This window comes from Microtus pennsylvanicus, chromosome 17 (genome assembly GCF_037038515.1).
Source record: "Microtus pennsylvanicus isolate mMicPen1 chromosome 17, mMicPen1.hap1, whole genome shotgun sequence".
Taxonomy (NCBI): domain Eukaryota; kingdom Metazoa; phylum Chordata; class Mammalia; order Rodentia; family Cricetidae; genus Microtus; species Microtus pennsylvanicus.
In genome coordinates, this window is record NC_134595.1 from 11,762,145 (window position 1) to 12,050,502 (window position 288,358).

At 40.1% G+C, this 288,358-nt stretch overlaps 1 protein-coding gene across 1 annotated transcript; it reads right to left on the reverse strand.

Moving 5' to 3' along the window:
- Positions 1-52,671: 52,671 nt before the first annotated feature.
- On the reverse strand, positions 52,672-217,802 carry Abca12 (ATP binding cassette subfamily A member 12). The gene is made up of 53 exons (XM_075951808.1): positions 217,520-217,802; positions 202,949-203,042; positions 162,996-163,149; positions 154,285-154,376; positions 152,259-152,356; positions 150,218-150,403; positions 147,812-147,990; positions 142,394-142,506; positions 136,821-136,893; positions 131,880-131,998; positions 130,799-130,905; positions 123,857-124,113; positions 123,654-123,766; positions 122,140-122,261; positions 118,640-118,813; positions 116,898-117,062; positions 116,375-116,585; positions 115,010-115,149; positions 112,972-113,091; positions 110,274-110,364; positions 106,334-106,513; positions 105,484-105,799; positions 103,999-104,113; positions 98,434-98,763; positions 97,325-97,394; positions 97,110-97,244; positions 96,479-96,634; positions 95,406-95,592; positions 93,005-93,223; positions 91,724-91,920; positions 90,815-90,975; positions 88,634-88,870; positions 87,661-87,811; positions 85,253-85,505; positions 84,677-84,763; positions 83,621-83,714; positions 81,071-81,198; positions 79,389-79,476; positions 77,184-77,289; positions 72,521-72,575; positions 71,769-71,946; positions 70,184-70,299; positions 69,047-69,206; positions 67,751-68,004; positions 64,877-65,081; positions 63,941-64,050; positions 63,529-63,670; positions 62,304-62,438; positions 60,263-60,366; positions 58,709-58,801; positions 57,491-57,596; positions 55,195-55,332; positions 52,672-53,782 (listed from the first exon to the last, which is right to left on the reverse strand). Exons 1-53 carry the CDS (start codon positions 217,586-217,588, stop codon positions 53,675-53,677), a joined length of 7,791 nt encoding a protein of 2,596 aa, XP_075807923.1. The 5' UTR covers positions 217,589-217,802; the 3' UTR covers positions 52,672-53,674.
- Positions 217,803-288,358: the final 70,556 nt, after the last annotated feature.

A 288,358-nucleotide genomic window follows, 5' to 3' on the forward strand; every position in this document is an offset into this window, starting at 1 on the left:
AAAACAGAAAATAAACCAGATCCAACTATACCATTCTTAGGCATATACCCAAAGGATGCTTCATCCCACCGCAGAGACACTTGCTCAGCCATGTTTCATGTTGCTCTTTTCATTAATAGCAACCAAAATACTCAGCCACTAAAAATTGAAATCATGAAATTCACAGGTAAATGGATGGAACTAGAAAAAAATCATCCTGAGGGAGGAAGCCCACACCCAGAATGACAAATATGGGTTGTGGATATGGGATGTTGATATTATATGTGGATAAGTCATGATAGTCAAACTAAAACTCACAGAACTTCAGAGGTTAGGTCTAGAATAAGGGACTAGGAAGACAGATTTCCTTAGGAAAAGGAAATAGATTAGATTAGTGAGGGGTAGCCGGGGCTGGGATGGGAGGATAAAAGTGGAGAGGAAGTCAAAGGAAGAATGATGGGGAGAGACAGTTAAAATTAAGAGCCTTTTTAGGGGTAGTATGGAAACCTAATACAGTAGAAGTTTCCTAAAATATATATGTATATGAAGGTAATCTAAATTAAAATTGCCAAATTTTGGGGGAGATGGAACCCCAACTGAAGAAGGATGGATGCTTAAAAGAAATCTCACACTAACTCAGAATTAAGTATAATAGAGAGTTATTTATTTAGGGGTAGACACACAGATCACATTCCTCTGCTGAAACGGTGAACAGCAACTGAATCCCACAGCTGGAAAAGAGGCCAGGCATGTTCTTTACATTGGCATATATAGTATAAGAGGCTGTGCCCAAGTGGATGGGTAATTTAAAGGCTACTGTTGGTAGGAATTTCTACCAGCACCTCCCCATTTTGTTTAAATCCCCTCTGTATGTTGTTAATATCATTGATTAATAAATAACTGCTTTGGGCCTATAGCAGAGCTATAGGGGAACAGAGCTAGGTAGGAAAACTAAACAGAATACTGGGAGAGAGGAGGAGAAGTTAGAGAGCAGCCATGTAGCCCCAACAGACAGAACTTAGGTGGTAAGCTACAGCCACATGGAGATACACAGATTAATAAAAATGGGTTAAATTAAGATGTAAGAGTTAGCCAATAAGAAGCTAAAGGTAATGGGCCAAGCACTGATTTGAATAATATGGTTTCTGTGTGATTATTTCAGTTCTGGGCGACCAGAATGAACAAACGGCCTCCTTACTACACCCAAATGGACAGCCCATCACCAAATGAAACTTCTAGGACTGGATTACATTTAAATGAATTGTTGACCAAATGGATCCTGTGGGAACACCCAAACAACCCAAGTTGTTCCAAAGACTATAGGTTGCTGTCCACAAACAGACTGCAAGGGCCCATTACTGACAACAACACGTATACAACTCAATGGACATGTAGAAGTTGAGCTGGTGCCTACATAGAGCCTTTACCTGTATGTGCTAGAGCCCTTAGTACAGGAAGGTAGACTGCATGCTACCAAAGGAAAAATATAAACCACAAACCCAGCTAAAATCTCTTTTGATCTACAATGGTGTCCTGCCTGCAAGACATGCTTGTGCAGGGTGGCACAAAGCTTGTGGGAATAACCAAACAATGTCTGATTTGACTTAAGGTCCACTCCACAAGATGAAACATATTGGATACGACTTGTGTGACCAAGAACCTGAGGCTGGATAGTCTAAGGACCTAGGGTAAATTCAAATACTACTCTTCCAAAAACAAACAAGCAAGGAAACACACAACTAAACCAAAAATGCAGCTATAAAATGGCTCCTAATGACATTCTGCTATACTCATAGATTAGTGCCTTTCTCAACCATCAATCAACAGAGAAGTTTCCTCCTGCAGCAGGTGGGAAACAAATACAGAGAACCATAGCCAGACATGATGTAGAGAGTGAGACCTGGGAATACTTAGCCTCAAAAGAAATGTCTCCATCAAATCCCTCTCCTCAGAGCTAAGGGAACCCCACAATAGAGGAGGCAGAAAGAGTGAAGGATCAGGAGAGGAAAGAGAACACCAGGAAATCAAGGCCCTCTGAATCCACGTGAGCAAAGCTCATATGAACTCACAAAGGCTGAGGCAGCACGCATAGGGCCTGCCACAGTCCGCACTAAGTGGGTTTCTAGAGCTGAAAGAAGTAGACACATGTCCCCAACCCTAACCCAGAAGCATCTACCACTGACAACCATTCACAAATGAAAATCTGCTTTCCTCTAAGGGAGTCACACCAAGGAAACAAATGACCCTTAAGGTAGGCCCCATGTCCAACAGTAGATGGCCGACCAAAAGCAAACACTACATCATCTTTGGAAGTTCCTTGTTTCACAATGTCTTAGAAAGCCTATTTGTATTGTAAAAAAATTTTATCTTATGTTTTTAGTTTATTTTGTTTACATATGTCTTTTTTTAATTCTCTCTCTTTTACCCTACATGTCCTTTGAATAGTCATTATGGCTTCCAGTTAGTGTTTGTATGACATTCCTGAGTTTGCAAATGAGTAGGTCTCTGTTTCTTGTGCCATCTCTTGGTCTCTTTTCCTTCTGTTTGTTTTGTGCAATCCCAATGTATTAGTTTTCGTTTTATCTAATAATATTTTACTTTATTATAATTTTATTTTGCTTTTATCTCTTAGAAGCCTTTGGTTTTCTAATGAGAGACAGAAAGGGTGTAGATCTGAATGTAAGGTGAGGTCAAGAGGAACTGGGAAGAGTAGAGTAAGGGGAAACCACATTCAGAATCTATTATGTGCGAAAAACTTTTCAATAAAAGGGAAAAAATCTTTTTTGCAATTGCCTTCTGAAGTGGCTTGTGAGCTCCAAGAGAAAAGCAGGCTGATGACTGTCCCTTGCCTCATTTCTGAAACCCAAACAGTATAATCCAATTTAACCAACTGCTTTATTCATTCGTCTAGACTTTTGGCGAACTCCAAGAAAAAAAAAATCAAATCCCTTGTCAAAGGATGGAGATTTGTCACTATTGAATATAGTCAAAAAAATTAGCTTCGGGCTCTGAAAGCAATTTCAGGAGAACTTCTCAAACTACATTAAACAACAGCTCTGCTGTTGGAATAAATGCGTCTCCTGTCAGGGTAGCTACTTGGAAAAGATACGACAATTTGGATCTGTAATTTCTGCTTTGTTTCTTGAACAGTGGAAGCACATTATATATCAAGTGTGCAGGAAATGATGGCCGTCTATTCTGCAAACAACCATAACAATATAAACTTAAATAGTTTCAGTCAGTGTACTGATCTTTGCACACCAATCGACACCTAAGATTTCGAATGGAGTTCTACTGCTCCTGTTAATGGCTATTTCAGGCTATCTCACCCTTATCAACAGTTCCCTTGGTAACTATCAATTTCTTTAATAGTATACTTTAATATAATAGTAGATATAAATTAAACTCATAGTTACATGGACTATCATCTTTCCAGCCCAATCATTAGGTCATTCCGTATATTTCAGGTTTTTTTCCACGTTCATACACGTTCATTTATATTTGCATTGTAACCATTTGAGTTTTATAGAATTGATCCTGAATTTTAAATAAAACTTTAAGTCTGGGCATGGTAGCACACACCTTTAATCCCAGCACTCAGGAGGCAGAGGCAGGCAGATCTCTGTGACTTTGAGGCCAGCCTGGTCTACATAGCAAGTTCTAGGACAGTCCAGACTAAACATGGAGAAACCCTGTCTTAAAAGCCAACCAAACAAAAATGCTCCAGTTCCTTGTCCACTTTGCTCATTTTTTAAAATTTATTTATTTATTAAAGATTTCTGTCTCTTCCCTGCCACCGCCTCCCATTTCCCTTCCCCTCCCCCAATCAAGTCCCCCTCCCTCGTCAGCCCAAAGAGCAATCAGGGTACCCTGCCCTGTGGGAAGTCCAAGGACCACCCACCTCCATCCAGGTCTAGTAAGTTGAGCATCCAAACTGCCTAGGCTCCCACAAAGCCAGTACGTGCAGTAGGATCAAAAACCCACTGCCATTGTTCTTGAGTTCTCAGTAGTCCTCATTGTCTGCTATGTTCAACAAGTCTGGTTTTATCCCAGGCTTTTTCAGACCCAGGCCAGCTGGCCTTGGTGAGTTCCCGACAGAACATCCCCATTGTCTCAGTGTGTGGGTGCACCCCTCACGGTCCTGAGTTCCTTGCTCATGCTCTCTCTCCTTCTGCTCCTGATTTGGACCTTGAGATTTCTGTCTGGTGCTCCAATGTGGGTCTCTGTCTCTGTCTCCTTTCATCGCCTGATGAAGGTTAATATTCAGGAGGATGCCTACTTTGCTCATTTTTTGTGGTTACCTGGGGCACAAATTTTGAGGTAGATTCCATGACTTCATATGGACTAAGTGGGAAAGAATTCCATGCTGTTCTATGTTGTCATGATCAAAAAAATAGTATTTCATATTTTATTACTGCTTTGATATTTTTGTAATACAAATTCTTCTAGGCTGGTTAATGATCATCATTTTTATCTAGGGAAATAAAGGATTTCTACATTGTGTGGGGAGAGAGCACAACGGGCTAAGTTTATATTATGAATGGGACAGGTTATCAGAGGAGAAAAGAAAGCAGAATTATGGCAAACATGGGCAGGAGTACCACATGTCTGTTGTATCCCAACTCAGTCCTAATTGCTTTTAAATGTGTCTTTAGGTTGCTGTCATTATCTCTTCTCCTTGTAATGGACTTTATAAAAACGGAAACATCCATATTACCATTTTTATGTTCTTTGAATACTGGTTCCATTGTGATAAACCAAGTTTTTTCTGAAGTTATCATTTGCCTGGGGTAAAGGGGCACATTTATCATAGTCATAGCACATGACAGACACCCTTAGCAAAAGGATTTTATGATACTGCTGGATGTTGACTTAGGAAGTAATATTACACTATTGTATCTTGCTCATGTCTCTGGTCAGTATTCCATCTGTGGTTTCATTATTTCCCTTCCCCTGCCTAGATAGAGACACTAGAAACAGGACAAGACTTCTTTCTCTTAATCGTTGTGTTTGCTGTGAACACGAAAGTAAGCAGGGAAGAGCCAATGCAGATGTACTAAAACCTGGAGTCGGCTCAGTCTCCTAGGTTGACTCTAATGCCACTCCTTCCTCCGTTCACCCTTTCCCCCTCTTTCAAAAGGTTTCTCTCTCTCTGAACCTTCTCTTGCTGTTCCTTTCTTTGTCTTGTTTTTCTATATCACTTAGATGTAGTCATTCAGAACTAAATAGAGTGTCAACCTCTGAACTAATCTATAGTATATTGCTGTGACCTGAATCCTATTTTCTCAGTTACCAATAAATTGAAATTCATTCCTCACAGCTTCCCGACATAACCTCTGACTGGTTCATACTAAATCTTTGCTGTATCCCAGAAATATAACCTGATTTAGATGCTGGTTCACTTTCATGGTAATTCAATATGCCTCTCTAGGAGGAGCTATCCAAGGTGGTATTATCTAAAGTTTTCTTAAGGTTTAAGGCAATATTCCAAAAATAACTTGAAAAGCACCAAAGTATATAAATTTTCACAATTCAAGACTTTGCTTTGGTGTGTTTATGCTTTTATGAACCCTTTGTGTGAGAAGTAATTGGATGTGTACCTAAGAGAAATCACAGTTCAAATATGCCACTATGCGCATACCAACTGACATGGCTAAAATATAACTAGTGGATTAATGATAGAGCTTCAAAAATAAGTTTGGAAAAGTGAGGTGGGAAAAAAAATCTCAGCTGAACACATCACTGCTTATTCAGTGTGTCAACTTGTTTGTGTAACTGAATATTTATCAGTGATACAACACAATTGCACTTATATAACAGACGGGAGACTTTGTGCTGTGAAATATTACTTCACACCATGCTCACCACCGGCCACCACCAACGAGAGCAACTTTTCTCTTAAAAATAGAAAGCTTGCTCTTAATTTTATGTAACGATGCTAGTTACAGGGATTGATGAAGATCTCAGGTAGAAGACAGGTTATAAATTACCTGGGTTGGGAATGGAAGACAAAGACCAGTGGATAGCTCATTTCCACACAATTCTGGGCTAGCATAACAAATTGGTATTTTATATATACGTCTCCAACAAGTTAGCTCTGGTGGAATGTCTCCTTTGTTAGCCAGTTGTCTTTTCCCAGGGATTCTCAATTAGTGCGCATTTTTAAAATAGTTGCTTGACTAGGAAAAGCTTAAAGACCTTCCAAAGTGGACTTTCTGTCTGCCCATTGAATACTAGTATGCTTTAAGGTGGATAACGAAATAAATATTCTGGAGGGTAAAGACAGCGTCTAGAAAGCACACTGTACCTTTCTTTGAGCAAGACGGTCTAAGTGGTCACGTCGTGTCCATTTACACTGAGAATGAGAGCCATTGGAAGAAAAATCTAAAGAGGAAAGCAAGGCATAACAAGCACAGTCAAAGAGCAAAACCAACAGCACGGGGAAAACCTGCAGACATAGCAGAAATAGCACAGAAGACACAGACTATCCAAAAACTAATAAGTCAATAAAACAAGTGAGCAACACAAGTAAATGTGTTAATATAATAGGTGGCAATTTTAGAGAATCAGAGTAACAACCAAAAATCAAGCAAACACACAAGGATTTATACAAGAGATGACAAATGCCCAGAGAGAGTGATTCTGTATCAACACTATGATAGTGTAAAAAGCACATGTGTCCTAACAGGGATATGAATATAGATAAAAGCTCTTATAAAATTGGGTGGATGGTTTAAGAGAAGGGATGAAGTAGGGTTTGGTGGGAGAAGTTGAAACAAAGTAGGTGTAGAGAAACTCAAGGGCCTTCGCACAATGTCCAGTTAGATTCATGATAACTTGCGCACTTAACACACACCTTCTAGAGCTAGTGAATTTCAATTATTCCAGTTCTAGGAACCCCAGTTTTGAAGACACATGCAGAATATTTGACTCAAGGGGGTATGAGTCACATCTCTAGCTCTTCTTCCTAAAGTACCTTTGTTAGGCATCTCTTTGATCCCGCTCTTCAACTGTGTGCCTCAAAGACAAGGAAGGAATGTCCACCTTTCTTTTTACAAATAAACCATAAAGAAGTTCTAATTGGATTTCATTAAGCCCTGTATTTTGATGCTGTGTTTTAAATGCTGAACACTCTCCAAAGTTGTCATACAAACCCTTGGGCTCCAGAGTGCTGAGGCTGGGAAGTGTTGTACACTTTTAAGAGGTGGGGTCTAGTGGGAAGTTCTTGAGACCACTTAGAGAGACTCTTCCCTCCCTCCCATCTGCCCTCCCCCCTCCTCTCCCTCTTCCTTCTTACTCCTGTTTCAGATCTGATCACTTGGTCCTGAACACATTTTCTGTTTCTGTTCTTTGTTTCGTTTTTTTTTTCTATTTGGTGGCCAAATAATCTATGAATTTTACCAATTTTTAATCCCTCTTGTTTATTTGTGTGTGGATTTTCTTAGGTTATTTTCTCCTCTCATGCATACTTGTGCAGAACAGTGCAGAATAGACATAATCCTAAGCCTTGATATCTTTGTTTTTCTCTCACTGTATATCTAAGATATGGTCTAATAGCAACTGTAGCAAGTGTAATAAAATCCCAGAGACAGAAATTGGGGTTCAACTTGAAAATCAGAAAAGCAAAGCAACCACACCACTAGAGAAGTCTTACCTCCACCATGACCGGGCCACCACACACCAACCAGACTGATCAGACTAAGCAGCCTAAGCTTCTCCCTCCTCCCATTGCATATTCCCTCTTGTGCTGGGATTAAAGGAGTAGGACTCAGACTCCCTAGGACTGGGATAAAAGGTGTGAGCCATCACCACCTGGGTTTGTTTCTGCATTGATCTTTTGTAGCCCAGGGTGACCTTGAACTCACAGAGATCCACCTGCCTCTGCCTCCCAAATACTGGGATTAAAGGTGTGTGCCGCCACTAACTAACCTCTAGTGGCTTAGCTTTGCCCTTCTGATCTTTAGGCAAGCTTTATTTATTAAAACATAAATAGAATATTACTATAGTCAACAGATAAGTCTACCCCTCTCTCTGAATGGTAGTCAAATAAGGTTTGATTTTTTGTTTTTATTTTATTAATAGTTAAGCTAGCACACAAAATAGTGTATTTCATTATAACACCTTTTCATAGATACCAGTGTATCTTGCTCATATCTGCAACACCCCAATACCCTCTGACATTCCACTTTAAAAAAACTAAGTTTATGTATCGTAAAAGCATTGCCATTTGCACAGTCTGAGTCATGAAGAACTTGAAAACAAAAATTACTGTCTATGAAGTTTGGATCAATTTCTTTCATTTCTCATATCTCTAACTGAGATATTTTAAACCGAGTCTGGAATGGGATTGTAAACAGCCACTACAAGGCCATTTCTTTCTGTCTCTCGTAAGAGTTGCTATATAAGGATTTTATTAAGTTCTGAACTAATCAGCCAGCGCTGCTGGGAATCCAGCCACCAGTAGCTCTCCACATCATATTTCCTCATTTTACCTCCCCGTTTTTAAAAACAAACAGGGCAGAGGACGAGAGTTCAGCAATACCGTGCTTCCCTAGCTGGGGTGAGGCCCTTGATTCAATCTTGACATGACAACAGACACCAACAACAAACACTACATGAGTGAAACCTTCATGCTTTATGTTTAGAATACCTTGAACATGTTTGTCTGGGAATTTATTTTTCTCACAGAGGACTCTCAAGTTATGAAAGTTTCAGGACCATATGGTTTCTGTGAGTTAATCAGCTGGGATTTGAGGATCCAGTTGCCTACTCCTGGGGTGTGTTAGCTGGGGAATTAGGGCAATGGGGATGATTTAAAAGCCTGCTTTTAATTAGATGATTGAAAACTGCTTTGTTATCACCTGGGCATATACAAATGTTACAACTGATAAAGAATAAAGACTAATGACCTCCTTTCCCATACAGGTGTAATGAAACTGCTGAAATTACTGTCTAGACTAGGGGATGGGGCTTCAGAAACTGACAGATTTTGCTAACATAGAATCACATCCGTGGAAAGAATTACCACAAGGAGAGGCTGAGGCAAGGAGGAGGAAGATTTAATGCAGGATTTGGCAACATCACAGAATAAAATAACTGTGTATGTATTTAAATTCTCTTGACAAATCAAAAGTTGTTCACCATAAGATTTTTTTTTCCTCCAAGAAATGGCTTCTCTGTGTAGCCTTGCCTGTCCTGGAACTAGTTTTGTAGACCAGACTAACCTCACAGAGATCTAACTGCCTCTGTCTCCCAAGGGCTGGTATTAAAGGGGTGTGCCACCACCACCTAATCATAAGATACTTATTAAATTATTTTCAATATAAAAAGACAAATGAAGAACCCCAGGTTAATATAATATTGTTTGAGATAGGGTGAGATGGATCTATAGGTGTAATAGTTTTAATGTAATCGGCCCCCATAAGCTCATAGGGAGTGAGGAGTGGCATTATTAGGAGTTGTCACTTTGCTGCAGTAAACATGGCCCTGTTAGAGGAAGTATGTCACTATGGAGTTGGCCTTTGCAGTCTCTGAGTGTGGGACAGAACACTTCTTGCTGGCTGCAGATCATGATGTAGAACTCTCAGCAAGTTCTCCAGCACGATGTCTGCCTGCATGCTGCCCTGATCTACCGTGTTGATATTGGACTGAATCTCTGAAACTGTCAGCCATCCCAATTAAAAACATCTAATTCCTTATAAGAGTTACCACTGGTCATGGCATCTCTTTTTAGCAACAGAAGCCATAACTAAGACAGTGGGTGAAGTATTTGTCTCTCAAGCCTGATGATGACTTGAGTGTGATACCTGGATTCACATAAATTTCAAAAGATTAAAAAAAAGACTTAATACAATTGCTTTCTGACCTTCACAATACACTTAAGCATGCTCATGGCCCCATCTCTCTCTCTCTCTCTCTCTCTCTCTCTCTCTCTCTCTCTCTCTCTCTCTCTCTCTCTCATACACACACACACACACACAAATAATAATAATAATAATAATACAATTTTTCAAAAAATTAAAAAGAAGATAAAAGGGGGAAGATTTAGAATTGGTGTTGTAATGAAGGTCATACCTCAATATCTTTAAAACTTTGTAGAGAAAAAATTGGCAAACACTGCACTTTCCACATGCCGGGAGATGGCTAAAGTGTAGGAATTAATCATAACTGAGAGTCACTCTAAGGAACAAATGGGAGTCAATATTAAAGACTGATGTAATTATTATTCAGATGGAACCTTTGGAGTAGCAAGGAAGCTAAATGTTCCTCAGTGTGGTTATGGGACTGGGGAGATACCAGGGGTATTGTGGCAACTAAGAATGTCAGAATCAGTCCCCAACTTAAGGTTGTTTTTGGAGGGAGTACTTATCAATTTCACAATGGTGTTAAAGCAATACGTATTCGATAGAAACTATGTATGAATTTTAATTTAACTTAAAATTTGAATTTTTGTCTTTTCTCAAGGGAGTAGCATATCGTACCTGCTCCCTTGTGATGACCCTGGGCAGTGGCAACAAGCACAGCTCCCCAGCCATGCCACCGTGTGAGGAAATGACAGTGATCTGCAGTGCTTTGCGTTGCTAAGGTATTCTGTAGGCTAGGTGGCAGTGAACCTGAGTTTTCCTGGGGAGATGGAAAAAAACATCCATTCACTTACAGCTGAAAGAAATAATCCTGACCCAGTGTAGCCAGGTGAGCCACTGAGTTTACTGGGTTACCCAGAGGAGCACGGGTGATTCAAGCAGATGTATCACTAGGAGGTCCCCTGAGCCACAGGCAGCTGTGCCGTGGAAAATTCTCCCCATAGCATTCTCAGCCATCAGAGAAATGCAAATTAAAACTACTTTGAGAGTCCATCTTACACTCATCAGAATGGCTAAGATCAAAAAATACAAGTGACAGCTCATGAAGATGAGGATGCAGAGCAAGGGGAACACTCCTCCATTGCTGCTGGGAGAGCAAACTTGTAAAGCCAATATGGAAATCAGCATGGGGGCTCCTCTAAGACTGGGAATAGATCTACCTCAAGACCCAGCTATTCTTTTGGGTATATACCCAAAGAACATTCTATCTTACCAAACAGTTGATAAAATAATTCCTAATTATATTCTGCTATACTCATAGATTGGTGCCTAGCCCAGTCATCATCAAAGAAGCTTCATCCAGCAAATGATGGGAGCAGATGCAGAGATCCACAGCCAGACATTATGTAGAACATAGGAGCCCTTAGGAAGAGTGGGAGGAAGGATCGTAGGAAATAGAGGGTTTAAAACACAGTCCACAGAATCAACTAAGCAAGGCTCATAGAGACTGAAGCAACACCCACAGAGCCTACTTGGGTCTGCTAGGCCCTCTGCATTTATGTTAGAGTTGTACAGCTTGGTCCTTTTGTGGAACTCCTAACAGCGGAAGTGTGGGTATCTCTGACTCATTTGCCTGCTCTTGGGACCCTTTTTCTCCTATCGGGTTGTCTCATCCAGCCTTGATATGAGGGTTTGTGTGTAATCTTACTGTAACTTGTTATACTGGGTTCAGCTGATATCCCTGGGAAGCCTACTCTCTTCTGAAAGAAAATGGAAGAGGATTGGATCTGAGGAAGAGGGGAGGTGGGGGTAAACTGGGAGGAGTGGAAAAAGGGGAAACTGTAATCAGGATGTAATGTATGAGAGAAGAATAAAATAAGTAAATAAACAAATCCCGTTTTCATTTGCTGTGCCCAGTTCAATACATATGAATAATATTTGGCCTCTTCCAGGTTTTAAAATTGGTATAGTATACATGTCAATTCAGATTTCTGAAGAAAGAGAAAGGTGAGAAACCCACATTCCTGCAAAACAGCAGCAGTTGGAGATGTAAACCAACTGTGCCTTCTGCAAAAGTACACATATTCATTTCACTTTACTATGGTCTCCAGCGGCTCCCATCTCCCACCACCAGTGACACCTGTCTTAATTACTTTTCTATTGCTGTGACAAGACACCACAACCTAAGGCAACGCATATAAGAAAGCATTTACTGGGGCTGATGATTCTAGAAGGTGATCATCATGGTGGAGACAATGGCAGTAGGCAGGCAGACAGGCATGGCACAGGAATAGTGGCTGAGACCTGACATCGATCCACAAGTAGGAGACAGAGTTAGAAAGAGAGCTAACTGGAAATGATGTGGACTGTTTGAAACCTTGAAGCCTACCTTCAGTGCCACACCTCCTCCAATAAGGCTATGCCTTCTAATCTTTCCCAAATAGTACCAATAACTTAGGGACAAACATTCAAATATATGAGCCCATAGAGGCCCTTCTCATTCAAACCACCACACCATTCATTACTTCCCTGAAGTCTGAAAGCTTCAATACATGGTTCTCATTTCAGAGTGCCATATTTTTCCCAAGTTGAACAGTTTTTATTGGATATGTATGTCATTCAAGCATTCTTTAATTATATCGATCACCTCAACTGCAACACAAACCTGTAAAAATACGGACTCCTGACCCCTCTTCTGAAATGTTCCCAAGCCTTAGGTGCAGGAGTGTTTTATAGGTGTATCCACCGGTACTGAGCTCCACAACCCTGCCTTTTGTGGGTTACGGTCCCCATCTGTAGTAAAGGGAAGTTTCCCTGATGAGGGGTGAGGGATGCACTTATATGTGGGCATAAAGATGAATATTGAGAATGTAGTTATGGATTGTACTGGTTTAGCAAAGTGGTTGTAGGTTCTTCTTCAATCTCATGACTTCAAGCCTACACAAAGAGCTACAGGTAACCAAGGAATCCTCAGAGTAGGAGAAATGGTTTTCCTTAGGGATGTTCACAGCAACTGGTTATCCAGTGTCAAATGGCCGACCTTGAAAACACACACACACACTTGTAATATTATGCAGACTGAGTAGGTTATATTTAGAAATATATAAGCATATACATATATGCATGCAAAACAATTAATGTAAAAAGAGGTCATGTATTTGAAAGAGCAAGAAGAGGTATATGAAAGGGTTTAGAGGGAGGGAAGGGTAATGGTATAATTATATTATAATATCAGAAGTAAAAATAAATAATAACAACACACACACAATCCTGAATTCAAGGACATTGCTTACCACTAGCGATGGCTCAGAGCTGTCCTTCCTCACCTATTCCACGAGGTAAGTAGCTGATCATCCTGTCACAAATCCTGGGCCTGCTGTTCCATTTCAAGCTTCGGACACGGGAGTTTATTTTCAGGCAAGGAGAATGGATTTAGTGAGAGATGGGATGATCATTGAAGCCAAGTGGGAGAGTTCAGACAGGTGCTGGGGAGGCTGGAGCTGGGGGCATAATGCAGCAAGAAGGTACCCTTGAGGTGCCCTCCTTTGAAAGGCACAACACTTAGATATACCTTCTCTTTCAATACTTGTACATGGCCCACTGCCATTGATGTTGAACTTCCCTACTGAAATCACCCTAAGCTTCTTATTAAGAACATTTTTGTTTGTCTGAAAACCTGGTGTGCTAATCTCAAGGTTCTTTTTACTCTACACATCTCTAGCACCATTGAAGAGGAAGCTGTTCCGGCTGTCAGCTCGCTGTACGACAACCCGTTCCAAAGTAGAAGGCCACATAATAACAAGCATGTTTGTGCCTGCAGATCTGGCAATTGGACAAGACCTCTGCAGGGATGGCTGATGGTTGAGGGCCGAGAGCTGGGCAGTCAAGCATGTCTGTGTGTCTCTCTCACGGTCTCACAGGCTCTGTAAGTGTTCCTCTCACAGAGTCTGCCAGCAGAACGGCCTCTGGGATGTCAAGATTTTTACAGGGAAGCTATGACTGTGAGAGCTGAGTACTAAACTTAGTATATCCCCACCTTAGGAATTCTAAAATGTCATTTCTGCCACAGCCTCTTATTTAATCAGTCTCTAAGGCCAGTGTGCATTGAGCAGTAGAGGCATTAAATCATGTCTCTCAATGAGAGAGGTAACAAACCATTTGTGGAAATATGTGACCCTTCACTGTGACCTTCTGAGCTCACTGGGTGTACCAGGACATAGATTTCAGGACTTTGCTGGCATTTCAGAAGGGCGGCTGGAAACTCTGAGGGACGATGTGCAGCATGACATGGTAACTCTGAAGGGAGAGCATTCAACGGAGACAGCAGGAATAGACTTCAAACCTTCCTAAAAGGGAAAAACACGCTGCCACCAGACTGGGGACGGGAGGAAGGCTGAGTCAGTTCCATGAGACTGCTGAATGGAAAGCAGGGAATACATTGAAATAATGTCAACATCACACCGCACTGACAACTCTTAATTAGCTTGCCCCACCATATGGCACAACACTGAATACAGCTGATCTGACTTCAGCACAGCCAAAATAGCAGTAGAAGGTCTAAACATTCAACATTATCTGCTTATTCATAAGAGGGCCAGCCTGGCCTGGCTCAGAGCACATTCCCTTTTACCTGACACACCATTAGAAGAAATGCAGTTTGTGGTGTTTCAGCAGATAATACTTTTAATAATCAATTCTTAGAAATGGAGATGTAGCTAGAGGTGAGTCCGTGACAATGCTAAGAAGTAACTCAGCTGCTAAGCCAAACAGCTTGCAGACCCCATTAGCTCTCTCCCCTTTTCCACAGTCTATTATTTCCCACTGTGCAAATCCCCAAAGCCAGCTGGTATTTCTCTGCAAGTTCAGCTTCACTACCAATTCTTAGGCCAATAGAAACTTAAAAACCTTACGCAAACACCTTCTGAGGTTCAGCGTTTTGCCATCTTCACAGTGGATCTGACGCTGAAGTTTTTTCTTGAATTATATGGGACCTTCTCTTCCTTGAGGTCCTCCTCAAATTTTCTAATTCCTAATACTTGATTTCATGATCAAGTTCTGTTTTTAGAGACCTCATTTTGCTACCTTATCTCTAAAACCTTCCTAATCAAAGTCCAGGGTAGTAGTAAGTTGTTGGATATGCACATGAAATTGGCGGACTCTGTGCCCTATTTTGTGTGGGATCATTTATAATGCTAAACTCTTACATGGCCCTAATCCAACTTATCTGCATGCCAGGATGACCTGCTCCTTCATAGTTAAACTACATTGCCAATTGTCTGGGCCATATCTGCGGTACTCAGAGCCTGGCCACTTCTTAATTGCTTCTGTGCTTGACACTGTGTTGGCCTCTGGTAATAACCACCTCCTGGTGGTTTTGCTTAGCTATCTCCCTTAGTACTAGTCTCATACTGATGACAAAGGTCACTTTCCTCTCCCTGCCTACCCATCTTGCATCAAATGATTGGCTTATATCCATATCCTGTAAATGCCCAAGTTAAGACCTTCAGAACCTCCAAATTAAAAAGGAAGAAAATAAATATCTATGAAACAAACACAAAATTAAAGGAAAGGGATTTTGCTAATAGTGATGACAATAACACTTTTGGGTACATTTCTAAACATTTTACATATACGAACTCATTTCACCCAATGTCAATTTGGTAATCTGGCTCATTCTGTGGATAATTTTATCTAGTTTTATTCAAATTTTCATTGCTTTAGCAACATACCTGAGTTAATATGCTTGAAAAGAGGAAGAGTTGGTTTTGGCTCACTATTTCACAGGCTCTAGTCTGAGTTGACTTTGGGAGCTCAGTGAGGGAACACATTATAATAGGTGAGTCTTCTAGATCAACCCCCTCACCTCATGGTGCCACGGAAGCCCAGAGACACAGAGGAGGGTCTAAAGTCCCATATCTACTTCAAGGTTACACCCCCAGTGGCCTAGTTTTCTTTTATTTGGTCCCAACTTCTAAAGATTTTACCATTTCACCTTCGTACTGTGAGTGGAGACCAGACCTTCAGTCATTGGGGGCTATTTAAAATCCACACATAGCAGACAGAAAGAGGAGGGTGACTAGCCCAGGCTGTGCAGGTGGGTAAGCAGGAGATTAAATTATAAATATCACAGTTTTGTCCAAGTGTCCTCCATCAAATTGATTCTCAAAGTTTTCTTCAGATGTTAGTGTGTCAAAAAAACAAAACAAAACAAAACAAACCACCATAGCAATGGCTGCAGTTCTTTCTTGCAGACATAAGGCTATTGTTGTCTTCACTACATTTATTTAACATATGAATCATAGTTAACGTAATCACTTTTCAATTGCTGTGATCAAACACCACCACCCCTGCAGCTTATAGAAGAAAGAGTCTATTGGGGTTTACAGTTTCAGAGGGTGAGTGTGTCAACACCATGGCAGGCAGCAGGGCAGCAGACAGACAGGCATGGCAATAAACAGTGGCGGAGAGTTTGCATTTTATCTGTGAGTAGGAGGCAGAGAACAAGAGCCTGAGAATGACACTCGCTTTTGCAACCTCAAAGTCCACGCCTACGGACACACCTCCTCCACCATGGCCACACCTCCTAATCCTTTCCAAACAGTTCTACCAACTGGGAAGTGAGTAAGTTTCAAATCCATGAGGCCTATGGGGGCAATTTTCAGTCAAACCACCACAAGGGCTCAACTGTGATTTTAATGCAAATCTTAATGTTTCTCAAATATACCAGGAACACTTTAATTCACGGATTAATGCATTTCATACTGTGTATACCTTTTTAAAGTTACAGTCAAGAATCATTATAAACAGTGTATTAAGTCCATATTTAAGAGACAACAAGCCCCCAAATGAAAATAACTTATATATTTCCCCTTAAAATAGATATAGGATTTAGATGCAATTAGTGATTTCATTTTAATAAAAGTTTATCCAGGTGACTAAAAATAATTCTGTCTTCTATCTTACATTTCTTTTAAAAAAGTAAATTTCATTTACCTTACAATTAAAGCACAGTTAGCTTGTTACAGGTCATGATTTAATTGCATCAGTCTGCAGTTTATTGCCAAATTATCTTGTTAGCATTCTGAGCCTTTAGGCCTCTAGAAGTCTAACTAAACAAAACATGTTGTCATAAATCTTTACTTAGAAGGGACAAACAAGGGTATTAAAGCCACATAAAAATAAAGAAAGAATCAAGACATCCAACTGTTTCTTCTTAAGAAATACTCAGTCTTAGCCAGGCGTGGAGGTGTGCACCTGTAATCTTAACATTTAGAAGACCGGGGAAGTTAGATCTCTGGGAGTATGAGGCCAGCATGGGCCATATAGAGAACAATGCAGTAAGCTACCTAAAAACAACAAACAAAACAGAAAACAAAAACAAGCAAGGAAACAAACACCAGATGCTGGAGCAGTAGCTCACCAGTTTGGTGTAGTGGTTACTTCAGAGGACCTGGGTTTAATTCTCAGCACCCCTGTGGCAGTTCACAACCCTCTGTTAACTCCAGTTCTGGGGAACCTGATGCCCTCTTTGGGTTTCTGTGGGAACTGCAGGAACATGGCACCCATACACACAATGCAATTCATACATGTAAAATAAATAAAAAAATAAAACGGTTTAATTTTTTGAAAAGTACTTACTTTTCAGGTAAGAACTACATTGCCATTGCTATGGTGTTTTTTTGCCAATGCTGAAAAGGCCATGTAATATGTGGGAAGCATTTCTCTGCCACAGCATGAGCTGAGAATAGCCAGACTTTTTGACAAATACTATATTCAGACTCTACTTCAGTGGCTACATGATGCTTAGGGAGTTGGTCATGGACTTACAAACACTTAAAAACTCCAGAAAATTCAGTTGTGCAGAATATTGAAAAGGTAATCTAGGGTAGGCACTATCTCACAGGGCTGACGACTTGACCACTTTGTAAATGAAGTTTTCTTCCCCATTCATTAAGAAGAGATTTTTTCCCTCACGTGATATATGTCAATTATGGTTTCTCCTCCTCTACTCCACCCAGACCCTCTTCACCTCACTTCCTGTCCAGATCCACCCCTTTTCAGTGTCGCAATAGAAGGCAAAAAGGCTTCTAGGGGCTAATAATAATAAAAAAAACTTACACATCTGAACTGGACAAAACAAACAAACAGAAGGAAGAGAGACAAAAAGAAGGCACAAGAAACAGACCCACTTGTTTGAAGACTCAGGAATCTCATAACGACGCTAAACTGGAAGCCATAATGTGCACACAAAGGGCTACCAGGGTAAAAAGAGAGAAGAAAAATATATAGATAATTAAAAAGGAAAAGCCCCCCAGTAACCTCCATAGATCTCACTGAGTTCACTTTCTGTTGGCTAACTATGGCTAGGCATGCAGCCTACCCTTAAGGGTAACTTGTTTCCCCAGTGAGACTCCCTGGGAGGAAAGTAAATGTTCATTTGCAACTGGTTATCAACTGGAGACAGCTTCTGGGTAGACATGGCGGCATGTGTTCACGTCTCCTTTCAGCTCTAGGACCATATGGTGCAGACCCATAGGGGCCCCTACAGATGTTGCCTCAGTGTCTTGTGAGTTTGTATGTGTGCCAATCTTTGGATCCAGAGGGCCCCCTCCTTAGTGTCCTCTATCCACTAGTTCTTACACTCCTTGTGACGCTTCTTCCGTGGTGTTCCCTGAGCCCCGAGGAGAAGGATTTGATGGAGACATCACACTTAGGGATGAGAGCTCCAAGGTCTCTCACACTCTGTATTTGTTCCTGTCTGCTGCAGGAGGAGCCTTCTTTGATGATGGCTGAGAAAGACACTGATCTCTGTGTGAGCATAGCAGAATGCCATTAGGCGTCATCTTAGGACTACTTTTGTTTGGTTGGTTTTAGAACAGTTTTAGTTGGTTTGCATTGCCAGGCTATCTAGTCTCAGGTTCGTGGGCATCCAAGCAGTGCTGGGTGTCCCTGGAGTGAACCTTAAGTGAAGTCAGATAGTGGTTGTTAACTCCTACAAGCTTTGTGCCGCCCTTGCACTAGCATATCTGGCAGGCAGGACACCATTGTAGGTCAAAAGGTTTGTTGCTTGACTGGTGTTTATGTTTCTCCTTTGGTAGTGTGCAGAGCACCTTCCTGTGCCAAAGACATTAGCAAGTATGGTGAAGTCTCTATGTAGGCATTAGCTCAACTTCTCTCATACAATGAGCTGTCTGAAAGGACAGAACCTCAACTGCGGAAAAAAAAAAAACAATGCTTTCATAAGGCCCAGCTGTAGATTGTTGATTGATGGGGGAAGACCCAACCTATTGTGGGTGGTGCCATCCCTGGACTGGTGGCCCTAGATTCAATAAGAATCTAGGCTGAGCCATGGGGAGCAAGCCAGTAAGCAGCACTCCTCCATGGCCTTTGCATCAGCTCCTGCTTCCATGTTCCTGCTCTGTTTGAGTTCCTGTCCTGGCTTCTTTCAATGATAAACAGTGATATGGAAGTATAAGCCAAGTAATCCCTTTGCTTTCCAACTTGCCTTTTGGTCATGTGTTTTATCACAGCAATAGAAAGCCCAAGTAAGTCTGGGTGGCAGAGGTATACACCTCTAATCCCAGCACTTGGAAGACAGAGGTAGCCAGATCTCTGTGAGTCTGAGGCCAGCCTGGTTTATAAGAGCTAGTTCCAGGACAGGCCCCAAAGCTACAGAGAAACTCTGCCTCAAAAAAAAAAGGAAGAAAGAAAAGAAAAGGAAAAAGAAAAGAAAGCCCAACTAAGGCACTTACTCTATGCTTAACTTCTGTGGTTCTATGAATTGTAGCTTGGTTATTATCAACTTAGTAGCTAATATTTATATATAAGTGGATATATACCATATTTGTCTTTTTGGATCTGGGTTACCTCACTAAGAATAATTTTTTTTAGTTCCATCCATTTACTTGTGAATTTCATTTTTTAAAACACAATAATACTGCATTTTGTAAAAGTATCACATTTTCTTTATCCGTTCATCTCTTGAGGGATATCTAGGTTGTTTCCAATTTCTGTCTGTTCTGAAGAGAGCAGAAATGAATATTGCAGATCCAATGTCTGTGTGATAGGATGAAGCATCCTGCAGGTACATGCCCAGGAGTGGCATAGCTGAACCTTGAGGTGGATCGATTCCCATCTTTCGGAGGATCTGCCACACTGCTCTCCACGGTGCTATACAAGTTTGCAATGCCACCAGCAATGAAAGAATGTTCCCTTACTCCATATTCTCACCAGCATGAGCTGGCACTTGTTTTATTGTTCCTGTTCATTCTGATGAGTGTAATATGAGGTAGATAAAGATTTAGAGGAATACAGCCAAACTGTAATTATTTAAATTTACCCCCAAGAATGGGATAGTTGAGATGAAAAAGAACAGATATGAGAGCAAGGAAAGAGTTATTTTGATTGAGGGAGCCATTATGGAGTTAACAAGAAATGTGGCTCTAGAACAATGCCCACGAACTCACAGGGATGACCCCGGCTAAGACCTTGGGCAGTGGAGGAGAGTGTCGTGGCCCATGAGGGTCCAACATAAATTCCCTAATTCCTCAAACCGGCTGGAATGGAGTCGCGAGGAAAAGAATCGACACAGCTTACACTGTCATCATGGAAAATGGCCAGATCGCCGTTTTTTCTCCAAACATTTTATATACCCACACCAAATTGAGCGGGGAAGGGGGAAAACACATTACGCCATTCCTTAGGCAGCCAAGTGCCTGGGCTCAAATCATGTCCGCATCTAGCAGTCAGGTAGGCCCTGAATTAGCATCTCTATAAAACATCCTTCCAAATTACAAAGGAAAGAAGCACCAAATGTCTGAGCTCTTAAGTCATCAGCTTCAGTCAAACATCTCTTCTCAGGTAATCCACATCTTAACAAAAGAAGCTAGGAGCAGGCATCCTGGCCTTTGTTAGGGGCAGAGACAGTTTGTCTGCAGAGCTACGTGGTCAGCTCGGACCGGGCTAATGGCTTTTGTGCCATATCGAAATATGGGCCCACAGGAGAGGGTGTCTGAACTGACCTTACCTTGTAGTCAAACTGATGATTATCTTAAATAGCACCATAGAACCTTTATCCAACAACAGATGGGAACAGAGGCAATGACCCACATTGGAGCCCTGGACTGAACTCCCAAGAACCAGTTGAAGAGTGGAAGGAGTAAGAGTATGAGCAAGGAATTCAAGACCATGAAGGGGGTCAGCCACTGAGACAGTTTGCTTGAGATAATGGGAGCTCACCAACTCCAACTGGACTGGGAGTGAACGAACATGGGAACATCCAAACCCCCCTGAAGGAGGTTGACAGCTGGGGCAGACTGAGGGGCCACTGATAATGACACTGGGTATTTCTCTACTGCAGATACTGGTTTCATGGGATCCTATTCTCTTTGGATGTAAACCTTGCTCAACCTAGATGTAGTAGGGAGGGCCTTGGACTTTCCACAGGGTGGGGTGCATGGCACTCCCTTAGGGTTGGAGGAGTAGGGAAAGGGTCTGTGGAGGGAGAGGGAGGGGACTGGGAGGAGGAAAGGGGATGGGAATTTGGACTGGTAACTTTTTAAGTAATAATAATAATTAATAAATAATTTTACCCCCAAATACATAGCCTCTGTGGACACCAAACATATATTCATAGCTGCCAAAAGCTTAGACAATACTGATTATTAGACAAAGTGTTGAGTGTTCTTTAAGGATTTGGGTATCAGCGTACTGTAGAGAACAAAGATCTTTCAACAAGCCAGGTGAGTTTAGCACCGAAGACTCAGGCATACCGCTTTTTCTACCACCAACCTTTTGCATGACATCTACTGCCATCATTTGATTTGTGTTCTTGTGTCTTTCCTCCACATTCATCTATCTGTTTGTTCCCATAGCAACTTCCTCTCTCTACCCTTCAGGACTGAGAACACTTAGACCCCATTGCAAAGTCAGCATAGCCCACTCTTTTTTCAGAAGGCAGAGGGAATGGCGTTTAAGGCAATGGAATAAAAAGTGCTTTTCTCCTATAATCTCTTTCAACTTAGCTTGATACTTTTATTTGCCATTTAATGTTTTAAATGGATAACATTAAAAATCTTTAATTATTAGGCCAAATGTTGCCATCTATTTTTATAATGTAAAATACCAGCTTTAAATGTAAATTTTTAAATTGCAGAAAGGCCAAAATTATGCTCTCTGTATTTTATGACCCGTGCAAGCACAGAAGCTTCATAAAACCAAGTCAGCTGCTTGTATGTCACTTCTCGGTATGCATATATACTGCTAGCACTGTAGTGGTTGAGCTAATGTGTGCGCTCCCCCATCATTTCCTACACACTATGTAAAGGTGGCGTAATTGAGAAGGGACAAACCTGGCTCCCTGGACCTTCTTTTCTTTCTTTAATTTTATTGATTTTTATTGAGCTCTACATTTTTCTCTGCTCCCCTCCTTGTCTCTCCCCTTCCCCTTCAACCCTTTCCCCAAGGTCCCCAAGCTCCCAATTTACTCAAGAGATCTTGTCTTTTTCTACTTCCCATGTAGATTGGATCTATGTATGTCTCTCTTAGTGTCCTCATTGTTGTCTAAGTTCTCTGGGATTTGAAAACATCATATTGAGTGAGGTAACCCAGACACAGAAAGACAATTATCACATGCACTCACTCATAAGCAGTTTTTAAACATAAAGCAGAGAAAACCAGCCCACAAACCACAATACCAGAAGACCTTATTTTCTTTAGACACTAGGGTCTACTTTTCTTCTTTTGAAGCAGCTCTGCTCTTGAGAAACAAAACCCAAGCCTCTGAGGGCAATCACATGTGTAGAAATTGCATACTCTGTGAGTGCTTTGAGTCATGCCCCGTCCTGAATACTGTATGTACACAGTCCAGCAGACACAGAGTCTGTAGTGTTTCAGGATGCCTTTCTCTCAGTTACCATATGCTTCTGAGATTCACACGTTCTACACATACCAGAGGTTCAATTCTAGTACTCCCAAGTAGGATTCTAAATACAGATGTGCCCCATTCTGTTGAGTACATTCAAGGGCTGAAGAAGAGTTGGTTCCAGTCGTTTGCGATTTGGGGCTATTTGGGTTGTGTTTTATGCCATTAAGAAGCACATGAAGCTTCTTATTGGCATGTTTTCATTTTCTTAGGCAGTTAACTAGAAGTGAAATTGATGAGTCGTGTTTTGGGTTAATGTTTAACTTTCAAATAAACTTTCAAATGGTTTTCCAAACAGTTTTGTATTTCTATCTGTGTGTGAGAGAATTAATAACTGCTCTATGTCTTCATATTTTGCATTTTAATTATATTTGCCCCTCTAGCAGTCTGGCTATGATTCTTTAATTTATGTTTTCCTAATGACTAATGACAGTCTGTTTACTTTTGTCATAATACTTTCAAGTTCTTGTAGAACATGCATCTTCCTGGACATCCTCTAATAACAGAAACTGTCTTTCTCTCTCTCCCTCTTTCTTTTCTTCCACTATTTCTATCTTTTGAACTTCTGTATCACCATTATCTTTGTTATTTTCTTTAAAAAATATCTTAGTGCAATATTTCAAAAGCAACCAAAAATGAGTCACAAAATCTCAGGAACTAACTACCCATGTGTAACAATTTTTTTTTTTCGAGACAGGGTTTCTCTGTAGCTTTGGTGCCCATCCTGGAACTAGCTCTTGTAGACCAGGCTGGCCTCAAACTCTCAGAGATCCGCCTGCCTCTGCCTCCCGAGTGCTCGGATTAAAGGCGTGCGCCACCACCGCCCAGCACAAATTTTTTTTAAAAAGAAATCCTTCAGGTTTCTTCTAGTAACAGTTCCTAATCTACCCCACACTCACATGGGTTAATTTAATTTTATTTTATCTTATTTAGTTTTGTTTTACTTTTGGTTTTGTGAAACAGGTTCTCGGCCAGGCTGGTGTCAAACATGCAATCCTCCTGAGTGTTGGGGTTTACAGACCTGTGCCATCATATTAAAGCAAGTCTGGGACTGTATGTTTCTTACTCATATATATATAAATATATATATAAATATATATATATATATATATATATATATATATATATATATATATATATAATTTTAGTGATTGGAGACATGTCCAAAATGTGAGGGGTATGTGATATTTAGTGAATGACCAAATATTCCATTTATATGCAAATTATTTTATGTTCTTATGGCTTAGATAAACTATTGCTTTGAGTGACCTAATAAATGAATTCAAGTTTTGTGGTTAATTTAAATATGAATATCATAAGCAATTCCAAAAACTATCAATTTGGCTTTTATATCTGTTGTCAGTGGGAGAGTAGGAGCCCAGAAACATTAAAATAAAATTTTTCTAAAGCTGAATATCTTTTGATTAGTTTCTGGGATTCTTTGGTCATGAAGCAATATCTATGGATAAATCAGCCATGAGAATGACATTCAACTATGGTGGATTTCTAACCCTTAGAAGCTGTTTACTAAAATCTATCTTAGGCTGAATACTAAAAAGTCCATCACACCCATAATGGGCTAGAACAGAATTGCATGACTCTGGTTCAATGCTAACTTTAATACATGAGTCATAAAACTGGCTGTCAAGGTGGAATAAACAATCAGGGTAGCCCGTAGCATAAAAACATTCACAGCCTGATGATCGGGAGAAAGTAAAGCAGATATAAGTCAGTTTCTAGAGCCCACTTTTCTAAGGCACATTTCCAACTGTAGAGAGCCTCCAAGAAACTAGTTTGACGAAGTAAGAGACAAATAAGACTGCCCGAGAAGCCAGGCAGGTAAATATTCCTCCCACACTGACCCACCTTGCTCCTATAGCTAATTAATTCTGAAACTAAAATGAGTCTGAAACTTCTGGGAGTTTTGTTAGACTAAATGCCGGAGAGAAAGACATGTTTGCACAAGTACGGTTGTTATCCAATGGTTACAGCTTTGTTTTCTCCGAGAAGAGCACTCACATGAGTCAAAAAGCTCGATGAAGAGGTGACATGTGTTCATGACTTTCAGTTTGTTTCTGAGTTTCCCCATCAAGGTGATTCAGATAATGTAAGTTGTGTGTGCATTTGTTGACACAATTCTCTTACACAGCTGGCTTTTCCTGCCACTAGCTGAGGAATACATCACAAAACAGTATTACATTTTAAAAAAAACAGCAGTTTAACTATTTTGGTTAATCCTTATGTTGTGGTTAGATGCCAAAGCTCCATGAAGGCTACAGTTTAAAATAGCAATTATTTTAAAGTATATCTCTTTTGTGCACCACAAGTAAATTGGATTATGTTTTCTGAGCCTCCCAGGAGCATTAGCCAAGCTTTTTCAGTATTATAAATCATCTTTATAGGCTCACAGATATTTTATAATAAAGGTCGGGATTTCCCTAATCTTTTTAATGTGAAATTCATGTTTCTTTCTCTCCATTAATCCTTATCCCATTTCTATGACTCCACTCACACAATCAATTTATCTAGGCTATCACCCAAAGTGGAACACTTGTTTACTTCCTTCTGAAAGCCAGTCTCTTTATCCAGATTGCTCACGGTAGAGTAGCCCTCTATTCTGACCTTGGTGCACAAACAGCCAGGTAACCTGCTACTGTGGACTGGGAGTAGGTGATAGGCTCCTTGGGCATTATCTGTGTGGGCTGCTGGGTAAACCGAAGAATGTTTTTTCCAGAAGCACATGTTAAAGAGAAATAACATCAGAATTTTTTATGTATCTGAACTGAGCCAGAGGGTAACCTTAGGTGGCACTGGACAAACAATGTAATCACTGGCACTCTGCAGTTTGTACTATTGGATTTATGCCTCTCCTATTGCACACTATATTAATTAAGCTAGGGCTGGATGGCAGGAGATTTTAACGCTGAGCTCTATTTGACATCATAGATCGCCCTCTCTCCCTACCCACGTCCCTCCCCAGCAACAACAAAATCCAAGCAAATAACCCAATTCTCCTCTACAAGGAGCAAATGTTATTAGATTCTGAGTCTATTTAAATAAGATTCTTCACATAAATCTAGAAAGATAATCATCATTTCAGAAGTTCCTTACTGTTTAAGTAAAAAAATATTCCCCATTCAAATACATAACTTAGAATTTTAGGTCAATATTCTTTGCTATGGATATTGTTCTGTGATACCTATCAGTTAATGTGGAGAGTTTTCTACTGTATTCTTTTGGGAAGAAGTAATAGAAAACAGCTTAGTTGACTCAGCAAAACCGTCACCTTATCCTAAAGGAATCCTAAAGATATGTTTTTAGGATTTGTTCAACAGAGTAGTGACATCATAGTGGATTCAGGTCTGTCTGTATTGCCGCTCTCAACCCTTAGAGTTCTGATTCTTGGCTTCACTTAATCTCTTGGTTCTAAGAGTGCATTTGTAGCTTAGGTGTGACACGTAGAAATGACATTGTCTGCCATGAAAGATGGAAAGTTTCCTGCTACATCTTAGCAGAACAGAAAACTTTGCTCAGAAGCTGTCTAGCAGACTCTCATGTGGGTCTCTTTTACTAGAACTGGGTCACATGCCTATGGCTACCTGCAAGGAAAGTTAAGAATATGCTGTGTGACATTTTGTCAGTTTTTAGCAGAATGATATCTGGGCCAGGAAGGAAAATTTGGTAAAAATGGAAAATATAACAGTTGAGGACAATGACAGCTGCCAGTCAATAATTTATAATACATTTTAAAAATTTATTTTTAAATTTTGGATGTGTGTGTGTGTGTGTGTGTGTGTGTGTGTGTGAGTGTGAGTTTGTGTGCATGAGTACAATGTACACGGAAGCCAGGAGACAGCATTAGCTTTCCTGTAACTGAAGTTACTGCGGTTATGAGCTTCCCAAGATGAGTTCTGGGAACCAAATTCAGGTCTTTTTGCAAGAATAGTATCCATTCTTCACCTCTGATATATCTTGCCAACCTCTTATAACATATTTTTTTCACAGTTTTGGTGTGTGTTAGTCAGCTGTCATGAAAACAAATGCCCAAGATAATAAATTACAAAGAGGAAACAAAAATTATTTGGGCTCTTGGCTTTAGAGATTTGTAGCTTAAATTCTAATTGATCTTAAAAATAAAAACCAGAATTCAGGTATTAGGGGATGAGAGCTGAAATATCAGAGAAACAGAGCCAGCCACTAGAGTTCTTACCTCTATGAAATCTCGGACCGAATGGGGGAGATCCAGTCTCTATGAATCCTCAGACTGAATGGGCCTGATCCTGTCTCTATGAATTCCCTGATTGAAGAGGGGTGTGTGTCAAATCCTCAGACTGAATGGGCCTGAGATCCTGTCTCTACCCGCCTTATATTTCTGTTTCCACTTCCCTAGTGCTGGGATTAAAGGCATGAGCCCCTCAAGTATTGGGATCAAAAGTTTGAGATCAAAGTTGTCTGTTTCTCTTTAGATTGGTTCAATCTTGTGGCCCAGAGAGGCCTTGAACTCCTGAACTTCCTACTTCCTCCTCCCAAGTGCTGGGATTAAAGGTGTGCGCCACCACTGCCTGGCCTCTAACTAGTGGCTAACCCTCTGATCTTCAGGCAAGCTTTATTTGTTAGAGCACAAACCAAATATCACCATAGAGATTGCAGTATGTGATTGGGTGGTATGATTATTTAGGGGCAAGTGTCAGTGGGTCACATCTGAAGAGGAATACAGAATAGAGTAAAATAATTTACTACATGGCCAGAGAGAGAGAGACAGAGAGAGAGAGAGAGAAGTAGGTGATAGGTAGGTAGATAGGTAGATAGATAAATAGATAGATGATAGATAGATAGATAGATAGATAGATAGATAGATAGATGCATGAATGCATACATACATATTAAGATTAGGTGTCTATTATACCCTTAAAGGATTCTACTCTCCACCTGCTAAAGGTTCTACCACCTCCTGGCAGCAACATCAGGTGGGAACCAAGACATTAGCACGTGGTCTCCTGGAATATGTTGCATATACAAACCATAGAAGAGTAAGACAAAATTACTCAGGATTAAGTATAATTTTGTGTAAAATAAACTTTTGCTTGAGTTTTGGAAGGAATTTGAATCATTAAGTGACAGATAGGGTTTGCGGAAGATTCATGGTTTAATTCTAATTAAACCTTTTGAATTCCTCTAAAACGTTAGATCCCCTTTAAACATTCTTAGACAAAGAAACCATATTGTGATATTACAATTCCAAATAATAAAAACAATAAGATGTGATGAATTGAAAAACTAAATCACATTCTTTCAATGGGACGTGGCAAAGACCAAATGACTAGTAAAATGATTAGGATACAAGACCTCAACACAGACAAAGGCACAATGGGAACCAATCAGAGGGAAGAGACAATCAATGCTGTAATTATATTCCTCATCAGACACAGAACTGAAAACATCAGTGCACCTGTTTTGCACAAGCGAGAGCTAGATTTGATGGACACAGTTGCAGGGGCAGAGGGCAACAGAAAAGAATCTCTCTTCATTTGCCTTGATTCACTCGAGAGGCAAGTTAGATTTCCCAGAGTGGGACAATTCCATTCAGGGAAAAGTAACAACACAAGTGAATCAAATAATAACAAAACCAAAAATATTCCCTCTTCCGAATCTCCCCTTGCTGAAATTTTCCGAAAGCTTATTTCTTTGGTCATGGGCTTCTAGTTTTATTCTAAAAGAATACAGATATTCTATCCCAAACAAACACACTTAAATTAATGGCAGTCAACAGCATTGTATCAACAGGGATTCGAAGATTTCTTATTTTGTTGTTTACATCTTTTGACCAGAAAGGAAACAATTTTGAGAGTTGGGAAAGACTTAAGATAGCTTAGAAAGTGCCTAACTAAAGGGACAGAAACCTAAAACTGTCTATATTTTCTCCATAGACAGGGAATTGTCAAAGTTCCCCCAAAGCACCCAAATACCAGCATCCCAGCTGTATTTAATTGAGGATTAATAGAGAGCATAGAGCTTAGAGCCCACAGTTTAGGATCCATTCCACCTACTGAAAGAAAAGAGGCTTTGCCCATCAGAACAAGCACAGTGCTTCAAAATTTATTTTAAACAGAAAAACCATCCTAATGAATATAGGGAAATGCCATTTTATTAATCTATTAATTTTTCAAGAATAAAGGCTCTTAATATTCTTCATTATCCTAAAAGTCAAAATCTCCATTTCAATGGAGCATTTTTAAGGGAAGATGGAGGGAAGTTCTCATGAATATTTATGTCTAAATCCACCTAGATTTCCTTGGCGACAGGACACAGAGCCTTTTTATATGCTTTCAAACACCATGTGGAGCCAAACATGTTAAACCAAGATGGAAATAGTGTTCAAGTGACTGGAGCTGGATGCATCCCAACAGGACATTCCAGAGCTCTTAAGGCAATCACTATTTATCATGGGGACAAATGATCTCCTTCTAAGACACAATATAATAAAGCTGTACTTACTGTATTGTAGCATAATTGAGCTGAATGTATTTGCTTTAAGCCTTTGAAGCATTGGAATCAGTACCAGTCATTAAGAATACAGCCATTGGTTACTCCATATGTTAGTCAGTAAGTAAGCAAATGTTTATTGAACACCTACCGTATACTCGTGAAAATTGGAACACCAGTAGTGAACTGGTTGGAGTTTCTGCTCTCAACTTCCAGTCATTTTTCTCTCTTTTATCATTTTCTTTAGGGCCCAGTGGAGAATTCTGAAAACTGTTTTGTGAAAGATTCTCCAGTGATGCTAATAAACTGAGAAAAAGATGCATACCACATAGATATGTACAGTCGCTTTCAGTTTCATCCTAAGTATGACTTCATGTCGGGGTTAGTTTGGAGCATCCAACATCACTTACTTCAGTTAAATTCCATGGAGTCTCATTTTTAAAATATTAACTGCCTCTTTAAGGCCTTCATCCATTTTGAGTTGACTTTTTAAGATTCATTTTATGTGTATAGCTGCTTTGTTTGCCTGCAAATCTGATCACCATGTATGTGCCTGTTGCCCAAAGAGGTCAGGAGAGGGTTTTGAAACCCCTGGGACAGGAGTTACATAGTGTTGTAAGCAGTCAGGAAGGTGCTGGGAATCACACTCTGGTCATCTGGAGCAGCAGACAGTGTTGTTGACTGCCTAGCCTTCTCTCTGGTCTTCCTCCTCAGGTTTGTCATTTTTATAGGTATGATGCCATCAGGACAGTGTTGCCTAAGGTTGTAAGATAGAGAGAGAGAAAGAGAGAGGGAAAGAGAGAGAGAGACAGAGAGACAGAGACAGAGAGACAGAGAGAGAGAGAGAGAGAGAGGAGAGACAGAGAGAGAATACCATTTACCTTAAAAACAGCACCCTTCCATCTATGACAATCTGAATGAGAGCAGACATAATGCTTAGGGAAATCAGCAGGTGCGAAGACAAAATACAACATGATTTTGCTTATATGCAGACTCTGCAGCTGTGACACTTGCAGGCAGAGAAAGGAGCCCAGGAGTTACCAGAGGGTGTGAATGAGGGTGGGAGGAGTGGGGAGATGAAAGGTACAAAGACTTTGCTTAGTGCAATAAGTTTTTGAGGTCTCCCGAACAACATGGTGACGAGTTAGTAAAGTGTATCTCAAAAATCGTTAGTAGAGTACATTTCATACATTACCACCACAAAAATATAAATTTATGATGAGATGTCTAATTAAATTCATTGACTCATCAATTTTATGCATATATTAAAGCATCCCATTGTATACCATAACTATACAAAAAAACCCATAATTTATCAATTAAACACAAAAAATTTAAAACAATGTCTCCAATCATTTAACATCAGTAGAAAAGATAAGAAAAGAAGTAATCCAGTTGGAATTGACCTCCAATCCACATATGTGCCTATGAATCTCGGAATGACCTTATTTGTTATTCTTATTGCCATTCACTTAGATATCATTGTTTTCACATGCAGGCAGTGGAGTGACCTGAGAGGAATTCAATCTCTATTGGAATGGGTATAAAGGAATGGGAATATAGAAAATGGTTTCTCTATTCTATGAAAAATGACAATGGGTGGACGATGACGTATGTGTTTATCTAACAAATCAGATTAGAGCACTTGTCTAGGCAACGTTCTAAGTTCTGGGGACACTGTGATCCACAGAGAGGGGTTAAGGAGATGGCTCCTTCAGCAGTGTACCAGCTGCACAAGCGTGGAGACCTGAAATCAGATCTCTAGCACCTATGTAAAACCTCCACAGAAGGTACAGACACAATGGAGTACTACACAGCAGAAAAAATAACGACATCTTGAATTTGGCAGGAAAATTGATCATATTGAGCGAGGTAACCCAGACACAGAAAGACAATTATCACATATACTCACTCATAGGTGGTTTTTAAACCTAAAGCAAAGAAAACCAGACTACAAACCACAATCCAAGTGAATTTAGACAAAAATGAAGACACTCATAGATCTAATCTACATGGGAAGTAGAAAAAGACAAGATCTCCTGAGTAAATTGGGAAGGCTGAAGTGGAGAGGGGAGGGCCATGGAGGGGAGCAGAAAAAAATGTAGAGCTCAATAAAAATTAGTATAAAAAATAATTTAAAGAAGAGGCTACCCAGGGCTGGCCAGCCAGTTTATCTAATCTTTGAAGCTAACTAAATCTAATCTGTGAGCTCCCAGGTTCAGTGAGAAATCCTGTCTCAAAAACAAAAGTGTTGGGGTCAAACCCCAACATAAATTATCTCTCTGGCCCAGCGAGGAGATGCAGGAATAATTGTGAAGGGAGTCTCAGGGTACATTCAAATCCTGAAGATCACCCGCGTTTATTCCCAAAACAGCTTTTATATCCAAAAGTAAATTGAAAGGCAAGCTCATTAGTATTCTGGTTCTGGGGTAGCAGGACAAAAGTCAGGTCCTCAACTATGGCTGCTCTGTCACATAGCTTGGATTTACACCTCTTCCCAGGTCATCTCCATAATTACAAGGAAGGGAGCAGAACAACATTAGCATATTTTGATCCTGGAGACATCCTGTCGGTAAGCACTAGGTGACCACCTCAGGCTTGAGAACCTGGCCGCCATACAATGTAGAAATATGCGGCCTGTATAATATTGCCCAACAAAAAGGTAAATAAGTGATTGAGGAAACCACATGTATATACAAGCACACCTGCTGAGGTGGTTTGAATAAGAATGGCTCCCATAGGCTCATTTGTTTGAATGCTTCATCATCAGATAGAAGGGGACTAGGAGGTGTGACATCATTGAAGGAAGTGTGTCACTGGGGGTGAGATTTAGGTTTCAAAAGCTCAAGCCAAGCCCAATGGTTCTCTGTCTTTTTGTTGCCTATGGATCCAGATGTAGAACTCCCAGTTTCTTCTCCAACACCATGTCTGCCTGCTTGCCACCATGCTTACTAACATGATACCAATGAACAAAACCTCTGAAGCTGTATCCAAGTCCCAATTAAATGCTTTCAGTTATAGAGTTACTGTGGTCATGGTATCTCTTCAAAGCAATAGAACACTAAGATACCTACCCACACATGTAGGCTCTTCACCCTCCCCAAAGAACACACAAGAATTAACAGGCAAACTAGAAGCACGAAAAGTACCTTCAGAAAATGATAAACATCAAGGAAACAGGAAGGAGCAATATTGACTAAAAAGCTGCCAGCTTTTGGGAACTAGGGAGTTCCTCTGTCTGAATGATGAGAAACAGCCTCACAGAACCTGACGCTTGTCATCAGGGTTGGGCGAAACTCAAGCTTTGAAGCGAGCAGTGGCCCTGAACTTCTGCAGGCTCCTTCCATTTATCCTGGCATTGGGAAAAGTAGTGGTGGCCTATATGACTGTACAGGAGAAGTTGAAAATGAGGTCTTAATGAAAAATTTCCTTCTAAATGTTCACACATAAAATATAGGGCATTTGTCAGCCGATACTACACCACTAGGAACTATGTCAGAGTTCTGGATGAGGGTGCAGTAACACCAAGGCTCTGGAGTTTTCTTCTGCTCTAGATAATCTTAAAGATAGTCTGATAAAATATCACAGCACAAAATGTTTAAAGCTAACACTGGCATAATGTCTGTCTCTCCCAGATGTGATATTTACCATCTAACCAGTACTTTCAGGAATATGACCAGTATGTCACACTGGAAAGAATTATCCAACTCTCACCCCTCAGGTTGTGACTGTAGGACTCCTCCACTCCCCTCCTAGGAATACTCAATAACACAAATTAGTTAATATTATTCAGAGACATTATTATGGGTTACGTGATAGGTATATTTAGAAAAGTGATCATTTCTCAATTATAGCCCTTCTCTTTCTGAAATGAAAATAAATGGGAGGAAGGGATGTGCAAATTGTAGACACTGGTTCTCCAATTTAATAAAGGAATAATCCATTCTATAGCTATTGTTTAACTACTCTAAAAAATAAATTTAAGCATATGCTTTATGGCAAAAGAAGATAATAATTGAATGTAGGAAGGCTCCTTTGGAAATTCAAATCATTTCTCCATCACTTCTTTATCCAGCTTCACAGATCAACATAAATGTCAGACTTTGGCTATGATTCTAGGGGAAATCATGCACACTGTGCTAATGCTTCACTTCTCCTGAGAGTCTTTGTTTCCACCCCTGAAACCAGAGCATCCCAAGCGAGTCTCTATTTACTCTCACAGAGAAGAGCTACATGTTTGTACAATTAAGAACCTTCTCATTATGTTCTTTTGAAAACAATCAGATGATAATTTCCGAGACATTTGACTAAGCTGTTTTCCCTTTAAGTGTAAAACATTTGAGATCCACAAATACTGATGAAAAATGTGTCGCATCATAAAACATGTTAAGTGGTGGAATACTTTAGAATTTCTTAAAAATAATTAGGTAATAGCTATCCAAAAAAAAAAATTCTTGGACCAAGGAGATAACTCAGCATGTAAAGACGCTTGAATCCAAGTTTGACAATCTGAGTTCAATCCCTTGGGTCTACAATCCCAACCCCACAAGTTGTCCTCAGACTCCCACTTGCCAATGGTGACACTTGACTTGTGTGTTCATACACAGTCACAAGCACACACAAATAAATAATAAAAAATAAAAGAGGAAGGCTATTTACACATTTAGGATTTATACTGTATTTATTTGAAAACATAGCCAAAGGTCTTATTGCAGAAGGAATTATCTTCCACAGAACGAATCTCAGCAAGGAGTCATGGCTGCGAGAAAAGGCCATCAGGTCATTTTTGGTGCTAAAGTCAGCATGGTGACGCTGGTGACGGAGGCAAGAAATCAAGTCTCCCATGTGGTAACAGGAACTTGGGTATGAACCAGCTCCCTTTGAATTAAGCATCTGAGCATCTGCTGCAAGACATAGCAGTTATGAAAAGCACACTTAACTCAACGGTTTTCCACAGGTCTAGTTTATTTGTTATAATTTCTCATCTTTCCTTTTTTGTCCTCTCTGGCCAGTCCTCTGGGCAGGAGAGGTGCATACTGTTTTAGCCTCCTATTTATACCCTGGATTCAAACCATTCAGAAATTACCTGTGCCTTGTTTCATTTTTTTTCCTTTGAAATTCTTGATGAATGTTATGTCGTCTGAAGAGGTTAAAGCACGTAATATTGACTCTGGGAGAAAAGTACTTTCTGCATAGACTTTGCTTTCTGAGAAACCAGAGAAAACTGTTTGTTCTTGAACAATGGCATTTGACCTCCCCCTTAAAAGTCTATTTGGAGACATAATAAACTGCAAGCTGTTCTTTCTGCAAGATGAGCTTGTTCTGGGTTAGGTGGCAGTTCAGGGAGGGATGTGTGCAAACCATTTGGGCAGATGGGAATCCTGGAGGGTGTGAGCTTGTTCTGGGTTAGGTAGTAGTTCAGGGAGGGATCTGTACAGACCATTTGGGCAGATGGGGATCCTGGAGGGTGTGAGCTTGCACGCCAGGATGCAGTTGCCAGGCACATTTGGGTCTTTCTGGGGAAGCAGAAAGGACTTGTTCTGGTTGCTGGGAATATACCTTGATTTTTCTTTAGTCACTTAAAGCAATCAGGACAGGAAGATTGCTAAAATGGTAAAGATGCTTACTGTTGCCAAGCCTAGTAACCTGTGTTTGGTCCAGACACACAGTGGGGGAAAAGAGAACCAACTTCCATGGCACAGAAGGGAATTCCGTTTTCTTCTTTCTGTGCACTTTCTAGTAGTAATGACCTTTTCTCCTGAAAATGTTCCCATCAACTCCAAGCCGTCCATCCTGTCCCTATCAAAGGAACAACTAACAATGCATTCAGCACACACATGGCCAATAGTCATGGGCTATTGAGAATCATATAATTTCTGACAACACAGTTCAAAATTAAGGTACATTTCATGGGCTGTGCTTGATGCCATTAATATTTTATGACATATTTTACTGCCCTTTAAGAAGTGTAAACAAAATAATTATAAAATGTGTGAGGTAAATGACTAACATTGTATGTCCTCTATGGTCCTGTCACTTAATGACTGACCATGTATCATTGAGATCATTATTATTCACTATTGAACTTGGCCCGGCCTCTGAAGCACTTGCTCAAGATGAAGGCTCCTGAGCTGACAAAGCCAATTTCTCCTATCTTTGTAGGCTATAAAGAGTTCAAACAACAAATAAAAATAGTCAGTGTCCCTTTTTGAAATAGAGAAACCCCATGTAGTTAAAGTTTCCAGAATAATCCTCCAGTACACACACATCTGCACATTATCTCCATCACGGCTTCACCAAAGCAGGGGAATGCTAAAGGAATGATTTACTAATCCAGATTTCAGACATAAGCAAAGATCCAGCCTCAGAGTCAAATACTTTAGATCAATCATCCATTCTATATTAATTCTGATTATTGTAGCTGAAAGGTAAAGAAGTTTTAACCCAGCAAAGGAGACTCAACAAACATTTGCTAAGTGATAGGAAAAAAGAAGGTTCATATGTCACAAATATTAAGTCAAAAGCAAATAAATAAATAAATAAAAGGCCCAGCATGGTGGTGCATGCCTGTAATACCAGAATTTGGTAGAGGCAGGAGTATCTTTGATCTATATATTGAGGTCCATACCAGGCCAGCAGAGCAACATAGTTTTCTCAACACACACACACACACACACACACACACACACACACACACGAAAAAGAACATTTAAAAATAAAATAAGCAGGAGAAATCCTTGCAGTGAAGTTTGGAACAGTCATTGTTTAAAGCATTTCTTGTGTTTGGCACAGGGTCCAATAAACCCACGCAAGGTCAAATCCATCTTCTACACCTATGAGTAGCTTATGTAGATTTGACTGAAACCAACTCCCCTTGGCTAAGCCAATGTTTATCACGCAGAACTGGTGACATGGTGGTATCAGATTGGGTCATTTTCAGGAACCCAAAATTTGAGTTTCCAATTGATGGAGGAAGGTCATTGGCTAATAAAGGAACTGCCCTGGCCCATCTCATTGGTTAGGAGATAGGTGGGAGGAGTAAACAGAACAGAACGCTGGGAGGAAGAGGAAGTGAGGTCAGACTCCACAGCTCTCCTCTCCAGAGCAGACGCCTCAGCAGAGACGCCATGCCCAGCTCCCAGGCAGAGGCACGTGATGAAGCTCTGACCCAGGATGGACTTAGGCTAGAATCTTCCCGGTAAGACCGGCGCTATACAGATGATAAGAAATGGGCTAGTCCAGGTGCGAGAGTTAGCCTAGAAGAGGCTAGGTAGAAATGAGCCAAGCGGTGTTTAAATGAATACAGTGTCTGTGTAATTATTTCGGGTAAAGCTAGCCGGGCAGGCGGCTGGGGTGTTGGGGACGCAGCCCCGCCGCCGCTCCATATTACTACATCCAATGAAATATTATAATATGGTATATTGACATTTTATTCTTTCTGTGACAGTATAAATGAGCTAAAATTCATTCTTGAGTAGAGTTGTTTTCGGGTAACTATAGTCCTGTTCGTTGAAAATTCTTTAGAGTATATTAGTCCAGTTTTTCACATGTAAACAATGTAGAACTATTAATGGTCTCCTTCAGATATAGTATCTTTTATTGACCAGTACCTCTTTATCTATCAGTTTTAAGACCTGGGGGACCTGATAGTGAAACAAGTCAGGACTTATCTAGCATGTGTGAATTTGAGAGTGGATTAGAATCTTCCTTTGTAGATGAGTGTATACAGTAAATATGTGTAGTGTAGAGGTCTGTGTGTGGTGTGTATGAGTACACACAGTGTACATGTGTGTGTAGTGTACAGGCACATGTATACATGTATATGAGTCCACACAGAAGCCAAAGGACGTTGGGTGTCCTGGTCTACCATGGTTCACTCTATTCTCTATGAGACAGGATCTCTCACTGAGCCTGGAGTTAGAATGGCTGCCAGCAAGTCCCAGCAAGTCCCAGTGCTCTGTCTCCATTTATATCCTGTGTTTATAAACACATATGCTATCATGCCTTGAAGTTTACACAGTTGCAAGAGATTTGAACTCAGGTCCTCATGCTTACACAGTAAAGCACTCACCTGCTGAACCATCTCCCTACCCCCATAAAATTATTTTTAATAATTATGATTAGTAGCTGAGGGAGTGAATTCTCTTTATTAGAATGTATGACCAAGCTTTGATTCCCCAAGAATACAAAAAATATCTTGAAATAAATCTGATAAAATATCTATAAAGTAATAGAAACAGTACAGATTTCTTTTTTATTAAATCTCATAGTTATATCAGCTAAAATTAATAAATTTAAATGATAAAATAAATATCACCAACAAGGAAGAAAGCAATGATGCTTAATTACCTTCATCCAGTCTTTAAAAGGAAATAAATGGGATAAATCTGGACTAGCTGAGCATAGCGGACAATGAGGAATACCGAGAACTCAAGAACAATCGCAGTGGGTTTTTGATCCTACTGCACGTACTGCCTTTGGGGGAGCCTAGGCAGTTTGGATGCTCACCTTACTAGACCTGGATAGAGGTGGGCGGTCCTTGGGCTTCCCACAGGTCAGGGAACACTGATTGCTCTTCGAGCAGATGAGGGAGGGGGACTTGATCGGGGGGGGGAAGGGGAGGGAAATGGGAGGCGGTTGCGGGGAGGAGGCAGAAATCCTTAATAAATAAATAAACTTAAAAAAAAAGGAAAATTAACAACTAGATATTGGTCTTTCACTCAGTGAATAACATCAAATAGTTTCCACATTCAAGTCTCCTGCAAATTTGTCAATGACTTTATCATTTTTGCGTATTTAAATTCATTACCATGGATAGATCGATTATTTACTCTATCTTCACTCTTAGTTTATCCAATAACATGTTTTATTAATTTTACTTTCAAAATATTTCTCTGATGCAAAATAATAGGAAAAGTTTTAGAAATAAATTTAACTGAGGTTTATAAAAATCTCATTTCAAAATAAATTTGGGTATCACAATATTTCTCATGTGTTTCTATCTTTCGGATTGATTGCAGCAGCTTTCAAATGGCTTTGCAGTAAAAATGTTAAACACAGAATGCTTCACTAATGTGTGTGAGGTCCTGGGTTCCATCATCAACATCATAAAAATAATTAACTGGAAGCTGAAAAAGAAAACTTGGTAGCAGTGCACCTGCTTGGTATGAAGGAGGCCTTGGATTTAATTCCCAGTACTATATAGGAATGTTTGTATGTAGGTAGTAGGTAGGTAGATAGATTGATTGATAGCTGATAGATAATTTATGTTACAGTCCAAGCCCAGAATTAATTAAATTTGGAATTTATGAATGGCAGGTCTGGGTGGTTTCTTGCTATTTTATTTTCAATATGACTTACTTTTATAATGAATATGTTGTAAGAGATATCACATTTATCTCTGTAACAATATATATTATTGTTTCTTGAAACATGGTTTGGTGCAGGCAAGCTAGCAAATTGTCTTGCAAAAAAATAGACTGGATTATTTAAAGAACATATGCACAACATTTTCAGAAAGGAGGAAGTGCAAGAACAAAGAAGTCCTTGATAAAGAAAGGGAGTTAGGAGTGAGATGCCCCTGATGGATGCTTGTAGGAGTGGAATGTTCTGCTCCAATGAGGAGCATGGCTCTCAGCAGGAAGGCAACATGATTCAGCAATGTGCACTGGGTCAAATGTTTAATTGGGGTATAGATGTGATTGAAGTTGGATCCCTCATATTCTCTTAGCCTATGCTTTGGGACACCTCAGTTGCCTTTACCTACCGACTTTAGCTTTTCCAAAGCATCAACAAATATATTAGTAAATCCCAGTAGAAACCGTATCAACCTGTCCGAATTTAGCACTGTGAAAGATTGTGTGTCTAGTAACAGTAGCAGTTGTGGACTTTGTTTAGAATCAAAAACACCTATTGGCATTGTTACTATTTTAAAATTTTCTACAATTATTGTGTCTTAATTTTGCCTGCCCTGCAATGATAGATCCTACTGCCCAATTTATTTTATAGTGTTTTTATTAGTATAGATTAATTATACAAAATAATGGTTTTCATTATGCCATTTTCCTACATGTATGTAATATACTCACAGCATACAGATAACTGCATACAAATAACACACACACACTCATCTTGAGCAACTGAAGAAAGACATAGTAAAGGAAGAGGAAGTACAGATGAGGAAGGACTGTCCTGAACACACCTGTCTGCCCCCTACACTGTTGGCTGGTACTATTCCTGTGGGTACATGAATAAATGTCTACTAACAATGGATAGGATACCAGTGACAGACCAAAGTAAGGATTTTCTGGTTCAAATTGGTGAAGCAGTGAGTTTTACTGGGGTTACTTACAAGAGTGCATGAGGAATTGCTTAAAATTAATGGAAGAGAGTTGTATCTCCAAAGCCTACCTTAGAATGAGTAACAGCTCAGCAAGTTGAAGAATGTCTTCTCAAGCAGCTCGGGTGGTGTGACCTCATTCAGCAATGCAAACAGTCAGAGTGACTGACCTGATTGTCTCTAGGTCGTCTTCTCTGCTTATATAAACCTGGAGAGGGAAAGGTCTCATGGATCTAGTCAGTTTCAGGGACTTCCTGAAAGCTTTGAGTTGTTTGCTTCTTGAGCTTAATAAGGAGCAGAAGATGGAAGGAGGTGAAGAGGGAGCATTAATTGGAGTGGACTCAAAAGTCACCTCAATGCTATTTGAAACATGTTAAGTTTTAAGTGAGATTATATAATATTCAATGGTTTGAAACTCAAATATCAACAAAATAACGTATAATGTAAATTTCTGCTATTTTATTCTTTTCAAATATTTTTTGACTTAGCTATATGATTTTGTCTTTATTAAATCATACTCTGTTGCTGGGCGGTGGTGGCACACGTCTTTAATCCCAGCACTCGGGAGCAGTGGCAGGCTGATATCTGTAGTTCAAGGCTAGCCTGGTCTACAGATCAAGTTCCAGAACAAGATCTAAAGCTACACAGAAAAACCCTGTCTCAAACCCCTTCCCCCAAAAAAATTCATACTCCCTCAGTTTATATTGTATTCTAATAGTACTTTCATATCATATTATATTTTTGCTTAAATCAAAAGATACTTAAACTTAAAAAAAAGAGAGGTCATTCAAAGTATTGCTTGCTGAAATATGGCAAGGGAATCTCAATTTTTCTGACACCCACAGAAGAGGCTTGCATGTCTGCGTTGCCACTTTGACTAAAGGCATTGACTTACTAAGAAAGCTCTCTCTCTGTGGTAGTCCCTGCTTACTGATGCATCACATAATGCCTTAACGACTTAATTGGATTGCTATGGCAGATTTACATGATTCACACATGACACCAAGACAAAGCCTCCTCCCCAAGAACAGCGCAACGTGATTCATAGTCTGTATTATATTTTATGAAAGGAAGAAAGAATAGACCACAACTGCAAAGCAGATGGGAGAATCACTTGAGAAGCTGTCTGGGAACCTCAAAGTATTGCAGAACTACCTGACTAGAAAATTTAAACGTGAGGGTTTATCATGATTGTTTTATCTTTGCTATCTGGGTGAGAGATTGGGCATTGTTCTGAAAACAATGACTAGGAGGGGGCTCATCTGTTTCTTTCTGTTGTGTTTGGCAGTTGAGTCTGTTTTTCAGCATTAGTTTTTAAAAATGGTTACAAATATAAAGGGTAAAGGATAATTTGATTTTTACATTGTTTAGAATCATTATTTGATTTTTCTAAAAGCTCTTTTTTTTTCTAGCTGCAATTTGGTGGATGATTATAATATAAGTTTTCATGGGATCTGTATGGAGGCAAAGCAATTTATAATTCAATCAGTAAAACCAAAGTCCAACAAATTTAATAAGGCTCTGGAGTTGCATATTGCTTTTGAACTTATGTTTTTGGTAAGATGACAGAGCTGTGGTTTTCAGCATTGGCTACTCATTACAAACACCTGGGAACTTCAAAAGCTTTTGCTTTCATGCCACATTGTTAGTAATTATTTAATATATGTATAAAAAATAATTATATTTTTAAAAGAGTGGAACAGACCAGTGTAATTTCTCCAATTAATTTCAATGTGTATCCAGAATTCTAATACAGAAAAATGCTATAATGGGGCTCAGAGATATGACCCAGCTTTTGGTTTTTGAGAAGACTAGGGTTCAGTTCCCGGCATCCACAGTTTTCAGCTCCTAACTCTAGCCCTGTAAGGATTGGGTACCTTCTTCTGCTCTTCAAGAGCACCTATATGTAGATGCACATACCCATGTACAGACACATAAACATACATAAATAACAAAATAAATCTTGTTTTTTAAAAAAGAAAATGCTATACTTCAGGAAAGATGCCTGAAATAAAGTTCTTCCCCTTATAAAATACAAATATAAAATATAATATTGTGAAGTTCCAACTCAGATTTTGTGGAAAGGAAGGTTGGATAGGACTCTTGGGAATTGTTTTATTTATTATTTATTCACCTCTAATTTAGGTGGAAATTTGCTCAGTTCAAGCACTCCCCGCATTAGGCTGAGTCAGTTTGTCTAATTTTTGTCTATGGTTTTGTTTTGCTACAGAGCTCTCGGTTTATTCTGTCCATATGATGTCACAGGAATAGAGACTGTTCCCAATAGCACTTTGTGTTAGCTGACAAACTCACTAATCATTAAGCTGTTCACTGTTTCAGTGGCTAAATACAATCATCAATCCTTTACCAATTCCAGTAACGTTAATGGGTTTCATGGAAGCCTTCTATTCCTATATAGAGTAATGCATCATTTGCCAGGAGCATGTCAGCTTAAATTTTAAATACTTAAACTTGATTGAAGTTTGATTTGCTAGAATGTTTGTCTAGCATGCCCAATGCCCCAAGTCTTATCACAGGCACCATATAAAGCTGAATGTGGTGGTACATACTTGTACTCCCCTCAGGAAAATCAGAACTTGAAGGGCACCCTCACCTACAAGTTCATTGCCAGCTGGTGTAGGAGGTCCTTCTGCATTTTGTCGCTTTCATTGGTTTAATAAAGAGACTGCCTTGGACTTTTGATAGGGCAGCCCTTAGGTGGGCGGAGTAGACAGAACAGGATGCTGGGAAGAAAGCAGGGTCAGAGAGCCACCATGGAGCCAGCCGCCAGGTCAGACATGCTGAATCTTTCCCGGTAAGCCACAAACACGTGGTGAACACGGATTATTAGAAATGGGTTAATCAAGATGTGAGAGTTAGCCAATAAGAGGCTAGAAATAATGGGCCAGGCAGTAATTTAGTTAATACAATATCCGTGTGGTTATTTTGGGGACTAAACTAGCTGGGCTGAGGGATGCAGCCCGCACCCCACACAAGAGCCAGCCTGTGCAGCAGGACCCTCTTTCAAAATACATGCTCAAACAACACAAGTAAAGTTAGGTAAAATTCCCAGTTAGTGGGTTGCCTTTGTGTCTTAGTGACAGTGTCCTTTGCTTTAGAGAAGCTTCTCAGACTCAGGAGGTCCCATTTATTCAATGAGGTCCTTAATGTCTGTGCTGCTGGGGTTATACATAAGAAGTGGTCCCCCGTGCCCATGTGTTGTAGAGTACTTCCCACTTTCTCTTCTATCAGGTTCAGTGTGTTCGGACTGATATTGAGGTCTTTAATCCATTTGGACTTGAGTTTTGTGCATGGTGATAGATATGGATCTATTTTCATTCTTCTACAGGTTGACATCCAGTTTTGCCAGCACCATTTGTTGAAGATGCTCTCTTTTTTCCATTGTATACTTTTAGCTCCTTTATCGAAAATCAGGTGTTCATAGGTTTGTGGGTTAATGTCAGGGTCTTCTATTCGATTCCATTGGTCGACTTCTCTGTTTTTATGCCAATACCAAGCTGAAAGGAGACAGAGACAGAGACCCACATTGGAGCACAGCACTGAAATCTCAAGGTCCAAATCAGGAGCAGAAGGAGAGAGAGCACGAGCAAGGAACTCAGGACCGGGAGGGGTGCACCCACACACTGAGACAATGGGGATGTTCTACTGGGAACTCACCAAGACCAGCTGGCCTGGGTCTGGAAAAGCCTGGGATAAAACTGGACTCACTGAACATAGCGGACAATGAGGACTACTGAGAACTCAAGAACAATGGCAATGGGTTTCTGATCCTACTGCACGCACTGGCTTTGTGGGAGCCTAGGCAGTTTGGATGCTCAACTTACTAGACTGGGATGGAGGTGGGGGTTCCTTGGACTTCCCACAGGACAGGGAACCCTGATTGCTTTTCGGGCTGGGGGGGGGGGACTTGATTGGGGGAGGGGGAGGGAAATGGGAGGCGGTGGCAGGGAAGAGACAGAAATCTTTAATAAATAAATAAATTAAAAAAAGAAAAACAAAACAAAACAAAACAAAAAAAACAAAACAACAAAAAAAAGTTAGGTAAAATTTAAAATGCCAGTTTGTATGCTAGTGGTTGTTTTGTTGAACAACATACAGACATAGAACACATCTATCATGCCAGAAGAAACACACAGGATAGTGTTGTTACAAAGTTTACCGATTTATATGTCCCAGAAACCAGATAATTTTTATTAAATCAGCACCTAACCCGAGTTTATACTTTTGAGGCAGGGAGTATAGGGAAAAGATAAGCAGCCTGGGTCTCCACTTGCTTTGGACTATACACATTCATGTTTTATGAATACAGTTGTTGGCTTCGGATTCTTACCTGCATGTGCTATTTACCCACACCTCTTTGAGAACAATGCACTCAACAACCTATTAACAACCTAGAACTCCCACCTGTATTGAGCTACATGCATACCCCACAACAATGAAATATGTTTTTTTCTCCCCTTAATGAATAAACACAGGCAGTTTTGATCCTATGCTTCATTATATCCGGGTATGAAGGTAGAAGGTCTACACCAGGGTGCATGTGCAATTAAGTGAGCTATGTCCTCTAAGTAAAGTTTTATTTTTTAACTAAGTGTGTGTGTGTGTGTGTGTGTGTGTGTGTGCACATGTGTGAGTGTAGATGCCCTCAGAATCCCAGAGAGGGTTTCCATCTCCCAGAGCTAGAGTTTCAAGTTGTTTTGCCTCACCTGATGTAGTTTCTAGAAACCAAACTCAGAACACTGCAAGAGCAGCAAGTGTTTCCAATTGCTGAGCCATCCTGTCTTCCATAGAAAAATTTGGCTTCAGGAGGTTTCTTTGGTAAAATTTTAATTTTATTATTATTTTATTTATTATTTGGATGTGTGTGCACACACATGTATGCAAGCTCCGTGACATGTGTGTGGTGGTCAGAGGACAGCTTTCGGGAGTTAGTTTTCTCCTTTCACTGTGGGCTCAGGTGATAGAACCCAGGCCATCAGCTTTGTGTGACAAACACTCTTTGACTGACTGGACCATCTCACCAGCTCAGATTTTTCTTTAGGAAAACCCTAAGCAATGATGATGTTAGTTCTGCATCCATTATTAGCTAGCTGAAACCAAGCCATGACACAACAAGGTTAAAGACGACTATCATTACACAGAATTTCCCATCAGGCCACACTGAAGGACTTTTGACATTCATTCAATCCTCTTAAAAACAAAACAAGCAAAACAAAAACATAATAACTCATGAGAGAGATATTAGCATTTATTCTCATGCAAAAAAAAAGAAGGGAAGTCTGGAAACACCGCATTGAGTTAAGCATGAAAAACAATAAATAATGAAGACAGAAAATCACTTCACCTGAAAAACTATATCTTAATGCAAACTGCTATATTATCATACTTAAAAGAAATAAGCGCCATCAAAAAGAGGTTTGTTGGGGCTGGAGAGATGGCTCAGAGGGTAAGAGCATCTTGAGTTCAATTCCCAGCAACCACATAGTGGCTCACAATCATCTGTAATGAGGTCTGGTGTCCTCTTCTACCCTCCAAGCATATATGCAAATAGAATGTTGTATCCATAATAAATAAATAAACGCTTTTTTTAAAAAAAAAAAAGAGGTTTGTTGGCCAGAGAGACAGCGAAAAAGATTGCTGTGGTTACAAAGTTTGGTGGAGCTGGAGATCCACTCAGTGGTGACAAGAGATTTCCCGAGGATAACCAAGGCTGCATCTGTTGAAACTGCATCCTACCATAGAGATGAAGGCCTTGGGCTTGGAAAACCTGACATTAAACACTAGAATGCCATAATTAACTTAACTTACCCCGAGTCTCTGTTCAGCAAGCAACCTTCTGATTAAAGTTCAACTTCCTGTTTAACATGCCTTCAGGGAGAGAGAATTCGTTGGCTGGGGAATAGACGTGTTCAGTTTGGGTTTTTGTTGTAAATCAATAATCTAGCACTCATATTTTATCCATGAATATTCTGAAATTTAATGTGAGTTCATCCATGAGAGAAGGGTGCTATTAAATAAGTCTGAGGATATATAGAGAGCTGGGGTCTGGTGACAGGTTATACTAACTGGTTAATGCAGGAAAGGCCTACCTAGGTGACCTACCATAGCCTACCTCCTGTGATGCTGTTGTCAAGCAAGGATGCCCTAGTGTAGTGGTCCTCAACCTTCCTAATGCTGCGACTCTCTAATGCACTTCCTCATATTGTAGTGATCCCCAAACATGAAATTACTTTCACTGCTTCTTCATAACTGTAATTATGTTACTGTTCTGAATCTTAATGTAAATGTCTGATATGTAGGATATCAAAGGTTGTTGTTTGACACCCCCAAAGGGGTCGTGACCCACAGGTTGAGAACCACTACTCTAGAAGAATACAGATAAAATAAGTACATGTTTATTAGACTGGCTTAACCAATGTGATCTGTGTGATCCAACAACTGGTCTCTATCTACACGGAAGAGGCTGAGAACCCAACAGTTGTTCATTCCATAGGCTGGATAGCACAGTAGTCACAATATATTACTGAAGGCTTGGAAGATTTTTCAGTCTATGTTGGAAGGCCAAAGAAACTAGACTCTTGTCAGTCAAAAAGCAGCAATAGAGTAGATCCACCCATTAGCAAGACACTAAGTTCATCATGTGAAAAGCAGCTGCTTATCCTTCCTACCTCATTATACCTGAGCTCACACTGGAAGGAAATGTCTACTCTGTGAGGAGAGTCTTCTTCCCTCAGTTATTTCCCCCAGGTAAAACCCACAGACTCACATGGACATATGACTCTTAGTTTTTTGCAGATCAAGTCAAGTGAACTACAAGACTAACCATCTAGATGAGTAGCTCTTTTCTCCAGATTAAAACACTCTCTCCTGAAGAAAAGATGAAGGCTACTAGACTAAAAACCTTAGCAGACCCACAAGTCCTCTTCTTGATCTTGTTTAAGCAGCAAGTGGTTGTTGTAGATGCCTACAATACAAAGGGCTTGATGATGCAACTTTCATGAGCTGTCTTTCTGCTATAGTTAGCTTTTAGTAACATAGTTGCCCAAGTCATCCATACTCCTGTAAGTAGTCTCGATACTCTCCATGGTTCACCAAGCTGGTTTGGACAGAGCCATGCTTTTGGTCTGTTGGTGTCTTACTTGGGTGAATTGTCATTTCTTCATATCTTGTCAGGAACTGTGGCACAGCAGATACTTTTGCTCACCTGCTTTTCTCATTATGTAGCCCAAGACATTTATCCGTGGCACGTTAAAAGTCCAGAAATAATAGAAGAAGAGGTTAGGTAACTGGAAAATTTCCAGGAAAAAAAACACAGAGGAAATCACGAAGGTAATTCATATTTGCTTATGACAAACATAATTAACAATATACATCAGGGAGACAATTATGAAGGCTGAAGTGCTGGCTGAAGAATTTCTGTGAGGTACTGGAGAGATGTCTCACTGATTCTAAGCACATAACCCAAGTCCAGTTCACAGCACCCACATAGGCCAGCTCATTCTTGCCTGTAACTCCTGCTCCTGTACCTCATCTTCCTTTTCCTCTGACCTCTGTAGGCACCACACACACACACACACACACACACACACACACACACGTACCAACACACACACAGGTGCACATGTGTGCAGACAACATAGCTACTTCTGATTTTTTTTAAAAAATTGATTTCAAATTATTTGGTTAATTTCTTGTTTTTTTGCCCCACATACTCCTTGTAGTAAATTAATCATCTAGCTCAGGAAACTATAAGAATGATCTCAAGATTCCTAACTGTATCTAGAGGTCAGCTTGAGAACCTTTCTTCAAATATCTGCTTCACTGTATCCCATTCACAAAGAAATGTGAAGCAGCTTTCTGTGTTCAACTCTGCTTCTCCTTCACAGAAGGAGGTGGCGCAGGGAAAACCCAGGTGTTTCCTCTTCTGGGTCTTTAAGCACAGGGGTAGCTAATAGGGTCTGGATGGACACAGTACTACTTTTTATGTTGGGGACTTTGATGTGAAAATATGTGGCCCGCTATGTTAAGCAGGTGTCAAAGGAGTTTACTGCAAAAGGAGAGCTACTCTCCAGCGCTCTAGGGTATGACGCATAAAAAACAAACTGAACTCCACAAGATGAAACAAGAAGGGAGGCCTGGGGCTTCCTCCAAGCTGCCTGCAGTTGAGCAGACCATGGTCACTGACTTGAAAGGAGCATCCGTCACAGTACACCTTCTGGCAGAATTAGGCGACCTCTGAGGTAAGTGTGAGCCATCATGCCCACGGGAGAAAGGGAAAGTGTAACAAATACCCAATAGAGAGCTGGAATCAGCTGGGAAAAAAGCCAAAAAAGAGAACAAATTGTAATTATGTCAGTCCAGACTTGAGTCATTCATGGGAAAGAAGACAGACCAAGGGAGAGTGGGCGTTGTCTACCCCCAAATGAACCAGAGACAGAGGATATTATGTCTGGCAAACCTGATCATTTTCTGCCTAAACTAGAACAAGTAAGATCCCTTTTCCATTAGTTCTACTACCACAACATCACCCCCTCTCCATTGAAGAAGCCAGTTATGCACTTCGTTTCCCTCTCTGTCCAAATTTTTACTGAATTCATCCCAAAAATTTTCTTCTTATGATTTCACAGACACTTCTCTAGCCAAGGTCACTCCTGAATATGTCAAACTCAGTGGTCAATTTTTCAGCCTTTATTTTAATCTCACAAAAGCAGCTGTCTAGACAAGGTCAGCCACTCCCACCCTTTTAAAGCCATTTCTTTCCTTGCTTTACATTTTACACATACTTTCTGGACATCCCTTCTCCACCCCGGAGAGACTCTCTTTGGCCTCTCCCTTTCAATTGTTTCTCTGTTATGGTCATGCTTGACTTTCTAAGTAATTTCATCTAGATTGTGGCTTTTATTTCGTGTTTTCTTCAGGAGGGAACTTTACCAAAATTCTAAAGATACAGAGCAATGGCTCACCCAACGTTTCCTTGAGAATGTCCGATCAGCATTAAAACTTAATGGACTTTAAACACAGCCCTCCATCTCTCTTTGCGTCTCCTGTTAGTGACATTTTCTTCTATCCAATTGTTCAAGTCTCAACTTTTGGATTCATTCTCTTTACCCTTAACTTACACGTTCCTCACTAATTTGGCAGCAAATCCCATTGGCTTTAGCTTCACAGTATACCAGGACTTGACTACTCTCCACCACATCCGTAGCTACTACCTTCTGCCACACTGTCTTCCTAGATTGCCATGACTTATCTGGTCCTCAACTCTCTACCCTCTTTGGCTGCTAGAGCGGACCTACAGGCTTGATGGATTCTATAGTCAAAGAACAAAGACAGAGCAGGGCGGTGGTGGTGCATGCCTTTAATCCCAGCACTCGGGAGGCAGAGGCAGGCAGATCTCTGTGAGTTCGAGACCAGCCTGGTCTACAAGAGCTAGTTCCAGGACCGGAACCAAAAGAGCTACGGAAAAACCCTGTCTCAAAAATTAAAAAAAGAAAAAGGACAAAGACAGAACCACCAGGACCATTGGACTTTCTGCTTTGCTTCTTTTGCTTGGCTTTCCTAATTATGCAAACTCGTTGTGTGTTCTTGATGAGATGGAAACTAGAAACTCTAGACTCATCTTCTCCTTGGCTAGCAATTCCATGAGGAAATGTCTTTTCTGAAGTTTAATATTATTTCAGGGATGAACAGGTAACTTGGCATGTATCAGTCTCTAAGCTAGCTGAAGTGGTCAGGAGAAATAGGACAGACATTATTACCGTGTTGGGTCAGATGCCTACTTCAGTTCCTGGGATGGGGAGACACTACCGTGACTGACAGCATCAAGCTAGCCTATCATAGGAACGAGGCAACTCCAGACATCAGGAAAGAGGAAGACTAAGAAATAACTTGGAGTGGATAAAAATATGACCATCATAATCTAACACATTTTATGTATTGTTTTCACTTGTTTAGTTTCTTTGACCCTGTTTCCCTTTTCAGGGATAATACTCTATAGCATTAAGTTGAGGTTAAAGTGATTGTGGATGTGTAGGTGTTTTTGAAAAAGTTAATTCACTATGTCGCCTATTGAATGCATGTTGTCTATTGTAAAATCTAGATTGTTCCATTAATAGCCGATGAAATATGGATAGACACAAACTGTGTTCTATGTATTTCATGATAACAATGAAGATGTGAGTCAAAGGCAGCCAAAGATGACTTGAATATATATTCAACATATTACTGAAAATTCTAGTTGGAGAAATAGACAAGGAAGAAAAATAAATATCATGAAAATTAAAAAAGAGAGAAATATAATGACCTTTTCTGAGGGATACTCTAATAAGTGTAGAAATCCTAAATATTCTATGAGAAAAATGTTGGAATTATTAGATCAATTCATCAACCCATAGACATGAACTGCTATCCTATAAATGAATGATGGAACAATCCAAAGAGAAAGTGAAACAATTGCATTTAGAATAGAATCTGCTAGGGTTGGAATCCCCAGTGGGTAGGATACCTTACAGGTGCTTACATCGTAGGAACAAAGTCCTTGAGAATCAGGGCTTTGGGTCAGAGTGATCCTAGAAGAGAGCTAAGGAATGCTTCTACTTCCCTCCCACAATGTCCTTCACTCCGGAAGGCTATTCCACAGAGAACAGTGGAAGCCAGAGCACAAGCAGTATGAGCAGCACCAGAGACGCCCATGCCAGCCGCACAGGCACAGTTACAGCTCATCACTAAAGTGTGGAGAAATCACAAACATTCAAGTTAATGTATTCAGCAATAAATATTTGTAACATTTTAATAGATATAACACATATGACCCAGCATTTCACATGTAACAAATCACTAGTAAGTAGTCGATATGGTTGCTTTAATTATATATCTCTGTTTTACTTTAGATTTTGTTTCCCACTTGTCCAAATGAGTATGAATTTATAGCAAGTAGCCACTAGATCAACTGTGACAAATGATGTCAAAGAAAACACTATTTTTTTTCCTTTTAACTTGCTGTGTTACGTTGAAAAGTTTTGGTTAGTGAATCAAGTAGGCCCCTGAGTTCGGGTAGAAGTAAACAGGTGGCAGCCTGCTCCATCTTCCCCACCCTCAACCCCACCCAGGACATACTCACCCATTTTTGGGGGGAGTGAATTAGAAAGGCAGAGGACATTTTGGGAAAAGACTGTGTATATATCATCTTCCAATTTTATCTTATTTTGTATTCAATGTTTTGCTATCATGAAAATTTAGTTTTGTAGATGAACTGAAAATTGCCGCAATACTCAGAGGTAATACAAATAACTCATGGAAAGAAGGAAGATTCTGTACGTTTTATCAAGAGTGGAGAATCCTCCTTGGAGGGTTGGGAATTCTGAAAACACTTCCTCTGTTGTGGAGAGGCCCACAGGAATACAGAATTAAGTAAATTTTCATATGCATTCCTTATTTTTATGTGAAAAGGGAACGGTGAAGCCCTTATGTGGCCTACCCCAATAAAAGAAGAGATAAATGTGCAACAATCTATGAAAACATGGTATTAGAATTCTGATTTCAAAGATGTTATCCAAGCCCGCCTATCCCAGAAGATTTACTGTAATATGGCAGAAAACATCGTTCTTTTCTCCCTTTGTCTGAATAAGCTATCTCATGGGAAACTGCATTTCAGAAATTTAAACAGATTCAGGATGTGTGGTTTCCATGCCAACCACACCAGCTCCTCTTTTGTTTCTTATTCATTTATTTATTCATATCACCAACACATACGTACTAAACACCATAACGCTTCTTCTATGTGCAGGTGGTGAGAGTGTTAGGAAGATCAAAACAGATTCTGTCTTCATTGAGTTTCAAGTCTATTAAGAGACACGAGTACCAAACACTTAGGTGAATGTGCAGTTGGAGAAGTAGAGGCCAGGTAAGAACCACCAACATGAAGATTCAGTTGGCAGGAAGCGCTAACCCATGCCCTAGGGTTAAAAACTCCAGTCAGCACATGCCCTCTTGTCTTTTATTTTTGTTTAGGCTCTTCATTCTCTGTGAAGGCACCTCATCAAAGAAGGGGTTGACATATCCATTCCTTAGTTTCCGCATTCATTCATATAAAGCATTTGTGAATGTGGTTAGTTTTAATGAAGATGTAATGTTAATGGGGCCAGTCTACAATGAAGCTGCCCAGTGAATGGATGTGAAAAAAATTAGAATTGTCTTCATTCTAAAAGACCATTTAAAGATTCCCTCCCTACCATTTCTTAGAAACAATCAAGCAAGCAAGAACCTACCACAAAAAGGGCAATTTCCAGTAGTAAAATTTTTTTTTATTTTTCATGGAATCTGGGACTGAAGACTCCCATGCCCTCAGAAGTAAAGTTTCTATTCTAAAAGATTATATATGTATCATTATATAATATAAATAAAAGAACATATATGTATATATAGACAGATATAGGTGTCCATATATAGCCATATTTTTTTTCAATGTGGACTGTATCCAGGGACTCATATGCAGTGAGTACTTGTTCTAGTGTTGAGTTAATTCCTTTGTATTTGTTTATGAGATAAGGACTCACTATGTACTTCATGCTGGCCTTTGAATTACAAGGTAGCCCCAGTTGTCCTCGAACTCATGATCACCCTACCTCTACCTTCTGAACTCTGGAATCATAAGCATTTCTGGCTCTTAAGGACATTTTACATTCCCTAAAATTGTGTTACTATCTGTAAAAAGACATATTGAAAGCCTAGATACATGACAAATTATGATACAAGCTTTCACACAAAAGTGGAGTGGCAATGTAGTATTTGAATGGAGGAATCAGATGTACGCTGAAAAAGCAAAGCGGTAAAGCTTCTCTGGGAAAGTGTAACATTGCTCAAGACTGTCAGATGGACACAGTGGAGACCAAGCATTTGAATTAAGGGGTCATTAAGTGAAAACCTTCAGACATGGGAAGGAGTGTAGAGCATCATGGGAACGGCAAGAGACCAGCAGGACTCAATCCTAAAGAAGAAGGGGAGATGGATGCTGGTGAGAGTGACAGAGGAAGCAGGGGCCAGGTCACATGGAACCTCATAGGCCATGTGTCTCCTAACTGTGTCCCTGGCTCTTCCCTAGCAAACAAAATGGCATCATTAATAGCTTCTTTTAAACTTTAAATTTATTGGTCATTGAAACAGAACAGTTGTGTCAAAGCTGGCAAACGTACACACACACACACACACACACACACACACACATTCAAAGGGTATGTAACTTGGCATTATCAAGTAGTCTATCTTGTAATCATAGATATAATTCCAAGTCAACCAGAGAGATAATAAGCTGAAAAAATATTTCCATATTAATTTTTCTTTCACAGCAAGGTTTCCTGTGTAGAAACTAGAATTGTGAAAGTTTCTGGAAGAGCTTTAAAAATGTTGCCTGCCAGCAGCATGTGAGTTCTCTATGGTTTCCAGGATCTGCCCAGCTGACACACCTGTCTCCTCTCAATAAACAAGAAGCGTCTTCTCCATGTGCCTTACATTGGCCAGGCACAACTGGAATGGACCTAAGTTTGGTTTACCACCAGGGTAAACTGCTGTCTCATTGTATTCTTATCATAAGGCACATTGCGGGGCTCACCATGGCCCCATGTATTCACAGGCACTGAAACTAACACACACCTCCTATAGTGACTGTGCTCACTGCTTTCTGTCAATGTTAATCCAGTCCTTAGCACTTTACACAAAATACTAAATTCATGGGTTCATGCTATTTTCTAGAAATAAGTTATTTTGTTTGAGCACCTAACGGTCTCCCCTCATCCACCTTACTTTTCTTCTCTGGCCTTACTTTTTAACTACTAATACCCATGTTTTTTAAGCTGCCCTTTTATTGAAAGTAATAAATTAAGACATCCATCATGAGGTTGACCGTTTGCGTAAGGATCACCGGCATAAACATTGCATGCTCACTGTGTTGAGTACAGGGCTATCGTTTCGGGAGCAATAACATTTGCTGGTATCCATTTTAATTTGTCAGTCTCATGCTGTGCACTTGTGTGCAGCATAACACTTTTAAAGGAAGAGATGTTTTAAAAATGGAGTCCTCTTGGAAAGGCATCCATCAGGCATTTACTGAAGTTGAATCTGCTGCTGCAGGTGCTAAGACTGTCTCTGGCCATCCTGTGAGTCAACGCTTATGGAGGAACCATGGCTGCTGGTATCGACATTTTCATAGGACTTTTGGTCTTTGGCGAAGTTGATGAAAACCTGAGTTTTTTAAGGGAATGAAAGACATTAGTGCCAGGTAAATAAAAGAAATAAGGCTCTTTCTTTCTCTCTCTCTCTCTCTCTCTCTCTCTCTCTCTCTCTCTCTCTCTCTCTCCTCCCCTCATCTCTCTCTGCCTCTCTCTCCATTCCACTCTCTATTGCTTTCCCTCTTTCACTACCTCCCTTTTTTCCTCTCACACACTTAAAGTTAAGAAATGATTTCTCCAGGACATGCTCATAGGCTTGCATGTGCATCCTCCCTAGAAGTCCATTTATTCAGCCAACTTCAACTAGACTTTAAAATGTATGCTCGTTTCTGTGACTATGAGTACATTTTTGCCATAGTCTAAATTTAAATCTATGGTTAAGGATCTATAGCCATGTATCTCTAATCCACATGATCCCCACTGAAACCTTCATCACATATGATAAGGATCCCAGCCTGATCCCCTATCAAATGTTTAAATAGAAATATCAAGAGAGAATTCACTAGTTTCAGCAGGTAATACACAGAATAAAATTTGTGCAGAAAACTCCCATTATGTTAAGTTTGCCAATTATCTAGCAGGAAGACCTTTTTATGTGATTAAAATAATTAAACTTATTAATTGTAAAATTGATCTCAATGTCACTGAGGATCTAGTTTTCCTATTCATGTTGCTCAATGTTGGTCAAATAAGTCTAAGAATAAGTAAGTCTTCAGTGTTAGCAAAACCATAATTGACTTAAGTCCCTATAAAACATTAATCCATAAAATTCAGGACAATCCATAGTCTTACTCTCCAGCTTACTTCAAAGTCAAGCATAACGTTTGTTTTTTGTACGTTGCGTTGGCTGAGCTGTATAACACTCAGTAGAGAGATGGTGGGTGGATGACTTAGGGAGCTGCCTTCCACTCTGGAGTGGAAAGGTAATTAAGATGTGTAAGGAAGAGAAAGAAACTCTCCGTTTGCTGTATTAAGTGTGTGAATTTAATGAATGTAAGTGAGGGTCTGTACACTCTCTGTCTCTTGTCCCACACACGCTAATTTAGGAAACTGAGTAATGGAAACCTTCGTTATAAAACCCACCCAGAAGAAAGAAGAGGAAGCATTAACAGTTAATTATTTCGTAGGTGACGAGAATGGTTTCCTGCTTCCATGCACACGTAAACATTTATGGAAGTAGATGTCATTTACACTGGAAAAAATAACTTCATTTCTCCACTAAAAATAGCTACGAATGCTTTTCATATCTATTTTTTAATATCTCAAATGCAGTTAGAAATAAATTAGGCTCTTTGCTAAGGTTTTCAGGTGCAAGATTAGATACTGACTTAATTAAAAGTAAATTAAATGTCATTAAAAAGAAATAAGCAGGATGCATAATAACTAATGTGTGACACTTGCTATGGATTGTGGCGTGCCTTTTACCTCTTCCAGAGTGGTCTGGCTCACGAGGAAATTTGTGATATTTAAAGCAGTCTTGTTGGTTTCCAGAAGGTCAAAAATGTTCGCTACTCCTCCTGCTGTGACCGGCACATGGTATTCTAGCATGCTAAGATGCTGATCCTGCAGGAACCAAAGGGAAAGACCTGTTTGACAATGGCAAGGTAACATCGACTTGATCAGATTTCACTTTATGGACAGCTGGGGAAAATGCTGGAAGTTTTTCCCTGGGAGAAACAGTGCCATGGTGTAAATAATGGGCAAATTTTGAAACTAGCAGCTTATAGAGATGAAATGAGAAGTTTTACGGACATCAGAGAGAAAACAAATCAGAAAGTTAGTGAAAATTCCAAAGCATCCTGGGCCCATGAGCATTTCCAAAGTTACCATCTCATCTGGGGGCAGGGGGACCCTGTAGGATGCATCCCATATGAATCATCTTGTGGGTCAGTTTTAACTGATTTGCTGTTCAGCTGATATGAGTTTAGGATGGCTAGGCTTCAGTAGTGTTGAAGTTGTCTAGAAACCATTGGCTACTTTTCTCGACTCACCTTAAAACCTGACAAGGCTTTTCAGTTCTTAGGCTTTAACCACTAGGATCGTGTACTTCATAACCTAGTGCTGTTTTCTTGGAGTGTCTCTAACACCCGCTCTTCTCAATGTTTTGCCTAGTTTTTCTTGGGGGGGGGGTGTTTTTCTTTAACGCATCTCTCTTTAAGATGGGAATTTAAGGAACGTTGACCTTTCCTTTCTGTGAGCTCCCTTCACACAACTGACTTGATGCTCCTTCCTCCACAAGTGAGGTACTGCAGCAGGCTCCTTGGAAGCCTAGGAACCAGATGTGCTGATTCATTCTGCCACAAAGCAGCCAGAGAAGCTGAATGCTAGCTTGGTCAGATGTTGTCTCGTTGCGGAATCTACTTCTGCGGTGTTTGTAGCACTATCAAGTTGGTGCGTCTCAGCTTATTTTCCAGACTTTCTCTTTCTCCCCTCCTTGTCTGGAACCTGCCCCCCCCCCCCGATAACCTTTTACTCTCATTGACCCTGTCCCTGTAATCTGATTGTCATGCATCTTTAATTCTGATTGGCGCAGGTATTTTTCATTTGAAGAGATATAGACATTATTGCAAAAGTATAAAGGTACTCTCTTGGGGAGAAATGGCCTTTATCATCAGCTCATTTACTTTGGGTAGCTTTTGTCCCAGGAGGCACACACCAGGGAAAATGGAATCTTGACTCAGTAAATGAACATTACAACCAAGCAACTGACTCCTTGTGTGAGACGAACACCATTTGTAGAAGAAAGATGGGCTTTGACAAGAAACTTGAAAGCTAATATTCCTAGAGAAATTATTTGAGACTTGGGGAGGCTGAGGCAAAATATTTTATGAAGGTAAAACAATTATTTTAAAAATGTGTTCCTTTGCTATCTAATATCCTCGCACATTAATATTATGCCCTATAGTTTGTGAAGACACCAGACATTTTCCATGTCTGTTGTGTAAAGTAGGTGTTTAGTCTTGCTTACAAGTAAGAGAAACAAAGTTCAGAGTCCTCACATGACTCCTTGGATATCTCCTCCACACAGCCAGGCTCAACTCTCAGCTTTTCAATTTCTTTTCATTATTCTATTTGATTTCCTTTTAACAACAATTATTTGTCATCCTCAATTTGTACAAATGACCTGTCTGTCAAAGATGTTATTCTGATGATTTTTCTGCCAAGTACATTAAATATGTGAGACACAAATGTGCACATCCCTGTGCGTCCATCTGGTCGGTTTTACTGCATAAGCAAGAAGGAACCAGCTTTAAGACACTTCAATCATTTTGGGAGCAGAGGATTGCTCAGACCTTTGTGGGCTTATTTTTCAAAGGAGAGGAACAAAGCAGATAAAAATCTTCCAGCTGCAGAATTCTGAGTCCACTATTTTTTTTCTGTAAGTAATGCCGTTGGTCATATAATGCCTGTCAATCCTTGGCTTCCTAACGTGTGTATGTGATTATTAAGCTGGCAATTTATACATCTTGAAAACAAATTCAGTAGATTATAAAGACTTTGTAAGGAAGAAATTAATATGCAGGTATAAAATAACTACATTAATTTAAAATACCTACAACATTATATAATCTGGAGGCTTTATTTATTTGTATAAAGTTGACATCTTGAACTAATGGGTTAGGATGAATAACAACACTGTGATCCACTAGGAAATAGCAAACATCCACTTTGTTATTACTCGAAAAGCCAGTCAAGGTCAAAAGGCAGAAACATCACTTACTTTTAAGTATGTTTTTGGAAAGTGCAGCTGCATAAACCTTGTGAGGTTTTCCATGCTCACTTTATTATTTTTCAAGTGAACCTTGACAGTAAATCCACGTCCAAACCTAAAAGTGCAAAAATACAGTGTGAATTACATTTTGCCAAATTTGCCTTTGGAATTCTAGATAATGAAATATGTCCCAGGCTGACCATTACAGCCCCTTATCATATATAAAGACTCATTTTGCTATAAAAGTTCAGCGCATGCTGCAAACTGGACAGTTCAATGCCATGTTTTATTTTTTGTTTGTTTTTAATTTCTACCTCTAACTGTTCCAGAATCTTGGAGCAAAAGCAACACTGAAATGAAAGCACACAATCTTGGCTTACTTTGACAGTCGTCAAATGACAATGATAGATGCCAACTTTTGGAGTTAAATTCTTTCTAAGTTAGATCAAGGTCTTGAGAGGCAGGGCATTGGAGATTTGATGTCAGTCACGAAGGTTAAAGACACTGGGATTCCAACACTAAGTATGCAGTCAATCAGTATCCTGGTGTTAACTCTTCTGAGAGCAGAGTTCATGCACAAGTTATGACACCCTACAAGCAACTCAATATCTCTGTCATCATTTTGTCTTTATCTCACATAATACTATTTTGATAAGACAATTAAGTTTCTGTATGGAAATATATAAAGTATCATGCTGTAGTTTAGAGATTCACACACACACATACATATATACATAACTTGGGAATATAAATTAATAATTTAATTTTAATGTGATGCTATTATCATATTTATGCATCTTTTCCCAGTGTATTCTTGATTCAAAGGCCTTGAATGTGGTGAAAATGTTAAATAGCTTACAGAAAGCTTGAGCAAATGGCAAACAAACATGGTAGATTTAAAAATCCATGCCTTCACGTACTTGACAAGTCTAATTTGTTATTGGGTATATTCGTGAAACTACTTCCTGGGAGTATTTTGGTTGTAAATGATTTATTATTATGACTATGAGGAGCTTCAAACTTTCTAAGACTTGGAGGTTCTTAACTAAAAATACAATAAACCTTTAATAAAATAATTAAAATTTCAGGTGGGTTAATGACTACTTCCAATGAGGAGAGTCTTCTAAGGTTTTCTATCCATTGCACAGTGAAGACTGGAGTAAGCAACAGGCGTAACTGCTGGAACAATTCCCCTACACAATGTGCAAAGCCGTATCTATTGGTTACCTGCTCTTTATGTGCTGCAAAGATCCAATGCACTGGAACCTTCCGTTCACCATAATGGCCAGCCGGGTACAAAGGGCTTCACATTCTTCCATGCTAAAAGAGAAGGCAGATTACTACTAACATCCAGGACACAGAAATCGGGCTAAAGTGGTAAGCGTACGTGTAACCATCTTTCCTGTCTAGACCATCTACTGTCCAACCCAACAGTCCTTCCCAGCTCACACAAGCTCTAACTCAAGACCTACATTTTTCCACAACCACGCAGAGTATCTTCCTTGCTATCTCATACTCCAGTTGGCTTTGTTTGGGGTTTAATATGGTACTGGAGCGATCTCCCTTGAGGGTTCTCTTGAGAAGGTTAAGCTGTTGAAAGATAGACTAGACTCACAAACAAAATGACAAGAACTCTCTCTTGAGAAAGAACAAAAAAAGTCTTGAAATATAAAGTAAGCATAGTCAGACGGGGTTTATTCCTGTCCTCTTACACTCAAGGCCATCTTTCCTGTCTAGACCATCTACTGTCCAACCCAACAGTCCTTCCCAGCTCACACAAGCTCTAACTCAAGACCTACATTTTTCCAAAATCACGCAGAGTATCTTCCTTGCTATCTCATACTCCAGTTGGCTTTGTTTGGGGTTTGTACCTGATGACAAGCTCTCTCGTTTTCTGGGTGATGGTACCTAGAGGGAGTCCCAGTTATCACCCTGTTCAAGCCATGCAGAAGTCCATGGGAGTGCAATGATTAGCTTCAGGGTGACAGGCTCCATGTTGGCACACACACAACTCTCAGAATAAACACATCTAATTATTTTCTGCTGTGCGATCATTATAATGAAAGGTGAACTTAATCCAAATCGTAACAGTAGGCCAATGTCGTCAAAGAGGCATAGATAAAATGCTTCAGTGTCTTCGTACTTAGAGACAGAGGGCTATGCTGTGCTAGAGAGCAGTGTGGGTGGACTGACGAGGTGAGGACCTGCAAGGAGTTGGTGGTGACTACTTCAGGAAGAAAACATACGTAAAGGAATGCATGGAGACAGAACATCCGGCGAGGGGGTGCAGAGCCAAGAGGCACTCAGCCTGACTAATAAGAGAAGGAGACTAAGGAATGTGAGACCGTTTGAAAGGCAGTTGGGAACAATAACCAAGGATAAGTCATGAGAGCTTCACAGTAAAAATGTCTACTGAGACCCTGTCCTACCACACTATCCTCACTGTGAAACCCAGTCTTGACTCACTACAAACATACAATACTCCAAATGGGCTGATGGGAGGGCTCAGTTGATAAAGGCACCTGCTTCCAACCTGACTACCCGAGTCTGCTCTGTGAGACCCTCATGTAGAAGTACACTGACTTTCTCAAGTTGTCCTCTGACCTCTACAAGCAAACAGATCTCTCTCTGTCTCTCTCTGTCTCTGTCTCTCTCTGTCTCTGTCTCTGTCTCTCTCTCTCTCACACACACACAATTAAAAAGAAAATACTCTGAGCACTGATGAGTACTCATGTTCTATATGCGTCACATCAGAGTCCCCAGGGCCCTGACTCGGTTTACCTGTGAGATGTGAGGATAACAGAGCACTTGTTCTGCACCTCTTCTGAAATGATCCTCCAGAGGTGTCGTTTTGACTTGGGATCCATCCCAGAGCTCGGCTCGTCCTTAATAGAGAGTTAGCAGAAAAAAAATGTATCAAATAATGTTTGATGAGGATCTCTATAAGAATAACCACTTCTCAACTCCCTGGGAGCAGAAAGCACTTTTCGAGGTCCTGTGACTAACTTGTTTTATACATGTATATGTTTTATAAATAATAAGCTTTTTTCTGCTGCTGTCAAAATCTCAAAATTAAGTATTTAAAATTGTCAGTCTGTTTAAAGAAGTGTTTCGGTGAAGCTGACATCCTGTTACTTTACATCCGCCTCTTAGCTTTCCTTGGGAAAAAAAAATCTACTTCAATTACCAAAGGAGCAGAGTTTTTACATTTAATTCTACGTTCTCACATATGTATTTGAAGCTCCATCAACGAGATTGCCATCTTCCCCCTGCAAGTGGGATTGTGGCTGCCAGCGATCCTGTGCCGTGCGAAGCAGAAGACAACACAACTTGACGTCTCAGTGACTATGCTCTGCATGTATTTTTAGTGTTTTGTTATTAATCAAAATTTAAGACTCTTTGGGAAAATAAAAATGAGATTTGTAGAAGTCGCCAAAGTGGAAAAATCCACAATAGTCTTCAAAGTCAATGAGATTTCTATAGATTCAGACAGAAGATACTTTCAAAAATGAAATAACAGATAATGTAAATAAGCAGTAATGGATCCCAACAGGTGGATAAATGAAAAAAATTATAGGTCACAATTAAATAAAAATTTTCAAAACGTATGTGCAATGGAATAAATGAGATCACCAGAAGTTCATCATGCGTAGCAGTACGCTGAATCTAAATAAAGCGGTGAGAGCTACTTTGAGGAGATGACAAAGGAGGTATTGTCACTGTTTCTATTTTATGGAGAAAATGTAATGAATATGCAGTGTATTCATACGGCAGGGCCTTCGGCTTGTAGCCTGTATTTCCTCAGCTCATTACTACATGCATTTACATGGTACTTTTTCATGCAAACGGCTCTTCATCTATTATCTCACAAGGGGGCCCCAGGATTGCTTTGTTCAGCTTAAGGGATGCTTACACAATAGGCTTCCATTATAAACACTGACTGGCAGCGATGTAATGCATTAGAAGCTTCCGGTATTCTGGAAATATGGTCTGTCTAGGCAGCTTAAATGATTGGATCCACTGTGTGACTTAATCCCTGGAATAATGTGCTGATTTATAGCTGGGTTTTACTGCATGCAGTTAAAGTTCTTTTTAAACTCAGAGGTTCTTGAATGAAGGCAATCTTCCAAAATAGGGACACGTTTATTTCTCTGGAATAAAGGCTCTTTTGCTTTGGTGGGCCTCGGGAGCAGAATACTATATCACTAGTGTGGGCAATTTGCATTTTCAGGTGATCAATTAAATTTTGCAGCTCTTAACCAAATATAAATGTGGAATATATTTTTTGATGCTTTACCAAATGCATATGAAGCAACACAGTGTTTTTTCCATAACTTCACATTTTTAAGCTACAAAGGAATATAATTGTAGCACAACACTGTTCTTTTTTTTTTTTGGTCAGGGTTTCTAAAATGCACCTCTTTCCACAGTAAAAAATTGGACACTGCTAGTTCACTTGATCAGGACCTAACAGGAAGATGATTTCATCAATAAGTGGGAATTAAATCTGAACCTCTTTTATAACATATTTGAACCCCTGAGTTTTTTGGAGCTATTTCTCAGTCACACGCTGAGTGCTTTCTCTGGAGTCTCCTGCGCCATTGCTTCAGACACATCTGTTTTTCTGAGGACACTGACACGATCATAAATTATTTATTAATATAAATTCTCATTATGTCGTAGTCCTCGTGCTTTGACAGTGATTGGCACACAGTGAGACTTCACTAGATGCTGGTGGCGCTGCCGGTGGAACAACTATTCGACACAAGCCTGGATATCTTGCTTTGATCCTTTATAGTTTGATTTCCAATGCCTCTCTTACCAGCAGGAGGATGGATGGTTTCCCTATTAAGGCCAGGGCAGTGGACAGCTTTCTTTTTGTGCCATAACTGCACATGGAGGTAGATCTGTCCTTGTAGGGCATCAAGTGAAGTCTCCTAAGGAGTTTATGAACTGTCTGTGGATAAGAAGAAGAGGAATTAGGCAACCCACCCCTGAGTCAAGACCTTAAGGCACCAAAACATGCCAGTGCCAAGAAATGTTTCTAGGCGAGAATACAGGTCTGGAAGAAATGAAAATATTTAAATTCAACACAGATTTCATTTTCATCTTTAAAAGATTGATTATAAATCAACACGTCATCAAAAAGAGAAAAACAATTTCCTGGAGGTGCATTTTCAAATGTTTGTATGTGCTTACAATTACAGACTACCTTATGCTGGTACCCCAGCATTCTCCTGCAATGCTTAAAAGCCAGAGACCTAAGGCAGAGGGGTTCAAAGGCCAGTTTCCCGTTGATTGCCATCCCACTTCATCCTTCGTTTTTACCGAGCTGTGAGTTGTCAGAAAGACTTTAAGGCTATTGAAAACTGACCTGCTATCAAAACTGCCATGCATTAGGAACCCTGGATTCTTGCAGTTATTTCTGCAATAAAGCAACCCTAGCAAATGATGAAATCCTAGTTGGATATTCCCATCAATTCTCCGGAATTGGAAGAACAAAGGAATGCCTTTCAAGTGTTTAGTCAGTCCATTACAAATAATAAATTGTTGCAGTGGTACACAGAGTTACAGAATAAAAGTCAAAGTTGATATTACAACTTAGTGGTAGGTTATATACTCAGCATGCATGAAGCCTTGAGTTCAATCCCATGCGGTGATAAGTAAAAAATAAAGAATAGAAAAAGAAGTAGAAATGAAAGCTCTTCTATTTCACTTGGAGATTTTGCAGAGAATCGTGTATACCAACATTTATTTGAACAGTTAAACAATTACTAACACCACCAATCAAGGTTCAACTTGGAGTCAAACACGGTGTGAATATCTACTTACTAAGAGAGCTGAACAAAGTAAGGCCAAGGCGCTTCTAAAGCCGCACGCTTAGGCAAGTTTGGATATAGAATATACAATCAAGCCTAGTTGGGTCACTGGTTAGAAGGGCATGTTATGGTTTCCTGCATGGCGCATTGGCTTTTCCAGGCATACCGTGAGAGAAGGGGTAGAGATAGCAATCTTCAGAGTAAGCTGCTTTCCGTATGTGTACTCACTTCTTTGATGTCTTTCTCTGGAATTCCATGCACCCTAGCGTAGAAATACAAGTGTTCTTCCACAGTTACCAGGTCATCCAAGGCATCCTCCTGAGGGCAGTAGCCAACCAATGAGCTGTGAGAGTCCACATGACCCAGGGATCTAAATGGAGACGATCAGCACACATGAGTTTCTAACAGGGTGGGTCACTAGTATTGGGTTAGTCACTTTGTCTTGGTTAATATAGAGAGAATTTTGATAAAAGAGGGGAAACTTTTACTACCAGAGTCATAGTTAAGGTTTAAAATAAACTTCAGTCACTTTAGTGATTCCCTTCCTTAGGTCACAAAGACTTCATAATGCAACCATGAAACTACATAAAAGCTTGTTAAAACTGTGCTGTGTTCAGTAAGTGTAAGTATCCATTTGTACCCGCTCTTGTTCCTGATCAGGATGTTCCCGCTCGAAGGAATTACGTCTCCAGTCAGCATCTTAAATATAGTAGTTTTCCCTGCTCCGTTCACACCGAGGAGACCAAAGCACTGAGATGGGGAGAGAAAGAAAACAGATGTGAGCTATAGAGACATGCTGCTATTGTAACTTCCTCCTCCTCCCTGGGTGAGACGCCTTCCCGGGAAGAATATATCACTAGAATTGTATCTGGATAATATACTGCTCCACTGGCATTTGGTAGGAGTTTCTCTTCTAAAAAAATGGGGGGTATTATGTGCTCTCTTTCCTCTAAGCACAAGAACACCTGTAGATAGAGACACTCTGATTTACATGTGCTGTGGTACCCCTTATGTGACATGATAAACTACCCCTCAAGTAAGATGTGCTAACTCAAAGAAGTAATTACAGTTATAGATTTCACATACTTTACACAAAATCACAACATTGCTGAAAGAGCCACTGATGAAATAATTTATGTCATTGAATGAATTGATGCTTGCACTCTCCAGCTCTGCTCAGCAAACTAAAAAGAGGCAGCCATATTCTTTTCCTTCTTGCAAAGCTACCTCAATTTCATGTCGGTGGAAAACTTAAGAACAGAAGTGAATTCATGCTAAGATGTCCCTCTGAGAACAGCTGTATTTCTGAAGGACTTTGAATGAGAGATGTCAGAGAGCATCCTCAAGGATGATAGTCCTGCCAATGGTCCGTCCCAGAGACAGCAACAGTGGAAACAGGCATTTAGGACTTTCTGTGTTCTGGGGGTGAATCTTCCCTGACTACAAAACCAAAGATTTATACTGCACACACACACACACACACACACACACACACACACACACGCACACACGCACACACACAGATACTCGGGGCTTGAGTTTTCTATTACTAGAAGACGAAAACCATGGTCCCTACCTCTCCAGCGGGTATCCCAAGACTAATGTTATTAACAGCTATTATCTTTTTGTGGATAAGTTGGTAGGTCTTTGTGAGACGATGGAGTTGGACCAGGTCAAACTCAGCAGCACCACTTTCAACTCTCAATCTCTCAGCCCGTACGTCTTCATCTTCATCTACTGTCTCCATGATAGGTGAGGATACAAATTTTCTGAAGAAGAGCCTAAAAACCAAGCCCAGTGATTTTATGCAATAGATTCTGAAATGACGCCACTCAGCCTGCAAATTTCAATGCTCTCACTTCTCTTGGAGCATGCTGCCTACTATAAGGCCGCTCTTACATTTGTTACTCTATCCTGTTAAAATGACTTAAGTGGCAACGTGGTGCTCTTTCCATATTCTTACAACAAGTGTAAATAGTGTTTACTTTCCATGTATAAAATGCTTACAGATCCACTGTTAAAATTCAAAATACTAATTTCAGTAACAATAAGATGGATGTCTGAAAGTCAGCTTCTAACAAGGAGTTCAGAATCTTTATTAAACTCAACAGATCTAAGCCCAAGATCATCCATCACCTTATCACTATAACAACTGTCTACTGCTCCCTCCCCTCCACCCCTCCCTTCTTTTTTCTCTTGCTCCTTTTCTTTCTTCATCCCACCTTCCTCCTCCTGTTTACTGTGATAAGCCTAAAGTGAGATATATACTCAACAATATTCTCTTTTCTTTCCTTATTTTTTCAAGGGGATGGAGATAGAACCCAGCTCAGTATTGCTGTCAATCGGCAGGTCTCTCCTCTTAAGATCATCTGTAATTCAAGTGTTACTTATTCTGTATTCTGGTTACAGCTGATCTCTCAACTCAAATCTAATCTAAAGCCCATGCATGCAATCAGTCTCCAAACATTAAAAATGCCTTGGAACTCTCGGTCATGGACCATTTTTCTGCCTGGTTCTATCTCTATGATAAACTTCAGTCTTATCAGTAACCTCAGCTACTCCTGTGTCTTTGACTCTTGCATTCTAGTCTGCACTGCTCTGACAAAATTATACCTGTTAACCCATCATGCAATCACAGTGTTCTCTGGTTACTAGCTATTATTAGATTGCCATTAGTTTCTCAGATAAAGTCCAAACCAGATCTCCCTACTAAGTATTCAAGAGATACCATAACCTTTCAACTGCACAATAAAGTTAAATGACCTACTATTTCATTACATTTATTCTATCTTCTAATCAAATGTATTTTTTCCTTAAGAAGTCTACAATATTTTTACTCTTTTGTCTTCTTTTCTTTTATTACTACTTAATTAAAACTTTATTTTAAATAGGTAACATAGGTATATATTAAAGTCTACATGGTACTAGAAATAGAATATGAAAAGCAATCAATATACAAACAATACTGACAATAAAGATAGTCTACTATAAGAAGGTAAACTTGTTTGTAACTCACATGGTAATATATCATATTCATTTCTTAACCTTTTACTTTTATTTAATAAATATTAGAACAGATATTACATAGATAATTGGATCATTCCTTCTCGGTGTGCATGTTTTAATTTGTGTGCGCATTTGATTACATATGTGCAAGTACACTTGACCATGCACACTTACGCAGAAAAGGATGTTGAGTACCCTGCTCTTTCATCACTCTACACCTTATCCTTTGAGGCAGAGTCTCTCACTGAAGCCAAGGTCTGCAGCTTTGGTTAGATGGCCAGCAAGCCCTAGGGATCTATCTGTCTCACCCTGTGCCCAACAATGATGAGGTTATATTTTCTGGCCTATGGTCAGCTTTTCATGCAAGTCCTAGGCATCTGAATTCAGGTCCTCATGCTTACATAGCAAGCATTCTTCTTCACCTCCCCAGGCCCTGGATCATTCTTCCTAATGGCTCAATAGTGCTACACTTACAAATGTATGTATATAAATTAAGCAATCCCTAAATAATGGAACGCTGGTTGTTTCCATTCTGTTGTTATTATAAATGGTTAATATGGTTAATAACTTTGCATATGCAAGTCTGGGTTTGTGGTATTATCTTTTGGAATATTACCCAGGAAGGCAGTGCTGGATTGGAGCGAATATATTCATCTGTGTCCCTTTTTTGACGCTCTCATCACTTCATCCCAGTCATCATTTTTGAGACTCACTGCCCATGCTACACACTCAAACCTGCTTCACTTCTGACCTTCAAGGTTTCCTTTTTATCTTCCTTTACTTGATATTTCTGTTTATATTCATATCCTCTCTCCATCACTGACTTTTAGTCTCTTTATGCTTATTTAATTTTGTCTTTTATTCCAAACAAACACTTACATGATTTGGGATTCCCCTCTGTATGCTGTGAATACCATTGGTATTCACAATAAAAAATCTGTTTTGACCAGTGGCTTAGCAGAACAGAGCTAGGCAGGGAAAACTAAACTGAATGCTGGGAGAAAGAAGGTAGAGTGAGAGAGAAGCCATGGAGCCACTGCTAGAGACAGACATGCTGAAACTTTGCCAGCAATCCATGGTCACGTGGCAATACACAGATTAATGGAGATGGGTTAGTTTAGGATATAAGAGTTAGCCAGAAATACACTTAAGCTATTGGCCAAACAGTACTGCAAATAAAATGGTTTCTGTGTGATTATTTCAGTTCTGGGCAGCCGGAAACAAACACGTGGGCCTTTCTACTACATTTACAGACCCACAAAAAGGCTGCTTACTAGGACAACTATATACTGCGGGTAAATGAATGACATCATGCTACCTTGTGTTAAAAGGTTTTAATGTTGATTTTCTCATGTTACTAGAGGAAACACCACAATTACTGCTCATCCCTGAGCATTCTGACTCTGATATCACGGAGGGCACATGCTGTTTACAGGTGGTTTACCTGAGCTTCTTTATCAGCCACTCATTGATTAGTAGGCGCAACAGGAAAAACATGGTGCCCTGAGAGACCAAAGCCACGAACATTGCGCCCAGTTTATCCATTTCAAAGGTTTCACTTGGATAGTCCACACCGTAGGCCTTTAAGAAATCCAGGACTGCCTGCTGCTGCGAGAGTTCAATCAAACCGTAGCCAAAACAGAACTGAGGGAATATCAGGAATATTCGTTTGAGGGTTTCAGAAATAAGTTCCAGAGTCTGAAAGAAGAGAAATAACAAAATTTAGTTTTAGGATTCCAACAACTTGACAAAAATTTAAAACCAGACGAAGACAGATGGGGAAGCCTGAGCAGATTGGCAATTACTTCTCACGCAAGGCGGAAGTGCATATTCCATTTGCTATACAAATGGCAGAATTTGTCATCAAAATACAAGTAAAAAAATGTTTTTCTCGAAGTGGCCAAAGGTATCAGACCCAATCCTGGAGGCAAAGTCATTTGCATTAGATTAGAGGGAGGTAAGCCCCTCAGGAATGATGGGATCCAGAACAGCATCAGGGGGTTCTTGAGTGAGAGAGGGCTCAGGAAAGCTTGCAGCCTTAGGGAATCTCTCCTGGGGAGAGACTGACAAGGTGAACCGAGGTAGAAGAAGAGACAATGGATATCAAGAGGCGCAAATGGCTCGTTTTCACATTATTCACACTTGAGACCAATGACTTCCACCTCTTGATTTCCCTTCCTCCCCTGGAGTGTCCTTGTCTGTTCCTCACCTCTCTTCATCTCTATTCTTTTCCGTCCAATTGCCTGGCACTGTTAGTGCTTCTCTTTCACTAATCATAATTGTTAGCTCTGAATGGAGAGTGATGCTTACAATGAAGTAGATTCCAATACATGATTGAAAGGGAATGGGTTGGGTTTTTCCTCTATGAGTGTTCAAATGAATCCTAACTCACGTCATATATAACCAAGCCATTCTTATCACCACTGCACCTGAGAAATTTGTTAGTGAGTAAAATGCTTAACTGACCAATTGGTGCCATACCATCTATCGATTTCATATCTATCGGTTTACTCAAGCCCTAGAAAAAGTCAGTATTATTAACACCCAGTAATACAATAAAAAGCATTAGCCTAGATAGAGCTTAATTTTTTAGGATATAGTTTCTTCTTCCCTAAATTTAATAAAATCAAATGATATCCTTTTCTATTTAAATACAGAATAAAGAAAATCTTTCCGTACGGAATGTACTAAGGCCTCTGGTTCATTTGCTGAAGTTTAACCGACAAATGGAGGACCTTACCGGATCGTTAGGCTTTTCCTTGGAAAGAAAGTACACCACCGACAAGGAGACAATGGAATTGATGCCGAAGAACAGGTTGACACAGACATAAGTGATGAAGGCCATTCCTGTTTCATGGAAGAGACCAGCCAGCAAATACATCCAAGAAAACGTTGCATAGCTGTAGGATAATAATACTAAAAGTTAGAATTATGCCTCGGTTATTCTGCTCTGTGAGACAATAAAATAAAACTCAGACAGGTTTTCACAGGAAAAGCAAACATGAGTGATGAGTGGCGAAGCCCTGGAGCTAGGTCTCTATTCCATCCCTCATCTTGACAAAGGATCCTCAAAGATGTTTTTGAAAATGACAGCAAGAAACCTATCTCTAAAGAAACCTCAGATAGCTTCCCATCATCACAACTATAAATTAATCCTCTGCAGGGAACAGTGTTACCCTGTCCGGGCAAGATTTCTGTTGCTCAGAAATCGGAGTTCAACCTGAATAAATCTCATCATTTAAAAGAGAGGAAAGATAATGACATCATTGTAGGTTGCTAGGGAGTCAAGATTGGTTAGAAGACAGGGGGCCTAGGTTGAGCAAAGATGAGCACATGTAATTTTAAATAGATCTAGAGACAGAAAGGCCCTATAGTTGCCCCAGATTTTAACTAAAAGATATCATCCACGCTTTTACAGTATAATCAGCTTTTCCACTGAGTGTTAGTTACATTACACAACCTGTATTACTCTAATACAGAATCAACAGTATGTATGCCCATAGGCATCTCTAAAAGACAAATAAAATAAACAGAAATAAACTTACACATATTTTATAAAGCCATATATAGGTAATACCCATACACATTCATATGTTTCTGGTCATTCTAAAATGTCCATTTTACATGTAATTTAGATTCTGTGTGTAAGTTGGTGCAATATGTGGTATTCAGTCATGCCTGTTAATGATAACGTTAATTTTCAGCAGTATGGTACTTACTTACAGACTGTGGACTAGCAATGTAATATATTGCTAGTCATCCCTCGCATTAAAGGACCCCAAGACAACTGTAAATTTGCTAATGAGAGTAAGGTCCTATGTATCTTGGAGTGCTTACTTCTGTTAATTCTTTTTTCATTGCTTCATCAACAACTTACCCAAACAGCAAAAGGAGAAGTGATACAGCTCCTAGATTGTTTTCACTGTAGAAGGCAGGTAGCTTGAAAATTGCAATGACACCGATTGAAAATGCTACAGGCACCAAGTAGAAGACCTATGGATATAGACAAAACAATGTTTACTATATGGTGAGCATTCGTTTTAAATCAATAAGTCATCTAATTTAAAGCTGTGGTAAGTTGGCCCAGAAAAGCTCCGAAGGAATGAATTTCTATTTGTCTTCCTGTTGCATGTAACATTCAGCTTATTTTACATTTATTTCACTTTAGAATTTGTCTTCTCTGATATGAGGTCAAGGCAGTTTCCATCTATATAGATATACAAGAAATCCCTGGTGTTCCCGCCTCAAGACTTAGGACTTGGGATCAGTCAGTTACAGAGGCTCTGGGAGACAGGTAAGAAGCCAGGATCCTTGATATTAGAGTCGGTCCTTAAAGTATTGATTTCATTTTATGCTGCTTCTCTCTCACACGGCTGCTTTTTGAGGTTCAATTATCGGGGTTAGGCATCCCATGAAAAACAGCAGGGCTACAGTTCTCCCAAATTCTTGAAATCACAGGTACATGAACAAAACCCTCAGTATTCTGTTGACAAGTAAAGACATTAAAGGTTGAAGAGTTTACAACAAGAAGCAGGCAGTGTAGGCACTGGTGCCACAATTTGAAGGTCGTGGTCAGAGGAATTTTGTGAACTGCAATGAGCATCAGTATTCAGACAACAGGATTCCAGTACCAATCCTTCATGGGGCACACACTGAAGCTTCCTTAACATTTAAGCTCCCATAAAGTCCAGAGCAGTCATTACCGTTCTTTTAGACTTGGCTTCTACAACAAGCACATTTCAGAGCTCACTGGATGCATTAACAAAATGGATCTGTGGTTAATTACTCTCCAACTCTTCAAGCCAACGATTGTGACAACAGCTCAGACAATAGCCGCAATCATGGGCAAAAGCACACTTATCTGGGCTCTTGGCCAACATGGGTACATTGGGAGTCAAGACTGATCATCTGAACTTGGGGAGTCCTTCACATAAAGGAGAGTGCTATCAAAGGAATACATCCTTCCTTGTCTCCGGCAGTCTTCTCTAGTGTGTCATTCAGTGGAAGCTACTACTTGGAATTTTTCACTATTAGTTGATCAAATATTTATAAGCTTGATTATTTGGTGCAATGGGGTAAAATGCTGATAGGCTTCTATTTTGCCGCAGTAGTGGTTCTCAGACTTCAGTGTGTTTAAAAATCACCTGGGGGATGTTGTTTGAAATGCAATTTTGCCACACTCCATTTCCCAAGATACAGATTGAACAGGCCTGGAGAGGGGCCCAGGAATCTGCGTGTTAACGTGCACTCTGGGAATCCGATATTTCAGAGATAAGCGGAGGCAAGTTTCTTTTCCCTCCAACCCATCGGATGGCTACAAGCCAGACTCTTTTGATTTTTCTTAATTTGCTGTCCTTGCAGTAGTAATTTGAATAATTAAAGCAAATAGCACTTGAATGTAAAACCGGTCGACGTCTGTTCAAATTGATCCTGTCTCTCTGGCGATGGCAAACGTTACTCACCATGTCATAGATGAAATTTGTCACCCAGTAGCACGTCACACCGATGCCGGAAATGTGTTGCAATTGCTTGGCTTTGGTCTGATGCTCCCTGACAATGTAGGTGACAAAGCTGGCGGTGGTGACGGAGTAGCCCATCAGGATTGACAGCGCCACTAAAATATCGATTAAACTGCTGATTCTATCACGAGCAATAGGGAGAGGAAAGGACACATAAGTTTTTGGAACTCTTCTCCTTTCAGGAAGATTCATGGCTAAGACTATCAACAAAACAGTACAAGAGCCGGCTGTGACACAAATAAGGCTTCCTGCAAGGCAGCCAGATACTATCTTTGACACGACTCTGCTGTGACCCTGGAATAAATGTAGTGCCAGTGCAACTGAATTGGCTGGGATGTGTGATAGAAAAGCCTCGGTCCCCAGGGGTTACAGAGTATGTAAGGGATATATAGATCTTGAGCAAAGAAACAGTACTTAAATGCAATGCAGGGAAGTCAAAACGATGGAGTACGTGTGCACTTGACTCATCAAAGCCGCAGACTCAGTGAAGCTGCAGTCAACAAGCCCCACTTGGCAGCCCTTCTCCACACTCTCCCAGACGCTTCCTTTTTTCCCGGCCAGTGACTTATGTTACCAGCAATCCTAGATTGACATTCATTTGGATATCACCGTGATTTCCAATTACTGCACATTATACAGAAGCTCAGCTTTGCCCGTGAGAAAGGAGTCGTGCCAAGGCAAGAGATGTGGCTTACGTGGCTTGTTCCTGGTCTTGCACCCCTGGATAAGGATGGCTGTACATCATGATTCCTGGAAGAGGAGAAAGTCCTGCTGTCAGAGGGTGATTGGTTAATCAGGAGCACCAACTTTTATATGGATCATACACAATGCTCTGTTTTTTTTTTTTTTACAGGATGAGCCAAGGAATTGTACTTGGAGGATTCTCATTTATAGGAAAATGCTTTGGACCCCTTAATCCCACCAAGTTCCTGTGAATATTGGTGTTCTCTTAATAAGAAAAGAAACACAGTCTAGTTATGGAGCCTTCTGGAAAGAGACAAGAACATACATTTCTTACACAGCATGTGCCATACTCGGAAGTATATTCAAACCATTACTTCCCACATTCTTCAGTCTGGTCATGCCAATTTGCATTTCAGTTGTACTTCAGAAATGTAATACATTTAAATAAACAACTCAGATGGGCGTCGATTATATGAGCCCCTCCAGAGAGTAGGTATCACTTAACCTTCCTTCCTGAGCTAGTGAGAGTGATCAGGAAGCGTGGTCCTCCAAGAAGTTGGCCCCTCCTCTTTTACAGCTTCTAAGAGTCTTATTGTTTGAAAATCCTGCTGGAGTAGGGATTGGGAACCTCACTGTGTTCCATCCCATAAAAGCCCAAGGAGCTTCTAGCTGCGTCCACATTAAATTAGTAACTATTTAATTCCACCACAACCACAAATTATTGGAGTCTCACGGAATTGGCTATGCTGAGTTGGAAGCAAAGCTCTTTCCTCTCTCTCTCTCTCTCTCTCTCTCTCTCTCTCTCTCTCTCTCTCTCTCTCTCTCTCTCTCTCTCTCTCTCAAGGATCTGGCTTAGCCAGGGTCAAAAGTGGACATTCCAGTTTCCCAAAGACCTATACACAATGTGAAGGCAGAAGCCATGCTGTCTAGATAAATGTGGGAAGGGAGAGCAAAGTGTGAATCTTCTCTAAGAAGCTCTAACCCGAGCGAGACCTGTTGTGCGTACTGCTTGTACAGTGTGTTAGGACATTTGGGTGCAATGTTTGCAGCAGCTCTTTAGGAAACTTTGTAACTTCTAATAAGAAGATGACACTTTAAGTTATGTTCCTCAACAGTAGTGTGTTGCCTAGTTTACATATAAACAAGCTCCTGTCATCTGAGGAGGGAACCTCAACTGAGAAAATGCCCTACAAGCCTTCCTAAAGCGAGCTGTAGACGGGTTTGTAGGGCACTTTCTTAATTAATGACTGATGTGGGAGGAGCCAGGTAAATGTAGGTGGAGCCATCTGTGGGCCGGTGGTCCTGGGTTCTGTAAGAAAGCAGGCTGAGCAAGCCATGAGGAGCAAGCCAGTAAGCAGAACCCCTCCATGGTGTCTGCACCAGCTCCTTCCTTCAAGTCCCTGCCCTGTTTGAATTCTTGCCCTAACTTCTTTCCACAATGAACAGTGATATGGAACTGAAATCCAGAAACACCCTTTCTTCCCCAAGTTGTTTGGGTCATAGTGTTTTGTCACAGAAATATTAACACTAACTAAGGCAAATAGTGTGTTGAAGAAAATATAGCTTTTTTTAAAAAAAAAAGACAAAAACAAAAACAAAGAAAACAACAAAATACCACTTTAATATCTGATTTTAATCACCTTATAGGAGAATTTATTCTTCTTATCATCTGTGAAGATTAATGGTCCCTGTTTTGTTTTAATTAATTTCTATCTTTTAAACATGCTCTCGCTGTGTTGTGCTGGTTGACTTGGAATCCACTACGTAGACCAGGCTGGCCTTGAATTTACAGAGATGAACATACCTCTGATTTTCTCCTGAGGACTGGGCTGGGATTAAAGGTGTTGACCAGTATTATGGCCTATTGCTTTTTTTTTAAAACCAAGGGTCTATTTTTCTCTTAGCCTTTCTTAAAGCCTGCTAAATTATAATACAGACAGGGAATTTTTGTCTTTTATTTATACTATCTATTTAAGAAATCAAAAATATTTTTATTTAACCAGAGGAATCTTTGCAGATACAATTTTGTCGACTGTGCAAAACACTATGGAATCGGCTGTTCTCACAAGCATCCCTTGGAAGATGAAGTCATGCATCAGGACTGAACCCCTGTATCAGGAACCTCCCCGCAGTCTCTACAACATCCAGCACAACGTTTTAAGTATATGACTGACCAATGGATGATTATTAAAGCAAATCAAACATTAAAATTCCAATTAATATCTTCCTCACAATCACCTTATATCAAAAGAGGCATTTGCTGTGGTCCCTATGGGCACCAAGCTAAAAGAAATTGCTTCTTTCCTGTTGGCCATTGCTGCCAAGGCAACGAAGGCTAAGACCAAACAGCTGGGTAGGAGGAGAGAACAGCCGTATGATATTTGTCAGAGAAAACACATAAACCAGTGTTCTTTGGAACAAGACAGAATTTCCACATGAAGTTAACCACTAGAGGGACCCACATGAATATAACAGTTATTGGCATTGCCAATGAAAGCTAATTAAAATATTTTATTAGCATATTGGGCTTCAGAGTAAATGAATTTTACCGCTAAAGTAAAGGCCCAGTTCACTTGTTCCCTACCAAAGAGGCCTTCAAACAAATACAGGATGCCTAGGAAGAGGTGGTGAGGGCAAACAGGTTGAATTTCACAGACAAACTCTCTTGCAGTGGGAGAGCCCATGTTCACGCAGTGTGAAACAATACATTTTAATACATTTGTAAGAGTGGCATAGATTTCTTCTTTGGACGGAACGAAATGTCTAAGCGAGAGGGTAGAGTGCTGCCACTTTTCGTAAGTTTGAATAATAAAAATTAATAAGCGATAGAAGACACCTACTCTTAATTTATATATAACTTCATTTAAGCTATATTTTTAAATTGAAAAATAAACTTCATTTTAGGGTCAGTTTAAGTTTTATGCTTCCCAAGTCTATTATTCTCTGTCACTGAAAACACAATGCCAGTGCCGAAAACACGCCCTGGAGCCTAGGAAACACAATGCCAGTGCTGAAAACATGCCCTGGAGCCTAGGAAACACAATGCTGGTACCGACAGCATGCCTGGAGCCTAGGAAACACAATGGCAGTGCCGACAGAATGCCTGGAGCCTAGGAAACACAATGCCAGCGCCGAAAACATGCCTGGAGTCTAGGAAACACAATGCCAGTGCCAACAGCATGCCTGGAGCCTAGGAAACACAATGCCAGTGCCGAAAACATGCCTGGAGTCTAGGAAACACAATAGCAGTGCCAACAGCATGCCTGGATCTTAGGATGGCTCCAGCTGCTTCAGTCTAAGTAATGCACACTAATTAAAGGACACCAGGACTTAGGGTTCCGGAAGCCACCCCTCCCGTTCTGTATCTGTGAGACTTCTCCCTAGCTTTTCTGGTGGCTGCTGCGCTCTCATTATCTGTCACAACAACAACTGCCCTTTGCTCTGACTGACACCCCGCAGAAGGGTTTGCAACTGTGTTTCAGTCCAGGTTACACTCATCTGGACTAATCACCATTTCTTCTTATTTTATGACTTTTGACTTTGCCCGGCTGGGGTGGGGGGGACAATTGGAGGAAAACATTATTTCCCCTGAAAAGAAGATCCCTGAAGACTCTGCCGCTGGAACTCATGTCTGACACTAGAGTTTCCTTGCACAATTAACAGCATGTCAGCAGACACCAGAATGCATGAGGGTGAGGGTGACGAAAGAAAAAGGTGGGGTCAATTTTTATATAAAACATAGTCGGTACCATTTATCCTTCCTAACAGGCTGTTTATTAGCCTGGGTCCCGGCCAGCAAATGTATTACTTCATTTTTCTCCCTCCTTATTATTTTTTTAGGATCATATGAAAAAATAATTTGAGTAAGGCTCAAGGAGATGAAATGGTCTGATGAACAGTAATTGAATTAGAAAAAAATAAATCAACTTCTTTTAAATCCCTGCCCTGTTTAAAAACTGAGGGGGAGGACTTTGGGGAAAGAAAACCGAAGTAGAACTGACTGAGGCTCGATAAACGGCCAGGGGCATCAGCGAAAGGAACAGACAGAGAGCCCCAAGTTCAAACCTTACTTTAGCAAACCAGTGAAAACACGAGAGTAAATCACAATGCTAACTCCGAAGGGAGCTGTAAGGACCAGCAATATTTTACACAAAAAATGTCTTGTGCAGCCGGGTGGTGGTGGCGCACACCTTTAATCCCAGCACTTGGGAGGCAGAGGCAGGAAGATCTCTACTGATTTCAAGCCAGTCTGACCTACAAAGTGAGAACTCATCATTAAATAAAATTATCTGCACACGTGTGTGTGTGTGTGTGTGTGTGTGTGTGTGTGTGTGTAGTTAAGACTATTAACCAGTCAGTTCTTGTCTTCAGACCAATAAGTAGTTCTGAAATGTTTCCCACGAGGCATAAGGACTAGCTGTGAGAGCGGAGTGCTAAGAGGTTCGGGTAACCATCCTGACTTGATAAATGAGGAAACTAAATTACTGTGAAGCTAAGGGGGTTACGCAGAATGTTCCATCTGGAAGGAGTTACTATTTCCAAATGTTTCCTGAGGACCTGCAATTGAGATGCCGTAAAACACCCACAACACGGGGCAGCAGATACAGAGAGCATGTTCCCAAGGAAGGCTGTAGAAAAGACTTAGTTAGAGGAGACTCCGCACAGTGACCCTACCGTGCCGGGCAGCATCGTACTCCGACATGTTAACTCTCAGGAGGAAATTGTTGAGGCTGTTGAGGTAAGCTGGGAGGGAGTGGTAGCCTTCTGGGTCATACCACACCTGTCAAATGCAAAAGGAGACAAGATCAGGATTGTATTTGAGTGCATTAGGCTCGCTTAACATCTGATACTTTATTTTAAAAAGAGCATCAATTTTCCAATGATTTATTCCATCCTTGAAAATAGTTAGATACCTCTGGAGTGTTGATTATAGACGGATCCATGGGTTTTCGATTTACAGAAGGACAGAAACTGGGGAGCCAGCTATACTGAGTGATAGGACTGACTTACCAGTTGCTCTAGAACAGCGGTGCTCAAACTGAGGGTCACCACCCTTTGGGGAGGTAAACAACCCTTCCAAACTCCACACATCAGATATTTACATCCTGATTCAGAACAGTAGCAAGATTACAGCTACGAAAATAATTTTATGACTGAGGGTCACCACGACACTTGGGACTGTATTAAAGGGCAGCAGCTTTAGGGAGGCTGAGAGACACTGCTCTAGATTCTTCCACAGGCAAAGCCTGAAATGGACTAGAAAGGCATTGTGTCTCTGCAGCACATCATAGAGATTCTGAGACGAGAATGAAGACGCAAGAGCAGGAATAAAAACAGACGCCAACGGAGCGGAGCAGAGAACAGATTTGAAAAGTTATGCTAGCATTGGGTCCTTAACTGCAAAATTGACAGTGTTTTTAAACTTATAATTACCTTTTAATTATAAATAATTTAAAGGTTTGTCTTAAAACACTTTTTAACAGTAATCATGCATATAAAAAAGGTTTTTTAATGACTATTTTGTGTTTTTTGGTGTTGTTTTTGCTTTTAGGGATGGATGGGAAATGTGCTCAGGATGGGAAAAATTAAGTAGTTAATAGAAAATGAAAAAAAACTTAAATAGTTTTAAAACCCCCCACTAACACTCTGTGCCTAGTGAGGGGAAAGTAACTCACAGGATTGGGTGGCTTGGCACTTCCAAAGCAAGGAGTTTAAAATGTCTCCATTTAAACGGCCTGAATCTGAATCAGCATCCTTACCGAGAGTTCATGTTAGAAACTCCCTCAGTTAGGAAAGGACATCCTCGGTGTGGGGAGAGAGGAGAGGAAGAAAAGGACGTCGAAATCCCAGGATTCTTATTTTCCACACAGCTTTGTGACAATCCAACCCAGCAGTGAACGGGACTGCTCTAGAGTGGAATTCGTTTTTCTATAAGGCGACACTACTGCATGGCATAGAGCAGTCGCTAAATGAACACTAATTGTTCCACTTTCTCCCTGACTGGATGTGTCTCTCACTACCTAAGCAGAAATGTTCAGAGGATATTAAAGTTTTCCTGTGGCTAAATTAAGTAAACAAATCAAATCTCTATAACTGCTGTTTATCATCCGAGTAGTCATATGTCTTTGACTTATCTCAAAGCATTCGTGCTATCTGGCAGAAGAAGAAAAAAATATCAGGATTATTTATCTCCGGTAATTAGCTATTATTCCAGGTTTGGAGAGAAGTAAGGCTAAATATGCACACTCCCAACCTCTAAAAGGTTGTGTCGCGTACGTAGAGAGGAGTGCATGAAGTGCGTAGCCACAGTGGGACAAAAAAAAGTGTAAGGAACACACATATTAATCCACCACGCACCGAAACAATCCCCGAAATGCTGAGCCCCTCCCTGATCTCTCCCATTCCAGATCACAGCACTGACCTTTGCTCCTTAAGGGGCATGGTTGAGTTTTCACTACCCTATAAATTTACAGAAAGGAGAACATGGCATATGCACTTCTCTCTCTCTCTCTCTCTCTCTCTCTCTCTCTCTCTCTCTCTCTCTCTCTGCTTTTCAGGAGATTCAGCATGCTTGCTATTCAGAGTGGAGTGTTTTCAGCTTTTATTTTTATTTCTGAAAGTTCAACTCAATGAATGAATGAATGAATATGCGTTTATTCTATTTCAGATGGAACTGTGTTTGGGCTGCTCCGAGAAGCACCGCTCTGTACTGTGTTCACATGTCTTCTGACTCTTATGCATACGTGTCTCCTTAAAGTACATGTATGAATTACACAGAATTGATTTTATATGCTTTGTGTTTCTCCCATGAAAATGCTTAGACATATCAATTTCACACCCATATTTATCTGACCTCCCAAAAGAAAGACCCAGATTTACCTTAGCAAGGGTTCTATTGACGGGAACGGCTGCTATATCAAAACGAAGGTCGTTAGTCAAAGTCAGCCCAAAACTCCAGCCTCCATATCTACACAAAACAACAAAATTTATGCTTGCTTTACTGAACAAAATCTTCTGAAGTTGATCTAAAATCCTTAAGTAGGAGCTTACTTTTTCCTTTCCATCCAGAAACAAAACAAAGTGAAATTAATGCAGCATGATAAACATTTTCTACCAATCCTTCTTATCATATTTTAACTCTAGCACACATCATAACTAAAGGCACGAGATTAATGTCCTCTGTCTAGGGTGGTGGCTCATGCCTGTGACGTCAGCACTCAGGGAAAGAGGGGAAAGCTGCCATGAGTTTCAAGGCAGCCTGAGCTATAGCATGAGATCCTGAATAAACAATGATAACAACATTAAACAATTGTGTATATGCAACGATCATTCTGAAAAGGAATGATATAATCTAAAAATTCAACATTATAGTACTTAGATGTTTTGTAAACAATTAATACAAAATGTTATAATTTGATATCTTTTTTTCAAATTAATTTGTAGTCTGAACCATTTTTCTCTCTAGCTTATTGGTTGTTCCTACTTTTTTTTTTCTAAGAAGCCTAAATATGAGTTTGGCATGCCGGTTTATGGTCTTCATAAAAATTGACTTTAAAATCCAAGTGATAATTTTCAAAATAGACCAATTTAGGTACTTGCCAAATTAGATTCAACTTAAATAATGGGGCAGTGCAATTTACACTTCAATAGCTTCATCCAAGATGTGATGGCATAGAGATAAAATTTTAACATGTGAATGATACCATAGCTTGTTTTTAAATGGGGTGTTTTCGACTAGTTTTTTCATAATGAATCTTTTTTATTTGCGATAAAATACTTGACTATATGAAACACAATGTACCTGAATATAGAAAATAATTGTATGTTCCTAGGCCCATGTCTGTGGGGAATATCTATTCGTATACCTGTGATGGGACTCTCAGGAGAGAAAAATAGCAAAATATTAATAGTGTCATATATGGGTAAAAAAATCATGCTTTTTCTCTTCTTTTGCTTATCTTTAGCTTAACAACACTTCACAGTGAATGTGAAGAATTTGTGTCCACTGGGAAATGAAGGAGACATGGAAAGAAGGAGAAATGTTGACCGAGTTCATGGCTTTCTCATCAGGGCAAACGTGCGGAGGACTGGGGGACAAGGCCTTGCCACACGTGGAACACTTTGTCCACTCACAGACACAATCTGTGTTTGAAGAAATTATTATTGCAACTCAGGCCATCTGTCACCAAAAGCCATGCTTTGAAACTCCGAGTACATAAGGAGAGTCAACAAGTCCTCTATACTTTGAGATAAAAAATAAGTATAGATTCAACCGTACAGGCTAAGACTTTAAAAAGCCACTGATTTTCAGTTTGCTCAAAAAAAATCTTAATTTAGTCATTATTTAAATTTCAATTCATAGAGCTATGTATACAGAACAAAATACTGAACCATATAAATAACTGTATCAATGATAAGATCAATCATCAACCAATCAAATCAGAACACTGATTAATTTAACCATATAAAGAATTTGCAACTATTCTCTTTACTGTCTCAAAAAAGCCTGTTATCATAAAGATCAGAAATCAGTTAAATATGCTATAGACAGAATATTTTACCTTTTTTGCACAAAACGATTTGCAGTTGATATAAGATAATTTTCCATATGGTTCCCAGTGAGGTTATAAATAATTTGGGAAGAGTAAGTTCTTCTATGAGGAGGGGAATAGTTAAATTTAGGGCATTCCTGGAAAAAGAGAAAATCAAATTAAGGTCTTCCGTCTTGTCCTGTGTGAGTTCTACAGTGCTGATGTCTCCTGATTTGGTCATTGTTGCTGCAAAGGCTCAGGTGCCATCAAGTTGCTCTTAACTCCCAACAACTTTGGAGGAAAACTTGCCTACTGCCAAGAAACTGGAACATTTATTACTTATGTAGAATATATGCATGTGTTTAGGTCTCACCTAAAGCAAATAATGAGATCTTTCTTGTATTGTAATGACAAGGCAAACTTTTTTTGGAAACAGAAATATCTCAAGAATTTACAAAAGATGAGAAAGGGATCTGCCTCAAATTTAAAAACGGCATTGGGAGAAGAAACTCTTCAAAGTGATAGCAGTGATTTGAAAGGTTCACAACGCGTTAGCTTTAGCTACCTAACCTAAGAGTAAGAACTTCATTAAGTTGGTTTACAACTAGAGATTTCACATTAGTTTATGTATATGAGTATTGGTTACTAAAGAACTAACTTTAGACTGACAGATTAGCCAACACAGCAGTGAGAGTTCTAGTGCCTCTTTGGACCATAGAAACATCTTAGCATAAAGATTACAGTTCTATTTATTTATTTACTTATATGGGATTTTAAGACAAGATACCTAGCTCAGACTGTCCTCAAGCTTACTAGGTAGCCGAGGATTCCACTGAACTTGCGATCCTCCTGCTCCCACCTCCCAAGGGCAAAGATTACAGATGTCCACCTCTCTGCCCAGCTGTGGAGCTTATGTTTGCACACTTATTTTTACACTTGCCTTTCTACACTTCTTAACCACCTGGCTCTCACTTGGCTCCTGAAGTTTCATTGTCATGATTTTAATCTGAAGAAAGTCTAGCACAAGGCAGTTCTTTTTTTATCATTCACACCAAGCCCCAGAGCCAGAGGCTACAGCACACGTGAGCAGTGCAGAGTTGCTGATTCCTCCGAAATGCCAAAACTGGATATCACAGTACATCAAGTTGCATCTACCCAAAGATCAAACTTCAGAAAGGCATGGCTTCTAAGTTAATCACAGGAAGATGCCTCCATGTTGACGGTACAGGTTTGAAGGGTTTTTTTTAAAAATCAAATTGTATTATACATGTAAAGGAACACATGTATTATGAAACTTGATGAATTTTGACAAAGTGAACACACCCACATAATTAGCAACTAAGGCAGAAGATAGAACCCCATTAGTTTAAAAGCCTCCTCCTCCTCGCAAACTGAAACCATCCCTCAAAGAATATAGATGAGGTCTTAGCCACTTAATTTTTTTTTTAGCTAACACACAAAATAATGGGTTTGTTGCTGTTGTTAAATTATAAAAGGGAATAAACTCTTTAAATGGTGGGTGAGACTAGTATTTAAAACTGAAAGGTTCCAGAGACCTTTATTGTTGTTAGGCACTGTCTTGCATGAGAATGCTCGCTGAAATATGTTCACTGTAAAGTGTAGGACTAAGGTCAGGGCACAGCCTTCTTGCACTTGGAGAAATCACTGGGAAAGAACGCAGCTCTTCCTGCACGAGAGAAGTTGGTGGCATGGCAATCCTTAGAGACCAGTAGTGACTTTTCTTCCATAAATATTTTATTTCACATTTTTAATTGATCACATCAATTGCTTAAGTTTACCAGTCCAGTGTTATTTGATTTCATTTAAATCCTGACTACACCTTCGCTCCTCTAGGATGCTTGCTTTGATACATGGTAAGTGTGTGATACATATGTAGTGATTTAAACAGAAATATGGAAGTAGCTTTGTTCTTCTGAGAGTTTAGTGAACTGAAAGCTTTAGAAAATGAAGTTCTATATTCACAGAATAAAGATAAAGTGATTATGGGATGAATTTTTTTCATTTTCAGGAATTGAATTTTGATGCAAAAACCTTTGCAGATGTTGCTTGGGAACACTGGAACTCCTCTCTAGACTGGCAGGTGACGGACATCTCATCTGACCGCTGCAGTGGCATGCCCTCTCTAGACTGGCAGGTGACGGACTTCCCATCTCACTGCTGCGGTGGCATGCCCTCTCTAGACTGGCAGGTGACGGACATCCCATCTGATGGCTGCCATGGCATGCCCACTATATTTTCAGATATGACAGCTACGGCCACTTTTTGTGCTGTGAAACCGAGCTCCTCAGCTAATGAAATTGGGATCAAAGATTCATTCTCAGTGGGTTTCCATAAAGACCATCTTCTACCTCTAGAAATTTGTCTTTAGTCAGATTTAAAACAGTGACCTGAAGTTCAACGTCAATATTCTTTGAGCTGCCTAGGCCCATATCTTTGAGCTAGTAGCGTCCATAAAATGAAATTATGCTGACTCTTTGGTAACCTGAATAGATCTTTCAAGTTTTGCTCTTTGTTCTCTTTTTTTCCCCCCTTACTCTACTGAAACTGAATTCTCTTTACCTGGACATTGTCTGAACAGGAGCAAACACCAAAGTTGTCAATAGCTTCTCCACTCGTATTCCACTTTCCCAGACCGTCTCTTTTAAAACACTGTCTGTAAATAAAAATGATACCAAAGTGAGATACACACGTGTTTCCATATGCATGTTCTCATGTTGTGGGGGACTATACGCATAAGTAGTTGGTGTTGAATTCAGGTATGTAGACCCAGGTATGATCGACTGATGTTTCTTAAGTTGATTATGGTGATGGTGTTTTTGACTTGGCATTTAGTGAGGGTGAGGATTACAGGACAGCATCCATTGACTAAACAGAGTTGAAGTCGGTGTATTTTCTCACTGTGGCAGGTCAGAGTTTGGCACTCCCTTTGTTCATTTTGTGCTTCTCACCTTGTCTGCTGATGCACTAAAGTCAGGTTAATAAATGTTTTGTGTTAGCTTGATGGTTTAAACAAGATATGCCAGAAGTAGAGTCAGGAGCTTTGGATTTGAAATTATCTATGTGTTGTAAATTCTAGACCTCCTTAGACATATATATGAGTCCCTATAGCCCCTAGTTTCTTCGTCTGTGAAGAGATTGATGGGGCTGGAGATGGTTTAGTGGTTAAGATAACTTGCTGCACTTGCCAATGGCCTTGGTTTGGTTCCCAGCATCTACATTAAATTCTCATACCACCTGTAACGCCAGTTCGAATGCATCCAACACCCCCTTCTGGCCTCAGTGGGCACAAGGTGTGCCTGTGGTGCACAGACATACATGCAGGTGCTCACGCATACACATAAAAGAAAAGTAAGTGAATCTTTAAAAAACAATAAAATGGGATTAACAACATGATTCTAATGTTATAATTGTAAAATGTATGAATATAAGAGAAACAAATACATGAGGAATCTAATGTTTATCATTATGGTAGAATATTGTCAAAGAATGAATAAAAACAGACTTTCTATCAAGATATTATCCTTTTTCAGCAAAATCACACACATGTCCCTCATGTGTTCGCACACACACTCACACAAACTAGAATGCTGGAAAGAGGTGGAAAGGAGAACTTACGAGGCATTGGTGTCCAAACACACGTTGTCGATGCCAGGGTAGTTCCATAGTGCTGAGACCAAGGCATCTGTGCTTGGATCAAAATTCCTACAGGACCAAGCGACATGGACCCATCACTAAACTTACATTCACTCATAACTTTAAGACATGAATGACGCTGTCTACAAGACTGCTTTCTGCTCTGCTTTTTGATGTCCCCCTCCTTCCCTTTCTACTTCTCCGCCTCCCCCATTCTCCTCCCTTTCTCTTTGTTTGGGTGTGACTCAAAGTCTCCACACATGCCAGCTATGAGTGGAGGTATATCCATCCAATAGGTGTGAAGATCTGTGAAAGATACAGGGATTCCTGCCCTGGTGTTCTCCTATGATGGGAATTTAGCAATGACATATGATTAAAGCCTAACCATTGAAAGGAAACACCTACTCTAATTATATATACATGTAAATCCTCTTAAGAACCTACTTTTTAGGGATAGAAGTAGCATGTTTCCTTAGCAGAATTAAGCACTGGAGTTTTCTTCACTTCAGATTCTTTCTGGAATAACTGTGGAAACAATCTTATCAGAAAGTAACTCACGCATAGAAGGCTGTCTGTTCAGAGGTCCCATAGATGGATGGAGAGATCAGAATCTCGGGGTAACTGTTGCTGGAATCTCTCAGTGTGCCCAGGCCCATGGCAGTGGCTACAAAGACGATGGGGAGGATGACCTGAGCAATGAGACCTTTCCAGTTCCTGCGGGTGTGGTGGAACCTCTTGATGAGAATAGCCATTATCTTCTTCAGTAGCAGCCCAAAGCCATCCAGCTTCTCAGTTCTTGTCAGGACTTTGTCTGAGTAAGGACAAGAGATTTGATGTGGTTCCAAGTAACCACAAACCATAAAAGAAGAATGACATCATGTTGTAGAATGGGATAAAATTCTGATTTTAATATTCAGACTGAAGGTTCAGCAATCCATTCCTAATATTGCTGTAAATCAAGGAACCACTATATGTGTGCCTCATATATAGCTGAATATGAGTGTTATGAAAATTATGACTTGCTACCACCAATTATAATACATATGTGTAGCAATTTTACATGGGGAAGTTAAAGATTCAGAATTCTATAAATGAACCCTGTTCCCTACTCCAAAGTCTCAAGGCTGGCTCAATATGAAATTAGTAATTTTGAATATATATAAAATAGTCTTATCAAGGTTGAATTAAAATAGTATAAATAAAACATCAGTTTAATGTAAGAACTGGTCCCTACTGTAGCAGATACTGTTATTTCTGTTGCCTCTACTCCGAACATGAAGTCCAATGAGCTCACTCTAAATGAGAAAAGGAAACTCTCATTCCACCATGTACTCATTCCACTCTCATTAGATAGTTGGAATGATTATGGCCTTTAGAGACTCTGCCTTTGGCACCAGAGCCTCCAGAAAAGAATCTACTCATCACCCCACTACAGAATGCTTTCCAAGACATGAGAAAATTGCCATCGTCTTTGAGAACCAGGGAAGCCATGGTGGCTCCGGCTGCAACGTGGGGCTCTTAGGTCTAACCACGGCATCAGCTTTCCTCCAGAGCAGATTCGAGTCAACCTGCCACCAGCTGTTTTCACACGTGATACGACAATGGCATTCGTCAGCCCTGTGTACGCTTAAAATTCTCCATCACAAATCACGCAGCACAAAAATCATGATCTTCATTTAGCTGATAAGGAAAAATACAAAGCTGCTTAATTTAAAATGAATTCCAATTAAGCAGGGCGAACGAGCTCAAATGCAAACTCATATCTCTGCAAAAGGGAATTGGACAAGGAGCTGCATATTTTGAGTTAATTAGTATTCTCTTCTGTTTCTTGAGAAATTACATGTGGATGACTTACAGGTGTATCAAAACGGAGTAAATGTGCTTCCTGAAAGATAATGTCAATGAGTGGAACGTTCCGAATGAAGAATAATGTGGAATTATGAGAAAAAGGCAGAGGCAAATATACAGAAGCAGATGACCACTTTCCAATCAAAGCCCTCAATTTCTCAGACTCCACAATCATTCTCGCCAGCAGCAGATAAATGGGAAGTGTGACAGAAGACAGATGAGTCAGATTCTAGGAGTACACAAACATCAGAGATGATCTTCCCTGACTTGCAGACACGAGCAAATGTGTAATTAAAAATTCTGCTCCTAGAGATGGCGCCCACTTTAAGCAAACTGTTGAAATGACTGTTCCATAATTCATGTATCATTTTACTACATGCTTCCTTAAGTAAATCATGCTGGCGGGGTATAAATTAACTGTCAGAAAGAGACCTGGTGACAATAAAAACGACTTTTAAAGGAACTCAACTCCTCAAAGTTGTGTCAAAATGTGATTTTTCAAACACATCCTGTGTGAAGAGCTGAAGGCGAAGCGTTTTAATACAGACATTAACCTTCAGGTCAGACCAACTCAAAGACTTCGTCCCAAACAAAGCATTTCCTTGACCCCTGAGTGAATCAGAGTTGGAAGGAGATAGACACCTTGCCTAGTGAGAGATGATTCAAAACAAAACAAAAAACCCAACAGCTCTATTTTAGATGACTTTGCTCGACACACGTGAACCCAATGATAGAGAGTTTCTGATAAGACAGCCACGCCCATTCCCGCACAGCCCTGATTGCAGGAAGAACCGTAACCTGTGAAGCACACTTCTGAAGTTACGGAGAGCGAGTACACTCCCATAATCACTTCTGATGAGCAGAGAGCACCCCCTCACCACCTGTCAAGGGATTTCCCACGCTCACCTCACTTTCATGGTCATTTCACTTTTGAAAGGGAGAATTTGACCCGCCACCATGGATATTTTGTGTAGTGAAAGGATGCTTTTATGTGTTAGGATTATTAATTTAAAAAGAAACTTTAAAGTTGAATTTTAAAGGAGAGTCAAAATCTGTGCCTCTATTTTCTCAGTTACTGTCTACGAAAAGTAAGAAAAGGATGCACATTAAGTCTGTACCGTCTCTGTCTGTGAAGTTGCTACTGCTCACAGACAAGTCATCAGGGGTTGAGGTGCCATTGGCACTGGGGTTCCCAACTTTCCTCTGCGTTAGGTGTTCAAGACTCATATTGCCACTTTTTTGTGAATCTTTTGTCAAGTTCAGGAAGACCTAAAAAAAAGAAGCCAGATCACATGATTAACATAAGGAGTACACATCTCTTAGGGCCTTGATTTTGAATTATTACAACGTTTATTAAGACAGCTATTTCCCAACCTACATTAAGGGGATATTTTTACATGTAAAAATGGTCATTCTCATTTTTTTGAAAGTAAAATGTTGAAAACCATTTTCTCTTGGAAACCAATCTTCTGTTAGAATGGTATCGAGAATTTTAAATTTTTATGATTTTGTGACATATGTTTAGAAATACTTTTCCCTTTAGTTAGAAAAAAACCTTCATATATTTCTGTAAGGACAGAGAAAGTCATATGAGCACCCAATAGATAAAGTAGTGGTGGAGGAACTGGAGGTAGAGAGACAGCTCAGTCAGTATTGGGAGCTGGATTTCCATCCCTAGAACCCACAGAAGTCAGATTCACAATGTGCGGTTGCTATCTCAGCACCAGGAAGGTGAACATTGAAGGTGAACATTTGGCGTTCAGAAAACAGCCAGTCTGGTTTACTTGCTGAGATCTAGGCCAATGAGTGACCTTGTCTCAAAAAGCGAAGTAGACAGCTCCAAAGAAATGATTCTCCGGGGCTGTCCAATGACAATTGTTGGCATGCGGACAGGAATGGGTGTGAACTCCTGCACCTACACACAGAGAGATACACACAGTGTGTACCTACACACAGAGAGATACACAGATATGTGGTACAGATAAAGTCCAGAGGTACAGCAGCTGCCTGTCTTGGGTTTGATTGCCAGCCCTTTAAATAACAAATAGTAAAGAAAGAAATGGAGCAAGCTGTAAGGAGCTGGCCACATACCTCTTCCACAGTGGTGTCAGAAATGCCATAGCAGCCGATGTTGAGTTTACCCATGCCCTTGTCCAGTGCTCTCAGGAGTGACAGGTAAGCACCTGAGACCTTAGTGCTAAATGGGGGGAGCACGTACACAAGCTCTCCCCCGATATCCTCCTTGAGGTAGGCTTCCGGGAGGTGTGACTGGATCATTGCTGTCACTGATGCTGTGTCACAGATGGCACTTGTGTCAAGATTTGGACTCTGGGGACACAAAGGAAAGTTAAGCGGACTCTCCTGGGTCAGATCACACGCCGTCCTCCTAGCCATCCCCGCTCCACATGGGGATTTACAAGTCACTGTCCCCCCAGCTGCGTTCTTCCCCCACCACCCACCTTCCTCTCCCTTGCTTTAGTGTAATGTCAGCTCCGCCCGCTACTGTACGCCAGACCATGGTGCACGCCCTCCTCAAGGTCTCTGCACCCAGAGGACCAACACGCCCCTTTCTCACACCAGCTCGAGCCTGTGGTTTAACTGACACTTCTTTCCCCATTCCTGGCTTTTTTTCTCTCTAGATTTATAGGAATAAGTAATCCATGTAATTTATCATTTACTAACTGCTACCATGTTAAATAGTTTACATATTGAGTATAGCACCTGAATTTTTCACATTCCATCAGACACAGAGTTCATGAAGCCAGACTATGGAGTTCATATCATGAATTCACTGATGAAGTCCCAGTGCCTAGAACAAGGCTTTCATACATGATGCAATATAAGATCCCTTAATATATAAATTTCTAAATATAATGATGGATTTTGCTGTTTTTTTTTTTGTTTTTGAAGCTCAAGGATAATTTTGTTAGAGTTTAAAAGAAACTACAGTACAGATTAGATGAAAATGTCAGCCATCACTTGGAGGGGGATGGGAAAAATCATGCCCTTTTAGTTAGGCATGGCATAGAAATAGACAGCTTATTAAGGAAGAAAATTTTATTAGGAGACTCCTAATGACTTACTACTATGCCCATAAGTCACTGCATGTCACAGGCCTTCTCTTAAAAGCTTTGTACAGAAGATGCCTATTAGCAGGGACCCTCACCTGGTCAACATGCAGAAAATAGACTATAGAATGCTCAATCATAGCTGGAACATATGTATCATGTCTTCCCCCCAAAGGCTCAGGGAACTTCAAGGAAGAGAGGCAGAAAGATGGTAAGGGCCAGAGGTAGTGGATGACTTCAAGAGAACTGTTTTCTGGACACAACAGGGCACATATGGACTCATAGCAGTTGGGACAACATGACAAGATTCTAGCTCCAGTCAATCACAGACTCAGCATGGAGCTGGGTAGATGAGAACGGACTCTCCTCACCAGCTGAGAAGAAAATGGTGTTTACTGCTGGGAGAGTCGGTTTTGTTCAATGACGTGACCACTAGTAGGTTGGTAACACTCGTGGCAGGTCCCTGCTCCTCAAAGTTGTTGAGCATCACAAACTAGACTTGACTTGGGTGGATGTGGATAAGGAAACCCAATCTGGGCAGCAGGAAGGTTTGACGAAGAGAGTGGGTGTGGGAGGAGTTTGGGGGATGCTACGATCAAACTGCACCATATGAACTTCTCCAAGAATTAATATAAATATTACTTATGAAAAAGAGTATAGCACTCATTGGGCAGGAGTAGGAGAGTAAATCTAAGGAAAGAGTCCCCCCCAACCAAGCCTGGATTACTTTGTGTGTTTTGGAAGTCATGCCAAGACAACTCAGATACGGAGTTTTCCAAAAGATGACCCAAGTCAGTTTTCCTCTGCACTCTAACCCTTGTGTCCCCACACAAGTAAAGACATGGATTCATTTGTTTCCTCTAAGCCAAAAATTTAAATTCAAGTTTCTCTGCAGTCTGAAATGTTATGGGGAGAAAAGACTGGCAGTAATCTTTAGAAGGGCATCACTGATAGCACATGGGAAATTACCAGAAGTTCAGAAATTCTAGGGTGTCCGACAGTGACAGATACTCTTGAGACAGGAGAGACAAAAGCAGAAATCTGTTGTTTTTTAAGCAACACAACTTGCTGAGATTTAAGAACCACATAAGGGAATATATTGCTGAATTGTAGGAATGAATCAAGTTGGAGAGAACTGGTCTACACTTCCCAGAAATGCTTAACTTATCACCCCATGAGACAGTGCACTTCCCCTCTTACAGACCTTCTTCTTGGTGAGTGTGAGATGGTAGCCATCCCCAAAAGCTTCCTTGAGGTAAAATGGTGATCCACAGCATCGGAGCCCACCCTGTTCCAGGAAGGCAATGCGGTCACTCAACACCTCTGCCTCATCCAAGTGGTGTGTCGACAGAATGATTGTTCTGGCTTAAAAACACAGTTGAGGACATCATAGAGTGAAAAACAAGGATACAGGCTCCACGAGACAGAATTAGCAAGAGTAAATTCTGGGATTTCTGAGAGCAAGAGAGGTATTAGCTGAGGTGAGTGAATCTCCATAGCAATCAAGGGAAAATGCAGAAGGTTGCTGTTAGATCTACAGGAGGGTTCCTATGTATAGGTTAGCAGCAAGCAGGTCCTTACTAAGCTTTAGAGCTAATGTCTATCATTTATATGCATCAGTAACTCTTTCTCTTTTGTCAGGGTTTTGGTCCATTGTTTCAGTGTGCACTTCCTTCCCCTCTCCTTCTACCTCTCTTTCCTTCCTTCACTATGAAAACACAGCATTTTAAAGACTTTTTGAATATTCCTCTCTGATTGATCCACTCCAGGATGATTACTTCTCTGCATCACACCCTGTTAGCACTTAGTCTGTTTTCATTTGTGTATGTTTGCTATTTCTAATTAGATTCCATGCTCCTCTAAGCAGACTTTGTAACTGCCGTTGAATCCACATGATCCCCAAACGCACTAAGTTCCACTCACAGTGAGCACTAGATAGTTAATAACTAATTGACCCAGAAATCTCACCGAGAAATCTTAGGAAAAGAAAGAGCCCATCTCAACATTTGAGGGTATTGTATTATACACAGAAAAACTTCCACTGATTTTTGCATAACCCTGAAGGTAAACTTATGACTGCTCTGTGGAGAAGTTATGAAAAAAATACTCATACCAGTTTTGTTCTTGGAAATGACATCCCATATACTTCGACGAGAACATGGGTCAACTCCAGTGGATGGTTCATCTAGAATCACTACCCTTGATCCACCAATGAGAGCTATGGATATGGACAATTTCCTCTTCATTCCTCCGGACAATGTTCCAACTCTTTTATGGCGATGGCTATATAGTCCAGTGTCTTTTAAAGTCCTTCAAAACAATTAATGGTGCTATTGTGTTAACTAATCAATGAGTATGTCTTTAATGATCAGTATAATACAGCACTGATAACACAAAATAGTTTATTATCATTTACCATCATATTATCATCATAAAAATGATTACTAAGAAAAAGCATATAGTTCATGCATTTGACAAATGGTTAGAACATTTTTCTCTTTAGTGGTAGATTATGTCATAAGTCCTAGAGAAAAGCAATGAACAGACAAAAAACTTGTTCATAAAGAAATTATGAATGCATATGTCCAAAATGTGAAGAAAATCCATTAGATAATCATAATCTCAAGAAAGTTTGTAATATGCCAGGTGGTAATGAACATACAATTAATAAAATAAGAAACACAAGAGAAAGAGTGCCCAGAACAGACTGTTTTAGGACTGCATATATAATAGTCACTCTCAGAAAAAGGGAGATGAGCAAAGACAGAAAAAGTAGTCACCTGGCCAAGAGTATGTCAAATGTCTCTAGGGAAGGGTGTGGTAGGTTGGTGAAGATCAAGGAGAAAGACTTGAGGGAGTCAGTTGTGATTGTCAAGGCTGTGAGTACAGTTATGTTCACAGAGCAGAGTGAATAGAGAAGATGAAAGGAAATAGACATGAGACAGAGGACAGGTCATGCAGGGTCTGGTAGGCCTTGCTAATGACATTATGGAATGTTATGCTAGGTGTGGCAAAAGACTCTTCAGATGATGCAGAAATGGCATTGTCTGATTTGCAGTTGACCAAGTTGAGAAATCTCTGACAGCTCCTTAATAAGAACAGATGAGATGGGGGAGCTGGAAGTCTAGTTAAAAGGCTTTGGGGTGTAGTACCCCCATGTAGAAGTGAAACAAAGGACCAGGGCACATGCGAGGCCCTGAGGAAGAGTTGAACAATTGGTGTATAACCAGCTGGAAATGATAACATGCTGAGTATGTTACCAGATAAATAGAAAGCAAAGCAAATGTTCATGAGACAACATTTCCTATTGTTATTTCCACCAGAGTTTGACCAGAAGGGTAAATATTCTTGGGAGAGGTTACCAAGCCATGCCCTTGTTTGTGGCTTAACTCACCTTTTAACCTCCTCGTGGAGCTGCTTTTTGGTCCAGTGAGGGACTTTGATGGAGCCATATAAGAGGAGGTGCTCCTTGGTGGTGAGGTAACTGAACAAGACATCATGCTGCATGCAAACTCCCATGTTCTTTCGAACAGTGTTGAGGTCTGTCTTGATATCTTTTCCATATACAAAAATAGTACCTGCTGAGGCACCAAACAGCCCAGTCAGCATGGAGCTGGAAATGAAGATGGAATAAATTAGGTATGGACCAATCACTCAAACTAGATACCAAAACTAAATATATCTCATGCATTAGGAAAAAAATGCTAGAGTGTATCTCTTTAAGTAAAGGCAAGCTGTGAAACAAAAAGGGATTAAGTGGGAGTGAAAAACTAAAAATGACTTTTAAGCTTTTGGTTATTTAGGGTGTTGTGTAAACGCTGCATGATGGTGGTGGTGGCAATAGCATTGGAACTAAGGATGCTTTTTAGTTGAAAGCACACTCTCCTTGAACATACTATGTTTCCTTGGGATACTATTTATAGCCTGGCAAACCTCCAGTTCATGTCTCCAGACTAGAGTCTATCACTTAATCCCAAACTTGTCTTAAGAATCCAAGAGATGATGCGACATCTTCATAAGACATCATATAACCATGGTTCTCAATCTGTAGGGTCACATATCAGATATTTACTTTAGGAATCATAACAATAGCAAAATTACAGTTTTGAAGTAGCAACAAAATAATTTTATGGTTGGGGTCACCACAGCATGAGGAACTGTATTAAAGGGTCACAGCCTTAGGAACATTGAGAACCACTGTCTTAAAGGTCATTAGACCAATTATGGTCTTAACCGTGATACCATATCTTCTTGCCTCTTTCACTGAGTGATGAACTCATACACAGTTTGCCCAAAACTGTATTTCAGAAGTCATGTTTACACCTTTTTGGTCTCTTGGGCCCCTAACTGCCAACATCTGCTACCACCAGGGGGCAGAAGGCATCGCCGCATGCCTGCTCATGAAATAACCCTAGCCCTCTTCAGTCCCATTCTCTGTATTATGGCCAAAGCATTTCATGGAGAAAATGCTCAACACCTTTCAAGTTCTGAGTCAGTTGAGCAGTTACTTAGTAATCATCTCCTCCCTTCACTGTAACAAAATCTCCAGGAGCTCTAGAGAAGTTCTCTCCTGTCTCTCATAGTACTAAATAATGAATCAGGATAATAGCCATTCCTCATAACATCCACTGAAACACAGATAACATGATATATATATAGTTTATATCTAGATCAATAAAATAGGGCATTCTCAGGCAAAATTAGTCTCTTCAAACACCTTTGCTATCTCTTTTCTCCCCTGCCTCTTAGTTCCCATTGGGAAACTATGCTTTAGAAGTATTCGTTCTAAGTGTTGTGTTCCAGAAAGCCAACCTTGGCTTTTAACAGGTCATACTAATAAGAGGCTGCATGTTTACTCTTATCTAAACCTTCACTTGTCTCCAGTTATTTAGAAAGAAACATTGATGCCAGCATTTGAGACATTGCTGGACTGGCTCAAGATAATTAAAAATAGAATGCAGAGCTTTCCTTGGGAAAGGGAGGCATTTCCTTAAGGGCTAAAATCCAGTGAGAGCTTAGCACTGACAGTAAGTATGTGAAGGTGGAACCCTGGAGGCAAACAGGCAAGCAATAAAAATCTAGGAATCTTGGGATCCCAATCCTCCCTCTAGCTTGACACAGCATGGTCAGTAGAGAGAAAGAACAGTCCATATGCTGTTCCTGACCTTGACCTGTGTGAGATGTTGGTTTAAGTTTCTTTATGAATCAAGGCAAACGCTTCTTGTGATAGAGAAGATGAAGCTTCACCTACAGCCCCTGTCTCAATATGCACACACTTAGAACCCTAAGACAGTGCTTCTCTGCTTGGAGGTCTTGACCCTCTTTGGGGGGGAGGGGCACATATCAGATATTCTAAATTCCAGATATTTGCTCCATGATTCTTAACAGCAACAAAATTACAGTTGTAAGGTAACAAGGAAACAATCTTAGGGTTGGGGTCCCCACAACATGAGAAACTGTTTTAAAGGGTTGCAACATCAAGAAGGCTGAGAACCACTGATCTAAGACATGGCAAGAAAACTGACTGTTATTTGGAATTTGCACTGAATTAAAAATTTTAAGGCACACGGGATGGAACAGCACTAAGTCACACAAATAAGCTTGTCTCAATGGCCTAAGATGGCCTTAGAGCTCACAGTTCGGAGCCTCTGGTTTGCATTGCATTCTCCCAAAAAAAAAGTTGATCCATCCGGAAGACAGAATAGCTCTACTTTCTTCTTAGTTCAGGATCTCAGTTTATAAAAAGCTATCATTAATAATATCCTTCTTTGACATTTAGTTGAAAAATAACATACATGGTTGTGGTTTTTCCAGCTCCATTTGGCCCCAGCAATGATGTAATGTGCCCTTCGTAAAAGTTCAGATTGAGGTTTTGAACAGCCATCTTTGAGCCATACATCTTTGTGACCCCATGAAGGGCAACTCCAACTTGGAGATCTTTAGGTTCAGGTTCAATGTTGGAGGGAAATGCACAGTCAGGACCTGGAGGGAAACCAAGAGGAGAGTTGGAAGCTCATCAGTAAGTAATGGAGCTGGGTTAGACTTTCCTTTGAAAATAGGAGATTATGTAAATATAATCTTTAAATTTAAAAAGGCCAGAAGCAACTGATTTATTATATTCTCTAGCTTCCTTCTGACCTGCTTATAGAATGAGCAAGAGTACGAAACCACATTCTCTAGGGTTTAGTATATTAGCCTTCTCTGTTGGAAAAAGCAGTTCCTGAATACAGTATTATAATTTTACAGTTTCTTTTTTTTAAAAAAAAAGATCTTAAATATTCAAAAGACAACCCAGAAGGTTTGCTCTCTGATTGGGAAGGATGACATCATTTTATGAAATAAATGTTTGCAAGATGTAGTTTTACAGTAACAGCGTTTCCTCGAATCTGTGGCTGATAGAATCCAACTAATTTTCCTATCTATACTTTCTTCAGGCATCACCACTGCACCCCTTACAGAGGGCATCTTCTCAGATAGACAGTAACACTCACCCCATGCCAAGAGGCACGAGCTTTGTTCTATTTTTCTCAGCATCAGCTGGGGGTTATGCTACATTACCCATTTCTGTTTCTTGGTTACTCCTATGAATGGTAGCAGATGGTTAGAGTAAGGGATGCAGGCTGTGGGCAAGGAACAAAGGGATATCCCGTTCTTGACTTAATTAGCAGCATATGCTAACCGACTGAGCTAATGAGCCCAGGAGAAGGCACAATTCAATGCCTGTAAGAGCGTAAACACATATGCGTAGACATACTCATGCATGACTAAAGGGATGGTAATTTTATCATTTAGAAAAATGTAATTAAACCCACCAGCCATGCAGCTTTTGGTGCCGTTTCTCTTATAATGATGCATGCTATTGACTTACTGGTCTTATTGGCGGAAGGGTTGGTGTTCTGCATCATGATGTTGGTAAACATAAGGCCGTTGCTTTTCTCACGCTTCACCTCTGCGCATCCAAATCGCTCTTTCCAATAAGAAGGAAGGATGGGGAAATACCATGGAGCTGCCATGCCATATGTCCCTGTATGCATGAGGAAGAAGGAAGTGAGATGGAACACTATGAGTGGTTTAGGAAATTGCTTCATTGTAGAAGACTATACAAACTAAAGAGTGAGTTCAGTTTACAAAACAAGACCAAAAGATCATCTCTTTTTAAAACCCATGTCAGTGAAGTACAATTATATTATACATTTACTCATTTTAAGTGTGCAGTGGGGTTTTTGCTCACGTACTAATTCAAGCATCACCACAGTCCAGTGTTTAAGCTCATTCTGCAACTCCACAGAGTTCTCACAGGGTCCCTTTGTATGTTCCACAGTCCTATTCCAAGTGCCAGAGAAGCACGGATAAGCTTTTTGTCTCAGGACAGTTTTAAGGTTTTAGTATACTGCTTTGAAGACTGCATTTGAGAAGCCAACTATTGGTGCATATGTGTTAGCTGACTTACAGTGATGGAAGCCAGAAGAAGGATGCATCTAGGGAACACAGGTTCCTACCTGGGAAGACATTCCTGACGTACCAGGCAATAAAGAAATAAATGAAAGAGTCGGCTAGAATTAGACAGCACAGCCAACCAAATGAGGTGGTATCATCCTGCACAGGGGACTTGTACATATTTTCCCACTGAAGACCTAGAAATTGAACACAGCTATTTAATCCTCTTTGACACATATCACAGAGATAAAATCCTGTTAAAAGAAATTGAACCTACCCACGCCTTGTTCTTCATAGCGTGCGATATATTGACTTGCATAGCTGAACGCTGTTGGGGACAGCAGGCTCTGGGAAGAAAATGAAGAGTGGTGATGGTGCGAGCAGATTTCACCTACAGGGTCTCCAAGGGCTTAAACTGTTAGATAGATAGAGAAAGCTTGAAGCTCATTCTCCAAGTCTATTTTAAAATACCAAAATCTCTTACCCAAAATACTGCCATGAGAGAGCGAGAAAGACAGATGAAAGACTAGAGAGAGCAGAGAGACAGAGAGAAAAAGAGAGAGGCAATGAACTTGGAGAATGCTTTTTTAAGGTTCTAAAATATGTATTGAAGCTTATCAAATATTGCTCAGGAATTTGTAAGGTAGAAAATGACAGAGTAATAGAGTGTGAAGATTCAAATTAACTGACATCGGGGCCAGAAAATGCTTCTAAATTTATTTCAGGTGATAGAATTATGAATGAGGCTACATTAAAATATTTATTGGTTGGATATTGATAATCACTACAAATTATAAATTTAAGTTTAAGAGTTAAAGTTATTCATCAAATCTATGTCTATGAACAGTAAAGCCTTAATATGAGGGGAAGTGCCCTTGCTTTCTGGATTTTAAGTTCCGTCATATTCTTCTTCAATTTAGTGTTTCTGAATTAGGAAAAACAGAAGAAAAGATTCAAACTTGAGTGCATGCTGTCAATGTATCCATCACTACTCCTTTAGGTTAGGTTAGGTGTTACTCATGAAAACCAGAAGTACTTTTCATACATGAGAATGGTTCGAGCATGAGACAAACTGAGATGTTTAAGGATCCGAACCAAAGAAGACAGAATTCTCGTGATGTCTAAAACATGGCAGGTAATACTTTAACTGGTCAAGACCTATATATAGCTTATCAGCATTACTAGTCGCTTAGAGTCTGTGGGAAGATATGTTTCCTTTCAGAGCAGACCCCAATTAGAAAGCTCTATCTTTAGAAGAGTTAAGTTAATTTTTCTATCACTTAATTTTTAATTATGTAAGTGAACTTTTGATTTGAAATTCTTTTCATGAACTAAGGGAGGGAGGCATTTATATCATGCAAGGGCACATTTCAACAGTTAACTTACCATGAATACTTTTATAACATAGCTCAACTCATCCTCAACCGTCACCAGAACAATAAATGGGAAAAAGGCAATGACGTAGATGAGGCTTCCAATGAGAGCTGCAATGTTGGTGTTATTGAAGAAAACACTGATGAGATAGCTCATGGCAATCACTGAGAAGCTGTAGTCCGAAAAGTACAGGAACAAAATGAAGCCATTTGTTTTGGGAAGTATATTGCCAAACTTGAGTATAACGATGAGGATCACAATAGTAACCAGTAAAAATCCAACACTCTCTATAAGCCAGGCAAAGAAATGGCTGCAGGAGTTCACGCCCATCATCTTCATGTACTAGAAGAAGAAGGGAGAGTTAGGTGCTTCTTTGGCTGAGGAATTCCTAAGTGGCAATTACTTCTGTATGGTGACAAATGTTCAAGAGTCTCCTCATATGTAAAAATAAACATTTGAACAATGTATGTGAATTCTTTCTGATTGCTAAGACTTTGTACCAGATCCTCTTGGATTTTAAGTTCTCAGTGTGGCACCCCAACAGAGATAATGCTTCTGTTGGAGAAGACCTTTCTTATGAATAAAAGCATACATTTCTATGATCAGTGTGATAACACGGGGTAGAGGCTCTTCATTGCAGACTTGATGACCTGGATTCGATACCAGATCTCAGATGATGACAAAAAACACAGTTTTTTCTGAATGTTGTCTTCTAATTTCAAATACACGTGAAATGGTACATACATGCCAGCTTTGTCTTTCTGTCTCTGCCTTTATCTCTGTCCAGTTTTCTCTCTCTCATTAAGAAGATAGATAAATAACTGAGTATAGAACTCCTGCTTAGCTGTAGAGGTCCTCTGTTCAATCCCTAGCAACACACACACACACACACACATCTGCATGCACATCTAGCTTTGAAATTATCTAGCTAACTTCTCTAGGTTAAAGATTTTCACAGCATGAACTTGACGTTTGCTTAGGTATAAGTATTTCAGTCTGGGAAAAAGCCACCACAGTTTCACTTCAGTCCCAACGTAGAAACTGAAACAATAAAAGTCCATATATTCTTTTTTTTATTTTTTTGGTTTTTCAAGGCAGGGTTTCTATGTGGTTTTGGAGCCTGTCCTGGAAATAGCTCTTGTAGACCAGGCTGGTCTTGAACTCACAGAGATGCGCCTGCCTCTGCCTCCCAAGTGCTGGGATTTGGATTATTATTCAAAATATGGCAGTTTGGAGCATGACCTTCTGCCTTTTGTGATGACCTCATCATCACTAACATCAATGGCTAGTATGTGTCAGTTTTGGCCTCTTATTTTACAAAAAGGTATTCATATACCCACAATGGACTCAGGTATCTGAGATACTATAGGTCAGTTTCTCAGCTAATACTCTTTTTCTGACTCAGTGATATCCCCAGGGCCAAAACATTTCAACACAGTATCATGGCTGTTCATGCAAAAATGCAAAAGAGACTGATGACCACACCCCCTTCAACTCCAGTTGTCTTAATGTTGGTACAAGTGGGACACTTAGGGAACATAGATATTCCAATTTCCATCTTTGACAATTTATGATTAAGATTAGGCTTATAAAGTTAATATTCCATTTTTAAAGTAATAAAAGAAATGTTTCACTAACAGCTATATAGTTCAGTATTCTATAGAATAAATAATTTTTTATGTCTCTCTCCTTTTCCTGTCTAGAAAAACAACAACAGCAACAATAATAATATTATACTGGGTATTTTATTCTACAAGCCAAAGGTAGCACATTTTGCTTACTGTTTTTTTTTCCAGCTTATCACATTTGATAACTCTGCTTGTTCTTGTTACCATGGAGACAGCTACCTGCCTGCCAACAGTCTAAGCAGTGGGCCTTAAGCTAATCACCATTGAGAAAACGTCGGCGACTTCTCCTCTTAACGTTGTCCTCCCTTGCACCTTCTTCTAGTGTTCCTGCTTGGCCCCAGCCCTCCTACAATGAAGACTCTGTCTATGTTTCCATGGGAATAGGAGGAGGTGTCAAAGTTATAGCAACTGCATTGAGCAGAGATTCACCATGGAAAGTTTCCCATAGTTGCAAGTCTTGTCTTTATTGAAAACAAAATTACATCATGATTTCTTTTAATAAGCAATACTCAATGATTTTTCTCTGAAAATTCTTCCCATATTCCTCACTCAGTTGAAGAAAATTATTGTGTCATTTATGACGACTGCACCTCAGAAATACTCATCAATCCCCATGTGATTCTGACGTGCAAACTCTTTTAACCATCCCCGGGTGTTTTTTGCATTTAAGATTTAATTGCTTATGGATGCTTGAGCATAAGCAATTGGCACACATATATCACTAAACTATTTAATCGTTTGTGGCCTATAAAAAAAGTCACAAGTTCTCTCCAACTGCAATGCACATGAGTAATGAACAATGCCGACATATTATTTAAGGTGACTATCATACATCTAGGCTACATCAAGACCACAAAATAAAGTGTACTTATGTGTTTAAACATACTTTTCTCCCCTGGTGACCAGCAACTCCAGTTTAAAGTCTTCGTGCATCTAGAACCCTCTCCATCCGTAGATTTATTAAATGACAATTTGGCAGGCCTCACAATTAACAGTGAAGGTGCTTATCACAGGAATTAGGAGACTTTTAAACTCGAGACATAATTTTTATTGCCAAGAGCTGGTAAAACTTTGAGTTTGGTTATTTCAGTTTTCACTGGAACAGGCTGAGCTGGGTTCTCCCTGAAGAATTCACAATCGAACATGAAAGTTCAGTGCAGAAGTCCAGGCTTTTACGCCATGAGGACAGCTGTACTCATAACAAGGAAGAGCTCTGAGAGACAGGTCATCTATATATCATTGTGAGTTGTGTCGACTCTGTGGTGACAAAGGACACTGAAGTTGTGGGGGAAGACGGCCCACAGAGAATGACTGGCTGCGCTTTCTTGATGCTATTGTTTCCTCCTCAAAGTGGCAGATGTCAGGCGCCTGCTTTGTAATCGAAGAGTCACTTGTCCCAAGCCTCCCTAACCTGCCAGAGCAATTCATCAATATCTGGTAACCGGAAAAGCCTTGGTACACAGTGGTCCAAGCTGGCCTAGTTTACAGCCGTCGCTAAAAAAGAGGTTCCAGAAGAATTTGCAGGAACATGTTGCCACATTCCTAAAAGGCTTCTGTTCAGAGGCAAACATTGATGTAGGAAGAGAAGCCACAAATATTCATATATTTCCTCGACAGCAGTGTTATCCAGTTCAACAGTAGGCCAAACACTAAGTCATTAGGAATAATGACATCTTTTATTTCAATTATTAAAATTAATCTTCTTAACAAAAATTATATTAATTTTTCAAAAGTTTTGTGAGATTGAAAATGATGGTGTGGTTATGATTAGGTATGCCCCAAACTCCTGCTAGCAAGGAATTATGTGTGCTATGAAAGCACATAGAGTCTTAGATCAACTAGTTGCAACTAGCTCATAAAACATTTAAAAATAAGATTTTTTTCTGTTATAAAAAATCAACATTTTAGAGCTGTAATATTTTAATTGTTAAAAGCACAGAATGTAGAACAAAACTCATGGAGGCCATTTTAAAAAGCGTTTTAAGGCTTTATTTCAAAAATAGGCTTATTGGTTATTAATATTTGTACGCTTCCAAAGGTAAAGAGACTTCTTAGTAGTATATTACAACAGGGTCAAATATTAATGACTTCATTGAGATACAGTCAAATAGGTTTTCTTGCCCCAAATTAAAACTAGTTATAAAAAGGAAAAAGTAATTTTTTTTAACCTTTGTGTTTTAATCTGAATGAAAAAGAAGTAGGATATGGGCACTTTTATGCTTTAACTGAGTATAAAATTATGGCATCAAAAAGCAATTTCAAGTTTCTGGTAACCAACGAGATTGACCATCATCATTCTGGAAACGTCCTAAAAGTCTGCATCACTGAAGGAAAGCAGCTATGATTTAGCAAAGGGTTGGATCGAGGTCAAGACACTCATGATAGTGATTAACTAGGTTCCCAGTCTTCCCCAGATCCCTCTCTCTTCCTGGGCACACATAGCCGTCTCCTTTCTGAAAAGGACATAGCTGTGAACTAGGGGCAGTGGAGAGGCCAAGCCTGTGTCCTTGGGGACCTGCCACTCATGCCACACCTCCTGCGAACTCACGCCACAGCTCTACTCTATTCCTTTGAGTTTAGGAGCTCATTGTTTTTAAGATGTGACATTAATTTACATGCCAACAAAAAAAGAAAAATTACTGCTGAATAACTCATGCCACTGTGTCAAATGCATCCTAATTTCAGAGGCTTTAAAAAAAAAGAACTGATATCTTCGATAAAGATAATGCAGGTAATCGAACACCTTCTCTGTTATGAGCCATCTCCATCCTATAATACTGTGCTAAGTCAAGACTAGAAAAAAAGAGATACTGAGTTTAGGGACTAAGCTCAAGCAAACACGACCAGCAGAACCCAAAGTCTCAAAGCCTCAAGCTCTGATTCCAAGTTCAGTATATTTTTTCACTATGTAACTCTGACCCTATGGACGTGTGGTTAAACTTTGAAGGTGGAGGTGAAGACATTGAGCTAGCACACAGAAATGGCTCACTGTTAAAAATATGTCTTTCATCTCTTCTACTAAAAAAGGACCGCATTGTGCTCTGATATTTTGGGTGACATAAACAGCTGCATTCAAACAGCATCATGTTCTAACACCAAACAAAGTGATGAGTGTGAAATATACTACATACGTGTGCACATAAACCCACAAGTGTGTATATAGACACACATGTACAATTGTGCTTGTTGTTTCTATCATGAGTAACATATTTAAGGCAGGTATCTGTTTTGAAGTAGAAAATAGCTCAGGGTCTACTACAGTTTTCTACTTCAAAGTCATCCTTTAATCTCTAAAGACCTACTTTTGAGGATTGGAAACCAGAGACATACAAGGTAGAAAGGACCAAGCAACCCAATTAAGGTTTGAAGTGTGAATTCAAACTTTCAGACTGTTATTTGGAAACCATGACATATAGTCTGGAAGATAGCCAGGCTTAAATCAGTTCATGAAACATGTAGCAAATTGCAACTGAAAGATAATTGCAAGAGCCAAAGTATACTAGAAAGGGAATTTGTTTTAGAAAAGCAAAATAAACTTCACGCCAGTATCCACATCTGTATCTGTACCTAAGAGGAGCTTGCTTGGTTATCATGTCAGAATCTTTCTGCCTTGATAGTGTCAGTATCTAAATTGATAATCCTTGTCAGTGTCTACATCCTATAGGTAATTACTCTGAAAAATATTACTGTGGGAATCATAATTATATTCATATTTTATTCAATATTATTCTGATTTTGTCTTCTCAGAAACACCCATCAAATGTCCTTTTTCTCACTTTTCGTGAAAACAAAATAATGACTACCTTTGTGATTTGTAAAATGTTTGTCTTTCTCTTTAATTTGCAAGGTGTGGGCTATGCTGACCGAGTCTGAATAGGCATGAAAGTCACAGTAACTAGCCATTCTATGACTAGGACCTATTCACAACAAGAGAAGATTCTCAACATACCTCATGGAGCCGAAGGTCCTTCTCATAAACAAGCTTTTTAACAAAGGCAGCTATAAACACAACCCAGGCGACCATGAGCACGATTGGAAGGGAGTAGGAGACACTGGTGAGGAAGCTGTGGAGCAAAACAGAGGATCCAGGCATCAAAATAAATGCCGGCCTGCAGGCTGCAAGATGCAAGAAGCCCACACCTGCGCATGTGGAGATTACACTTGCATTAGGGAGCTCAGAATAAATATTAACATGGCTCCACTATTTATGAGCTGGGGAATATTAACTTTTAAGGAAGTTCATAAATATTGTTAAACTAAATTTCCCCTAATTAAATAACACAAAATCTAGAAAATTTAATTTAAAATACAAAGAATTTGAATTTTTCAAAGATGTTTCATAGATGATATAGAAATGCCTTTTTGGCAATAAATTGAAGTTGAGGGACCTTGAAAGCCCACCAGCCTTACATGTATCCCTGAGTTGCCAGTTATAATGCCTAAAAGATCTTATTTGGTGTGGCCTCATGTTGGCCGCATAGCAGAAACACCCTTCAGCCTTATAAAACAGAGTCATGGTCCCAACCTGAAACCTACTGATTTATTTTAATGGAAAGACCAGGATTGTGCTTGTGAACAGCTTCCCAGATACTGATGGTGGTGGTACCCAGGAGACCATGGTTCTGACAATCACAGCCTTCCAATGGGAGAGGCAAAGGCAGCCCTTCACAGTGAGCTTCCGCATTAATCTGTTTTGCATCTTGGGCTGGTCTTTCTTTAGAAGAAGGTCCCAAGACCATTCTTAGACACTCATGAAAAATGCAAATTATTAATGGACCATGAGGTCATTAGCACTTGCTATCACTTTAGTGTGCAGAAATGCATTGCTACTGAGAAGTATGCTTTTCAGGGGGAACGGAAATATATAGTTTGTTTCCTGGGGCAGATGTTTATAACAGAACATTTGTTAAATGAGTTTTATCTTGGACCAGGTCCATCCTGTTACAGTTTCTGGCTGTAGAATTAGGTAAGGGCTCCTATTTGTTAGTAACAGTGTTCTTGTAATGTTTCTTCCAAATGTGTTTTTAGGTCTGGTCGAGTACTGAGAAAATGTGGGTACCATCATCAGATGGCCCAGGGCCGGATCAGCCATAGGTCTTAGTCAAGTGACTCAGGCTCTCGCGTATCATTTTTATCTGAAAACTGTGGGCAATGATACTGCTTCCATTTAACTGAATAGGGACAGAGGAGGAACAAATGAAATACCATATGGGAAAGAGAGTTTAGTTTTATATACAAGGCATTTTGATCTTATTCTCCCACAAGATGCAAAAACATCCCTTAAAGAAACATCCAGGGATGCTCTGTTTTAGGTTCTAAACATATGGCAAAGGCTCAGTAAATGTCTTCCCTCTGTTTGATATTTCAAGGCATAAGGGAGTAGTCCTTGAAGTGGGTTTGACCTCTAGCAAGGCATGCAGGTCCGCTCACTTACTTATCTTTCATGAAGCAGGGGTAGGGAACCGCTTGAACCTGGACGGCAACTTCCTGGGAGTTCCTTCCTGTTTGCAATTCAATGATCGCCCTTTCAATACTATCCTGCAAATAAATGAAAGCCCGGCCATAGATCTGATTGTGTGATGGAGAATTGTGTGGCCCCGGGGCCCAAATCTTGGTTCTGATGCTCCTCGTGGTCTGTGCAGTCTTCAGACTCATGCGGATGGTGTATTTTATGATAGGAGGAAGAGAGACATTTTCAGAGTCGTAGCCTCTATATGAGCTTCTGTTCGATGGAAGCTTAAAAATGACACCTAAAAATAAACCAGCAACAACAGCACAAGAGTTACTCCATGGGCAGCGTCACTCGCTGGTCAGAGGGCACACTAGGGAGCAGCCAGACTACTGAGCTAGTAACAGGACGGTGGATTCAGGCTCTTGGTTTAGGAGGATGGTTCCTAAGAGGTGTCAGTCTCAAGGGTTCAAAGCTGGAGTTAAGAATATCGTCACAAAGGAAGTGACAGATTAAATATATCACTGTAAATGAAAAAAAAATCTTCTTAGATAGACAACCTAGACTGGTAATGAGGCTAGGCTAAACTTCACCCTTAAATGTAATGCTTTCCACTCTAAATTTTTCTGAAGGGAGATAAGATATTTGTTGAAGGTTTCTTGTACTTTGACAGTGTAGTGGATTGACTAAATGAAGGGTTCTCATTTATACTGACATCAGAAAGGGCACCAATCCTCAGGCTACGCTCTTTTGAGTTCTGGATGAAAGAGGTTAGAAAAGAATGTCGCCTGTTATAGTACAGAGAGACTCTCTAATCCAGCGGGACAACACTTACTTCCGAAAAGTTCATTGCTTTTGTAGAGCTTTTCAGCCACCGTCTCCATTTCCTCCACAGTGTCTGCTGCCTGAATGCGGTCATACAGTACACAGGAGGAAATGTTCACTGTCAAGGAAGACAGTGTGTTAAGCTGGTCAATGATGTCAATGTTGTTCTCCAGTTTCAGCCTGAGAACATCTAAAGAAGCAAAGAGAGAGAGAGAGATTATTATCTTTATTCGAGAAGTAGCAACAAAATATTGAGGGCATTTATTTATTTATTTATTTATTGCAAATGGTACCCATTAAACTAAATTGTAACAATCAGGTAGCACTGTAGAATTTTCTTTGAAAATATTTAGAGTTCTATGCTCATGAAAATGTTGCCAGTTCTGCAGAAATTCCTTGAGGAGAATGTTAAGCTAGTTACAAATACAGTCAATCAGGCTCAAAGAGATGCAAGATAGTGCAGAAGTATAACAAGGACTAAGAATGAGCACATCCTGAAGAATTATACCGATAGAGGCTGAGGAGCTAGAACAGTAGGCAAAGTACCTAGCAGGCAAGCAAAAGGACACTGAGTTTGAATGCTCAGCACCCATGTAAAAGCCAGGCATGGCAGTGCCTGCATTGGCCGGGGTTGGAGTAGAGAAAGAAACAGGTAACACCCTGAGGCCTGCTGGTCAGGCAGTCTAGCTGAATTGACAAGCTCCATTTTCAGTGAGAGACCCTGTCTCAAAAACAAAACAAAAAAAAAGGATGAAGATCTTCTCCCAGTCAGTGGGTTGCCTTTTTGTCTTAGTGACAGTGTCCTTTGCTTTACAGAAGCTTCTCAGTTTCAGAAGGTCCCGCTTATTCAATGTTGTCCTTAATGTCTGTGCTGCTGGGGATATGTGTAGGAAGTGGTCTCCTGTGCCCATATGCTGTAGAGTACTTCCCACTTTCTCTTCTATCAGGTTCAGTGTGTTCGGACTGATATTGAGGTCTTTAATCCAATTGGACTTGAGTTTTGTGCATGGCAATAGGGGGAATAGGATGGATGGGATAAAGGAAGGGTGGACACGGGAGCAGAGAAATATATATCCTAATTAAGGGAGCCATCTTAGGGTTGGCAAGAGACTTGACTCTAGAGGGGCTCGCAGGTGTCCAGGGAGATGTCTCCAGCTAGTACCTTGAGCAACTGAGGATAGGAAACCTGAAATGACCCTGTCCTATAGCCATACTGATGAATATCTTGCATATCACCTTAGAACCTTCATCTGGCAATGGATCGAGATAGAGACAGAGACCCAAATTGGAGCACCGGACTGAGCTCTTAAGATCCGAATGAGGAGCAGAAGGAGGAAGAACATGAGCAAGGAAGTCAGGACCACGAGGGGTGCGCCCACCCACTGTGACAGTGGGGCTGATCTATTGGGAGCTCACCAAGGCCAGAGGGACTGGGACTAAATAAGCATGGGATGAAACCGGACTTTCTGAACGTGGCGGACAATGAAGGCTGATGAGAAGCCAAGGACAATGGCACTAGGTTTCGATCCTAATACATGAACTGGCTTTGTGGGAGCCTAGCCTGTTTGGATGCTCACTCTCCTGGACCTGGATAGAAGTGGGAGGACCTTGGACTTCCCCCAGAACAGGGAATCAGGACTGCTCTTCATTCTCGAGAGGGAGGAGGAATGGAGTGGGGGGAGGGGGAGAGGGGTAGGGGAGTGTGGGGAGGGGGCGATGTGTGTGAGAAGGGGGAGGGAAATGGGAAATGGGGAGGAGGAGGGAATTTTTTTTTTTGCAACAACTAAAAAAAAATTTTAAAAAAAGGATGGAGAGGAGAGAGAGTTATTGTTGATCTCCATATGTATGTACACACACATGAATGTTATATGCATATACTACACACAGAAAAAGTAAATATATCATATAGGAAATAAGCTATGTGCTAACTATCACTGTTTTAAATAAACTAAACAAAAATGCTTCCTTAGGACAAAACTCCAGCTCCAGGGAGTTTTGACACCGGCTTTAGACAACATGGGTACCTGGACTAGTACCCTCACAGAGGCATACAGATAGCCACACAGTTTAAAATAGAACAAAATAAAATAAAAGCCACAATATCGAAAATCTAAGAAAGAGGGTGGTCTATATTAGATACTTGCCACTTTCTTATATTATCAATAGACAATTTTGGGGGCAGAGTTCAGTGATACAGCACTTGTCTTGCACGCACAACGTCTGAAATTTGATTCCTGCTACCACCACCGTGAATAAACAGTAAAGTCTTATGTGACTCCTCTCTATTTGTGTCTAAATTAACCCAGACAAAAAGATCAAGATTTAATATTAAGTAATTACTCCAGAAGAAAGAGGGTTTAATTATTCTGCAATTGCAGGATTCCTTGTGAGGAAAGCAGTAGGGACCAAGGGTAAATATGAAATCACGAGTTAACAAATCATTTGACTAATTAAGTTTTTATTAATTTGCTCATCATGAAGTCTGAGCTGCAACTGTCATAAATCCTTTCTAAACAGGTTCCTCACCTTATCCAAAATCAGTCCTTGTTCCTCACAGAGGGCAGCTTCCTAAATACCTTTCTCAATACATTTAAAAGTAAAAGCCTTTACTTGATAGAGATGCTGAAAGGGAGAGCTATACCGCTGTTGAACACTGTGGCCTCCAGCGGATACTGGGAGTCAACATAACAAAAAAGGAGTCTCTAGACCTGTTGGTACTTGAACTCAAGGAAAAGCTTTGGAGAGGCAGTAACAGCTCCCAGGTCTAACTGTATAATCATTTGCCTATGTAATTATAATACAAGTCTCATTGTCAAACATATATATATATATGTGTGTGTGTGTGTGTGTGTGTGTGTGTGTGTGTGTGTATGCATGTATGTATGCACATGTGTTTGCATATTTGCAATCAGTTCTGAGCATCAAACTCAGGCCTTCAAATGGATTATGCTTACTGCTGTACTTATTTTAATCTGATTTTAAATTCAAAGCCTCATCTATTTTAAAAGTTAGGGATGATAAAATTTATTTAAGAACTTCATAGTTTATCCCTGATATTTTTATCAAATGGTGACTTACCATTTACTTTTGGAAAACAAATCCTCTAATACCTCTCTTTAACCAAATTAGCTTGGATATCATCATTGGCATGCAATTATACATCGTATGGCTACCTGCAAATATAGACATAATTCTTCCCTACCGGCTTGCTACCTAAGTCATATGTGTCCCAGAGGTGCTAGGGAGGAAGAAGGTATTTACTCTGCTGCTGCCAATTTCTGATGCTCTCAATCCCTTCTTCATCCTTGTGGTTGCATAGCAACAGTGAATCAGACACAGCCTGAATTAGATGTCTTGCATCTTTAGGTTGAAGGTGGGGACTTGGCAGAGGGAATATGTAAGTTCAGACAGCTGCCTTTGATTCTCTGCAGCTTCTTCCTTTTAAATGACCTTGAGAGGAAGATACAACCTTGAATACTTATTTAGGCTTATTTTCTTTTGAGTCTCCCCATTTGCCTTTGTTAACTCTATAGCCTTTTCCTTGGTGATGCCAAGGCCAGCGGAGATCAAATGTTAAATGCTGCCAGAAACCGTCTCACCTTCCCACACTTGTGAGGACTGACTTTTCATTGAGTTATCAAGGAAGGGAAAAAAAATCAAATGTGCTACCTTACTTCTGCCTTCCCATGATGAAGGTAAAAGTTGGGTTTACACAATGTATCTTGCTGCAGAATCACTGAAATGAATGATGACAAGAAGTGTTTACAATACTACTACTCCTAATTAATGGAAAACATCGAGCCACGTCTAGGGTCCCACGTTTCTTCCAGGAGGCAATAAAAAACTAAATGCAGAAGAAAAGGGAAGTTCTCTCATGGGTACAGGGCACTAGGTCTCTTCCCCCATTCTGATGCGCAGTGAATGAAATTCCACTGTGCAACGGGACTCACCAAGGTCGTCAATCTGCTTCAGGAGTTCAACAGCATCCAGACCCACGGAGAACTTTACAAAAACTTGCACAAAGGGGTTCCTTAGAGTATTCTAAAATTAATAATAAGAGCCAGTTTCAATATGAGAAGAAAACATGTTTAATCATTGCCACTCTACGCACGACCTTGGAACAGTAAAGCAGCCACCACCGGGCGTTGTTAAGGCACCTGCTTGTGGGCTCATACACAAAGATTTGAAAGAATGAGCGTCTGTTTTTCACACAAATTGCTCAGGTTTCTCAAAATGTCCAGAGGGAACCAAAATTATTTTTAACATCATAGAATTATACTCAATGTAACAGAATTTTTCTCAGCGCTAATAAATTACTTCCTTTTAAAGATATGCTATAAATAATGTGGTTCAGGGTGTATTTCGTTCTCCTGAGATGAATAAAAGCCACTGCTGACATTTGCAAAGTCTGCATGACATTTGAACTCACAACTGCTTGGTATTCTAGTTACTCATCCCCAGCTGTGAGGTGCCTCCTTCCTGGCTCCAGGTTGTCTTTCTAAAGTGGAGGACAAACAACTCATCAGAGAAGTCAGTGTCTATTATTATAGTACCACTCTGTATTGAACAACAACAGCTATATGGTCATGGGAAAAGATCAGTAAAACCAGCCTCCACTCCGCTGAAACACTGAAAATTTTAAGTAATAATTTATTTAAAATATTAAAGCTTCTATTGTTATTTTCCAATCTAAGAGACATAGCTTCTACCCTGAAACCATCACTAGCTCTCTCACAGTGAGCTAGGCACTACTATGCAGATTTTTTAACACACCTCAAAGAGAATACCATTCTTACTGTTTTCCCTGTATCTTTTGGATGTGTGTGTGTGTGTGTGTGTGTGTGTGTGTGTGTGTGCACCCCAGTGAGCCCAGAGCCTCAGCACTGTGGAGCAAGCACTATACCGCAATGCGAGGTCATCTGTTAATGCCTCAAATATCAAACTCCCTGTGAATTTACAAAAATGAGTTTTTCCTCAAGAACTGAGAGTAGCAATTTATCCTTTTCTGGAGTAGAGATGCTTCAGTTATCTGATAGTCTCACTGCGAAGATGGCCACGGAGGTTCTAATAAATTCAGCACTTTGGAACTATTATGTACAACATATGTTCTTTGGTAATTCAGCACTTTAGCCAACAAAAAAAATTCCCTAATAAAATAATGTGTGTGGACTACTTTTTTCCCTCTCCATAGATAACAAATTTTTAGGAGAAAAGAGCAGTCTTCTATTTAGGAGTATACATAGGGCAATAACATTCTATTCAAGAAACTTTGTTATATGAGACTCGCTAGAAAAGATCCACTACAAATGAGAATTCTTTAGCTTAGGATAGTTAAATTGGACAGTACATTGTGGGGAACATGTTTCATGGAAAATACCCTTCATTTTATACTTATTAAATATATTGATTGTTTATATTTATTTTCTAATTCATACTAGAAATGTAACTATCTATGCACTCACTGTTAGTCAAAACAAACTGAAGAAAGCAGCTTCTAGGTACAATTTTCCTGAAAACTTAAATGAAACAAATGAGTCATCCTGGCTTTAATTTATTTGCATGGTGATAAAAACAGGCAATATGTATATCTATATGTATGTATGTACATATAACACATGCATTGTATATACCACATGTCGTATATAATAAACATATACAATACATTATATATAATATGTATAACATATATATAATGCATATTATATTTAAGTGTTATATATATTGCAAACCAAGAATATTTTAGAAATATATATATATACACACCTTCCCTCCAGAGACAGTGTGACAGTGTCTTGGACAGAATATTTGGATATATATATCCAAAATATTCTTGGGCTCCATTGGTTTTATGGGGGTCATCTCTTTTCAATGCAAACCACTTTCTCCTGAGTACAGCCATTACTATCATTACTGACATACTTTTTCTCCAGCTGATAACAGGTTAGCTCTGCTGCTTGCTCTTTAGTTGTCAAAAGTTCTGTTTGTGATTGGACCACTTCCCTAAACTGTTATAAGTATTTTCAGAAAAGCCTGCATCTTTTTTTACAGGAATCACAAATCATACTTTTCAAACTGATGTGCGCGTGGTTGCACCATCAAACTTGTAACTATACTGGCATGATCATCACAAGTGGCTGAGTGAGGACTAAATTTAGAAGGGACTGATTTATTAGAACATTTTTCTAGGTGTGTTTTTTGATTCATTAGGACAGCACCTGTGTGCAATTTATGCCACATGCATCAACTGAAGAATGCCTGACGTTGGATGCCTTCTAGAACATTAATACTCCAGAAATTCTAAAACCAATTAGTACCACAGAATAATTTAAAAGAGAGATAGCTTGAACACATCCATGCCATACTAATTAAAGTCGTTAAGTAAGTGATTATAACACTAGTTAAAGTTACATCAGTGTGTAAAAATTCTCACCTCTAAGGTGGTAGAGAGACAGGAAGGTCTAGAAGGAAGGGAGGAGCTACAAACGTGAATGAGAAATCTGCTATTCTGTTTCTGATGCTATCTCTGGAGGAAGGCTATCCTAATCATTTGAAAATGGATGCTAAGTTACAATCTTCACATAATAAAGGTGATTAAAATATCAAAGAATTGTATTTCCCAGGGAGGTGTACGGCAGAGAGATCTCGTACCTGGAGCATTGGAATTGTCTGGTTTAGCAGGTGGAAGGAATTCATGAAGATTGGTGACTTATCCATCCACTCCTGAGATTTTTCTCTTAATTCCGCCAACTGCCTCAGAGTTACATTGGACTTAAAAACAAAGAAACAAGAGAGATCTGGTCAATTAGTATCTTTCATGTATTTCAATACAATATACAACTTTTGGTATATAAAAATAGCATTAAAAGGTAAAGATTGTTAAAAAAAAGAAAGAAAAAGAAAGCCATTGTCAGACCTTTCCTATGTGTTCAAAAGTTTCAAGTGATATAGCTTACAAAGATCAAGATCATTTATAAAAATTCTGGAAATTTTAGGGCTTGCTTGATGTTCACATGAATTTATAATAAAAATGGAAGCCTCCCCAGAGTCCTTACAAATTTTCCTTTCTACCAATGTTAAACTTCAAATCACTACTAAAGTGAGTTCACAGACATAGGAAGGAGTTTCTTATTCAATTAAATTTTCTAAGTTAGAAGGCAAAGTAAAGATGCTCTTGTTTCTTGTTCCTGGGAACAGGTACACCACAGCCTTTTAGGAGGCCAATCTGGAAAGAACTATCCAAATGAAGCACAGCCAAGCGTGGTGGTGCGTGCCTACAACCCTAGCACGTGGGAGGCGGAGGCAGGAGGATCCTGAACTCTCAAGGATAGCGTGAGCTGCATAGCAAGACCCTATTTCAATAAGACAAATTAAAACAGAGCAACAAAATGTCCTAAAACCCTTCAATTCTAGACATTAGCCGTACTGAAATAAAATACCAATTTCACAAAATGCATGTGCATGTGTTTTGTTGGCCACAGTGTTTATATTAGCACAAACCCAAAACCATATGCCAGAAATAAAATGAATCTTTTCATAAGCATTTGATTATGAGATATGAGAATATGAGAATAAAATAAATGCATTTCATGTCATTAAAAATCTCTTTAACATCTGTAAAAATGAAAGAATTTAGCTAGCTCTATTGAGTTAAAGGACTTCTTGCCACATGAAAGATTGGAGACTAGGGTTTTAAAAACATTAAAAGGGCAAGGGGGATCTATGCTTGACCAGTGAGAGTGACATCATTTACATGAAATCTGGGGTGTATACACCCAGAAGATGAGTAAGGTATTAAGTCACAAACACTCAAAGCAACAACACTCAGTGGTAATTTCCTGTTCATTTTCTGTAGTCTCAAATGTAATGTCAGACTCCCATCACCTATAATTTAATGACCAGGCGACACTAAGGCAGATTTTCTTTTCACATTCACTCTTTAGCTTTTAGAAGAATAGGTGTATAATTCAAATATTTGAAGCTTTTTTTTTTTAGAGCGGGGGATGGGGGTTCAACCTCCAAAGCCTCCTGTCTCAGCCTCTAAGACACTGGGACTATGGCCGTGCTCTACATGCCTGTCTTCAAGCCAAGCTTACTGGTATTTTCTTTTCTTTTCAGTGCTGTGCACTGAGCCCAGGGCCCTTTGCATCTCAGCCAAAGTGGACTCTACCATGTCCACTCTTAAAGCCAACTTAAAAGTGAGGGGAAGTAATTACTGTAAAATGCTAAGTATGGGTCCTGATGATATTGTTTATTTCAACATGTATCTTTGATATAATTTAAAAATATTAAATCATATAACCAATTATGAAGTCAATAATCTATACTTTAAGAACTAATTTTTATTTGAATGAGTTAAACAATCACACATTTTTAATATGGTTTTTATATATACTTTTTGGCTTTCTTAGATACACTAAAAAGTCTGGGGTCTAGCTGTACCTAATTTCATTCCCAAGTGTCAAGGTGGTTGATTTCACCAGAAGCTCCCACTTGGCATAACTTATACCCTACCCCATTCACAACTACCTAGGGCCAAAGTAAAGAATTATTAAAGTTTTCAAACACCAAGGGCAATGATGATGGTAGAGAAGACATAAGTCAGAATCCCCTAAAATAAATTTAGAAGTTGGCTACTTTAGAACAGAAACAGTACACCACATAGAAACATTGAGTTTGACAGCCAAACCTTTTCCATAATGGCCTTTGTAGCTGGGTTATATGGTGCATATAAAATCTTCCCCAACAACATTGGTTTCAAGAATGCCCAAATTACAGGCCCAGCAGGCATGTTGATGATGTCTTTGTAAAGGGAGAAGCAAAATGGTGCTGGAAATTAAAAGCAAAATGAAATCAGCCAATTATTAGGCACAATTGTTATGCATCATTCATTATGATTTAGAAGAAAACAAAAAAATCATTTCTAGGTACATTCCATATCTATTTATTTATAGAGGATTGGTTCAGCTTAAGTGCCTAAAATTTATGTCTTCGAACTTCCTACAGTGATAACAGATATGAGGCATCTGGTGTTGAAAGCAGAGTAGCAATTGTTTTTTTAGGTGGGAAAAGTAGAAGCTAATAAGCAAGCCCAGAATAAATGGTGGCATTTTTCCAAGGAGAAACACAAAGATTTCAAATCATATTTCAGACTTGCTTCTAACAGATCCATTTTGCCAGCACTTAATTTTCCAAAAATACACAAAACCCTACTCCTGGGATGGTCCCAGATACGTGAGAGCCATTCACAGCTTTTTGGTGAATGAATAAAAAGATGAATGAATGAGTCCACCCAATTGCTATCCTAAACTCCATATATAACCTGGAAGAGCTCCTAAGATCACATTTTGCATCTCAAAGTTTATATATCAAGTAAATGGTTTTGATATGCGATAAACAGTTACGCTCGGCTGCACACACGCAGGTCTACCATATGCCATATAAACGTCTAATGCTAGAAAGTTAGGGGAAAATATTGACCTGAGAACATTTAAAAAAAGCTTTTGCATTTTCTACTGGCAAGAGTTCCTAGTTATGACCCCCAGATGCTCACCGCAGAGCAGTGTAGGTTAACAACAATGTGATCAGTGGTGGGCTGCACGGATGACGGAGTCCTACACCGCAGCATCACCTGCTGGTGTGCCGGCTGGCTTGTCTAGTTTGTCTATGATCCCACGATGACCAAGCCACCTAATGACACATTTCTCAGGGCACATGTCTATTGTTAAAGCGATCTCTATGACTGTACACTCTGTCGTGTAGAGAGCCCAACAGCTCTGAGACCTCCAAGTTCAGTGACCTTGGGCAGGTTATTCAGTATCTTTACACCTCTATTGCCGTCATTAAGATGCAACCGTGTAGACATTACCTCATGGGGCGGCTGTGGCGAAGGTATGAGTTAAAAGGCAGGATACGCAGCAAGAACTGCATAAGTGTTTTCTATTTTTATTCTGAGATAAAATTAATACTTCATTTACCATCAGACGTGGTGACAGAACATGCAATGCTCTTGTCATTAAAAATAATTATCATACTTATTGTAAGGTACACTCACTAGCATTTAAGGGAATTCCGTATTTTGCAGCAATCTCTTCTTTAGTCAATTTATAAGTTAGAAAATCTTTGGTGTGGTTGCCTTTTGGCTTCTGCGAAGAAGGCAGCATGGCAGTTAAATACTCCGTGGTAATCCCTTGGGAACAGAGCGCTTGGGAGATGGTACTGAACGATCCTGCTGGCGTGTTCATCCGGGTGCTTCTTTCCATGGCCTGGGAGACAATGTCCAAGAGTTATTAATGTTACCTGAGCCACATGTGCTCTGGAAGACAACACAGAGAGAAAAAGTGGTAAGGCTGTAAGTTTTCATAATTTCTTTAAGCATGAATGGCAAACCTGAATACAGAATGATAAGCCTCATTGGTTTACGCACCAACCATGACCGAAGTGGGAGTTTTCCTCTAGTGAGTTTCTGTCTTAAAGGTGCTATGTTGAGAGCTGAATTTATTGTACCCAATCTTAAATAAAAGTCAGCATAGCAGGAAGAATTTCTCGGGGAGAATATTACCGAGTGACTCTTCTACCTGTGTTAATGGAACACTCCTGGACAGATGCATTTGTTTCAGGGATCTCATTCTGTCTAGCAGGGGATGTGCGCCAGACGCCAACTGATTGAGGGTCTTTTTCAGCTTTATGAAAAGCTCCATCATCCTTTCCACTGGCTTCTGGTCTTTCCTTGGGAAAAACACCTAATGGGAAAAGAACGAAAATGACTGATTGATATGGAAGTACTAGAACCTCATGGATGGGTGGCAAGATTATAAAACAGAATGGCCTCTTTGAAAAATGTTTCTAAAAGTCTATTGAGCAGGTAAATAGAGATTTTCCATACCAAACATTCCATTTCTAGATATTTACCAAAGCAAAGGGGATCCAAAGAAAGGGGACCCACTGGTACATGGACAGTTACAGGCTTTGCTTAGCAGAATTTATCCTTAAATGCAATATAATATGGGCATACAAAAAAGGAAAATATTATACTACATGAAAGAAGCCACATACACAGACCAGTTACTGTGTGATTGATTCAACTGATGCAAAAGGCAAAGAAATAATTTGAGATCAGCCAGCTCTTCAGCTCTTTTTGTGAACTGTGCGTTGGGGCGATACCACACTACCACATGGGCCTAAGGACAGCTAAGGAAACGGTGATTCCAGGTGGGGTATATGTGCAGATAATGAGGCCCTGGTATAGGATTAGGGGTTTTCCTAGAAAAAAGAAAGGAAACCACTGGAAAGTTATAAGTCGAGTCATGGCATGAAGTGACGTGTTCTCAAAGGTCGCTTTGTTGCTTGGTGGGTGCTGGGATGGGATGCTGGAGTTCTTTTGGGGCAACAGCAGGGGCAAGGGTGAGAAGATGAGAGGGCTCTAAGTAGGGTTAACTGTAACTAACGCAAAGCATCTTTATCCCCTCAGCGTCTGGGGTTTCTAATATTTAAGAGGGAGGAAAAGCAAGTTTCTCTGCTTTTAAGAATATGCACATGATTTTGGCCCAGGTATAGACTTTGCTGAACAATGTGTTTAATCTTCTGGTTTGCCCTCTTCTGTCCGTTGTGCACTGAGTAACTTGCTAGAGCACCAGACCTGCTCACAGCTGTGGAGCTCTGTTCACTTCGCTCCATGCCAAAATGACCATAAATAATGGCCGTTTCTTACTCAATTGACAAAAGAATACAAACATTCTCATTTTGAAAACACCCCCCCAAGAATCCTACATACTTTTACATTTAAAAATTCTTCTCAGTGTGTTTAATTTCCAAGACTTTTTAAAACAATATTTCTTTTTTAAAAATTAACCTTTCTTTTTATCTTTATTTTTTAATTTAATTTTTATGTGTATAAATATTTTCCTGCCTGTAAATCTATGTACCAGTGCCTGCAGAAGGCAGAAGGCATCAGACCCTGCAGGACAGGAACTACTGATGATAATGAACTGCCATGTAGATGGTGGGAATTGAACCCAGGGCCCCTGAAAGAGTAGCTGTTGTTCCTAAGCACTCAGCTATCTCTCCAGTCCCTACTCTTTATTTTCATTGCACTAAATTAATGCTGATTCACTGTAAGAAATGATAAGAGAGTTTATATTTTAAATAATGGTAGTCATATATTAATCTTATCTCTGTTCTTAGATATAAAAACTAAGAATTGATAAATCTGGGACATTAGTTTCTTCTTCTTAGTTGGTTCTAAAATAGTGTGATAATTCCAGAAGCCGTATAGATGAGTCTTATCCCTTATGGTATTGGAAAGCATCTGGCAACTTGCCTTGTATGTGAAATTGTAGATGTCTAAATAGTGTAGAAGGGTAAGTCCGATGAGGTAGGACTGGTGTGATCTCTCTGGAAGGGGCAGCTTGCAGAATTCCTTCATGGCGTCTTCCAGTTTGGGGTTGGTGACATTTGCATCACATGAATGCAACCAGAACACACGAGAAATTATCTGTGAGTCAGAAGAAGAAAAAAACTATTTTAGCTGTGAATCGTTTGAGTATCTTCTGTTCAACTTAAGCAAGTTTCAAAATACGACAAGGTGTCCCCAGGAATGAAATTCATCTTTCAAAGCCTCTATCATGATATTTCTTCTTTATCTAGTTTCATGGTTATGTGTGGTATGCTTGTCACTGTGCATGCATCTTTCTATTTGTGTGGGCACACATAGTGAGAGTGAGTGTTGTGCATGGGTGCCCATGCATGTAGGGGCCCAAGAATGTCAGAAATCATCCCCATCACTCTTCCATCTTATTCAATAAGGCAAGGTCTGTCAATCAAAATCAGACCTCACTGATAAATACTTGCCAGCCAGATTTCTTTGAGACTCCCCAGTTTCCACCTTCTGATGCTGGAATTACAGGCAGAACACATACATTCAGGGCATTCTGGGGATTTGAACTCCAGTTCTCAACTTTGTGCACAAGTGCTTAACCACTGATACATCTCCCCGGTAGTGTAAGGCACCAATAACTATTAATAAAACTACAGAGAACCTATACTCACTGGAAGGCAAAAGAAGAGTGATGGGGAAGGCAGGCAAGTAGGGATTCTGGAGGAAAAACAGAATTTTTCTAGAACAATCAGGTATAAAATAACAGAAGAAAAGGTACAAAAAAATTAGTAGAAAATAATAGTAGAAAAGGGAGTCAGTCTGGGCGGGGATGACTACTTTAAGACTCGTGTTTGTTTTAAACATTTACCTTTCCTTAATTTGAGGTACAGTTCATTGTTGATGATCATTGAAAGTTATAGTCTTAATCACATCCTCTACAGCTTCAAGAAGCTACAGAGCAAAGAAGAGATGAAGACAAAGAGGAGGAGGAAGTGGTGGTCCAGAATCACAGCTTATGTGAACTGCTATTCCTAGCGAGTAATGCACAGCCACAAAAGTGTGCAAGGGGAAGGTTGAAACAAAGAGGAAAGCCCATGACAATGGCAGTCACAGAACATCTCCTTTCTTAAAGCTGGGCATATACCCAAAGGATGCACACTTGTACCACAAGGACACTTGCTCATCTATGTTCACAGCAGCATTATGTGCAATAGCCAGAACCTGGAAACAACCTAGATGCCCCTCAACCAAAGAATAAAGACAATATGGATAAAACGAATGGTACATTTACACAACAGAGTTTTAATCGGTGGGGGCGGGGGAAATAATGGCATCATGAAATTTGCAGACAAATGGATATGGAGCTAGAAAACTCTTCCTCAGCAAGGTAACCCATACCCAGAAAGATAAACACAGTATGTACTCACTCAAAGTGGATACTAGCCTGGGGAGATGGCTCAGCCGTTAGAGGCTAGGCTTACAATCAAAAATAAGTGGATATTAGATGTAAGGCCTATGATACCCAGGCTACACTCATCAGCCCCAGAGAAGCTAGGTAACACAGAGGACCCTATGAGGGATTCATGGGTACTGGGAAGAGGAAATAGATAAGACATCCTCGGTAAACTGCGATTGGTGAGTGGTAGAGGGGAGGGGAAGGGATGATGGGAACATGAGGGATCGGGAAGGTTGAGTTGGAGGCAGGATGGAGGGGAAAGTAGTGAAAGAGATCTCTTGATACAGAGGACTACTGTGGGGTTAGGGAGAAGCCTGGTGTCAGGGAAACTCCAAGGAACCCACGATGATGGCCTCTAGAGAAGAGTGGAGAGGGTGCCTGAACTGGCCTTTTCCTGTAATCATATTGGTGACTACCCTAATTGTTAACACAGAGCCTTCATCCAATAACAGATGGAAGCAGATGTGGAGATCCATAGTCAAACACCGAACTGGGAGTGCAGTTGAAGATAAGGAGGAGGGATTGTATGAGTAAAGGGGTTCAAGATGAGGATGGAGAAACCTACAGAGACAGCTGACCTGAGCCTGAGTGAGTTCACAGACTCTGGACCGACAACTAGGGAGCCTGCATTGACCCGACCTAGGCTTTCTGCATCAGGGTGACATCTATGCAGTTTGATCTTTTGTGGGGTTTTTAGCAGTGGGACCAGGACTTGTTCCTGGTGCAGGAGCTGGCTCTTTGGAACCTATTCCCTATGGTGGGATGCTCTGTCCAGCCTTGATGCAAGGGGGAGGAGCTTGATCCTGCCTCTGCTTTATATGCATGATTTGTTAACTCTAATGGGAGGCCTTACCCTTCTGAAGGGAGACAAAGGAGGGGGATAGAAAGGAGGTGGGAAGAGGAAACGGGAGGGGAAACTGTGGTTGGTATGTAAAATACATAAATTTAAAAAGACAAAAATAGCAATCAGACTGTGTGCCCTCCTTTCTTCACAAAGGTGGCTTCCAAAGCCAAGTACCTGGTGACAAAGTGATGGCTTTGAACCAAATGAGCAAAAGTCGAGATCAAGAGGAAGGAAGAAAGCAAAGCAAGGCAGTTGTAAGTTTTGCATAGGGAAAAAAATAAATAAACAAAAAGTTTTGCATAGAGAACCAACCACAAGGACACCAGCAGCTTTAAAGTCTGTCGGAGGGAACTTTCCATGAACTTTATCTTGCTGTGCTTAGTGACTGAGCTGTGCTTAGAAATGACACACTCTGTCACACGGGGCCTTAAGCTGCACGGCTCTTTTGGAAAATTTCCATGATACTTCCAGACAATGGACTTGGAAAGAGGATAAAAGACAAGATATTTTGAGTGGAAAACTATATTATTTGCTAAGAAGAAAATAACATTATTTTTGCAGGGAAAAAAAAAGTTTGCTATTACCACAAACGTTTCCATGATTCCACTGATGACATCTATGAAATATGCTAGCCCTCTTCCAGGGGCTTTAACCAAATAGAAGTGAATAACCTGCTTTAGTTATTGCGACAAAGAGTAGACGTCTGTGCGCCTAACCCGGATGTCCCTTAGGATACCAGATACTGTTATTATAGCAGTAGATACCATTACTGCTGCTTTAAGAAAACTTTCTGAGGAGGAAAGGAAAAGCGGGGAACAAAAAAGTGAGAGAAAGGGTAAAAGGAAATCAATGAACGGGAAACAGAGTGACATTTCTTCAGAATTTCTCTTCTAAGGCTGGGAATGTAGCTTAGTGGTAGTCCAGTCTCCAGTATGACACACACATGCACATACACATGTGAGCGCGCACACACACACACACACGGGCTGGATATCTCTTCAAACTTCACTTAAGATTTAGGCTTCTTTTAGCATTTATATGGAAATTTGATCCGATTCCCATGCAACTTCCTGATGCCTTATATAGAATCACTTTGCTACCTCAACCTCTACCAACTGCCCTTATGCCCAAACGAACCCTTACCTCAGCTCTGTTGTCTGGGATGGGAATGGCCAGCAGCTTGTCAATACTTGTGTTGGACATCCCTATTGCCCTCAGATCTTCTTTCAGCTCTTCGATGTTTTTAAACATTTCTATTAATTGGCCTGTAAGGCAAACACACACACTCACATACCTCGGTTGTAACGCCACTCTTTTTAGGTACAGTAACATAGCTTCTAGACTAAAATGTACTGAACGTACATGCCTTGCCGGAAACAGATGTTGTCTCCTAGTTTTGGCAAGCTTGGCATCTTTGAGATCTATCTCTGTCTGATTTAGACTTGCTCGGATTATGATGCTGTTAACTTGAGTCAACAGATTGCTCTAAGGTTATAAATTTCCCTGTGATGTCTGCAACCCAAGGTTGATTCAAGGAAAATAGGGTTTCGTCACAGACTTTGATCACATAAGCCACTAAATAAGTATGTCTCCAATTGATTTACCATCACATCGTTTCCAAATGCATGGTAGCCTAGGGTCATATGATATGTCAATTTGGGAATAAATTTGATAAATACACTACATGACATTTGTCTTTAATTTTGCCCAGAACATGATAGTTCATAAATGGTCTATACTTGAATGCGCAATTTCAAGCTCTTTTAGGATGGCAATTAAAATTATTTCACAGTTGGACCTAATAAGGCATGGTAAACAATATTTTTATTTTTTTGAAGATTATAATCTCTGGAAATGCCTTTTTTGTTTTAATGGTTTTATTTTACTTATTTTTATTTTATGTGTATAAGTATTTTGCCTGCATGGATGTCCGTGTACCACGTGAGTGTAGTGGCCAAACAGTTCAGAAGAGCGTCAGATACTCCAGGAATTAAGTTATAAATGTTTATGAAATGCCATGTAGGTGCTGGGAACCAAACCCAGGTCCTCTGGACAAGCATTGTGTGTTTAACATCTGAGCCATCTCTCCAGCTCTGATTTTTTAATGCTAAGTGACCCTCATACTTTCTTTATCTTTAGACTTTATGTCTTTCCAATTTTGTGCCTGACTGTTGTCTAAAATTCAGAATGTCTTTCTCTCTAGTATTTAGGTATTATGCAAAGAAGGAATGTATTGCCTGGTGTATCACGCTCAGAATACCAATAGAGAGTTCTCACTTGAGATTTCTGCACACATCTGTGCATCCTTTCCAGGGTTTTTTCTTTTTATTAGATTATTCTATAGAAGGAAACATGCCTCACCCTCCTTCCTACAGTCGACTCTAACACACTTTGCTATATCTAAAAACCACAGGTAAGTGTTGTAACTTGCTAAATTTTGAAAATCTTTTTGCTATAACGTTGTTTCAGATTTCAGTCCCTGCAAGCTCACTGTGTCTGTTTTAGACAAGCAGCCAAAATTGAAAGCTTCGGATTTCCTATTGTCAGGTCAGAGAGAAGAGCAGGTTTGGTTGGAAAGTTTGAAAGAGCCTTTCTTAGACTAAGGTCCGGCGAGCACAGGCATCCTAATAAGCTTTTAAAATCCAGTGGGGAAACACCTGGTTGCTCAGAAGATTCCGCGCTGGTGTTGGCGTGCAGCATTGCCTCTACAGTTGGTATTAACTGTGTGATATTCTCCAAGTAATTCATTTGCAACACCTGTTCCAGGAGCCTGGGACAAAACAGAAGGATACGTTCAAGTAGGCATAACAGGTTTTGGAGACAGGATTTTACCAAGGAAGAAGAGGATGGGAAAACTTACCAGTCCATATTTAGATCAATTTTGCTGGGATCTCCAGTAAGCAAATCCCTCAGTTTCGCGGATACTATATTGTCGTGGTACAGAAAGCCGGTAACAATATCAGTGCCCAGCTCCGCTGCTTCAATCAGCTGCACGTGAAAGGCGTGGTCTTTACACAGCCTGCTGAAGCTTATGTTAGAGAGCTGGCAGGATCCCTCTATTGCACTGAACGTTTCTGATTCACAGAGGAGTTCTGTCAAGTTTCGAAGCTGAGACAGCTTTCCAGAAAGGGGAAAGAAGAGAAGATAGATTAGTCATGTTTACTCTGCATATTCAGCAATTGGCACTAAGTAACCAAATTTGATTTGCAACAGCTATTTCTGCCTATGCATTAGTTAGCTGGTGTTGGACTCTGCGCTATAAGGAAGCACTGCCTTCTGCTGCTGGGCGTATTGTCCTTTCCTAAGAATTTTGTGAAAACCTTGGAACCTACTAAGCTTGTTTTTCTCAATGGTAGAGACCTGCAGGTTTTCCAAATATAGTTTTAAAAATTAAGGGGGATAATGAGATGACTCAGTAGTTTAGAGATCTTGCTGCAAAATACTCAAGGCTGCAGTTCATATATAAGTAACTGTGTAAAAAGCCAGGTGTCCAGCAAACTCCTGCTCTAAGGTATCAGACCCTCTATGGGCTTTGGCAGGCACAAGATACATAACCCACACATACATGTGCCCTCCCTTCCCGAAGATAAATAAAAACCAAGATAAATCTTTAAAATTTAGAAGAAAAAGTAATTTATAGGTATATTTTAAATCACAATAACTTCAACAAATTTTATATTTAATTTGTATTTTATATCGTGTAAGGACAGAGAGAAGGCAGATTTGGTTTGAGCCTTTGAAAAGCCCTTTCTTCCTCATATCCATCATGGAGGCTATGATACATAGAACAAACCAGAATGGGAAAATAGCAAGTGTGGTGGGGGTGTTCAGGCATTACAAGCCTGGTGTACTGCCACAGGAGTGGAGATGCTGCAACTTGTACGGAAAACAGTATTGTTCTTCCTCACAACTCAAAAATAAAACAAGCATGTGAGCCAATTCTTGATCTACACTTCAGAGAACAGAAAATAGTACAAAGAAGGAGTATTTGTATACTAATGTGCGCAGAAACCTACTTATAATAGCCAAGAAATAGGAACAACTCAAGGGATGAATGGGTGACCAGAATACACATAAAAGTGAAGCAATGTCTAAGGACACACACACACCAATCGGTAAGGGTGTACTGTTGCAACGTGGATGAACCTTGAAGATGCTATGCTAAATGGAATCAGACACTCACAAAGACCTTGTGATTCCATATGTGAGTGACCTAGAGGAGTGCTGTCCGTAAACACAGGAAGTCAAAGAGAGACTGTGAACATGCAGAGCTTGGAGGAGGGAGAAGTGAGGGGCTGGTTAATAGAAAAGATTTCGATTTCACATGATGAAAGGGATCCTGGAGACTGGTTACTGAGCAATGCGGATGCCATGAACCTAACTGCACCACCCTACAGCTGATAATGGCTATGGTCTGAATATTGTGGTATGATGTCTATGACAATTAAAGTTGAATTTTAAAATTTAATCAACATTTTGTAAGCCTTTAAGCTGTAGCATGCATTAGCAACTCCATGGCAATAGACCTGGTTTTCGGATGTCTGCTTTGTTATCCCCTTGTCTTCTGCCTTGTGATCTGTTTAGAAAAACTAAGCACCTTTGTTTCATGGAGATATCCAAAAGAACTTCAACTCCCAAACCCAGAAGAATAACAGACCCAGGAACTCTGACGACCTAAGCTCTCCAGTATATTCCTGAACCTCGTTCACTACGCTCCATGTGTCCCCAGGATATGCTCCTAAGGGAGAAAAGAATTCGCCTGTGGGAACTCCAGTTCAGCTGTGTGCCGAAGCTAGCCCAGAGCTATTCGTTTTAAGAAGCAAAAAGAGTCGGTGTCATTCACTGTAGCTCAGTTTTCAGTCAGAAGTAACATTTTTAACAGAAATGGAAGTCTTGCCCGACAGGAGCATAGGTTTGCTAACCTTTTGCCTCATACATCAAAAGGAAGAAAGGCTGGCATGTCTTTAGCCAGAGGTTGGCAGTAAGCACAGGAAGGCCACAGAAGCCAATCATTTGACCATCCCAAAGAACCGATATCACTGACCCATTTTTCATAGTTATTGAATAGCATAATTGACTTGTGACTTTGAAAATTCTGACGTGACTTCATAATGTATGCAAATTCCACTTCCTGGCCTTATTGCTATGAGAAAATTCCCATTCTGGAATCGACCCAACCATTCTGCACGCTGCAACTACGTGCTTGTTCTTAACTTTAATTCCCCAACTACTAGATATGTTTAAAGCTCTAATGGACGGAGCCGTGTGTCTGTGAACTATCGCTACCACCTGCCCTTTGATGCTTTATAAAAATCTAAAGTTTATTATTTGCTAATTAAAAATATTTTGTGTGTATTGGTGTTTTACTTATATGCTTGTCTGTGCACCGTATGTGTGCCTGGGGCCCACAAAGGCCAGAAGAGGGTGCCAAATACCCTAGAACTGGAGTATAGAGGGTTATGAGCTTTTTGAGGATTGAACTTGTATTAAGAGCCACCTCTTTGGCCTCCTTTTTGAGGCTTTCTTAAGTAAAGGATAAATAATGTTTGGTCAATGCATTCTTAGCTGAGTTTTGAGAGGCAACAAGCTTCAGCAACTTTTATTGTGTAGAAGCTGAGAACGGTTTTGTAGCTGCAAGGTCAGTATCCATGTGTGGGAAACCAATAAATGTCTATAGAGTATAGTCAATAAACGTCTATAGAGTATAGTCAATAAACATCTATAGAGTATAGTCAATAAACATCTATAGAGTATAGTCAATAAACATCTATAGAGTATAGTCAATAAACGTCTATAGAGTATAGTCAATAAACATCTATAGAGTATAGTCAATAAACATCTATAGAGTATAGTCAATAAACATCTATAGAGTATAGTCAATAAACATCTATAGAGTATAGTCAATAAACGTCTATAGAGTATAGTCAATAAACGTCTATAGAGTATAGTCATGGTGGATGAGATACAGGTTGTAGAAAGAGAAATCCGACATTTAGCTACATTGCTGAAGTTGGTCTGGTTCTTTGAAACAAGAATGTAGATCAGGGTGGCTAGTACAGGGGCGCTGAGAAGCATCCAGTCACCAAGAAGGAATCCCCAGATTTTCACAGGTGCCGTAGCTTTATTTTAGGAGCAATACAGACATTGCACTTGCAGAAACGTTATGGATTATTATAGCTTCTTTTCACTCTTTTACTCTTTGGGGGCCGGCCACCCAACTACCAAATAAACACACGGAGGCTTATTCTTTCTTATGAATGCCCAGCCTTAGCTTGGCTTGTTTCTAGACAGCATTTCTTAACTTCAATTAACCCATCTCTGAACATTTATTTTTCTCTAGTTCTGTCTTCCTTTTCTTTCCTTCTTACTCCATAGCTTGCTATGTAGCTAGGTGGCTGCCCCTTTCTTTTCTGACTCCTCCATCTCTCCTTTCAGTTTTCTTCTCCTATTTATTCTCTCTGCCTGCCAGCCCTACTTATCCTTTCTCCTGTCTTGCGATTGGTTGTTCATCTCTTTATTAGACAAATCAGGCGTTTTAGACAGGCACAGTAAGACAGCCTCACAGAGTTAAACAAATGCAATATAAAAAGAATGTAACATATCTTTACATCATTAAATAAATGTTCCACAGCATAAACAATTTAACATATCTTAAAATAATATTCTACAACAGAGCATAAACAATAAAAATCCCAGTAATAACAATCTTCTTTTAAAGGATGTGTCAGTGGCGCTCTAGCAATGGCTCAGTCTATAAGGTTGTAGATAAGCTTTAGGATCTGAGACTGAATCCACAACACTCACTGGCTACTCACGCCCGCATCCCAGACAGAAAATCCTAAGAGCTTGTTTCCAGCTCATTGAGAGACCCTGATGAAAAGCAGCAAGGTGGAGGGCAGTAGAGGAAGACACCAGAGGTTCTGTTTTGGCTTCTGTGTGTGTGCACATGGGCAAGTGAGGACACAAACTCCCATGTTTGCAATTCATACACACACACACACACACACACACACACAGAGAGAGAGAGAGAGAGAGAGAGAGAGAGAGAGAGAGAGAGAGAGAGAGAAATTGTTAGTAAAACTAGATGTGGCGACGCATGCTTATAATCCCAGCACTCAAGAAGCACAGTGGGTTTTAAGTCCAGTGTGTGCTACAGAGAAAGTTCAGGCCATCCAGTGCTACACAGTGAGGTGTTGTCTTAAGGAAAGTATGCAGTAAGCTCAGATTACTGATTTTTCAAAGCTGTAGTAGAGCTTCTATTTCCTTCATCACAGAGGTTCAGGCCTATAGCTGGACCATGATCCACAACTAACTCCACTTTCAGCTACGATGGGTTTCCTGTGGCCCAGTGGCTCCCAAAGCAACTGAATGAGAATTTTAATTAACATGACCATGAAGACTCTATAATACCAAGGACATAGTGATAAATCCACAACACTCCTGAGCCCCTGGATGATAAATAGAGGTGGAGAGGAAATCTATTTCAACATTTACAAGTGTTCTCTGCATTCCTCCCACTATAGGAGCTTCATCTTGTGCAGAGGTAGTTCCCCTTTCTGTAAAGGGGTCTGAGTAAAAGGGGAGGTGGACAGAATGCGTAGGCGAGAGCAGAATGCTGGCGAACAGAAGGACATGTCATTAATGGTCAGACAGTTGGTGTTTTGGATGGTTCACCCTGCTGGAAGGAATGTTGTGAATAAAGTTCAAGACCCATGGACTGCAAATGCATGCCACATTGGGGACAGCAGGCAGTAATCGCCTCCCTACTTATAAACCTATAGGAGCCCAGGCTAATTCTTTCATGGACATGTGCTGAGAGGAGGCTCAGAGAACACAGCGCGGTTGTTGGCATTCTAACTTAAGAACCCCTTTTGTGCACTCATGAGTCAAACCCTTAGTTTTGGAGATGAGATGAAGAAGGTCTGATTTTGACAGAGATTCTACTCTAGTAAAGCGATACCCCGCACATAAAGTGAATTATAATTCTACATAGCAAGTTTCAAAGGCAGAAATCCTGCTTCCCTGCTTACCTTACCTACCTTGACTTCCTGAACTGAGCCTGGAAACTGCCTCCCATCTGTTCTCTCTACTGACACCACACAGAGGCAGTGCTGTTTTTTGGGGGGTGGGTGTTGTTTGTTTAGATTATTTCAGACACGGCCCACTTAACTTTCTTCCAATCTAGTCTCTTTCTAAAGTGCAAAATTTGCCTTCTTCATATTTGATGCTTTCAAGACCAAACTCGAACTCCTTTACTAACACAACAGTCTTCAGGACCTGTGCATGGCCTCCCTCCAAAGCACCTCTCCTGCCTTTCCCATAGTTATCTTCACCTTTCTGTGACTCCAAGTAACCTCTGCCTGTCTCCGAGGCTCATGCCTCTGGCTTTTGAGAAACCCAAGTTTCTGTGTCTGCAATGTTTGAATGTGACCTACTCCCACGCAGCCTTCAAGCTCAGAGTAAGTATTATATTCTTGGCCAAGTTTCTTCCTTCCACCTCTGTAGCCCACAATCTGAGCTAGATGATAGCCCATCTGTACACAGAACCCCGTTCGTCTGCATACCACATCACTTATCTCACTGTGTCGCAACTGTGACTCTGCCTTCCTTCCTCTCCTCTGGCTGGATGATAAGAATTCCGGGGAAAGAGATTATGTCTTAGAAATAAAAGATGAAGTTGTTCTCAGGGAGCCATTTCAAAGGAAAAGAAGAGATTCCTAAAGTGGATTGTGGATGGTAGAAGTCTTACATGGGCTGAAGAAGAGGGAGGAAGGACCCACTTTGTACGAATCACAAGGTTATTTGTTGAGCACCTCTGAAAGGGACTTTTACCCAGACTTATCACTGAGAGTGATATCATAGTTCAATATAAATATAAAATGAATGAAGGCGGCACAGATGTCTGGAAAACAAGGAAAAGGTGATCATCTAAAGTTGCAGAAGTGACATTTACGTTGATTCTTGAAAGTTGAGCAAGAGCTTTCTGGGTAAATGTGTGACTTTTTCTCATTTGCATAAATTAAGATAATGCTAAATTAAGTACATTAGAAAATTTGATTCATGTAGAATACTGGGGCTAAAAGGTAGGTAGTCTAATGAGCATGTTTATCTGTAATATACATGGACATAATGTTTCGCATGCCTGCCTAATTACAGCTTGTTTACCGCACAGCAAATCACTTGCTTGCCCTAAATAAACCACTTCTAATTTAACTTTATCCCAGGCTACATAAATCCAATTAAACTGCAGTTCTTACTAGGAAAACTGTTTTCAAAACTCACTAGAGTTGCTTTAGAAATGAAGTTTGTGATAATCTGCACACTGTGTGAGTAGATGAACGAGCACGACCTGGTTTAAGCTTAAAATATCTATGTTTTTGGTCCTTTTTCCCTCTTCAGGGTCATGCATTTTAATATGACTTATTAGTTTCTAATCTGATGACAAGAAAAACAGATCAGTTAGCTTTTGAGACTTTTGTGCACTAGCAGGTCAGCATACAAAAGTAGACTTAATAGCTAACAATGGAACAAAATAAAAAGATACAACAAACTCCCAAGTCATAAAGCTCAATAAGACATGGTCATGGGCGAGCATTAGCACCACGCCTGGGCTCTTGTGGATCACTTTACGTTGAGGCAATACTGAGAACCATTACATAAAGCCAAACCCCTTTGTTGTGACCAGAACGGGCTTGCAGGGAAGCAAGATCGTGTGCAATGATCAGATATTTTAACTTAATCTTCCTAGCGTGTCACGGAGAGTGTTGCAATTGGTTTATTTATTATTTCCTTCCATGCTTACCTTGGATTTCAGGACCTCGGGAAGTGGAGGGAAGTCATCCTCATAGGAGCCATTTTGAAGAGAAGGTTTCCTGAAGCGAATGGTGGACTGCAGAAGTCTTAGATTCTCTGCAGGGGCGGGAGGGAGAGCCGCTTTGTGAGAATCACAGGGTCACAGGGTGACTTGGGGAACACATCTGCAAGAGACTTTTCTCTTGACTTATCAGTAAGATTTTTTAGGATAATATTGTAGCTGAATATAAATGTAAAATGAGAGAAGATTAGCCTTTCCTTGAACCGTGTGTACTATCGAGTTCGTTATTCCTAAAATAGTCACAGATACGCTGCTTAGAGATAAAAAATGTTTCTAGGAAAGCAGCTGCACAGCTTTGGGTTTTTGTGAATTAAATAGTATTTTTATTTCTGGATCACTGGATTGGAATATGTGGAAGGGGAACTGTATAATCACTGCATCCATGTGTCTGTTTTCACCCATAATTGATTAATGTCTGGGAAACAAACTCCAGGCCTAGATGTTTATTGTAATGTTTACTTGGTACTGTGTTTCATAAACTATTTGGGTGTGTGAAAAATAATGTATGTGAGAATAGTGGGAAACATTTGATTTGATTACAGTCTTTACGGTTGCTTACATACGGTTTAAAAAATTGAAAATTAAACGTGTGAAGGCAGGGAGTAATCCTCCACAGGGAAGCCTTTGTTCATGTAATATGTGAGAACTTTGGAACTCTTGAGTATCAGTCTCAATCTTTCAACAGCTTCGGAGCACAAAGGACACAGAAAATGTCGCCAAGGGTTGAATGAGCTCTCAAAGACTCTGGGATCTTGGGAAGTTCATCCAGGTTCCCGTCATCACATTGTCTAGTCTGAGACCATTCTACCAAAAGTGGTTCAGGTGACCACGGGGTTAAAGTAGCAGAAAAGGATAGCATAATGATATTAGGAATTCTATCTTAATATTAAATAACTTAACTAAAACGAGTATAAATATGAAAAGATGTTTGAAGAACTCTTCCTTCAGTCAGCTCGTGTCTTAACTCTTTAGAACAGAAGCAGGAAACGTGACAAGTTGAGAGTATCACCTGGTGACCCCCTGGCCAAGTCATCAGTCATATTTCTTATGCAAGCCAGGTAGGGAGAATATGGACTACTTGATGATATGTTTAGGATGGCATCTTCAAAATTTTCCAGTATCAGGAGCCTGTAAATTAGAAGAGAATATAGAACTAAGCAAAGTCATTTAAACTGTGATTTGCTTGCTTGAGGATCCTGCTGTATAAAGGCAGGACACCTCTGAGTGCATGCTTGGGTGTGTGTGCATGCGTGTGTGCATGTGCATGTGAGTGCGTGTGTGTGCGTAAGTGAGTGAGTGAGTGAGTGAGTGAGTGAGTGAGTGAGTGAGTGTGTGTGTCTAGTCCTTCCCACGTCAGCCATCAAACTCCATCTCTATTCTGTGGCTTCTTCCATTACTGTTACATTTCAAGTAAGAATGAAAGGATAGATGTGAGTACCTGTTTCAAAGACCTGTGCTTTGAATTACACTGAACAATAGGCAAAGCAACTAATAGCAAGTTCTGCCACGTGTTAACTTACATTTTATCAAAACACTAGTGGATGAGACTTCTCCTAACACCACTAGTGAGGTAAGAAAGTGAACTAATTAAAGAACTGTTTAAACATGGGATAACAACTCTGGATCCAGAAGGAACACTAAAAAGAAATAACCCAATGCTAGGAAATCTCCAACCTGGCAGCAAGAACACACTTAATTGGTCATGTGGTTGACTCTCATTTATTAATAATTCATGTCTTACACAGTTTTCTCTTTTTAGTTTTTTTTTGTCTTGAGATAGAGACTGAACCCAAGTCCTCCTGCATGCCAGGCAAAGCTCTACCACTGAGATACTTGCCCGGGCTCTTTAAAAATTACATTTATTTATTGTGCGGGAGTAACAGGTGTATAGTCCACAAAACATGGGTGGACATGGGGAAAATATTGGTTGGAGTTGGTTCTCTCTGTCCACCATCTAGGTCCCAGAGATGGGATTCAGGTCATCAGGTTGTGTAGCAGGTGTCTTTACCCACTGAGTCATCGCACTGGATCACAAAGCTTTGTCTTAAAGCTGTTGTTCTAAGAACTCTTGTTTAGGCATCTCCTTGACTACAGACTGTGGAAAATGCCGTGTTTGCGCACCTTAGATCTTTAAGCTTTAGACAGTTTGCTTCATCATTTATTCAAGCCTCCTTGTAGGTAATCAATGCCATCTATCAATTTACAAATAAAAGATGGCTTAAAGAAAAGGAAACATCTATTAGGAAGATTTCCAAAGCTAATCACCTTATAACTAATAATAACCCTACAGGAATAGAATGGCTAACAATACCAACTTCACTGTAGAGGTTAGCCATAGAATGCCAAGCTATCCCTGCATGCAGATAAGTTGAATGTTTTGTCACTCAACCCATGGTATGAGCAGTCAGGATTCTAAGATTAGTGAAGAAAAAAAGAAATAAGAATCAGAAGGAAGGAAGGAAAGAGAGATGCTGGGTGAAGAAAGGAAAGGACTCGGAGCCATCGTTTTGGAATACATGTAGCATTAGTGGAAATGGGAAGCTGTGTTAGAAGATGCTAAGGACAAATTAAAAGACAAGATTTATAGACACAAAATGCCAAAAAAGAGACAAACAAAATTATGGAAGTATCTGTAAATATAGGGCATCTGTCATTTGGTGGTGGCAGTGGTGGTGAATAATCCATTTATTTTACTCCTTTATAGTAGCAAGTACAGATTCCAAGATCAATGTGTCTCTTGTGCACACCTTGAAGGAATGAGCCATCTAATTTGATACTCCACCCTTTGTTTATCCTGTAGTATCCACATCAGAGAACAGCAAACATTTACAGTTTTGTGCATCTCCGAGTAGATGCATTCATCTGTAAAGGAGATGAAGGGAGCTGCAGAGATATTGGCCATTACACCTGATTGCCATGACTCCGTGTGAACTGGATCCAGTAAGAAGGTTCTCATGGTTCTACCCATTCTGCACCTTCCTTCCCCATGTTTCCCGTTGCTGGAGGTACAACACTGCAGAGCCAGATTCGCCAGGCAGCACTGTTCAATAGCAAAATGTGACCTAACCTTCCAGGTGGAGAACAAGAGACTCACTGATGGGGGAGTGTCATATATCAATCTGTTGATTTCATTGGTTAAGCAATAAAGAAACTGCTAGGCCCATTTGTTAGGCCCACCCTTAGGTAAGTGGAGTAAACAGAACGGAAGGCTGGGAGAAAGAAGCTGAGTCAAGGAGTCACCATGATTCTCCCACTCCAGGCAGATGCAGGTTAAGATCATTCCTGGTAAGCCAGCTCGTGGGCTACAGCAGATTATTAGAAATGGGCTAATCCAGGTGCGAGAGCTAGCCTAGAAGAGGCTAGATAGAAATGGGCCAAGCGGTGTTTGAAAGAATACAGTTTCCGTGTAATTATTTCGGGTAAAGCTAGCCGTGGGGCTGCCGCTCCTATTTCAACAACTCACAGTGTATCTTCAAGCTCAGAAAAGAGAACAGCTGAGTTTGAAGTAAACCAGAAGTATCATGTAAGCCCCTTCCTTATGTCTGCAGAGAGCACTGGTGACAACTTTTTCAATTAATTTAATATATTCAAAATTTAGAGCACATGCACACGGTTTTGTCTTAAACACCCTGATTGTCCTTCAAGCCACCAATTTAAGATCCTTTATATAAGATTCTATCTTTTTCACTAAGGTACTTACAATAAAAGGTATGTTATGAATACACACATGTGCGTGTGCATACATGCACAGGTGTATGCACACACACAAATTTAAAAAGACATTAGATCAGGAATAATAATGGAGAAATATAAGAGTAATATGAGGTAGCTGTTGTTAGAGAAAACTAAACCAAAGCTTCTCTTTTGCCACTGGTGCTGTGGTGCAATTATTGTAAAATGGAAATGGAAAGTTCAAAGACACTCCTTGATTTCATCAATCATGACAAGAATCATCGTACAGGTATTGAATTCCTTCTAATGAACTGACAGCAACCGCTGATGAATCTGTAAGATGGAAGTGCAGAGTATTTATTGTCCGTGTCTGTGGGCTCTGTTGGGATACCTAGCATCAGCAATAAGCATCTACAGTATCAATTTAAAGGGCTTTCGTAAAAGAAAAGAATTTTGTATGATGGCTACCTAGGAAATATATCAAAAGACCTAGATACCTGCAACACGACAGCTGAGTTACACTGTGCCCGGGAACTGTGTAAGGGGAGCACCCATGTCAGCCAGCACGGACGAGGGAAGTGAGGGCAGAAGAAACAGGATGTGGGTTTTGCCCAGAATTTACTTTTGATTAGAGACCTTTCCAGAAAATTCTATCTTAGAAAAAAATGTACTTTTGTTGCTAACTTAGCTTGTGTGCTGTAAAATCAGAAAGTATTCATGTTTATGAGATACAATATAGTGTTTTAATATGTACCCTTTACATAATGTTTAAGCATGTCTGTCATCTCATCGTTTATTATTTCTTCATGGCAAAAGCATTCAAAATTCCTTTTTTCCTAGCTTTTAAAAATACTTTATTTATGCTGGGTGGGTGATAGTGCAAACCTTTTAATCCTAGCACTCTGGAGATAGAATAAGGCAAATCTCCATGAGTTCAAGGCCAGCCTGGTCTAAATAGAGAGCTACAGGCCAGCCAAGGCTACACAATGAGACCTGTCTCATTATTAAAAATTGTGTTTTATGTGTATAGGTGTTTTGCATGCAATAGGCCTTTACACCACGTGTGTGTAATTCTGGTGGCAGCCAGAACACTGGATTCCTGGGATTGGTGGAACAGGTGGCTGTCGGCTGCCCTATGGGTGCTGGGAATGGAATTTGGGTCCTCTGAATGAACAGCCAGTGTTCCTCACCGCTGAGCCATCTTTTCAGCCCCTTTTCTTGTTCTTTGAAACATGCAGCACATCACCGCTCTACCTATTCACTGTCTCTAGGTTCTATGACACAACAGTGTGGAACTTCTCTAACTGTGGACTATTGAGGAACTTCTCCTTGCCTTTTTACTCTTTAAAAGGCTTCACTTGTGCAAATTTCCACTAGTACAGAGATGTGTTTGGGGTGACTAGATTCTGATACTAAGGTGACTAAGCTTGATACTACAGGGAACTGCTTGCTTTCCCTGCCCTAATTATGAGTTCTTTCAAACCCTGCTCACGTTTGTGATCCTTAGACACCACGGTGACAGCATTTCCCGGGGAAGTTCAAAATGAAATGATTTGCAATCTTTTTCTTATGTGAATATTACCAAAAGTAGAAAAATTTTGCATTATCTTGATTAGGCTTTAAAGTATCTTGACTCTTTAAAACTCCAAAGAACTTGCACTGTAAAAACCTGGATTTTGCTTTGGTCTGAGTGTGTCGAATTCTATATGTTGACATTCTAATTGCCAGGCTGATGATGACTTCAGAAGGTGTGGTCTTTGAGAGCAAAGCTCTTGTGTAGAGGATGGGTGACTTATAAAAGCAGTCTTGGAAAGGTGACCTTCATGACCCAGGAAGCAGGCTCTCCTCAGACACCAAATCTGCTCCCACCATGATGCTTGGTTCACCCCAAAATCTGAAAAACAAGCCTCCATCATTTGTAAGCTTCCCTGACTACAGTATTCTGCTGCAGGAGCTGAACAGGCTAAGACAGATGCTTATATATTTTTCATAGGGAAAGTCCTTATGAACCTGGAAACAAGTTCCTACGAGACTCTCCTCACAAGCACTGAGTGAGCCTTCCAGACTCGGCAGGTTCCATCAGTCTACAGCCTTAGAAACAGGAAGAGTTCTCCGTGATGTGTCATCCAAAGTCTACTGAATAACACATCCAGATTAGTTCCAAGCTCACTGCAGCTTGATAATGTCCTTTGGTTCTAGTGCTGCATGGTTTCCCATGCTGATAGGACATGGGAATGTTTCCTCAGCCAGGTAAGCCATGGATAGACACACAACTTACTGCGCGGCCAGACTGCTCGGAGACAGGGCCTGTTCATCGCCATCATCACTCCACACGTGCGTTGAGTTGTCACCTACAGCAACAATGCATAGATAAACAGAACGCTTTTGTTCAAACACACAACTCCTCACCCCCCCCCCAAATTATCCCAAGTCAAATTAATAATGGGAAAAAATAATTTTACAAACTATATTCCTGTTCTTTTTGCTGGGAACATTTAAGGTGTTCGTAGGAAATAATGCTTTTTGATTAAAATAATCCCAGCCTATGAGATTTCTAACCGCCTTCTCCGTTCACTTTTTGTCCCGAGACCTCTTTTCATAGGTAATATTCAGACACCATAATTAAGATGGTGAACCAAGCATTTGTTAGTCAAATGAAACCGCTTTCAGTCGAATGTATCACTGGATGGTTTTCTTCTGCCCTGTCCCCAAATTAGGCGCTTCAGATGTAGATCCAGGAATCAGTTGCCATCACTAATCTGGACTTTCTTTCCAAAAGCAGCCAGTGATCACTGGACCCAACTATGAACGAGCATTGACCAGTGTAAACAGGATTGTGTTGTGATCTCAAACAAGAAGGTGCAGAGCATGGGGAGAAACTAAAACTGGACCTAATGAAACCAGATGTGAAGAAAACTGTCCCCCCACCACGAGGTTAAGGAGGACTCTGCTTGTTACGGAAGTGGAATTGTAAAGGGGAAGCAGGTTAGAAACAACGTGAAAAACATGGAAATGCAAAATTCTTTTTTTTTTTAATTAAGACAGGGTTTCTCTGTAGCTTTGGTGCCTGTCCCGGAACTAGTTTCTGTAGACCAGGCTGGCCCCGAACTCCCAGAAATCCGCCTGCCTCTGCCTCCCGAGTGCTGGGATTAAAGGTGTGTGCCACCACTGCCAGGTGAAATGCAAAATTCTTTAAGTAGTCATGGTAAAAATGTAAACACTAAGTCCAGGGCTTTAAGCCACCTCGCTTAGGAAGGGCATCAGCGGCATCTCCAGATGCTGCTCACAAGGGGCCAGCACGCCTGGATGCCGCCGTTCTTACGGGGTCCTCACTGTGGTCAGCAGGACCTTACGTCTGCCGATCTCCTGGCTCTCCCAGTTTCCAGGCCATGTGCCCTATAGTCGTGTGATAATGTCCCTGTGCAAAGCTCTGCAGACACCATAAGCTTTTGACATTTTCTGTTTTAGTGAAATAAATGTGTATATACAAGAATATTCCAGAATTTAACCCCACCTCCATGCAACTTCTGTATCATTCATTCATGTCTAAGTTGGCTTGGCCTCTGGCAACTGTCAGATTGGCCTCTTCAGTTTTCCTGTTCCGTGGAGTGAATTTTTCTGAGATTTATCAAAGGGCAATTGGATAGTATTGGCCTATGTATAGAACATGTATCATCGAGTTAAAACACCAGCAACAAAGACACTCAGAATAAATCACCCAATCAGTAATGGTAATACTACTACTTACGGATACCTATATACTGAAAAATTAAAGGCAGTGATCTATTGAGATGTATGGGGTTTTTTTCCTATGAAAAGGTATTCAATGCCATTTCCCAAGGTCTGTCTTGCTTTTGAAGTTTGAACTTCTGTGTGAGGTTCTCAGGAGCGTTGTTAGCATTTGTGTATTCTCTGGTTATGGAGTTTCTCTTTTTCATTGAGTTAGTAAAATGAATAACTGATAAATTAGCTTCACGGTATCAGTGAGACTTAAGCTCAAATGTAAACAGAAACTTTTTCCTCTATCTACTAAGGGCTATAAAGTACTTTGAAAAAAAATACTCTTACCAGTATATAAACAGACCAAAATGGATGGGGACGTGTTAAAACCATTATATAGCAAGATTTTACTTATATGGCTTTTACAGAATTAGGCGTGGATAAAATGGTGCCCACAGACAACGAGATAAGCGCTCTGCATCAGTAAGAGTTTTTTTTTTAATTATTATTAATTTGGGAGGTGGCATACAAAGAAATGGGTTTCACTGTGACATTTTCTACTTTTTCATTTATTTGTTTGTTTGTTTGTTTATATTTCTCATGCGTACTGAGGTATGAGGGTTGAGATCAGAAGTCAGCTTTGAGAATCGGATTTCTACTGTTGGGTCCCAGGCTGAACCCAGGTCATTTTGTCAGCAGGCACCCATTCAGCCATCTGCTGCCCTGCTCTGGGACATTTCCAGGTGTGTGTGTGTGTGTGTGTGTGTGTGTGTGTGTGTGTACACATGCATAGCAGTAGTGTAGATATGTTGTATGTACGTATATCATTATACTTTGTACCTATTTACCCTCCACTGCCTTGCTTCACTCTCCTCTCTCCGGCTTGCTGAACCCCTCCAGCTTTCCAATAGCACCTTCTGCTTCCGAGACACACATCCCGCTTCTCTCTTGTTTTCCCAGCCCCTTTAGATTCTTTCTCCTTTCCATAGCCTCCTTTCTAATTTGCTTTCTATCTTTCCATCTGTCTAATTATCTGTCTGTCTGTTTCATATTTATCTACCTAAACTAAAATACAGGCTCCATATATAATGGTAAATGTGAGATTTGTCTTTCTGAGCCTTGCTTATTTAACTTAACATAATGCTCCCTTGATGTAGGTGTTGTAGTTTCTTTATGCATTCTTGCATTGATGGACATAAAACCTGTTTCCATATCCTGGGTATTAAGAATAATGTAAGAGTAAACATGGATATGTAAAGACATCTGTGCTATGCTGACTAGAAGCCAGGAAGGATTATTTTGCTTTAATAGCCAACTTTTTGTTTATTTATTATTGCATATGTTACAGTATGTGTGTGTATGTGGGTATGTATGTGTCATAACACACATGGGGTTGTCATCAGGCTTTTGAGGCAAGGACTTCCCCCAAAGCAATCTTGCCCACCCTGTTTTCTATAGTAAAATATTGTTTCCCTGGATTTATGACTTTGCAGAAGAGCACATGCCCATGGTTCACACAAGTGACCTCTGCTCCTAAAATTCACTCTTCATAAAAGGGACTGCGAGAGCTCAGTATCCAGGATCTAAGGACTGTGTATTGGACAGAGCACAGAATTAGACCCCTTAAAATAAAGAGAGGAGGCAAGAGCATCCCTGTGTCTTCACGGCTGATGTGGAGGCTTCTAAAAATGCCCTAAGTGTCCTTCCAATTCAGGCTGGATGAGTGACAAGCCATAGGTAGTGGGAAGTGAGATATCAGGATATGTAGGACACAAGGCGATGGCTGTGAAGTATGTCATGTGGGAAGAAGTGTGGTATGGCATGTCACACCCCATCAGTGGTAGGAGATAAGAGCAGTCCTTACTGGTGTGGCCCCATGAGAGTGTCTGTGTCTGAGAATGGAAGCATGCATCCAGTCATAAATATATTAAAAGTTTAAGGGACGTGGCTTTGGGCATACATAAGTCCAGGGTCTGCTCTCAGACTGGCCTCTTCCTGGCACATACAAAGCCAGTGTCTTTTGCTGTGAAATGGGGTAATATTTCAGAATGGTTTTGATAATAAAATCACTTAGTGCTGACACAGATAGCACACACATCTTCTTCATTTGAAAGAGTGCTGCCCGTGAGAGCCACAGGAGCCAACAGCTCAAACATGAGTCACTTTCTGCCTTGAGCAAAGCCCAGGTAACAAGCACATGCCCTTCAAATATACAGCTAGGAACCATGAAGACCCAACACGAGGTGACCTGATTGTGATGGCAAGTGTCTGAACTACAGTCAGAGACTCTCGTGTAGACGAATTAGCCTCCCTGGTTTGAATCTGAGTTTCCTGAAGACTCTCTAGAAATACCTGTGGAAAACTTTCAAAGGCCATGGCATTTCTGTTCAAGCAGGTAGGGACCTGGAATTAATGACTAGGGAAATAGAATTGAATGCAATGCTCTGCTACCCAGACTGAGGCCTCACAAGTGCATAGATTTAATAACAAAGAGGAGTTAAGCACATCCAATTTTGGAGGTAAAAATGCCCTTTCTGGTCACATTTTCTAGTCACCTTGACCATCCAATAGCATGCTTTAATACTTTTGAAGGTCATTGGCATAGTCATAGATATAAATCTTGGACATTGCTAAATATAGAAATATAGAAAACCGAATTACATCATTCACCAGGAAAGGGTTTTTGCTGTCACATTAGTTAGAAGTATTGTTTAATTCTTGCTTTGAAAACATGGATAAGCTTTTGTCTTTGGGGAAAAGAAATTTTAACTTGATCACTCTGATTTATATTATTATTATTTATTATGTTATTAGTAGCAGTAGTAGTAATTCTAAGTTGTAAGTCTGAAAGGAGAATAAGAGAGAATGGTCAGAGAAATTTGACATTCTCAAGTCTTTAAAATGCAAGTATTAAAAACAAAAGAGAAAACAATTAGCACCCTGCCTAGTCCTCCAGCACAGATTTTGTAGAGAGCAAACCTCTTCCGGTGTTCATAAAAACATTAACATTAAAAACAATCCTGCTCCAACTTTCCAAGCAAGCTGCTAGTTCTGAAGCTGTAGATAGAAATCATCTCTTTCCCAACAGAAAGAAACTGGTAGCTAAGCATGTGCGAGTCTGCACTGAGAATTCTTCATGGGCCTCGAAAGCCTGCTTTTTATGAGGCACCTGAGACAATGTGAGGAGCAGTCGGCTTTTCATCTGAGGCTGGCAGGATGCTTACTTTAGAATCCAAAAGCAGAAGCCTACTTGTTTAAAAACTGGCAAATGCAGACAAGAAAGCATATTTCTGAATTCATTCAGAAGAGGTAAATGTTAACCTGTGTTTGTTCGCACAGTGGGGATTTGCTCCTTGCAGCTCTAGACCTTTGTGTGTGCCTGTGTGTGTCCACCCAACTGTCTCCATGTGATTCCTAGGTAATGACATTCTATATATTCAAAGGTGACATTTTCTGACTATGTTGCAACATGCTACATTTGTCCTACTGGGGTGATTGACTTTTCTTGATAAATTATTTATGCTCTGGTACCTACTATGTATTCTCAAGAGGTTGGATGAGTGTATATTTTTACTATTGAAAGGTTCTTTCTGATTTTTTTTAAATCCAAGTTAAGAAATGAGGTCACATGCCAGGTGTGGTGGCCAATGCCCTTAATCTTAGCACTTGGAAGACAGGGGAGGCAGATCTCTGTGAATTCAAGGCCAACTTGTAGTCTACATAGTGATTTCCAGAGCAGTCAGAGTGACATGGTGATACTCCATCTCAAAAACAAACAAACAAAAAAAAGGACACAAATCTTCTAATTTAGTTTAGCCTTTTGTTCCAAAGAGTAATGATAGAAATCTATTTGTTGATGCTATTTGATATTCATTTTCTTTTGAGAGCATAAAAATAAGTTTACAAGGTAGGAGAACTTGCTTTTACATAAAGAAAACTTCTGGAAACTTATCCTTTTTTGGACCATGGCTGCCTTTCACATTTCAACTCTAGACATGGACTTACAGGTAGCATAAATCCTCATCTAGGAATAACACTGTATATACATGATCACATCAGTTATATTCTGCTTCATTTTTCTCATGGGTTTTCTGATGCTGCATTTAATGCAGGAAAATGAGGATACGATACCTTGTGCCGGGGAGTCCAGGGTGTTCAGCAGATGTTTAACAGACTTGTGGAGGCTCCTGAATCCTTCATCAGTTTGAACACGTGGGTAAGCCTTCTGCACTGCCAGCAGCACCCTAATGAGGGGAGAGGCAAATGAAAGCAGATTGTGTGGCGGGGCTTACAGACAGAAACAAAAGGTTATTCAAGGAGAAAATGGCTACAGTATAGAAAATGATTCCTATAAAAGACAAGATGCCGCTTTTGTAATTTAATTACTTCATTGTCTATTCATGCACAAAATCCCCCAACATTGTTCTTGAACCAGAACAGAGAACTTGATTTTCCAGAACTGTAAAGACTTGTACTCAAGGACCTTGGAGTAAGGGAGCAAAGGTCTTGTCAGGTGTTTGATTTTCCTGTCAAGAATCATAAACAAGCAGTTAGGAAAGAGCAACCCACACTGAAATGAAATCTTTTAATTAAAGGGAGAATGAAATACTAGAAGCTATTTCTATTAGAAGTCAAGCCTAGATCTAGTTTGAGAAGTAATTATTATATAATCAGGTCATATATTTACAAATATTCTGCTAAAGAAATGATGATGGCTTTTAAGAAGCAGAACTTGTGCTAACTAAGACTGTATTCTGTCCCCTAAATGGCCCACAGGCACTACTCCAAACTAGCTCAAAATTAATCTCCAAACACCCGGCACTGGCTCTCCGTGAGTTATGTAACTGATAAGGTGGGCAGTTCACACTGGGCACAGACAAAATCAGCAATCCACTCTTGCTTGAGTTTGTGCCTGGCTTCCAGGGAACAACTAATTATTCAAGAAATGTCCTTTTTTCCCCTCTACGGTCATCAGTGCATTCCAAAATGAGATGGGGCTCTTCAGTGGGGATGTCTGACTCTCACAAACATTGTGATTTTTATACCAACAGTCAGCTGAGCCAGTATTTTAACTTGAGCGGCAAGTGCCTTCACCCCTGAGCCATCTTGCTGGCCCCCAGTGCTTTGTATATTAACCAAAACACAACACTACTGTCAAGCATTTGCCACTGAAGAGCTGATACAGCACAAATCAGCCACTAGTTTCTCTTCAAGAACCTCAGCGGTAGGCTGGAAGCCTTCTGCAGCACTGATCCAGTGTGTTAATGAAGAGCATTTGACAATATTGTTGGAATCTTTAACATTTTAAAACTAAGATAGTTTAGTCTTAGCCCCCTAGATATGAATGAAAGCTAAGTATCTCTTAGGTAATTTCTAGCATAATATATAAGCATGCATGTGAATATGTACATATATATATATGTATATCTGTATTAGGTCCGTTATATAAGCATGAGGTGTGCTCAGAATGTCCGGTCACCGGAGCATGGCTGTATTCTGTCCTCGTCTGCCTTTTCTGTCTCACAATCATCCTTTGGACAACTTCATGATTGTCCCCAGCACCGTGCAGCTTGCACTGAGGCTTCAGTAATATAATTCTAGTCTGCTAAGAGTCTCCTGAGTCTTCATCTTTGAGTTGTCTCTAAACGCTGGTAACCATGGACACCAGATGAACGGGCTTCATGTTATAAATTTCAGCTAATTTACACCCAGTCTCGCTACTTGGTCTAACATGCCTGACCTACTGTTTTAAACTGAACGAAGGGAAGTTTGGCAATATCATGACAGCCAGCAACACTGTTAATATGTTACTAGTAAACAGTTCGTTGGCAAGAAGACTAAATTTATTTCTAGCAAATTCAAATAGTAGTGATGCTGGCTCTCATCCTCTCTGAAGTGCTTTGAACCACAAATCAATATATATATTTATTTTATTCAATAAATTTTCCCCATTACTTATTATATAAAATGAAAATTATTCAAAGAAAGTCACTTTCTACATAAAGGAAAAACTTTTTAAAAGTTCCTGACTTGTATCCCAGCATGACCTTTCTCTCATAAGAGCTGGGAATCACATATAACTTCTCATATATGCTTCTGAGACTGCTCATTTCTGCTAATTACTGCCGTAATCTTAACAACCTAATCTGATTTTGAAGATTGCTAATATACAATTTACAGCTTAAAAAAATAGAGATATAAAAAGGAAATGAACTTTCTATGGGGCCACCTGTCCCCTTAATTTGTGCAACAAAGAGCAAAATAAGGTAATGAGATGATAACATGATGATAAAAAATTTGAGTAAAATGTGGCTTTTAATGACATTGTTAATTTAATAATAATAATAAATACTTTATTTAAAATGGTATTTGAATAAAAAATCAGATATTTAATTTTAAATTTTCTAATAATCACATTTCAAAAAGTTAGAAGAAACAAATTTAATTTTAATACAGATTTCTATTTAACTGATAGCATAAAACTTCATCTCCTAGTATTCAATATAAAAATTAATAAAACATGAGCCAGGTAGTGGTAGCACACGCCTTTAATCCCAGCACTCAGGAGGTAGAGGCAGCTGGGTCTCTGTGAGTTCGAGGCCAGCCTGGTCTACAAGAGCTCGTTCCAGGACAGGCTCCAAAGCTACAGAGAAACCCTGTCTTGAAAAATAAAAAAAAGAAAACATTTAAAATCTTTTATTGTATTTCATCTTCAAGCTTCACATGTATTTTAAACCAACAGAAAAAGCATCTCAGTGCTGACTCACTATTAGCACAAATCGTTGCATCATATTCTTTTTCCATTTTCAAGTTAAAGTATTTATTTTAAAAAGTCAGGTCAAGAGTGAAGTCCAAGGCATTGCTTCTGTACAAATGATTGTGTGTGCGGTGTGGTGCGGTGTGCGTGAAAGAGACAAAGTGAGAGGACCCGTGTATAATTTTACTGCAGGCGTGCAAGAACATACATAGAGACGGGGACCAGAGGAGGACATTAGGATGTTTTCCTCTGTCATCTCTACCGTATTTCACTGAAACAAGACCTCTTAGCGAACTGAACTGAGCCAGCCCGACTCTTGGAATCCTCTATCTCCTCCCTGAGTGATGGGATCGCAGGTATGCACAGCCATGTCAAAATAATTATGTTAGGGATTTGAACTCAGGTCTTTATTCTTGTGTAGCAAGTGTTCTTTACCACTGATTCCTCTCCATAGACTTGAAAATAAAGGTTTTTTTTTTTTAAAAAATAATTTAGTGTAGGGATGAATTAAGAGTTTTCTAATACAATTTAAGGGTGATTAGCTTTGATGCCTCCTACTGGCCACATAGAACTGCTAAAACTTAAAGTGTTGGTATTCCCATTTGAAGATTTATTTTTAAGTATGTGTCTGAGAGGGTATTAGGCACACATTAGTGAAGATGTCCCCAGAGACCAGAGGAATGTGTGGGATCCTCTCGAATAGGAGTTATAAGTGGTTGTGAACTGCCAGATGGAGTTCCGGGAAGCAAACTCAGGACCTCTGGAAGAGCAGTTTGTACTCTTAACCTCTGAGCCGTATCCCCAGCCCCAAACTATTGGCATTTTTGATTGAGATACTTTACACTGCTTTTATTAAACTTAGAAATTTTGAAAAACAAATTTTCCCATTCAAGATGTTCCAAACTTATTTAAAAGTTTTGTAATGACTAAGTTAAGCACAAGTTTTAAATTCTTTAATTAAGGCTGAGTCGTCAGTTACTCTGTCACCTTAACGCAAGCCAACTCTTCAAAGACTCACACCAATTAGGATACCATATTAGAAATAGCAACTATACAAATTGATAGAAATTTCCTAGATCGTTAAGGTAGCAATGTTGTTTAATTGGATAAAATTCAAATGCCACTCTCTTATCAAAGCAACGAACAGAGTGGGAGGAAAAATTTACAAACCATAATATATGGTTAAAGACATTCCTCCAAAATATATGAGTAACTCCTACTGTGAAGTGTTGAAACTTCAAGATGGCCAAGGATTTAAAAAGATATGTCTTTCAAGAGAGAATTCAAATGTTTATTGAATAAATGAAAGGCAAGAAGTATTGGTGAGCATAAAGAGGAAGTGAAACCCTGTCACATTGTTTGTGGGAGCACTAAATAGTGCAGCAAACTCTATAGAGAATGCTATGGAGGCTTCTCAAAATATTAATCATAAAACTATTTTATGATGGACCAATTCCTCTTCTGAGTCTTTATCCAAAGGAATTAAAACCAGTAATGTGTTCTCTAGTATCCAGTTCAGTACTACTTATATTTATCAAATGGGAAGTGTTGTAAATGATCATTGATATATGAGACAAGTCCTTACTATATAGCACGGGCTGATCTTGAACTCACCACCCTCCTACCTCAACTTCTCAAGCAATATTTTTTAAGTCTACACTCTCTTGACAGTATAGTATTTAATCTTTCCTTGACATTGTGTGGCTCTAAATCTCTTTTTACTGGATTTCAAAAAAACTATTTTGCTCACTCATTATTTGTATAGATATTTGTTTTCCTTTCAACTTTTAGCTCTTACAAATATTGAGATAAAGGCATCATATAAACAGGCCTTCATTTCTAAAAAAACTAAGAACAAAATTAATTTTTCATTGGAATATGTGATGCTGTTTGTGTGTCAATTTGATACAAACTGGAGTTATTTGAAAGGAGGGATCCTCAACTGAGAAAATGCGTCCATGAGATCTGGCTGTGGGCAAGCCTGTAAGGCATTTCTTAATTAGTAAGTAATCAGGGAGAACCCATTCCATTGTGGTGGTGCCATCTTGAGCTGGTGGTCCTAGGTTCTATAACAAAGCAGTCTGAGTAAGCCTTGAGGAGCAAGCCAGTAAGCAGCATCCTTCCATGGCCTCTGCATCAGCTCCTGCATCCAAGCTCCTGCCTTACTTCAGTTCTTGTCCTGACTTGGCTTGATGATTAACAATGATGTGGAAGTGTAAGCTGAATAAACCCTTTTCTCCCCAACTTGCTCTTGGTCGTAGTGTTTCATTACAGCAATAATAACCCTAAGACACCATCTGTTGACTTAGAAAGACCATTTATGAGGGAAGTCAGTCCCATTTAGGTGACTAGAGCAAACTTGAACCAACAAGGCTGTTTTATATTGAATGGTACAAAGCAAACCCCATGGAGACATTTATTCTTAGTTAACTTAGTGACATATGCACAGAGCTCAGGTTGTCCCAAAATGATCTCATGTTACTGATCCAAGTTGGTTCTGCTCTCTGCCTCATTCTTGGAAACCCCAGGACACAAAATAATGTGTATTTCTCTGGTGAGTGATCCTCTTACCTTTCATGGATGCCTGCTGAACTCAATGAGCAAATATAATGCCTCTTTCTTCTTTACTCAACTGACACACTCACCTCCATTGCTCAAATCTGCAACAGGATGCTCAAGGGCTGCTTTCCCAGTGTTTAAAGGACCTACCTGACAGTCCTTCTCACTGGAACTATTTTTTCAAAGACTTCTTTGTGAACAATTGCATTCCATTTAACATTCCATTAACTCACCTGTTTGCCTTTTGAAGGACGCCAAACAGACCGCTCAGTGAGGTGTCATTCTGAAACACATCTGGGAAACTCGACAGGAGTTGCCAGACCTCTCTTCGCTGCTGTACTAGGGAGAAAAAGGACAGCACCTGGGAAAGCCCCTGGAACACTCTCTTCTGGTTGGCAGGGTCGCTTGACATCTTCAGAAAAACCAAACCACAGAGAAAAGAAAATGATGCTTTAGCATTTGGAGTTGCGTGGCTTACTGTCTCTGAAAAATTTTTTCAAAACTGTATTTCTACATTCATAATTGTTTTTCAAATCTTCACTCGCTTCTCTTCCATGGAAAAGCTGTCACCATCTCTCAACATCATTGGCTTTTTCCCCATCTAGAGTTCCATCTATTAGCATATTTAAAGTTTGATTGACAAAATTATGTTGGTATAAAACATTTTAAATTAAATATTCAGAAATGAAAGTCAGCTTTCTAAAACCAAGTTAATTTCTGAACGTCTTTTCTTTTTGTTATTTTATTAGTTCTTTGGAAATTTAATACAATGTGTTTTGATCAATATCCATCAATACCTCCCACATCCACTACCCATTCACTGTCCACCCAAATTTGTGTTTCCTCTTTTGTTTTCATCCCTCAAGTCCAATTTGTGGTACCTCTGTATTCTCCGATGTGTGGTCTTCAACTGGAATGTGGTCCAACTTACCAGGAACCCTACTCTTAAAGCAAACTGACTCTCCTCCTCCCAGCATCCATCAGCTGCCAATACCTCCCTGACTAAGAGTGAGACAGCACGTCCACCTCTCTTCTCCGTGCTGGCATTTGGTCTGGCATGAGCTTGCACAAGTCTCATGCACTCTGCCACAACCACAGAGAGCTCGTGTGTGCCACTACCCTTCTGTGTTCGGACAACCCTGAGTGATGCTCTTTTTATTTTCCTTAGTACATTTCCTGGGAGATGCAGGCATATTGCCCCCATATCTTTCACTAGGATGTCTATTTTTGATGGAGATCCCTTAAAACTAATTATGTGGGAAAGTAAATGAAACATATTATGCATATATTCATGGCACATGTAGAACTATGTTCACCAAAGTGCTTGTTATTAAGCTTATACATGGTAGAATAGAGGGTTTCCAGATTCCATCCCAAAGCTATGGGCATTGGTTGTGATGAATGGTTAACTGAGTGAATCTACCTGACGACACGCACCTGTGATATCCACAAACCAGAAAAACTATGGCTTTGGAACCACATGATCCAGCTACTTCTTTCAGAAGTATTTCATCATGTTCTCGCCCAGAACAATTCTCTCCATAACCCCATTCATACCAGTCAAGTTAATCTTCCGTCTGTCTTAATTTGATTGACTTTGAAGAGTAAAGGTTTGGACACTCGGGCTACTCTATCTAATGGAAGAATATAAGTGAGAAAGATTTTCCCTAGTACTGTGGATTCAGGGCAAGCATTCTACCACTGAGCTACATGTCCAGCCATTGTAAAAATTCAAGAAAGATGAGAGCTTCATGTTCTAATTTGAGCCATTAAAATGTTGTCCTTAAACCTGGCCCTTTTGGAAACCAGATAACTAGAAGATACATTTTAAAAATTAAAAATTACTTTCAATATAATTTAGAGAACCAAGGGGAAATGTTAAAGTAAGCATGCTATATTTATTCCCATTTATAAAATCAGTGAGTAATTCTGAATTTTTAAAATTTTCATTGCATGTGGGTTTCATTACATTTAGGTATTGGCCTCTTGGTTTTTTTTTCCCTCATCACTTGAGACTAGACTGGAGCATGAACAGATGGTAGTGGGTACTGTTATCAAAATAACATCAGCTCTACTGGGTAAAATTCAAGGGACAGGGATAAATGATTTCATCAAAAATCAGCAAATGAAGTATGATGCCATGAGAAAAATAAAAAGACATTACCCATTTTTTGTAACTCCTGACAAGAGAATGACACTTATAGTTGGCTTATTAAACTTGCGTTCTGTCCTGCGCAATCACAGTTCTCAGCAAAAACACCCCTCCTTGTAGGGCCAAGCTGCAGTTTATCTGAGGTGCATGCACACAGGCGATATTTCAAGTTCCACATCACATCATTGTGATCCTGCACATTTCAATGGTGAATAGCTGCTACTTAACATCAAACACTGTATGTAAATGTTTATGTGGGAGGAAATTATGCTAAAGGTCTACAAATATTCCAGTCAATATTTTCAAGTTCAAGTGGGTTGCAGATTTTCTAATAACTCATAGTTATTAGAACCCCAAATAGAAGCATGACCCTTCTAATTGTGCATAAGATTTTGGATGCATATATGTATATATATATACACATGTATACACACACTACACACACATATATGCAGATATGCATATCATATATAGCATCTGCACTCACCTGAGAGACCTGATATTTTAGTTCCTGGAGAGAAGACTCTAAAAGTGTCATGTTTGAGAGGCAAAATTTGTTAAAAACATTTTTCCCTAGAGTGAGCCAAGAGAAGGCGTAGTCTGCTCTGTATCCTGGGTAGGTCTCACACAGCTCTCTTCGTATCTCTTCTTGAGTTGAATTTTGCTTCAACAGCTAAAAGAACATGGGAGAATAGAAAAGCGATATTAAAAAACAGACAGAGGAAGAGATTGTCATCTTCAAGGTACTGGCCTATCTTTGCAACTGCTATTTTTAAAGCTCTGCTTTACAAAAAAAAATAATTAAAAAGAAATAAAATAAGCAAATTTATCCATGTGGAGTTGTGGAGGGAGAGTGTACATAAAGATGTAAATTCTTGTGGTTTTGATGTAAATGGTTTACATTTGATTTGTAGAACCGAACTGGCTTATCTCTGACCAGAGGACTGAAAAGCACCAAATGTTTCTAACAAACATCTTTCTAAATAAAAACTATATTCATTTTTTTTGGGGGGGGGAGCCTTGAGCAGAAGAATCTCAGGTGCCTTTTAACTCTTTGTGGTTTCTTGTAAAAATTGGTCGTATTCTTTGAAAGACTTCAGAAAACAAAAGGTCCTACTCTCAGGACCAATTGTACTATTTACAAGAGTGGATTGGTGGATTGTGTTGCCTTTAAGTCTGTGTACAGAAAGATAGAAAATGGAAAAATATGAAAATGCTTTTTAAATAGATAAGTCAAGATAATTGCAACAATAATGGAAAATAATTTCCTTAATGGAATCCTTGTAACTGGCCAATGTATTCCATAGTACAGCTGCATTGTAGATGAAACACTGCTTCAGTCATAATATTGATCACCAGAAGAGCTTATGTATTTACAATGTTAACTGCATTTAATTGTAATACTCAAAGGGTTCCTTCCAGTAGCTAACTCATATAACCCTATGAGGTAAAGGCCAACTCTATTCTCCCCTTAAGTTTACATCTCAAAATTTATCCTCTGCTTTCCAGCAACTGAACTTCTCAGTATAATGAAACAAGACAGGATCCACTTATCTAGGAGGCTCTGCAAATGCTGGGATGTCTGGCCCTTCATTCACGGCTCTGATCTAATGTTACACATAAACTCACTCTGAAGTGATTTCTCTACTCATTCCTGCAAGGGTTGCAGAAGCAGCAAAGAGAAAGAAAGGAATCTGGGAGATGCTGACGTAGGCATCTCTATGTCATCCTAATTCTTAGATCCCTGCCTTGTTACAGCCACTCCAAAAATACGTATCCATCCACACAGAATTCACTTGAGGCTTATATCTCTAGAATATGTGACTCTGTGCTACTTTACAAAATTCTAAAATCCCATTCCATATAAGAAAGAGAATTTGGGAGTTCCAGAACAGTAAAGCGGCAATTCTGAGAACAGTGTTCCTATTCTACACATTCAAAAAATTGTCTGACCCTTAAGCAAACTCTCTGCAGGAAGCAAGAGAGAGTGCTTACAGCCTGCCAGCCCACACCTCTTATAAAACTGTGTTTAATGCCTTTCAATCAGAGCAATCATAAAGTAGATGATCTCGGGAAACAGAAAATTCCACGAGTAAGCTTTCTAAAACATGTTAAGAAAAAATATTTTCCTACTTAGGGGAGAGATTTCTACACCTCTGATTGGTACAAAGGTATTATTGTGGATGAGACAGCAAATGTGAAGAACGTCACAGCTTCATTTATTTCCTTGCTTCATAAAATTGAAAGATCACATAAAACGCTATATTATTTCTTAGTAAGTGAAGACTGTAAGTTCAATTGGGGGACTTACCAGGGCAGTCAATAAATGTCCCCATCTTAAGGAGTTTGCAGTGTCTTAAAATTAAACTATGATTGAAAAGTGCCTAAGAAAAGAATCTGCCTAAGATAGTATTTAAATTGGAAACACACTGTAAGCCCCTTCCTGTTTGGGAGATCTACCTACCAATGTAAAGTATATTTGTTCAAATTCTTCATTATATGTTCATTGCAAAACTAAGTGAAATTACCTTTTCCAAATCAAGGATGCGTGTGAGCACTTGGCTGCCATTGATAATTTCTGGGCCCATTCCTTCCAAATCAGAGCTTGGTCTGGGAGGTAGTGTGGCTATGACAGAAGAAAGGGCATATTAGAATTTGAAACATACACGTACCCACATGCTTGCAAATGGGCACAGTCACAGAAGATTTCATCGCCATGCTCTGTGACCTCATGTGCCTCACAGCAAGAATGTGCTAATATATGTCTATCCCATGAACATTTCAGGCTGACAAAAAGGACAGATTTTGGAGGCTTTTCTTTCCACATAAAATTGCCATGACTTTAGTCCCCTCTTCTTTATTTTCCCCAATCATTTTGATGCCATTTGCATTCATTCCAGTTTCTGTCATTAAACTTCACCACCAGTATTATTGCCCAATAAACAGAATCATTTCTGTTCAGGCTTAGAGGATTGAGGTGCCCTGACCAGCTCCATAGATCCATCATCTCCAACATCTGTTCCAAGGATCAGCCACTGCACATCTGGTGATAATGGTCTTTCTTTTTAATTACCCAACTGGGATGTGAAATATGCTTAGGATCATAAATCCCTTCTCCTTAAAGTGGCTTCCGAATGATATTTTATATCAAATGAATGGGATGAAGTGATGACTTTAGACTACAACATTTCCTAATTAAGAAGTTCCCAAAGTGGCCTTGTCTAAGACTACTTACAATGTGGTACAGGTTTCTGAGTACTGAGTATAAGTTAACTAGAAGTATAACTTCATATATATACCATGGATAGAAAGGAAGTTGATTTTTATAAATATTGGGTACAAGTATTTGTTATTCTCACAATAGAAAATCTCAGTATTTAAAGATGCCGGTAACATATTTCAGGAGGACCTTCATTTTAGTGCCTACAGGACTGAAAAATTTGCCATCTGATTCCTCTAGACTTAAGCAATCTATTTATGAGATAAATAGTCAGGAAGAGAAGCATAGCCTATAGCTACTGAGTAAGGTAGAGCTTACTGGACTGTGAGACTGTGAACTTATTTCAGCTGTGCCTTAATCTACTCAACTAGATATCCGCAGATCACTCATATCTTAACTCCTAAGAACAAGGGCCAGCATGTTACTATGACATCAACCCTACACTTACTTGACATCATAGTTTTAGACATTCAAATATTTAAAGTTTTATTTAATTCTTTATATACATACAAATTTGTTAAATTTAAATAAAATTTAAATTTTTAAATATTTAAATAAACATGCTTCTTCTTTCCCCTAAAGGAACAATCAAGTTCTAATACACAAAGAGCATTGTTTTATTCACTAAAATATACCAGGTCTCTAAGTCACTGAGTGCAAGCTAGCACATGCCCAATCCATGTTTGCCAAAAAATGTAAAACAGTCCAATGGTTTGAGAGTTCTAATCAGTGTTTCCTTAAGGCACCAGCATTACTTGTGTAAAAACTTGAAATCTTGTGCTTTTATAACGTAACTCAGAGAGTTTGAGGTACATACACATTTGAAGGAGACTGGCCTTATGTGAAGCATTGTTGAGCCACTTTAAAACCAGGTGTTTTAAGCAGGAAAGAGAAGCATCCATCAAAAGCCTGTTCATTTATGGGTGTCTGCTTAAACTCACCTGGCATCCTAATCTTCATCTGTTAAATGGAAATTTTGGATAAATCTCTGAAGTTCTTGCTAATAATTTTTGTTCCTGGAAATTCTGTCCACCCTGATTCCACTTATCTTGCAGGTGAGGGCCAGACTCTCTTCTGGGATACAGTGCAATCCTCAACATCTAGACTTTCCTACGCAGCATTTCAGGAAGAACTCAATTTCTCATCATTCTGAAGAAGTTTGCATTGCTCTACTGCCATACACAGGCAGCCATGGGGAGTCCTTGGGTCCCTTGGGGGCAATCTAAGCATTTCATCTTTATTTGAAAATCTGAAGTGTAAAACTTTTAAAGATTAGCCCTTTCCTAGCTGTTCCAAAGGTCTATTCTAAACCTTACAGGAGAGAGCTGGCTTACCCAGTGGTGCGTGACTTCTTTCTGGAACTTGGGTGCTCTGGAGTGATAAATTGCTGTCCCTCTTTGGGTTGGATGACTTTTTCGGAATTTCACTAGAGGAAGAAAAAGCAAGAACTCTCTAACTTTGTCCACATTAATTTAATTAGTTAACTAAAGCAATTTATTATGCAGAAGATTCATGGTCTCTAAGGACTTGCAAAGTTTTCAACTATTTCCTCGGATATTAAAGGATGGATTCACCTACCCAGTGCACCAATAAACACATAAGGCTTCTTGCCAGGTAAACTTTTGCTCAGTGGTAATGAACTAGATGAGATTTTAAATCAGTCATTATTCCTTTAATCTTGAAAAAAGAATTTACTTGAATAAAGCATTATGGGCGAACACTAAACATACTTATGGTGTTCTTTTCCTATTGAAAATCTGGCAGGGCCTAAATAAGGAGTTGTGTTTTGAAAATGGAAAACAAGGCCTGCTTGTTTGTCAACAATTAAAAAAACTTAATTGTATTTAATTACGGATGGTAGATTGCTTCAAAGGGAACTAGTATTTACAGCCAGATTCAGGGGAAAAGAAAAGAATAAACCCTCAAGAAGGTCTAGTAGGGGCCAGGGACACACTGTGATTGATGCCGTTGTAGGTGGCAGCGGGTATGAAGGGACGGATGGCATTAGACCACATTTCCAATTCTACCAAATGTGGCAGAGTGGTGACAAAAGCATTGTGAGGCCAGGGATTCCCATGCCGTGTAGCCATGCTAGCTTTCGGAAAAAATAATACTGAATTTTCCCAAATTTACGAGCCATCATTTAAAAAGTGCACTCTCTACATTGATGACTTACAGTACTAAGATGCAAAAACAACAACAAGCATATTTTCTCCCACTTTTTCAGTAGCCAAGATTGAACACCAGGCCATATTTGGTCAGTGAGCCATCTCTCCAGTCCCCAAAGTGGAAACAATTATATTTTCTTGAAAATTATATACAACTAGAAATAAGGGCCTAGAATAGATCGTCTCTTCTACAAACAGACTACGTGGATTGAAACAACTTTCAGAATTCTAGGAAGTTGGTGAATTTTGTATAGTTGTTTTAAAAACATAATTATGATACCTAAAGATGGCAAGAAATTCTACTTATAATTGTGCTTCAGCCTTAATCCTGCTTTATAAAGCAGATCTTAGCAATTTATAATTGGGAACATTTGTTCAGTGGTGGCTTTTGTTTTGGAGGCTTCTTTTTATAAAAATGATGAGAAGAGGTAACATTTGTTTCTATTCCCCAGTGTTTTTCCAGTATTCTCCTTAAAATGCAGTGGTTGCTCCAAAAGGTCTGCATTCTTAATGTACACTTGAATTATTCATGACCATGACTATATTCCCCTAAATCTTTTTACATTCCTTATGCTGACTATTTGGATGGAAAAGCCATTCAGATGAAAATAAGAACTGACCTGAACCTTTTCCTACTCAAGAAAAAAAAAGTATTGGAAAGTTGGGAAAAGTTAGGCTTACTTTTTTTCCTTGACATTTTTTCCCAGTCCAGCTTGTAACTCTCTAAGGAAGACTACTGAGTATCAATACACACACACACACACACACACACACACACAGAGAGAGAGAGAGAGAGAGAGACAGAGACAGAGACAGAGACAGAGACAGAGAGACAGAGAGAGACAGAGACAGAGAGAGGCCTTCATAAATGTTAAGGACCAGAGACAGCAAAAAAAAAATCAGAGGAGGATGAGGAAGATCAAAATAGCAATGAAGAGGCAAGGAACAATATATTGAATATTAAGTAAGAGGGGGAAAGGAGAAGAAGGTGGGTCTTGGGGAAGCAAGGCTACCTTTGTCACACATAGCCAGGCTACCCAACTTCTTCTGTCAGTTAATAAAACCTGATACTACTTCTGCTGTAACATGGAGGGCCTGCTTGCTGGGGTTTCTGTCCCGCCCGATACCCCACAGCCAGCAAGCCCCAAAGAAAATCACACAGAGATCTACATAAGTTATAAAACTGATTGACCCATTAGCTCAGGCTACTTATTAGCTCTTGTAGCTTATATTAACCCATTGTACTTATCTATGTTAGCCACATGGCTCAGTTCCTTTCTTAGCTGGGTAGATTACATCCTGCTTCTTTGGTGGTCTGCTCAGGAGTGAGAGAAATGGGCTTTCTCCTTCACAGCATTCTCCCGTTCTCATCGTCCCGCCTCTACTTCCTGTCTGGTTGACCCACCTATACTTCCTGCCTGACCAATCAGCATTTTATTAAAATACATGATTGACAGAATACAGATAATTCTCCCGCACCATTCTGCCAAGAGAACAGCTCCTTCCCTTCCCAGGCATCAGCACAATGAAGGTTCCAGACAAGGAGCTAGGGAGGTTCTAGTTCTAGGAGGCTCTTTCCTAGACCAGGAAGTACTGCATCTGCTCACTCCCTTCTATGAAGCTGTGCTGTGGGAATGTGGAGTTGGAATACCAAATGTGCTTACTACTCATCCTCTGGAAAAACATCCCCAATTTTATTTCATGTTGAGACTATAAGGAGAAATACAGTTTCTGTCAAAAAAGATAATTTTATTATCCCTTTAGCAAACCGCTAAAGTAGGCAAAAAAAAAAAAAAAGCCAGTCTTCCTGAGTTGGTGGAATTCTGAACTTTCTAATGAACTTGATTAGAGCAACAGGAGAGGAACAGTGCCCTTTCTGTTACTTTGCATAATTGATTCGTGCATATTTATATGCAGCAGCTTCTCCATTTTAGGCTGTGACATCTTGGATGGCAAGGAGCAATCACCATGTCTCATACACCTCTACATTCTGGGATCTAACACGTTCACCTAGCACTGGACTCTTCGATCTGGTGGCTGATTAAACAAAGAGGCAGTATTACTGGGATGTGAACCGAATGCATCGGTGTTAGAGGACACTCTAGAAATTCTGATTCCGTTTCTTCCTAAAAGATCTCAGACATTGCTTCCCTCGGTGCATGCCAGGGACATGAATAACTTGCAGTAGGTGACATGCGTATCTGTGGGAACTCTCATTGTAGGCATCCAAGTCTGCAGGTCTCACTGGAGAAGGAAATACCCAGCAGTGGCATGGCAGACATAGCACATATTCACAGTCCTCACCAGCCGTGCTCATCACCAGCTCAAGAACATTTATTAAATTTGTTCTGTATAAATCATAATGGAAAAGTCAAATAGGAAAGATCAAGAGTTTCAGTACATCCATGGGAGGGCTAAGCAAGGACAGGCATAGGGGATGATAAGAAAATGAGACGGGGCTACTAAATTGGAGCGATCATTGGTCACATTTGTGGAGCATGGCCCTTAGATTCACAACCTTAATCTGTGCCCTTGTTACCTGAATTTTTTCCTTCACTGTTTCACTACCCCACTGGCTATAATGCAAGAATGCCTTTACTTGCCTCCCTCAGAGGGTGTTTGACAATACAGTGACGGGAGACATAGTTAATTGTCAGAGCTGCAGACAGGATGATGCACTTGGTGCTTAGTAGGCAGAGGCTCCTGATGACGCTAAACACCCTCCAATACACAGCCCAACCATGACTTATCTGTCAGAAGAATCAATTGTGGCAAAGCTGCGAGACGCTGAAGAAGCCTGTGACAACTGTGATTACTCACGGATAACTCATTTCCATTTACACTACCCAGAACCAACTTAGGAGACTTAAAGTCCCCATTCAGGAGCTCTGAAAAAGTGTAATGAACTTGTCTGAAATCTATCTCATGTTGGGTATCCCTGGGACTATATGAAAGCACTGTGCAAAATGTAGATGGCCTCTGGATTTGACACATAGGGCCATCTGATTGGAGAAAAATTCACTCTTGGAACGGAGCCAAGAATGTCAGGCTCACATTGGCAAGTGGCCACGGCATTATTTAATGGGCTTTCATTGGTCCGAGCTGCGTGTACAAATACCACAGAGTTGGTTAAAGACTTTTCTTCTTGCCAGAGAAGAGGACTTTGCTTCTGTCAGATTTATGAAGATCTCTTTAGAGCAGAGCTCAATAAGAGAAATATTTTGTATTAAAAATTCCACTCAGTTATGATGAAAACTTAACTCAGAATAGATTTGACTTCTCAGATGTGTCTGCCAGCAGCTACATTTGGGAAATGCCACATAGATATGTGACATCATAAGAGGACTTCTGTACTTACACCGGGTGTCAGCGCTTCCTGTGAGAGGGACCAACTACCTGGATAGGTAATGTCTGTGTGCTGTAGTGAAGGCTGTCTATAAAAAGCACTCCTACTAGGAAAGAGACATATGGCCCATCCTGGAAAGAAGATTCTGACTTTCTTTTTTTATCTCTAAGGGTTAGTTAAAATTTTATAAGGATTTTTCATCGCTTCTTCAGAATCATAATCGTATGTAGTGACATCTGGAATGAAAATGTGCTGTAAGCCTGCATCTGATCCCTGTTCAACCTGTCATTCATCACTGACTTAACTGCAAACAAGGACTCTAGACAATAACAGCCATGGAGTCATTCACGGTTACTCGATGTGATTGCCCTTCCTGGCTACCCATGAATAGAAACCATTCCCTGAAAATTTTTAATTGTTTTAATTATTTCTCTAAATTCATTCTGACCTTCATTCTTCAAGGGTCATCCATGCTTCGGGTATAAACACTGCTTGTACTATGAAACCTTTTTCTTCTCGGTCAGCCAGTTATAATCAAGATTTATAATTCCTTAATATGCTGAGCTGTCCTAGGGTTTTAATAGTCATTGAAAAGACTTTGTGTTTGTAATATGTACCTAGAATAAGTATATGCCTAATAGTTTTTAAAGGCCCAATGTTGAGTAGATGAGGAAACATGTTAGAGACAGAGAAGGGTTGGAAGCATGGGGACAGGAAGCATGGGGATAAGAGCAGGAGGAAGCGTCAGTGTCTTTACTACCTAGACACAAAACAGAGAAAACAGATGGATTCATTTGGCACCACCGTGAGAAAATTCATGAAAATCACAGTCAAAAGCAAAGCCATTTGCCTACCTCTCCATGATGGATAACCCATGCTTCTATTTTTTTTTCTCGCAAATGTGTTTGCTCTCACGCACGCATGCGTGCGCAGGCGCATATGTGTTGTAATGAAGCTTGAGTCAAGGACCTTGGTTAGTCAAAAGCCGAGCTGCACCCTCTGTGCCTGAAGATAGATCCTCAAGGACTGCTTAGAGAAGTCTCCTGGCGTCTCCCTACCCAAATCTACGTCTACTCTAATGATACATTCAACAACAATATTCATATTCCTCAAGCACAGCATGTTAAGGAAGTTGTGTGACTGGTCACCATTTCTAATGTTTCGGGCATAGTGAGACCTGAGAACAAATATTCATCACATTTCCATGTTATGTGATCATTTCACTGTTATTTTGTCTCCCTGTCTCTTTCCTCATGGCTTCTAAATTCTTGAGTTGTGAAATGAGCATAATTCATCTCGGCATCTGCAGCAACTTCTATTGTCTGGAGCACATTTTGTGTCATCGGTGTATTTAATTTAAATGAATAACTGGCCTAGGTGGCAGCTAATGCATCCTTCTAGTTTGTTCTTAGAGAAATGAATTTTAACCTTTATTTTAACATCAATTCCACTTAAAGTGGCTATAGCTTGAAATTAAAACAACATAAGAACTATACATCCTATTTCATCTCTACAGTCAAATGGGGACAGCTATGTGTCCTTACCTTATATTCTAAGTGTCCTCAGGTTCATTTCAAAACTTTGTTACATTTTCTAACACACACACACAAACACACACACACCCTGAATAAATTGCATTAGCTATTTTTTCAGTTCTGCAGGAGCCTTCCAATAAGATCAAGGGCATGAATTCACAAGCCACAGGTCATGGAAAAGTATGATTAGTAACAGTGGTGGAATCTCTAAAGGCAGCTCTCCCCTCCCCAGTGTCCCCAGGAATGCTGAATCATTACTCCAAATAATGACCCTGTGGGCTCCAAGGGGGTCATCTCTGCCCTTCGCCAACTGCGTGAGCAATGACAAGGGTCAGGGGTTCCCACTGCGTGATATATTCTTAGATGCTGCACAGGGAGGAAGGACAAGGATAAGCCCTGTGATGTCAAGCTATCTATCATGCTAGAGAGCAGGAAAGCCATGAAGGGAGCCATCTCTTTTGCCAGACAGCTTGTTACAGCTGATGCTGAATTCAGCATCTTTGTTGCTCTTGTTGGGGTTGCTGTTGGGTTTTCTTTTCCTTTCATTGTGAAGATAATGCCTGGAGGAATATGAATTTAATAACAGAATACTAGTGCCAAAATCAAAATCACATCAAAACACTAGGCCAGGCAGCAGCGACTGCGGTGTGATTATAGTTTTCAGAAGAGCATCTATTAAAGGTGACATCGCGGGCCTCCTTTGATGCCACCAAAGGTGTCCTTCCTTTCCTCACTCTGAGAACAGAAGAGCAAGACTGTTTGGTGTTTTAATGAGGTATTGCTGGTGAGTCTTCCTTCACCAAAGGGAAGCAATTCAAGGGTTTACCCAGTAACCAGGTACCAGTTTCACTGCATGGCTGGATAAAACATAAAAGTTAATAGCATGCTGAGAAATATCATTAATGCAATTTTATTATTGTACATAACTTCCTAAATTAAGCTCTAATTAACTGATAGTTTAGAAAAATACTGAATGCACAGCAATATGCGGTGAAGTAGATAAATCTGGGGGTCAGAATGGTATTTTAAACATCCAACATGACCGATTGTCATGTCGTTCGACCAGCTCACCATTCCTGCAGTGCTCCGGCTGTATCCGTTGACTTTCTCCTCCTCTAAATGTCCTGCTTTCCCTACCTCAGCATCCCTTGCTGTGGCTATTCTTGAAACCATACTGTCCAGATGTTTACATCTGTATTCTTCCTCCCTTGCTCTTGGTGGTCTCAACCCAAATAGCTCTTTGTAGAGGATGCCTTCTCTTGCTACACAACTCAACCCCTACTTTTCAACTTCTACTATTATCTACTTCATTTTGGGGCAGGGTTTCTTTTCTCTATTAAAAATTTCTTAATACAATCTTTTCTAATTTTACATAGCTATCTCCGTTCCCGCTCCCTCCCTCCTCCTGCTTCCTCCACCTTCTATCCGTTCCACATCCCCATCCACTCCTCAGAACGGGTGAGAAGGTTTCTCATGGGGAGTCAACAAAGTCTTACTCTTCATTTCGAGGCAAAACCAAGGCCCTCCCCCCATGTCTAGCCTGAGCAAGGTATCCCTCCAAAAAGAATGTGTACCTGAGACCAGCCCAAGAGAGGGAGGAGGAGTAATATGAGCAGAAGGGTCTAGACCATGATGGTGATACCCACAGAAACAGCTGAGAGTCCACCGACTCTGGAATGATAGCGGGTGAACCAGATTAGGCCCACTGAATGTGGGGGACCTGTTGTGAGGCTTGGACTGTCTACTTCATGTTCTTGCTGATACACTTATTATTAAGCTAATGCCAGTCATTTTTTTTCATTGTCCACCATTTGCTTCTCCTTCTGTACATTGAATGCAAGGAGCAGAAGGGCTTTGTCTTCTCTACCTCTGCATCACCTGGAAAGGTATCTGGCCTGAGAAGTACTGGTGTCATTATTTGTTGAATAAATTAATGAACAAGTGAGAATAACAGAGTTGTTCTAAGCATCAAATCTGATCAACATATTATACCAAAAAAATCAGGGATAATTATCAACCCAAAGCAACAAGTGTATGTTATATGTTACACATTAACATTGTTCCTCATAACAATTCTTGACATATTTACAGTTTATGCTAAAAAGGTTAATCTTTTTAAAAATATCAGCCGTCTTATAGTGTAGCCCAAATCATGTGACCATTAAAGGAGAAACTGTGCTCTGTGCTATATGCCAAGAATTTAATACTCACAAGTGAGACCCAAATATCTCTAATCTTTTCTCCAGTGAACATTTTTTTAATCTGTAACAAGTGATTCAAAATTACAATATTGTTTGCAGTTCTATTGACAGGTAGGCTCCTGGGCATCTCTTTAAGATTAGATTTCCAGGAAGAGAAGCTTAGGCTGTAGATGATAATGCTGTAAACGGTCTCTATTGTTTATCTCCATTCTTCACCCGCTTCTCACATCATAAGATGGAACATGAATTGACCCCATTTAAAGGTTATTGCTTAGTTACTGTACTTTCAACATTATTCCTTTGCACTTTTAGTTCTTCAACTTTCTCATTTGCTCTTCCTGGTTTTCACTATAACGGGAAGAATCACGTCAGGTAAGATAAACGTCTAGGTCTTCCTGGCGATGAGTGCCCTGCTATCAACGCCTACTATTATCTACTTCATTTTGGGGCAGGGTTTCTTTTCTCTATTAAAAATTTCTTAATACAATCTTTTCTAATTTTACATAGCCTGTGATTGAGTCTTACGACAAGGTGTCCCTGACAAGGGAAGGAGGGACGAAAAATCTGTGAGGCCAGAAAAGTAAAACTTCCTCAGCCATTCATCTTAAAATGGGAAGTTTGAGTAACTAACTGACTCAAAATAAACAGACTGTGCTCAATTTTTCATAATAATGGGACTTAACTTATACTCACTTTCTTCTTTCGCCCTCACGTCCACTAACATAGGAAGCAAGCTTTCACACATTTTTAGGACGTTATTTCAGAAACCGTCAGCCTGCTTAAGGAGTGCCGTACCTGTCTTTAAACAGCGTCTCATCAATGCCCTTCCTGCGGAGCAGATCTCGCGGCCCATAGGGTGTGTCTTTGCATTTAGAGTCAGTGTCACAGAGGAGGGTTTGTAGGAATGGGAAGAATCCAGCACTTGGAAGGTTTCGAGGTGCAAGGTAACCTGAAATTAAAAAGAAAAAAAAATGACATACCTGGGAAGGGAAAGAAGAATAGTAAGAGCTCATTTTGTAAAACTAGCTTTTCAGTATGACTGCCTGGGACCTTGACGCTAGTCCCACCTCACCAAATGACCCTGGCCTAGAGAGGTTTTTTTTTTTTTTAATTTAACTTGATTTTTTTCTAGATGTCTTAAAAGGAATCAAAGGACTTAAAAATGCTTGTTGACCCATGGGCTCTTCTACCTAGAGTTCATTCTAAAGAAACACTTTTTTAAAAAGATTTGCTCTATTATTTTTAATGGTGTGTATATGTATTCTTGCATGTGTGGGCATGTGCATATGGATAGAGGGACCTGCAGAAGCCAGAAGAGGGGGACAGGAGCTGGAGTTACAGGCAGTCACGAGTCACCCAAGGTGGGTGCTAGAAACCCAACTCAGATCTTCTGGAAGAGCAGGAAGTGTTTTTAACCACTGAGCCACTCCAGATCCCCTGAAATAATACTGGAAGGTAGCTTTAGTAGAACTTGCTAGAGTGGTTTGAAACAATTCTGTATATGATAAAACGATTGAGCGACCATTGAGCACGCCAATTCCTAGAAGGAAAGTTTGTAACTCATTCCAGAGAGACAGATAAGAAAACTAGATTTATAAAATGCAGTTTAATATAAAATACTTTAAAGTATTACAAACAGAATATTAAAAGACCCTTTAAATACATAATCATTTATGTATCAGAAACTTGACAGATCAGACAAAAATGTTAAGGCCTTTTAAACTGGGGCTATCTGTCTCACGGGCATTTCCTTCCCTCTTTCTGACTGTATGTCAGCTTTCCCACGACACGAAAGTCCAGTTTTGTGATCAAATGAATCAGATGTCACTAACTTTGCAGATGCTAAGGAACGCTTCATTCTCCTCTCATTTTGGCATTCTGATTATTATATATAACGTTCTTTTCCTCCTGTTCAAAAACTCGGTAGTAAAATTATTAACAGACAGCTTACAGAATGGGAGAAAAGTGACCCCTCAGATGGGGGTTAATACACAGGAAATGTAAAGGACTGCAAAAATTCAACACTGAAAACATAAAATTCCCAATCAACGCATGGCTAATGAAGTGAAAAGATAGTTCTTTAAAAAGCCCCAAAATGACTAGCAAATATAGATATGTTCATATATATTCATACATTCATATAAATAAAAATGCATTCAATATCCTTTAGCCGTCGAAGAATGCGGATTGAACCCCCTTTGTGACCCTCTCTTGCCTAAATCAGAATGGCCACTGTCAAGACAACAGAGAGTAGCAAGTTCCGGTGAGGGTGTGGGAAGAGAGCTTCTCCTGCGGCTGCTGGATGTAGACTAGTGCAGTCACTGTAGGAATCCGCAGGAGAGTCCTCCAGAAACTAAAGACAGAACTGCAATCGTGCCCAGCTGTGCCGCTCTTGGGCAAATTCCCCAAGGACTCCGACCCCACCACAGAGCCCCTTGTGCTTCCGCGTTTGCTGTTGCACTATTTGTAAAAGCAACACCACGTGACCAGCCTAGCTGCCCGCCCACAGAAGAGTGAGTGAGGGAAATGCGGTTTATACTCAAAGGGATTTTATTCAGCTGTTAATAAAAATGAAAGTTGCGGATGGAACTAGAAAGCTTTACGTGAAGAGACATCGCCCTGTCTCAAAAGGACAAGCTTCAGGTTATATTTTATATGTGGATTCTAACTTTGAATGTGTATAAATGAGAGGTTATACTAACATGTAATGACCACGAAATTAGATAGGAGACCATGAGAAGGAACCAAGTTTGTCTAGAGGGTGGACCAAAGGGCGTGCGCATCTTGAAAGAAGCAATGTATTGGGGGGCAGGAGGGCAAGAGAAGAAGTCAGGGAAGAAAAGTAATAAAAACATAAATCTTTTTGAAGAATTTCACCATGAAACCTAATTCTATGTAAAGTAATAAAAGCATAAGTAAGTGACTTGATCCTGCTTCAAGTCAGCCATGAGCTACAGCGGTGAAGAGTTGATTTTAACAAGAGCTTCATAAAATGTGCTGGCTGCCAAGGCAGCTGGCCAGCTGTAGAACACAAGTCCTTTACAGGTAGGCTTGATAGTAAAACCTAGATTCTTTCTGTGGGAGAAGACAGGAGACCACGACCTTCAAAAAAAAGACAGGTTTTATAACTATAAGGGAAACTCCAAACTGGAGACTGGAAAACAAAACCTTAATTTCCTCATGAATCTGTTCAAAGGGAGTGTCAGAGAAAGTTTATTTTCATTTTAAAGAGAAAGAAAGGAGCTTCGTGGTGAGCTCACCATGGACAGGCATTTATATGAGAGCAGAGGAAGGCATGTGCCCACATGTGATTTAATGACCTGAACACTGACAAGAAAGAAAAAAGAACTGGAAACAACACAACGGGGAATGAAAAAAGCTTCCCAGAAGAAAAGGAAGAAGGGGGAAAAAAGAGATTTTTTTTTTTTTGGAAAAGCTGTATTGTTGACCTGGCAGATGAAGATTCCAGGGGTGAGCTGTCTATAGAAGTTAGAAAAGGCCAGAAAGCCAATTCTCCCACAGACAGTCTGAGGGACATGAAGGCCTGCTCACACGTTTATCTTTTTTTTTTATCCATCATCATTAACCAAACATTATGATTTATTTGTATTTTGTACTTCTTTATTTTCTGTTTCGTATTTCATTCAGAGTGTTACATTGCACACTAAACTTCTTGAAACAATGACAAGAAGACTTGGGAGTGTTCTTGGAAAGACCAGAGACACTTTTTTTCTACAATATCAAGAGGAAATACTATCGGGATGAAAATTCACTGCTGATTTTAATCTGTCATCTGTCAGAGGTAGCATTTGCTGGATTTCTCCCTTGAAGTATGGTTTTTCCTTTTTCTTTAACACATTATTTGGGAGCAAATCCATCTGTAGTGTACACTTATGGGGTAGATAGTTATTCCTTATCTTCTTGAGCAGGAAGAATCTTGTTATAATAGTTGCATTTTTTCCATGTGGGAGATTTTCTAATTAATTTACTAAATTTGCTAGCTATTTGAGAAAGGTTTTATGTCACGTTTATCTTAAGAACACTGAAATTCAGTTCTGGATTTTTTCTCTATCCTTTCTTTTCTTTTTTTTTAAAAAAGATTTATTTATTTATTATGTATACAGTGCTCTACCTGCATGCCAGAAGAGGGCACCAGATCTCATTACCAATAGGTATGAGTCATCATGTGGTTGCTGGGAATTGAACTCAGGACCTCTGGAAGAGCAACCAGTGCTCTTAGCCTCTGAGCCATCTCTCCTGCCCCAGTTCTGGATTTCTGATCTCCAGACTGTAAAGTAATACATTTCTATTATTTCTAATGAACTCCGTTGATAATTATTTATCATAGTACATGAAGATAAATGATGAAGAAACAAACACCAATAGTTTTCAAAACTAATAGCAGGAGTTTTGGAAGAATTGAAACCTGGAAGAGGTTCCAGAGCACTTGAGCTCACCCAACTGCCCACGAGCACCATGTAAGCAGGCCCAGCTGCTGATGCAAGAAAGATTCCTCCTACTAAACCCAAGTGAATGAACAATTCCCACCTGAGTCTTCCTCAGGGGATCAGCTACAGGGAACTTTGCCTGGGTGAACTTCAGGCAAGACCTTCACACATCTACAGTGCAAGTTCATTGTTAATGGTTGTCTCCCTTCTTACATAGATCCCAGATATAGCTGCTCTTCCAGATTCAGTTGATTCTGCCGATGGGCATGGTCCCGTTCCATCTCAAGCACACACAAACACTGATTTGAAAAGTACATTAGGGACTGGAGAGATGGCTCAGTGGTTGCTAGCTGCTCTTCCAGAGGACCTGGGAGCAATTCTCAACACCCACAGAAGGATTCTCAAGTATCTGTAACTCCAGTTACATGGGATTCACTGCCCTCTTTTAGCCTCTCTTGGCACTGCACACATGTGGCACACAGACATACACATGCAGACATAACACCTATACACATAACATATAATAAATTTTGCAAAAGAAGCAGAGAGGAAGCAAATGAATGGTAGTAGAAACAGGACCAGCAGGCCCTGTCGCTCGGTACCATTTGTCAGTATGGAAGAATGGTTGAGAAGGGCGGTGCTAAGATCAGCAGAAGTATACAAGGGCCATTCTATAACCTGAAGAGGGGAAAGGGGGAAGAAGTCGTGGGAAGAAGGGTGCTGTGCATCTGGTTTTACCTTTCCTGACTTTAACTTGCAAATTTGCTTGAGAAGAGTTAGAAAGAGTTTAACCTCACAACAGTCTTCAGTTAAAAAGGATGGACCTACTTTACAGGAAAACTCACTGCAAGATTTCTTCAAAAACGAGCTCCCAGAAAATCAAAAGTAGAGATGACAACCCTGTGCCTAGACTTTTGGTAAGTGACATTTAAGCTGTAGCACAAAGGAACCATGCGAAAGAAGAATGGGTTCCGTTTTGCCCGAGTGCTCACTGGGTGTGTGCTGCCTGCAAGACAGGCTTGGCCTTGTCTTTGAGGTAAGGTCTGTGCACTCACCAAGGTGGGGGGTCTGCTTCAGGAGCCGCCCTGCTGCTGGACAGAGCACCCCCAGGTCCCTCCTGGCCCTGTGCTGGGCAACATGCACTCTGCCACTTGTCCCTACTTCATGGTCATGGTTTCTTTTCCCTTAAATACCAACTTGTCACAGAACACGGACCCTCCCTAAAGCTGGAAAATAAGAATCTAGTGGGATTAAACTCTTGTTGCTTTCTTGTAAAAGAAAAATGGATTTTCCTGTCTTCCATCCGTCTCTGTTATCTGTTCAAGGAAGTAACTCCTCAGAGTCAGGCATCAACAAACAGCCACGAGTTCTGAAGAGCGGCTAATTTTAACTTGAACTTATTCTACTCTAAAGGTGTCTCTGTGGTGTTCAGATTTTAAAATAATGTTTCCTTTTATATCCCTAAATGTCACGGTAAAGGAAATAGAGAAATAGCTCCCTATCTTTCCCAGAGCTTCTAAACTGCATGCATAGTTAGAATAAAGTTTAATGACCCTGTCCTCAACCAGAGCTCAGGTTGAAGGAAACAAACAGCGGAAGGCCGTGACTAAGAAAACCAAACTGGAGCAAACTGGCAGGTAAACTCAGATCTCAGAGTCAAGATATCAGGCTGGATAAAACCCTTGCTATCAGGGCACCCAAAGATTCCACACTCAGAGGAACACCTAAGCCTGTCATTGGGAGAAAAGTTGTGGTGAGGAGGGGGTAAATCTGTCCCTCACTCAGTCTAGAAGTGGAGAGAGGAGGGCAGTAATGAAAATGCCAAGTCACCATTGGCTCAGTCTCCCGGGGGCACCAGGCAAAGACAGTGACCAAGCATAAGTGGGAGGGTTATTCCCTTAAGATAGATAAAGTCCACTCCTGACAATCCTATGATAACTTCAACACAGCTCAAAGTTGTCTTTGAGGGTTGAATCAAACCCAACTATAGGACAACATTAGAAATGAATGTAACCTAAATCAAATTTAGTAAAACTGGAATTACACAAAGATTCAGGTCTAAGAGTTTTTAAGAGCACGTGTTTGTATAGTGATGTCAGCATTCCGTACATCCATGATTACTGAAAGGAAAGATCAGGTTTTCTTTTCCTTTCAGAACACCATTTGTAAGCCATCATGTGAAGATCAAGGACCACAGTCTCAGCCGCATCACCTGGGGCCTTGTTAGAACTGGACATTTCCAAGATTAGGAATGCAGTGTAGTGATAGGGTAGCTGCTTCTCATACATAGGATGCCCTGGGTTCAACTCCCACCAACAAGACAAGGGAAGGCGTAAGTTCTACTTCCAACTCAAAAGTTCTACTTAGGGTCAATCAGCATCTCTGGGGGCAGGGTTCAGCAGTCTATGCTCATAATCACTTTAAGTAGTTCTGGCACACACTCAACACAGGCTTAGATGGTGGTCCTTTACTTAAAAGTCAGATAAGAAATGTTTTAGCTTTGTAGACTGTGCCCACACCATCACAATTACTTCATTCTGTAACTTCTATTTTGAAAGAAGCTACAGACATTCTGTAGCTCAGTGAGTTTCTTTGTGTTCCACAAAACCTTAATTTACAAAGACAGGCAGTTAGCTAGAATTGGCCTGTGGATTATAGTTTGCTGTGCCATGGAAGGGTGAGCCTTCCTAGTTCTTCCTCTCTTCTCTCTTCTCTCTCTCTCTCTCTCTCTCTCTCTCTCTCTCTCTCTCTCTCTCTCTCTACACACACACTTCATTTCTTCCACTCATTTCCTCTTTTCTTCTTTCATTATTGCATTTGATTTCCTCCATATACTCCTGTCCTGTGTTTCCTAATTTTTCTTCTTCACTTTCCATGACTCTGTTTCTCTGTTTCTCTCGCCATCTTCCACGTCTTCATCTTTTTGCTTACTTTTGTGGCCTAGAATTTTTCTTTTTCTTTTTTTTTTTTTTGTCTACTTCCATTACTTTCATAGTAAATTCAGGATCATGTTGCTCACTGGCACTGCCTAGAAACCACTCTTTTCTGTTTATTATATTGTCGAAAACAGAAATGTCAGTCTTTATTGTAATAAAGTGTTCTCCACATGACACAATTAGGCCAGGAGGCATTTGGAAAGCTGGTTTGGTGACATTTATAGATATTATAATAATGACAGAATCCACAAACTTCCATTGTGTTTGTTTCAAAATAGGTCATAACCCAACCAACATGGTAGTTTTATACTTCCAGGTGAAAAGAAATTAATCTTTATTCTGATGAAGAGATGCATTATGTCTTAGAAAAATTTGACCTAGAAACATAATGAGTTGCTCATTAAGGGTGTTACATTTTCCTTAAGTTTTTGGACAGAGGGTCCTATTGTCAGAATAAGTAGAAGGCCTTTGGATCACACACATGGTGGTTCTGTTTGTTAAGCAACTCTAGGACAAGAGTAAATACGACAAGCAGATCCAAAAGCATCATCTGCAAGCAATTAAATACTCAAATATAAATAAAGCAATACAGGTTCTCGAAAGTATTTTTGTAACAATTTATTAAAGTAAAATTTTACTGTAGTAGTTTTCAAGCAAATTTTGTTCTTAACTACATATTTGAACTGTGGAGGATATAAGGCTGTCTTTTCAAGTCATTTCAATGACATCCGAGAGACCCGGAGGACTGCCCCTGCTTTCCTTCATGGGAACCTCCCACCAAGTTGTACCCGACCACAAGGTCTGCTGGCCTCCTGCTGGTTAAGATGATTGCATTTGCTCTTCTTTATCCCAGACCCTCTGAAAAGGGGCTTCAGCACCAATGCGGCACTGTATGACAACCTAGGAGAATACCTGATAGGACTTCAAGCACTCAAATAGAAAAAAATCAGCAAAAAGTGCAGTTTTTTAAGACTGGATAAATAATAAGTCAGTTGAAAGAAAGAAATTCCTTAGCATGATGCTCAACAATTTGCAATCGACAATGACACATATTTGAATTAATAATTGGCTACAAGTCCCAAGGTCACAGGAATGCTGCATGTAACACCGACCTTCCTGTGACTGCTACACCAAAGTGTCAGCTTTTTCCCCAGGGTTGACGTCAACACAACAGATGTGGCACCTTCATTACATAGTATTGCATTGTAGTCTCAGGTCATAAAAATGGGTAGACTCAGTTATTCATAATAACCAAAGATGTTTATTCACATAAGTATCGGTGCTTCCGAAAATCTAGCTAATACCTGACATCTGTAATACCAACCCCCCCCACACCGTGCGGTCATCCATCTTCTACTCAGAGAATATTACTAAAATACTTTGTGTATGGCACCAGATAAGGGATTAAGAAAGTTTCATCCTTATATTTAAAAAAATACATTTTAAAATAAAAAAGGTATTATGAAAACAGGAGACAGAGGGTTGATAAAGGGATGAGAAACTGGGTGTGGACTTGCCTCATTTTAAATATCATAATGTTTATTAAATAAAATGCATCTAGAAGTCTTTATTTCCCTGAATTGCCAGAAAAATTAAATATAAGAAACATATATTTTAAAAATAGACACAAAAGAGTTTTGTCTTAAAAAAAATCTCCTATTCTGATCATTTTTGTTCTTCTCATTTTAGCTTGTGTGCTTGTTGGTCAACCTGACCCAAGATAGAGTTATCTGGGGGTGGGGGGCGGGGGAGGACCCTCAGTTAAGAACGTGCCTCAATCCAACTGGCTTATGAGATATTTTCTTGGTCAATGATTGATGTGGGCAAGGCCAGCTCACTATGGGTGGTGCCATTCCTCGGCAGGTGGTCCCGGCCAGGATAAGAAAGCAAACCCAGTAAGCCAGAGGAGCAAGTCAGTAAGCAGCACTCCTCCATGACCTCTGCTTCAGCTTTTGTCCTGCTTGACTGAGTTCCTGCTTTGTCTTCCCTCAGTGGAGAACTGTACACAGGACATGTAGGCCAAATGAATCCTCCCCTCCCCAGCTGCTCTGTCCACAGCTTTATCATAGCTCAGAAAGTTAGCTCAGACAATATCATAACTACTAAAGGAATGTAGCATATCTCATGTCTCATGAGCCGCATGACAATCCTAAAGGACAGGCTGGACAGGTCTGACATTCATTTGGCAGCTCAAGCAAGGTTACATTCGGATGAACAGCAACGCGTCAGAAGGCAACTGTAGAATATTGATAATGAAAATATTTTGTTCAACTGCACTTTAGAATCTCGGAGTGAACATTCTGAGAATTTGAGAATTTGGAAGAACAGGTACATTTGTGGATTTTGCTGTTGAGTTCCTGAATAGGGGAGGGCAGTAGATTAACCTTTCTAAACCTATTTCCACATCTATAAAATTAAGGATAATGGGCTGTGCTGCCTCACAGCACACAGGAAGATCAATTAGACAAAGCTTATGAAAGACATTATGAACACTGGAGCAGGCAGTGAGCTACTTTGCTTAGCCGGCTGCTATTACACCACTTTTTTTTTAACCACTCAGTGACTGTGGGTTTGTTGTTTAACCCAGTCTTCCATCTCTGTGCCCCGAGCCAATGAATGCTTAAGAGTATTGCATAATGCTTCTTTCTACCTAGTAATTCATAATATATACTTGTATCAACTGGCGTAGTGTTTCAATTAGTGCGTGCTCAGTGGGTGTGGTACCATGACACATTCTGCCTAATTGCCCCAGGCAAGTCTTGCTCCATAATGTGGATGGTTTTCTAAGTTCAAATTCATTAACAAGGCATATATTACAGCTGACAGTGAGAGGTAGGTGTGATGTTCAATTCTTAAAGAAGTGGGCAACGACATCCCATGTTCAACTGGTTGTCAACCGATACACTACAGTTCAGTTGGAGAGTATCTGTTTAGAACGTGTAAGACCTTGAATTTAGTATTTAGCACTCAAAACAGATGCTAAATTAGCATCTGCATAACTCACTGGTTGCCACCACTAAGAATAAGAATAGACTTTGGACTATCTGGGCTAGTGCTAGGATGGTTAACAAACACCAACATCCCTCAAAGTTGCTACCAGTTATAGAGACAGGAAGACAGAATCAGAAGGTGCAAAACTGCCCTTGAAGATAATTTTGGAACTGGATATAAACAAGGTCAAATAGGAAAAGATTGCTGCATCTTTACAATTTTGACTTTTATTCATTGGTTCTTAAAGGAACATGATATGTTTTAGGAATGCCGTCTGGACTTGGCACCTTATTGCTCCTCTGGCTCTTGTGTACAGTTGAGTTGATGCCCAGAAGGCTCCAGAATCCCACTTCACTGAGTGTCCATAACAGAATATGCCTCCCTTTTCCCTAAAGAAGGTGGGGAGTTCCCACATCCATGCCCTGACCTATTTGAATTTTTAAAAAATTCTTCATTTGAGCTTAGGAGACAACAGAAACAGGTACATGGCAGAAGAAACTCCCATGCGGGTTGTAAAAGGGAAAATTTAAAAATAAGAATATCAGCCACACTGTTGAAAATATTCCCACTGGGCAAACATGTTGAGGTCCATGCCTTATCTTAGAGGCTCTGTGGATCTTCTAGACAAGCGCAACAGTAACTAACAGGGTTGCTTTTCTGAAACTTCTTTTTTGGTAGCAAAAGTTCAGTTTCATTTTCTGGTGGGAAAAAAAAATCTCTCTGCCTCTCTCACCATCTGTAAACAATCTTAAGTAACTATTTGTCCTCTCTATAGCTAAATTAGAGTTTTAAGAAAAAAATGAAGCCTAGATTCTCCCTTCCTTCCTGGTGAGATATCCTCTCCCTATAATTTAGTACCTCGATTCTCTTGGGCCTACTAAGTTAGGAACCTTCTATTGGCCTATGGGAGGGGCTGAATTAGGCTGGATGACCATCGGTCTCTGTCTCTCATACACAGCTGTATGGAGTCTCTGTCCCTCTCTACAGATCTAGCAACTGATGGAGGAAGGTCATTGGTTAATTAATAAAGAAACTGCTTGGCCTCATAGGTTAAAACATAGGTGGGTGGAGTAAACAGAACAGAATGCTGGGAGGAAGAGGAAGTGAGCTCAGACTCCATAGCTCTGCTCTCTGGGGCAGATGAAATGAAGCTCTGACCCAGGATGGACGTAGGCTAAAATCTTCCCGGTAAGCGCACCTCGGTGCTACACACATTAATAGACATGGGCCAGGCAATGTTTAAATGAATACAGTTTCCGTGTAATTATTTCAGATAAAGCTAGCCATGCGGGAGCCAGGGCGGCCAGAACACAGCCCTGCCACTCCTTCAACAAGCAACCCCATCTGACCTCATCAAAAGAGGGGGCACGCTGGAGAGGGCGTGCTTTCAAAGGACCCAGGGCATCTACTCTGACGAGTGAGCAAAATGCTGCATGAATGGTTATCTGCATTGTGGTGCGCCCGGGGCTCCAAGCAGCTGAAGCACAGGGCCTGCGCCTGCCTGAACTGGGAGGATTTTAAGGCCCCTCTGCTACTCTGATCTCAGATGTGATGTAGAGTTTAGGGGAGTGGGGAGTGGAGGCGCATCAGAGATTTTCATAATCCAGGCTCTTGGGCCCAAAGAGTTTAAGAAACTAAACTCCTGCTCCTGTTCTGGGAAAAACAGAATATATTTGCATATTAAAGACTTTAAAAAGTTTAGCAGACAAATACAAAGACACACACACAACCCTGGATAAGCAACTTTAGTTTATTTCATACTTATAGATGAGTGTACACAGGACTTCCCCCCCCCTTCTTTCCCTCCTTTTTTTTTTTTAAAAAAAAGGAGGTACTGAATGATGTCCTACAAGTAAATATTCCTCAGGGAGGGGAGGGACTTAGTCTGTGATCTCTTGCATGCTTGCTGAAAAGCACCTGCAATTGGGAACACCTTTCCACTTGGTTTTACCTCAGTCTTTAAAACTCGCCTGTGAGTTGACACCCCACTAATGTAGCTTCACTTTGGTGAGTCAGGAAGCATTTCAGATACGGGCATTGCTGTCCGGCAGTCCCTCAATAAAACCCACCCGAGACATTGCTTAAAGATGGGGGGGGGGGTGTTATTCTGGAAGAATGTGACAAGGCTCTAAAGGTAAACACTCCACAATGAGGAAAGGCAATAAAGTCATGAGGAAATCAGAAGTGCAAGCCAGGGTCAGAAAGCAAAGCCCCCCCTTCCCCCTCCCCCCTCTCCTGCATAGTGAAGCTGGAGGTCACGTGCTGGCCAATGTGCCGCAGACTTTGACCTAAATGGCCTAGGATGTCAAGGAACTACAGAAATGTGACACAGTTTACAGCATCCATAAAGTAAAATACAAATAAATAAATATGTTGGGAATGTGGATGGTTTCTTCCTCTAGGAAAGAATCCTGCCTTACAGGTATCAAGGCTTCATTCCAGGGACTCCTAATGAATTTATCCTCAGGCCGGCACAGGAAGGTCACTAAATGTACCTCAGTATTCTTGGTGGTGATGGAAATAACGAAAGTGTTTGCTATGAGCTTGGAAGACTGCCTGGAGAGATGGCTTACTCAGTAAAGTGCTTGCCGTGAAAGAATGAGGACGCGAGTTCAATCCTCAGCACCCATGTCAAAGCCAGGTGCACTGACTCATGCCTGCAACCCTGGTGCTGCTGGGGGACAGGAGGATCCCTCAAGTTTGAAGCTTGCTCATAAGCCAATTCGCCTTCAGGTTCAAACACAGATACCGCTTTTTAAAAAAATGTCAAGCATGATTGAGGAAGATACCCAGTGTAGACCTCTGGCCTACTCTCTGTGTCTCTGTCTGTCTGTCTGTCTCTCTCTCACACACACACACACACAGAGGGGGGGGAGGAAGGGAGGGAGGGAGGGGGAGGGAGAGAGGGACGGGGAGAGAGAGAGAGAGAGAGAGAGAGAGAGAGAGAGAGAGAGAGAGAGAGAGAGAGAGAGAGAGAGAGGAGAGTTATTCTCCCTTCGCTACTTAGAAGGGAAGGCTGGCAAGTGTCGGCATCTTCAGACCAGCAGGCAGAATTCTGAACAAGATAATGGAATAAGGGATATTCAGGAAAAAAAGAGTCCACTCCAGCTTTTCTCCACCAAACCTTTTCCTTTTGGATAAACTGAGTTATGGGTTGTTTCCTGAACATATTGACAAAAATTTCAAAAACTATTCTAGGTGAGCGAAATACCTGGTGGGAATGGGAGTTAGAAAACATCTTTCAAGTCCTAGCTCTGCAATGATTTATTATGTAATAATGACCCTCTTTCTCAAGTCAAATTCCTTACTTATGCAAGAAAAAAAATCTGGACTACCTATCCATCATATTATTAAAAGAATCTCCTGTAAAACAAGATTGGGATGTGGAAATGTTATTCACTTAAGATGAAAATTGTGCTTGGAAATTAAAATGTGATTTCTAGAAGCCTTTGGGAAGAAAGATTTTTGAGGAAAGACATATGCCCCAAAGAGGGATGTTCCTGATGGTGGCATTTTCATTTGGAAATTTGAGCCAGTTGTTAGTTATCCCAGGGAATTTTGTGTCATATACTGTAAAGTAAGAACTGAGGGCAAACACCACTAGCATTGCTGTACAGAGGAAAAAAAAAATCAAAATCCCACAAAAGCACAAGCTTAGTGCTTTTCTAATCAACAGATGGTCTCTTCACTGGGGAAACTCATGCTTTGGTTAGGGGTCCCATCATCCACATCAGCCGTAGGTCTTTGATATTCAGATATCGTCTGTTTACAAATGATACATGTCACAACCTGCCAGCGGAAAATGTGTGTCGCGACCTTTTCTGTCAAGTGGCACTGTTGGCAGGTAGCAAGCCCATCTTGTCAGACCCAGCCCTTCTGCTAAACCATGTAGCCCCTTACCAAGGCCCCTGCCAATCAGAAGAGACAATGCTTGTGATCTTTGGCCTGCTTTGTAACCCTCAACACATCACTGGCCATCTCCCCAGCTCTGCCAATGCTACATTTTGTCAAATCCCTGCTCTCATCAAAGGTGGGGTGGGGGTATAGAGTGAAATTCTTTACTGACAATTTTGTAAGTTGTATGGTTCAAAACATCTCAATTTAAAAATTAGCATAACAATGAACGTTTTTTATATTTCCCTAAGAAATATTTCTGCTAAAAGGGAGGACTTTACAGAAATTAAAACCAAGAGATTCATTTTACACCAACCATCTTGGATGACAACAATCTGACACCACAAAGAATTAGAGTTAAGGGAGCAACGGGTCCTCTCATTCTATTCTGTGAAAAAAATAAATTGGTGAAATTACTATTTCTATAGTAATATACTATACTTGGCCACACTCAACAATGATTGAAATATGCTTAATTCTAAGAACAGATTCTAGTGAAAAGAAAGACACCTGAAAGAATGCCCATCACATTGGTGTTGAAAATAAATTGCAGACAATGTAAATACTCTTCTGAAGACTGAAGATAGACTGGGAAGTATCTGGGCAGATAACATGGGTAAATATCATTAGAGCCAAGTCTATAAAATGTGATGCTGAACAAAGCGTGATTTTGAGCCTACGATGCACTATGGAAAGGAATGAACAAGTGGAATACCATTTCTAGGAAGTTTAGGAAACTGGGGAAAAAATGGATAACATAGCCAGATGCAGCACGAGCCTAGTGTGCGAATATTGCATATGAAATCATTGATCACAATTTCTTCAGTAATCAAAGGAGGAAAGGGATAAAATGAGATCTGGAAGGTTTTCACAGGAGCCTCAATGAGCATGCTCACTTTCTGTTAAACATCGACAGAAATAAGTACTTAGTACAATATAGCATGAAAATGGATATCTGTACAGCATTTCTATTTTTGCCCATGTGCTGTGAATATTTCACGCCTTTCTTGATGATGATATACTAGAGTTGCATCCAACTATAATGAGAAGGTTTTAGTTAGAGAAGAACTTGAGAAGGCTCTCATTAGAAGGCAATCTTACCTTCAAGCCAATTCAAAAAGAGCTTTATTACATTGCCCTCTAAGTTAATAAACTCCATCCCCTTTGTGAAAATCTTGTGAAAAACTCATTGACCTAGGCATTTTGATTTGTTTTCCCACCATCCTCCTTGCCCTGTTTATTATAATATTAGCTAGGATCTGTGTTCCTAAGAGGAACGGCTAATTCAGAGCTCATTACGTGCAGGACTTCAAACTGTTCATTACACATTACCTCCATCTTTTCCCACCGCGCATGGTGTGCCTTTGTGTTTACCCATTACCAGGCTTAATTAAGTCCTTTAAGAGTTTCTCCTAATCCTGGAAACTTTGTGTTGTTGGTAAATATGTACCATTCATTTGCACTGCTTCTGAATTATTAATGAATGTATTTTTACTTGTTTCTAAAAGCCAACTCACTACTCAATCTGAATGCCCATTTCAACCAGCTTTTGAAAATCTCCTAGTTTTAGGTCTTTTATCTACTATTAGAAATATCCCGGATTACTTAAGGGGGTGTTTGGCACATTATTATGGGACAATCACAAAATATTGACTGCAAGTATTCAATTCATTTTATGAAGTATTTTATCCAGCTAGAAAAACACAATTTGATTTATTACCGCTGACCCAAGTGGGCTACCTGGCTCATCATTGCTCTCTTCTGGTAAAGGAAAAATGTGTCCTATCCTTGCATGAATTCCTATAATCTCTCTCTCCTCACATTTTATTCAACAGACTCATCACTAGTCAGCTAGTGTCCTCAAAGATACTCTTACAAACAATAATAAATGCTATGGATTTGTTAGTGTTCTGGTTTTCATCCTGAAACTTCAACCAAATTTTAAAAAGCAAAAATCAAGAAAAGCAACGCCATCTCCTGGCCCCTAGATTCCTGTGGCTTCCACTGGGAAATTTAAATCAGTGGTCTCCATCATTCCGTGGAAAAAATGTAATGCAAAATGGTGCATCATCATGTTGATCTTTGTCCGCCTACACTGTCAGTTTGAGAGGATGCAGATATTATAGACTCATGCAATTTCATCACGTGTATGACACCATTGATTTCTTGCTATGATCATGGGAAAGTCTGCCTTTGAATCCTTTCAGACTTCAAAAAAGAATTCTGGATCATATGAAGTCACATGTGGCAGATAACTCCTTTGTTGTCCTTCTCTCGCTAGAGGTTGTCCCCATTTCTGGGCCATATCACAAACACAGCATCATTATGCATTTACCCATTGAATCAATGCATTTGTTTGAAGAAAATCTTTTATATTATTAACATGGAGCTATCTGGAAAAGAGAATCATAAGAAGACAGCAAAGTAAATCTTAGTCATCAGCTTTTGATTGGGGCTATGAATACTTAAGAGTTATGCCTAACTAACACAATATCACTCAGACAGTGGCCCTTCCTTTTTTATTTTAGAACTTCCTTCTAGGAATAGACTTCTGTAAAGTAGCAATAAAATGAAATCTTACTCACAAATAGAGTGATTGAAAGAAACCTCTGTGTGAATTGGCAAGTAAACAAAATGAGTTATGTGATGTGCTGTACTTCCTTCTTGTGTTCTTCCTGTCTACCCAGTTGCCGCTGTGGCAGTCTAAATCATAGCCAAGCAGATGCTGTTTTTCTTAAACTCATGATGTAAGGATGAACACCAGGTTGTGAAGATGTCTTCCAATGGCCCATCTTCAGAGATATTAGACATTAAAATTTCTCCCTATACCATCTTCCCTTCCAAGCTCAATATTGGTGATAGGTGAAAGAAGCAGAGCATTGTGCTATAACACAGAACCAAATCTTGGGATAGTTTCTTTAAAAAAAGAGGAGGAGGAGGAGGAGGAGGAGGAGGAGGAAGAAGAAGAAGAAGAAGAAGAAGAAGAAGAAGAAGAAGAAGAAGAAGAAGAAGAAGAAGAAGAAGAAGAAGAAGAAGAGACAGTCTACATGAAACTAAAACATTAAAACTTGAAAGTCAATATACTTCCTTTCTAGCTCTGAGAGAGTAAGTAGTTCACTGACTGGAAGAGCTCACTAAATAATCAATACCCGATATCAGATCCTCAGGGTCAGCCCTGGAGAATGATGATAAATAAAAGAAATGAGGCAGGGAAGGTATCTCAAAGCTCAATCTGCTCTCCACTTTTCAAACACCTCAATTGGAGCAACTTCATCAAGGCCTTTCCAGGATGCTTAAAGGCAGAAGGAAGTCAGGGTAAAACCATTGCAGTTATCCGGATGGACTTCACCCCTCCCTCTCCACAGCCCTTCTTGCTCTTTATCACTCAAGCCTACAAAATGCACTGCCAGCTTTCGCCCATTGTTTCCCAAAACACCACAGGTTTGTCCATATGCACTGGACTATTTTCATTATCTCCTTTGCTGAGACTGTACCGTTCAGTATTCTGTTAATGCTCAGGGAAATGGAGAAAAAGCTTTAAGTTCAAGCCAAGTGGCTTTCAACATTAAATATGGTGATAGAACGTGGTAAGGCACAAAAAGTTGAAAAGTTAAATTTGGATATGTCAATAGAATTAATACCAAAATACTGATTGTGGACAGATACACTGATCATAGTATTTATTGTATTCTTAAGACATATCCCCATAGATGACATATGTCTTTCATTTGTGGCACAGCTTTGTTAGGTGGGTTTTCTTTCTGCCGCTTATGGTAATTAGGAGAATTTGGCATGTATTTGAAGGGTCCATTTTATATTTTCAGCCCAACATTGTTTCCCTGCTTCTTCACATGAAAATGTGGCCATGAATAATTACTTATTCTTCAATATAGTTATTTAAAATTCCTTTTAAAATGTAAAGAGGATACTTCTTTTAGTCAAAAATATATAAGAATCTATCATAGGATAAACACAAATTCTTATTAATGTTCCAAAATGTTTTACATACACAGGGTTATAAATATAAGAATTGCCCTCATCTTTTTAAGAAAGAAAATTTACTTGTTTAGCCATTGTAGATTAGAAAAGTGTGGGCTACTGATTGAACATAGGAGTAAGTGGCATCCAAGGGGCAGGCTAAAGAGTGGCCATGGAGGCACTCACGTTCATTCTCATCTTTCCTGGGGCTAATGCACTGAGAAGTTGGGATTGCCTTACCTATTTCTACTCTATACCCTACTTTCTTCTTGTTTAAGTAGTTGCAGCTTTATACAAACCATACTGAAAGTGCCAGCAACTGCGAGATGAGTTCTAAGTCAAGCTCTTTTTTGCTCACCCTCAGAACTATATTTTCCAGCTTTTCTGGACCCATGCATGGGAACTCCTTTGTTGGCCAATCAATGAATTGAGAATCACTTGGTCTTTCATGAAGTTTTGCTTCCTGAGTTAAGTCTGATTTTATGGTACCAGTTTCTGGCTAGGAAAAAAAGATGCCAATTGCCTTGAGTTTTATGTCGTACATATTTGTATTCCAAAACTCCAGTTAAGTTTTATCTTGAATCTGCTTACCTTCACTTCTCAGAAAAACAAACTAACAGATAAAGCAAGAGTCAGGGTTTAGATTTGGCCTTCCCCTCTAAATAACATTACTTTTGAATGCTGGTATTTTCTGATACATGCCACATGTCTTATAGCTTATCACAGAGTGAGCACAGGTTGTACATGTCTTTAGAAAGTCCATGAGCTTGCAAGAAAGGATGCTGGGGCAGGGGATAAAAGGATGCTCAGAAAACCAAGGTTCACAGTGGAGTTTTATATTTATATAATAGAGGATTTTGAAGGTTCTAACCCAAAACCAACATGAAAAGGGCATTGGATAATTTCTTATTCTTAGACTATCAGAAATATCCTTGCTAAGAGTGCTACACAACTTATTGGTACTCTTCCATAAAGTAGTACATTGGCATAACTTATTAAGAGTGTTATCCAAAAGTGCGGACAAAAGCATGTTTTTCACATCACAACCCACATGCAGTTGTGTCTGGGATAGGCATTGCACTGGAACTGTTGTTTTCCCTGGCACATTAATTAACTCTTTTCTAAGCGACCCTCCCATATTTAGGATATAATCAAAGCTTAACATTGAGTAAGATTCCTGCCAGTCTCCATCCCTCAACTATTTTCCAACTGCAGACTGTATCTCTCACCTACTAAGATAAATCATTTTGTTTGTATAATAACGCTTTCATAATTGTGCTCCAGAACTCGCAGGAACTTAGGCCCCTGACAATCAATATTCCTCATTCAAGCAGTCGCCTTTATTTTCGACACAGCTTCCTGCCTACTAGCTTCAAGACTGGTCTGGTGTGAAGAGAGCCCAAGTATGTCATCGAAGAGGCTGTTACATCAATGCTCAAGTGTCTGACCTATTCATTGCTCCACGCACATTGCTAATGCCAGTATTCTTGTAGCTTTCCTGAATGCCTGGAATCCATCGCTAAAGGCATCTCTTTCATTCTGTAGAATTATACGTATCCATATGTAACTACAGTGTGCCTTAATGCTTTTTTTTTTTGGACTTTCGAGAGAGGGTTTCTCCTTAGCTTTTGGTTCCTGTCCTGGAACTAGCTCTCGTAGACCAGGATGGCCTTGAACTCACAGAGATCTGCCTGCCTCTGCCTCCCGAGTGCTGGGATTAAAGGCGTGCACCACCACCACCCAGCTGCCTTAATGCTTTTAAGGTGTTCTCACAAACAGCATTGCATGTAGGTCTCATTCAGGTAACTATGGGAGATAAGCATTATTTTCTTATTTATGGGTTAGGTAACAAATCTCAGTGATGGTTGTCAGTAATATTGTTGAAACGTAACATTTTCATTTCATATCATTTATACATATGTGTGTGCCTGCTTGTCTGTGTGCCACACATATACAATGTCCTCAGAGGCCAGAAGAGTACACCAGATCCCCTGGAACTGGAGTTATAGGTGGCTGCAAGCTGCCATAGGGTTCGACCTGAATCTTAGTCCTCTCTGATAGCAACAAATGCTTTTAACCCCTGAGCCATCTCTCCAGCCCCAAACTGGAACTGTAAACAGGACTTGCTCTCCAACCTCATTTTCTTCCTATTGTATCATTGTGGGAGACTGGGTAATCTGAGGGCTGATGTAAATTATCCATTATTAAAATTCTCTTCCTAGTTTGACCATATGGCAGCTATTCCTGTTATTGATAATACTGCAGAGGATTAAGCAGAGTAACAGAGGTTTGAGATATTGGATACGGATGAATCCATAGAGAATGCCACCATTTGCCATAACACCTAGGCTCACCAAAAAGAAGAAAAAAATTTAGTGACAGACTATGGAATGTCCAAGTTTGATAAGGAAAGGAGGAAACTGACAAGGTTTTTCTGGGTGGGACATTAGAGAGAGTTTAGGGACCAGAGTTCCAACAAAACCATGACTGAAGGCTTGAGTCATTCCAGGAAAAAAGTAGCAAGCTAGGAGTGTTTTGTGGTCTGAAGGCCTTGATTGCATTTGGCCTCAGAGAGATTGTATGACAATATTCCTTTACAATAAGCAATGAGGAAAGAGCAAGAAAAAAAAATCACACTCAACTGTCATTAGAATGAGCACAATACTGCTTTCTTCACTCTGTCTAGATACTTGCTGGCTGTCCTGAGCACTTCATCATCAGAATGTCCTGTTGGGGACCATGGGACCAAAATCATAGCTCACCTGTAGCAGAGTAGTCCACATGACATTTGAGAATGTCTTTATTATGAATAGTCAGCCCAGTGACAAAGGTTGGGTTATGACTTACTGAATTAATTGTTCTCTATTGCCTTGACAGAACACTATGACCAAGGCAATTTATAAAAGAAAGCATTTAATTTGGGGGCTCACAGTTGCAGAAGGTTAGAGTCCATTAATATTCTAGTGGCGAGCATGGATACAGGCAGGAAGACATGGTGCGGAGCAGTAGCTGAGAGTTTACATGTTGAAGCAACAACCATGAAGCAGAGAGTGGGAGAACAGAGAATGGTGTGGGGTTTTGAATCCTCAAAGACAACCCCAGTGACACACCTCCTCCAACAAGGCCTCCTAATCCTTCCTAAACAGTTCCACCAATTGGACACCAAGTAGTCAAGCATATAAGTCTATGGGGAGGCATTCTCTTTCAAACCACCACACACATACTGAGTGTCTACGGTTTAAATTTTAGACATATTTTTCCTTTAAAAACATCCCATAGCAAAATGGAAAGTTTATTGGTGTGGCTGGCCTTTGTAATTTCCATGTTTGTTATGAGATTTCTATCCTTTATCTTTTCTACAAAGTATACTTTTGATCCACACCCCAGATGGCAATCTTTACACATGAACCATACTTTATTATGTCAGAATCCATAAGCACAATGTCCCCTTATTCATTGAATGTCAACCCAAGTCACAGCATGTGTGTGTTATGTGATACAAATTAAGCAAAACTGCTACAGTTGTTTTCTAGAATTCTTTAAAAACAAAAATGGAGAATGATTTACAGATGTTAATGCCAAAGACAGCCTTCTGTCAACTTGAGTGGCTGTGGCCAGAAACGTCTCAGCTTGTAAGACTACATAGACACCTCGGTCATCAGAAAAGGAAGCGTTGCTGGGAACTTCTCATCACCATTTTCCTCCAGCTGCATAAAGATTGATACTGTCATTTCCCCCCTGGACCCTGTGGATAGTGACGGCTCTCCATGAAGGTCAATTTGCCTTTCTCACAAAGCCTTCGATGTCTATCATGCTATGGATAGGTCTGTCACCATATGACTGGAGAAGGAACTCAGAAAGTTACAGTGGGGTGGCCAAAGGAACACATGAATGAGTGGTGTGGCGCTACGTGCCCATCAAGGAAGCCTGGGATCCGACGTCCAGATCTCAATTACAACTTACTTCCCACGCCTTACATGTACTGGACAGACACTGCTTTAAAGAGAAATTGAAAATAAGTGAACCGGCTCAAGATTTCAAAATGCTTTTGGCAATGGGCTATGATGGAGACGTGTGGTGTTTTCTCAGACTTGGACTCTCAGCCTGTTCCAACCTTACCACTAAGCGGCTTTGCCCAGCTGCTTATGGGTTTTGGCTTCCTTAGGAGCAGAAAAAGGGCAAGAGCATCTTCCCATAGCAATATTTTGGAGATCAAATGGAATGTTGTATGTATAGGATACACAGTAGTTATTTACAGTGCTTGGCCTGTAAATTTTAATTTGAGCAACAATTTTTTTTTATAATTGTGTTCGTTTCAGCAAGTCCTGACCTAAATTGATGTGTTTATGCATGTAACAGCCTATCTTTTTTATTAGTTTTGTATACATGGGGGTAAGATTCTCCAGCTGGTCACTTGGGTGGTCATGTGTTCACAAGAGACATTGTAGCTCATTATATTTACCAGTAACCATGACCCAGTTAGTAGGACAAGGGAGGAAGGAATAAGAAAACTGTAAGACCGGGAATGTTCCCTAACAGCCCAATTGTTTACTTCCACAAGGACAGTACACATATAAGTGCTAGAGAATGCGAGCCATGTTAGCAATTACCAGATCCCAAATGTGGTGATAGGACCAGCATGTGGTACTTACAGAAAGCATAAAAAGGCAGCACACAGTGATAAAAGATGGAAGGCTGGACCATGAGAGGGGGATGCTAATAGGGTGAGTCCTGGGAGAGGGAGATGAAGGGCAAATACTAAATGGATTCAAGCCAGAAGAGAACATTCTTGGTTCAGCTAATCAAGCATCCTGGCCGGCATCCTTTGCTCTCGGCAGCCTTTTCAAAGGTTCATCCTTAGGAGGGAGTTGGCAAGCGCTCATCACGACCAGCCAGGGGATCCAAGATATCAGCGACTTATTTTAAAATGCCTCACGCACTGTGGGCTAGACACATTTAGTTAATTTAAATCTACCACCCAGAACCTATCAGTTAACATTATAGTTACCTGTAGTCCACAATCTACAGGGAATGTTTGAAGCTCCCATATCAGGAAGACAGACATGCAGGGATACTCTTGTCTAAATAAATGTGAACCAGGATGGCACTCTGCAAGGAAATGCTTCTCCTCCCCAAACTTCAGTCAGGCCTACAATGTGTTCAGCGACACATATGGGTTTTTAAGTAAGTTCTCATCCGCGATTAAGTGTTGTACAAGCTGACATTATAAAGGCCTTTTCCCCATTGCACAGACAAGGTCTAAGAATCAGCAAGCCCAGGGGTCTAGGATACTCTAGAGCACATGTAGAAGGAGGCAAATCCCAGAACTGAGGCTTTCTGCTGCCAGAAACCTGCTGTTCAGCCTCTGCTAGACTTTGCCATTAGTGTAGTTGTTTGACCACCTACAAGGAAAAGTAGCTGGGAATTCATTCAGCTTCATGAAAAGTGTCACGTGACGGCGTTGGTGCATGCTGGTTAATAAACATTTTCATCATGTGGCCAACTGTGAGGCTTGCTTTCACTGTAAATACACCGACTGCCAGAAGACTGTGGGGGATGAGACGCACACAGTTCACCTGTCTCTAATTAGTGGCTAATTATTAATACCGTCTATGGAGAAGAGTCTAACGATCAATCGTGAGTGCCCAGATTGGCTTGGGCTGTGCTAAGCAGGCTCGGAAGCACTGCCAGATGCTGGCTTTCATGGCTTAGTGTACACACAGATCTTCAGTGTCCATGTGGACCACAAATTCCTGCCAGCCTGCAAGTAAAATAGATTGTACAGTGGGGTGGTGGGGTTCAGGAAGGATGTATATAAACTATTACTATTGAAATAATGTGTCTATGATGATAGACTTGTACCCATGATTTTACATAAAATACGAAATCTGGGCTCAATGCCATTTGGTGACACAGAATAGAGTCGGGTGGAGGCTGGTATTGGAGAAAACAGTACCTGCTGTGAGTTTTGAAGGACAACTTGGTGCTAGCTGAGAGAATGACAATGAAGGGGACAATACTGTATTCAGAGGCATGAATTTAAGAAAACCCTGGAGGAGCCTATAATCCAATGACACCCCATGGTAATGCATTAACTTGAATGCAGATGTAAAGCAATTGGCTCACCTGGTCATTTCATTATCCTTGCAAAATAGGCATTGTACCTGACCGAATTGTTCTAGATCCCATTTATAGCATCAGGGCAGCATTTTCTTTATTTGGTTGACTAATGTGACATATGACAGGATGGGGATTGTGGAAAGAGGTGGTCCACTCATGGAAGGTCTAAAGCAGTCTGTGACAGCTGTGTGGAATCAGAAGGTACTATACAGGGAAACAGTGTTTGTAGATTCAGACTTAGGAACATAATTGATATCAGTATAACTGGTCAACAGAAGAAACCTAAGTTGAGGGATAGAAACCAGACAAAACGCCATGGTACCATGACAGATAGGATAAGATGCGAACTGTGGTAACAGAAATGGAGGCAGAGCTTCGAGGGACATTTGGTTGGAAAAACTGACAAAATCTGGTGACTGAAAGATGGAGGGCTAGAGAAAAGCCTGTCTGGCATCTTATTATTTAGGATGATTTAGTGTGTTGTGGCTTGTCCCCTATATCATTCAGTGGCTAGTTTTGGGTAAAGGAAGATAATGGGTTTATCATTAGGTGTGTTGAGCATTTGCAACAAACCCATATACCCTTAATTGTTTTACCTTGGGTTTTGCAAGAAGTCAGTCTGACATAATAGAAAGCCATTAGGTCACAATAGCTGGAAGTAAGCGGGATTCGATTCGTTTTTTATGAGTTGACTGGAAGATTGGAAATGAAGCTGTCAGTGGCTTGGGTTGGAGTTATTTATCATCAGCTCAAATCAGGATTTTAATAAATGGGAAGAGGCAAAATTGATTGTATTAAGGAAAGGAAAATGAGGATGGAGACTCCCATTTCTGTGGAGAAAAGATGGTCCAATCTTAGTATGATCTTACATTCATCACGCTGTCACTCAGCGAGGGGCTGAATCACTATAGATGAGCTTTGTGGGGGAAAGAGAAGCTGGGGTTTGTTTTGAAACTTCACTGATTCATTGACTTAAACATTCCATAAATTATTCATATAAATATCTATATGTCCATCTCTTCATCTGTCCAATTATTCAACAAATATTTATTGATTATCTGCTCTAAAATAGGAAAGCCTGAGGAATTTTCTTAAAAAGAAAACATACTAAATCATGATCAGAGCACTGAAGAGAGCTTCAGTACTTCAAATTTCCACTTTCAAGTACAGACCCTGATACATAAGACAGAAAGAACCAAAGAAGATTAACATCTGCACTCAGATGGAATCATTCTGCCTGTGGTCCAGGTTTACTCCTTCTAACATGACTAATTTAGAATGGAGAGAGTACTTTTTCAGAATTCTTGGCACAGTTGCACATATGTTACCTGGTATATAAGTACAGAAAACAAAGAACAATTTGTGTCCTTTATAAAACTCTTAGGATAATTCAGATTGGTGGACTTAAAGTAAGAAACAATTTCTTTTTCAACACCAGACCAGTGGTAGTTTTAGAGCATGATTTGCAAAAGTAAATATATAAGTTTTAAAATAGGGGGAGAACCTTTGGGCAGTAAACAATGATTCTTCCCGGTTCTCTACTCCCATTGTAGCAACATGCCATATATGAATGCATCCACAGAACTGGATCCAAAGCAGAAGGTTGCTACTTGACTACCAGCTGGCTAATCTAGGACAAGTTACCGACTCAAGTTAACTACTTATCAAGTACATACTACATGCACAGATAGGCTGCCTTGTTGGCATAACATGAATTATCGTATTAGATGCCATTGTTGAAGTCCCTTATTTAACCACCCCTGCAATGCTTGAAGAAGGGAATCTGGTTATCTATAAAGCTAAGATTTTCCAAGGTAACAAATACTGACTGGTAATTAATTTGAGTACTGTGACCAAGCACTCACAGGTATGACAATATCCCACACTTTCTTCTTTAAAAATCTTGACTTGTTCATCCACACAGTAAAAACTGAAATAACGAATCTCTCAGGATTGTTACAAGAGCTGAAACTCAATCCACCCAAGATCACTGTTACAGTTATTTCTGCTTTGTTTCTTCCCACTCCGGTGTAAAAATCAGAGAGTGCTTTCATTTCTTCCCGTCCTTTTGTCCTCAGAACCCAACCTCCACCGTATGTATCCTACTACTGCTCCATCGCCCAGGTCTTTAGATCTTCCCATTTTCTCCATTTTTCATCTCCCAATTTATAGCAGTGAGAATGCGCACTGATTTTTATGATTTAAGTAACAGCATGATTACGTTTTCGCTCTGGCCTTTCCTTATCCTGTTCTAGTCTTCTCATCAGATCTGATTACTATGCACAGAAAACCAGATCTTATTGCCTTGTCCTCATTTTCATTGTTGGAAAAAGATTTCCTATTACTTTCACTCTTGTGGTTGGGGTTCAAGATCGCTTGGTCATATTTTACATGTATAAATGTGTTTCCTGGTGGTATCTAATGGAACCAGGCTGCATTTATTGGTTAGTGATATGCTCACAAACACCGCTGAGGAGTTAAGGTAGAGAAGACCCTTTGGTATAGACCTTGTTAATGGGAAACCAGAGAAATGCCCATTAAACAAATCTGCGTGTATTCCGTTGGTTATAATTGTAGGAAAGGGGTGGGGAAAGAGGAAAAACATCATGCTTAGGGGCAGAAACGCAACACCACTCCTCCTTTGGTAATCCTGATTCTATGCCATGCAAACCCAAGGACTGTTGTTCCTCATGTCTTGTTCAGAATGTTAGGTTTTACCTAATTTGCTTAGACTCAAAGAACTCATTATTATTGTTTTTAATCTTAGGGTAGTTTTGTTTCTTTGTTTCTGCTGACAGAAGATTATGGATTTTTCTATTTAACCTGAACTGATCATGGACATTTTCATCTAGGAACTCTATGCTCTCTCCTTCAGATCCCACATAGCGCCACAGCAGAAGAGCGCTTCACTAGAAGTAGCTGAAGGAGGGCTGGAGAGATGACCCAGTGGTTGAGACTACATGCTGCTCTCCCAGAGAACCTCAGCTCAGACCCTAGTGCCCTTGTCAAATTCTCACCGCTGCCTGTCACTCCAGCTCCAGGGATTCTGCTGCCCTCTTCTGGCCTCCACAGTTACTGACACATGGTTACGCGCGCGCGCGCACACACACACACACACACACACACACACACACACACACACACACACACAAATAAAATGAGCAGTTTTTGACTGTCCAGACATTGACAAAGACAGAAATCTATATAACAAAACAGGGGTTGAAGTCATGGCTCCAATGCCATAAACACTCTTCTTTAAGCTTCAAATGTGTCTAATTCTATTCTTGTTCATTTGCTTTAGGCATCAGGGAGGTAAAGTTTAATACCCATTTCAGAAACTTGATCACTGCTTGTTCTGGAGGTTTGGATACATTACCTGTGCTAACATGGCTTTGATCATAATGGCAAACAACCTGTCTGTGCACTGCATTTGGTCCTGTGGATTACCTTCTGGATTACACACTTAATACACTATTTCCACATAAAACCAAAGATAAATCAACAAAATAATGACATTAAACTGCAGCTTTTGGTATGCCTTTGGAAAGCATATAATCCAGGTCACAAAACCATGTTCTTTGCCCCCTAGTTTTTGAGCTCTGCTTAAAATAAAGCCTAGAAACAACATGCTAAAGCAAACATGAACGTGAGGGAAGTTCACAGAACGTGAGGGAAGTTTTCACAGTAGTTAGGTTCAATTTTAGCACATTTTTTTCCAGAATAATTCATGGTAGAGTTGCATAGAGAGGTATATGTGAGCCCAAACCCAGCATCTGGTTTTCTTGGTGGGTTAAATGTCAATGCTTATGACTCTTCCAGAGGAATCACATCTGCTTATGCCTGTACACCCTACACACCCACAGACACAGACACACACATGTACACACACACAAACACATCACGTCTACTCTTGAAAAGTCTATCTGGGCATTGTGGTACACACCTTTAGAGCAACAGTCAGAAAGCAGAGGCAGGTGGATCTGTGAGTTCAAGACCAGCCTGGCTATATAGCAAGCGCTAGGACAGCTAAGGCTACATAGTGATACCCTGTCTCAAAATTATTTGTTATTATTACTAATAATGATGATATAATAATAATAATAATAATAAACAACTGTGTCTAGAACAGAACAAGGCTGTTGTGATACAAAGTTCATTTGCCATAAAGTACTTACTCAAAGGCATCATAACACTTCTCAAAATATATAGCTTCTTATTTGTATTTTTAGTGTGTGACTCCTGAAGTAGAAACACGATATCCTTTCAGTGATCCCCACACAAGAAGCAAGCACTCTCAGGTGCATGCCTTAGTTTTCCATTAACTTGTGAGTAGATTTGAACAGCCTTCTTTATACCACTGGTCTCAGTTATTGTGCACCGAGCTCATCCACTCGTTCAGCAAATCTTTGGCAGGTGACTACTAAATAGCAGGCAGTATTCCAGAGAGTGGTTCTATTAGCTGTGCCAACAGCAAGGTGAGCGTATCTAACAGTTGTGAGTGACTCTCCCTGACAGATAACATACTGAATGGAGAGAAGATGTGCACAGGAAAACTGAGTTCAATCTTGGCTTCAACACTTGGTGAGGTCTGTCAGTAGCATCTCTAAAAATATATACCTTTATCTATAAAGCAGTTATAGTTCAGAAATTATATAATGAAGACCTCAATGTATAGGCATTGTGCTATACATTAGACAATCGGATAAGGACTTGACCATGGCAGGCTGTGCATCTCAAGCTCATGGGGTTTGTGCATGTTCTTACTGCACCATTGAACCTGATTAGCGTTGTGCTCACAAATTCTGTTCCTGGGATCTTTGGAACTTTTTCTTCAAAGAGTGGAGCATTGTTCCCTTGCTCCTGGATACAGGTTGGACCTGTCTCTAACATAATAGAGTGTGGCAGAAGTGAAGTTGGTAAAGGCAAGTGATAAAAATCCAAGTTTCTGAAGCTGGAAAAATGAGATGACTCAATGCTAATTGTTCTGTTCTTGCTGAAGACCCGCATTTGCTTCCTGGTGACCTCCCAACAGCTTGCAATAGTTCCAGGGAGATCTGACGCCCTCCTTTGGCCTTTGAGGGTGCCAGGCACACACACAGTGCACAACTGCAGGAGCACACTCCTATACATAAAATAAGTTTTAATGAAAGAAAGTGCCAAGTTTGTACCTGGTTATCTCTTGGGTTGCTGGTTCTGGGGAAATCCAGCTGCCAAGTATGAAGACACTTGAGCAACCTATGAGAGAGGACTCTCAGGAAGAAACTGAGACCGCCCACCAACTAATAACAGCTTGTCAGTCATGGGAGCCATCTGCCTCAGAACGCGATCCAGTTAGTTAAGTCTTGAGATCGCAGCAGCCCTCGCCAAAATCTTGACTCAAGATTATGAGACATTCTGAGTCACACCCACAGCAAAGCCTCTCCCTAAATTTTAAACCATGGGAGTCAATGGACAAGGTCATTGCTGCTTCTATGAAAATTTGGGGAGTGGGAAATGAGTAACAGGTAGTCGACATAGCTATTGACAGAAACCTCTGTCCAGATATTAATATAAACAATTCTGGCAGAAAATTCTTTTCTAGTTTCCTTTAGGTTATTGGTCACGTTGAAAGATGAAAAATTAGATAACTCCCACATTTCTTCTGTGTCCGTTCCTGTAGGATAAAACCCATGCTTCCAGGTCTAGTATTCAAAGCACTCCAGCTCCAGCTCCACCTAGCTGCCCCCCTTTCCTTTCCAGTAAGGCACCGTGCTCTGGGCAAATGTGTCTTCTTTTCATTAACCAGTTGCTTCTAGTACTCCTGTCTCCAAAAATCTGAACTTTTCTTGTTCCATATTAATGCTTTCCCTTCCAAAAATAATTTAATTTTATCCTAACTCTAAAGCAATGTCTCTTTTAACTTTCAGTAGACTTCATTGTTAATGTCACTTCATTGGTACTTGAATATGAATACTGAGTGCTTATACTACTATTCCATAGTCCTATTCATGAATAAATATGTGAGTGTCTTACAATGTGCACAGTGCTATACAAATGCTGTTATTTGGTTATATTTAACTTTCTTATTTTTAATCTATAATGGCAGGCAGCATACATTTCTCCACTCTTCAATTAGGATGTAGGCAACTTGAGGATGAAGGCACCCTATTCACAAGGCACACCATATACATCAAAATCCACAAAGACATCATTGTAGTATTTCTATACAGGGCAGCAATTTCAAAATATTAAGGAGATGTTGACATTTCTCATTGTTCTTAGTGCACAGCCCAGAGTCATCTGCCAGTGAGTGAAGCACTTTTTCATGGGAAACTTGATTCCTCTGAGCTCGTTAACTTAGCTACAATGGCATCTTAGGGGAACACCTGCTCAGGAAGCTGTGAACAATTCTATCCCTTGTCATCACCCTGCAGGGAGTCTTTGAGAGAAGAGAAAACAAAACAGAAAAATACTAAGAGCATATGACAACTGCCTTCTTTTTCTCTTTAGTTAATGTACTTTCAGTCCTCCTATCTGTCATTAATTGTATCAGTTTCTTTTGGACAGCTTGAAGCTAGAAAGCAAGGCAAAACCTTCTATTGAAAGTTTCTAGGCTATAAAGAATAATTACCTGCTTTTCAAAAATATGAAAAACGCAGGATAGAAGAAAGTGGTGTTAGAAAAAATGGAGAGGTAACTGTGGTAGAGAGGTCTTCAGACATTGCAGACATGTAACATTTGCAATCAAGAGATTGGGAGGAAAGAGCTTCCAAACTAGACCATTTCCAACTGGTCACCTGTACCTACACTTCTGAGGCACGCCCCTCCAGCTGTAACAGCACATCTGAGCCTCAAGGTCTGAAATTGGTTGTACATGTGCTATGTAAAAGTGTGTACTGTGTGAGCGTCTGTGTGCATGTGTGTGTGTTCTGTACATGTGTGTGTGCTGTGTGAGAGTGTGTACTGTGTTAGTCTATGTGCATGTGTAAGTGTGTGTACCTGTGTGAGAGTGTGTTACTGTATGAGAGTGTGTGCATGTGTGTGCATGGGTGAGAGTGTGTGTGCATTGTGAGAGTGTGTGCATTGTGAGAGTGTGTGCATTGTGTTAGTGTGTGTGCGTTGTGAGAGTATGTGTGCATTGTGAGAGTGTGTGCATTGTGAGAGTGTGTGTGCATTGTGAGAGTGTGTGTGCATTGTGAGAGTGTGTGTGCATTGTGTTAGTGTGTGTGCGTTGTGAGAGTGTGTGCGCATTGTGAGAGTGTGTGTGCATTGTGAGAGTGTGTGCACATTGTGAAAGTGTGCGCATTGTGAGAGTGTGTGCATTGTGTTAGTGTGTGTGCATTGTGAGAGTGTGTGTGCATGTGTGTGCATTGTGAGAGTGTGTGTGCATTGTGAGAGTGTGTGTGCATTGTGAGAGTGTGTGTGCATTGTGTTAGTGTGTGTGCATTGTGAGAGTGTGTGTGCATGTGTGCATGTGTGTGCATTGTGAGAGTGTGTGCATGTGTGTGCATGGGTGAGAGTGTGTGTGCATTGTGAGAGTGTGTGTGCATTGTGAGAGTGTGTGTGCATTGTGAGAGTGTGTGTGCATTGTGTTAGTGTGTGTGCGTTGTGAGAGTGTGTGTGCATGTGTGTGCATTGTGAGAGTGTGTGTGCATTGTGAGAGTGTGTGTGCATTGTGAGAGTGTGTGTGCATTGTGAGAGTGTGTGTGCATTGTGAGAGTGTGTGTGCATTGTGAGAGTGTGTGCATTGTGTTAGTGTGTGTGCGTTGTGAGAGTGTGTGTGCATGTGTGCATGTGTGTGCGTTGTGAGAGTGTGTGTGCATTGTGAGAGTGTGTGTGCATTGTGAGAGTGTGTGTGCATTGTGAGAGTGTGTGCATTGTGTTAGTGTGTGTGCATTGTGAGAGTGTGTGTGCATTGTGAGACTGTGTGTGCATTGTGAGAGTGTGTGTGCTGTGTGCTTTATCAGAAACTGCACAGTGAAATGTTAGCAGTGCTCTTTAGAATAATGAGGACTCTTGTATTTTACAATACAAATATATTCGATTAATCAAGGAGCTTGAGCAGAAAAATAATCAAATGGTGTAAAATAAAATAAATTAAGTTAAAAAAATTCTACTGACTTCCCACCCCCTTCCAAACAAAGAAGAACACTTTGAGTTCCATCACCTACACCTTTAATAAGCACCCTCCTTAGACAATAGACTTCAAATTCCTACCCTGTGGCCCCACCCATGACAGCTGGTATCTGTAAGGTATGTAGGGATGCTCATTGCTAGCTCACAAACTCCTACGGTCCCTCAAGATATCTGCTAAGACATAGCTACAAAGCAAAGGCTTTCTGGGTATTTTAAGCTCCTCAAGATGTCTGCTAAGACATAGCTACAAAGCAAAGGCTTTCTGGGTATTTTAAGCTGGGTCCTATGGGGGCCACAGCAGAGTCTTCAGCAAAAGAGAAATCAGTAATGGCATTCTGGTTTTACCTTAAATTCTGATACTTTGTCCATTGTTGAGATTTTGCATTAATTTCTAAAATAATTGAATTAAAATAGAATTGATCTTGAATCCTAAGCTTTTTTTTCCAAATCCTTGAATTTGAGTTGTTTCTGCCTTGCTGCCCCAGTCCAGGTCCTAGGCAATGTCACCAATTTCATCTCACTTGCTGCCTTTGTTTCTGGACCTACCTGGACTACCATGGGATGAACGTGGCTGCTTTAGCATGTCTGAAGTACTTAGTATGTTCCTCTAGAGATGATGTTGTGAGTGCCCCTGGCTATTCTCAGTGCTCCAGATATGTAAGAGGTGCCCTTTAAATATGTGGTAACAGCAAGAATATGTTCTGGGAAATTTCAATCAAGTCCTTTTCGTCTCTCGATAATGACTAAATACTAGAACATTTTAATGATGGTCAATAACTGAAGCTATGGTTTCTATGTACAATTTTATAAAAACTAATATCTATAATTGAATCTGTTATACCTTGAGAACAGGCACTTAAGTATTTAGGAATTATGAACTTGGTTAATTTACACAGTCACTGTATAAAGTATATGTCATTATACAGCACCTGTACACAAATGTGGAAACTGCAGCCCAGAGCATCTGATAGTGCTGCCCAAGATGGGTTTAAACGGGCTATCTCAATTGAATCTGTGATTTCAACCTCTAATTGCCTCTCACAATGATAGAAATTTTATTCTGATTATAAATATATGAGGATAGAGCTAGAGCAAGTGTAAGTCTCATATTTTAAAATGTGAAAATGTTATAGGGCATTCTTATATTAATCCACAATGGAATTCCAATTGACCAGAAAGAAAGAGAATAATATTCTGGCATTTCTTCCACATGGGCTGCTTCACTCTAAAAATACACTGGTTCATTCATCAAAGACAAAGGACATGATGTGACCTAATCAGAAACAATGAAAAACTTACACAGCAAAGGCAGCATGGGTGACTGAAGTTTGGTAGGCCAGGTTCCCTGAGTGTTGCTAGGGAGGGAGTTTTAATGAACAGTCACTTGGGAAGAGGTAGTCAGCCAACCGTGTCTCTGGTCCCTCATCCATGAACCAGTCTGGGCTGTCTACTCTCCAGTAAGTGAAAGAGAACTGGAATGATATTCTTCCCTCTGGATCGTGGTTTTGAACAGATATTGACGAAAGAAACTAAGATTGGTGGGCTCAGAAGGTGGTGTTACTATTCTTATAAGAGCATTTAAAACAATTATCCAGTTATTCTTGCCCATAGATGTGGATATTCGTGTCCCTGTGTTAGAGTAGCAGGAGGGGAGGTTCTCTGCTTATTTTGAAGGGAGAGCCAGAATAAAGTGTGAAAAAGACAAGACATGGGTAACTTCCATATCAAACTCCAGTGTAGCCCTTTGAGAAGATTGTCAGACAAAGCTCTCAGAGTGGGGGCAATACAGGAAGGATAGAGAGTAAAATAACACAGCCACCCACTCTCCTCATTCTCTACTTGATAAACCAAGTTTTCTTGTACGGTGAAGGCATTTCTGGTTATCTGATGTAACTTTGTGTACCTAGCTCAAGAGAACATGAGTTGAGAAACCTTTTCATCACACTGCCTGGCATTAGGGTGTGACCGTCTATGCTGCAAGAGAGTCACGGCTGGAGCTAAGGAAGTGGGCAACTGAGAGCCAGGCCCACAGCCTGCTGGGTAGGAGTGGGGGCAGAGCTATGCTCACAGTAGCCTCCGCTTGCTTACTTCAAACAGCTCTGAGAAGAAAGTCAAGGGGAACAGAGTCCAACATAAGCTCCACCTTGTTTCTATGTGTCTCACACAGTTCATCTTCATGTCGTCATGGAAAGTGTCAGCAAAGCTTTCAAAGCATTCATTAACGTGATTTAAAAATGAAGGACTGGGTACAAAATTCAGAAACAATCCCAGATTTTTTTGTAAATTTCTTAAACAATGTACAGACTATTAACTTTCCTACATAAAAATATCAATGACTCCCATGGATTTAAATTTTAAAAAATCTGTAATAGAAATTTCCAGACAGACCTAGTTTGGAATGAGTAATGAGACTCTAATTTTTATTTTCAGTGTACGCACTATAGACATTTTGGCATTTTAATTTTTTTATTCTTTTCTCTCTTTTTAACTTTTTAAATTAAGATATAATTACATCCTTTCCCCCTTTCTTCCTGCCCATCCCTTCTATGTACGCTCTCTTTTCTGATAGCACAGATATTCACCCATATCTGCCAAGTACAACTTCAAAGCCAGGGGAGCTGTTTGCTGCTCACTCACGACTCATTTACAGAGTGTTTTTACCAGCATCTGGGGGTGAGTTTGTTATCCAGTTTCCCAGAACAATCTAAATTGTATCCTCTCTTGACTTGCTGAGTCTCTATTTGTTCCTTATGCTAAAAGCTGAGCTGTATCTGATGATTCTGAGGTTAAAAGGTGGTCGCTGCTGCCAGCGTACTTCCTGTCTGATAAGTGAGTTAAGGTTGTCATCAGTCATGCAAATACAACCATCAGTCAATGCATCAATGACAGGCGTAGTGAAAGTGGTTAGAATTTAAGTAATCGTTAGGGGCTAATATGTGCATCTATGTTCTAATAGGCTTTGAGCACGTGAAAGAAACAACCAAATAAGAAAGAACATGGAATGAGAAGGCCATTCGGATGATTTTTCTTCAAGCATGGGTACCCTACCTCAGAACAGAAAGGTCAAGTTGATAAAATTCTGACTATAAAGGTCTTGAACCCAGAGGATTTCATGATACGTGGGAAAAGAGAGAACTAAGGCATGACCCCACACCTCTCAGCTACGGAATCAATCCAGGCATGAGATGACTGGACTTTTATGCCAGAGTGAAACAGGAAGGATAGAACCATGCAGGTAACTCCAGGGCACATTTCATAAGACAGATTCTGACGTGAGAGGTTCTGGGAGGTGATAAAAGAGAGAAGCCCAAGATGACTCAAATGTTTCTAAACTGAGAGACTGGCTGCTGGTGCAGGGACAGATGAGAATGGAGAAATCAGATGGGGCAATGCCCAGCAAGTGATGAATAATACTGAGCCCTGAGCTGCCCAGAGCAACTCCTTTCATCCCAGGTACAGCAGTCTGTATGGACCCCTCAAACCACCGAGTGAGCAAGAATTTCACCTTTCCTTCTAATTTTCCCTAGACCCACTAACAGAGAAAGAGTTCACCATCATGGCCAAGACCAACCCATAAATTTCAAGCCAATTAAGCGAGTTGGGAAAATGACGAGCCCTGGGTCTCTCAATACTTCCACTGACTCATGTTAGTGCCAGAGAACAAAATTACCTGAAAATCCAGTACACAAGACCTTACCTTCCCTACCTGGGATGACAACATCCCAGGCAAAATCAGCAGGAAAAAATGCCTCATCTTCCTGCCTTTCTCAACTCTCACCCACAAGAGATGCCTCATAGCCTAAGATGACTCAAGAGCTTCTGCTTAACAACCGGGCGTCATAGCTAAACCGACTTGCATGGATCCCGTAGACCTGCCATTGTTCAGTAATTTCAGTCTTCCTCAAAACATTGTTTCCTCAAGCTGCTGATAGGTAGAAAAACCAATTGAGGTCACTTTTCAATCTATAGCAATGCTGATAGATGATGGGCAGAAGAAAGCAAAGATTGAGCCAAGCCTCGGGATCTCAGTAGTTGGTATCAACAAACTAAATAAATGCACAGATTTGTAGTGGGGAAACTGGGTAAAATTCCAGGCCTGTACTTGTGAGCCCTAGTGAGTTCTTAACATTTGTGGAGTTTCATTTTCTTTTCTTTTCATTCTTTTTTTTTTTTGAATTTCAAAATATCTCAAAGAGGCGATGTATTGACTGAGATAATATGAGCACAGGCCCCAGCATCTGTCTTCCGCATAGTGTTATCTAGTAAATACTCCCTGGTATCATTTTCCTGGGTCCCTGCATACAAAAACTATGCTTGGTGGTCAAAATACAGGCTGGAAATGCTACCTGAGCTTGCCTTCATCCAGTCTATGAAGTTATATCTGGACAGACAGAATTCAGTGTAACCCTATGATAGCGCAGACTGATGTAATTCAGCTGACCCTAGTCTGCTACCAGCTCGTTTCAGTTCTGACGTGTGAGGTCGATGCATTTGCTACTCTGTAAGGAAGCAGGTGTATTAGGAAATGTTAGCTTTTAACACATTTGTCTTTTAATTCAGTATGTGGTAATATTTATATAATATACTTTTCATTATACTATTAGTAATATTTTCAACCACATGAAAATAGTTATTAAAATCATACACAAGAAAATACAATGTCTTGTTTTTCAGGACTACATTCTCTGGCATCTGCTTGTCTCCGTCCGACAATAACTTATTAGTCTTATTAATAGTCCCGCAGTGGCCAGCATGCCCTGGACCTTCTGAATATGTGTATAATAAAAGAAGAAAACTCTGTGGTATATTATAGCTGAGCTTTATCTGAGTGTGTGCTGGAGAGGTTTGCTCTGTTTGTTTCACTTTGCTCCGTAGCATGGAGTCTGCACTTTGAAGTTCATCTCTTGACAAGTTCCTGCATGTGGAGATTGCAAGAGGTTGGACCGACTTCAAAGTTGGTGCCATAGCCGCTTTCTGCTGGAACGAAGGAGAGGCCTGAGTGCCTGCCTACCAGGCTTGGGAGGTTTCCTCTTCCTGAGATTTGCAATATGCAAGAGCTGTTTGTTGTAACATGAAAGGTTGAAAGAAGGCAGAGGGTAGCAAGAATAAGCTCGCCCAGGCTGCCACAGCATCACAGTCTACACTGGCTTCCTCACTCACCCCAAATCCAAACTTCTTTAGTGGCAAGGCTTCAAAAATACTACAGAGGGAGTCTTTTGAGTTACTTAGTATATTCTTCCGAGTGGTTTACAGAATCCTACGGGCCTGCCAAGCTATTCTGAGAGCAGAATGTGGCCGTGGGATTACAAACGCCGTTCTCATCATGACCAAGTTTCATCAAAGGGTGTAGTCTAACGCCTCATCTTTATTATTCCATTGCCCAACCAGTACTGTAGCCCAGAAAGGGTTTTGCCTCTTTAAATCAGGATCTGATTTTCTGTGATACTAAAGTCACAGTGATGCAGCGTGAGTCAGAGCATGCTACACTGAATACTAATATGAAGAAAGACTCCTAGTGCACACCTCGGAGCCTTTCTTCATGTTTCCCGATTTCATGACAGAAGAGCTTACATTTTTAACCCTGGGTGCTTAGTCCCCTTTTACTGATGTAAGTGATGTGATCTGAAAACCAAGCACTAGCTAGGAGACGTAAGAATCATGAGTTTTTGTAGCTTAATACCAGAGTCTAAAGCCAGGCTGCCTCAGTCTGGCTCCCCCGCTCATCATTTCAATCCTAGTTCAGCTTCTCGGCTCTTGGGTGAATCAGTTTTCTCACTTACTAAATGGATAATCGAGTCATCACCTCCTTGGGTGTCTGCCAAGGAGTATGAGATCAATAACTATTTATTATTATCTTCTTTTCTAATTGATCTTTCCATACTATAAATAAACGTGAGACCCAAAGCAAGTACAACCAAAACAACAACACAAAAACACCTAAATCCAAACTTCCATCGAAGAGTTACACTTCTTACTATCAGAGTGAGAGTGAGTGCGGGATGGGCAACCCGTTCTACATTCGTCTCCAGATCAACACTTTCAATAGTATAATTGGGCATTCGTTTTTCTATTAGTTACGAGTTAAAATCCTGAGCATCATTTTCTTTGATTCTTATTTACCCAGATCCAGAGAGGGTTAATTGTTTAAGAGACTTCACATAGGCTCAAAATCTCAAAAATAAACAGCAAGCAAAGATTACTGGTTTCCTTTACCTTCTTCTTGTGTCCACATGATTCAATTTTGTCAAATCGCCATCTCTCCGGGCACTGCGAGTCTCATGTGTAATAACAAACCAATCAGCTATTTTTCTTTTTTCTTTTATGACAAGGCTCGAGTGGTCTAAGAGGCTAGCAAACACACGTCCAGTGTTTGGACTCTCCACGTCCAGACAAGTTCACTTTATATCCCGTTATTACTACAGGGTGCTAACAGTTATACAATACTGTGATTCTCTCCTCCTCTCTGGTTCTATGTTTCTCTGAGAACCCTCCAGATCAGGCCTGGAGACAGTGCTCACACTTCTGTTTTTCACTAGCTCAGTGGAAGGCTGAGGTCTCTGCATGGTTTCCTCCATTCATTTCTAACTCCTACCGGTTTAAGACCACTCAATCCCAAATTTTAAATTTCTCTCCTGAAAATTTCACAAGAGAATTTTAGGTATCTGGGGGGAAAAAACTTTTAAAACAAGACAATAGGGAAAATGGTTTGAACTGTCACTATCAGTATCCAGCCCACTGCCTCTTAAAGTTCTCGACTCAATTGTCAGTCCACACTGATTGTATTATTGCTAGGGTTCACGTTTCCCTTCTTAAATCTTATATACCGAAGATGTAAAGGACCCATAAACTTCAGTAAATATGCCACCAATCTGCTACAAATAGCTAATAATGCACACAATGCAGAAAATGAAATCATGCTCTTTTAAACAACTTAATTAGTCCTCATTGACAACTTTTTATAAAGGGTTATGGGAAAATCCTTCAGAAACAAAGGGTGCTATTAGGATGTAAGGAATTGCTTACTCTAGCAGCAAAGGTTTAAATGCTTTACACTAACAGAACTGGTATTTTCTGAACTATCCTAGGGTGCATGATCGAAACAGATTCCACGGGGTTCTCCTCCTACATCTCCTGACCAGATGACTGAAAAATGACTGTGCTTATTCTAAAGTCAGTAGCCTATCACTGTTACTCGTCCAAAATTAATTCAACTTTGTATTTTGGTACACCCCCAGCTATTGTAATTATTTGAAGATGGTTCAGTAAAGTTATTTTATAAGGATCTTTTGAGGAAGTAACTACTTTGAAACATCTGTCTAGTCTTTTCCTCCCAAACTGAAAAAAACTAATCCCCAAAAGAAATAAACACCAAGAGCAATCCACTAGAAGCAACAAAGCCAGATAATTGAGGTTCAAAACTCCCCCTCTGATGCTAAGGACTTCCTGAGTTCTTCCTGCATCTCTGTGTCACGTCCAAACAAAGATAGTGGAATGAGTTAGGCAGTGTGTCCACTTTATAACTGAGCAGTGACTTCACTGAAGAGAAACAGCCCTAATTGGGAAACAACCTTCTTTCAAACAAAATGCATTGACTTATTTGCGCTGCTCAGCTCTCACCAGAAGGACAGAAGAGGTGTCTGTAGGTGTTTACAGCCCAGAATTTTGTTTGTTCAGTTGATCAAATATGAGTCTGTGTTTTCTATTAAAGGAGTGAAGAATAATGGAGCCTATGGTGCCTGCTCTGTGTTGCCCCATGGTAAGACAGCTCATGCTGTCTCTCCGTGTCTCATATTTTTTCTAAATAACTGTGTAAATACAAAATTGTAGGGTTGTTTTTCTTCTTTAAGTTAATGTCTTGCTGTGAAGTCTGGGCTGATATCTAACTCAAAATTCTCCTCTCTCAGTCTTCCAAGTGCTGGGTTATAAACATGAATCCCCACATCTGGCTCAGGTTCAACATTTTTGTTGCTTGAGAATTTTAAGCATGTATATAATGTGTTTTTATCACCCTCTGTTGCCGCCCCCAAGTATTTCCCTTATCCTCCTATCTGGACCACTTTTTCCACCCAGCCTCTTGTGTTCTTTTCTCCCCAGAGTCCACTCTTTGATTTAAAGAACTTGGAGGGAAACCCACACAAATGTTTAATGCAGCTACTGCAAAGAAGAAATGCCATTAAAAAAATAGAGTTTAGAATTGAGCATTGACATGCCACAAGAATAAATTTTAAGTAGAATACAAACATTAGGGAAACAGCTATTTACTTACAAGTTGGTTTTGCTGTTGGTGGAAATTTGGTCCGGGTAATAGCCAGAATTATGAAAATAATGACTGGCCATAAGATCAAAACAAGTGTCCAAAGCTGCAAGGCAACAACAGAGAAATGTTACAGTACTGACAGTAAATTATATACACACATATCAAACAAAAACCTACTGAATACCAAAAGACTGTCAAACCACAATATTCCAACACAGGCTAGATATGTTACTACCTGTATTATCAACAGAAAAATAATGAATTTCATAAATGCAGGCAACTTATTAAGAATGTTTATTTCAGATCTAGTCTTCAAGTGTTCATTCGAGCTTCCCTCTCTGGTTACCAATCCTGACTGTCCCACGAGTGATTATTTTAAACCTCAAATAACATCAGCAATCACAAAACAATAAATAAAAAAATATTTTAGCATTTTCTATTTGTCTGTTGGGTAAGGCTCAGTGTCCTAAGTAGTGTATATGAAATATAGCATAATTTCAACTTGGACACATCTTACTATTTCCAGTGTCAGCATTCTAGACTCTGCTACAAAGACTAGCATGTAACCCTGAGTAACAGCCCAATAAATACTGTTGAATGAAGTAGTGAATGAATGAGCCAAGAGAATGAATGGTTGAGTCAGAGAGTGAACTGTAGCTCTTTGCCACCCCAGAGTAAAGTACTGTGTGCTTGCATTGTAGAGCCTAAGTTATTGTTATGGTTGAAAGAACCAACAGCTCATTTATGGGGAAGACAGTGTTGTATTCATTCTTTAATTTTCATACCTGGTGTAAAATAGGCTCCCAAGGAATGTGTGCTGCCCTGAAACTTCTATGGGAGAGTTTCTCTCTCGGGCACAGAGACAGCTGCTTCCTTTCCCAATTCAGACACACAGGGAGATAGACCAACCCCAGTGGGTAAAAATCCTTGCCGTGTGAGGCTAGTAACTGAGTTCCAGAACACATAGAAAGCAGCAAAGGGCGACTTGCTTCCACATGGCTGCCCTCTGACCGCCACACACACACGCTGTGATATATGCACTTTCCCATGCACATCATAAACACACACATACACAAATAACGATAATAATAACAATAATAGTAATAATAGAGATTTCTGAAGTCACAGTTGAGCCGGGCGGCACAGGTCTGTATTGGAACTGCTCAGAAGGCCAAGGCAAAAAGAAGACATGTTCAAATGCTGCCTGTGCCGCTGAGTGATTTTACCTTGATCCTGGGCAATTCAGTGAGACTGTCTCAAAATAAAAAGAGGCCTTGTCTAATTTGTTTAAGGCCCTGGGTTCAAATCCTTAGGATCGAAAAAACCATTAGCTCACTTTTCAGGCCTGTAATACTGGCTCCTCAGCAGTGAGAATGACGTATTCAAAAAAACCGTAAACTGTACTGTTCAAATAGCTGTGCTGCTCAAGTCAGCACAGAGCACAAACTTTGCTTGTGTTCGACTCAATTAAACGTGGACCCCTCTTTTGGCCTGGTTACACTGTCAGGGTTCGATTGTTTCTTACCACTTCTCAGAGCAAATCTTAAATTTTCTCCCTGAGGCTCTTCAGTGTTGCAAAACCAATCCAAAACCAATCGGTTATTGATCCCCGATTATCAATACTTCGGTAACTCCCAACTGGCAACTGCACCAAAATCTCTGCTGAAAATCTAAGAGAATGACTCTCCCCACTGGTAGGTAGGTAGGTAGACTTTGGGTATAAGGGTGAGTTTTGGTTTTGTTTTTTAAGATTGCAGACATCCTTTTAGCTCCGAGACATCTGACGTTTGGTTTGATGGGAGCTGAGATGCACCCGGACAGGTGGAACAGCTTCCTGTAAAGCGACAGCTCTCAGACAGTGATGAGCACACTGCCTTGCCTGGGGATCTCGCAAACATTCCCATGTGGGCTTGGTAGATGTGAAAGGCGTCCTGAGGGCCTGCATGTCGAAGGCTCCCAGGGAGGTGGCATTGATGGTCCACAGACTAAACCCTGTGCAGACAGGAGTTAGGGGCACAGAGTTGTCTATTAGGTCTTAAAACATTTTTGCTGGAAAGTTTCCTTGAGAGCATCTGATGGATAGAATTCCAGGGGCATTTTAGAGTTTAAATGTGAGGAAACATTACATTTTTATTATCTGTCACTTGTAATTAAAATTTCCAATAATAATGCATGTAGATGAGGGACTCAGACGCCATTCGGTCTATGGCTTTAGCAGCATCGGAACTCATGGATGTTTGAAAACCACATTAGGATTGTTGGAGCCGCCCCAAGTACTATTCCTACTGATTAGCGTGTTGAAAAGGTGCTTCTGTGGAGTTGCCACTAGACCTTTTATTTAATGCTGTTATTTAAAAAAAATACACGTTACCATATAACAAATTCTCTTTTGACACTTTAATAACAATTTTGATGTAGTTGGCCTTGTTTACAATCCTATTTATTCAATTTCTTTTTGTTTTGTGAATTGTAAAGCATCACTGTTAGAAGAGCCACGGACTACCGCAGACTGCCAAACACAAGAAAAGCATCAAAGATGCTAAGGACTCTTAATCTGATATAGCTCGTGTCTTCTCTTTACCAAACGCTAGCAGAACTTGGCCAAATCATACACTCATTGGGTAAACTAGTTGTGAGCATGGATGTGAACCTCAAAATACACAGGACAGAAAAATGTAGTATAATTATTGCACTGTTTTAAGGATTGAATCATTGCAGAAAGCAGACTGGAAAAAGGTATCAGTGCCACAGAATTATAAACTGTGTTGTTATTTTTACCTAGTCCTTGAATAGCAGACAAATTGGAGTCTGGTTTTCAAACATTCTGGATACAAAATACCTTTATACTTTATGTGACTCATTTGAAATATGGACTACAGGGAATTGAGGTTTTTTTTAAAAAAAGATTTAAAGAGAATATTCTTTTGGAATAGGAGGTGTGGAATCCATTAGTTGCTTTTCGAAGCATCTATTTGTTCTTTCCAGTAACCTCATGAGAATCAGCAACTGAGATAAACTATTCCAGACATCCACTTTCAAATGAGGGACTTGCTCCAAGCATTTCTTAAAGTTCTCTTTTTGATTGATCTAATTGGATGATTTTTTTTACAAGGGTGTTTTGGTAAAATTTGAAATTAATTTTAGAGCTATTTTAAACTCAGACAAAAATATATGGTTTAAGTCAGGGACATACATATATATATATATATATATATATATATATATATATATATATATATATATATATATAAAGTCAGTGTAGGCTGTGTTAAAGCAAAAAACAATCGCAAAACCTATAAGTAAATCCATTATCCCAGGCTTTTCCTAGGATTTTAGCTTCCAGAAGGTTTGAGGACATTGTTGTATACTGCATCTCAATGGGATAACTACTAAGCCTTCTGGACTGTGGTCTTGGGGATGTTAAAGATGACAAATTAATCACAAAAGCAGGAAATAAAGTTTAATTTTTTATAACAGTGGGGTTGCTTTCAGTCTATTTTGAGTATTATCATAAGCAATCAGAGAGCAAAGATGGTGTCAAATCTAAACACTGAACCAGTGAGCTGTGACTTCTGTTTGTTTGGCTAAAGGCGAATGTATCGATTTTATGCATAGTCACAGGTACTACTTAGCACTCTGTGGAAAGCCATTCCTGAAGGTTGTGTATTCTGTTGGTGTTTTAATTGTCTCGGTCTGTCCCTGTAAGTCATTTGTACTTCATCACCCTGAGTCTTGACATCTAAAGGCATGTGCACACTAGGTAACTAATTCCTTGGCAGGAGATGGTATTTCTGTTCCTCAAATCATTCACGATTTGTTTTCTATCTGAAATGCCCTGTTCTGTTACATCTTCCTCCATACATTCCTCAACAATTCAGTTTTATAACTCCTTGGATAAAGTCCTTCCACACTAGGACTGAAGAAGTCACAGTGGTCAAGTGAGAGAAATGGTTAATGGGGACCCAAGTGCTGAGATAGGGCAGGGTGGGACAACAGAACTCCAGTGGACTGAAGAGCACAGTTCAGGGACAGAAGAGGCAGTTGCTAGTGACTGGTTTCATATGGCGAAACTAACAAAGTTTTCCCCATCCGGGGGAATCCAAATTCTCACTATTGAGCAGGGGAATTATAAGCATGAAAAAGAAAGGACCTAGAATAAATTCAGTAGTGGTGGATCAGAATTATTAGCATGAGCATAAATTTAGAGTGACTAATTCTACTTATCAACTTGACACACCCGAAAAGAGGGAATCTCAACTGAATGGGGCTGCTTCCATCAGAAAGCCTGTGCATATGTCTGTGGGGACACTTCCTTGGTGGCAAACTGATAGAGGAGGACCCACCTCACTGTGGGCGGCACCACTCCTAGGCAGGTGGTCCTGAGAGCAAGTCGGGAAGAACCACTCCTCCATGGTTTCTGCTTCAGTCTTCCGCCTTGAGTTTTTGCCTTGGTTTCACTGAATTTTGAACTGTAACTTATAAGCTGAAATAAACCCTTTCCTCACCAAAGTTGATTTTGGTCTGAGTGGTTTAATATAGCAGCAGAGAACCAAGTTAAGACACTCTTCACTTCCAAAACGTATCGTAAAAGGTCATGATGGTCCTGAGTTCAATTCCCAGCAACCACATGGTGGCTCACAACCATCTGTAATGGGGTCTGGTGCCCTCTTCTGGCCATACACACAGACAGAATACTGTATACATAATAAATAAATAAATATTTTTTTTAAAAAAAAGTCATGATGGCATATCCATTAACGCCAGCACTAGAGAGGCAGGTAGATATCTGGGACTTTAAAGCCAGTCTGGGCTACATAGCAAGTCAAACAAAAAATTCTCAAAATAACAAATGATAGGTATAAATATGTATCCCTTATTTCCTGCTTTTCTACTTTATGATTCCAAAGTTCTCCATGCCCCATTGTTATATCATCCTCTCAGTCCTAGAAACAAAAGCTTTTTCAAGAAATCTTAGCTTCTTCCAGTTGACATTTGAAGCTATCAGTGATCATTGCTAGTTAACTACCACCATTTCCAGGCATGGACATAGAAAATACATGTGAAAAAGATAAAGAGAGATCTATTCATCAAGCAATTACTAAATAGATAGATATAGGTAGATGGAAGAAATGTAATAGTCATGCTATTCAGAAACTGTCAAATAATGAGAGCAGACACGGGACACAAGTACCAGCCCGTGAGAATACAAGTTTCAAATTTGATCCTATAAGCCAAATTTAAACATTAAAATTCAGTGTGGTAACAAAATACCTAGGGGTCACTGATTTAAATAAACATGAGCAAGCAAACAACAAATCAATAGAAGACTTAGAAGAAATGGAATGCATGTGTGCATTTCCCACAAGGGGGGAAGTTGGCATCGTGCACTACCAATAAAAGGCAATGGCAGAAGAGAGAACAGCATCCTTGAGTTTCTTGCCCAAGATAATCAACTGCTGTAAAACTGAGGAAATGACCAATGCCAAAAAGAACAACTCATGATCAGGTTCAGAGAATAAGGGTGACGGGTGGCAAGGGCAGATTGAGACACAGCTTCAGGCTGAAGGAAATGCGAACTGTGAAAACTTCATGCAGCTAGCTGGACAGGACCCTTTGTTCTAAAGGATGCAGTTCAAACAACTGCCAAAGCTTGAAATGAGCCTAGGAATCTGATGGCATTTACAGTATATAGAGAAAGAAAGAATGTAGGACTATATGGAAATAAGAACAAAGTACCTAGGAATCGGATGGTGTTTTACATCTGTATGTATAAGCCCATGCTAGCCTCAAACAGTTGTAGGTCCCAGGGACTTTTCTTTTAATTTGACACGATTTCAAAATGACCATCTAGAAATTATTTTAAAGATCTCTATATCTCTTCTTCAAAAACTCCAGATCCAATTTGAAAGCAGAAGCATAAAGATGAAGCAATAGCAAAAGAGATAACAAAGAAAGACACTTCACAGGCAGAAATCCTGTCTACCCAGGCAAAAAGTTGTTAAACATGGAGGATACTTTTAAGCTTTGAGATAAATTTGAGTGCACCATGAAAAGTCTATTCATGGGCTAGCAATGATCGGTAGTTCAACCATTCCTATGAAGTGTGGAGAAAGTGAACAGGATGGAGGGAGGATAAGAGAATGGGAGGGAGGTGAGGATGTTGAGTGGGGTGCTGAGTAAGGGTATTGAGTGGGAGTGTTGAGTGTTGTTTATATACAACTGCTAATGTGAAGGAAGATACATGTGTTTCATTTTTCATGGCTAATTGCATGCTAAGCAAGTATTCTACCACTGAACAGCATCTAGCCCCGTGATGTGTTGTTTTTGTGTGTTTTGTTTTTAATTAGTTTTTAGTTGGTGCACAAAACAAAGTATTTCATTACGACATTTCACACACATATATCTTGATGTAATTTGATCATATTCACCTTCAAGTTGGGGGAATTGAGGGCACTGCTAGGCCTCATTTCCATTAACTACACTCAGCAAAGTCATCACACATAAAAAGACATCAATCAAATGTAAACTCAGCCCATAATTTCCATTAAGAGTTGATCTGCAGTATCTAGCAACTAGAATAAATTACCAGTCTCGTTTACATCTGTAAGAGCTATTTTTACAAATCTTCGAGAAATTTCAAAGACTGGTTTTCTGGAAGAAGAAAAAAAGAAGAAGAAGCTTATGGTCTCAATATTCTGAATTCTGCTACCTTGTCAGAATTGTTCATTCTAATTCCTTATATCCTTCTGATTCTATTTGTGTTTGACATTGTTACTATCTTCTAATTATTTTACGAATGTGTAAGTTTTTTTTAAAAAAAGGTTAACTTTTAATACCAATTTTAAAACTTGAGAAAATGACTTTTTCACTTAGAGACATTTGCCCTAGAGCGGAGACTGACTAGGGGTAGATGGACTAAATTAGACTCACGGTAGGGTTGTATCCATTGCACATAGATTGTTGTTAATGAGGTTCAAATTCCTTAAAGTAGAGCATATGATCCCTGTCCCATTATCGTTGTACTATCTTCTCCTTCTTTACTCTTTGTGTATTTCACGCAGTCACACTATTACCTTGCCCTTCAGGATGTTGGTGTCTCTTGTACCACAGGGATTTGAAGTATGTTACATTATAAATGAATAGTACTCGGTATCAGTACTGAGTTTAGTTAGGGAAATTTTGCCTAAATAAAACCAGAATGACTAGCATGGCAGTCTTTTCTACTTTACCACAGTCTTGGAGACTCTTAAGGACTCTTAGACTAGAACATCCAAAGCAATAACGATTTACAAAAACTTTGTGTGTTCGTTAGCATGACAAAATTTGTTGAGCGCCTACTGCATGCCATGTCATGAGGATAAACAAATTAAAATTTTCAGTCTTTTGAGGAGAGGACACTTCAAAAAAAAGCAAATATCAAGTGAATTCAATGAACAAGGCCTTGGTGTAGGAAGGAGGGTGTGTGGAGGTAACACAATTAAAGGAAAGATCATTAAAAAACCTCAGAGATGGAAAAGGGGCCAATCAGAAGAAAGGACAGAGCAGGGGAAAGAAATCTTTCAAGCAAAGGGAACCATTGGGTTATGTTAACAGGTGGGAAAAGGGAAGACTATTCCAGGAACACACAAAATGACTCAGAGCCTGAACTGGCCATCTCCTGTGACCAGTCAAGACTTCAAGCAGGGGGAGTGGGCAACCAACCCAACCACATAACCTTTGGCCTACATTCTGTCCTGCCAATGGGTTGTGCTATAATTGAGTGCCTAGCCCAATTGTCATCAGAGAGAGTCATCCAGAAACTGATGGAAACAGATGCAGACCTATGGCAACAATAGGCAGAGCTCGGGAATCCTGCAGAAGGAGAGCATTGTAGGAACCAGAGATGTCAGGGATACCACAAGAAAACTCACAGAATCAAATAACCTGAGCTCACAGGGGCTCAGAGAGACGGAACTGACAACCAGGGAGCCTGCATGGGACTGATCTAGGGCCTCTGCATGTATGTTCCAGTTGTGTAGCTTGGCCCTCCTGTGGGACCCCAAACAGTTGGAACAGGGGCTGTCTCCAACTCTCTAACAAGCTTTTAGGACCCTACTTCTCATACTGGGTTGCCTTGCCCAGCCTTATTACATGGGGAGGTGTTTAGTCTTAGTGCAATTCGATATGCCATGTTCTTTTGATGCTCATGGGAGACTTGTCCTTTCCTAAACAGAAACAGAGGAGGAGTGATTTGGGGGTGGAAACAGAGGGGAGGTGGGGGAAGGGACTGGGAGGAGAAGGAGGAGGAGAAACTGTGACTGAGATGTAAGATAAATAAATGAATTTTCAAAAAGAGAGTTAGAGAGAACATCCTGATTTGTGGTTGTTCAGCCTCAATCCGAATGCTTCTAATGACAGCAAGACCACTGCCCTGTGAGACTACATTATTGGACAACACATTTTGTCCTTTATTTTTGCTTATAATAATGTTAAATCCTTCCTTCCTTTGTTCGCCATTCACTTAGCTTAGTTTGGCCTGTCTGCATTTGAGAATTCTCCAAATATCTGAAGAGAGAAGAGACCTCTTAGCTCTCAGGGAATCTTCAACAATTCTCTACTAAACCTTATTTCAAAATACACTTCCCTGAACTTTCAAGATGGCTCAGTAGATAAAGGCCGTGCCCCCATGCTTGACAGCCTGAGTCTGATCCCTGGACCCCACATGACAGAAGGAAAGAACTGACTCTTGCGAGTTGTCCTCTAACCACTACACATGTATCTCTGTGCACACGCACACGTGCACACACATGCACACACGTGCTCACACATGTACACAAACACATCTATACAAATAAATTAGTAATTTTAAAAGTATATCTTTCCCAGAATAAAATACTGTAGTTAGGTCGTCTTTTTATAATTGGTGTCAAAATTTCTTATAGAATCCTGAAGTATGACAGCTACTATGGATTGGCTGCCTAGAACACGTGCATGCTATTGCATAGCTAGCTTGTGTATCTCACTTAGCATAGCAAGCTCATTTCCTCTTGCAGACAGAGAAACATAGGAAGACTACGTCTTTCTGTAAGCCGTCAAGCCAGAGAGCTGATGCTTGAACCTAGGATCTGGCTTCAGCATCGGTGCAATTAGCCACTGAGCTGCAGAGATTAAACACTACAGAACAGAACTCTGGCTCACTTTGATCTGAATATTATATTTTTATTAGTTCATCCTTCAGACTAATAAAAGAGTTTTTATTATTTCAAAGCTAGAGAGCATTGAAAGTCATTTAAAGGTCTTCCTATAATCTAGAATCATAACTTTTTATTACAAACTTGAAAATAAAAGTTGTCCAACCTTCCATAACATAAAATACATTGCCTCTTTTTCCCCCTATCCCCTTCATTTTGCATTTCCCTGTAAGACAGGAATGACTGTTACTAGAAACAAAAAAGGATTCCAAGATTTTCATTCAAAATAAGAGCTCACTATCTTAAATCTGGTAAAAATCTTTCATTCTGCTTCCAAAATAAGGCATTAAAGCTGCCATGAACTCCTTAGTGAGCTGGGCTTTCTGATAGTCAAGGCTGCCATCCATATAAATAACTTAGCTAAAAACTAGGAATAAGTCATTTTTCTGGATTCTATACTTACAGAGTACAATGCCTTTCAGAAATTGGTAAATGTTCTGTGATGTAGATAGAAACAACATACTCTGTTGGGTTGGTAATGAACGGTTTTTTAATTAATATTTAAAGCTAGCATACAAGGTCGTGGGTTTCATGATGGTGTTTTCTTACATATATGTTATAGTGTGAAGCAACGCATTTATTGGACATTAAGCAAACTTCTACTGCCCCAATTTCTAAAGCAACTTGAGATCTCATTTGCTTTATATTTATTGGCAAAATTTAAACATGCATGTCTGCTGTGTATCCGGTTCCATAGTAGCACATATACCCTTTAGAGTTCTATTCAGGGGAAAAAAACAAACAAACAATGACATCTTGAATTTTGCATGCAAATGGATGGAAATAGAAAACACTTTACTGAGTGACCCAGACCCCAAAAAAAGGAATATGGTATGTACTCACTCATAAGTGGATTCTAGCCATAAACAAAGGGCATTGAGCCTATAGTTCGTGATCCTAGAGAAACTAAATAAGAAGGTGAAACCAAAGAAACAGATATAGTTGTCTTCCTGGATATTGGAAGTAGACAAGATCGCCAGACAAAAGTTGGGAGCAGGGTGTTGGGGTGCTTTGGGGGGAAGGGGAGATGGTGAGAGAGAGGGAGAAGGGGGGATTGGGGAAAGCTTGGGGGAATGGGATAATTGAGATGGAGGAAGGATGGATATGGAAGCAGGAAAGTAGATATCTTAATTCAGGGAGCCATTTTAGGGTTGGCAAGAGAATTGACTCTAGAGGGGTTCCCAGGTGTCCAAGGAGATGTCCCCAGCTTGTTTCTTGGGCAGCTGAGGAGAGGGCGCCTGAACTGGCCCTATCCTATAGCCACACTGATGAATATCTTGCGTATCACCATAGAACCTTCATTTGGCGATGGATGGAGATAGAGACAAAGACCCACATTGGAGCACTGGACTGAGCTCCCAGGGCCCAGATGAAGAGGAGAAGGAAGGAGAACATGAGCAAGGAAGTCAGGACAGCGAGGGATGTGTCCACCCACTGAGACGGTGGGGCTGATCTAATGGGAGCTCACCAAGGCCAGCTGGATTGGGACTGAATGAGCATGTGATCAGACCGAACTCTCTGAATGTGGCTGACAATGAGGGCTGACTGAGAAGCCAAGGACAATGGCACTGGGTTTTGATTCTACTGCATGTACTGGCTTTGTGGGAGCCTAGTCTGTTTGGATGCTCACCTTCCTAGATCTGGATGGAGGGGGCAGGACCTTGGACTTCCCACAGGGCAGGGAACCCTGACTGCACTTTGGACTGGAGAGTGAGTGAGAGGGGGTGGAGGGAGGGGGAGGGTAATGGGAGGAGGGAAGGAGGTGGAAATTTTTAATAAAAAAAATTTTAAAAAAGAGTTTCATAGCATATATTCATAGGAGGTACGGGCAAAAAGGATTGGAAATAGACAGAAAAAAACCAACTCTGAGTGATGATGACTGGAATAAAAAAATGAATGATTAAAAAAGAGAAATATCCTAGGATGGATGGGGGGGCTTGAGCTTCCCACAGGGCAGGGCACCCTGACTCTATAATGATAATTATAATTGATGCATGGTAGCAATATATTGAAAATGATGCTATAATAACTTTAAATTAGACTATTAGTGTAATATTCTTATATTTTTATGTTTATCGAAAAGGTCCACCATTAAACATGTAGAGGTAGGTTTTTTGGTTTAAAAAAAGGAAAGGAAAGGAAAGGAAAGGAAAGGAAAGGAAAGGAAAGGAAAGGAAAGGAAAGGAAAAGAAAGGAAAGAACATTTCTGAGCAGTTAAAAGAAAGGAAGCGCATCAGTGGCCCCCAGCTCCATGCGGTGAAAGGACTGGAGCCTTGGCTCACACAGGTCCTGCCTTATATTAAACTGATGTAGACTTAAACCGGGAGGACCACTTCATTCCAACTGGTTTTAAAGTAAAAAAATTTAATCCACAGACCAACCTTCTTAGGGTTTCCCCTCTCTTCCTCTAGTCACTCTGAAGAGAAAGATGGACAGAAATGGCAGAGTTGAGGGAGGAAGGGTCAAAGTTGATTTAAATGCCCTCATGGCAAATGTGGGAATGCCCATAGGAGTCACTTCTGTCGGGAACTGAACTGGAGTAGGATTCCCTCGTTAAGCACTTGGAGCAGAAAGCAATCAACTGGAGTTAATTTTTCCTTTTCAGGTGGGAAGTTTGAAATTAGAATCCACTCCTGACAAGACCTGAAGGCCCTATTTAGGACGGATCTTACCCTGTTTAACCGTCCGTCAGCACGCAGCTCTCCACTGTCCCATGCCTGCTTCCTGTCACTGAGTGACTGTCGAGTGTCCCTGCTGCTGTGCATCCTTCTAGAATTCATCTTCAGTTCCCCATTATGTTCTAATTGCAAACTCAGCAAAGTAACAACCGCATCTAATCGATCCTCTTTGCTCCCTAGCGTTTCTAGTGCCACCTAATACATTTTTCTCTTCTTGTAGAATACATTTTCCCAAAATAACTGAGAATTATTATTCCCAAAATTCTTTTAAATAGATAGCAATAGCTATGCCCTGCACCATAGATATGACCTCTTCTTTGGTGGACTGAACTCTGAGCAAAGATCAGAGAAAATAGGGTAAGTAAGCAAAGAAGAAACAGAGAAATGGTAATACAGAGAGCAAAGTCCTCACTGGGGAAATCTGATCTTGATCCTTGAATTCATGGTATGACCTTGAATAAGTCCCTTGAACTCTCTGGAACTCTGCAAAATTGTCAGTTACATAACCCTGAATATTTTAAAATTCTCATCTTTGGCTTTCTAAGTAAGAATAAAATTTATTTCAAGTATGGTTTTAAGAGAGAGGCTGACCCCCAGAATTATACCTCAACTGAATATTTAGATTATATCCTATCCTCATGTTCTTTCTCAAACCATATAGTTGTCTGTAACCCTGGTGGCATTTTTCTGTGCTGGTATAAGCACTCGTGTTCCACAACAGTGCTCTGTGTGTCTAAATATGTTGTACGTCTGTCCTTTCCTTCTTCTGCCTATGTTTCTGCATTCATACACTCCGTTATCTTCCTTTAAAAGCTTTCCTTCCCACAATCTTGCTTTGTGATGAAGCTTCTTTTAAGAATTAAAGAAGGTTGACGGGGTAACAATGCTAGAATTTTCTTTGACGCTCAGAAGGGCAGTAGCACACGCATCAATTTGAATTTTCTTAAGTATAAAAGTCCAGTCTTGGAATGCCATATTCAGAATTAATACACAGATAAAGATACTTGCATTTTCAAAGATTGATTAAGAAAAAGAATATTTACTGGAAATCTTGGTGTGTGTCTTGGAGAACTGGAGGTAAATGATTAAATTTTTAGAATCTGCAAGGAAATGTGTTATCCACTTCCTTTTTGGCTTTTGTTTCTAATGACTGAATTCTTATTAGCTCCATACCTTATGTAAATTCTTCTTTCCATTCACTGTTCCCATGGATTTCCTTTCATCATTAATTTGAATAAAACAAGATGTCCAAATTGTTCACCTCCCTCCGTAGTTTAGATTCATTAGAAAGCAATTGGGTATCTATGTCCACACTGGTATCTTTCCACACTCTAAGATTTGTCTGGCAGACATTGTGCCCATTTTGTAAGTGAGAAAACCAGTGCTCGGGTGTTAGATGCTGTGTCATCATGGGAGGAGTCCCAGCTCATGCTTGAGACATCCTCGTGCCCAGGACTGTGCTACCCGGCTGAATGACACCCAAAATCACCCACGTGGAAAGTATGGGGAATTTTTTTGTGCTGTTTTTACAGTTAACAAACAAAAAGTTAACAACTTTATCATTTTATGTCTATCACACTCATGCAATCATATGATTTAAATTTATGATTTAAAACCCTGCCTATCAAATTCACTAAAGTATGTAAGCATCTAACTAATTCCTTCTTTTAATGCATATATTAGGATGCTGGGATTCTGGCTCAGCAAGCCAGTATTCCGTGAGATAAAGTACCTGGACAAACTGTTGGGGTTTATGATGCATTTTATTTGTATGTCTGCATTACACAACTGAGGTCAGAGCGGCTGCTCTAAAGTGAAATGGATTCAGTGTGGTTTGGGATTCCCCTAGTTCTCACACATCTTTTTGAATACGTAATTCACAGAAACGTGTCCCTCCTGCCACCTTCCATATCCTATCTGATGAAGTTCTCAGTAGCTGACTTTGTAATTTAAAAAGTATGAATGTAAGAGCTCTAAAAAGATGTTAAAAGAACAACAAAGTGACTCAGTGATATTCCTAAAAGAATATATATATATATATATATATATATATATGACACATATACACTCACACACGCACGCACGCAAGCGAGCAAGCCAACACACATAATCTCACATCCAATAAATGAGTTTTATATACTTGAATTCCTTTGGAAGTTTTGCCATACTATCAGCCTTCAACTTCCTATCCTACTTTTCAACCAAGTTCCCATCATTTTTCAGTTTCTGCCGCATCTCTTCCCATCTCCAATGCATTCAAATGGAGCGTTCATTCGTCCCAGCGGAAATTCCCACCCCATTTCTAATGGCATTAAGAAAAATTCTGAAAACACGTTGGCTTCAATTCAGAATTCCACGCCAGTTTCAGTCCGTCCAGTAACAAGGTACAGCCTTTGCTTTGCCCTAGAATTGTCCTGATTTACTCCTTTAATTCACTCAAATCAAAGGGCTGCTTTGGGGACATGTTAAGACTCGCCCCATTAGCTGAAAGACAGACAGAGGCAAGCGTTCTAAGTATCTTGCTTCTGCTTTGAAAAAATGCCTTTAAGCTCTCTTCTGTCTACCTCTCATTGACATCACATGTTAGCACTGCCTGGAGTATTGCTCCGTGTCCCCCACACTCCCACTTTATACAAAACAACAACAACAAAATAAAATAAACGAATCCTCACCGGCTGTCTTTTGACACCTAGCCAGTTTTTCCACACCAGGATCCGAAGCTGATGAAACTGGGAAGCCATCCTTCAGACACGCTGAACAAGAAAATCCCTGTCTCTTCCTTCAAGCCTCAAGAGAAGAAGTGGTGTCCCATCCAACTTGATCTGTGCCAATGGGTTGGGAGCCTTTTCAAGGCATAGCGTCGCAGGGCCTGGGGCAGGAGACCCACAGCTCGTCTCTTCCCAGTGAGTTTGCTTTTCCTGTCAGTAAATCCTTAACCAAGAAGCTCTTCCCAAGCAAAACTATCTTCAGAAACGAGGCACCAGCTCTGTGTGCCTCTCAGTGGCTGGTGCTTACTGTAAAATAATGGCCAGTTGCTGCCTCCTGTGCGAAGTCCACACCACAGAGAGAATGAGTATCATTCAGATAATGCCCCACTGTAAAACTAACAAAAGGTGAGCCCACACCTCCTACTCTCCAGAAATTAGCCGGCTATCCACACCTCAGAGAACATGTCACCTGCACGAGGCGTGTCATAGGAATTAGGCGGGACCCTGGACGGGCCAGTAGGACTTGTCCTACATCCCCTTGCTTCTTCTGTATACACAGTGCTTGCTGTGGCAGGGACAGGGCACTAAGGATTTTACAGGTTCCAGAACCCAGTGAGTGGCTCCTGGAGTATTTGAAGTGTTGCTGAGATGTTTTAAGTCACTCAAAGCAGCGCTCAGATGCAAAGCAGTAATCTCAGCCCATCATTAGATGATAGATTGCAAAACCTCCACACTTTAGCCTAAAATTTAATGCTTTGGCTTGGGGGCTGGGACTATTGCTGACTGAGTCCGGTTCCTATCACAGAGTTAAGCATAATGCCAAAAAATTTGAAAATAAAAATTGGTGGTCAGCTAAAAGTAACAAGAACGACACAGTGTGGGTCCCTTTGTTTGGGTAGTCACAGTTAAAGGGGACACAAAGTGACCCAGAGTATTTCTGCTATCCTCTCTGCCTGGAATGGTCTCAGAATTGTCTCTACGGTGACATCTTCCACAAACACCTTTTAAATGATCTCATCAGATGTATCTATCCCTCTTTATAGTTCATCACAATTCTTTGTTACTATTTCTCTCCAATGATTTATATCTTGGCTATATTGTTATTTTGAATATTTCAATTAGACTAAAAATTCTATGAGGGCATGAATGGTTGTATATCTCAGTGATTAACATATTATCATTACAGAATATCACTACAGGATAAAAAAGACCATTTAAACCAATCAAATTCATATATGATTCTTACTCCTTGACCTGATTGATTGAGACTCTGCTTGTGAAATCAGTTAAAGAATTGTTTGAGTTCTTCCTTCAAACCAGAAGTAAATCCTGGTTCAGTTGCTTGGTCTCCATGCTGACTGTGGGAGCTTGAGGCAGACTGGAGCCTTGATAGAGCATGCTCATTACCTCAGCTTAGGCTCACCTTGCTGTGAAATCTCTCCAGACCCAGTCCACCAAGCAGGCAGTCCTGGATATCTGGAATGCTGGCCCTAGGGCTTTTTCTTCCAGACAAGATTACAGACAAAGTATTCTTTGAATGCTAGAAAATCTCTGAAATAGTGTGCTCCTTCAACTCGGCTTGGGTGCAGGGCTAAAGTTTCTTTGGCTACCACAGTTCCCTTGTCATCTTTAACTCCTGTCACAATCCACAAGTCAGAAATGGTTCACAAATAAACATTGCCATTTAGGAAGACATAATGGGGTTGGGTTGTGATTCTAAGCATTGGGGGACATTGCAGGCACGGTGGCTTTACTTAGTCAGGTAACCTCAGGTCAGAAGGACCTGACTCACCCTGTGACTGATGCAGGCATGTGAGAGGTGAGTTGAAAATATACCATGCGGCTTCCAAGAAGCTGTTTGTCCATTCTACAGGATCATTCCAGAATTATGCTGTTTCATGGCTTCTGTCCTTTTGATTGGAAACTTTTCTTTACTATCTCTGACTTTCCAATGAAGGAAATGCATTTTATTACAACCTATGACCACCTGGGAGCTCTGTTTCTTCAAAGTTATTTCCCAGCTATACAGAGATGTTCTGTACATATATAAACATATATAGCATATAGTCCTTTGAATGGGAAAGAACATTGTAAACTGGTCCAAATATCACAAATATTTCGTTGGAGGCTGGGCAGTCCTTTGTAATATATAATTTGCAGTAGTTTAATTAAGTTGGAGCACATTGACAATAAGGGCTTTGAACTTTGCCCAGCTCTGAATATCTTGGCGTTAGCATCCACGTGGATCATATCTATTCCTACTGCTTTTCCCTAAGCTTGTGAATTTCTTTGAAGAAGAGATTTTCAAGGATAAATTTTTGAAATCTGACATTTTTAATATGAATAATTACTTTTTAACTGACACTTAAAATGTACAGTTATGTTGCTGTATTGAGACATTTTTTTATTTAATTAACATTTTTTCATTTATTTTATATACCAGCCATATTTTTCCCTCCTGTTTCCTCCCCCTGACTCCTATCTACCCCTCCTCTCCATCTACTCCTCCTCCATCTCCATTCAGAAAGGGGCAGGCCTCCCATGTTAACTTTTTTTTTCAAAAGCCTAACATTAAGCTTGAAAGGTATAGCTCCCATAAATTAAGAATCATGATCTTTACACAGATAAAAATTTAAAATGATTATGAGGATGAACAAGAAGACACAAGAGAAAAATTATTCAGGAAATTAGACATAGCTATCTTGCTGGGAGAATGAAACACTGTACCCCAGTCTTGACTATAGGTGAAGGTGTTGCTGACATATAGCTTTAAATTTTCCCAGAGGGAGGAGAAAGTGATTGTTAACCAAAGAAAACCTGCACCAAAATACGCAGTTGCTAAAAATTATTTTAAAGCAATATATACATGTGTGTGTATGTATATGTATATATATAAACATAAACTGAAGAGTAAACAAACACAGGAAAAGTTAGAATAACATGACATAAGAAAAATGAAAAGCAATCTTGTTTAGACAGGCATTTGTAAATGCACCTGTAATTCCAGCACTCACTGTGAGTTCAAGGCCAACCTGGGCTCCATATGAGGTTCTAAGATAGTTAAGACAACAGAGTGAGAACCTCTCTCAAACAAACTAACAACAAACAGATAAGACAAACAAAAGCAAAGCATTCTTAGCCAGTCCACTACTGCAAACATCGCACATAGGGTGGTTCTGAAGAGTTAGTCTCACTCGTGGTGATAACCTGCTGTATACTCCTGTCTACAGACTCAAGCTGTCTTTAAGAATGATTTCCATCACAGCTACTTCATCTCCCTTCATTTTCTGTTGTTGTCTCTGCTCCTTAGAGATCAGCAGGTTTCCCCCTTGATCAAGCAAAGGACCATTCCGTCTGCTCACCTTCTGAAGAAGTTTGTACCTTCTGAAGAAGTTTGTACTTCTGAAGAAGTTTGTACTTCTTCATGTCACCAACAGTAAATACGATTTTATCACAGAATGTGAGGATCCCAGAGTTCTGCCTTCCCAAGGTTATTGATTGCAAGTTTTAGGAAAAGCACAGCCAACCTAAAGTTGATTAATCTAAGCCCAGAACTCAATGGGGGAGGGCTTGACCATCCTTCCGAAGTTGTTCATATCTAAAACCGTGCGGGAACACTCTGTCTGCAGAACATAGCTTGAATGATGAGGCTACCAAGGCTGCATGGTGATGTGAATTCAGGATCTGTGTGAACATGGGACATGGCAGCTCCTGTCAGTCAGCCAGTCCTGTAGCACAATCCACAACTGGATGAAAAATGAATCGGTACAATCGGACAGGGTATTGACTTGGCTAGAACACACTTTGTTTTAATGGGATTTATTAAAGCTATTTCTTATATAATAACATCAGTAATAAAAATAAGCCACCTGACTACAAAGCTTCAGCCTGCATAGCCTGTTACCATATAATAGGAATCCAACAAAGGAACTGCTCCACAGTAAAGGTCAGTTATTGCTTAGTAAAGGATGACCAGCAAGCACTAACTAAGCCGTTACAGAATCATCAAGTGAGCCCTCCTATATTGAAATGTCACCATTCTTCTTTGCAAAGAAGAAAGTGGCATGTGGAGGTGCCATAGTTTGTATTACCTGACCCAGGTATAAGTAGAGCTAGTGAGAATGGCAAGCAGGAAACCATGTTGTATGTCCATACTGTTAGCCTTTACACTATTGTCTGGACTCAAATGGAAAGGCAAAAAGAAAAAAAAGGAGCAACAGAGGGTTTTCTGGTTTACTAGGTTACTAGGGATCTAGAAAATACTTTAAAGATTGTTAGCCAGTCGATAGTGGTGTGCACCTTTAATCCCAAGACTAGGGAGGCAGAGAAAAGAGGATTTCTGTGAGTTTGAGGCCAGCCTGGTCTACAAGAACTAATTCCAGGACAGGTACCAGAGCTACCCAAAGAAACCCTGTCTCAAAAAACCAATACATACATGCATGTATGTATGTATGTGTGTGTGTGTGTGTGTGTGTGTGTGTCCTTTAGGAATTGCTTTTAAAAGTACATACAGGAAAAATTTTTACTCAATGTGTTCTCAAGAATAATTGATCCAAGAATCAAAGGAGAAGGCTCTGCTGTCGGGCTTCTTGGTTGGGCACCAAACACTTCACAGGCAGCTCTTGCCAGTTCTATCAGCACGTCTGATTCTTGCAGCCATCCCTCCTGCCATCTGCCATGGTGACGTGGATGAGGACTGCTCATTTTCAGACTTTGTCATCTGCTTCTTCTACCCAAAACAAAACTGTGTTCATTCTTAAAGGTACTGATTCAAGTGTGCCTCCTCTCTGAGACCTTCCCCAGCCCTTCCACCCACCACACCCTGCTTCTGGCTGAATTAATTACTCCTTCAGCAGCTTTCCCATAAACTTTGGTTTATAAAGATAGCCATCTCCTCATTACCCTGTGTTATATAGCCAGTCGGGTTCCATCTACACTCTGATCTCCCAGAATACAGAGACCATGTCTTAGGGAATACGGATGATTGAAGATGGATTCTGTTACCAGAGACTGTGAAGATCTATGACTCTATTACAAACACAATATTAAAGAGCTTGTTTGAAGTAGGTGACAAAGAAGGGGAGTTGGACACCTACTACCAAAAAGCAGATGGTGACATACTGAAAATGTAGAATGAGAGGCTCTGAGCAACTCTTCCACAAAGACGGTGGAGTAGAATTGATGCTGTGGGAATGACGTAGTCCTTGAAGTTGAAATCTGAAAACCCTCATTTCAAATTTACAAAATACAAGTTAACAATGAAATAAAATACTGCAGAAATTTTAATGGCAATCAAAACTACAAATTTACTCCTTTACTACCAAACTGGCTTTTGACCAGTTAGCACAATGATGAGCTGCGTGGTTTTTTCTTTTGTTTTATGGTTTTTGTTTTGTTTTGTTTGAGACAGGGTTTCTTCATGTAGCCTTGGATATCCTGGAATTCATGCTGTAGGCCAAGGTAAACTCAAACTCAGAGATCCACCTGCCTCTGCCTCCTGAGTGCTGGGAATAAAGGTGTGCGCCACCACTGCCTAGCAACTAGTTGCTTTTTAAAGATACTTATTTTGTCCATTCAGCTGCTGTGGTGTGCTAATCTCGCACAGGATCTAATCTGCATGACAAACCTGTAGAAGCAGCAGCACAGGGCAAAATGCTTTTCCGGGTCACACAGCTAATGGTCGTCAGAGAAGTGATTTGAACCCAGGTCCTTCTGTCTATAAGACCTGCTTGCTAACTGCCCCTCATAAAGCAAACCCAAGCAAGAAGCTATCCAAGTGCACACATTAAGCCCAGGAGGAGAGATACCATAAATTGGGAAACTGAAGTTAACTCACAGTAAAAATAACAACAGCGCCCTGCTTTTACAAGGAGGAGAGACACCACCCAAGGATTAACATAATGAGGCACCAATTGCTAATACCCCATTACCTAAGACCAGCCTGCAGTGCCAGGAGCTGATAGCCAATGCTATGAATCAGGTGACTAGAAGGAAGTGATCAGATTCAAGGTGATCAGCTATCCTGTCCCCACTGAGCCATTCCATTGTCGATAGGACAGCTGATTCAAAAGTCAACTAGAAAGAAATCTGGTCTATTAAATCATAAAGAGAACTATGATTGGGAAGAGGCGAAACCAGACTCACTATAAGCCAAGTAGGCCCTCCACGACGGTGTAATGACGCAGGCTTCCCCATCACAAATGACACAGTCATGGCAGGGCAGCCAATTTGATAAAGCAGCTGATTATCTTAGCATACGAGTATGGGAATTTCAAGGTAGTTCACAATCTTGCAAGCAATTACTCGCCCACTCACTCAGAGTGAGTAATAACTGGGTTGGTTAGACAGGTAGAGTATGTGGAATTAGCATGTTTTACTCTAGGTACTACCACCCCCGTCCTGTGAGAAGTAACCAAAGGCTTTGAGAGGTGGTATGCCCTCCAAGAGGTGGGAGGGAAGGGAGAAAAGATTTGAGATAAGGTATCAAGAAAGATTATCCTCCTTTGATAGTGTAGGTTTCACCAATTCTTTATATTTAATGGCAAAAGACAATCAAAGTGAAAATGGAAAACATAGTTTTCCCCTCAATTTAAGTTCCCATTCCCTAACACCTATCCTCACTGGAACCAAAAGAATTTCACAAATATTGGAGAAGTCCGGATTGAACTAGAACCATAGGTTCTCCTCAAGACAAGAGAAACTGTCTTGGAAAAGAGATTTCTAGGCTAGAAAATGGTCCTTCCTATGGTTTTAATATTCCAACTTTCAATATATAAAAATACATCTTATATAAATAAGATACTGTCTTATCCCCTCAACCCTGAACAGCATACCATTTTTCTACATACAGTTGCTACTTGGAAAGGATAAATCTAGAAAGGGGTGAGTAGCCAAAGATTTCAATTTAAACCAGTAAAAACATATTTCGGTTAAAAAGTCTGGCAGTAATTGGCCAGTACATAGAGAATTAAGATCTTTGTTTTTATGTCTCTACATGTGCCTCATTAAGTAGCACCCCTCTTTTATCAAGTGTCTGGCAAGCATTATATTTGAAAGCAGAGGAGAAAGAAAAAATCAGGAAGAAATGAAGCAAACGCATGAGTGGTTGCCATTGTATCGAGGTGTCTGATAGCTTGCCTTCTAAGCATGAGAATGTCCTTTTTAATTAAGATAGAAAAAAATGAACAGAACCACACTCAGAACTATGCATCTTATCATGATTCTATCTCTATAAGCATGTATCTGTCTACACTTCTCTAGTTAAATAGATAGAGAACAGTCACAAATTTCAGTCACCATGTAACTATACAGAGATTGTAAACGTGAAGAAAATAGAATGCAATAGAATGCAATAAAAACAAAACATCTGGCTCCCTGGCTATGCATCTTAATGAGTATTTTAATGACAGTGGGAGAAAAACAGAACATATGGCTATCATGTTGAGAAAGTTTGCTATAGAGAACTGAGAACCTATTTTGAAGGAAATTTTTAACAGGTTCAACCACAGGATTTTCTTAAAAAATTAATTCAAACTAAGCTAAATTAAGTAACTGTACATTCCCTTATTTTTGTTATGACTGTGAATATTGGGTTTCAATCTTATTGCTTTGTCAATAGGAAGGCATTCGTGTGTAATACAAATAAATGTAATTCAATTGAGAATAATTTAAATGGTGGGAATAACGCTGCCTTGTCCATGGTCTTATCACCTTTGCTTGCCTTCTGGATCCTGGGGTTGTTTAGAAAGTTTATTGTGATCTATATATAGACCATAATTAAAAACGAAATCTATCCAAAGTTCTCCAAGAAGCTAGCGTGAACTTTTCTACCACGAAGGCTCTTCTGGGAAGCAATCTGTTTATCACCTACAGTTTGACCCTTAACTCTTCAGCCTCCCGCAATAATAAAAGTTCACTGCTTATAGCAAACAGCAAGACTTCAGCGTAGCACCAGGAGTCCATGAAATGAGTTCTGTTGACATGATGGTTCCTCGGCCTCCAGAGGTCACTGGCAAGATGCCAATTTGTTATAGCAACTTCATTCCCTAAACTAGAGGCCACGTGAGAAATGTCAAATGATGTTGACATAGCAGGCATTAATTTACTGCAAAGTGCTGGTGTTTTCCCAGGGCATATTTGAAGTCTCGCTTTGACAAATGAGCCAAGAATGGGAGAAACTGAGCAGAGACACCTCGGTGATGATATTTGGACAGTTATAGGTATCTCTATCATTTTCCATCAGGTTGGTTTGTGAGGCTCAGTTGCTTTCCCTAGAAACATGCAGTAATCGTGTTCTTAGTCCATAGACATGCTGTTATTTTAAAAGATCAAACAAATCTGCATAATCAAAGTGTCCCAAAGTCTCTCTGTCCCGAGTTCATGTGTCTAAGCATCTACAGATACAGCCACAATGTTTTCTAAACACAAATTCAAGACATCCTTATCGCAGAACTGTACATTCAGATTTTTTTAGTGACTCAGAATATCAGGTTGCTATATTAGCCCTCTTTCTATGAAGTTCTTACTTGTAATCCAAAATAAAAAATGGAAACATTGGAACTCAACTCATGGGAACTGAAGCTCAACACACCGGGGGTATATATAAAATGAAAACAAAGAGGAAATTAGAACATACACACTAAGTACTTGGTGAGTTTAGTACCCTCACTGTCCTGCTGATAGGACCTACTGTGTTCTTGTTCTTCTTCCACATCTTGCTTGTTTCTGCTCCATTCTTTGTCTTTTCTTCTGGGGCCTGACCCCTCTCTTTTTCCTACATATCTCTAAACTCTTCTGTGACCCCTTGGTTCCAGCTGACCTCCAGGCTCCAGAGAGGACCTTGATTGCCCATATTTCAGAGAAGATCTTGGACACCCAAATTTCTTAGTCACCAAAAGAAAGATGCTCTAATTTTTTTCTAATAGGAAAGCAGTTACTAAAGAAGGAAAGTCTCACAATTAACTGCTATTAAGTGAAATAATGCTTTATCACTTGGAAGCTCCAAGCAATGATGATCAAGGAAGACGACAATATTAATGTCACATCAAGCATTTCAAACTCAAAGGCATGTGCAGTTCTACATCAGGACATATGAAATAGGCTCACTTTCTACTTTTTCTTATACTTCAGGCAGTTTGAGTAGACCCCTCTGTGGATCTGTGATATATTGTCAGGACTCTACCAATTCTTTTTGAAGATTTAATATTTTGGTGTTTTTATTTTTGCAATACCTTTGATGTTTATGGTAACCTCTGATACTAAAATTTGTAACACCATTTGACAACCTATGATATTTCTGGATACCCTTTGATAATACTCATATTTACGGTGTCTTTTGATATATATGCCCTTTGATAACATAATATTTATGGCATCTTTTATAACTTTGATAGTCTATGATATCCTTTGATATGTCTTGTTATCTTTAATTTTTATGATAACTTTGAAAAATTAAAGAAGCCTATTTTACTTCTTCCAGACACTTAGATAAACAATTAAGTAGGAAGTGATCCTGTATAATAAAAATGTTTAAACTTTCAATGAATTAACATTACCTAGTTTCTTATATTCTGATATAAAACTGAGAGCAATTGATTTATATCTGCTGCTACATCTAAAATGCAAAAGAATTATAAGATTTCTTCACAAATTGTAAAACTCATACTCCTCTTTATAATATTACATAATTGGATTTTTAAGTTTTATATACAAATATATTTCATATAAACATATACGTGTTTACAGACATATATGTAGAAAGAGAGACTCAAGACATTCTTATTGTAGAACTGTACATTAATTCATTTCATAAATGATTCAGAATATCAATATATACCTTTTCCAGTGTTTCTGATGGAAAAGGTGCTTGTCCTTAATAATGTTTTAAATGGAACCTACATCTCATAACACTGAGAATTTCTTCAAACATTTACTGGAAACTTTAGTTAATAATAAAGAGGCTGTAATCAAGAGAAACTTCAAAACAAATGACTCCTGGCAAGCAGCTATTAATCATAGATGTCAAGAAGATGCCCAACCATGAGACAGAATTATCTTAGGGATCTTAAGTTCATTGTAGAGACCATATTTTACACTGTTGAGGAGGCCAGTGAAGAAGCAGGATGATTTAGGATCTGTGACCTTGCTATTTCATGAATCACAGAGGCCCCTTGACATCTTCACAGTCACAGAACCACCTCCCTCGATAGCCATCATCATGCTATCTCAGAGAGGACCATGTGAGCTGAAATGTAAAATATCAAGCACTTACCCCAACGAAGCACTAGACCATTACAGAAAAGTTATTTTTGTATGACCAGAACAGTGATGGATTAGAGACCCCATCCCTTCCTGCATTTCCACGAACCTGAAACATTTTCAGATGTACAGTTGCGGGAAAAATCCGGTCAGACAGAAAGTCAGCAAGTGGCAGCTATGAACAGTTACCAGGGGAAACTGTTAACTGCAGGTTTCTAGAGGCCCTCGTGGACCTCGGCATACAGCACACAGTAAAGGAAAGGGAAATGAAGGAAAACAGAAGGCCAAGTGAGCCAGACAATGCCAAAGGTTATGGGCGTTTATGCAAGGTCCCTGAACACAGGACTTAGGCCAAGCAGAAGAGATGCACTGCGTTTAACTTCCTAGGGGTTCAGCAAAGAGAAGCCATGAGACAATTTTCAGTTGAGCATCTTGGTTTTGAAAGTAAATAAGCTTCCATTTCTATATTTCCAAACCTCAAAGCACACCTCTTCCTGCCTGTGTGCACTCTCCCCCTCCCCCCCCTCACACACACACACACACACACCACTAATGAGCATTGCACCTTTTGTATCATGAGAACCTGTGTATCACAGATGGAAAAGCTTGTTCTCATGCTCACAAATACATTCCAGCAAAGAGACAGAAAGTATGGACCAGACTTCTCAGGGAAGTCAAACCTGAAGACAAAGCTAGCTACCCCACCCCACCCAGAGCTGCCTACTTCCAGTAAGACAATGTTTTAGTCAAGTTTCTCAAAAGAAACAAAATCAAAGAGATAAAAATATTTATCAATGTGTTAAGTTAGTCTAAAAACAGTAACCACTGCCAAATCACTCCCAGAGCCCCTGAGAACCCAGTACTCAATCCTTACAACTAGGTACCTCAATAATTGGAATAATCTTAGAATAGCAGTCCTTCACTGGGGGCAATGACAGAATGTCACTCAGTCCACAAGGCAGGGTACATTAGTAGCCTGATGGTCTCCAGGAGCTGGGAAAATTTCTGGAGAGCTGCTGGTTCATATCCCAAAATAAACATTCAGAAACCCTGGTTCTGCCAATCAATGAAGGACTCTGCTAAAGTGTTATCAATGGGGCAAATCAACTTGTAGCAAGGGGGGAGGCCACGCGAGTAAATGGAAGAATAAACTTCCTTCTGAAACCCCCTTTTTGTTTGAACTGCTTCCAGAAATGCCTCTCACAGCCGGGGTGCACTTGCCCATATTAATCAAGGCAATCAGGACAATTCTTCAGGAGAGGCCCCCTAACGAGGCGATTCTAATTTGTGGCAAGTTGACATTAAAGCCGACAATAATAGACAACAACATCTAATCATGAATGTAATATGTATTGGCCTTCTCTTTGATCTGTGGACAAGATACTACAGTAAGAAAAAGTAAGTCAGCGGTGGTGTCAAAGAGCGAGCACACCCAACAGTCACTGCGAACCAGAAGCTCTTAGTGCCAGAGTCCATGCACTGAGAGGAAGAGATAACAGAGATAGAAACAGCAGGTAGAGTGCTGTTCCTCCTAAGACTCAACCTGACAAGAACAGAATATAGCAAACATCCCTCTCCGGTCTTAACGTTTTGGAGCCCAGACAAACAGATGACATCCTCCCTAGAGAAGGAACTCCAGAAAGTAGCCTACGGGTGAAAACACACGCATCTCTGAGTACCAAAAACATCATCCTAGCTGATGTATCATTTTTATCCTTTTTCATTCAATAGTTTCATTCCTTCTCTTGGCTCAGTTTGGTTCTGCTCAGCCTGCTCTGTAAATACTATGGTCCCCTCGGTCACTGTAACCTTTGATGTCTTCCTCACAAACACATTTATGCCTATCCCTAACTTGATTTCTCCTTTTCTTTTCTTTTTTTCTTTTCTTTCCAAGTCTCCTCTTTTTACTGTATGAATGTTTAATACCTTAATATTAATAATTTTTGAACTCTTAGCTTGTCAACTTAGTAGCTTATTTAACCTTTTCATTTTTAACTTTATTGATAATGTTTGTGAACTACCTAATTGCTTTCTACATCATTTCAAACCTCATCTGTAATGGGCTGGAGATATGGCTCAGTCATCAAAGGCTAGATTTATAAGCAAAACGTGTCTCAGTTCACTGTTTTTGCTAGAGATACCTACTTTATCCCCTCCAAAGAGTATTGGCAAACAAGCCAAAGAGGAGACTATCCACATAAAATAAATATAAATAAACAAACAAATAAGAAGAAAAGGAGTGAGACAGATCCATCACAAAAATGTGCACAAATCACAGTATAGAAAAGAAATAAAATAACAAATAAGCCAATATTACCCCCTCTTGGATCTCACAAACTTTCTACAACTAAAACTGAAGATAGAGATATGGTTGAAGTACTGAAAGAAGAATTCAATAGGCTATTTTTTTTAAAGGATGGATAATCTCAAAGAAGATTCCAAAGAACTGATGAAGTGTTAGTAGCATTCCCAGTGGGAAGTATTAGTAGGCTAGACCAAGGAAAAGAAAGGACATCGAGATTTGAGGACAACTTGAAGAAAATAGCACATTAAGACAGAAGTAAAGGAAGAATTTAAACCACAACATTTAAAACCTCTGGGACATATCCAACAGACTAATCCCAGGAACTCATGAGGTTAAATGAATAAAGAACTAAATTGTGAACTAAAGCACAGAAAGCTTACTCAATAAATTATAGCAGAAATTTTCCAACCCTGGGAAAATATATAGATATTTGCATACTAGAAGACTCACTTAAAACTCCTAATATGATCAGAAACCTTTCCACATATTATAACTTTAAATGCATAGACTGCAAAGAAACATTATTAAAAGCTACATAGAAAAATGCAAACTTTAAGGCAAACTCATCAGAAAAGCAACAGCAGACCTTTCTCTTTTAGCTAAAATCCTAAAAGCAAAGGAAACATGAAATGTTATTATCTAAGCCCTAAAAGCATAAAGCTTCCAAATAATGTAACTGTGTCCAGAAAAGCTATTATTCTGACAAAAAAAATCAATTAGAGAAACTTCGGGGTTAAGTTGCATCATCCAGCAAACAGACTTAGCAGTCATCTACAGATTATTCCATGCAACAATTGCAGAAAATGTATTTTTCTAGTCAGCCAACAAAAGTTATCCAAAATAAATAGCATTCAACACAGTAAAGCAAGTCTTATCAAACAAGAATTAAAATTATTTTTGTGATTTCAATTAGAAACAGTAACGAAAAAACTACTGAAATCACACAAACACAAAGAGGGATAGAAAAATATTCTTCCTTGGATAATCTCTGTCATTGAAGAAATAAGGAAAGAAATTTTGAAATTTTAAAAATCTAGAAAAATTAAAAATACTACTATAAAAATATGTGGGATATAGTTAAGGCAGTTCTAATGAGATGTAAATATCAAAAAATAAATACTAATAATCAATAAATAATACATAACATAATAAACCAATGAAAGAAAGAGTTTTAAAAAGTAATAAGAGGGATTACCTATCTCCAGAACTTAGAGAGAAGGTGAGTATGTCACATAACAAGAGCGAATCTAACCCAAAGCTCATAAATGGAAAGAAATAAAAGTCAGGGTGAATATAAATAAAATGGAGAATGAATGAACAATGCAAGGACTCAACGCAAGTGTTTCTTTTATAGGAAAAACAAGGTCAACAGAACATTAGATAAATTAACCCAAAGAGAGAGGGCATCCAAATTAAGAAAATCAGAAATGCAATGGATACACTATAACAGATAATCAAGGATATCTTGAAGGTCATGAGCCAATATATAGAAAATAAACTCCTTAGTGGATTTTATCTGGAACATCTCCTTAAATGCTGAAATGCTTGGTTAGAGCAATAAGGAAAAAGAAAACTTAAAGGGAAACAAATTGGAAAGGAAAAACCTCAAATGATGCCTTCCCATAGATTATATTATTCTATATATAAAAGACAGAAACAAAACAAACAAGCAAACAGCAAGACTGTACCAGAAAATTCTGGAGTAGATCTCATAAACACTTTCAGTAAAATAGCAGACTACAACATCAATGTATGGAAACAAGTGTCTGCTAAGAAATAGACCTGCAGACTAATCTCACTCACAACAGTCTAAAAATATCTAGGAACAAACCTAACCAAGGAGATGAAAGACCTCTACATATAGGCTATGAAATATCAAAGAAAGAAATTAAAGACACTAAAAGTTAGAAAGACATTATCTCATGTTTGTGGGCAGAAAAAGATGGAGCTTAACTCAGGATTCACTGAGGGGTTTATGTAGTGGAAATGTCTTGAAATTTGACCTCATTATTTGACCCAAATCTGTGCAGTGGCCTCAGCCACTGAGAGGTAAGTTAAATACCAAGGAGGATGACATTTCAGACACCCTAAACCTGTATATGATTAATGATTTTGTCATCATGCTCGATAGCATCATCCCTAAGTAGAATTGCACTGTGAGTGACAAGAACAAGGCAAGTACTATGAATTTTTTATTAATAACTGGATTGCTTTTTTAAATATTGGGAAAATTCAAGATAGAGTGAAGTAAACACTTGTGATGTACTTGTGTTGAAATTCTATGCCATTTAAACAAAAAAAAATTTATTTATGACAACAGTAAAATGTTGCTCAAATGGAAAGCCTTGAAAGCTGTTAATTTGATGGACAAGAACAATTATTAAAAGTTTTAAAATATCTAAGTAGAAAACTATATTGATAATTAATGTGACTGTTAAGCAAAAATGTATGACCTTAACAGTTGCAAAGACGAATGCAGTTCCAGTGGAAAAGTTGATCAATAATTACTACAAATACTAATGGAAAAATATAACCTTGACACATACATTGGGACAAGCCTCCAAGGTGGCAATATTCCTCCACACCTACACTCATGATCTCTGCCGTGCTTTACCACCCTGAAGAGAACTGAGAAGAGTAGTTGCGTGCATACTGCTTCTACGAACGAAAGGACTTATTTGGCGTATAAGTTACAGTCCTTCATTGAGGGAAGTAAAGGCAGGAACTGCAGCAGAGACTATGGGGGAACACTGACTACTAACTTGTTTTCCATGATTTGTACAACTAGTTTTTTTATATAATCCAGGATCACCAGTCCAGGCCCCTAGTTATCTGGACTCTTTCTACTTTCTACGTTAGTTAAGAATCAAGAAATTACCCTACAGCAGTACCCACAGGGAAATCAATAAAGGTTCTCTCTTCTTGGAGGACTCTAGTTTGAGTCAAGTTGACAAAAGAAGAAGGAGAAGATGGAGAAGGAAGGAAAATGAAGAAGAAGAAGAAGAAGAAGAAGAAGAAGAAGAAGAAGAAGAAGAGGAGGAGGAGGAGGAGGAGGAGGAGGAGGAGGAGGAGGAGGAGGAGGAGGAGGAGGAGGAGGAGGAGGAGGAGGAAGAGAGAAAAAAAGGAGGGGGGAAAGCTCAGAAATGTTAGTTGATGTGGCAGTCCCTTCTGTGTGCTGTGGTTACTATTAATGAATAAAGAAACTGTGAAACTGCTTTGGACCTACAGCAAGGCAGAATTTAGGTAGGCAGGGAAAGCTAGGCTGAATGCTGGGAGGAAGAAGAGCAGAGTCAGAGAGACACCATGGATCCACCAGAGACAGACGCTGGTCAGAACTTTAGCCGGTAAGCCATGTGGCAATACACAGATTAATAGAAATGGGTTAAATTAATATGTAAGAGGTAGCCAATAAGAAGCTAGAGATTTAATTAATACAGCATCTGTGTGGTTATTTCGGGGCTGAGCAGCCAGGAACCAACAAGCAGCCCCCTCTAGCATTAAGTTTTTAATCTGCAAAAACTGTGAGGCTACTTAATGCTTAATGCTGTTGTTTCTGCAATGTTAAGGGGTTTGAGAGATTGTTCAGTGGTTAAGAGCAGTTGTTGTTCAACCTTGAAGACCAGACATCAGATCCCAGAAGCCGCCTAATAACCCAGGCATGACACAAAAACCTGGAACTCCAGTTCAGAGGGATTGAATGGGCTACTTTGGGCTCTTCATATACACAAATACATGTACCCACACATATAAATACAAATACACTCATGCACACACACATGAATAAAGTACATATTTTTAAAAATTAAGTTTTGGTACAACTTCTATTACAGTAATCTACCACTATTATAAATATAATACTTTCAAACCTAGCTTAAGTAATAATATAAATGAAAAGAACTGTGGTCAGATCATCAAAAATATTATTTAGAACTACCTAATGTGATATACTTATTAAATAATATAAATTTTAAGAAATGCACTTAACATTTCATTATTTAGTTACACTTAGTTCTTGAATAATTTAACAAAAACAGAATCTTAGTTTGGAATAATTTATATTCTGAGCAGAGGAAATCAAATCAAAGCCCCAACTTGACTTCCTCCAACCTGCAGCGGAAGAAAAGCTTCTCAAATTGTGTCTAAAAATATCCATGATAAATTATCCTTGATCCAGGCACAATGAAAGCCTTGAAAAAAGAAAAGTATTAAAGAAAAATGAGATCCCCAACACATTGCTTTGTCATTAATCAAACTAGAGGACAATGGGATTTATAAAGACTTTGGACAAAAACTTCTCTGTACTCCAAAGACTAAAGTGAAAACAAACCGCTAGAGAATAGTGAACACTTATTTGAAGGCGCATACTGAGATCTGGCAAACTAAACCCTTCGAATAAAGCTCATTTATAGAAAACATGCTGCTGAATTAGATCATCTCATTAGGTTATAATAAATTTTTTGGGTTATATTGTTAATTTTACAAAGACTAAAGGACTTAATCCATTGGTTATGCTGTTGAATTGTCCTATGTATATTAGAAATTAGTAAGTACTATGTGATACAACAAGACCACAGGCCACAAAGACAGAGTTCCATGGGGCATACACGAGGTAATATTCTCTACAGATAGCATAGCATTGCCATGTTTTTACATGAGATGGTCAAACAAAGGAAACTGCACATGCACATAAAAAGCCAGTCCAGGCAGAAGAGAGCACTGTCTCATATTCTGGCATTTGTCCCAGGATGGGTTTCATCACAAACTAACCACAAAAAGGGAGTTGTTAGAAAATGCTAGGGAGTTCTTAAGGGAGATTGACCCTTGCTTCAAATAGAATGGGCACATGCTGCTTGATGCCCCAATGGGTCACAGGTCATCCCTGCAAACAATCTGCCTCAAACCTGCATGCTTTCTGAGTCTTAACTTTTTTTTGTCTTTCCTTCCACCACTCTTTTGCAGACACTAGTCTAACTTCAAAGTCAATTTGCCCTAACGTTCAACCACACCTCCCTGCTTCCTGTTCTCCCTCCCTCCCTCCCTCCCTCCCTCCCTCCCTCCCTCCCTCCCTCCCTCCCTCCCTCCCTCCCCACTACTCCCACTCCCCCTACTCCTCTCTGATTTAAATGGCTGAGCCTGCCCACTTTCTGGACCACCATTTCAGAAGCTTGACATTCTCTTCCTTAGGATGCATGTTACTTTTCTCCCAAACTTCAAAATTGTCCTCAACTTTTCTCCTTTTATCTATGAGACTAAGAGCCTACAAAAGGGACCCAGTGTTCCCTGGCAACAACATAAGAGAGATGCATGATGCCAAGCTATCAGAAGCCCTTAATGATGATAGCATCTGACTGTTCCCCACTGTACTTTGAGATGTATGTATCCTCTTCCTCCTTAGGACTTTCTGTGCTAATTTTAGCATCCCTTTGTGAATCTTGTCTGAAGTAATTATTATGCAGTGTTGGAGTGGTTCTATATTTACCACCTTCCTTCTGCAGATACTAATTTCAATTTTCTAAAAGAGAGTTCTACACCTTGTCTTCCACTGTATTCTTATTCAGTTATTCATTCTTTTTTAATTTATTTATTTATTAAAGATTTCTGTCTCCTCCCCTCCACCGCTTCCCATTTCCCTCCCCCTCCCCCAATCAGTTATTCATTCTTATCATACATCAACACTCAATTTGTGCTTCTTTGCACTTTTATTTATCTATTTTTGTATTTGCTTATTTATATAACAAGGGCAAGGAGGCCACTTGTTTGTTCCCAGCTGTTCAGTCCCAAAATAACCACACAGAAACTGTATTAATTAGATCACTACTTGGCCAATCATTATAGCATATGCATAGCAATCTCTTACATATTAAATTAATCAATTTCTATTATTTTATATTTTACCATGAGGCACAGGGCCTTCTAGCTAGTAACTTCTCGTCTTTCCCTTCTAGCAGGTACATAGCTTCTCCTGATTCTGCCTTCTTTCTCCCAGCATTCAGTTTAGTTTTCCCTGCCTCGTTCTGTTCTGCCCTGCTCTGTTATAGACTCAAAACAGTTTTTTTTATTAACCAATGGTATTCACAGCATACAAAGGGGAGTCCCATATCACCTCCCTTTTTCTGTTTAAATAAAAAAGGTTTTAACTTTAACATAGTAAAATTACATATAACAAGATAAGTATTAAGCAAGAATTACAGTTGAAATATTTATATCTACTTTATCTTTTATCATAACTAAGGAAAACTATAACCTTAATTATGTATTCGTCAACTCCATCAAAGACTCCAGACAGATATAATATTACCTAAGTAAATAGGAAGTGCATTGTAAGTAACTTCCAAAACTCTAGAATTGACAGAGACATCTTTCTTCCTGGACAATCACCCAAAGTTCTTCTGCACCATTGGGGCATCCATCTTCAGCCTAGAAGCCCATAGTATCCAGCAGACTTTTCCATGAAGCAGGAAATTTCAAAGACATTTCTGCCTATATATATTGGCAGTTTGTTGACACTTTCTTCTGTGTCCTGCAAAATGTCTGGCAAACTCTTTCATGAAGCAAGAACCCCAAAGAATCATCTCATCTTTAGGCAAGTTCAGCAACCATCTCTTCGTGGGTCCCACATGCCCAGCTCATACAGTATAACATCAAGCAGTCCAGACAAGAACAGTTTCTTGCTCAAATTGCTAACAAACTCCGTACGGAGCCTCTTCAATGCCCATCTCCCTCTTGAAATAATTGATGTTGTCAGGAGCAGATGTCATTGTCATGAAAAGTCCTAAGTTATTAAAACATGTTAAATGTCATATTCTGAAGTTCTCTGAAAGATTTGAAGAATCCCTATCCATCTTAATTATATCTCTGTATATCTAGAAAACCTAACTAACATGACTACAAGTATGACTATTATAGATGACTCTCTACTGATATTTCTTAATTATACATTGCATTTTTAAATGAGCTGCAGAAATATAATACATTAATCAAGAGCAGAAATATACATATAACAAAATTGACCTTAAATTTGTATCACTAAACCAAGATTCATACCAGTGCAAATCTCTATAGCATATCTCCCTTTATAAACAAACATTTATAAACAAACATTTAGGGAATTTTGACACAGTTCTCTCAAAACTGGTTCCTGCTTCATGTTGGGCAAAGTATTTATGGGGGAGGTGTGTTTACAAAGATCTTTCAAGAGGTCTATCAAACTATATTAGTTTGGAAGAAAAACACAGATTCCCATCCTTTTTAGAAACAAAGGCAGAACCTCTTTTCCAAAGCAACATATCCTTATATGCAAATTCTGAAATCAAGATACCTTTATGTTGGTTTATCTTAGCAGCCCATACAATGAAATGTTTCTCTGTACTTAGTTTCTTCACAGCCAAAAAATTAAAAAAAAAACACTATAATATATGTAATCCATACTCTTTGTGTATTTTCCATATTTACATGGCTTATTTTTCTTTACTCCTTTTAACCTATGACTGTCTGTACTCTGTTTCTTTAAAGACTTTGTTTTAGTTTTTTTAAAATCATTTACTTCCTTTTATAACTAGCTATATTTTTATATTTTTTTCTTCTCTCTCGCAAGCCTATGTGCATTTATCCAACACTGTGACCCATTCGGAGGTCCTTTTTATCTGAATCTGTCTTTGTTGTGCATCTGTAATTATTTTCTGAACAGGACCGCTTTTTAAAATGTAAAGCAGCTAAGTGTTCTCACTAAGGATGCTTTGCCTTTGGGCTCTGCACAGTCCAACATGGCAAAGCGGTGGTTTGTTTAGTATGAGCCATGTTCACAGCCCCATTTTCAGGCACACAGCGGGTCTATGTTGCCACTAAGCAAGTGTAGCACTCTGCTCACAACCCCCCCTTTAATGCTCTGTAGTCAGACCTCCTAAAAGAGTCAATTTATGCCCAGGAAGCCATCATTTCAAAAACACATGTTTTTTCTGCTACTGCTGAATCAGGAAGACCTCTCTTAAAGTAAATGCAGCATGCCGCCAGCAAGTAGAGCCTATCTGGAAAAAAAATAAGGCTAACCTTTGTTTTTCAGTGTCTAGAATTTCTTTCCAAGTTTACTCAGGTTTTACATGGATATAGCTAGCACACATTGGAGTGTCAATTTATAGTAAGAGGCCGATTATTTGTTCCCAGCTGCTTAGCCCCAAAATAACCACACAGACACTGTATTAATTAAATCACTGCTTGGCCAATCACTATAGGATATTCCTAGCAAGCTTTTACATATTAAATTAACCCATTTCTATTATTTTATATTGTACCACAAGGATCGTGGTCTACTGGCAAGGTTCCAGCTGATAGCTCACATCTTTCCCCTCTGGTGGCTACATGGCTTCTCTTGACTCCAGCTTCTTTCTCCCAGCTTTCAGTTTAGTTTTCCCTGCCTCATTCTGTTCTGCTCTGCTCTGCTACAGGCTCAAAGCAGTTTCTTTATTAACCAATGGTATTCACAACATACAGAGGGGAATCCCACATCATTTTTTATTTTTTATGCCCACAATACTCCATGTTTTACCTACCCATCTCCTCCCACCCTACAGTCCCTGGCAAGCAGTGATCTTGGAATCGTCACAATATTGCCATTACTAGGACAGACATATAGTCAGAATCCTAGGTCTGTACCTTTTCAGATTCACTTCTTCCATAGAACATTCAGTTGAATTTTTTCCATCCTTTTTCATAGCTCATTCATACTGGACACAGAATATTTTATTGTCTGGATATACCACCGCTATTTATTTGGTCACCTACTGATAGACACATTGATTCTTTTTAAATTCTCACAATTATAACTAATGCTAATGTTACTATGGCTTTTTCTTCTAAGCATCCCTTAGCTAGCTTTAAATATAACCTTGACCCTGTAGCCATGACAATGAAACGAGGGGAACACTGCAGAGATCAGAGATAGCTAGTTCTATAGTGATAAGAACGGAGCCATTACACTCCATAGGATGAGGAAGAGGGGTTGTCACTGGACCCTCATCTGGCTCACCTGGGATTCCAACCATTATTCCCTCTTGCTACCCATTCAGCTGCAAGCGATCTTGGAAGAGGGTGCGTGCAATGTGCAAAATAAACTAGAAATAAGACTCTATGGCACAGCCTTTTCTGGAGGTGGTAATCCACGATGAGGTGAGACTTAACAGTGGCACAGCTGGTTTTGAATCACTTCTGCTCCCGTCAATGTGCTTGTGGGTCCAGTAAACTCCCTGGTTTGCCAAGCTGGGCTTGGATGGGATATTGACTTTGTTCTGTCATCAGTGCTTTATACTGAGAGTGAAAAGAAGTTTACTCATCTCTCCCCATGAAAAGTTAACAGCTTCTATGAACATCTGTGGGTGGAGTTTTTGTGAAGATATAAATGTTAAGATCTTTGAGGGAAAACCAAGGCATGCAACTACTAGATTGTATACTGAGAATATGTTTCTTTCCATAGACAATTGCCAAACTACCTCCAAAGTGACTGTAACACTGCATCTCCTTCAGGGATGAGTGGAAGTCTCTGTGATTCCAAACCGTCACCAACATTGGTCACTAACAAGGATGTCACTGTTCTAGGCTGTAGACATTCAACAAGAGTTTAACCATTTGCCACTGCTGTTTCCATGTGCTTTTCCCTGGTGACAAATCATGTGTAAAATTTCTTTATTTTCATTCATTTTATTTAGTAAGCTGTCTTCTTAGCTTTCATTCTGTTTTTTGAAGCAAGTTATGTCCTCATTGTTATGTTTTAAGAATTATTTATGTCTTTTATAACAGTACTTTATCACAGATAAATTTTGCAAATATTTTCTCTCAATTAGTGGCTTCTCCTGATCATGTCTTTGGCAGAGCAGGAATTCTGATTTTAATGAAGCCCAGCTTGTCCATTCTTTCTTTCACAGATCCTGTCTTTGGCCTTGTCTGAAAACCTACTAATAAATCTAAAATTAATGATAGTTTTGTTGTCCTATTATCTTCTAAGATACTTACTGGTTTTGTTTTTGCCTTTACATCTGTTACTCATTCAGTTTATTTTTGTGAAGGGTGAGAAGGATTATCTATGTGTGTGTGTGTGTGTGTGTGTGTGTATATATATATATATATATATTCATTCCCAAGAGCCACAGTTATATCTAACAAAAACCCCAACAGTAAGCATTAGAAGGCCCCTTTTGAATTGTTGGTTATGGTTGTCCAAGAGACTCTTAAAACATTACAGGCTATTGTTGTTGCCCTTGGTTGCCTTGCAGAAGTGGAAGATGAGTGTGTATTGATGAAAATACCATGCACTTCAGATACAGGACCTAGAGGACCTGATCTAAATCTGACCTGAAAGCCTTCTCCCTGAAGACGCGCTTTCTTGGTACCTGAAGGTACCACACCAGCTTCTAAGGAAGAGAAGTAACAGAAAGTAAGGATACCTATGAGCTACAACAATAGCCAGTATGGCATGATAATTCTAAAAGTGCAACAGTGGCATGCATGCCTTAGCAGAAACCAACAGCTCTCTAATTAGTCTTCAAGTCTTACTCACAAGAAAGAAAACAAGCCTGGTTGGTACAAGATACCTAGCCAAATACCTGGAGCTAGTGAAGTCATGGATCTTGGAGGAGATCCTACAACTGCCACATTACTAAGCCAGCAAAATTTCTAACTTCATTCTAATTGTTTATCTTTATACCCACAGATATCTGTAGTCCTCAGTCCTCATCAAGGAAACTTCGCTTTGCAACAAATTAAGATGATTACAGAAAATCAAAATCATTCAAAATGCAGAGAACAAGGTGGCAAGTTTCACTGATACAGCTATAGCACCATTTCTATGCCTAAGGCTCAGAGATAAGTGAGGCAGAGGGAGCAGAAAGATTTTAAGATCCAGAGGAATAGGAAGTTGCCTATGAGATTTTTGCCTCCTAGAAATCAGAGAGGTAATATCCATGAAGTCTCATCAACATAGCTAGCTAAAAGAAGACCTGAACAATGACAACATCGATGATCATGTTAACATGGAAGGAGAAAAGTTCATGGGGTGGCAACCCTGGACAAAGAACTACAAGCAACTGGAAAATGCTGAGAGCAGGAGAAATAGTCTTCACCAGGAAAGAAGCCCCCCACACACAGCTGGTTATACAATATCAAGTGGTCAGGCCCTTGGACCTTATAGTACAAGTAACATTATACAGACTGAGCAGGTTGTATTTATGTATTTAGGTGTGTGTGTGTGTGTGTGTGTGTGTGTGTGTGTGTGTCACAATTAGAGTAAAAGAGGCCTTAATTTTTAGAGGACAATGGGGCATGGAAGAAAAGGGAATGAAGGAGAATGATGTACGTATATTATAGTTTCAAAACACTAAAAAAAACTGCCTGCACTGGAAAACCCTGCATGAATGTTTAAATCAAAATTCTGACACCCTTCTTGATCCCAATTATGTAATGACATTTTTGAAGTATTTTGTTAAAAGTGTGTGTGTGTGCGTTGTCTTCTATATAGACTTGCTTACTGATGTTCAATAAGTGTCAAATGAATTAGCAATTGGACATCGCTGAATACTTATTAAGTAGACAAGACATAATAGTAACTATGTCAAGTAAAGACTATGCCCCTGCCAATAAATCTTATGGAAATTGCATTTATCAGGCCTGTATTCCATTGAAAGTGAATAAGAGCAAAGAGCATGATGCTTTTCTTTATAATACAATGTTGACATCATCATCATATCATTATCTCAAGATGGCACTCTTTGTTGTGATCTATGTGTTTGTATATTCACATGTGTGCACAACTGCAGTCATTTGTGTGGGGGTGTAAAGACCAAAAGAGGGTTTTGGAGTCCACAAGGCTGGACTTACAGACATTTGCATAATTCCTAGCTTATTATGTGAGTGTTAGAATCCAAACTCATATCCTTATGATTATACAAGTGCCCTTAACCACCAAGTCAACTCTCCCACCCTTCCAAATGTTAATCTTGAGACCTTTGTTGAAACATTGTCCTCCAGTTTCATCACTGCAAACTGACTACTTGAGTATATAGCACACAAATACTTTGTCTTTTTTAAAGCTTGTACCCATAATATTACCCACTAGGTCAGACTTTTAAAATTAAAAACACAAAACACTTTGGATACGTAATAGCAAAACTGGAAATATGTATAGGGAAAAAAGTACATAAGAATGTGTGTCTATAATTTCAATAACTTCCAAGACTTCTTTCTGTTGCTTTAATGTTTTAATTAAATACTAATGTCCAGGCATGCTGTCTACTCATGATAATGAAACAAGAGGATGAGAAATTCAAGGCCAACCTATGCTATATGGTGATCTCAAGGCTTGCCTAGCCACAATAAACTACTAAAGCTGCTTTTTTTTTCTTTTTCTCTGAGTGCTGTATTTGCATTGTTTCCACCACTCTCTCTCCCTCTTCTAACTCCTCTTTACCCACTTCTCAAATTCATGACCTCTTCTGTAGTTATTGCTATTATATATGCATATATATTTATATGTATATGTGTATATGTGCATGAATGAAACCTCCATTTATGCACTTGGTGCTGCTCATATGTGTTTAGGGATGTCTTGGCACTAGCTAACCTGTGAAGGAGTTTGTTCCTAAAGAAAATTGATTCTGCCCCTCAGAAGCCATTGACGGCTTGTATAGCTCTGTATCTGGAGGTGGGACCTTGTGAAAGTCCTCTGATCCATTCTGACACCACCAATGGTGTTGTCTTATGCAAGTCTTGTTTAGGCAGTCATATTATTGAGATTTCATGGGTGTGGCATCCCTGTCATATCCAAATGGCATCCTGCTTTTCTTAGTCTTATGATCTTTTTACCCCCTCTTTCATGATGCTCCCTGAGTTTTAGGGGTGCATTGCAGATGTACCTGTTGATGCTGTACACCCCATGATCACTTACCATTTGTAATTTCACAAATTTTAGATCTCTTTAATAATCTCTTTCTGTTTCTGCCAAAACAAACCTCTTTGATGAGAGCTACATTTAAAAAAGTTTGGGATGTAACTCAGTAGCAGAATGCTTATCTAACTAACATTTTTTAAAAAACAGTCCTGACTTTGCTCCCCAGGATGTAAAATGCTTTTCCTAAATTTATCTAGATACTCATAAGTTAAACAAGACATAAAGATGTATGTTTTGCCAACAATCTAAAGATGAATTTCAGTATCTATTAAAATATCTTTTCACAATATGAAGCATTTTCTTCTCTGCTCATCTTGAAATCCTGTAGATGATGAAATCATCCTGATGTCTTTCCTTTGTGCAATTTATTAAAAGCAATGAAAACCCTGGAATTCTAATGGTAAGCCAGAAGTTATGCTGAGAGAAGAGAAAAAGCTGTGAAAGCTTTGCATTAATTTTTGTTTTTAAATAGCCAAACATGTATGAATTTGTAGAGAGCCGGTTGTATAACATAAATAAGCCTAGCTTTGAATTTGTGATCTTCCTGTTTCATTCTTCCAGGTGCTAGGATTAAAGGCATGCAATACCATGCCAAAGTATCTTCATTTCTACTCCACTGTTATGAGACGACACCGTGACCAAAGCAACTTACAAAAGGAATTATTTAATTTGGGGGCTTGCTTACAGTTTTAGAGAGGGTTAGTCCGTGATCATCATGACAGGAAGCAGACAGGCATGGTGCTGTAGCAGTAGCTAAGAGCTCCTCTTCCGGATCCACAGGCAGCAGGTGGAGAAAGACACTGGGCCTAGAGTGGGCTCTTGAAACCTCAAATCCCACCCCCAGTGACACAGCTCCTCCAACAAGGACACATGTCTCAAACCTTCCCAAATAATCCATCAACTGGGGATTAAGCATGCAAATATATGAGCCTATGGGGACCATTTTCATTTAAACCACCATGCTAATATTCAGGAATTTTAAAGTATCGTACAATTTTTTGAATATTTTTATTTTATTGTGCATTATTTGAGTACACTCTATAGCATAAAGAAGAAAAATTAGTATTTTTTGAGGTAGCACTAGCTTCCATTTATATATGCATATTCTTTTCTTTTTATTTTTAAAACAATCTTATTTTGCATACCAATCCCAGTTCCCTCTCCCTCCCCTTCTCCCACTCCCCCTATCTCCCCCTTACCCTATCTCCATCCACTTCTCAGAGAGGGTAAGTCTTTCCATGAGGAGTCAACAAAGTCTGTCATATCACTTGAGGCAGGACCAAGGCCCTGCCCCCTGTATCTGGGCTGAACAAGGTATTCCTCCAAAGGGAATGGGCTCCAAAGAGCCAGTTCATGCACTAGGGATAAATACTGGTTCCACTGCTAGTGGCCCCACAGACTCCCCAAGCCACCCCACTGTCACCCACATTCAGAAGACCTAGTTCAGTATTATGCTGGGTCCCTAGCTATCAGTCCCGGGTCAGTGAGCTTCCACTAGTGCCGGTCAGCTGTTTTGTGGATATACCTATCATGGTCTTGACCCCTTTGCTAATAATATTACTCCTCCTGCTCTATGACTGGACCATAGGAGTCTGGCCAGGTACTTAGCTGTGGATCTCTGCATTTGCTTCCATCAATTACAGATGAAGGTTCCTTGATGACAATCAAGGTAGTCATCAATCTGATTATGGGGGAAGGACAGTTTAGGTACCCTCTCCACTATTGCTTAGTTTTTTAGCTGGGGTCACCCTTGTAGATTCCTGGGAGTTTCCTGAGTGCCTGGTTTCTCGCTAACCCCAAAATGGCTCACTCTTTCAAAGTATCTCTTTCCTTGCTCCATCTTTATCCTTTGCCCAACTCAATCTTGCTTATCCCTCATGTTCTCCTCCTTGCTCCTCTGCTCTCCCTCCTGCTCTTTTACCACCCTCTCCTCCCCCCCCCCATGCTGCCAATTAACTATGGAGATCTTGTCTACTTCCTCTTCCCAGGGGGATCCATGTACATCTGTCTCAGGGTTCTCCTTGTCTCCTCTTTTCTCTGGGGTTGTGGACTGTAGTCTGCTTATCCTTTGCTTTATGTCTAATATCACCTTATGAGTGAATACATACCATATTTGTCTTTCTGGGTCTGGGTTGCCTCACACAGAATATTTTTTTTTCTAGTTCTACCTATTTGCTTGCAAATTTCAAGATGTCATTGTTTTTCACCACTGAGTAGTACACTATTGTGTAAATGTATCACATTTTCTTGTAGCGGCATAAATAAATGCAGGCAGATATATTAAAAAATATATGCAGCTTTAATGGTTAAATAAACTTACAGAACCGATGTTCCCGCGTAGCACAGGAGGCAGGAAAAAAAGAGAGCACGCGCAGGCTCCCCGCGCCCGATTTATCAGTCAACATTCGCCCGAGGCAAACCTGCCCCTAAGGGGCTGGCTTAATCCTACATTTTCTTTATTCATTCTATGGTTGAGGGGCAGTTAGGTTGTTTCCAGATTCTGGCTATTATGAATAATACTACTATAAACATAGTTGAGCAAATGTCCTTGTGGTATGAGCGTGCATCCTTTGGTATGTGCCCAAGAACGGTATTGCTGGGTCTTGAGGTAGATTGATTCCCAATTTTTGGGAAACCACCATAGCACTTTCCAAAGTGGTTGTGTGAGCTTGTACTCCCACCAACAACAGAGTAGTGTCTCTCTTACTTAGTGTTTATCCTCTCCAGCATAAAGTTTCATTAGTGTTTTTTATCTTAGCCATTCTTACTTGTGTAAGATGATATCTCAGAGTTGTTTTGATTTGCATTTCCCTGATGGCTAAGGATATTGAGCAGTTCCTTATGTACCTTGAGGTCATTAGAGAGTCCTTTGTTGGGAATTCTCTGTTGGGATCTGTACCCCATTTTTTAATTGGATTATTTGATCTTCAACAAATGGTCCTGGGATAACTGGATGCTGACACTGAGAGGAACGCAAGTAGATTCTTATCTATCCCCATTCACAAAACTAACGTGCAGATGGATCAAAGGACTCAACATAAATCCAGTTACACCAAACCTCATAAAAGAGAAAGTGGGAAGTAGCCTTGAATGCATTGGTACAGGAGACCACTTCCTGAATATAACACCAGTAACACAGGCACTGAGATAGACAGTTAATAAATAGGACCTCCTGAAATTGAGAAGCTTTTATAAGTCAAAGGACACAGTCAACAAGACAGAACAGCAACCTACAAAATGGGGAAAAAAATCTTCATCAACTCCACTTTGGACAGAGGTCTGATCTCCAAAATATACAAAGAACTCAAGATACTAGTATTGTGCACTTTTAAAGCTTCTTTGAAGCTCTAGATAATGACTAATCAATATTAGAAATAGACATCAAACAAGAAATACTGGTTAACATCAATACCTATGACAGAATATTACTGTTACCAAGAATTTTTTAAAACAATTTATAAACATTTATGTCATCTAAGAAAAGGAAAACTGGCATTACAAGGGTAAAGTTGACATATATCATTTCTCACAGGATGAAGATGTATCAGCTCTGAAGATCCTACCATGTACATTGAGTAAGATATACAAATCTTGGCTCAATCAGTGTGGGGTGTGGCTGGAAATGTAATGAACCCACCTCTGTTCATAAGCTGCTATTTATAAAAAAGCTAATTTGGAGGGCTGACAGGTAGCATTGAGGAGTTGGTGAAATTAAGCTTAAAATTCACAAAGAATGCATTTTAAATGTCAACCACGAGGTCAAGAATATAGCTTGATGCCTAGAATAATCTTAGGAGATACCAAATATGAGACAGCTGAGAAATTATCCTTTACTTCGATCCTAGTGTTAAATTCTCAAAGATATTTTTCAGACCAATGCAGTCATGTGGATGATGCTGGGAACTGAAGCATGAGAAGAAAGTGAAGAAGAACCACAGACCTTCGATTTTGTCACATCCTACAGCAAATCACTGGGTCTCTCTGCATCAGACTCTAAACTCCACATCTGCAAAACTGAAATGATGCCAGCTTACTTCTCTGTGTGGTGCCAAGAGTGATGGCCTTTTGCAATTCTCCATAGGTTCTCCTGTAATAAAGTCAAACGTCAGGATCTGTTCCCAAGCGATATGGTGGATTTTTCTCTTCTGGGAGCTTTATGAACTCATTTGTCCTGAGAGTTTTCTGCACTTCCTGCTCTGAGAGGAGAACATTTGATTGCTTTTCTTGACATTCTGTTCAGGTGTACTCTCTCTTATATTAAATGCTGCTCTCAGGCAGCAGAGATGGCGAATTCAGCTTTGTCTGCTCTTGCCTTTCTCAATTTTTCTCTAGGTTACAGCCAAAATGCCTTTTCCTATCTCTCCTCCCCCTCCTTCCCCTCCTCATCCTTCCTCCTCTGAGAAAGGCTCTCCCAATGCAGTCTAGGTTTGCTTCAAAGTCAGTATCCTCCTGTCTTAGCTGAAACAAAACTGTCTTTTGAAAGCACTGATCTAAAGACACCACCTGTTTTTATGACCTTGAATAGTTTCTCCTTCTGTTAGGAACAAAGCAGAGATGCTTGATGACTCACAGACCCTTCTATGGTGTGACCCTACCTCTAGATTCTTTTACACACACATCCCTCCTATCTTCTCCAAGTTCTTACATTTTCTGGGAATGAGTTTCTTGAAAATGTTCATCTTAACTAATGAAAGCTATCAAGGGCCAGGTTCAGTGCCCTCACAGGCTCAGATTAGAAGCCATAAGAAGCAAAAAAAGGCTTTTTTCCTTTGGTTATCTGAGAGCAAAAGAACAAACTTTCTCACGTGTGCTTTTCCAAACCAGTCTCTTTATTCTTCTGCTTCTATTCTAAGTCTCCTGTCCTACTTCCAACCTCTCCTAGCTTCTTGTCCTAGCCTTCAAACTCTCTCTTTCCCAAGAAACTTGAAACAATAAAGAAAATGCAAAAGTTGCCTCTCATTAGTCAAATGCATATTCCTAGGGCAAGTGGTATGGCGTTCATCCATTGCCATGGAAACACAAGGATCCAAGGTTATAGAAGTGAGATTATGGCCAGAGGGTGGGGTGCAGTGAGAAGCTCTGAAACATACATTTTTTGTAAACAGACTGGCAAGCAAAGAATTGTCATGCTTTTCTTAGTAACCTTGGTTGGACATCTGCAGCTCGGACCTTGAGCACAGCTGCAAAATTCCAAACCTATGATCTATTTACAAAAAGCCTTTAGTCTAGTTTGAACTTGCTTTGAGGTGAAAGTGAGCCAATTGTGTGCATTTAGTCTGAGCCAAAAGGACAAAACAGGCTTTTAAATGTCTACAGTCCTCATGGGACAAATAGAGCCAGTTATGAAGCATGTCCCAGGATATAGTCTATATATCAAAACTGTATAGCTAAATGAAGAGTCATCTTTCTGACCACCCATAGATATATATGCCCATAAGATTGAGATGCAGTCATGAGATTGCACATACAAATTACATAAGACACTACAGTGCAGGTATTGTGGAGACACAAAGATGCTTTAGCAAAATTGAGCAACCGTTTCCGGAGTCGACGATCCTGTAGACCTGCCTGGACAGGATTAGCGTCCATCAGATAACCATTCCTCTGACGGATTGACATCTGAACACTAGTTGTCACCTGTTGTAACTCTCATGGTCCTCGACACTTAACAGCACTCAGTGCTGCTCTTAAGTTCTTGATAAAAGTCACCTCTAGTTGTGTGATACTTCACTGTTGTTGGTCTCCCTCCACTGGACTGTAAACAGAGAAATCATTATATATTGGGGTTACATTTTATCTCCTGGGCCTAGACTGTGCCTGATACATAGAAGATCCTCTATAAGTTTTGTTAAATGAATAATAGTTATTTAATTATTTTTCATAGAGAGTGAAGATATCAGGTGACTATGGGCATGAAGAAGCCCCCCCTTGGGATTATCAATATCCACACAAACAAATACATGGGTAAAAACACTGATGACTAGACAAGATCTTTTATTTTTTTCAAAAAAGTTAATTTAAAAAAATCAGCAACTTCCTTTTGAGCATCATCTGTCTTTGAGCTAGGCATCTCTTTTGAGAATACAAACTGCCCTGCTCTCCAAGATACAAACATAGAAACTATCAGCGGCCATTGTCCAAATGCATTAGTAGGTCTCAGGGCCACCCTTCAACATGTGAGAATGCACCCAGGACAAGATTAGCCTCCTTTCCATCCTGTGAGATCGAGCAGCAGTGCTTGCCTCTAGTCCCAGAGGGTTAACACTTGGAGCTTTAGCTTCTTACTGCCAGTGTCCTTTTGGGCAACTGGTTTCTTAAGAGCAACAGAAAACTGCTAAAATGTTCATCAGGGGATTACTGGGTGGCATCCGCTTCCGGTACCTGTGAAAATAAAACCTATCCTTCAATTTTAGCACCTCCTTAAAAAACAATGAGCAAAGACCCTGCCTCTCTGGGGGATTGTATTAAAGGATGTCCAGACAGTTTTCAGAAGCAGAGGAAGAATAAAGGGAGAATTGCTCTAGACACACCAGGGAGGAAGGGGTGCTAGATTCTCACCCCAGGAAAGATGTATTTCTGCCCTTGGGAGAAGTAGCTTCCTTGAATCTGTTATTGTCGTTGCTATTATGGGCATCATTCTCCATTTTATCCTATATTTTCCCTCAGATTTTCAGTGTATTGGATTTTCATGTATCTCTTGTTAAATATGAGCTCCCTGAAAGTTGGGTCTTATTCAAAGCAAACTCTTTCTTAAGAAGGCACGAAAATTAATAGGTCCATAAAGCAATGGCAAACTGTTGCTAACTATATTTGTGATAACAGTTTCTATGGCAGGAACTAACTAAAATGTTTTCTTGGTGTGCTAAGTACTTCACCTTCTGACTGGTAGCTGCAGGCTCAGCACTACCCTCCCTGAAACAAACTCTAGACCCCTGCTCATGTTAGCCCTGATATAAACTAGAATAACAAACACTTGAGTCATACTGCCGCCTCTTCCTAGCACAGCAGGCAAAACACCCAGTTCACGAGTGCAAGAGCTCCTGGGCTCATTCTCCTTGGCGCTCCAGTATTGAAGAAGTATGTTGCTCCACTCCTTGATCCTCTCACTAGCTGCTCTGCCCTGCTTGACTCCCCAAATACTCGCTGTCAATCATATATCCTCAGGCAGTAGAACAGAGAGTTCCTTCACAAATTGGTAAACTACGTCTAGAAACAGAGCTCCAAAGCGGATTTTCTTTCTAAACAAGCAATTGGAGATAACCAGGCAACTGAGGGATGATTCTTTAACATGGAACACAAGATCACACAAGTCAGAAACAGGATTACAGACAACCTAAGTGGAGGATAAGAAAGAACACTATAAGACATGTAAATTGATTTCATTTGGAAGCAAATCTCACATGCTGTAGTAACCAAAAAGGAAGATGGGTTGTCATGAAAGAGGAAAGAATTCAGCTCTGAATATTTCTTGAAAAGCAATGAGAACAAACAGAACTCTTGAAAAATGATAGAATAAGGAATACATACTTCAACAGACAATCAGGAAAACAAAATAGATAGCAAAAGTAAATTCCAAAGCCATTGAAAACTGAGGGGAATTTTTGTTTATTTAAGATGTTGGATCCAGAAAAAAAATTCATCATTTAAATGGTAATAGCCACAGAAGCAGGGAACAGAGAAAATAAGAGAGATTAGCAAAGAATAAAGCAAGACTCTTTGCTAAAAAGGCATTTCTGGGTATAAGGGGACTCAGTGTAGATCTACATCATCCATAATGTACAAAATTTATGAATAATAGAGACTGTGGACAGATTTTAAAAGTCATCACAATGTTTAAAACAGCTTCACATGGACGCAAAAGCCTAAGAATCAGTATAAACAAATCACTCAATAAAGTTGTTACTAAAGAAAGAAATGACAGCATCAAACTTCCTCATGGCAAAACCAAAACTTGTCAAGCTAATAAGTATGAAAACAGAATAAACATGCTGCAGAAAAAATGTTTCCTTAAAATAGGAGAAAAAACAGAAAAGAGAAAGATACACAATGTGGGGAGCAGAGTCCCCAAATGAGAGAAGTAGATAGTCACTAGGATAGTGGTTTTGTCATAGCCAGAACCTGGAAACAATCTAAGTGCCCCTCGACCAAAGAGTGGGTAAGGAAAATATGGTACACAATGGAGTACTACATAGCAGAAAAAAATGACATCTTGAAATTTTTGAGTAAATGGATATATCTAGAAAATATCATATTGAGTGAGGTAACCCATACCCAGAAAGACAAATATCACATGTACTCACTCATAAGTGGTTTCTAGACATAAACAAACCAACAACAACAACAAAAAAAAAAGCAGTCTACAATTCACAATCCCAGAGTGATGGCGGAGCGATCAGATGCTTAAAAGAAATCCCACACTAGCTCAGAACTGAGAGATAGATGGTTATTTAGGGGGAAAACTTACAAATAAGGATTCTCTGAACGGTGGATGGAGATGGGATCTAAACAATTCAAACAAGCAAATGGAAACCAGGAGGAAAGAGAGAAGAGACAGGATTCTGCAGAGGCATCCAGGTATATAGTGAAAGAGGCCACGCCCCAGTAGGTGGGTAATTAATTACAAGCTGTAAACCTTCCTGCAGCACCAGAGAACATAGACAATAATGAGAACCCTAAGAGAGACATACATGGATCTAATCTACATGAGAAGTAGAAAAAGACGAGATCTCCTGAGTAAATTGGGAACATGGGAACCATGGGAGAGGGTTGAAGGAGAGAGGAGAGGCAGGGAGGGGAGCAGAGAAAAATGTAGAGCTCAATAAAATCAATTAAAAAAATAAAACGCGCGCGCACACACACACACACGAACTTCTAGGAACCAGGAAAAAAATTAGATTGTTCTCAAGTTAACCAATCATATGCACAGTTCTTTTATTTTATTTTTATTTTAAAAAAAACAATCTTTTTCATTATACATACCAATCCAAGTTCCCATTCCCTCCACTTAGCCGCCCCCTCCCCATCCATTCCTCAGAGAGGGTAAGGCACATTGCTTTGGGGAAGGTCCATGGTCCTCCCTACTTTATCTAGACTGAGCAAGGTATCCATCCAAAAAGAATAGGTTCTCAAAAGCCAGTACAAACAGTAGGGATAAATCCTGGTGCCACTGCCAGTGGCCCCTCAGTCTGCCCCAGCCAACCACATTCAGAGGGACTAGTTTGGACCTATGCTTGTTCATTTCCTGTCCATCTGGAGTTGGTGAGCTGCCATTAGCTATGATAGACTGTTCCAGTGGTTGTTTTGACCTCTTTGCTCATGTTCTCTCTCCTCCCACTCTTCAACTGGACTTTGGGAACTCAATCCAGTGTTCCAATTCCAGTCTCTGCCTCTGTTTCCATCATTTGCTGGAAAAAGGTTCTATGGTGATAGTTAAGATATTCATCAGTCTGACTACAGGGCAAGGCCAGTTCAGGCACCAGAGGGGTATATTTACAAGCTTATATGCATATATATAGCAATTATAATTAAAGAATAAGCAGCCATGGATTTGAGAAGGGGTGAGAAGAACGTGGGAGAATTAAGGAGGGTGAAGGAGGGTGGAGTGAAGAATTTCATAGATGAAATTCTCAAAAACAATTTAAAATAAAGAAATCAACACCGTAAAGATGAATACCTAAATAATTAAACAAATAAATATTTTAAAAAATTGCGAAGTTAAAATGGTTGCCTCCGAATAGCAGAAAATGGGAAGTTTGCATTATAAATCAAATATTACTTTTATTTTAAATTATGTCTCATTTTATCGTATTAGTTGTTATAAAACGGCACTAGAGAGAAGGCCGGTGAGAGACAGACATGCCTTGAAGACAGCACTCAAGTGGAGGGTTTCTTCATTGGAGGAAAGAAAAGAGGGAGAGAAAAAAGGGAGCACAGAGAAGCCTCGTGGGGTGAGAGATACAGAGATGCAGAGAGACAGGGAGAGAGAGAAGAGAGGCAGAGAGAGAAAGAGAGAGAGAGATGGGCGGGGACTGAGGAGAGGGAAGAGAGTAAAGAAGAAGAGGAAGAAAGGAAGACGACGTGATGTGTCTGTCGCCTGCTGGGTCTCTCTAGCACCATTTATTTAACTACTATGATAAAATGATATATAATTTAAAATAAAAGTAATATTGATTTATACTGCAAGATAAGGCAGGTGGAATTCCGTGTTTTAGAGGGAAGGGTGCAGTGCATATGTACAGAGATCACACAACAAACAAGTCAGGGCACTGCCTGTGTACTAGGCATGCGCGCAGAGGTACCATACTCTACCAAGTCTCCAAGGGGGAGGCCAGGTGTGTCTGAATGCTAACTTTAGTGAAAAAAAAATTAACAGATACACAGGAGTAAAGGAATCTGAAAAGAGCTGGTTTGCTCTGGCCTCTAAATGCTATTCCAGACCTTGTATTTATAACCTTCAGCTGTTACAACGCTCTTGAAGGCTCAAAACTTAATTTTACACACACACGCGCGCGCGCGCACACACACACACACACACAGGCACACACACACACACACACACACAGGTCATTATCTAGGAGAAGCAAGGAAAGCTGCATTACTTGTATGTGTGTGAAGAGTACTAACTGAGGAAAGACCTCATGCAAGCCTTTGTTAGTATTTCCACGTCTTCATCAGTGATCCAATCTTTTCTGTGGAGAAGTCCAGGCCCTGGCAGCTGTGTTTTCCATAAGAAATGAGTGGAGGATCCTGAGGTCTCTACCAGTCAAAATATCCCTCTAGTACCTGGAAAGCTAAGTAACTGTGACCAGAGGCCGCCAACCTAGAATCAAAACAAAAGGAAGTCAATGAAGTGAAGGTTTAGTGGCCTAGTCCTGGACTGTTCCAGCAATTCCGCAAGATGGTGTCACTCTCTGCTGCCTGGATCTTCAGAATATTCTCCTCTCCTGAGAAGAAAAATTTGATGCTCAGAAATGTAAATGATTTACTCAAAGTCACAGTTAACAGGGACTTGAATTATTTGTCTTTGTTGTAATATTTCTGTCCCAACACACTAACTTTCAAAATAGACATGAGAACAGGAGACCCAAGGTCTAAGTCTACTTTGTTCTTTTTTACTATGATCAGACTTTTAACAAATTCATCTTCCAAATACAGAGTATTAAAAATGAACAAAGGGAGGGCATTGAATATTTAATGAATGCCTATCATACAAGGCTTTATGTTAGCAATTTTTCAAATTCCTGCCTGCCTAGTTTTGCATAGTTAATTAGATGCATTTACAAGTCATTATCTGTTTTTATATGCTGTTGTTTACTACATGGAATTACTCATTATTTTCCATTATTAACGAGACTTGGAAATTTGTCTTGCCAGTTTGGGGGGACATCATTGGTGTTTTTACTCTTAAAACTTGATTGTGCAAAAACATGCCCAAAAGGTCTAATGCATCTCCAATGAGTAATGCCATGGTCATTTCAGAAAATGAAAATTGAAGTAATAACACATCGTATTCTATTACTACGTTGCTCTACAGCCAGATTTTAATGATCCCAGCTCTATAATCTTCCTGAGCATTTATAGAGCTCAGGAGGGGCACTCTCACTGCAGCTCCCGGCTAGGAGAAAAAGAGAATGCCTCTCTCGCACACAAGCGCAGTAGGGATATGGCTGTTCTGTGGTCAGCCTTGTCATTTGTATCACGTGCAGAGGGCAGTGCCTGGGGCTGGTCAAGTGTGAGATGAGACATTAAAAAGCATGTAAAAACACATCCAATTTCCTCTATCTCATTGTGAAGAAACAGAAAAGAATCCAGTGATCAGTTACTCCACCATCAGACAGCAAAGTTACATTGACAACACCAATCACATTTTTACCCTAGGAATTCAACTGTATTTATACCTGGGGAAGATGAAGAAAATAATGGAAAAGAAAGGAAAGATAACAATTAAGAAGGTGCCAGAAAGCCCACCTGCTACACCTCTCGGTATACTGTGTGTGTGCCCACAATGCATGAGTGTGGGAGACAGGAGCCTGTTCTCTCAGCTTGGCTCAGTTCCTCCCTGCCTCTCCTGTGTGAGAGTCAGACACCCTAAACAGACTCCTGGCATTCGGATGCTGAATATGATTCTCTTACCACATGGCCCTGGCACACAAGCCAACTCCTTCATCTGCGGCCCAACTGAAGAAAAAGCCACTATTCCAAAGCTGCGGGGGGAGCTGGCAGAGCTGGGTTCAGCTGCAAGATGCTGTATCGGCCTCCAACTTGGCAACAACCTAAGGAATCTCGGAAATAAATTTAATTATAACAACTAGCATTTCCCTTCATACTGATAAAAACTGAACCCTCACTTAAAATATAACCCAACCATTGCCAGGTTTGAACAGGTCCAAGATGAGCAAACCCCAAGTGCTAAGGTTGTGAGATGCTATAAAGATAAACACCACAGGAAGGACATCAACTCTTCTAAAGGATGGTTGGACCACCACCAGAGTGATACTCAAAACCACGAGTTACAGGCAGAGGTGATGACACGTGCCTGTAAACCCATCACAGGCGGCTGAGGCAGAAGGACTGAAAGTTTGAGCCTGCCTTGGGATACGTAAAGAGACTCATTCCCCAAACAAATAAACAAAGCAAAACAAAATATCCGGAGTTCCATTCATTCGGGAAACTGCAATAGAAAAGAAAACTCCAAGAAAGAAATCAAATGTACTTCTTAAAAACAGAAGTAAAGGTATTGGCAGCCCTATAACCCAAATAGTCTTCTTGTTTTAAATATTCTGAGTAGCATGGTGGCAAATCGAAGGGGCTTTGTTACTTCGGAACAGTTGGTAGTGACCTCAGAGCAAGAGAACTAATTTAAATGTGTGCATTTTCTTTCTATTGCTCCTGATGTCAAGTTTGCCATTTAGAGTTTTGTTTTGTATCTGGATCGCATCTCTTTTATCCATCCTTTTGACCAACCAGGTGTAAGGAAATGCCTGCTCAGCCGGACGGCTCTGGATTTCGGCGATTTAATTCAAGTGCAAATGCATGAAAATACAAGGTTAAAAATCTTTGCTTCATAATTTAAATAATGTTGTCTTTTTTTTCTTTTTATATTTTTCCACTGGTTTATGGGCATGCAGGCACCATGGGACAGGTTATCACAGTCACTTCTCTGTGTGGGGCTCTGACGACTCAGGGTATCACACTGGGTGGCAGGTGCCTTCAACCTCTGAGCTGTCTCACTAGTCCTGATGCTTTTTCCCCTCCATCTCAGCATTCAGCTTTCATCATCTGGAGAGAGGAGAGGGAGCAAGACGGGCGGTGTGAAGCCGTATCTGAGGAGCTCTGTCGTTCTCAGGCATTCCTTAGTGGAGATGTGAAACAGAACAGGCACTCAGTAAATCAGTGGGCATTTTCTAAAAATATGGACCACAAAGGAGCCATATGACCCAGAAATTCCACCCTAAGTATTTACCCATCAGAAATGAAAACTGATATCCATACGAACAGGCATAACTATTTGTGGCAGCATTGTTTGTAATTGTCCAAAGCTGGAAAAACTTAAATATTTTCAAACAAGTGAGTGAAAGCTAAAGCGTCTACATGGTAGAATAATATTCTGTAATAAAAAGGAACAAATTAATGGAACATGTGTGGACACAAATGACTCTCAAGTACATTATGTAACTTGAAAGAAGCAGAGTCCAAAGATTGATACTATTTACTGCTTCAGTGATATGGTTTCCATGAAAATGCAAGGGTCGGCATGCAAACCAGTAACTGACAAAGGGTTGGGGGTGGCTGTTAGCTACAAAGGAAATTTAAACATAGCAGACCTATTCTATTTTCTGGTGGTGGTGCTGGCTGTGTGCTACGTTTATCAAATTTATATAATGGTACACCAAAAAAATGTTTAAAAAAAGCCAACTATAAACAGAATTTCATTTGGACATGGTGCATACCTATAATCCTACCACTTAGAATGCTGAGGAAGGTGGATTTGAGTTTGAGGCCAGTATAGGCTACAGAGTGAGATCCTGTCTCAAAGTAAATTAATAAACTAATGAACAGTGCACAGAGCCACAAAAAGACTGGTTTAAAATGAGGCGATTAGCTAAATCCCCTAGTAAAGAGATTTTAAGAGAAAGACTTAAGGGATCAGAAGCCCAGTACCAGTGACAGAAAGATCCCAAAGGAAGAATAAGGATGGATTTTTCTGAGAGGGTCTAAACCTCAGTGTGTAGACCTCAGAGAAGCCCTGGAGGAAAAGGTATTTAAGAATCAGCTTCAAGTAATAAAAAATAAAATCATTTTTGTGCTGTGCATTGGGTTCTGATGTATAAGCATCATGGAACAAGTGCAGGGAGATAGTGAGCAAAGGAAGCAGTGCTGAATTGCTTTGAAAGGATCTTGACATTTTCTTCAGTAGCCCACATAGCCCTCCTATGTAAATATGATTGTAATAAAGATGGAATTCAGACATGAATTTAAAAGGTTAAAATAAGTTTTTAATGTCTTCCTTCCTCTTCTGTGGATATTTATATAATTCCCTGGTGGACAACTGGTCTAGCCAATGCAAAATGGACAAAGGGGGAGTGGGCCAGATCTGAGAAGCTGGTAGCCTCACCTGAGTGGTATGGACTAGTTAAACAAATGAAGACTTTTGCTAGCAGGGCAACATGGAGCTCAGCTAAGAATCCTTCCATCTACGTGATGAAAAACAATGTGGCTAAGTGTGTGTGACAGCTTTCTCTAGAGTTGGTTTTAAATTCTGCAATCTATATTTCTGACATCCAATCCACTATAGTACACCCACACACACACACAAAATGTTGCTATTTCCAAAAAGGAAGAATACAAATCTAAATGCATAAACAATACATGACAAAACAGGGGGAAATGTGTGTATTGAGGGTACCTTATTCAAGTGGTAAAATAAAATCCTTTTTAAACAGGGTTCTGTTACTAATGAGTACGATTTTATATTTCAGAACTCACTTCAGTGGGAAAAAATATAATTGAGTCTCTTTCTCTCACCTCCAGTAACAAGAATGTCACATCAGTACCAAGGAAACCAGAAGCACGGGCACTGTGTCACATTAGCGGGTGTTTCACTGGGTTGAGTCTGTTGCTTCTAAGATTTGAACTCCAGCCTGTGCCTGCTCAATTAACAATGTTATCAAATCTCCACTCTTGATATCATGCATTCATTGCTTCACACAAACCTCCCTCCAAAACAGTTTTTTGCCTCTAGGGAGAGAAGAGGAGTAAATCCCATCACATGAAGGAAAAGATCAAGGTTACAGAAAGACAGCTCTGCCCTGTGGATACTAACCTTCTTGCCTTCAATTTGCCATACTTGAGGAAATCAAAAATGCTAAAGCTGCAGGAAATGGGGGCAGTGAGGGACTCAGCCCACATAAAAACCAATACGAATCCTTTCCATATGATGGAGTACTGGAAACCACAGCACATCGCTTTAAAATGTTTGTAATACATAATTGTGGTTCGTTGGCCAAGTGAATCATTGTGGATCAATACAAATACTTCTTTGTGAGCTTTCATGCATGTTTCTTACTTTCTAGAAACCTGCAAGAACAAAGCATGGTGGAAAAATTTAATGTGTACCAGTAAAATAACAGCGTTTCTTTCCAGAATTGCCTGATGACTATCCTTCAGTGAGCACAGAAAATTCAACCTGTGCGTTATTTATCAAGATACATGCTGGGGGCCTGTGGAGATAGCACAGTCAGTATAGTGTTTATAGCGTAAGCTTGAGGTCTTAAGTTTGAATCTCCCGCCACCTATATAAAAGCTGTGTATGGCTATATGTAAACCTAGCCTCATGTAGGAGGAACACTCGGGCTTACTGGCCCGCTAGTCTAGCCAAAGAGGCAAGGTTCAAGTTCATGAAGGTATCTGTTTCAAAGAACAATGTGGAGAGACTGCGAGTCTGCTGGCCTTCTCAGGCACAGACACAGCACACAAACTTCTACACACAGAGAGAAACACACACACACACATACCAACAACAAAATTTCTACACATCTCAATTGTCTCCTTCTAACTCCACATTTTTTAAATAAAATTTTTATTAATACCAATTTCATACCATGTATTTTGATCTTTCACCCCCGAATCTCCCTGTTCCAATGCACCCATCTTCATGCTCTCTCTCTCTCTCTCTCTCTCTCTCTCTCTCTCTCTCTCTCTCTCATATATATATATATATGTGTGTGTGTGTGTGTGTGTGTGTATAATATGTATATATAATATGTATATATATGTATATATAATTTTGGGTAATATATATATCACCCAAAGCTCTGGGGTATGGTAAACCTACCATATCTTAAGAGAAAGGTGACTCTCCCTTTTCCAGCAGCCACCAAATGCCAACAGCTCCTCAACTATGGGAGACATAACTAAAATGAAAGGCCTTTTTAAAACCTTATGAAAACCTATTACTGTGAAAGCTCCTTAAACCTATACATATATAACTCACACATTTCTGTTAGGAATTCACAGGTGGCATTCCATTGAATAAGGCAGTAATTTGAAGTGACAGATGATATTGATAAGACAAATTACCTCTGGTGGATGACAGGGAGGAGCTGTCACTGAGGTCCAGAGATGCTTTTACATGTTGCTTTATTTATCTTGTCTGTCTTCTCGCAGTAGACTCTGACTACCATAGATGTCTGTCTCCTTCGCTACCCTGTATCTCCAGGCTCTGTTGCTTGTGAACTGAAGTTCTTGGGGCGGGGGAGGCCACATCTGAGTTAAACATTCCAAACCTCACTGACTTATTAGGACTTCTGTGACTGTGGGAAGCTAGAATGTTACAGGTTGGGGTCCAACTGGATTTAGCCTCCTAAATTGCCATTTATTGCCAATTTCTATGGATAATAACATCCTTCTGGTGAGGCCTAACCTCCTTGTGACTGTTAGGTAAATCTTTTTCTGATACACAAATAAGACACCTAGCTTCCACCACCCCAAAGGCTAAGAATGCCATCAGAGAACAGTTGAGGCATGGATTTCCCACTGCCCAGTCACCTACCTAGCTGATGCTTCCCCGGTAAATTTCAGAAGTGTCTTGTTAACAATTTTCTCTCTTCTGTTACTAGAAAAACTTTCATGAGACTGTTAGTACTGGGGAACACAGTATTGGGGATATCCTGAATCTGTGTTTCAGGGCCATGGTCACTCATATTTGGCTCCAGAATAAACTATCTCATGCTCACATTGAGCAGGAAGAGAGAGAGAGAGAGAGAGAAAGAGAGAGAGAGAGAGAGAGAGAGAGAGAGAGAGAGAGAGAGAGAGAGAGAGAGAGAGAGAGAGACATGTTATAGCAACACAGTAAGTGGTCTTTGTGAGTAGAAATAATAAATTGATCATTAAGGTCAACAGAAATATGGATTTTAATAGCTATATACTTTTTTAAAAACAAAAAGGTTAAGATGTTTATCATAATAGCTAAAAGAAAGGTACATTATGCCATGTCATTGCAGATGGAACATACTCACCTTTGGAATACACTGTCCCCGCCCCATGGTCTTTAAGACACTGATAACAGCTATCTCTACCCATAATTGTAAGCCTCATGACTCTTTTTAAGTATTGATAGTTTTAAATATAAAACCTCATTGCATTTTGACAGGAGGCCACCATGAAATGTGTGTGAATTACACATGCAAACAGACCTGAATTGACAGCAGATGTGGAGAAGACAGGAAGAGGGCAAGAAGAGAATTCTTGCCGGTTGATCATTCAGTACTTTGGGGAAGCACTCTGCTGGAAGACTTTTAATGTTCTTTTTAGTATTCAATCATAGAAGTGTCTGAAGAGGATGTTGTGATTTGGATAATAATTTTCTCAAACACATTTACATCCCTAATTTCTTTTTGAGTTGAGTCAATCAACATGCCATTTGCAATGCACCTGGAGGCAACTTGTGGAAGGTTTCTTTTTTTCTTCCTTTACTTTCTTTGCAGAAAGTAAGAACTACTCAACATCCATTTTCACTTGAACTGCCTGTAAATACCTCCCCAAATCCCCAAGCTCTACAGAGGAAGAACAAAGGGAAAAGCTGTCTTTTCCCAGCCTGTGCTTTGAGTTCCCTGTATTCTACAGGCTGGAGAAAAGAGCGGGGGGGGGGGGGGGGGGAGACATTCAGCTCTCGGGGTCTCTCTGGGAGGGAAAGAAGAGACTGTTTTCACACGTGCAGCTGCAAGGAGCCCCAGCAGCCATGCTTCAGTGACACGGCCTAATAGATGTCCCCCTGGTCATTCACTCGTGTGGAGATTGAAAAATATGGAGCAATGCATTTACTCTTTAGTGACTGGTTAGGCATTTAGTGGTCAACGTCTCCTGCTGGGTTATATTTCTTCTCCTTTCTGGTGCACTCTGAGATCCCAGAGCTTCCTCTCAGTTCTCATGGCATGACATCATATTCAAAGACTTTGTGAAGCTCAAACTGGATTTGGGGGGAATTCTTGAGGGAGAAAAGGAAGTTAGGTCTCGGGAAGGGGGCGGGGGACGAAAACCAAACAAAATACCTTATTCATTTTATTTCATGCATTTTTTTATGGCTCCTAACACGACACCACAGACTGGATACATTTTAAGAAAACAATTTTGTTTCAACTTAGGGTTCTAGATGTTTGTGGTGGTGACCTTTGTTTGCCACCCGAGAGTATCAATGAGGGACTGCCTAGATCAGGCTGGCCCATGAGCATGACTGTGGGGGATAGCCTTGACTTAACGCATGGGGAAAGACCCCATTGAAAATGGGCTTGGGGCCCTGGACTAGATAGAGAAAACTAGCTGGGCACTGAGCACACATGCATGCATTTCTCTCTGTTCTTGATTGTGGGTGTGACTGACTGTTCCAAGTCCCTTCTTACTTGACGTCTCTATAATAGTGAACAATATCCTGGAAGTGTGAACCAAAATAAACCCTTTCCCTCATAAGTGGCTTCTGTTGGGGTATTTTACCACAGAAACAGAAATGAAACAAGGAAAAGACCACTTCTAGTTAGAGCCTTCATGCTACAGGGTCCAGAGGCAGGGTAGGGTACCACACTATACTAACCAAGCATGTTTTCCAGTTCCTCTCAGTTTTCAATCATAACAACCTAACCTGATACCTAATGGCCTGTAAAGGCCCATCTCCTAACATAGTTAAGTTTCTTACCCAATGGGAATTTCTGAAGGAAACACAGCCATGCCAAAGCTGTTGTGGTATTCCTTATCACTCCTACTTTCAGTCAAGTATCTGGTGATGTGACCGCTGCCTAGCTTTCTGTCTCGGACACAGACGTGAAGTTTGATGTCCCGTCATTCTAGGGCGATTTTTCATTCTAAGGTCGCACTCTTCATTTTCCTCACTGCGCTGCCTTGACTCGTCCCTCTCTGCCCCTGGCTCTCCCAGCCTATTCCAATCTTGTCTATACTTAACAAGCAATCTCAAATCAATAACATATTAGCCTTTTGCTTCTGACTCCCACCTAAGTAAAACAAGATGAGCCTTCAATTAATTATCCGCACTATCCGAGAAAGCCCCGGACTTAATTGCTTACGATGGCAGGTGATGACCTGGAGATGCAAGCCTGGGAAATAATGAAATGAGAGTGGTTCTACTCTTCCCTAGTGGGGAGAGAGGAAGAAAGAGAGGACAGATACTGTGAAATGGAGTCCCCCCCTCCCGTGGAAACAGCCAGTGGAGATACCTTGTGATGTGCAGCCAAAGACCAGTAATCCAGAAACTACAGGCCAGGGAGACGGCTCGGTGGGTAAAAGGACTTGATGTGAAGTCCTGAGCCCACGGGAAGGTGAAAGGAAAGAGCCAGCTCTACAGAGTTGTGCTCTGGTCACCATGCATGTGCCATGGTGCATGCACATGTCTCCCACACACACACACCACACTCCAACACACACGCTATCCTCAAATTCTATTTGCTCTAACTTCAGGCTAGCACCGTTTGTATGATATGAATGTTGCTTGTTGTGTTGAGTACTCTATAGGACCCTGGTAACTTAAACACACACTAATCTAAGTGCTTCTCTGAAGAACTGTGTTCATTGTGGATAATGTCGACAACTTTATCTATAGGAGTCGCTTCATCTATAGTCACTTTGTCTAAAGGTCTATTTGACTTTCATACCATACCGCAGGTAGGCCTCCACCAATAAGGCAAAGGCACTCCTAGTGTTCAGGGCTTCTTAGAGAAGAGATTCAGTTATAACAGTGTAGTATTAATTTCTTTTTTTTTGCTATTTCTTTCATGTTTGTAGTACTAATTTCTGATTGAGTTCTTAGCATATACATAGATATGCACACACATGCATATCCATGTAATAAGTAGATTATACACATGAACAAACTCATTCAGCCAATCTTCATGATTCACAGATTTTATATTCTCTAATTTGTCTACTTGCTAAATTTACCCATAACACCAAAATCAACACAGTGCCTTTTGGCAGTTTGTGGCCAAGTGAAAACTTTAAGCTACCTCTCTCCTCTCCCACTCCCTAAGAGAATGAGAAGCCAGGAACAATCAAGTTCCCCTTTTCAGTCATTGGCTAAAGCCTTCCTGGGAGATGTGTGTGCCCATGAGGTTTCTATTCTGTGTTGGTTCTAGCAGTGGCTTTAGAAGCCCAAACACTCACTGTCTTCTGAGGAAAAACACAACGACATAAAGACAGGAGTGAGCTGACAAAATCCAGGAGCCCTGAGAACTGACTAATAGGTATGAAGTCGACAGTCAAAAGAGGACTAGGCGCTTACCTCTGAGAGCTTTCCCTGTGCTCCTAGCCAAAGGCCTGGTGTGTCACGGTGCTATGTGTACAGGAGACAAGACGCGACTCACCTGTAGCATGAGAAGGGGCGGGGCATCAATCTTCCTATTTCTTCCTGATGCATTTCTAAGCACATCTGTTAGGAAGTATTCATGAAAGGAAAGAGTTTTGAAAACACTTTTATGGTTCCTTGAAAGACAGTTCCTTTTCTAGAATAACGTGAAAAGTTTAAATCATTGGCCATTTGACAGAAACTGGGAGCTACTATTCTAATAGTAAGTTGGGGAAATTTTATATTCACTCTAAATAACTTCATGTCAAATTGGAATTCTCCCAGCCCTTTTCTTTCTCTATTCTCACCTCTTATCTACCTCTGTCTCTGACTGTCTGTCTGTCTGTCTCTCTCTCTCTCAATTTCTCTTTCTCCTTATAAATAAATGGATGCACATATACATACAACTACACTTCCTATTAAAAATAATTCTTTACTCACAGCAAAATTCTTACGTAAGTAAATATATATCAGGATGCCAGAAAGACCTAAACTATACTTTTGCTTTCCTGGTTTTTGGGTTTTATTTTATTTTATTGTTTTATTTTTTTGAGGCATGACCCTGCCATATTGTCTGCACTGGCCTCAAACTTGCAACCTTCCTGCCCTGGCCTCTTAGATAGCTGGAATTACAAGCACGCACTATTGTGCATGGGTAAACTATAGTTGTAAGTATCTTCCCACAAATCGTCCATCAAATAAGGAAAAATACTTACATGGAAAATATAAAAAAGGACATTTGTAGAGCTAAAGTTTAGAAAGAATTATTCCAGACTTACACAGCTTCAAGACCATAAAATACTTGATGCTTTCTTAAACTTCTGTGAATACAGTTTGGTACAGCCAAAAAAGGCTGGGTTACTCCACCAGGCGCTTGAAGACTTGCTCAACCTGAGGGAGTAGTCGCTATCGCTCCCGGGATCAGGCCGTGGCTCCTTGGCACAGCTCTCAGCTCTTTAAAACTCACCTCAACCTGTCTCTCCAGCTGTGTTTCCTGCTCCTCCCCCTGAGAGCCACTGAAGTAGAACCGCCCGGATTATTCATGCTTCCCCAATGGAATGGGCCCTGCTTTGACTTGCTGGAATAGCTTTCCACTTCCTGTTGCTTCTGTTAGGCCTGTCACTGGCCCCTTGTGGCAAACACTTATTCTACAGGAAGCAGCTCACATGGACTGTGGAGAAATTCCCATCCTCTTGCCCAATGCAAATGAATCAAATTGAGTCTTGTGGTCAGAAAGTTCTGGCATATTCGATTTGGTAGAGCTTTCTCCACACTCTGTTGCCAAGGGGCAGTGTGTGAGCTACCTAAAGACAGGAGTACATCCTATCTACACCAAGTTCTCAAACCATGATCATGTAGCCCTTCCTTTCTAAATGTTTATTTATTTATCTATTTATTTATTTATTTTTATGTGGATGGGTGTTTTGTCTTCATGTATTTCCTTACATACATGAGGCTGAGGCCAGAAAAGGGCACTGGATCGGCCAGCCCCAGAGTTTGAGGTGGTTGTTAGCTGCCATGTGGGTGCTGAGAGTCAAACCTGGGTCTTGGAAGATCAGCCAATGCTCTTAACTACTGAGCGGCATCTCCCGCCCTTTACCTTTCTGTCTGAGGATTACCAATGCATCTCTGGACAGATGCAGATAGTAGAATTATTTGTGGTTCTAATGCGACTTAAGAGCATTTAAAGCAAACAAAAGAGATGTCTCCCAAAAGGGATTAGACATCATAGAGTTAGCAACAACAACGAAATGGAAACCTGGATGAAATCATATGTTGCTGTAGTATAGAAACTCAAATATGCTAAAGGGTTGGGTTTTTGTTTTTGGTTTTTTTTCCAGAATAAAAGTTCTACAGAAAAGCTTTTCTTGAGAACTGGAGATGAAAATTACTTCCTAGATTTGAGAAGGTTCAAGAGAGTGATACCATTGTGGAAGAACAGAAAAAACGTAGTGCAAATTGTGGTCTCTCTGGACGAAATGTGGCTCTGTGGGAGGAACTCACTGACAGTTCTATGACTGGGAGGTTCACCATGAGATAGAGTTCACCATGAGGAGTTCACCGTGAGATGAAGTTCACCGTGAGATGGAGTTCACCATGAGATGGAGTTCACCGTGAGGAGTTCACCGTGAGATAGAGTTCACCATGAGATGAAGTTCACCATGAGATAGAGTTCACCATGAGATAGAGTTCACCATGAGATGGAGTTCACCATGAGATGGAGTTCACCATGAGATGGAGTTCACCGTGAGATAGAGTTCACCATGAGATGGCGATCACCATGAGATGGAGTTCACCATGAGATAGAGTTCACCGTGAGATGGAGTTCACCATGAGATAGAGTTCACCGTGAGATGGAGTTCACCATGAGATGGAGTTCACCATGAGATGGAGTTCACCATGAGATAGAGTTCACCATGAGATGGAGTTCACCGTGAGATGGAGTTCACCGTGAGATAGAGTTCACCATGAGATGGCGATCACCATGAGATGGAGTTCACCATGAGATAGAGTTCACCGTGAGATGGAGTTCACCGTGAGGAGTTCACCGTGAGATAGAGTTCACCATGAGATGAAGTTCACCATGAGATAGAGTTCACCATGAGATAGAGTTCACCATGAGATGGAGTTCACCGTGAGATGGAGTTCACCATGAGATGGAGTTCACCGTGAGATGGAGTTCACCATGAGATGGAGTTCACCATGAGATAGAGTTCACCGTGAGATGGAGTTCACCATGAGATGGAGTTCACCATGAGATGGAGTTCACCGTGAGATGGAGTTCACCATGAGATAGAGTTCACCGTGAGATGGAGTTCACCGTGAGAAGGAGTTCACCATGAGATGGAGTTCACCATGAGATGGAGTTCACCGTGAGAAGGAGTTCACCGTGAGATGGAGTTCACCGTGAGATGGAGTTCACCATGAGGTGGAGTTCACCATGAGATGGAGTTCACCGTGAGAAGGAGTTCACCGTGAGATGGAGTTCACCGTGAGATGGAGTTCACCGTGAGATGGAGTTCACCGTGAGAAGGAGTTCACCGTGAGATGGAGGTTAACTGTGAGAAGGAGTTCACCATGAGATGGAGTTCACCGTGAGATGGAGTTCACCATCAGTTGGAAGGCAGGAGATACTTCAGACAGGAGACATGGTCCCTCGGCTGTCTGCAGAAGGCTGCACTCAGAGATCAAGCCAGGCAAGTAGCCAACAGGCATCAGGAGGTTCCAGAGGCAGGAATGGGGTGACAAACTCATGCTACAGTCACACGTAGGAATCCAGAAGGCGGATGTAGTCTTATTGGACAAGAAGTCCCAAACAAGCTATCAGAACACAAACTTGGGGCTCAGTGGTTCTATCCTCAACACCATTTTTTTAAACAGCCTAAAAATTTGGGGGTTTTGTTTTGTTTTTTTAAATATAAAAGCATAAAGTCTGGAATACAAGCACGCAATGGAATAATGGGATATTTATTTTATTTATCAGGGCTCAAAGCTAAGCACGGTCACCACCCAAAGGCACAGTGCCAGCGTGGAACTGGCAAGAGAAGTGAAGAGAGGCTGTGCCACCGGAGCCCGCGGCTGGGTCCTCCCGGAATTGTCAGCCGGAGCTAAGTGTCCAGTGAGAGTGAAAGTAGCCAGCCAGAAAGATGGAGTTAAGTGTCAAAGGCAGAGAGCGGGAAGCTCACAGAGAAGGCTGGGCACTCCCACGCACGCCTTTGAGTATCTGAATGGTGCAAATGTCACAAAGGTGACGGATGACTCATAATGGGGACCGAAAGGAAGAATGAGGATCAGAGCAAACCGATGACATGGATGTCCTGCAGGGTTTTCTTGCGGAGGCTTTGAGTCACTGGAAAGTGGGACAAAGGCAGAAATACTTCAGAGGACAACTGATTCATGGTTGAGCATCTCTGACATTGCACCTCAGATAGAGCGAGAGAATGGAAGGGCGGTGAAACAGGGACCACTGTGACAGGACTGTTAAATAGGAAAGGAGCCGAGGGTATCACAACGTGGTTTATTGCAACAGTACCATATGCCCCAGAAAATATTTTGGTCCTCGTTAAACATTCTAAGTATTTTCTGGTTCTCCTTGTCAACAGCCCTCTGGTCCACAAGGCTGACATTCTTGACTTTAAGAAATAAGGCAAGTGCCAACGGCACTCATCCATAAACACAGGAAGGACCCAGCGAAAGGGGTGTGAGGACAGGAAGCAGGGTGCCTGACTGCAGGAGGCAGGTGAAGTCACTTCTCCAGAAAGAGGCTGGAATTATGAAGAAAACTGTGCTCTGCTCAGACATGAAGAAGAGAGCCCTGCTCATGAAGCCAGGGATGTTAGTGAAGACTTCACCACCAGAGGGATGCTTCACTTCCCCCCTGGGAAGACAATAAAATCCTCCAGTTGGTCAGGCAGGGCCCACTCCTTTAATGCCAGCACTCCAGAGGCAGAGGCAGATGGATCTCTGTGAGTTCGAGGCCAGCCTGGGCTACAAGAGCTAGTTTCAGGGCAGGCTCCAAAGCTACAGGGAAACCCTGTCTCAAAAAAAAAAAAAAAAAAAAAAAAAAAAACCTCAAGTTGGCTTCACTTATTTGGTGGCAGTTTGCCTGTTGGGAGGGAATAAGCCAGATCCATCAATAAAATTTCCCTTGGGAAATATAAGCTCTGTGCTTTAAAAAGAAACAATAAATTTCTTTTGGAGTTTTATTCCATTTAGCAAATTTGATTCTTTGATCAATTTTCTATACAGCATATTTCATTTTTTCTATTTTTATCTGTAATGTAACTGATAATTACTTCTATTGAGATTGATTCTTTCCAACTTAAATATTGCTCTGAAGCTATGATTATTCTATTGGATTTCTTCAGAACACCCTATTTTTCCAATTACAGCTTCTGAAGCTGTGATTTCTTTTCTAGTAGCTCTCACTTCTAACAAGCCTGCTTCCTCCAGTCAAATGTAACATACCTAGATTCCATCAAAGGATCTGATTCTGACACGGGTTTCATGTTCCTGAGAAACTATAGTAGTCAAGACTGAGTTTTTGTGGTATTTTGTGTTGTTTCTACCAACTCTGGTTTCCTCTCATCCTTTCCAGTGTGTTTCTTCAATATGTTTTACTCTGTATGTATGATGTATGCTTATGTTCATACGTGTATACATATGTGTGGGTGCTCATGTGAAGGCTGAAGTCCAACACCAAATCTCTTCTTTATTGTTCTCCATATTAAAAATCTTTAGATTTGTTTTATGTGTGAGTGCTTTGCCTGCATGTATGGCTTGTGTAAGTCTCTCTACATGGCTGGGAAGATGGCTCTCTGGGTAAAGGTGCTTTCCTCACAGAAGTCACGTGGTGAAGAGAGAGAAGTGTCTCTGCAAGCTTTCCTCTGGCCTCCGCACGTGTGCCTCACATGTGTGCCTAGCACGTGTGCCTCCCACGTGTGCCTTCCCATACGAGTAATAAATATGTAAAAGGAAAGTAAAAAGGAAGGAGGGAAAGAAGGAAGAAGGAAAGGAGGGAGGTAAGGAGGAAGGAAGGGAAAGAATTCTTTCTACAAAGCTCTGTTATTGTTGTATTCTGGAGTGCAAAGCATGTTTAACACATGTCATATATAATTTATATAATGAGTACATCAGACTACATTTTATTTAAAAATGAAAATACATATATATATATATATATATATATATATATAAACACACAGAGAGATAAATTTTTGCAGAAAAAAATATGGAGAGATAATCCAGAAACACAAGAACAATGATTGTTTATATGAACATACACAGGGAGGTGTTTCTGAACAGAGATTTTTATCTACTTTTCTGTTTTATCCCATATTCAAAATAAAATAAGTATGAAAACTTGAACTACAAAATTGAATCATGAATCAGACAAATCTAATGAATGACCATATAGGGGAAAAACATGCATTTTGATTTAATTCTAACTCAATTCCCCAGGAAATTAAGAGCAGTTCCCTCAGATGTCTCAGAAGTAGTGAATTCAATTCTCTGCTTCTGTTATTCTGTGGATTCTGTGCTAATCATTTATGTTCTTTGTCTGAAAAAAAGGGGGGTCTTAGGGTCCTTCAGGAATGGGCATTTCAGGCCAAGAAAGGCCAGGCCGAAACCAAAATTCTCACAATGCAAAAAAAAAAAAAAAAAAAATCTACTCCAAGGGTTCCCCCCTCCAAAACAAATGAATATCAAAGTGACTTGGTGAAGATTTAACTGATACCCACAGAAGAAAAAATTTTCACTTGTCCAGAAGATAAAGGGTATCTCAATGTTGATCTTCCAAACAATAAACAAAACCCTCAGCCATTACACAGAGTCGTGTATATACTCCAGCACTCCGGAGTTGGGGGGGGGGGGGTTGGGACAGGGCTGGCGTGGAGGTTTTGAGTTCCTACTTAGCAAGGCTGTTTCTCAGTAAACAAAAATGAAAGCAAGCAAACAATGCCCCCAGCAATCAAACAAGTACTACTGGGAATGTTCATTCTCTCTCTCTCTCTCTCTCTCTCTCTCTCTCTCTCTCTCTCTCTCTCTCTCCCTCCCTCCCTCCCTCTCTCCCCCCCACACACACATACAAAGAAAAATAGCACAAACCTCAATATTATATGCTTTCTGGAGCCTTCCCATACCAGTTCAAAGAAGGATGAATGTGCCTGGGAAGGAATTCTGAGGCTTTCTGCATCTTCCAGGCTGTAAGTACACCTGATCTGACAGGAGAGTAGTTTTCCTCGTGGAGAGGGAGAGAACAAACCGGGAATTCTGTTCATCTTAGAATGGTCCCCAGGAAAGCATCCCTATGAAAACTGAACTAACTCTAAGAAAGTTTTGCAATTTTGCTATTTCAAAATTAGAATTCATCTATATTTTAAAGGGGTAAAGGGTGAAAGTTACTTAAGGGAACTATTGTGTGACTTCTTCATATAGGTTTCTCTACACAGATTCATGTTTATATATTAGACTTTATTGTAGCTCTCTTTAGAAATAGGAGTAGCCCTGATAGTCTAGGCATTTCTTTCCAAGACATTTTTATTATCCCTGCCATTTTCAAGCTATGACCCTCCCTTGAACCTTGCTTGTATAGATTTTCAATGTGTTGCATAATATAACACCTAAGTGTGGGGGATTAACTGCAATATTCTTCTGATTTTGATAGGAACAATTGTGTAACCAGCACTTCGCTTTTGGTGAAATGTGAATTCCTTCTTTCTTAATCTAGCAGCAATAGATCTGGACACTCTTCTAATGGTTTATCCTTTTGGGACTTTTCTCCCTAGAACTTTTTTCATTTACACACACACACACACACACACACACTTACAAACACACACACACACACACACTTACAAACACACACACACACCTTGTAGTTATCTTGATAGTTGTTGGTCAGCTACTCATATTCAAGCTTTAAAAGTTGATTTGAAAGTTCATATAGGACCTGTGTATATCAAAATGCCAAAATGGAAAAATTCTTGGATGGTCTGAAATATTAGAGAGTCTTTATTAGACCAGGAATATTTTTCAGTTCACAAATTGCCCTAACAGGACTTCCAAATCTTTTAAAAATTACTCCTTTGATTCTATACAAAAACTGTTGGCTGAATTACAAATTGGAAAAAGTAATCATGCATACAAATTATTTAACCTTCTATTTATTCAAATGAAGAATTAAAACAATCATACTTAACCTGTGGAAGAAGAATAAAGCATATTAGAGATTGATAGATTGACAGGTGCTATCAAGTTCAATTATTATATTTTACATATAGTCAACACATGACTACATAAATACCATGACCAAAAAGTCTGGAAGAGAGAGACAGAATTTGATTCTAGATCACGAAAACACTTGGACAAATTCAACCCCTAATACCTTAAAAAGAAGTGGTTGATCATACGGACGTGCTTCTGCCTCTTTAGGGGACACAGAATAGAATAATCTGTCCTGGGATAGTTAGTCGATGCCTGCCACCTTAGATGGTACTAAATCATGTATGTAATCTTTCCTCCTGAAAATACATAGCTATAATAATACTTAAAACGGGCAAAGAATGATGTTGATAGCAAAGCTAAGAGTAAAACAGAATTATAAGATGATAATTAATAGAGTCATTTGAAATACATGTATTGCTTCTTTCTAGGCTACTGAAGACAATCACAGAGTATCCAGGCTTCCTTTGCATGTGTCATCTCTAGAGGTTCTTGCAGAGAGCACCTGCATACCCTTGACTAAAGAATGGTCCTCCTCGCTGTAAGAATGTCATCCCCTCCCATCGCATGCACAGCTTTGCACAAGGAGACACTGGAGCAGGTGACGAAGGGGACATACACCCAGCCTACCACAACCCCCAGACCACATCAACCCTAGGAACTGATGTGGTAGCAGGTGTCACAGACACACTGTCCTCACTTCCCCCTTTCACCACTGCTTCTCTCTGTATCTGCCTGCCTGTCTGTCTCCCTGTCCATCTCTCTTTCTCTCTATCCCCCTCTTTCTTTCTCTTCTTTCTTCCCTCCCTCCCTTTTTCCTCCCTCCCACCTCACCCCATATGTGCATATGTGTATGCACACACATATGTGTATATATATATATATATATATATATATATATATATATATATATATACACACACACACACACACACATATATATACATATATATATACATACAGGTACACCTTAAAAAGCATTTAATTAATTCTTTTCTAAACAGGAATTTTAATTTTGTTTATTACTTATTATTTTGATATAGAGCCTTGCTATGTAGACCAAACTGATCTTAAGTTTGTGATCTTCTTGCTTCAGCCTCCTGAGTTGTAGGATTACAGCCATGTGTCAACATCCCCAGTGGGATTTTATCTTTAATGGCAAATTTAACAAGAATAGGCTTTCTGGGAAAATTTTCTTCATGCTTTACCTGTACAACATAATTTCGCATCAATAGAACATAGTGGTCTTCTATAAAATTTTTTAAAACATAGAAACCTCTACTTTTTTCTTCTTTTATTATTATTTTTATTTTATTATTTTTTTTATTGAAAAAAAAATTTCCGCCTCCTCCCAGCCTCCCATTTCCCTCCCCCTCCTCCCACTCCTCTCCCCCTCCCTCTCCAGTCTGAAGAGGGTTCCCTGCCCTGTCCAAAATCCTCCCCCTTCCCTCCTGGTCTAGGAAGGTGAACATGCAAACTGGCTAGGGTCCCACAAAGCCAGAACATGAAGTAGGATCAAGACCCAGTGCCATTGTCCTTGGCTTCTCAGCAGCCCTCATTGTCCGCCATATTCAGAGAGTCCGGTTTTATCCCATGCTTTTTCAGTCACAGTCCAGCTGGCCTTGGTGAGCTCCCAATAGATCAGTCCCACTACCTCTTTACTTTTTAATCATAATGTCCTCTTGTCCTCTGGTTTGACAAATGCAAATACTAGAAATTTTGGAAATGAAGCCAATATCCAGCATGAATGTAAGAGCCAGTGTGGTGTTTTGTGGGTATCTAAATGTTTCTTTGAGACAGCTTCCCTACATATGGTAGTTTGAGAACAACTGGCCAGGCTAGGATTGACATTAACCCTTCCAAATCTTTATGACATGGTCCTCGCTGTGATTATTGCTTGATGAATGGGTTTGTGTCCTACACTAAGCTAAAGGCCAGCTGGACCACAAGCCTACCATCACTTTGTGGGGTAAGGTTGGACAATACCAGCCTTTGTCTCATCGTGAGTCATAGATACGTCTCATACAACCCAAACCACAAACCACCATCCTTGAAGGCCTGGAATTCTGTAATGGGTGTTGCTCGGCCTAACTACACCAGCTACTTTCCGGGGAAGAATTTATTTAGAAGAACCATTCTGTCTCACCCCATCATATTTAAAATGTCATAGTTCATCTTCCAGATGACTTGTTTCTTGTCCTTTGCTTTTGGTACCCAGAATAGGAGTCTTCTCTGCTGATCTGGACAGAGTACAACTGGAGTCTTCTGAGGCTGACAGATGGACGCACTCAGACGATCAACAGATGGTCAAATACAATTCTAGATTTGAAGGTAAGTTGTGGAAGAATGACACAAAATGACAGTTTCCTCCTCTTTGTCCTTGTTTACCTGGGAACCTGGGATCTTAGGCTAATGACACGACCTCTTCAGCTTTCTCTTTCCTATCCCTTTTTCTTCCTCTATAGATTTCCAATGCGCTGGGCAACTGGGCGAAACTGCAAACTGGTGGAGAGATACGGACTCGTGAGAGGCAGGTTTGACACGTGGGAGAGACTGAAAGTGTGGGAGTCAAGCTGAGGAGACCAGGGGTAGCCCTCCAGTTCTAGAGAAAGTCACTGGTAATGGCAATATCCAAGACAGGGAATAAACAAAAAAAGTGGAAGGCTTTCAAGATAATAAGATCAGATAAGTGTATTGGATAGGATCATTTTCATTCTAAAATTCCTTTTTTCCAAAGGATGAAGCACCACACTTCTGGCTTAAAACTTGTAAAAAAAAAAAATAGGGCAAAGTAAAACTACAGAAATAAAGACAAATATCTAATTTTTGTCTAATTATCGGTACGTGGCACTTAGTGACATCTCTTTCATCTCCTTTGTTAGCCATCCCCTGTTGCTCCAGAGTGAGAAAGAGAAAAGGGTCAATTCCCTCTATCTATACGTAGAATATTCTTTTCTGTACAAACCAGCTGTAACTCATTTCTGTGTTCTATGCTAATGGATTTCTCCTTTTTTTTTTCCCCCAGAGAAAGGCTTCAGGAAGACAAACAGGGAGGGGTGAGGGAGGGAGGAGGAGCTGCCTGGCCAGTGAGGGCAGTCACATTTCCTGGCAGTCAATGAGGTAAGAAGTGGAACCAGCTGCCAGTCTTATATATAAGATCCTCTTCTGTCTGAATTGCTGAAGGAGTGTGTCTGATGTGTTTTCTCCACAGACTCTCATAGAGTTAGAGACCGTGCTGGGCAGGGGGAACAGGCAGGACATGTTTAAATCTTTCCTGAGATACTTAAAAGCTCAACGATCCTCTGCTCTGCTCTGAGAGTTGAGAAACTGTTGTTTTAAATAAAAGCTTCATCTAATAGAAATATCACTTAAATGAATCATAGACTACGGCAAGAAGGTGGTAACTACAAAACACATCAAAAGAGCTTCATCTAAGGATCAGCTAAGCAGCTTTTAGGAGAAGGTAAGTGTTGTCTTCATGAAGAAGGCAGCATTTGGACAGAGACTAGAAGGGCCTTGCCGGTTAAGACTGGGGATGGAGAGTGGATTGGTAAAGGACGGTGACCTCGCTTATCCTCAACGGTGGCTCATGTCTGAAATCCCTCCTGCAATCAGTTTGTAACACACACACCTGGAATCCCAATACTCTCAACTCTCAAAGCCCATCCCGTTCCTGGAAGAAAACAGCTACTTTTCTTGCATTTGACAGAACTAACACTATGGTCTTCAGTCAAACGCTGTCTTGGAATTTTCAGGCCTTGAGGAGGAGTTGGTGATCTTCGGAGGCAGCCGAGAAGCTGATGCAGTGGATGTCATGGCTCACTTCCTCTCAGGTTACTCAAGGCAAACATCCCACTACAGCAAACACTAGTTTTCTCCAAAAATAAATAAATAAGTAAATAAAAACAGAATTAACCCCCATGAGGAAAACATCCCTTTCTGTAGTTTGGCTTTGATTGACCCACGTGTGAACCAGCAACCCAGGACTATGACAGGAAGCATGGGACTGTTTCCAGTTGCTGCTTACATGTAAGAGCCAGAACTTTAGATCAAAATGGCCTAAGCGGAGAAAGTCCCCACACCTTCTCAGCAGGTGAGAACAGGGTCTTATTTCTTCTACTTGAAGCTTTAAGTAAGGGAGGAGAAAAAGAAATAAAATTGTTGTTTTTAAACATGAAAAAGAGGCTCCATCATAGTTTTGATTTGGGATGAATCTCAAAGAATGACAGGATAATCTAAAATAGAAGGAGGAGGAGGAGGAGGAAAGAAAGGAAGTGGGTTAACCAATCAGAAAATGACCTTTGACCCACTACACCTTAAAATCCAAGATCGTACTCAAAATGACGTCAGCTGATAAGAGATTGCCAACGCAGTGCTCAAGGAAGGAGGTGCCCTCAGTGTCAGGCATAAGGAGTCAAATCAGTGGGGGCGGGGGAGGGGAGTGTTGAATGAACAAGCTGTTCCAGAATTACTGGCGCATGTCCATTTATAGATTACAACACCAAGGTGTCTGTTCCTGTACCAACAGAAGGCAGTCAAAGTTCCTCAAAGTTAGAAGTCTCAGTATTTCCTTAAGACTACATGTAGACCAAGCAATTTGCATACTATTTTGAATATTATTTATAAATATTCTAAAATGTGCCTTTCCAACATTTACTGAGTATAGAACTCAACAAAGACTAATACTAGACTTGGTAGGTTCTGACAGATGTCATTCAAATTTGGCTCAGCACTTTCTATTTCGACCCCACATCTCTGAGGCTTGTTCTGTCCTTCGAAATGGCAATAATAAACCCACTTGCATGGTATTGCAATAATCAAAGGCTGTAATGTGTTTTAAATGCCTATAGCCATACCAGTATTAAATATATTTTATAGTATTAACATTACTGTTATTAAATTAATATAACAAGTGACTATTATATAGATGTTCAATAGATGTAAATCATTAGTGCCATATGTTAGGTGCCGTCACAAACGTGCAAACCCCAGACTAACTAAAAATTACAAATATTCTTATCCCCAAGTAGCTCACAATATTATGGGAAAAATGCATAGTAAGATCATGTAAAATTGGTTCAAAAGCTTGCAATTTAAAAATTCCTCTATAGACTATTTCACAGATTTTTGTTGAAATATACAAACTTCCTAAAGTTGAACTTGACCTAGCATTCACACACGCACACACACACACACACACACACAATGAAACCCAATGAAATCGTGTCATATAGAAATTAGGAAAAGTTTTCATTTTCAGCAAACAGTCCCTGCAAAGGACAAGGAGAGGAACTGCTTGCAATGTGCAAATCAGGCTAGCTAGGTGGAGCTAGAACCACCCACAATCTCACTGTAGCAGAGTCGGAATTACAATGCGTGCCCCCACACCCAGCTTTAGGGGGACACTAAGGATTGAACGCACATCCATCTGTTTGTGCAGCCATCTCCTGAGCTTCCCTGTGCAGCAATTCTTCTGTGAAATCCCTACCACTGATGAGGCCACCTATGCTTGAGATTTGATACATACCTATCATATATGTGTGTGTGTGTGTATGTTCATATACATATATGTATTTGAGCAGAACTGAAAGCTGCTACTTATGAAGACACTTCTTCAGTCCTTGTTTTTCAGACTAAACTGACCATTGACAGCCAAAGGTGATGGGGATACTACCTAACATCTGTTAGGCGTGTTTGACATCTGTTCCGTTCTCACTTTGGCTCCATGAGAACTGTCTAACCGTTCTCCATCTTTTACAGCCAGGGAAACTACAGCAAAGTGTTCAGCTAATTACCTAAAGCCACGTGACTGTGATAGGCAAAATTCAGCTTCAAGTCAGAGAATCTGTCTCTAGTGGCAGAAGTCTTAATTTTAATTTTGCTTTAACTGCTTGACTCGCTAAAGAGTACCCAGGAGGGGTGCTGGAGAGATGGTTCAGTGTTTAAAAACACTGGCTGCTCTTGCAGGGGATCCAAGTTCAGTTCCTAGCACCCACAGGGTGGCTCCAGTTTCAGGGGAGATGATGCCCTCTTCTGGCGTCTCCAGGTACTGCACATATGTGCGGCACATTCATAAGAGACAAGACTGGACAGAAGAATTCTTGTCCACTGTGAGCGCAACACTCAAAAGCCACTGCAGAGGCAAGTCAACCTTTTTACAGCTCCTGGCTTCCCATAGCAATCAAGTCACAGTCTTGGGAGATGTCGCAAGTGCTCGATGGGCATTTGGAAAGGTACTGGACTTGCTTTTTAGTTGGAAGAGCTACTGTCCGTGGACAAATTGGGAGTATTTTTATTTTCTAAAAGTCCTTTATGATAGTGGAAGAAGAAAAACTCTCCACTCTTGGTGGACTCAATTTAGAACAAATACAGTGTGTCTGTGGTCACCTTGCTTTTCAAAATATGAGTGAGATTGCATGGGTACTAGTCACACCTGGCGGGCTGTCCAGCGCCCTCCTCCATGGTTGCTCAACAGGAAAGCGATGCCTTCTAGCTTCCACTGAACTGGATTGCCTTGTGGGTCCTCACATCACTCTGCCCAACCCATCAGCTCAGAAAGCTATTTCAATCCTCTTTTACAATGGCCGTATAACTCTGTGTGCCCATTGTCTCTCCTGCCAAACAAAACATATGCGCTGGAAATGAGCCAATGAGATTGCAGGGAATGTCAGGGCGTGGTCTAGTGGGCTTCTGGGAACAGCCGGCTTTCGTGGATGTGGACCTTTGCCTGTCTTTCTCTCATCTAGGCCACTTTACAGCTCTCTAGAGAGTGTAGAAAGCAGAGAGAAAACAGAGAGTTCTTGTCCAAAGCAACAGAAAAGAATTTTGCCAGTAAAAACACAATTCATTTCCAACTTGTGGAAACACTGAAAATAAACATAAAATGTTACCACATCACATCAGTTAGCAAATTCATTCATGTAAGCATTCTTGATTTCACGGCTGCTTTTCAAATGCTCACTTGAAATGTCTGAATATCGTGCGAATTCCTGTGTTCATTAATTAGCCGCATAAAATATTTGACATAAAGTTTATTTTGTTTGCATTAAAAACACATTGTTAACTTAAAATTACTGTAAGATTCTGAACATTTGCAAAGTGGTGGATATTTATATAGAGAGTCACAAAGGGCTTTTTTCAAGGAAGGGTCTGTATAGACCAGGTTGGCCTTCAACTTGTAATCCTCCTGTTTCAGTACTGGGATTACGGGAATGTGCAACCACACATGTTCACACACACACACACACACGTATGTTTGTGCGTGTGTGATCATCTTTAATTATGTGCATGTGTGAGTGTCTGTGTGGAAATAAGTGGACACAAATGCAGGTGTTTGCGGAGGTCAAAGATGTCGGATCCCCTGGAGCTGGAGTTACAGCCTGATATGGTGATAAGAGCCAAACTTGGATCTTCTGAAAAAGCAGTACATGCTCTCAGTCACTGAGCCATTTATCCAGCCCCAAGATTTTAAATCTGGTATTAAACAGTCTCCTTAGATAACCATTTGTGTATTCTTACCAGTTCAAACTTGACCTTAACCTCTAACCATATTCTCTTGTTTCTTTGCTATCCCCCAGACCTAGGTAAAGTGCAGAAAGATAGATTAGATAGATGATAGATAGATAGATAGATAGATAGATAGATAGATAGATAGATAGATAGATAGAATGCAGACATATTCACAAATATGTTTGTATTTGTGTATTTATCTTGCCCACTTCTCCATATAGAATTTAAAAAATTATCTTCTAAATATTCTCCAAAATAAAACTAATTCCCAAAATTAATGGACCAGGCCTCTAATCCCATAATCCTAGGTACTTGGAAGGCTGAGACAGATCATCACAAGTTCAAGATCAGCCTGTGCTAGAGAGTGAGACTTTGTCTCAAAGAGAAACAGAGAGAGAGACAGAGGAAGGTTCCTCCCTAAAATGAATAAAAGAATTTAATGTCATCATTGTTTCTCTTGGGTCTTGATGAGAAAACTCTAAGAGTTGTGAAAGGAAAATAAACCAGTGCATCAATGTGGTTTTTCTTGGTAAACTAAGGCTCAGAAATAAGCTATCTGCTTATATCCAACTACTTAGGAATTTGACTCATTATCAGAGGGAATGTGCTTTTTTGGTCAACCATGAGATTTAGACTTTAACTAGAAAATTCAAATTAAGCATTAAAATTAAATTGTTTCAGACTCATTAAACCTTTTGTGAGAAAACTTTCATCAAATTAAATATTATAACTGTAATGGTACCTGTATCAGTTATAAGTTGGTTTCTTTGGTAGTGAGAAACTGGTGGTGTGTGCCTGACACAGGAAGATGTCACGTTGAAAGTCCACCTGAGCTGTGTACTGAGTTCTAGGGCAGTCTGGGATACATAGTGGGAGTCTTGTCTCCAAAATAAAAAACAAAACCACAAAGCAAACAAGCATCATATAAAAAGAAGCTCTGAGGGGGTATTTCTCTTGCAATGAAAATGTTCATAAATGTGGTTATAAAAAGATTTGTAACTTCAACTGGAATTTACCACAAGCAGTCAGTGAAAACGATAAAGCTACAACAATGCTGGAGTGGGGGCTGTCGAATGAAGAGACTCTTTCCAATTTGTCTTAAATATGGTCTCCTTAGAAAAGCAAAATGCGTTTTCAGGCTAAGGGAGAAAATACAAACAGCGGTGAAAGCTTTTGCAGGAACTTCTAGAAATTTCCAAAGGTTTTAGGAAATATGTGGAAGGGTAAGATGGGGCGTGTTCTGGGAGGTATGGCCACAAACAATGCAGAAGAAATATTGGGAACGCACAGCTAATGGAAATCAATACAACGAAGGTGAAGGATGGAAAATGGGAATTGTCAGTGCCATGCGCGGCTCTACCTGGCTTGTCCTCTTAATTTTTGCTTCAGTGAAGACGGCTTTGACCAGGCACATTCAAGACGGTCTCAGTACATCTTCCCTCTTCTCTTTTATCTTTCCTGTTTATCCTCGCCTATCTGAAAGGGTCTTCTTTTTCGTTTTGCTTTTTCATATCTCTCGTATTCTCCCAGAAGCAGATTATTTTTTCTTTTGGAGCTGAGGATTGAACCCCAGCCTTAAGGCTAAGCACACCCTCTCTCACTAAGCTGCACCCTAGGCAAGAGACCTGATATGTTCACATCACCTCCTTGACACACAGCAGCTCTTCAAGAAATTATCTCAGCACAATGAGCTTTGCATCCAAAAATTGGAAAAAATAGAAATTTTTAGTTTAGTTTTGTTATTGTTGCTGTTGTTTGTTTTGCTTTGCATTTCAGACAGGGTCTTAGCCAGGTTGGTTCACAGTCCTCTTGTTCAGCCACACCAAGTGCTGAGATTACAGCTGCATGCCACCACATGCGAACAAAAGACAGTTTTTAAACAGACATAATAATTACATGAAATTGTCCATAAGCTGGGTCTCAACAGATTTAAATACATCAAGAGTAACACTGAACACAATAGAGTGAACGTAAAATGACTGATCAAAGTTACGAGGGGAAAGCAGAGAGAGAGGTGGACGGTCTGCCTATGGGTACAACTGTCTGGGAAAGGGTGCATAGCAAAGAGGCAGAAGAAGAAAGACCTCAGAGTGCAATTCCTCTCCCTCTCTCAGGCCTCCTCCCTTTCCTGACAGTAATCCTCACTAACTAAGCCTAGCAAGAACCAATGGAATCTCAAAGAAGCCACTCATGTGGCCAGACAGTTGACCATGCAGTCACCACGCCAGGAGAAAAGGAGTCTGCAGAGACTCAGAAGTTTTCCAGCACAAAACAGTGTCTTCAAACAAAGTAAAGGTCACACAAGAGTGCTCAGGACTTGTGATAAATCCTTGAGAGCTTTGCCTCTAAATCAGGAATGAAACAAGAACCGAATTGTCATCATGTTTATTTGAAATTCTATTTGAGATCCTTGCCAAGACAATACAATAAAGAAACAAAAAAGAAATACAAAGTCAAACATGAAGAACAGTATCATTATTTATGGATGATATGCTCTTGTCTGTATAAAACTCAAGTGAGTTACTGATTGAATATCAAAACTGACAGAAACTCTAGGGAAGTTGTATACATAAAAACAAAAATTTTAAAGTATATTGCATTTTTATGTAACAAATCAACAGCACATATATTGAATCATAAATACATTCAACAGGATGGAAAGCTCACTAAGAAAAATTATGAAATACATTAAGACATGTTGAAGTTTAGGCCAAATGAAATAGAAGGGCAGGTCACTTTCTCGGGTAGGAAACTCCTTTGAACAAAATAAATCACTCTTCACGAGTTGACCAAGGACTTTGATGAAACTTTGAGACTTTGTTTAAAAATTCCAAAAGTTATTTTGAGGAAATAGTTAAGCTCATTCTTAAATTTTATAGAGAAGCACTTAAGACTAAGACTAAAATATTACTAAGGAAAAGCAAGTTGAAGAAAGTGGCCCATCGATTTCAAAGCTTATTGTAAAGCTGTATAATTAAGACAGTCTGTATTAATTCAGGGATAGACAAACAGACGGCTGGAACAGAACAGTCACCCAGAAACATGCCCATACAGATTCTATAACAAGGTTGGCCCTGTAGAAGTGAACAAGAGTCTGCACAGGAAGTGACCCTAAAATGACTGACTATATTCATGTGGAAAAAATAAACTTTAGCTTCTCCCTCAAATCCTATAAAACCAAGAGACTGAGTGTGAATTTCAGCTGGTAGAGTGCTCATCTCGCATGTGTGAGGCTCTGGACCCCAACCCAGGACTGCGTAAACTGCTCGGGGTCACATACTTGCAATCCTTGAACTTTGGAGGCAGATACCGGAGGATCAGGAGTTCAAAGCCATCCTTGGCTACATAGCAAGCTCAAAGCCACCCTGGGATAGAAAAAAAAATTATATTTGTAAAGTAAAATATTCAGATTTTTTCAGAGATCTCATTAAAATAATCTTCATGACCTCTAAGTAGAAAGAGATTTTCTAAGGAAGACAGCAAACTTGGGAACAGAGAGATGAGTCCCTGGTTAAGAGCGTTTACTGCTCATCCAGTGGACAAGAGTTCAGTCCCCAGCATCTACCACATGCACTCTAGCTCCAGCAGACCTGACACCCTCTTCTGGCTTCTGCTGGAACCCGGACACATGACTCAGGCTCTCACACAGACACACACATAGGCACACAAACAAAAAATAAAAATAAATATTTTTAGACATAGCAATCTTAAAGAAGACAGAAAACTAATCCATATCAAAATTATGAAGTTTTTGTTCACCAAATAATGCCCCTTAAAAAATGAAAAGAGACTATAAATTGACCAAGAAGTGAAGGCCCAGCACCCAGAGTATGTTAGGTATATTTAGGAGTCAAAATAAAAAGACAATCCAATCAACTAAAAGACAGTCACACCCACAAAGGTCAGAGAGAGAGATGCATGAAAGGTTAGGGGTACATGAAAGAGCACTCGACTTTAAGGAGTGTTAATCATACACACCAGAGACCAGAAGTCACACACAGAAGACTGGCAAGAATTGAAAGCTGGTCAAGCCTAGTACTAATAAGTGGAAAAAATTTCAAGGAGCCCATAATTGTTGTAATAAGGAGCGGCGGAGGGGTTGCGTCCCCAAACACCCCAGCCGCCCGGCTCGGCTCGGCTAGCTTATGCCCCGAAATAATTACACAGACACTGTATTCATTTAAACACTGCTTTGGCCCTTAGCTCTAGCCCTTACTGGCTAATTCTCACATATTAATTTAGCCCATTTCTAATCATCTGTGTAGCGCCCCTAGGTGCGCTTACCGGGAAGATTCTAGCCTAAGTCCATCCTGGGTTGGAGCTTCATAGCGTGCGTCTTCCCTGGAGCAGGTAGCATGGCGTCTCTCTTGCGTCTGCTCCGGAGAAGAGAGCTGTGGAGTCTGACCTCACTTCCTCTTCCTCCTGGCATTCTGTTCTGTCTACTCCTCCCACCTATCTTCTAACCAATGAAATGGGCCAAGGCAGTTCCTTTATTGCTTAGCCAATGAAATCAACAGATTGATATATGACACTCCCACATCACTTCCCCTTTTTCTGTTTAAACAAAAAAAGGAAGGCTTTAACCTTAACATAGCAAAATTACATATAACAAAACAGTTATCAAGTAAAAGTTACATCAGAAACATTTATACATATAACAAAATTGACCGTAAATCTCTATCAATAAAGCAAAATCTATACTAATGCAAATTATTCATATCTATATCATATCCCCCTTTAAATGTAAAAGAATGTTTATAAACCATATTTGGGAACATGGGCGCAGTTTTTTCTCTCCAAACTGCTTCCTGCTGAATGGGGGCGTCGTTAATTAGGTCTTTCATGGTATAACCTGTGTGCTAGTTTCATCTCAGTTGGCAGTTGAGCAAAACAATTTTCTGAAGATGTTCACAGCAACCCTTCAGGAGGACGTAGTCCATCATACCAAATCGGAATAGAAGAAATGAACAGGGTCTCATCCTCTGTGAAAACAAAAGAAGACTCTCTCCAAAGCATCATATCCTTAGACCCAAATTCTGAAGTCATACCCTCATGATATCCGTTCTGGTTCCACTTGGCAGCCCATATAATGAAATGTCTCTCTGTACTTAGCTCCTTCACAGTCAAAAATTTTAAAGAAAACACAATGTACATAATCCAGACTCTCTGTGAATTTTCCATCTTTACGCGGCTTATTTTTATTTATATCTATAACTATCTGTACTCTGTCTCTTTAAAGACTTTACTTTTACTTTTTTCTTTTTAAACCATTAACTTTATTCTCTATATTCTTTTTCTTCTCTCTCCCAAGCCAACGTACATTCATCCAACAGTGTGACTCGTTTAATGGTCTGAATCTGTCCTATTGTGAATCTGCAAATTTTTACTATCCAGGGGCACTTTTGATTTGCGCCTTTAAATCACTAGGCGCTTAAGAATCTAAGCTGTGACATTTCTAGGTTAACTTTTTGCTTTTTGAGCGCATATCTGTGGACCAGTCTGTCTTTGAACTCTCAGAGATCCGCCTGTCTCTGCCTCCCAGGCATTGGGATTAAAGGTGTTTGCTACTACACCTTGAACTCACAGAGATCTGTTCGTCTCTGCCTTCTAGGCACTGGGATTAAAGGCGTGTGCTACCACACCTTGAAGTCACAGAGGTTTACTTTAAGAATTTTAACTTTTAGTCTTTATATATTTTTAACAACTTTAAACCATTTAGAAATTTTCTCTGTCTTTGAATCTCTCTTTACTGTATATCTCTCTTTTTCTGACCACAAGAGCCTTTAATTTACCAAGCAATATCAGTAGGACTAAAGGCGTGGCTTTGCCAGCTAGATCCAGTCCATTCCTTAGCTTTCCAGCCTCATGGCGGAAATACAGGCTGCAGCCATGATTATAGCATTTCAAGGTCCCTGCCAGCCAGCAAGCTACAACAGACGACACTCAAGTCCTCTCTCGGTAGCCGGCCCTCCTACCTCAAACAGTCAGAGTTTGCCCTGGCAGGATGGCCCAGAAAGCCGGCATTTTTAAACGGCGCAGCTTTTTTCCTGCTATGGCTGAAAACCGAAAAGCACGTGTTCAGCTTTTTGTCAACACCGTTTAAGTGTTTTGTGGCAGGACCTCTTAATGAGCTGCAGGCTTTGCAGCTGAAGCTGAGTCAGGAAGCCTCTCTTAGATGAGGCGCTTGCTTGCCTCTAGCAAGCAAAGTAGACCAGAGAAATTGTCACAATCAAGAAAACATGCTTTACTGTTTCCCAAGCTTTCTCAGGCTTTCTGTGGATTCAGTTGGCCCCTCGTCTGGGCGTCATTTGTTGTAATAAGGAGCGGCGGCGGGGCTGGGTCCCCAAAACCCCAGCCGCCTGGCTCGGCTAGCTTATGCCCCAAAATAATTACACAGACACTGTATTCATTTAAACACTGCTTGGCCCTTAGCTGTAGCCCTTACTGGCTAATTCTGATATCCCAATCAACCCATCTCTAACAATCTGTGAGCACCGGTCTTACCGGGAAGATTCTAGTTCAGAGCTTCATCACGTGTGTCTGCCCAGGCGCCGGGAGCATGTCTGCTCCCGAGAGGAGAGCTGTTGAGTCTGACCTCACTTCCTCTTCCTCCTGGCATTCTGTTCTGTCTACTCCTCCCACCTATCTTCTAACCAATGAAATGGGCCAAGGCAGTTCCTTTATTGCTTAGCCAATGAAATCAACAGATTGATATATGACACTCCCACATCACATAATGGTTGAGTAGAGAATATGAGAAAACACTAAGGGTTTTTATGCAACAAATTTAACTCTGGTTTTATAGAGTGGTGTAGTCCCAACTGTGAGTTGTGATGCCCTTATTAACAATTAGATAAAATTAAATAAATTCCTACCCTCAAGACTCAGGGATCAATGTGGAAGAGGAGGCAGGAAGGTGGCAAGAGCCAGAAGTGGTAAATGACTCGAAGGAAACTCCCAAGATCTGCATAGGTTCAAACCACAGAAAATCCCATCCCCGAGAAGAAGTGGACCCCAAATCCCACTCCTAAACAGGTTTTCTCCATTGAGTGTCACTGAGTGTATTAACCACACTCAGGGCAGCTCCATGCTCAGGAGGAACTGCCCAACACAAAACGGGTGTCGTGCATTTTGCGCACTTTTTGTTTTGATATCTTTTGTAATATTGCTTTGGTTTAGTTTATTTTAATTTTTCTTTTCCTCTTTTTAGAGAGGAAAAAAACATGAAACTGGAGGTAGAGAGGATATGGGAGAAGTTGGGTGAGGGGAAAGGATAAGATTAAAATATATTAAAATTTTGATAAAAATTATTTTGGAAGATTTTAATAAAAATATTAGAATATAGGGCTAGAGAGGTAATTCAGTAATTAAGAGCACTTGCTGCTCTTGCAGAGGACTAAAGTTGGGTCCCCAGGAACTGCATGGCAACTCACAACCATCTGTAACTTCAGTTCCAGGGATCTGACCCCCTCTTCTGGCCTCCATAGACATTGTATTCACATGGTATACATACATATACATATACATACATATTTGTCACACTCACAAACACATAAAATAGAAAATAAACCTTTAAAATTTTTATCAATACATGATGGAGGAAGGTCATTGGTTAATTATAATAAAGAAACTGCTTGGCCCTCATAGGTTAAAACATAGGTGGGAGGAGTAAACAGAACAGAATGCTGGGAGGAAGAGGAAGTGAGCTCAGACGCTATGCTTCCCCTCTCTGGGCCAGACGCAATGAAGCAAGCCGCCAGGTCAGACATGCTGAGTCTTTCCTGGTAAGCACACCTAGTGGTGCTACACAGAATATTAGAAATGGGTTAGATCAATATGTAAGAGCTAGCCAATAAGAGGCTGGAACTAATGGGCCAAGCAGTGTTTAAAAGAATACAGTTTGTGTGTTGTTATTTCGGGTAAAGCTAGCCGGTGGCAGGAGCTGGGTGGCGGAATGCAGCCCTGCCGCTATTACAACAAATACAGTGCAATATAAATATGATTCTCTTATAAAATGTTTTACCCATACATGTGTGTATGTATATCAACTAATATGTGGTAGAAAATGCCAATAATCTCAATATAAGAAAAGCTGATGCAGGTGATTGTGAGTTTGAGAACAACTGGGCTACATAGACATATACAGATATGTACATACACTTCTTAGGCAAAAACACATTTGAATGCTACTGTCTACTACAAGTCTTACGTATCTGTATGGAAGACAAGGTGTAACGCATTGCTGCATTGGGTGATTAAAGCAAAAACTGAGACCAATGCAGATATCCATCACAGTAAAGAGAAGTAATAAAAACCAGTCATAGTGGGTATAGATTTATGTGACTGAACACGTTAGCAAAATTATCAATATACTACAAACACCAGCAAGAATGAATCTCAGAATCCAAATCAGGAACAAGGAACAAAGCCCCAAGAAGTATGCACACTGTGTGATTCCATTCTATGTAACTCGAAAATATGAAAGAAAAGCATTGTTTAAAGTGCATACCTAAGAAACAAAACTGCAGATAAAGCCACAAAAACCATTAATGCAAACCTCAGTATAATGACAACATGTGCTAGAAACTGGGTCAGGAGACAAAATCCAGGCAGCTCTGCAAATCTCCTAACTTAGGGACTAAGAACATACATGTCCATTTTATTGCATAGCATGCATTTTATGTATACTGCACATACCGCTGAGCATGTGTGGTATGTCATGGTTAAAATCTGAGACATTACCTCCTACTGTTTAGGGTTACTTTGTACCTCATTCCAACGCTGAATGTTAGAGGAAGCGTGGCCTTATCATCAACACACACGAGGCTTAAATGAATAATTAGTTAACTACAAAAACATGTCAGAAGTTAACAGAGTTAGACAGATTTAGCTGCCCCAAAGCTAGCAAATCTCCTTTTTCCTCTGCCAACTAGAATTGTGGCTCAGAAACCAGAAATGAGAGGACAGCAAGTGGACTTTCTAAGGTTAGTGATGCTGAGTTGTTGGAATCCAGGTCCAGAGTTAACCAATGGGAAAGGTCTCCGAAACATAAGGAAATAAGCCAGATGAGTAATTTTAAAGCAGGAAAGACTGGAGCAAAAGGACTACTTTATTAGAGATCTATCTATGTAGATAATTGCACCTATAATAGTGAAAACCTCCAGATGAGGCCTGGAGAGACGACTCAGCAAGTAAAGGTAGTCGTTCCCTTAGGGCTGATTTCCAGAACCT

Bases quoted from the DNA above. Each gene is read 5' to 3' on its own strand.
- Abca12 (XM_075951808.1), bottom strand. From the start codon at position 217,588: ATGGCTTCCCAGTTTCATCAGCTTCGGATCCTGGTGTGGAAAAACTGG. The intron at 110,365-112,971 runs GTACGAGATCTC...TATTAATTTTAG, and splicing joins AGACAATTCCAATGCTCCAG to AATACTCTAAGGAACCCCTT. The intron at 90,976-91,723 runs GTATGAGTATTT...TGTGTTTTTAAG, and splicing joins CATTTCCAAGAACAAAACTG to CCAGAACAATCATTCTGTCG.